General features: G+C 38.8%; 4 protein-coding genes across 5 annotated transcripts; all 4 read right to left on the bottom strand.

The window, feature by feature from the left end:
• Window positions 1-56,676: 56,676 nt before the first annotated feature.
• On the bottom strand, window positions 56,677-180,065 carry col12a1b (collagen, type XII, alpha 1b). The gene is given in 66 exon segments (XM_054617961.1): window positions 56,677-57,484; window positions 60,218-60,388; window positions 62,454-62,522; window positions 62,733-62,918; window positions 62,998-63,064; window positions 63,812-63,847; window positions 63,937-64,008; window positions 64,266-64,319; window positions 64,427-64,480; window positions 66,091-66,144; window positions 67,679-67,774; window positions 68,116-68,169; window positions 70,985-71,071; window positions 75,968-76,045; window positions 77,317-77,475; window positions 82,892-83,001; window positions 84,301-84,443; window positions 85,320-85,458; window positions 85,543-85,581; window positions 85,683-85,847; window positions 87,266-87,409; window positions 87,493-87,616; window positions 88,446-88,585; window positions 89,769-89,801; window positions 89,804-89,842; window positions 90,603-90,748; window positions 94,275-94,395; window positions 95,096-95,242; window positions 95,800-95,919; window positions 97,646-97,775; window positions 100,173-100,315; window positions 101,367-101,496; window positions 105,547-105,689; window positions 109,193-109,322; window positions 109,877-110,016; window positions 121,701-121,830; window positions 125,215-125,354; window positions 126,990-127,122; window positions 128,670-128,809; window positions 129,574-129,703; window positions 132,140-132,276; window positions 133,527-133,656; window positions 133,870-134,015; window positions 135,141-135,270; window positions 138,102-138,241; window positions 139,801-139,947; window positions 140,356-140,520; window positions 141,457-141,576; window positions 141,775-141,916; window positions 145,115-145,132; window positions 145,304-145,415; window positions 146,598-146,790; window positions 148,077-148,343; window positions 151,078-151,347; window positions 159,277-159,549; window positions 162,189-162,464; window positions 162,540-162,818; window positions 166,500-167,102; window positions 167,835-168,125; window positions 168,859-169,032; window positions 170,132-170,296; window positions 170,832-171,095; window positions 172,397-172,456; window positions 174,348-174,491; window positions 175,930-176,046; window positions 179,984-180,065. Coding segments are annotated over 66 exon segments (9,294 nt in total). The 3' UTR covers window positions 56,677-57,371.
• A 4,798-nt stretch (window positions 180,066-184,863) lies between these two features.
• LOC129107233 (cytochrome c oxidase subunit 7A2, mitochondrial) lies at window positions 184,864-189,325 on the bottom strand. The gene is made up of 4 exons (XM_054618665.1): window positions 189,223-189,325; window positions 187,755-187,844; window positions 185,634-185,718; window positions 184,864-185,129 (listed from the first exon to the last, which is right to left on the bottom strand). Exons 1-4 carry the CDS (start codon window positions 189,238-189,240, stop codon window positions 185,074-185,076), a joined length of 249 nt encoding a protein of 82 aa, XP_054474640.1. The 5' UTR covers window positions 189,241-189,325; the 3' UTR covers window positions 184,864-185,073.
• A 1,596-nt stretch (window positions 189,326-190,921) lies between these two features.
• LOC129107013 (cell cycle control protein 50A-like) lies at window positions 190,922-197,459 on the bottom strand. 2 transcript variants are annotated; one of them, XM_054618341.1, is made up of 8 exons: window positions 197,193-197,459; window positions 195,889-196,008; window positions 195,691-195,798; window positions 195,102-195,170; window positions 194,668-194,755; window positions 194,438-194,584; window positions 193,130-193,336; window positions 190,922-192,544 (listed from the first exon to the last, which is right to left on the bottom strand). In XM_054618341.1, exons 1-8 carry the CDS (start codon window positions 197,421-197,423, stop codon window positions 192,351-192,353), a joined length of 1,164 nt encoding a protein of 387 aa, XP_054474316.1. In that variant the 5' UTR covers window positions 197,424-197,459; the 3' UTR covers window positions 190,922-192,350. The 2 variants fall into 2 exon arrangements, with proteins under 2 accessions (XP_054474316.1, XP_054474317.1); XM_054618342.1 differs by lacking the exon at window positions 195,102-195,170.
• Window positions 197,460-203,566: 6,107 nt separating this feature from the next.
• On the bottom strand, window positions 203,567-234,654 carry LOC129107185 (filamin-A-interacting protein 1). The gene is made up of 6 exons (XM_054618592.1): window positions 234,380-234,654; window positions 220,807-221,064; window positions 216,925-217,098; window positions 215,832-216,010; window positions 205,014-207,756; window positions 203,567-203,767 (listed from the first exon to the last, which is right to left on the bottom strand). Exons 2-6 carry the CDS (start codon window positions 221,053-221,055, stop codon window positions 203,567-203,569), a joined length of 3,546 nt encoding a protein of 1,181 aa, XP_054474567.1. The 5' UTR covers window positions 221,056-221,064; window positions 234,380-234,654.
• Between the last annotated feature and the right edge of the window lie 3,923 nt (window positions 234,655-238,577).

The raw sequence follows: 238,577 nt of genomic DNA, 5'->3' as shown, positions 1-238,577 counted from the left end.
CAGGGGGCGCCATAATCAACACAAAATGAAAGTTCCTTGTTGTAACTTTAAATATATATACAATTAATACAGTGATAATTACATATAGAACATATCACTAATAATAATACTGTAGATTACAATAAAACATCAAATCAAGTTTTTTGTTTCTTGCAAGAATAAATCAACTACTTAATACAAAAGGTCAAAACAGGACGGATCAATTTAAAAGGACAAAAATGTTTCTGTGTGGGAACAGCAACGTTTGACACATGAATGATATCTTTATTAATATTAATTGTAATTATGGTTGCAGTTATATTTTGTCAGACATTACTCATCACATTAATCTGGCCCCCAAAAAACGAGTCCGACAGAAAACATGAGTCAGCATTATAGTAAATCAAAGCAACATCTTAATCAACACAGACCTTCTGCTGGAGGGAAGTCACACATGTTAACCATCAAGAGCGGTTTAAAGATTAACACGTGTTTGCAGTTTGCACATTTTTACAATTTTACAGTCCAGTGCAAGAGAAAAAAAAACTTAAGCTTTATCCCCCAAAAAGTACCTGCAGTCCGTCTGTCTTCATGTTGTCATGGAGCTTTATGAACCATGATAGAGGTAAACCTGCAGAGAGTCCTCCATGTGAAGGAAGGCGGTTTCTGGTCCAGATCTGAGGTGAAGCGTCGTGACTGTTCATTACTGTTGTTGGACGGGATCAAGTGTTTATCACACACTGTCCAGAATATATATATCTTTAAAACTTGGCAATCTGTGATCATTTTTTATACTTTTCCTGCAACAAATGTTGCTCTGATACCAAATGCATTTAAATGGATCTGTATCCGACTAAAATAAGGCGGTTCTCATCCAGCTTAGTTTCTTAGCTTTCCACACAAAATGAACGCGCTGTAATAAAGTTTATGCATGACACAGGACATGCATGAGTGGCAGTTGATTGGTCAAATAAAAAACATCTTTGCCTCCAGGAGACCACCACGTTGCACGCATAAAAGCATAACTTATGGTCGATTTACTTGTGACAGAACTTCTGTACTTTATTAATGTTACTTAGTTATTTAACCACAACTGCATTGTCAAATACGCTCCAAGGTAAATGCATTTTCTCCGGATTACGTTCATTTGGATGTATCACAAATGTGTTTGTCATCTTAGTCTGCTAGAGTTCTGTTTTGTGTTTCTATGCGAAACAAAGTCAATGTTTTTTATTTTAATTTACATCTGTAACTTAAATAACGTAACAAACTTACTTTTTTTATGTCTAAATCGTGATTTTTTTCTAAACTTTACCAATTATTTTTGTTGCATTTTTGGTTAAGCAAGTGTTTTAAACTGTGACCGTGAAGATACGATTCCCTTCAGAGCATAATTGCGAATGCAGTTTAGTTGTATGGGAAGGTAGGAAAAGGAGTTGTAATATGTTTAAACTGTTTTTATGTTGCTTTCTTTCTGTTGCTTTAATCTAAATTAACTTCCTGAGAAATTCCTGCAGACTTAAATGAAATGGAAACAAGATGGCAGATAATGTTTTCTTTGTGCAGAACCTTTGAAAATGGTACAGATGTGTGTCCTAATGATTGTTTAATCTTAAAGAGACTTTTACCTGGTAAATTACAGGGCGTGATAGAAGGAAAGCAAGTAAATATCATGATTTTATACCAATCTTCCCTTATCATTTGTAAAAAACACACCTCACTCCAGGATGAGGAGTTAAAATAACTTGACGGTTACATCAGATCCTGAGCTTCAGTAAAACGCAGATCTGTGTTTATGACTTCACTTCAGGAACCGATCATCTCTTCTATTCCTCAAAACCTCGCTCGCTGCCAGACAACGGAAACTGACGGAGCGCCGGAGTTAAGAGCCAGATTCCTATTAGTGGAAGAGCTTTACATTCAGCCTGAAACCCAGCGTGGGTTTATATGAAGGCAGCTGCCACAGACTCACTACATCACCAATTAAGAGTAACAAGAAGCAGGCGGCCATGTTTACTTTCAGTCACCGGCGTCCATGAGAGTGTGAAAAACAAAGAAGAGAGAGTGAGAGAGATTTAAGCTGTTGACCCGGCAGACGGGGCCACATGAATAACCAGAACCACTATATATGCTGCACAATATCAGCTCCTGGTTTTCTCAGAAGCAGCACTTAAAAGATAAACACTGCCATGTATCGGCCTGCTGCCCAGAGAGTCATTTAAAGGCTGGTGTCCAGGTATTGATAACACACACACAAAGCTCTAAATCACATTTGATTGTTGTTGCATCATGTCGATATGTCTGCACTCAAAAGGGATCGGTTTATTTCATTTAACGAGTGACGTTATGGGAAAATAGAGGTGAATCGTCAGCATAAATTAGAGGCGATGGGATCCTGGAGGCTTCATAAAGGCTGGTTTACTGATGTGGTTTTGTAATCATCAAATCAAATGATCAGTTATGTCACTTTTAATTCTATTCTTCCAGGTAACTGAACCTTCATGGCCTCCTGACTGCCACATTCACTCGCTGTGAATGAGGTTTACATGTTGGATACTGAATGATGAACCTGAGGCGGTGATTGTTCTCCTGAATTAATACACAGTAAACATGCAGTAAAAACCACATAAACTCCAAAATGTTTGTGTGAAACCTTTTAAAAGCAAGTGGAATCAATAATCAGACACATGTTTTGTTGTTGTTTGTGTTTTTTAAAGGTTGAGGCGGAGGAGGAAGAAGAACTCAAAACTCTTAACCGAGTAGTTTTGTTGCATTTTTGTTTTGTTTCAATATCAACCTCGTGTTTTAAAACTTCAACCCGGAAAACAAGTTTCCCTCGAAGCAGTTTAGTTGTATGAGAACAAAGGGGACGGGGGTTTTTATGTTGATTCCTTGTTGCAGATTGTTTTGTTTGTGCAGCACCTGAAAAAAACAATGTCCTAATGATTGTTTATTCTAAATGAGACTTTTACCTGGTTAATTATAAGACATGACAGAAAAAAAGCAAGTAAATTCTGTGATATTGTACCGCCAATCTTACCTTATCATTTGTAAAAACACATCACACTCCAGGATGAAGAGTAAAAAAAACTCTACCAACATCCAAATCAATAACAATATGTGACCAATAATCAGATGTTTTTTTGTTGTTTGTGTTTTTAAAAGGTTGAGGCGGAGGATGAAAAAGAACTGAGAATATTTCACAGAGTTGACAGTTGAATTTGTCGAAATAAATGTTCATTATTTCATTCAATGTTTGACATATTTACCTGTCGAGCACTGACCACATGTTCTATTATTTTTTTCTACCTGTCCACCAGAGGCCCTCTGACTTTTCCAACCTCCCCCAGTCACATGACTCCTACATCCATCAAGTCATCAACATCACCTGACCTTCCCCACCTGCTCACCTGTTTCCACTTTCACTCATCAGCCCTGCAGTTCATAGATCAGCTCTGTTTCCCCTGTTCTGCTGACAGATTGTCTTTGGTGCTTCAAGCCTCTGGTGCTCTGTTAACCTGTCTGTTAACCTGTCTGTTAACCTGTCTGTTAACTTGTATATCTACCTGCATGTCTCTCTTTCCCGTTCCTGCTGTCCTTAGGATTCTATACTACCTCTATTTGGACGTTCTTCTTCACCATTCGGTTGTCTGCGTTCAGCTCACTGAAGATCCATTCAAAGCTCAGGACACAAGAGACAGATTGTTTGTTGTGGTTTTTGAGTAATCAAAAAGTCATTTTTCAACCATTTTAGCTTCACTAAACTAAATTACATTCAGATCTGTAAAAGTTCAAGATCAGCATAAGATTAGGTCCAACTGTGAGAAGTGAAACTAATTAAAGACTTTAAGAATATATACTTAAGAGGAAAGTCAAACTTTTTAGGAAAAATAATACATATATATATGATATAATAACATAAGTCATGACTTTAAAAGAAAAGTACACAGGTGTTGTACAGTCTACTTATATGTAATCATGATGTTATGACATCTTTTTTATAGAATTACAACTTTTTACTCATTTGTTTTTACCTTTTATTCTTTAAATCTGAACTTTTTTGCTGCCTAATTCTCAACTAGAATTGCGGCAGTAAAATCTCTGATTTGGATATCTCAAAATCTCAGGAAACAAATATTATCTGCTTCAGATTTTTCTGCTTACATAGAATGCTTTACTCTAGATAGCCAAGAAGAGTAAAGCATGTTTTGTCTTTTGTGTGAACTTGGTGATCACTTTAATGTTTAGTTTGTAGAAACAAATATATATATATATTTAAAGGCTAGTTTTAAATTAATGTTGGCACACTGGCTGTTTGCTGTTAGCATATGTGTGCTTGTATTAACATGTAGTCCACGTGGTTTATTTATTCCTAAAAGCATAATAATGATATCATCTTCTTTCCTCTTTCTTCTTCTGCATTCAGTCTCCTTTGTTCCTCACTGTTTGTGTGTAAACTATAGATTCTCCTGTTTACACACAACACATGATCATGAATGAACCACGCATGCATCAGTTTAGTACATGTCAACATATATAATGAAACCAGCCAGACCTGCAGCTCACAGCTCCACTCTCATTTCCTCTCTGGAGAGTCATGTTTGTGTGATTATACAAGAAAAAACATATGTTATCCTTTAGGTAAATGATGCAAACACAGGAAACATTAAATAAAAGATATAGTGCAGTACCATTAAAAGAGGGTTAGGAACATTTTGTGGTTTTGATTTAATGGATGAAGCCTCATACTTTTCCTCACTTTGATATAAACGCTCACCGCTGTGCAAATTACTCCTCTGATGATCCCTCTCAGGAACATATCAGGTGGAAAAGATCAAACGTGATTTACTCCAAAGAGCCAGTAAACCCAAAGGGTGAGTCAGCTTTTGTCAGCCGTCCCTTTTTACTTTAAATAAAGCCTGTTCGAGCACGAGAACTACAACTGTGTTGAAGTTCTGTTAGCTTTTCACTCAGTTTTCAAGTTTACATCAAAGTTTAGTTCAAATCTTCACCTGACTTCAAGAAAATCAGCAAAATAAAAGCTAATTAATACATGTTTCCATCCCCTTTTTCTCCTGATTCTAACAAATTTTCACAATACAAATGTTACTTTTGAAAAGTTAACATTAACCAACAGGACCATATTATCGGACCATTAGAGAGCAGACCAGAGCTCACAAAAGGATGGCTTGCTAGTCTCCAGAGTGGCTAGTTAGCTAGCTAGCCAGGAAGCCAGCGCTGCCGTCGGTCACCAGTCCTCTGTTGGGCATGTATTCTATAACCATTATAATGTTAGCATTCTAGCATGGTGTAATTAGCAAGGTAGCTCGATACCTAGCCAGCTGCCAAATGAGTAACATTTAACTTAATGCTCCATCCACACAAAACATTTCACCAGTGTGGCGTAGGAAGCATCTAGCCAGAGGTTGGCTCGTTGTCTTGCTGATTCCACCATGCTTTAGTGCTGCAATGCATTGCATGGATGAGCCCAACAGAGGGGCGTTTCTCAGTTTTGTAATATATTGGCCTATTTGCAACATTTCTCTTCATTGCTCTTATAGTTTAGCCTGCTGTTGTGGTGAGGTTAACTTTTTGTCACTTTTACACTGTGATACTGATTCTGTCCAACTTTGTTGCTGAGAAGATGCTCTCCAACTGGTCAACTGGTATTCATGAAATTCTTCCTGTAACAGATTGTTTTAGTTCCCCTAAAGACTGACACATTTGGGTTTGCTCAGGACAGAACAGGATGAACTAAATTTGCTATTTATTGTATTTCATTTCTTATTTTGTGTTTGTTCCGCATGATTTCAATCTGCATTTCTGTGGTTTTCTTCTTTTATCGGTGAGTTAAATCAAATCAAATCATGTCTTCTGCAGATTTTGACCCTGTGATCTTACAGGGTTAAACACATGTATGTCATGTGGTGCTTTAGTTACTGCAGAACTCCAGGTTTCTTAGTTCTATGGAGTTATGAGACAATCCTCTATTTCCAACTAAGCCATGCAGGTGACCTCATGCGTCTGCCTGTTAAAGGGATTAAATGTGGTCATGTATTCAGGCAGCCACGTGAACACAGTTTACCTGCTGCACATGTAAAACCAATCATCATTTTAGAGCCATAGGGTCCCTCTAGATCAAACTCATTACAGATTGTGACGGTCCGTAAACAGCGTACAATATTACCAGACTGACTGAGGTCATTTGTTTCATAAAGGGATGTGAGTGATGGAGTCATTCTCAGGAATCTGTTCTTTAAAAGTTCTTCACAAGTACCTGGGTGTTCACTTGAACAATAAACTGGACTGGTCTAATCATTCAAAGGCACTGTATAAAAAGGGTCAGAGCAGACTCTATCTGCTGAGGAGACTGAGGTCCTGTGGAGTGCAGGGAGCACTCCTGAGGACCTTCTTTGACTCTGTGGTGGCATCAGCCATCTTTTATGCAGTGGTCTGCTGGAGCAGCAGCATCTCAGCAGCCGACAAGAAGAGACTGAACAAGCTTGTCAGGAAGGCCAGCAGTGTGCTGGGTGTCCACTGGATACGGTGGAGGTGGTGGGAGACAGGAGGGTGATGGCCAAGCTGTCATCCCTGATGAACAACACCTCCCCCCCCATGCAGGACACCCTGGCAGCTCTGTGCAGCTCCTTCACCACCGGCTGCTTCACCCCCGGTGGTGAAGGAGAGGTACCGCAGGTCCTTCCTTCCTGCTGCTGTCAGGCTGCACAACCAGCTCTGCTCCCAGCAGACCACATGACACATGACAATAATAACATGACAATAAAAACCTGTGCAATACATTACACTGTGCAATAATAGTTATAATAGTTCTTCTGTCTGTAAATATAATATTTCAGTTATTGTTGTTTTTCTACTGTTTCTTATTGCTTATTTATAATACTTGTTTTTTTATTTCATTTTTATTTTTATCTTGTCTTTCTTTTACTATGTCTCTTGTGTGCACTTTACTCTATGCTGCTGTAAGCCTGCAAATTTCCCCGCTGCGGGACTAATAAAGGATTATCTTATCTTATCTTATCTTATCTTATCTTATCTTATCTTATCTTATCTTATCTTATCAACAAATGCTTCTAAAGTCAACATGTTTGGTCTCTAGAGAGCTCAGATGGTTCTAAATAGAACACTTTAGTGGTATAGAGAAACTTTAGAGAATGTTTTCCTGAGAAAGCTCAGATAGTTCTATGTGGAACCTCTCAACGTTTAGAGAAAGCTATGAGGATGGTTTCTCTAGAAAGCTCAGATGGTTCTTTGAAGAACCTTTTTGGTGCTCCATAACTGAACTGAACTATAGATGCTTCTTTTTTAAGAAAATGATCAAATGTTTTACCACAAATAAAAACTTCTTGGTGCTCTAAAGAACCTTTGTAAAAATGTACTCATGTGGTTCTACAAAGAACCTCGTAAATGCTGTAAAGAACAACGTATGAGTGAATGTTTTTTATAGAATTAACATAAAGTTTTAAACGAACACAGTTGGTTGTTATTTTTCAGATATGGCATCAAAAAAACACGTTTGCACATTTGTTCATCTTGTTCCAACATTTCTTTAAGTACTTATGCAGCATATTTCTGAGTTCTTTTTCTCATCACTTAAATTCAGGTTATCACTTTGAAGTCATGTCGTACATCTCAATTATCGCCTGTTAGAACCCTGTCATACATTCACTCTGTTATCATCAGCACATCTACATACATGTTCACACACGAACACGAGAGGGAACAAACTGTTTTTTCTTTGACTGCATCTCTGCCTGGTTTGATAGCAGCTCTTTTTTATTAACGCTTGGGTTTTACAATTGCCTGAGGTGTTGGAATACTTTCCAGTCATGCTACATTAACTCCGTTCTTTATTTCCAACTCCTTTAAGGATTAATAGATCTGTTAAATTTACTGTCATCCTTTAACCTTAAATGAGATAAGCATGTTCTGATTGTAGAGAACACTTCAGCTTCTCAAGTTCTTATGAATCCCTTTAGGCTAATGCATTACATTATTGGTGAACGAGTGCATTCTTTTCGAATTATCCACATTACCAACAACCAAATGTATTGAGTCTTAAATTCCCAGAATACATTTCTGCTGGGATCATAGATTTCACTTTTTTCTTTTAGTATGCTGAGAGCATGCATGGCATTAAAACATATATGTCCTTTGGGATAAGATTCTTGCAACTCTACAGTCGTGTTTCATCGCTAGATTTATTTCTTACTGTTGTTTTGTTGCTCAACTCCACGCTGCATGAGGGTTACTGGGGTATGTGCATTATTGAATCATACATTTATGACCAACAGTAATACTGGTGACATATCATATGGGAATTCTCAGTGTGTCCACAAGTATTTATTTCCCGAAAAACATGTTGTGAAAAATGTTTCCAAACATTTTCATGAGACATTTTAGAACACCACCCTTCATTCGTTACACATCGATCCCAAGAATCCACACATGGGAAGCATTTGGCTTCTCTACCACTTTAATTTGCATGGTTGTTAATTATTGAAAAAGAACCAATATATCAAAAAATGTAGTAATACTGTCTAACTCAACCTGCAATATGTAGCTTGCATTTTATATCAACCACTTACGGTAGACCACAATATTACCATCAAAGCAATAGAACCGTACTTTTTCAACCCATTCGCCAGAAAAAAATGTCGTCATTGAACGTCTCTGGAAATCATGACTTTGTTAAATGTTGATGTTTCTGAACCAAAAATATTTTTTATGAAGAAGTTTCATATCATCAATGTAGCTTTCAGGAACGCACAATGCCTCATGGTTAACGTTGTGAAAGATTGGTTTGTTTTAAAGACTACCAAAAAGTAATTTGTTTGGTAAAGGGTGTGCATGATGGAGTCATTCTCAGAAATCTGTCCTTTTAAGTTCTTTACATAAATTCTCCACTTCAGGAAGAGTCGACATGGAAATATGTGTGAGAGCAGAAGGACAAAGCTCCTTCTTCTTCAAGCCCTGTTATTAGGATCAATGGATCAGCATGGATGCAGTAAAGCTCTATGTAGACTCCCAGACAGAAGAAAATAATAGAAATGGAAAAATGTTTTACAATGATTACGGTATGAAACACAGAATGAAACATAACCAACTATATGGTCTTGATAAAGGTCATTGATTGATCAAGAAGGAAAATACAGAGAAAAGCATGTGAGAAGATGCAGCGTTTCTAGTCCAAAATGATAACTGCATCACTTTGAAGCATCGTACAATATTTTTAAGAATAATGAGATGTAGATATAATTTACCAACCAACATCACTGATTAAATTACTCTTTTGGTAGAGAATACATAACGTAATGTAAAAATATATCATAACGATGTAACGCAACAATGTAACGCAACAATCAGGATGTATTCAAACAGTTATCAGGACATCACCACATGGCTGCTCCTTTAAAATACTACAGGCATGAGATATCTGACAGGAAGAAGCTGAAGTCTACTTTCTTGGCTCACAGATTTGATGCCGTCACCGTCGTTGCCTGTAATAGGGATTCATTTTGAGCAGGAAGCAGTCGCTCATCATCCAGTCGGGCTGCACAGTCACGTCTGAAACCTGGATGTGGTCCATCTGCACAGTCTGATATCTTCTCAGGAATAAGACCCATAAATATCTGGTAGCTGGACTAAAGTGTAGGAGGATTTATCCGTGGCTCTGAATCCCTGATGAGTGAGTCCTGATGACTTTCCAGTCTGTAAATCTCACAAACTCACATTCAGGCTCTGGATTCGTACACTGACGTCATTGTTTGAACAGGATGTGTTCCTTTTAATACCACTTCGGGATTCAATCTTTAAAAAATGTATATAAATATGAGAAATAATTTATCTTGATTTGTCCAGTTGAGCTTCAGCTGGACTCCGGGACAGACGGCATGTCTTTGAGGGGAAGAAAAATACGTACCGCTGCTTCAACATATTTGTAATGCTTTTGCTGATTTTATGGATTCGTGACTCCAGGGCTTGAATGTTCGGTTCAAACTTCACGTTAGAAAATGCAGCTGGAGGATTTATTTTTTCTTCTTCTTTTTGGCATCTTGAGGATTTTGTCTGAAACCAGAACGGGGCAGATGTGACTAAAGGGTCTCACATCGATACAGCTGTTGAGTCATGCTTCAACAGAATGTCTCTTCCAAGAGAGGAACTGATATGTTACTGTAAATGTAGAGGATGATTCCAAAATCTATTCAATCAATATATTTTAAATGATTGCTATCAAACCTAGCGAGTCTTTCAGTCACCACCTGAACATGAAACATATACTGAGATTAAAGTTTCTTATAATTAATGTTTACCTGCTTTTAAATGGATCTCTATCAGTTTCTCCAGTCATTAAGATTTTAACGCTTTTTTGAGTTTATAAACTCATCACGAGTTACGAGCTAAACTGAAATAGCTAAAGAACTTTGTTTTTATGTCCAATATTACATCATTCCTTTCTAGGAAACTAAATTAGGGAAATTAAGGACCAGTAAAGTAAAGCATCTTCCCAAAGTATTTAAGTCTTGAATTAGCATCAAAAACGAAGCTGCGATTAACAGATTCTTCTTTTTCTTGAGTTTAATTTTACATAATTTATGTAATTATAAATTGACATAATAATCTCTACAGCAGGTTGAGATGATCCTCAACAGAGACCAGATGACCTCAGGAGATTATGCAATAGGTAGCTGTTCTCTCAGGGTCAACGGGGTCCAACAAACCCCTTCAACCTGATCAGGTTTCGGAGCTGAACGTCTTCCATGATGTTTTGAAGCCTTGAGTTCCGCGAATTGGCTGTCGCCATCTTGGTTTTTGTAACCAGTGAACAGGAAGTGACCATATATGGACTGAGGAGGAGTGACGTAGAGACGCCGTATACGTCTCTGGTGTCGACCTGTCAATCAGTGTGTAGCCCCGCCCTAAAGCATCCCCTGCTTTATGGTCTGTTTGACTGTAAATGGAGCATCATTTACTAAATGAACATCATGCTGTATTGAAGAAGACTTGAAACTAGAGATTGAGACCATAAACTCATGTTTACAATGTTTACTGAGGGAATAAATCAAGAGAGAAGTAGAGTCATTTTCTCATAGACTTCTATACAACCAGAGGAGTCGCCCCCTGGTGGACAGGAGAGAGAATGCAGCTTTAAGACGGGAAGCATTGACTTCACTCCTGGTTAAAATAGTGCAGAGGTCAAAGGTCATGGCCACTGCCCAAAAAGACGATTGAATAAATTATCAAAATTAAAAGAAGATGGGAACGTTTTGGTTTTGTTATCAACTCATCTGAGTCTGATTCAGCAACGTGGCGGAGAAAGAGGAAGAAGAGAGATCCCATACCTACACCTACACCTACACACACACACACACACACACACACACACACACACACACACACACACACACACACACACACACACACACACACACACACACACACACACACACACACAGAGGAATGTGGGGAATGCTGGGAAACAAAAACCTTGTGAACTGGTGTCGTCAGTGCAGAGAGCAGCAGCTGGGTCAGAGGGAAACCTGCAGGAGAGGTAACACATCTCTGTTCATCAGCCAGATAATGGGTTTCATTTTGGAAGAACTTGTACATTTTCTCATGACATTTAAATAAAAGTATGTGACACAGACGCTGTGTAAGTTTTTATGTGAAAACCTTGATTTATTTTGATTCAGCAAGTATTATTTTAAGGGACGAGTGTTTTTGTATTTGTTACATGCTGAACAACTGTCTTCAGGGTCAAAGGTCACAGTACTTTACTCACAGACCTTTGAAAAGGTGTCTGAAGGTTGACGTCTGTCAGGTAAACAAAAAGATGAAAGATCCCTGATTCCACTCACAACCATGCAATCAGCTGAAGAGCCCTGAGGCAACCGATCATTTATGAGTGGAAAATAAAAGAAACTGTCCCTGTAATTTGATTTAAGTTTGATGTACGAGTCTCTCTGTTATCTCATCAGATCTAAGATAGATCTTTTTTCCTCTGTCGCTCTCCGTTCATTCCTGGGAAAATCAACTTGCTGGAGGTGACTAATCCATCATCATTTGTTCGACTTTATCTACTTTTTTTTTATTTATATAAAGCTTAGAGCTACCATCTGCATGTGGGGGTCATGCAGGTGCACGACTGGAAAGTATTGAAAATATTTCCCTCCCTCGGTCCCTGTGGACTAAAGTCCCTTTAGAAAACCTCTCATTCTACTGCAGCAGGGTCTGACAGTCTGACCCGCTCAGTCCTGGTTCTGGTTCTCCTGTTCCTCCCTTCCCTCCAGCGGGTCCAGCAATACGGTCTGGGTCTCCAGCAGGGGGGTGTCGGTGTTGACTTCCAGAGAGGAGAAGCTCTGCTCCTGGAGGAGGAGGAGGAGGAGGAGGAGGAGGAGGAGGAGGAGGAGGAGGAGGAGACTGCTGCTGCTGCCGGGAGCTGAGCTCTCCTCCTCCCTCCGGAGCTCCGACTGCAGGTCGAAGGCTGTGGTGAGGCCGGATCTGGGTCTGTCCACGGTGGACTGGTCTCTGCTGGATCTGGGTCTGTCCACGGTGGACTGGTCTCTGCTGGATCTGGGTCTGTCCACGGTGGACTGGTCTCTGCTGGATCTGGGTCTGTCCACGGTGGACTGGTCTCTGCTGGATCTGGGTCTGTCCACGGTGGACTGGTCTCTGCTGGAGTCTGGTCTGAAGGAGTTTCTGGTGAACCTTCATGATCTCATCTGGTTTCTCCAGAATCCGACCCGGTGGCTCCGATGACGAGCTTTAAGAATAACTTTATAGAAACAGACGATCTTCTCTCTGATGGTCTGGTTTACTGATGGAGGTCTATAGAGGATCAGGACTACACTGAGACTGGTTCAGGACCAGTTAAAAGTTCCTCACTGTATTTTGGACTGTTTTATACAGGAAAAAAAACAGGAATTGAAACATCTGTGCTGTGAGACTTTAATCAAACTACACTTAAATAAATCAAAATGTTCTATTTCACATCTCCTCTTCCTCCTGCTTCCATCAGGGGTCAGCAGAGCTCTCTGCAGGGCCTCCACATGTGCAGAGAGGTGTGTCGCTGGTGGAGGTGGTGTTGGAGGGGCTGATGGGTAGCGGTCCACGGTGATATCATTTTCCATCGGTTCCTCTACCTCCTCGCTGCTCCGAACAGGCAGCAGCAGAACAGATGAGGTGAGGAGGAGGAGGAGGAGGAGGAGATTTTTCCACTACCACATTTCACCTCGGGGCGACCGCGTCTGGAAAGACAATATCTCCAGAAAACGAGGTCATCAGTCAGAGTGAGCAACATTCATGGACAGAGTGCCAGTGATTCCTGTCTGGAGAGAAGAGGAGGAGGATTAAAACATGAGTTCACATGGAGAACCTCTTCATCTGTGGATCTTCTACACATAAACTCACGTTGTTGCATAAGCACAAATTGTTAATCAGTGACGGGATTGTTCGGGGACGCCCAAGCATCTATTCTTTTTTTTCTAAAGCTACTCTTCATTTCCCTGAATGGATGGATGTTTCTCCTGGTCGTCAGGATGAAGATTTAAATGCGTCACCCGTCTTTGCTGCCAAACTAACGTCCCAACGTTCACATCATCTGCTCGGAGACGACGTCACCGAGCTGCTGCAGAAACTGAACCTTCAGTTTTCCATCATGACGGATGTTGTGTAACTGACAGCTGCTAAGACTGAACATTTTTTTAGGATAGTGACATCTCAATTTAATGAACTGTCACAAACATGTTGTCAGTACTTATAAAAGAGAGTGAATACGATCACTCATATAGTCTAAGACGTCTTTAAATCCTAAAAAAAAGTACAAATCTGCAACAAAATCCTCAATTTCATAAAAGGTGATGCAGTGTATCAAATGATTTAAGTCTTTTTTTATTAAATCAACTTAAATCATCTTTTGTCCACAGAAATAAAGTGATGACGTCTTGACGGATTTAACTTTTGGACTTTTGTCATAAGTAGCCACCGCTGAAATCTAATTCTACACAGTATAAAGTATAATACTAATAAGATTAGTGTAGTAAGGCTGCCATTGTTTATTATTTGTTCTAAATGACTCGCTTGGTTAAATGTAGGTTAAATAAATTGTCCACAAATATCAGGTCTAATGTGGAACAATTTTGAGTAAGTGTATTTATGATTTTATTTGAAATTTATTTTGGCCCCAGGTTTGGGACGACTGGTCTAAGATTAAGACATTGATAGATATTTATGAACCCTTAAAGGTAGAAACATGTTTGATTGTGAACAATCCTAAAAGAAGTCAGATTTCTTCACACCAAAGAACTCTGTGTATCTTCCACATGTATGAATATAACTACCCTTTATACACAGTATAAAGACAATATAATTCTGCAAGTTAAATCAATAGTTTGACTTTTTGGGAAATAAGTTTATTTGATTTAAAGTAGAGTCATTTTCTCATAGACTTCTATACAACCAGAGTAGTCGCCCTCTGATGGACATTAGGGAGAATGCAGCTTAAAGAAACTTCAGTATCGGTTGCCACCTGGTTCAATCTCTTAATTCCTCCCAGTGGAATTTTCCCAGTGAGCCTCCTCTAAGGGGACTGGGAGGCAGCATCATGTGGTGTCGGTTGTGGTTGGATTGTCTGCTGCAGAGACCTCCGATGTGAATTCACCACCATGGTTCTCTGGAGCAGCTGAACCTTCCATCTTTTTGTTCCTGCAGGCTGTTTTTTTTTTGTCTCTCTTCACCCTCTTCTGACTCCGCTCCAAAACGCTGAAACGACTCCTTATCGTCTCTTCCTGTTTCTCAGCCTTCACTGCTTTATACGGCAGAGGAACTACTTTTAGTTAAAGATGGCTAATAGGCTGCAATGAAGACAGCATTTGCACTAATGACGTTAGGTATTAAGCCAGAAATCCAGCCAACGCTAGCAAATGGGGCACTCTTCAGGTATCTGCATTGTCATGACTTTCTCCAGAAAAGCATCAATTTCATCATATTAGCTCCCCAGAAAAACACGTCTCTGCTACTGTATCATGGTACCACCCAACGCAAGCACTCACACAGCTGCACAAACACCTGAACTGAACTCTGATCTACTACCATGGATCAAGGCTCATGCTAACCGCGATGGATTGGACGATAGTAGCATAATTAGGGATGGAGCTGAAGAGGTTTTTATCAAATTAAAATAAAAAATCCAGTGTGCTACAGCTGCAGAAGAGAAAGTAAAAATGTCACAGTGGAAATTCTACATTGTTCAGAAAATAAAATCTAAGATATATTGAAAAGGGAACCTAACAGAAAGTTCAGTCTGTCTTTTGTTGCTCTGAAACTGTTGGTGAGGGAGTTATTTAGTTTGTGTGAGGCGCTGAAGAAGAAAGAGAGAGTGAGCTTTGACCTAAACAACGTGAAACCGTGGGCCGGACTTTGATGGATGCACAACACAAACCAAACAGAAGCCCACTTGTAAAAATATTGCTCCATCGTTCTGCTAAAAAGAAACTCAGTGGGGAATCACTAGAAAAACAGATATAAAGAGTGAACATTTAACCTTCAGAGAGTTAACTTAAACGCACTTTTATCTTTTGTTCTTCTGTGTCATTTCTTCATCAGCTTTGTTTTAGGAAAAAGTCTTTAGGCTATTATACCCAAAATAAGCATGAATTGTTTCCCAAACTGACAGATCATCAGTATTCATCAGGAACAATAAATACAGCTTGTTGTGTCTTACAAAAAGCAGCAAATTAAACACAGAAACACAAGTGAACAAATAAATAATGCAATGGATCAAATAATAACATTTTAAAGTATGTTTTCCCATTGAAGAGACTCTTTATTGTTGCCTTTTTTTGTCACACAAACTGATGCGATGACTCATCAAAATAAGTGCTGCCATTATAAACGTTCATAAGAGCTTTTAGTTCTAAAATAAACAGAAGTTTGAAACATGAATCACTTCTTCCCGAACCCGGGTGAAACGAACCTGTAAAACATTTCGTTTGGAAAATTTTTATTTATTGGGTTGATTAAATACTTTTGTGGTGAATACGTCAGCCATGATGTTCCCAGTCGTATCCATGTGTAAATGAACACCTGATAGCAGAAGAGGCGAAGAGTTCACTCAGATAATAAATGATCCCGTTTGAGTTCTTCCATTCAGACAAAAGCACGAAAAAGTGACTCTTACTTCACCGTTTATAATCACAGCCGGAACAAATACCAAAGAGATTAATTGATGCTTTTACTTCGAGACGGATCAAGTCAATATCTAAACCTAATGAAGGTAATTATGCTGACGACTACCTCATTTTTCTCCATATTTGTGGAACTTAACTTAGATGAAACTGAATATTTCTTGCAACGTTCAATTGTCCTGAAGGTTAATGGTTGGTATTTAAGTTCCTCACATACTTTGTCATGTTATCTCTTATTTTTGGACATGAAGCAGAAAATAAATTGGGACAGAAGTTTCCCTCATCAATCAAACTGTTTCCCCTATTTAGTCATGACAATTATTTCTTTAAATTCTCATTGGATTTTTTTTTGTATGATATTGTGAGCTGATTTACCAGAAACAGGGAGTTTTATGTCAAAGTGCAGCTGGGAGATGTTTTACAATGTTTACTGAGGGAATAAATCAAGAGAGAAGTAGAGTCATTTTCTCATAGACTTCTATACAACCAGAGGAGTCGCCCCCTGGTGGACAGGAGAGAGAATGCAGCTTTAAGACATGAAGCTTTGGTTTCATTACATTACATTACATTACAGTCATTTAGCAGACGCTTTTATCCAAAGCGACTTACAGGAAGTGTATTCAACATAGGTATTCAAGAGAACTACTAGTCACCAGAAGTCATAAGTGCATCTCCTTTCTTAAACAAGCATCTCAAAGCATAAGCCAGAGCAAAAGTATAGTGCAGAGGCAGATTACTACGAAAACAATAATTGCAACAGACTAATCCGAATATAGTAAGTGCTACAAACTACTACGAATAGGTTGCCGCTTGGTTTCTTCATGTGTTTAGCCTCTGGACCTCCTGTGCAGCACTTTAAGGACTCTGGGCTGCAGAGCAGATGCAACAAAGTACCAGGATGTAAAGATACAGACGGACTCATCTCCTGCCAAGTTGGCCTGGATCATGACAGTGATACCTACCACAGGTGATTTCTGCCCACATGTGGTGTTCTTTCAGACCCTGCAGACTCATGTACTCACAGTCAGCTGATCCAGACCAGGTCCAGATGCAGTCAGGTATCGTTTTAGGTGTGGGGGAGAAAAACTCAGGTTTTCCTCTGAAACATGTGTGTCACACCTGAACAACTCGTACATTTAATTCTGCAGCAGCTCAGAGGCTCAGACAGTAGCTCACGTCTAGTTTTTTGTATCCAGGAAGATTTATGCAACTTAACCTCTTTGAGTCCAATTAAGAACAGTCCGGGATCTCGTGTGTTATTCACAGACACTCCATCAGCTCGCTGTTTTTGTGTGATTGATCTCAAAACAAGCAAACATTTATCTTTTAAATCACTGATAAAAGGCCTAGTACTCATTTTAAAGTAATTCCCTGCCTTCAAAGCTGAAGTTTGTCCAGTTAAAAAAGAAATGATCTGTGTTATGGATACCAGTGTTTCAGTACTCAAGAATCAACCTCAGACAAAGAACACGACAACGGGGATATATTTAACAAACTGATATATTTGTTGACATCATTACGGTAATTATTTATAGGAAACAAAGGGAAATTCCCAATGCGTAAAATGCACAAAAGACATTTCTTTCATATAAACATATACGTGGCAATAAAGAGATGAATGAAGGAGAGGAATCTTCGTTTTTTTCCTGTGGTGCTTATATGGGAATGGAATCTTTCAGATCAGTTTGAGGAGTTTTGAATGCAATGTGGGATACACTCTGGTCTTGGTCTTGGTCTTGAATCGGTTTTGATACACTCTGGTCTTGATTCTGAGTCGGCCTCGTCTTAGGTGGCCTTGTCTACAACACTGATAGCTAACCTACCACAAAGAGAAATATTTTGCCTCTATTTTTTGTCAAAGTTATGATATCACCACACGGTGCTGCAGTCACAAACAGCAGACGGGTATGGAAATGTAAATCTATTTCATATTATTGAGAAAGTCTGGTGCTAGCCAGTGTCAACATGCAGTCAGAGGAACGTTTCCTGTTGCTTCTCACTCTCTTTGGCAAAAAATGATACAACAACAGATCCATTACTTTTGTGGTTTTCAGTTCCTTGAACGTCACATTAAACTTGTTTGTTTTTCATGCTCTTTGTATCATTAAGCAACAAGTCCAATCTATCAGTTTCCGTGTCGTATTTAATGCAGCTGTTGACACTATTTAAAAATGCCTTAACTGGTAATTCCAATTATGACTTGAACACAACATTTGGATTTATGTTGCTTCCACTCTGCGGCCCCCCCTCAGGGCGAGCTTGTTCTTTTGGACCCACAAGGATCAAAGAACAGCAACGTTGTCCCTTCATTTTTCATTTAGTCGATTTTTTTTTTTACAACTGCAGGCTGAAGAACATTACAGCTCCGGTGTAACCGAAGACACGCTATATTCAGTGTTTACTTCACTGTGATTTCTTCATTACCACCTTTATTTCCAGCTGTTCGCACTCTAATGTGAGGCGACCTTTGATCCGATATCTCTAAGTGGAGAAAGATGTTGAGGATGAATTAAGTCTTCTGTTGCTGTGAAAATATTTTGGAACACAACTTCAATTTAGAGGATCACACACAGACACACAGACAGTCGCTTTTAAGAGTAGGAAGTTTCCCAGAATTTGTAATTGTGGCAATTTCTTTACTGACGTGTGATAGAAACAGGACTTCTGCAAGGAAAGTCCAGTCTGTCTCCAATAAAAGAAAAAGACAGTAGAAATAAGTGAGGCAAAGACAGAATCAGCCATCAGACCTGGAATGTTTTCCTGTTACCTCCAGAAAAAACAAAAACACTGAAGCAAAATTATTGTATGTAAAAGGGTTTTTATAATCTTTCATTTTACATCCAACAAAATGTTAAATTATCAAAAGTAGGGAACGTTGGAACTTTTTTCTGGGAGGGTGTTTCTATATTTCGTATGTGAAAATATGAATACAATCTAATGCCAAAGATGGCATTAGATTGCTCTAATAAATGTAGGCTATTCTTTAGTAGCTTTAGCATTTGGTGTATCTCCACCTTCAGAGCAGGTGGAGTCAGCAGGAGAAAGAGGCTGCAGGTGTTCAGCAACTCTTCATTGATGAACGATCAATGCAGGAAGTTACAGTAATCTGACATTTCCTGATTTGTGATGTAACCATTCAGCCTATCAACCTGTTTGGAGTGCCGTGGTTCATTAAGTCCATCATGAAGAAGAAATGATTACACCTGAAGCGATAAAGCAGAAGCCTTGAGTCAAGCATAGGTTAACGTCGATCTCCTCCACCTGCAGAAGGCGATTGTGTTCTCCCTGGTAGCTCAATAATCCACACTGTTAGCTGGAATCGTTGCCATCTTGAACCTTTTCTCCTCTCTTCAGAATCAAAGGAAAAACCAGCCAACCTCATGTTCTCGATTCCTCGTTTCAACGTCAAACCCAGCGATCAGACTTTGCATTTTTTCTGTACATGTGCGCCTCTCGCTCTCCGTTTGAGGAGCGGTATCCTTGTAAAGACGTGACACCAAAAGAGAGGAAGAGGCAGATGTGCAGAGACGAAGCTGAACTGTTTTCATTCACATCTGTGTGTCTTTTCTTTGACTACATACATTCGTGTTTGGTTGTTTTACGGATCCCATAAATCAAAGGCGAAACTTTTAATGGCCTCGCTGCAACACGGTTATCTAACATCATTCCTGACTTATTATGTCACTTAATCTATTCAAGGAAGATTGTCTTCAAAAGGAACATCGAGCTCCACGTTCACGTTAACACCAGGGGGCTGTCCAGTTCTGCCGGGGTTAAAGCTCAAGGTAAAAAAAGGGAGAAACAAGGGGCTACTTTCGACCTTTTACCGATGTAGTTTTAATCTGGAGATCGATGACCTATTTTTGTAGTCCAACAGGAAGTTAGCATCATTGGTTCCCTCCACAAAAATCAAATGGGATTTTGGATTATTACAGAAAACGATGTCTGTGTCAAATAAACGTTTATGTTTAGTTCATCAAGATAATCTTCACAAATGGACACCACTTTTATGATTTTTGAAGTGTAAAGTAAAAAGCTAACGTTAGTCTATGAAGGATCTCCACAACCTCCAGGTCTGCCGAGTGAAGCCGATGTGAAAGTGTCTTAAAGCTGCATTCTCTCTGCTGTCCACCAGGGGCGACTCCTCTGGTTGTATAGAAGTCTATGAGAAAATGACTCTACTTCTCTCTTGATTTATTCCCTCAGTAAACATTGTAAACATGAGTTTATGGTCTCAATCTCTAGTTTCAAGTCTTCTTCAATACAGCATGATGTTCATTTAGTAAATGATGCTCCATTTACAGTCCAACAGACCATAAAGCAGGGGATGTTGTTAAAAACAGAACAAATATCATCCAGATATTTTATGTGTTGCAGGCTTTAGGAATCAAACTATAATCCTGAACTCAAATCAACTGCAAAATCATCATTTTATCAGAGATTGTAGACCTTCTTCTTGCTGGTGAGTGGCTCCACATGTAGGTCTGAACATCTTAAACAAAACTATTTCATCTTTTCCCTCCGAACATAAATCTGCAGTAAATGTGTTGTTTTTGTCTTGTACTGTTCGTCCAGAACAGAGGAGAAAATATTCCTGCTGTCAAGACTTTGATGAGATAATCTCTGTTTTGATAACCTGCATACTTGACTGACAGTCCATCAGATAAAATGCTTGAGGATCTTAGATTTATAATCCCTGTCGGTTCAGGTCTGTGTGTTTGACTGACAGCTCACTTAAGAAGAGAGTCGTCTTCTCTCATCTGTTCACAATAAAACCACAAATATTCTCACTCATACGGATCCTGGATTGAACATTCATAACATTTTTGGTTAAGTTTTATAGCTGCTTGTGTTTGTGTGATTAATGATGGAAGCTCAGCGAGCAGATGATGGATGGTGACGCCCAGAGAAGTGAGCACAGAATTAGCACAATTACGGCTAAATGTTATGGCAAAACAGAAATAATATGACGTCTTTGGAAACATTTAAACTAAAGGTAAAGCCTCTGATATTAATGAAGTTATGCAGGTAATAATGTGACTAATTTTGTTCTGTTTTCTCAGGATGACGTATTAACTGTCAGAATGTTTTTCCTGGACACTACAACATGTCACCAGAGAGATAATGGAGATATACGGAGGCCTTTAATTTGATGGTACGTCATTCTTACAGCTCAGTATTCACTCATTAGTCCAACCATGTCTCCTAAAAATTCAACTCCAGTTCAACAAAATTCCTCAATTATGTTGGAAATAGATATGCATGTTTGTTTTTGACGTATCACAAATACATTTCTAATGATTGTTCGATGAAGTCTGTGTTAGCAGGAGGTTGAGGTGGTTGATGGGTAAAACAAACACAGGACTGTCACCATGGAAACCACTGTTCATGTCCCATGTGACAACGTATGAAATGTACTTATTTTAAGCCAAACTATGATGTTTTTACTAAACTTAACCAAGTAGTTTTGTCAATGCCTTAAAGAAGGAGGAGTCAGGATTTTTACATATAAACGAATGTAGTAGAGACCTGTCAATCAGTGTGTAGCCCCGCCCTAAAGCATCCCCTGCTTTATAGTCTGTTTGACTCTAAATGGAGCATCATTTACTAAATGAACATCATGCTGTATTGAAGAAGACTTGAAACTAGAGATTGAGACCATAAACTCATGTTTACAATGTTTACTGAGGGAATAAATCAAGAGAGAAGTAGAGTCATTTTCTCATAGACTTCTATACAACCAGAGGAGTCGCCCCCTGGTGGACAGGAGAGAGAATGCAGCTTTAACACATGAAGCATTGGTTTCACTTTTTAGAACCGTAGGTTTCCAACTGCTACAAACTCGATATCTCCTAGTATCTATATTATAATAAAAAAGGACAAAATCAAGTAAAGCCATCTTTAACAGAGCTGAACGGCCAGACCCTCCGTGTCCTCCGTGTCTTCAATGTCATCCCTGTCCTCCGTGTCCTCCTCGCTCTCCGGGCGTCTGCAGCTGTGCACCAGGCCGGCTCTCCCCAGAGGTTATCGTTGATCTGTTTGGACGTCGGCCTTCATCACTTCTCTTCACGCTAACAGGCCATATGAGGGCAGAGTGAGGAATGCTGCCCGCCGAACTGCTGCGCTCACAGATGTGTGAAGAGCAGGTTCCCATCAGAGAGGCATTTCTGCTCAATAAACAATAATCATAACGACCCGCCTGATGATGATCGTCTGCTGAAGCAGCAGCCGTTTTTACTTCAAAACACTATAAATGTGTTTTGAGGGAGATAAATGAGACATGTTTCATGACACTGATCAGTTTAGATTTTTCAAAAAGAACTCAACCTCAACACGTCATTTGTTTTGTTAGCAGATGTCTGATGTTGTTGCATAAAGATGTTGTTTTTGATACATTTTTCATTGATGGAGGGCAGAGAATGATTTTAATCCTTAAGCTTGAGGGTTGGTTTGAGTATTAAAATTGTTTCCGAACCCACATGATTTCATTTACAGCTGTTTTATCTTTCTTTTATCCGTTATTCATCACAAAAATGATGAAACAATTCAATAAATGAAACTCTTTCTCTCTCATTAAAAGTATATTTTTGTGAAAGATAATAGATAAAATAATTGATCATGTATTATTATATTAATATATTTGTTCCATCTTTATACTGAAGAGCTTTTGTTTGTTTCTTTGAGCGTCTGCAAAACAGAGTAACCGTTGGGTGTGTTTCATTTTGGTTTTTGAAGTTGTAGTTGTTAGGAAGGTGTTTCTTATATCTGTTACAGACTTCGACTGTTAAACAGACAGTCCCGTTTTAAGTGAATCACAGGTTGTTTGTTTGAACTCGACTCGTTCTCTCTGACAAACCGTCATGTTTCTGAACCAGCTGTCCATGTGTCTCACAGATGTAACAAACCGAACAACTGGAGGAGGTTTAGTCTGCAACAGAAAGTCCAAAGAAGACAGATGAAAACTATCAAACTTGTGTTAAGAGACACCAACTGTCTTTGTTTTTGCGTTGCTTGGTACGACTTATTTTAAGGGACGACATGACATTACGCTACAAAACATGAGTTGGGTTTAGGAAATCATTGTTGGTTTTAAAATATATACGTACAGTTGGTTTAGGCAGCAAAACGGCAAAAGCAACCACAACAACACTTTGGGAGCAGGTGGCGAGTGTCTTAAAGCTGCATTCTCTCTCCTGTCCACCAGGGGGCGACTCCTCTGGTTGTATAGAAGTCTATGAGAAAATGACTCTACTTCTCTCTTGATTTATTCCCTCAGTAAACATTGTAAACATGAGTTTATGGTCTCAATCTCTAGTTTCAAGTCTTCTTCAATACAGCATGATGTTCATTTAGTAAATGATGCTCCATTTAGAGTCAAACAGACCATAAAGCAGGGGATGCTTTGGAGCTTAATTCTTTATTTATTTTCATGCATAAATGTGTTAATGAGAAGAGATGATTGAGATAAATAAATTGCTGTGAAAACAGGAAGTGTGGTCCTTTAGTTGGACCCAACATGACGGCTGCACCTGATTCAATATGAAGCCTGTTGTGGCACTAAAGCAGAACACGCAGTAATAAATACAGTCCGTTCACTAACATTAATCCACAATTGAAAATATGTGGTGCCACATTTCTGTTTGTGTTTGTCTGAGGTCAGAAGCCTCTTTGATCTTCACTGTGTTCCCGTTTTCAGGGACCCTGTTGTTGACGGTTTTGTCTCAACAACAGGTTGTGCAAAACGTCATGTGCAAATGGCGAGAATAGACTCAGGGTGGGATGCGGTGGGTTCAATCGGTCTGTCGTGATGCCTCACGGGCTGAGGATGTAATGGAAAACCAGGCGCGTGTCAGGAGGATGGCTGAACATGAGTGTCCTCAGACGAACGCATGAGGGAACCATAAAACTTTATTTATTGAGTTATGTTTAAAATGATTTAAAAAGGGAACAAACAGAAGAATGCTTCAACAGCACCTGTGCTTTATTCTGACCGATGCATTGTTTACATGTGTTACTACGTCTTTGTTCATGAAGTCATTATCGATTGATGTTCTCACAGCTGCAGGGACGCACGCTATTATCGAAGGAATCCATTTGGTTCTTTCTGTTTCTGAAGGGATGAATCTGCTTTCATGTATGTGTGCCCCTAGAAATAACGTTATATTGGACGATTCTGCACATCGTGATTTATGTGTAATCCCAGCGTTCACCTTCGGTTTTGTCTGTCACCATCTTGGTTTTTCGGCCACCTAAATCTGGGTTTCTGCCCTTCGCCATCTTGTTTTTTTTCCATTCCCATATTCCATTCACAAATTTGGTTTTTGGCCTTGGGTTGCAATCGTGGTTTAGGCCGTCACAATCTTGTTTTTTAGAAGTCCCCATCTCGGTTTTTGGATGTCGTCATCTTGGTTTTTGGTGTCCCCATCTTGTTTTTTTATCCATCACTGTCTTAGTTTTTTGCCATCACCATCTTGGTTTCTGTCCGTTGCCATCTTGGTTTTTTGCTGTTGCCATCTTGGTTTTGGCCGTCACCATCTAACTTATTGGATTTCACCATCTTGGTTTATAGACGTATCCATCTTGGTTTTGGCCGTCACCATCCAGTTTATTGGATTTCACCATCTTGGTTTTACGACGTGCCCATTCTGGTTTTTGGCAGTCGTCATCTTGGTTTTGGGTGTCGCCATCTTTGCATTTTGCGATCTTGGATTTTGGCCCTCGCTATCTTAGTTTTTTGCCATCACCTTCTGTTTTTTTGGCCACCTAAATCAGTTTTTTCTGCCCTTCGTCATCTTGTTTTTTTGCCGATTCGATGTTGGTTTTTCCAGATCACAAACTTGGATTTTGGCCATCGCCATCAGGGTTTTTGGCCATCACAATCTTGGGTTTTGGCTGTTGCCATCTTGGTTAAGGCCATGACCATCTAATTTATTGGCCGTCAACATCTTGGTTTTTTATCGGTCGATATCTTGGTTTTTTGCCTTCCCCATCTTGGTTTCCGACCGTCGCCATCTTGGTTTTGGCCGTCACCATCCAGTTTATTGGATTTCACCATCTTGGTTTTTCGACGTGCCCATCTTGGTTTTTGGCAGTTGTCATCTTGGTTTTGGGTGTCACCATCTTTGCATTTTGCTGTTTCGATCTTGGATTTTGGCCCTTGCCTTGGTTTTCTTTGTTTTTGGCCCTTGCCTTGGTTTTCTTTGTTTCTGGCCATCGCCTTGGTTTTCTTTGTTTCTGGCAGTCGCCTCGTGGATTTTTCTTGGTTTTTGCCCGTCACCCTCTTGGATGTTGGCCATACACCTCTTGGTTTTTGGGCATAGCTATTTTGGTTTCTTTGGCAGTCACCATATTTGGGCTGAATCCATCTCAGCTTTTGCCAACCACACAGTGAATAAGACATTTTTAGAAACTGTACTGCTCCTGCTAACAGCAAGTATGTGTTATTATTTTATGTGAATTGGATATCTTTCTAAGACTAGCTTCATGTTTTACCATCCAACCCTTTCTAATTAGAGAACATCTCCATATTCTGCATCACAGACTCTGATCATGATCACCTCAAATGTCCTAACTTTACAAAACCTCAGCTGAGCAGTTCTGTATTTCATCTAGAGGTTCAGCATGGCTGCCACACATTAAATAGATAAAGACTGTAAAATATTCTGACAGAAAAAGATCTCGTGCTGGTCACAGCTGTCAGTCAACACAAGTTGTTTGTTATTTTCTGTTATAAAATGCAAAGAAAAGGCTGACTAATATGACATGAAACAGACAGCTGGTCGATTGGCTCGAGTATAAAAGAGAGATTATTGAAACAAAGTGTGAAAATGTTTTCGATTATGACCCGCTAGCATGCAAACACGTAAGAATATCTAAAGTATAATGTTTTCAATGTTGGCTGAGAGGTTAAACCAATTTTATGTTGTGTTTTCAGGGGGGTCCAGGTTTGGTACGACTCTCTGGATTTAATGAAACATGATTGGTTTTGACAACCTCATCAGAGTTTCCTTTGAAAGTAGGATTTCGTTTCAGTTTGGGTAAATAAAAAAACACCAAAGCTGCTGTTTTACTGGTTCAACTTGTTTGGTCCTGAAGGTCAGATTTCCATGTGGCGTACACAATGTTATGCTGGAAGCCTGAAGTGCAATAACATCTCTACAGTTTGCATCTTCAACAACACAATGCATAATCAAATGTTTCATATAGAAGAGAGAACAGGGCTTGATGACAGTTTTGACAGCAGGTGTTTTTGTTGTTGTTGATGTTTTGCATATACTCTATTTAGTTAAATAACCCATGCTGGTCTCATCCAGCTTTCGTAGCAAAACCCTGCAAAAAATAAGTAAACTAAGTATTTTACGACTTTTTCTAAACCTAACTACGTAGATTTGTTGCCTGAACCAACTAAGTTATTTCCTGTAAAGACGGAAGTTTATTTTGAAAAAACTGTATTCATGTAACAAGCAGAAATTGACACTGCTGCTGGACTTTTGTAGGAAAACACACAAAAATGAGGAGTAACATTTCGTAAGATATCATGCAAACCGCTGTCAACATCAAGCAGTGAAAGGTAGAACCTGCTATTCCTTGGTCAAATTCTGAAAAGCACAAAATCAATAACTTGTCCGCCTCTCAGTTCTGTCTGACTTCCTGTCTGTGTCTCTCAGCTCCAAGTTTTTAATGGAGCTCTATGGCTCAGAGGAAGAAGATGCATCAGGCTGTGATACAAACACAATACTTTTGTTGATAGTTATACATTCACTGCTAGTTTTGGTCTTTTCATGGGATCTATTAATTTGATAATAATAATAATTTAATCTGATAATCAGAAAACTATAGAATATCTCCAGACCTTATCCTTTAACATCAGACTGTTCTCTTCTCAGCTACAACCTCACAAGCCAAACTCAACGTTATATTTATTGCTGTTCAGACACTGATCCCAGCTCTGATGATTTAGACTCATTTAAAAAGCTTGAGCCAAATGTCATGTCGACTTCTGATCAGAAAGTCTTCTCTGTATTAACTGATGCTGATAAAGTATTTCTGCAGGTTTCTGGAGCCGTGGAGAGGAAATCAGACAAACCTCAAATGAACCCCTGAAATATAAAATATAACATCTGTTTTTGACTGCGAGCACAGTGAAATCCTTTTCTGTAAGATAGAAATACTTTTGATTATTTTGTATCCAGAAGTTTAACTGGACTTTGCAGGAGGAGTATCCAGAAGTTTAACTGGACTTTGCAGGAGGGAGTAAAGCATCATTTGAACAGAGTTAATGAAATTCTGAGTACTCTTGACTTTTATAGAGAACTGGGACACATCTTTCCTATTAAACATTTACAAAATCATTGAACTGATGGCAAATTAAAATGTCTAGTGTACTCATATTTTACTTAAGTAAAAGTAGTAATAATACAGTAGCACAAAAAGTAAAAGTGGTCATTATGCAGAATAAAATATATTAATAATTGTTCATCTTTTCATCATTTTAATGCTGCAGCCGGTAATGTTGGAGCTTATTTTAATTACTTTATTTACTTATCTTTACTACTTAAAAAGATAATGCTACATAAGGATGTATTATTATTTTTTTTATTTTTTTATTTTGTATTAAATATGCAAAGTAACTAAAGTTTTAAAAATATATATACTTGCGTAAAAAGTACAATATTTACCAAAAGTATAAAGTAGCAATAAATGTTAATACTCAGGTTAAATGCAAGTAAGTCAGGATTGTATTCAAGTACAGTACTTGTGAGCACATGTACTTCATAACATTCCACTGCTGTAACTTATTATAGTCAATTTATTTTTTAACAGTGAACATTAAACATATTGTAAAGTGTTTCACTGTTTTCACATCTTAACAACGTTACTTAAATCAAATGAACTTTAAGCCTCTTCTTTTTATTGTTTAGGTTTACATCATAGTTAGAAGGTGCTGAGTCCTTAGAGGATTTAACATAATATAACTTTATTACACCGTTAATGCGAGCAACATAAACACAAGATGAAGAGAAATCTAGAGAGTAAACATTGTTTATATCTACAGCCATAAAGTCAGTTTATTGTATTATTGTCGAGGATGTTGAGGACACATAGGTGGAAAGATTTTTTTATACTTTATTCATTCAAACTCCGAATTCTATGCCTGTAGTTTTATCTTTTTAAAAATAGATAAGATTTGCATAAAGCTGACATGGGCTCCAGTCCGACTTCAGTTATCGCTCCATGTGGACGTGATTATTGTCGGTGAGGCAGCGAACTGGAAGGTCCATGATTCTGTTGAGAGATTCAATCGATCTGCCTCTTTAATCGAGCAGGTTATTAATCGAGATGTTTATTTAACTGCGTTTGCAACGTGGCTCAGCAGATAAATCTAGGAGTTCCTCTCCAACTTCAGCATCAATGCACTGATTTGCCCTCAAACTGCAACCTCCGGTTCTGAGAAATCAAGCCAAAAATCTTCAGTTCCTCAAATGACCACTTGAGACTCCAAAAGCAGGTCAATCCCCATAGACCTCTATGTTACAACCTCGTACAACAACGGTTTTGGTATCTACAGCTAGTTTCTTTTTTCATGACAACTGTACGGTTGTACATTTTTATATAACTCACCAGTTTGAACTATATTAAAGCTTAAAGATTATACGGCGTATCTGCTTTAAGTGCTAGTTTGCTACCACGGCGTTGTCCCGTTATACGAAAAGACCCTCCGTTATTTCTGGTAGGCCCATTTTGATTTAAGACTCTTATTTGCGAGCCACCAATAGGATAGCAAGTAACATAATAGTTAACATGACTTGCGCTTGCTAGTTAGCGCTAGCTTTACAGTGGCTAAGCAATGGCATGCATTGCCTGTGATATAAATATGTAATTAAATAATCAGAGTTTTTGCCTTTGGCTCACATTTTTCTCTTTCTTTATATTGATTATTTACTTTTTTCTATTTTTATTTTAAATTACTTTATTTCTGTCTACATTTTTTATCCTCTGTGGTCGCCCCCCTGGCATGTTGTTTTGAATGTATATATTTTTGCTGTTTATTATTGACAATTTGTGAAATTTTACATGTGCAAAAAAAAATATATATTTTCTAAAGTTGCCCATTTAAGATTTTATTATTTACCTACGAGGCCATCCATAGTCTGACCCCAGATTATATGAAATCATTTTTAACCCTTTATAGTCCAGCCAGGCCCTTTAAGATCAGCTCTTTTAAACATTCTAGCTGTTCCACCAACCGGACTGAAAACCAGCATCATCTCCTCAGTGTGAGACCAGCAGCTTTTTAGTGCCTCCTTAAAACTCAGTTTAACAAGACAGCCTGCTCTGTTTCCATTATACCATCCCTTCATATGTCCTCTTTATATCACTTTTCATGGTGTTTTTATGTCACTAAATGTTTAAATTGTTTTTGTGTCATCATCTTAGTATTTTTATTTGCACTTCCATCCGTGCTTTATATGAGATCACCTCTTATATGTGCATCTTATTTATACTATGTGGTATTTTTTGCCTTATTAATGGGAACTTATTTCTCTTATTCACATCTTACTTAATTTCATATGAACTTATTTATTTTATTTTCCACTTTGCACCCTCATCTGTTTCTGTTTTTGCTCAGTGCTGCTTCAGAAATGTGCTCTTATTTATATATACAGACATATACAGGGAAGGGGTGCACTTATGCTTGAGCTTAAAAAGTGCTGTATAAATGTTATTTTTATTTTAATATTAATTATCATTATTTAAAATGCTTTTGCATAAACAGTCTCAAGCTTGTTACTCATTTCAAATGTGGTTTAATTAGGTTTTAGTGAAGGTGCATTTGTAGTAGTAGTAGTAGTGAGCGTCCGACTGGATAAATGAGACTTGGATTATTCAGCACCGGTTGTGTGAGAGTTTGCAACGGACATTTTGATGTTTTTAAAAGTGACTACCATTTACTTCCATTCATCGAGAGTTTTCCCAGTTTTTTGATTCTCCTTTCACCGAGAAAAACACGTCCGTGTTTTATTCTTACAACTTTAAACCCTTTCAAAATGTATTTTCACTTCATGAAAGAAAACATTTTGGTCACCCATAAGGGTCTTATTCTGAGTTTGGTTGAACTACAAATGAATGCTAGAATGCTAAAATGACGAACTTGAGGCTTCAAAACCTTAGTCACCATGACAACATCCTATTCATATACATATGGTTAAAGCTTTGACCGTTTTACATCAAAGAACCAGATATTTTTGAGAGTTTCATGTCCGTTAACTTCTTCCTCTCCAAAACATAATTCCAAACCTCCATTTAACCATGTTTTGCATCTACAGTACCGTCCACACAGGTTGATCACATTAACTGACATCTGGTAACTGTTTCTTAAAGCTGGCAGCCCGTCAGCACAGAGACTGATGGATTAAGCCAACACATGAGAAACAATGACCAAAGCGTGTTTTTTTTAACCTCCTTTTATCCTCGTTCACACACATGTTGTCATGGTGGAAGAAAAAAAAACAACAACAAACATGTAGCTGCAATTTCCTCTTCTTCATTTCTTAATTTCCGTCTTTCATCTCCCTCAGACTTCTTTTTTATCTAATCTGTAATCTGGTGTCAAACACGTGCTTACAAGTGTTACACATTTAAGTTGTGAAAACTCATCTGTCATGAGCGACATGTGATCCCGTTCATGACTGAAGGAGTCCGCTGGAGCACCTGTGACACACATGGACTAAGTTAGCGATCCTGGAAATCCCAGACGAAGGTTTACTCATCTAGAAACGACGGCACGGTTCGGAGCAGAATCTCTTATTTGTTTGTCCGTGATGACAATTTGTTTATTTTATCAGATTCTGAGGAAACTGGAACGTCTGTCGTGAAAAGCGTAACTATGCAGTGAGTGAATGTCTTGAAATGACTCAGTCTGAGCAACTGATGCGTCAAAGGGTGAGAATTATGTTTTGGATTGAACTGGTGCAAATGTGGTCACCGTGTTAAAAAAAGTTTGATCATGAGCTCAACTTTGGACTCTTATAAGGCAGAATTTCCCAGTAGCTAGACTTCTTTTTTCTGTTCTTACATCAGTGAGTCAGAATTAAAAGGTCCAACGTGTCAGATCTGGCTGTGATTTTTGTTTAAAATATCCCAAAAAAGTCTTCAGCAACAGAATGTGAGGAGGTTACAGTGTAGACGTTATGTCAAACACACTGTGTATTGTGTTGCACGGGTATCTGCTGAAATGAGCATGCTAACCAGCTAGCCAAGGCCCGTCCTGCCTTGTAATACCATTTGTGAGCTGGAGAGGCGATAGTGAGTCACTTGGCATCTTAATCCTCCAGGAGGACTTCCTGGCTTTGATGCAATTTTAACATAGTGACCAAATGGTGGAATTACAATTTCAAGGTTTGTCACGTGATGCACAGGGCCCAAAATGACTTTGTAAATTGGGAAATTTGGTTAAATACTCTGGTATAAGTTCCTAGGTGGATATCTGAGAATACATATACAATAACGATGTCATATACTGCAGATGCTCAAAAAGTTGAAATCTCAGGTTTGAGCAGAAAACATAGTTTCCTAAATCTTTTGGGCCACCAGGAAGTCTTCATCAACAAATTACAAGTCAGTCTTTTAGGTTTCTGAGTGACCAGGTTCAGTATATTTCTTAATATCAAGAAATCCCATGAAACTACCAAAACCATCAGGTATGTATCTACTAAATAACAAAGTATTTCTGTTTGAATCAAAGCCGGATATCTCCTTTCCTCTGCTACATAGAGCTCCATTAAAAAACATTGGAAATACTGGCCTTTTTTTAGTTGAAACATATTTATTGCAGTTTTTAAAGATTTATATTTTCTGTAAGAACCATTGAGCATAAGTTATTGAGAGACAGACGCACCTCTCTACTTGGCTATCCAATAATACATAATAAATGCAAATAAATGACCACAAAATATAAAACAATGACATTGATGTTGAACGTTACAAGTTTTTCACTGGATGTTTAAAAAAAAACTGTTAAAAGTGATTTTCACTCAGTTTTTGTGTCTCCACACATCTGAAAGTTTCCTTATGTTAAGAAAATATATATGTGCACCAGTTTACATTAAAAAAGAGCCTCTTGTGACCAGGAAAGCTCAGATGTAGCTTATTAGGTAACAAAATATTAAATTAAACTGTGAAAAACAGTTTAAAAAAGTGAAAATTGTGTGTTTTTAAACCAAATCAGTCACATATTAGGATGCTTTCTTGTTCTGATGATCTTTTCCTTTAAGAGGAATGTGTCCACACTGACCTTCGAGCTTTAACATTAAACACAGTCCAGTAAATCCATTTGTGGTGAGAGTGTGGTCGAGACCTGAATAATCCTCCAGAGTAAGTAAACCATGAGTCAGACCACATGTTGCTGAGCAGGTAGTGTGTTTCTGAGGCTGTTTTGGAGGTTTGGTCTCCATGGAAAGTTAAGTTTTATTGAAAAGTGTTGAGAGAGAGAGAGAGAGAGAGAGAGAGAGAGAGAGAGAGAGAGAGAGAGAGAGAGAGAGAGAGAGACTCAGAGTCTGGGTTAATGTCCTGCTGTTTGAAAACCTCACTCTGTCTCTCACAGAATTTAAATTACAGACAGACAGACAGACAGACAGACAGTAGATTAATCCCCTGTCTTCTTCTTCTTCTTCCTCTTCTTCTTCTTTTTCCTCCTCTTCTTCTTCTTCTTCTTCTTCTTCTTCTTCTTCTTCTTCTTCTTCTTCTTCTTCTTCCTATATATATTTTACATACTCTGCATGCTTAAATGTGTTGCACTTCTGACATGTCTGTGTCTTATAATAACAACACAATCGTGTCTCTTGTTCAAGTTTCTATTTAACATAAGTATGCCTCATTTATTTGCTTTGCATGTGTAGTTTTATGAGTCTCTGTGTCTTTAATAGTGCTGGACAATGTGGTATAAGAATGTACTGAATGATGTTTCATATTAATATTCTCTCTTCTTTTATTGTTTCTGCATGCTTGTAAAAGGATAAATTATGCTTAATTGTGTAATTTTAATCATATATTCTGTTGTTTTATGGGTGACTTTGTAACATCTGTCCATGGGCTACAGATGAAAAATAGCCTGTTGACCAACTCTGGCACATTTACAAGAATGTTTTATTAATGTTTACTGTCCCTGCCAAATTATCCAGTAATAAAAAAATATATAAATATCTTTCAACATAATTTATGGTTTATTCTCATTTTTATTTTTGATATTTCCCTTTGATGACTTTAAGATACTTACATTACATTACAGTCATTTAGCAGACGCTTTTCTCCAAAGCGACTTACAGTCAGTAGTATGTTACATATCATTCACCCATTCACACACTGATGACAGGCTACCATCAAGGTGCCACCATCAGACTCTAACTAACATTCATCATCAGTCCACACCGATGGCCTTCAGGAGCAACTTGGGGTTAAGTGTCTTGCCCAAGGACACATCGACTGCCGAAGCCGGGTATCGAACCACCGACCCTCTGATTGGAGAACTACCTTGCTCTCCACTACGCCACAGCCGCTACTTGAGGGGTTTTGTACCTTTCACATTCATTATTTCATACGTACATTAAAAACAGTGTTTTAACGTAATAACATTATCTGCTTTTGTTTTGAGGGGCTTTATGATGATGTATTGATGCCACAGCAGAGTCATTGATGGATCACACTCTTTCACCAGCCGCATCGTCTTTATTTCAAAGGATCTCGATCGATTTATTGTTGTTGTTTTTTCACAGAAAATCAAAAACAGGAGAGATTTTTTGATATGCTGAGCATTTTTATTGTAAATAGTTTTACCTTAATGTTGTAATTAAGTGTCGGTGTAACAGATGTCCAACACGATGGTTCCAAACCAGGAAGAAAAGTCAACATGTCTGGGATCAGATGTGGGTGTTTCAGTCACGTGTCCACAAATCTGAGAAGTTTCACACTGACTTCTCAGTAAATACTAAATAAATCCAGTCTTGCAACAATGCAAACATCTTGCTGCGTTGCATAAAAAGTAAGTAGATTTCCCCCGCTGTGTTATATTTAGACTTTTAAAAGTCTAAATTGAGGAAAATAAAGACCCTAAATAGTTGTTTATGATGTTTTTAATAAACAAATTACACATACAATTACACATATAAAACAGAACGATTTATTGAGAGACGTTCTGGCTTCTTAAATCCAGGTCGTCCTCTTTTTTCACCACTGGTAGTTTATCTGAACAACTTCTGAATCTCATAAAATAAATTTAAATAAAAGTGACATCAGTCTTTAACTATCCTTAAATTATAGATGAACATCTCAGTGGAGGGGAGACTTTAATCTGTGTTGTCGGGTTGTTTTATGTGTTTTCCAGAAGACGACTGCTGAGTCGGCACAAAGTCTTTCTGTGAACGCACACGAGAGAGCTAGAGTGCCTTGCTCAAAGGCTCCTTCTTCTTCTTCTTCTTCTTCTTCTTCTTCTTCTTCTTCTTCTTCTTCTTCTTCTTCTTCTTCTTCTTCTTCTTCTTCTTCCCCTAATTTAAGAACCACTGGACTAAACTAGCTGACTGTATACCAAGTAGAAAAAAGTATCTCAGCTACAACAGTAACATTAATTCTTCAGTATTGACCATCTAATACGAGAAATTGGAATAATATATCAATAACAGGAAGCATTCTACTGCAGAATGAGTACTTTCACTTTGATAATTGAAGTATATTTTGCCGATAATACTTCTGCACTTTTACTCAAGTAGTTAACTTCACTTTAAATGAATTGGTGCTATCCTGTCAGATGTTTTACTAATATTTATAGTTTATCTATGAATTATTCACTGCAGAACAAGTCATTTTTTGCAGTCGGAGCTCCAGAGGGAGGAGGAGAGCTCAGCTCCCGGCAGCAGCGTCTCCTCCTCTTCCTCCTCCTCCTCCTCCTCCTCCTCCTCCTCCTCCTCCTCCAGGAGCAGAGCTTCTCCTCTCTGGGAGTCAACACTGACACCACGTTGCTGGAGAACCAGGGCGTATTGCTGGAGAACCAGGGCGTATTGCTGGAGAACCAGGGCGTATTGCTGGAGAACCAGGGCGTATTGCTGGACCTGCTGGAGGGAAGGGAGGCACAGGAGAACCAGAACCAGGACTGAACGGGTCAGACCCCGCTGCAGTAAAATGAGAGGTTTTCTAAAGGGACTCTGGTGAACAGAGACACTACCACTTTAAGTAGGATTATAACTAATGTGACTGTGTTTATTTAATATAATATATTGTCCTTTTCTTTCGTTTTCTTTCATCCCATAACCAGGTTAATTCATCTGTTATAATCACTTTTCCAACTTGTTTTTCCTAAAAAAGTTTTTGCCAACTGACGTAATGTGACATAATAAAAGAAACAATAAAACCTCAAACTGTTTGTTTCTAAATAACCATGTGGTTTAAATATGAATTTGATTGAGATATAAAAGGTCATAATCACAACCGTCCGTTTACAGTTTTACAAAACAATGTCCGTCATATCCATCTAATAAAATCCATATTTGTCTAATGACCTGATAATGACTTTGGTTTTCATGTGTAATGTCTGCATATCTCCCAAAACCATCTCTTCCTGTAAACGAGCTGCAGAGAAACGCTGCTCTGTGGAGAAGTGACGTAAAACCAGCTCTACTGATGTGCCCTTGAGCAGAGCACATGTTATAGCTGTTATGGTTATGTTATGGCTGCTGCTGCTGACGGAGAGCAGGAAGCCATCACACTCCAGACAACCTGACCTCTGACCTCTCCTGCAACTTTAACAAAGAGCTGCTGTCAATCAAAACACATAGAGATTTCTTACAGACAGAATAATTAAAGATTAAATGTTTCCTCTGCAGAAACACAAACGACTCGGCTTGTTAGAAACCACAGTAATCGTTTCTTTAGCTGTCGAGGTGAAAAAGTGCTTTTAATCACCTTCATTTAACGTGTTTCTTTTTACAGTTTCACACTTTCTTCCAGTTAAAACTTAAAACGTCTTCAAGTCTTTAATGGAGGTGTGTTCAGCTGGATGGATTGCTGTGAACTTACTGTGCACACATAGTAAAGAACATTAAAGGTGCCCTTATTATTACATTTATAGTTATTATGACGGCAGGCCTGAACTTTGTCCCTAAAATGTCCCTGATTCAAGTTCAAACTAGAACATAAATTGCACAATATGTTGATTGCACATCCTGGTTTAAACCCTATAAATCAAATAAACGTAGTTAAATTATCTCTGTCTGAACCTCTTGGCACAGAAACCATTATTTTACCATTTCTTAATATTGAACAGATTTAGATCTTACATTTTTATCTGCATCATAATCTTTTATGTGGGCACAATGAAACTGCAGGAATCATAACATCATAAAACTCTTCTTTCCAAATGACAGAACAATCTGAAAAATACAAATGGAAAGTTTGTCTGTTGTGTTCTTAGAAATGTATTTATTTAGCTAAATCGTTTTTTCTCCCTTTTGTTTCTTTGCTTTTTTGTTTTTGTGATTTGAACTTTATACTTTCTTTCTTTCATTTGTAACCATTAGGCAGTTTTTGAAAAGAGCTGTCCACTACTACAGCAGCTTCTACTACTACTACTATCAGTACTTCTACAACCTCTGCATCCATTTATGCTGCCGCTCACACCAACATAGATCAAAACTCCTTCCATTCAGTTTTGGGTCAACCAGCGTCGGCTCTCTTGGGACATCCTCATCACCTTTGCACACTGATTAACTTCTCTTCTGTCAAATGGGACTCTGCCTTCGTTTAACCAGCTGAGGGGAGGAGAGATTTCGTCCCCGCCTCTCTCAGAGAAGGCCCATTCATTAAACAACTAAATGTTTCCACTGACATCACGTCCATTATGGAAGCACGACCTGTAAAGTCAGATGATCTGCCCCTGTCTGGTTTGATCACCGTCGCTGACCGGCTCACTCTGAAGCAGCTGCCGGCCCGTTGGCACGCTGTAGCTGGCTACCTTCGCCGCACTTCCACCTTTAAGTTGTCGTCAGCATAACAACATCTGTACGGGAGCCAAGGAGGCTCACATTTAAACATAATGAGCTCATTGCTCTCGCTGAGAGGCCAGCTGTATGCACAGAGACCATAAATCATCACTGCAGCTGCACTGTGTGATATACTGCTTGGAAAAAAGTTCAATACATATGTTGAGTGAAACGTTACAGTAATATATATATTGAACTCACAAACAGTGGAAGCAAACTGTACAAAGAAACATATACCAAGCAGGAAGAGACGCTAAATGACCACAAAGAAAGAAACACAAAAAGACTGCAAAGAGAACAAAACAACTTCAAAGTGATGCAAAACAGCTGTAAAGACACACAGAGACTCACTTCGGCTATGAAAAGTAGCAAAATGACCACGAAGAGACACACAATGAATTAAAAGAGACACAAAATGACCACAAAGAAACACAAAGCAACCACAAAGAGACACAAAATGACAATACAAAGATGCAAAACAACCACAAAGAGACACAAAATGACAATACAAAGATGCAAAACAACCACAAAGAGACACAAAACAACCACAAAGAGACACAAAACAACCACAAAGAGACACAAAATGACAATACAAAGATGCAAAACAACCACAAAGAGACACAAAATGACAATACAAAGATGCAAAACACAAAGAGACACAAAATGATTTAAAAAGTGACTAAAAATTAAATTGGGGATATCTATTAGATGTTTTTTTTTACCCTTTTCAGCTGTGGTAACACACCCATCTTTTTTCTTCTAACTCGGCCACTTAGGAGCTTATTTAGAATGCCTAGAATGTTTGGTGAAAGGCCCCAGGACTCCATCATTATTCAAACTGGCTGTCAGTGTCTTCTTAATAAATGATCTTTTCTTTGTCTGAAAAAGCCAGGGTATAATTTCCACAGTACACTTTCACAGTTTGATTTACTGACTAAAAGTCCGTGAAACAATGTTCTCTTTCTGTCCAGTCCTACAATCCAGATGAGGAAAAGCTCTGCCAACACATATAAACAAGCAAACAATGCTGCAGCTTTACTGATTTTGAATTAATGATGAAATAATGGCCAAAATCATCCCAATAAACCAAATCAGTCAGAGGAGAACGTTTCTTCTGCAGTTTTCATTGCCTCTCCAAATGTGTGAAACAGCGCCCCTCTGGTTTGCAACACACTGTTGTGGTGGGACGCGGTATTGCACTCCTACAGTTGAGTTCACCTGGGTTGACAGGTGAAACTGACGTCCTTTAATTAGCCTTAAAATAGTTTCAAACAATCACAAACTATCACTGTGAAGACACATAGGACCTATGGAATCTGGAAAACAACTGTGAAGAACAAACGACCAAGTTATGCAAGAATATATATATAAAGAAACCTCTTCAAATACCGAGAGGTAATTACAATCTATCTATCTGTTATCTCTGTGGCTTTATTCATTCTTTATTCATGTGGCCAAATGATGTGTTTTATTAACCTGTTATTTATTTATTCAGGCTAGTTATTGACGTCATGGAGGTGCTTTAATGCTCTGTGTGATGATTATATGGAGATTAAACAGTTTACTATTAAATGATCTGTGTTTGCATGTCATGGAGGTTAATTAATTCAATTCACTGTGTCTTTGTATTTTTTACAAAGACACAGTGATTAATGATTTGACATTATGGAGGTTAAAATGCAATGATTTTATTACATTATTATTATTATTATTATATTAAATGCAATTTGTTTTGACTGTGTGGGGTGAAACTCGTTGAACACACTGTGTTTTGATGTTATGGTGGTTAAATTGCCTCAATTTACTATCTTGATATAATGGAGATTATTGTTTACATAAAATTAACTTTGTTTTAATGTTATTTGGGTTAAGTTCCTTCAATTTACTATCTTAATGTAAATCAGTTAAATGGACTGTTTTGTTGTTATGTTGGTCAATTTGCTTCAAATGAATATCCAGATGTTATGAAGGTTATATAACTTACATGTGTTTTAAATATATTGGGGATAAGATGCTTCATTTAAATGCTGTGTTTTGGGTGAGGTTTCCTGTTCTTTGGTAGCAGATGTTTGTGTTGTTCTGTCTACATAAACACAATAATCAGGCTTTATTGATTACATTTGCAATTTCCCAATTTTGTATTTCTTCTCTGGAAGGTCACCTGTTGGCTGTGTTGTATTTGGAGTCGTTTGTATTCTGCAGAAGGCCGTTGTTGTTGTCATCCTCCTTTTGATTTTAAACTGGGGTTAGGCGATATGGACAAAATCTCACAATATCTACTTTTTAAACACTGCTGTTAGAATTTTCTCATTTAATGAAGAACTTTAATGCAAAGATGATCAGGTTTTCTGCTAAATTTGAGTTAGAATCTGCTTGTTATTAACAATTTAGACATCAAAATTGGGTATCATAACATTTCAAAGTATGATTTCATGACATGATTCCATTGGAAGACGAAGCATTTTCATTTTCAATTGCCTGGCCCTATAAACTGGACTGTATAATATAGTTTTAAATTAATAAGTGGAACTTTTTAAGCCCTGCAGGAACTTTCATTAACTTTTGATTTAAATACTTTCTGACTGCAGTTATTGTAGAATAACTTCCAGGCTCACATTGTGAATAGTGGCGCTGGGTTTCTGTATTATCCTTCATCGTATCTTCAGAAAGAAACTCTCTGCTTGTTTGTTTTAAACTGAGGGACATTTCTGTGGTGGAGCCCCACTTCAGCTAATGTCTCCATTACAGCTCCAGAAAAAGCACTGAGCCAACCACAGCCTTTCAAGATCAATTCAACCCACTTTTCTGCAATTGTCACTTCCCCGAACACTGCTTGGTGGTAAATCCCACACGCCTCGGTCTCCCTGCTGATTAAAGCAAATAAATGACTTCTTGAATCAGAGTTGGACACAAGTTACACACTTATTTACAGTACATACACTTGGCCGAAGTCCCTGTTGTGTGGAGGGAAAGTTATATTTATTCCAATAAAAGTCCCCAAAAGCAGCATGTAGCTCTTAAACAGCAAACAGCTTGTCCAGCTTTTATAAAAGGGCCAGCAGGATATTCACACATCGCTTACTTTAACTGTAAACGTTTCAGAAGGATGTTAATCACATAATAAACAGAAGTCAGGATTCAGTTTACGGCTCCGTCTCTTGTCTTTCCCAATAAAAGATTGTAGTTTCAGTACCTGCTTGTAAGAAGACACGGACTCGGTGGTAGAAACTACTGTGTGACCGCGTCCTTCAGGGTGAGTGGATTCAGGATGTTATTTAGGGTTTCCAGATTTATGAATTGCAGATTTATTTAGTGATTGAAATAGGTCTGTTTTTTGTGCTCATTGACTGCTGTTTCCTCCTTTTCCTTTTGGAGTAAAAACCGCTAGTTTTGTCTGCAGGGATTAAAAAAGGCTTAATCATCTTCCTCAACTGTGCCAATGCTGATCCCATATTAGCAATATAAAAAGAAGATACACACTCTTATCTGGATGTTACGATAAGAATAGTTCATACCAGTACCAGTGAAATTTGAGTGGTTTTTAATATCTAATTTTGACATTGTGGTAAAAAGCTAAACAATAAATCCCATGTACTTAAACATACACTCCTTTATTACCCTGATGATCTGCCTCACTTTTCTCAGCAGAAACTACATTTTACAACATTTGAAGACATCATGATTACATTATGATTCACAGTTGCCCTTTACTAATCTTTTACTGAATAGAGCTTGAACGCATCATAATGTCAATCAGTGCAACCTCTGTAGTTAGCTGTTAGCTTCGTTATTTAGCCACGAAGGGCAGTGCTGCCCACCGGCTGCTAACTGCTGACGTTAACTAGCTCTTCTCCTGCTGATCCCTGGTTTATAAGGTACGGTAGGAAATCATACACTGTCAGGTTTCCTGGATCTTGGCATGGACTTGGTACCACAGTATCGGTTGTCGTGACATCAATGAACTTCTGCAAAAGACAAACCCAATAAAAATGACAACTTTAGGCATCATTTCTATGAATCTGGTGAAACAGTGAGTGAATACTCCCAAGGTTCTTCCCATTTTTCTCCCAGAATGCAGCGCATGGTGTCTAACCTTGAACTAGTGGGGTTAGTGGGGAGAGCATGGTATTCAAGTGGTTTCAACCATGAGGCAAACAAAACGTACGTTGCCATGTTGGGTTTTTAATAACGGTCAATTCAAAGTTGCATTTTGGTGCCAAGGTGGTGGAAGTAATGATTGTTATTATGAATAATATCTGAAGTAACTTCTATATGTTCTGACATCTTTTTTAAATCCCACCTGGGCTGCAGGTCGTGAGCTTTTCTCTTACGTAGTTGTGTGAACCACATGAGTGGATAATCAAAATGGGCTCTTCTGGTAAACACTAAACCACTTGAAGGTAACACCTATGACTCAGTGGGTTGGTCATGGGTCTTCTGGAAAATGTAGGAATGCCCTAAATGAAACACAAGACAAGTTGTTTGAACTTATTTACAAGCAATGAAATACAAACATGTGTGTGGTTTGTCCATCCGTCTCCCTCTGTCTAAACCTGACATGTTATTATGTGTGTCTGTATATGTGAGTGTTTGGTATCACACAGGTGTTCACACGGTGTTTGAGCGAGTCCGTATCAACAACGGGGTCATGTGAGCCAGCGCTCGGCGCCAACGCTCCCCACATGGTGCAGAGAGAACATGTTTATGTGCTGCGTAAATAACAGCAGAGCAGAATTATACCGACGGTGTGAACACGCTGAACTGATCAGAGTCACAGCAGCTATTTAATCCTGTAAAGTAACAAAATACTGAACTCAATATCAAGATTCAGACTTCAAATGAGTGCAACAGTAGTGAAAGCATATATGCATATATGCCATAAATATAATCATAATCAGGGATGCTTCATTTATGTGAAACACAAATTGTACACTTAATAACATAAGGCAACTTTATTGCTTATTTCTTCTTGATGGCCAACAGATCTGCTGCTAAACTCTCTCTACTCACATTTCTCTGCTCTAAATCCAACATATTATGTTAACATGTGGTTTGCAATTAAACCCGGTCACTTTCACAAGGAGGTACAGGGAGCGCTGAAGCTTGTTGGCGGCGTTTATCACGTTGTTTTCTTCATTTACGCTTGTTCACCATGTGGTACAGCGACAGAAAGTCGGGGACCAGTTTCCCCTTGGACCGCCTACTTCCTGCGTCCTTTTGACCCAACATCTACAGCAAAGATGGCTTCATCTGACTCAAAAAAACATTTATCTTCACCTTTTATTCTTAAAATAAAACTTACCAATGTATATGGGAAAAGGTAATGCTTAAAATGTATTATTACGCCGCCAAAAGGCTTGGTGTCTCCTGAACAGACACTTCCGTCAAATCTTGCCCCGCCTCAAAAACAAAACTCTTGACGTCTGTCTTCTTTGGAAACACAATTTTTAAAGAAACTTTGAACTTGGTGGATTTCTGTCATTTGGTCAATTGTGGCATTACACCAAAGTGCTGGTGTATCGTAACCGAATGCACAGAAAGACGCCGCCAAAACTGCCAAAGAGGAAGATAAGAATGTGTCTGTCTTTCACTTCCAGTTGTTTGGTGGCGCCATGATGTTCCCATTGAGTACAGAGGAATAGATAGTTGAAGTTCATACAGAATGCCTGAGAGCCTTACTGCGTTATATTTCAATACTGTTTCATATTGTTTCACCTGGAGCCTGAATTCTGTGTTTTCCTCTATATAAATAAAAAATAAATCCACCATAAATTGGTGCATAATGGTAGTGGATGTTCTTTCCACTGCCTTATTTTGAGCAAGGGGAAAAAAACTAGCAAATTGTCAAGCAAAACCCCCTAATTGTCTGATTGACACCAGGTTTCAGAGTGAATCTGTTGTCTCAGCTGGTTCAATGTTATATATTCGGTGAGGTTTTGTTTCATGCTGCTCCAGCTGCAGCTTTATTTCTTTTCCATAAGAAATAAAAAGACAATAGGAAACAATAATCAATGCATGTCGGTCCAGGAAAGTGCAACATCTGGCGTTTACTGCGACTCCTGCGTCGCTCTAAATTACAATCAAATGCTGCTTTGTTTCCTCTGTGAGATCTGAACGGCGCTGAAGCTAGTCGGACCAAAAGGTAACAAAGGGAGATTTTGATATCTGCATGCAACTGCTCTTTAATCAGGAGTCTTTATTTATTAGTCACAGAGCAGCTCAGACTCACTTCCAGGTGTGTCCTCTGTGAGCATGAAATATTATTTTAAAAGATAAGATGTTAATAATAAATAGTTTTGCCGATAGTTTTCTTTCTTGAAATTGGTCCACTGCTGATCTCAAGAATTCTTTTTTGCCGATAACTGCTGGTGAATCTGGTTATGACCCACTTCTCTAACAGTGTGCGTGTCTTTAATCGGAGTGTCTGGATCTGGTTGGATCTTTTATTTGGACGTAAGTGTTGCAGGTTGTGTTGTGCAACCCAAGTGTTTTCCATTCCAACATGCAGATACAAAGTTGTTGAGCAGTGTGATTGTGAAACTGGGCAGAAAACCATCTTTAAACACATGAACAGATAGAGGTAGAGGATACAAAGGAGGGATAAAAGAGGAAATAACCGGTGACGAACATGCATGTTGTTTTAAGTCTCCTTGCTTTAAGGAATGGTAGTAGTAATGCATGGTGCTTGTTGTAGCTGCTTTTAAAGTTATTTTGTAGATTTTGTCTTCTCCTTTTTCGACACTTAATTAAATCCTGAAGTTCTGTTGTTTGTGAATTTAGAAAACACAGTGATCCAAATTGGAAGTAGCAAAATATTTTAGATTAAATTAAAAACATAACAAAAAAGTCTTGAATCTCTCTTGAAACAATTATTTCCATCTTAGATTGAAGTTTGTTGTTTTTTTGTTTCATGTTGATAAAACAGTGAGAAACATGTGAGAGATGATGTCTTCCAGTTGCTCTACAGTGATGTGATTTCAATTACAAAATAGTCAAAAACAAAATAGGCCTTTTTGTAAACTACTGCAAAGCCATGTCAGGTCAGTGATGCAGCTGGAGTATCAGGGGTTTTCGAGGTGTCGCCCCCCCCAGTTAGACCGCTGCTCTGGACTCCATCAGCTCCGTCTGCAGGGACTCGGCAGCCGGCTCCTCCTGGGAGGTCGGCTGTTTGCCTTTTGGCAGCGGGTTCAGGAGAGGAAATGGGGATGATGGGGAGCCACACTGTTGTTGTTTTCCTCTCACACTATGCCTGGCAACTCCATGAACACAGGACGCCGAGAGCCGGTCCCGGGAGCGAACACTACGACGCAGCAAAACCCCCTTCAGCGTTCCAGCGTTGAAACTCTAGATTCTGTTAGCAGCAGCAGACTTCACACTACAGCCCATAATACGAGGCCAGCACATCCTGATCCTTTGAGATAATATCTACCAGCTCACTGGACGCAGTTCAGTTTGTCACTAGTGAGCGTGACTCATCTCTAATAGCCCGTGAATTGAAGAAAAGAGGCTCATTAATCACCTCGATAGCTCCTCTAAAAGTGCGTAATGACACAAGAGGAGAGAGGTGTTGATAGGGCAGCGTGGTGGAAGTGAAAGCAGAACTGCAGACGCTTCCACGCCGATGCAGATCACAGCATCGGTGTTCAGAGAGGCTGGAAGCAGATAGAGAGACGAACGGGACAGAACAGGGATCTGGGGACGAATAACTGATATTGAATAAATCAAAAAGCTCTGCAGAAGACCAGAGATGTCTTTCAAATCCATTTAGAGTTTTCAAAATGCAAAAATGAGCAGTAGTGTTCTTTAACTGAGGGCCAAACATCCTCCTGTTTTCTCTGTTGCTCAAACACTTTCCCTCCGTTGCTTCAGGGTGAGATAACAAGTTGGACTGAAACCAAATACATCTGCAGAGAGTGATGCAACGCCTCCTCCACACGGCATGTCAGACCTGAACCACACCAGTGACTATGTGTGCTGGAAGTTTGTCCCAAACTGGCCTCCCACCACTGACACCCCTCCCTCTTATCATCGCATGAACACATGACTTGTACAACATCAATGTTTTATGGTCTGTGAATCTGGGAACCAGCGCGACTGACATGACTCTGCTTTTCACTGGTTGAACTTATGAACCCACAGTACTGAAACTACAAGAACTGTAAGGATCGCCTCACGCTGGGACGTAGAACTCATTAACCATTCGGCTGACGCTTTGGCCAAAGTCCAATTAAGTTTTATTTTTTAACCTTTTAATCTTCTTTCTTTAATCTTGATTCATAAATGTCCAGCCTCTCCATCATGTTAACTTTACAGCGTTGTCAAAGCTCCTCTCTCACTCTCGATTAGTACTTCTTTTTCTAAATCTACTAACAGTCCAAAACCCAAAGAGATTCAGTTTACAAATATATAAAACAGAGAAAAGCTAATGAGCTGATTTATCGTTTACATTTTCTAAAATCTTAACATTTGAAGCTTTTATATGATTTGAATAATTATAAACTCAATTACTTTGGTTTTTGGACTCATTTTCAGTATTTCCCGACATTTTGAAGACTAAACTGTTAATAAATGAATTGAGAGAATGTATTGATAGAGTAAACATTGTTGGTTGCAGCCCTAATTAAAAAGTTGTCTTTGTTAAATTGTTAATGTTTGTTAGTATCAATACATTAAGGTGTTATGAGCTCCTTGGGATTCTAGATGAAAAGTCAACAAAGTCGTCAGTGTTCATCCTCTGGGGAGCATAAATGTCTGTATTACAATTCATGTCTACCCATTTAACAGTTTTATAATTCATTAATCATGTAACACAAACATGAATCATTCCTCCAGCCTTTAATGTCACTGTGAATAACTCTCTGCTTGTAAAATGATATTTGTATTAACCTTTATGTTTCGTAGTTTGTTTTTCTTGGTCTGTTTTGGTCTCAGTGAATCCGTCATGATGCAATAACACACTCTACTTTCCAAAGTGACTTCATTACAGCATCAGCAGTCAATCTGCCAGTTTCTCTTTATGGAAAGTAGCTGGAAAAAAACATGAATGTTATAACTTTAATCACATTTTATTTGGAAATAAAAGAGTTTTTACCTGCAGTTTGTCACGACTAGTTACAGTCTGGGTGTTGTGATCAGGCTGGAATGTGAGGCCAAAATATATATACAGCTATTAAACGCTCCCTATTTGTTGAATATCAGCATTTATAAGAGCTGCTGTGTTAATCCTATATGAGCTGTAAACTGAATCTCATAAACACAACTGCAGGGAGAGCAGCCAGCTGTTTACAGCCATGAGGAGGTTTCATCTGCAGAACAATATACAAATATACCAGTTGACATATTTATACAAAATCCTCTTACGTCTTTGAACGCACCTTAATGTGGACATCGCTCACTTGCCTAAAACAAGCATTCCATATGGCTGCAGCCTTGCTTTGAAAACAGGCTGTGATATGTATCTCTGGATATTGTTATGTTAAATCCTCCTGCCCAGAAACAAATATGCTGTAATACTTCACAGAGACTCTAAGGACAAAAACCTTTTGTGCGTCACATGTGGCTATCATTAGAGGATCTTTGATTCCTTCTGTTGACTCCTGGCAATGAAAAGAATCCAGTTTTTCCAGCAGAGAAAGTGTAAGACAAAAAAACTACAGATAAATTTGTAACGATAGGATACGCTGTGATTCAAACACAAGCATGATCAGATATGTTTTAGACGCAACACGTTTTTCTCAAATGCTTCTGCAGGTTTTTGTTCACCAGTCATCCTTCTGAATTAGATGATTTCAGTACCACTGTGTGGACTTGTGACTGTTAAGAGAACAGCTGGTGGCATCTGTAACCAGGAGGAGTCGGTCGTCAGTGGTAGCTCCTCCTGACTGCAACTTTAATCTCTTTACACCAATAGCTAGATTTTAGGTTACACCACTAAAACTTATATTGGAAATGCAAAGATTTGATGTAAACTGCAGTCTGACATTTCTTTCAGTGTGTGAGTGTTGTTGTCTTGAGGTAGGCATGCAATTTCTGTTTTTATTAATGACTGTTCTTATCTATTTTTAGCTTGTGCCCACATTTAACCACCAGTGAAAACAATACCAAAAACACATGCACAATTCTGGCATCTTAAAATACACCACGTTTTTTTTCTTCAAACCATATTTATAGCTACAAAACCCACAAAATGATCTGTCCAGAAGATTTTAAAATAATGTGACAGAAAGCATCTTTTTATCGTCAAACTTAAAAAGCTGAAGTCTTTTGAATGTTTGAATCAGGACGGACAGTTTATATGAAACAGACAAACCAATGAAACATCAAGTAAACCAATTGAAAGAATTAATTCAATTGAAAAATGTTTCATTGGCCTGCCTGTTGAAAATGAATGCTGTCTGTGCGTGTGGTGAAGCCAGAGATGAACAAAGAGCATCCTCATCCTCTCAGACTGAAGACCTGATGCCACGTTTCCGAGGCCACCAGACACACATTAGTCTTACTTTGGCATCCAGGGAATCTTAAAACTATAATTTAATTTTATTACAGGTATTACTTTTCGGGAGCTTTGACTCATTGATTTTTTTTTAGTGGTAGAATTCCATTTCTATTTCAGACTTTGGCAAGTTTTTCAGGATTTTTTAAAAGAGCAAAAATCTAAAAATTCTTCATATTGTGGTCAGGGATTTTTACAATTATCCTTTTTGTTGTTGTGTGTTTTAAACAAAATATCAAATTTATAAAATGTTCCAGATTTACCAACATGCATCTCTGTGACATCTGTTTCAGTGTTAGAGATTAATCTGTCAAAACAGATAAAACAGCTGGTCAATGTAGTTTTAATCAAAAAAATAGGAGGAAATGTTGCATTTGTTGGGGACTATTTTCAGAGGCGGATTAATCCACATTTGGTGCCCTGGTGAGTATTTGTGGCAGAAGGACGGCATATGTGGGATTGAGTCCAAATAAACAACAGTGTGTGTGTTGATGGTGATGAAGGAACAGCAGTGAGCTCACTGGTGTGTTTTAATGGAGATCTATGGCTCCAGAGGAAGAAGAGATATCATCATATGATGTCTTACGAGAAAGTTACCGTTCACTTTTAGTACATTTTCCTAAAAATGAATTTCCGCTCGTTACATGCATACATTCTTTTCAAACTAAACTTCTGTCTTCACAGGAAACAACTTAGTGAGGTTTAGGAAAAGATCTTAGTTTGGGTTAAAATAACTATGGAAGTTACGTGTCAAAAACATTAACTTTGACTTGTTGTTTCACACAACTGTTTGTTGGACCCATGGCCTCCATCCATCCATCTTTGCTCGTGATTACATGGATATCCTATGGTGCATAACTTTTCATAGGAATAGCTACGAATGCTGGATGAGACCAGCCTGGAAATACAAACAAAACTTAGTTAGTAGATACATTCACTGTGTGGGATTTGTTGACAATCACAGCAAAACTAGAGACCATCTTACACTGGGATGATACCAGCCGGGACGGCAAAAGATGAGAAAGAAAAGACGAGGTCATGTAAATATATTGTACGAAGACTTGATAGAAGTAAAAATGATCAAAGTCATTCGTGTCCATTTATCGTGCGACATGTGGATATAGTATCTATTATGACAGGCCTTATCATAAGCTTTGAAAAATGCAAAATAACTCTAGGATTTAGATAAATATAGTTAAGTGTAAAGTCAATTATTTTCATGTGAAATGTGCATAAAATAGAGATAATTAAATTTAAAAGTAGCTCAAAATTGAACATAAGCAAAGTACTGACTTACCTTCTTACGTTTACCAGAAATGTTGTTCTTTAAAGAACAGCCAACCTGCAACCATGAAAACAAACGAAACATGAAATTAACTTTTTGTTGGGTCTATGAAATGATGTGAGTGAGATTTGTACGTATGATTAGTTAACTATGGCGACAGAATTGTTTCAAACACACAAATTCAGCTCCTCCAACATATTTTCAGCCAAATAACAACCTCTGTTTCCTCTTCCATCGTTCACTGTGTCACATTCAAACCAGAACATAAACAGGATTTCAATCAGGCTGCTTCCATGGTAAATCATGCCTCGTTATCAGATTTGGAGCTCGAAAATAAATCTCAGTATTGAGCTAATCTAATCTTTTTTTTAATTTCCTCTGTAGACCGTCTGACTTTTCTTTGGACGATCTGCAGCCGCCGAGCCGACTCATTTAGTGTAAAGTTCATTAAAGATGATCAGTCGACTGAGTCGCCAGGAGACATTTTCTTTGGGCAGTTTTATTCCGCTGATGAATTAGCTTTCAGCAGTTTAAACTCCCAAATAAATAACACAGGATACATGCATGTGTGGAGAAATATTTCATCCTCACTGCTGAGCGCCAACCGGTCATAATGTTGAAAGAACAATGTGGATTTATTGGAAAGATTTCACACTGAAATGGTCATTAAATCACCTTTCTTTTCAGTGACCCAACTTTATTATATTAAAGCAACAACTTTGATCTAATACCAAATCTTTCTCAAACTCGTGGGCAGCAGATTGTTCCAGCTGTTGGACTGCTCCCCCGCTGCGTCATGGTGTTCACACTTTGTTAAGATGCAGAGTTTGTTGCCAAGTGTTGAGGTTGTGTTAGCGCCTCATCTCAGATCAGAGAGGGAGATGAGGTCAGGTGACGGAGCTCAATCAAGTTCACATTTTTAATACTGTCACTGTATAACAAATAGTACAGATGATGCATTTAAAGGCGTAGCACGTTGTCACGTTGGCCGTCGCCGTTTGTAAACACAACATTCAAGAAGAGAGAGAATGAAGAGAGTGATAGCAAAGCCGCTAATCCAAAGATTCACATGTAATGATAATATGATATAATGATATAATCAAACTATAAAACATAAAAAACATTTTTTATACTATCAGTGAGCTAAATATCAGATCAACAGTTTGCTGAGATGAAATACTTCAGATTTGAACCTAATGAACCTTAAAGATGCTCTAACATCTCCAGTGCTACTCACAGAGATTCATTATTTAATGCTTTGCTCAAAGGCACCGCAGTGAGATTCCCTTGTAAGATGGAGCAGATGTTTTCTTGTGAGGAAACATTCCCAGAGGAACAGCGTCCGTTCAGTTTGTGGAACAGAAATCTTTTTCTCTCTGATGAGTTTTCATGATATTCCAGCGACACTGACGACATCTACCACTAAATGCAGAGTCAGCAGCAGCATGTCTGAGAGCTCAGACACCGATCCACAGACCTCAACTCAACCTGATGTTTTGAAGTAGTTCACATACAAAGTATCATTCATTTTCATTAAAAATAACTCGCAAATACTGACCACGCTGACCTGCATCTCACAACAAATCTCCTTATTTTCCAAGAAGAAACCCTCGGTGACCAAATAGTGGCTCACTGTAAATCACAGTGTCTGTAAGAGGGAAGTCAGAAGGTAATGATGTGTAAGTGGAACGCAGCATTAACATGCAGACATGAGTCGCCTCAGTGAAGGGCACTTTGAGAGTTATAGCAGAGTGGAAGTATAAAGAAGAAGAAAGTGGAAATACTGAAGAACAAGCACCTCAAAGCAAAGTGCTAAAAAGTTGTGTAAAACTTTCCACCACTGATTGTAGTGGAACATACTAATAGTTAGCATGTTAGCATGCTTTAGCATTAATGCACCATTGCAGTTAAGGCTGTTTTTAGATAAGTGACCCAGCCAGCGGAAGAGATAGATTGAAATGAGCTATTACAGAATGTATTGAAATAGTTGATTGAACTGCTGCTTTATGAGCTGTAGAAAGGACAAATGTTATTGTGCACCGATTTAAGGCGGATGATTTATGTCATTTTATATCACAAAGTCAACATACTCTGTGTGTTGTGACCTAAAAAATATTAAAATGCTTCCTACCTCGATTTAAACAGTATATCAACACAACGCCCAAGCCTAGATAAATATTTGTAATAAACAAATAAATATATATTATTTATGTTGAATAGTCTATTTAAATAATACTAGTTGTTGGTTTTAAACCTCATTGGGTGAAGCCATAGATTTACAATCGCTAATGGACTTGTAGTCGTGTAAACTGGATTCCGGAACCAGTGAACATCCAGGGACAGGACATTGAGATTGTGCAATCTTATAAGTACCTGGGTGTTCACTTGAACAATAAACTGGACTGGACTAATCATTCAAAGGCACTTTATAAAAAGGGTCAGAGCAGACTGTATCTGCTGAGGAGACTGAGGTCCTGTGGAGTGCAGGGAGACCTCCTGAGGACCTTCTTTGACTCTGTGGTGGCATCAGCCATCTTCTATGCAGTGGTCTGCTGGAGCAGCAGCATCTCAGCAGCAGACAAGAAGAGACTGAACAAGCTTGTCAGGAAGGCCAGCAGTGTGCTGGGGTGTCCACTGGATACGGTGGAGGTGGTGGGAGACAGGAGGATGATGGCCAAGCTGTCATCCCTGATGAACAACACCTCCCCCCCCATGCAGGACACCCTGGCAGCTCTGTGCAGCTCCTTCACCACCGGCTGCTTCACCCCCGGTGTGTGAAGGAGAGGTACCGCAGGTCCTTCCTTCCTGCTGCTGTCAGGCTGCACAACCAGCTCTGCTCCCAGCAGACCACATGACACATGACAATAATAACATGACAATAAAAACCTGTGCAATACATTACACAGTGCAATAATAGTTAAAATAGTTTTTTCTGTCTGTAAATATAATATTTCAGTTATTGTTGTTTTTCCACTGTTTCTTATTGCTTATTTATAATATTTGTATTTTTTATTTTTATCTTGTCTTTCTTTTACTATGTCTCTTGTGTGCACTTTGCTCTCACTCTTTGCTGCTGTAAGCCTGCACATTTCCCCGCTGCGGGACTAATAAAATGATTTTATCTTATCTTATCTTATCTTATCTTATCTTATCTTATCTTATCTTATCTTATCTCTTCTAGACTCCGTCAACTGAGAATAAGCCAATGAGATTACCTCTGCCTCCATGAAATACCATCACACTAATCTGTTTTGTTCACGTTGTCTCGATCCCGTATCGTCAGCACTCAATGTCTGACGGCATTAATCCCACTGAGACAAACTCCTTCCATAAATATTGCAGTCGTGGACTGGAGTGATGCTGGGTTTTGGGTCTGAACAGTGGCGGCTGGTTCGGACACCTCAAAATGAGCAAAGCAGCGCTGTTGCCAGACTTTCCATGATGTCATCTCTGGCCAGCGAACCTCTCCTGAGTTTATAGTTCTGCTTAGAGCCTCAAACGTTGAGCTGGAAGATGAGTTTTTCTTGCATTTAACAGCGGCGTATAAACACTGGCCCCCCGCTCTCAGCATCGACCCCCCGAACGCAGTGAGGTGTCATTAAACGAATCTGGACTGATTGTATAAAAATGTTCCAGATCATTTGGGCTCCTTCTGTGCAGCTGAAAACAGAAAGAGCTCCATCAATCAAAGGGTTCCTCGTTGACAAATGAGGCTTCACTCCCAAAGCGTTTGATTATTTTCACTAAATGTGAGAAGCTTCCAAATGATGGATAATAAATGTTATGTTGTAAATCTTTTGGTTTCTCGAGATATAATTTGATTCTTTAGGTCACGATTTAATTCAAAATTGTTTCCTGATTCCAAATCAATTTTAATTATTTCAGGATCTACACAGCAGTTTGGCAAATGATGGCTAGAAAACAAAAGGTTCAAGTAGTGGCATTTTTATTATATTTGGAAAAAGTGAATCAACTGATTGCAATAAAGGCAAAATGTAACCTTTATTCATGCTATACTTGGACACTTTATAACTAACTTTTTACTAAAAAGCTTTTTGGTATTCCTCACTTCTTTGACTTTAAGAATAAATTCAAGTTATACAAAAAATGAAAACGCTCTCTGTTACATAAATACAATTGTTAGGATTTAATTTCTCAGAAACTTGTACTTTTTCAACAAATAAAAACATTCGGGCCCTCTCATGTTTGCATACAGAGCCAACAGATCCACAGAAGAAGAAGCTCTCCACTAACCCATCTGGAAAACAACAACACCTACATCGAAATGTTGTTTGTTGATTTCAGCTCAGCCTTCAACACTATCTCCCACATGAAGCTGATCGGTGCACTTAGCACTGTGGGCTTCACGACCTCATTCTGCAACTGGTTATAAGACTTCCTCACAAACAGACCCCAGGCAGTTCAGATGGCCAGCCAAACCTTCTCCCCTCCCTGAGTCCCCCAGGGCTGTGTGCTCGGCACCCACCTGTTTACACTGTACACCCACGACTGCTACACCAACAAGGAAGGGAACTCTTTTGTGAAGTTTCCAGATGACACCACGGTCATTGGGTGGATTACAAACAACAATGAGACCTCATATAGAGAGGAAATCTACAATTTTGCAGAGTGGTGATCAGAAAACAAGCTACTGCTCAGTGTCAGATAAACAGGGGCAGCCGATGGTTGATTTTAGAAAAAAAGGATGCTAAGACACATACCCCTAACTACATAAATGGAGCTGTCGTGGAAACAGATTTAAGTTCCTGGGATTCGGCAAAACAAATTGGCAAAAACGACTTGACATGGTCCTCAAACATCTCCACCCTGGAGAAGAAAGCTCATAAATGACTGTAATTCTTAAGGAAACTTAAATCAAAATTCCCGGCCAAGTTTTTGTTAACTCACATAGGAGGAATAGAAAACATCCTGAGTGGTTATTGGCAATTTGAAGTTGATGTGCACGGCCCAGAACATCAATGGTGCCCATCTACCGAGCATTGTTGATATTGGTGACAAGAGGTGCCTGCAAAGAGCTCAGAGGATATTATAAATAGAAAATCCACCACAACAATAACCGGTTCATCCTGCTGCCGTCCGGAAAGAGATACAGAAGTATCAGCTGCCGAACCTCCAGACTTTAGAGCAGCTTCTTTTATCTTTTATCTTTTATTAGGCTGTGAGACTCCTGAATTCACCCTTCACCATATAATATTCCTTTTTTGTTTTTCTTTTATTGCAAAATTGGACTACAAACTGCATTTTGTTTTATAATCCTGTGTTGGACCATGACAATAAATTAAACCTTGACCTTTGTAAATGAGTCTGGAAAGAGGACGTTGCTTCTAAAGCTTCCAGATTTTGTGCTGATGGCAGATGGTAGAAAACACGTTTGTCCACTTTAGCCAAGTTAAAAGGATTCACTTGAAACCAGAAACGACAGCGTCTGTGGGAAATGTGGTGTTGATTTGTTGAATCATGATACTACTTTTGTTTGACAAAGGCTACCAGTAACCTTTGACTTTGTGGTTATGATCATATAAAAATACTCGGTTGTGAATGTCATTTCCTAAGTTCCTTGTTTTGTCTTGAATCAAATTTCCACTCAGAACTCGAGAAGTCTGCGTGCAGTTTTAACTTTATTCATAATTACCTACAGTCCTCAGCAGTTGCAGAGAAAAAAAGTCCCAAAAACATTTCATCATGCTCCGATATGTTTTGAATGTGGCCACCATCACAGATCGTATCTCAGTCTGTTTTCTTTTGCGAGGTCGAGGGGGGAACTTCAAAGCTGCTGATAAGCTCGACGCTCGAGGAAGGAACAAGGCCGTTCCGCCGTCGTCATCCCGTTCCAATTAGATCGCCGGAGGTTTCTGATTAAAAACACCAAATACTACGAGTATGCTTCACCGGCGTGCTCTGTGTTAACTCAAGAAGTGAGGACAGAGCTCTTGTTTAGTCTCCAACAAACCTCCTCAACTATCGTCCTCTAGAAAAGTGTCAGGCCTTCACAGATAATTAACGTAGGCTGCAAAGCATTGATTGACCTGCAGATTTTTCTCAATAAATCTCTGTTGAAGAAATGTTTACGTAAATGGACTTAACAAGATTCCCAAGGCCCAAAGTGACGTCATTAAATTCTCTGTCTAAAAATATTTGATTTGCTGTCGTAGATAGCACAAATCCTCATATTTAAGAAGCTGGAACCTGCTTATTCTAGGATTGTTTTTTCTTTCAACAGTTAATCTAGTACCCGAGCAGAGAAAATCTGTAACCGGAGTATTTTGAAGTGTAGAACCAGTAAAATAACACTATTTTGATATAATAACCTCATGATGTGATGTTGAGGCCAGCTGGTATTTTATAACTTCTCTCTGATAATCTAAACGGTCTTTATGGGATCGTTGCCTTGTAACTGGTAGCTACAGATGAGTCACACTTGAATGGAGATGAACTCATCTGAGCTGCCCAACTACAATGATGAAGTGTTTCCATGGTGGCGATCTGATGTTTACGGCTCATAGATGATTACTGCGTCTCACTTGTGTGCTCAGCTATTAAGCTTTATGTTTGTGGCAATGATTCAGGGGGAAAATATCTGAAGAGAAAATAGCAGCGAGCCAGTCGGGCCAGTGGAGTTAGCCAATCCTCAGCAGCTCCTGAGTGCAGGGTCATGAAAAAAAAGCGTATTCAAAGAGGCTGAGGAGAACACTTCAAGACACTTTCCAATTTCCTGACTGCCCTATTTATGTCTGCCTCTCCAAGTTTCCACTCAAGGAAGGAGGTCTTTCCCTCAAAGACACAACACAGTACAGCCAGTGGCATGCTCTGCTCTGACATGCTTTGTCTTTGCCTGTAAACCTTAATTCTATTACTAATCTAGAAGTAGAGGAACTGCTCAAGGTCCACTTTAGTCTTCCCCCAAGTGATGTTACCTTTAACTTGCCCAGATGCCCTTTTAGTTAGTTATTAATCAATCACAAATCAGAATCAGGTTATTGAAAAGTAGGTCTTCAAATGCATGAATTCAAGGATAATTTATAGTCATTTTGCAATACAGGGTGAAAACGTAATTAAAAAAATGAATGAATTGTATGTCGTAAAATGTCTTAAAAAAGGTTTTTGTATAGTATGTAAAACAATGTCATAGCATCATAGTATGTCAAAAAATGTCGTGAAAATGTCAAAGTATAGTATGTTGAAAAATGTCATAGTATAGTATGTCATAATACAGTTTGTCGGAAAAAAGTCATAAAAATGTCATAGTGTAGTATGTCTAAAAATGTAAGAGTATAGTATTTAAAAAAAGTCAGTATAGTATGTCGAAAAATGTCGCAAAATATTCATAATTCATTGTACAATGTGTGAAAAAATCTCATTAAGAATTCTTATGTTATATATATATATATTTGTGTGTGTGTGTATATTTCAGAAAGCTAAAATGAAGAGTGAGAAAAGACGAGAGGTTCAGACTCTGATGATGAAAGTGTCTGAGCCGGTGTCATTGATTTAAACCAGGAAGTAAACAGTTATTTATTTACTCATTACCAATAAATGTAGTGAAGTAAAAAGTACAAATCTTTCCTCCTGTAGTGAAGTTGAAAGTAGCATCAAGTGCTTCAGTATAAACGTACTGATAGTTTAAGTAAGCCTTCTCAAAACACAGACACAGAGTTTAAATTTTCAGTAGTTTTATTGAAAAATGCCTCTTCTGTTTTCAGAAATAAATAAGAAAATAAGGCTGTGGAATTCACAATCTGCAGTTCAAACATGAAGCAGCAATACCACTTCCATAGTCTTGCACGCAGGTTTTTTTTTTTTTCGACTGCATTCGATACTGAGAAAATGACAAGAATGACAACAACTATATTCTGGTTAAAACAAAAAAAAAAGAAAAGAAATGTAACAAAAAAACCAACATCTACTAAATATACACCACAGACATGCAATTCCACATTTTTGTTAAAATGAGCTGTGACGGATTAAAGGAAAACTGATAAATACAAAGTCTAGAGATACACAATGAAAGCGGAGTTTAACTGCCGTGATTTAACTGAAGAGTGATTATATTTAACGTACCGGATGAACTGTGAACAAACAAATTCTCTCTGTTTTCTTTAGCTTCGTTACAACAAACTGGATGCAAATATGTTACAAGCAAAAAAAAAGACATGTTTCATGGATTCTTAACATTCTCAAACTTCCCTCCGCTCCGTCCAAACCTTTCACCTGCTACAAAAATGAATATTAACATACGTTTTAAGACATTTAAAGGTGTTTTCCTATAAACTCGAGGTGTCAAACCCCGTTTTTTTTAAATGTGTGTGTATATAATGTGCAGAAATCTAAACACAGGTTGAACAAGATAAAGATAGAACGTGGTGGTCTTATGATGTTAGCCTGCTGGATGACTTTCTTGATAGCGACCTCTTTCGACGCTGGTTTTGTGACAGCTGGTCCTCCTCGGGGTCTGGGTCTACTCGGGTGTCGGGGTCAGGTGCTGCTCGGAGATATCGTTTGGGCCAGTTGAGCACATTGAGGTTTCTCATTTGTTTTATAACATGCACAAAAAGACCATGCTGAAATAATGTTGTTGTTTTTCTAAAGTGGCTTAATGCCTGAAGCACTGATGGAGAGGAGGGAGCGGGGGGGCGTGTTCACTGAGTTAATGGGGATTATTTTAATCAAATCCAATTTTCCCCCGCTAATTTGCAAATGTCTTCTACGAGAGAAAAAACCTTACAATCAAAGCTGACAATAGAGGACAATACAACAGGAGTTTATGGATTTAGCTAAAGATCATCAATTTCTTGTTTATGGAAAAAATGCAAAAAACTCTCTGGTTTCTGCTACTATTATAATATTTTTTGATCATACAAACAATTAATTGTGAAAATAAATGAGTTTAATTGATAGTGAAAATAATAATAGCAGCTGGATAATAATTCTTCTAAGTGTTCTTGTCAGCTGTTATATGTTTTTGTTTTATGTTTGAGGACCATGATGGGAATCATGTCTCTGACACAGGGTTCTACTAGGAACCTGGTTTCTGCAGAATGCCTTGTAACTTGTTAACCTTCCTCTCATCCAACTATTAATCTCTCCTCTCTCTCTTTTTTTTTTTAGCAATGTAGAAAACATTAATGTAGAAATTATCTCAATTTTAAATGTTTAAAATTATATACATTACTTCACACTTTAACTTTTATTTTAACATGTGAGATACTTAATATTTCATAAATTATGATTTCTAGTTAATCTGATCTGCTTGTAAAACAAAACAGTTTCAGCCTTCTCAGTCAAATGAGATCTTTGAGTTTTAGTTATTTGTGATTTAAGAGGCAGATTTAGAAGAACACAACATTAAATGTGAGTAATGTTCATTACTCCGCAATTTGATTACATTTTTATTTCTTACCCACAAATGGCTCTAATTTGCCGTCATACCTACTTTCTGTCTCTAGTCCGTCTCGTCTTTCTCAGGATTAAATTCTGATAAAATCTTATGATATATTAGGATACTTTTTCTATTATTATTGATGCTAAAAAAACGTTATAAAGCTAAATAAGGAGATGATCTTAACGCTGATGATTGGCCAAAGTTTCACCAAATTCCCTAAAGTTAATTAACCAATCAACTGCCAGCTTTAGGGCTCAGGTTGAACACGCCCCCTCCTCTCCTCTAAACCTCTCAGTGCTGTTCCCTTTCTTTCATTCACAAAATAAAACATTTCTTTATAAAAAAGTTCTTGTGCCTCCAGAACTGGAGAGAATTCTTTGGTAATGCATCGTTAGTATTTTGTATAACTTACAGATACACTTCAGCTTGTTTGGGGAGGAAAAAGTAAAATAAAGAAATAAAAAAAGGTGTCAGATCTAAAGGTCAGGGGTCACATGTGCAGAAGTGATTCAGAGGCCCTGAGCAGTTTAAAACAGCTTCAAACACAGGGGCAAAGAAATCAAAAAATATCTGTTGTTGTTGGCATTCAGCAAGCAGCAGGTTGTTGATTTGCAAGGCACAAGCTTTAAAAACTGCAGATGTTAAAAACTAAATGTAGTGATTCAAACATCATTTACAAGACAGGAATTAGTTTATTTACACTGAAGAGTCACTTCAAGAGAAATGCTGTTAACAGAGCTGCTGCTGCTGCTTCTCTGCTACAAATCCACCTTTGTTAGTATTTGTTTGTTGTAGTTGTTTGTTGTAGTTTGTAGTTTGCTGCATGCTCCTCCACCGAACACAGCGATTCTGCGTTCGGTCTCTGGCTTCAAGATGCAAACAGTTCACTGGTCAGGTCGGCGTTTTGTTCTACTGGATGTGAGTCGCTGTTAGTTTCCCTCTTTGTTGATGAGTTGTGTTTTTTTTGTTTTTGTTTGTTAATGGTTTTCCTTCGGCCGGTTATCCGTTTTTTAAAAAAAAAAACAGCTCTAGAGCGAATGAGCAGAGTGTTTCAGTTAACAGGACTTTGGTTTGTTTGCTTTTTTGTTGGGGGAGTCAGTGAAAGCAGCACAGGCGGCATAGAAAGTCTACTGTGAACCTGAAACAGGCCGAGAGAGGATGGAAGGTGTCAGTCAGGTGAAGCAGAGGAGAATCAAACAATTCTGTTACACCGATTAGTGATTGTTCCCACATGCATTAACCACCACCGAGAAGCAGTCCCACACTTTGGGAGATCCTTGTTTTCTGTCTAAAAGAGGAATGTGGTGAAATCTGTTGGTCTTGGATTTCAATCTGAGACGCGTTCACTGACGGCTGATATGGAGACGGAAAACGCTGCGTCAAAAATTAGCGATGCAAGGACATCAATGATAACTTACTCTGAGGAACATAAACACGTTTGTTTACCTAAAGAAAGCAAAGCTCTCAAATATTAATATCTTAAATCAGGAATAATCTTATCGAGGTTCAACAGACACATTTTAGCTGAAAGCAAAGATATCAGACATCTTTAAAGTTGTTCTTTTTCCTCTTTTGATGGAGCTAGGCTAGCAGTTTCCCCCTGCTTACAGTCTTTGTGCTAAGCTAGGCTAGCCCGACACAGACCTGCTGTCTCTTAACTGGACCCACGTTCTCATCTGACTCAGAGGGGAGACAGAAAACAACAACCTCTCAAAATGATGGAATGCTCCTCCCATAAAAATGAAAACGTTGAGCAGGAAGTGATCTATAAACGATCTAAGGCGCCCCATGCTGGTCCTGGTACCTATCTTATCTTATCTTATCTTATCTTACCTCCGTAGCCCTGCCCGTTGTAAGGGATGCCGACACACTGAGAGGAGTCACAGTATCCAGGAGGGCCGGGGGGTCCGCGGACTCCGGCGTACCCGTTACGTCCGGGGGGTCCGCGGGGTCCGGCGGCTCCTGAAGGGCCTGTGGCTCCGGTTCTGCTTTCTCCTGGTGGACCTGGTGGGGAAAAGAGTTTTGATTGTTTGTCACGTGTTAATTAAAAAAGGAGGGAGCAGATTTAGTGGTTTATACACGAAATGTAATTAAATTAAGTTTAATTAATACTTTTATTTTGTTCCAAGCTGTGTTCACTATTCTCAGCAGTATTGAAGCTCATTTCTGACAATGTGTTTGTCACTATATTGACTTCTAGGATACTTTATTATTTATGTGTATACTTATCACAGTGGCAGAAATGAGCTTCCATACATCGGTGCATCGGAACTTTATTTCTTTACTGTGATAAATGATGCTGCAGTTTAAAAACAAAAAACTAAATTTGGTTCAGTAGCATTTAATCAAATGTATTTAGGTTAAGAAGTTATAAATAACTTAATATTAAAAAAATAGATTGTGTATTCTTAGATGAATGGGAGGCTAAAAAGGAAGACATTCAAATAAAAATACATTACTCAAGACTGAAACGATTAATCTGTAAATCAACAATCATCTACTATTCTGATAATGGATTAATAGTTTCTCTGGTTCAGATTCTTAATCCTGATGATTTGCTGCTTTTCTTTCACGTTTGTTAAAATAAAGTGAAAGTAAGGTTGTATTCTAAACTACTGGTTTGATAAAACAAAATGATTTCATGACATTTTCATGGCTTTAGGAACTTGTGGAGGCCAGTTTTCATTATTGTCTGACATTTTAAAGACCAAACGATGAATCAAAAATCTAATTAATTTGAAGTTGTATCCCTGATTTAACAGTGCCAACTTGTAAAAGGAGACAGGCGTTTATCAGAAAACTGAAATATAGCAAGTCTAAAACGATGATTCTCCTCCTTGTGTTTGTGTTATTAATGATCACTTCTGAACAACAGAAATAAGTTTATGACGCTGAGAGGAATTGAAATGTTGAAAAAAACAAAACAGTGAGTGTTTCACAAAACCAGATACTTATGAATCTGTGTCATCGTGCTCAAATTTCAGCTGAAGTCCTTTTTTTTTTTAGAAAGCTGTTTCTGCAAAACATATGTAAGTATACATAAGTATGAGAGGGAAAAAAAGAGAAAGTGCTGATTCTTTTTCCCTCTCTGCGTTTTGTCTAGACTCGGACAGAGCCGCTTTGGAAAGTTTCCCTGCTGTCCGTCTCCTCCTCCTCCTCCTCCTCCTCCTCCTCCTCCTCCTCCTCGTCTTCAGCATGTGTGGTGACTGAATGATTTCCTCCTGTTCCAGGACCTTTTCACTCTCTGTTTCCACAACGCCACCGTGTTAGCTTCAGACTGACATGACTGTGTGGTTGATGTTTGAGCTGGTTTTTGCAGGACGAGCTGCAGATTTAGAGGTTTTGTTGGGAAGCTTTTCCAAAAAGTTCTTCAGCTAGAGAAGTTTGGTTCAAATATCGATATGTAGATGTGTATATATATATATATATATATATATATATATATATATATATATATATATATTTAATACTGACTCTTAACCTTACAAGCTCACAATTTGTTTAAATGAGCTTTCAGACCGTTAGTCTGATTATCTGGTCCGGGACAATAATCAGTATTTGGGTTTTTAGTTGGCTCAACTTTTGCATTTTTCTCTGAAACACCAGGGTATCTTTGGGTTTTTACCTGTTGTTGGTTCAATTGTAATTATAATAATCATTATTTGGAGCAGATTTTTGTGGTTGCACTATTGGAAACACGTCAGAAATGTGTTTTTTTATCCCACTAACTACATTTACTTCATGTTAGCACTGATCCTTTCTGGAATCAGATTTTCCAGAAGCTACTCTCTTCTGCTGCTTTATGTCAAAGGATTTGTTCTGTTTGAGAAACTCCTCCTGATGGTGCATTCAGGGAAGCTCTGACATCTGAGAGTTGGCAGCCAAACATTGAAAAGAAAAGACTTCTTTTCATAATGTTTTCCAGTTGGTCGTGTTTTTGAAACATGAATCTATCAGCCTTAATATTAAGTTCTCTCTGTTTGAATGAGTTATTTTTTCCTGAGTGAAATCAAACTTCTTTCAGCAGGTGGATGCAGAGCAGATGATACATAGAGAGTTAGAGACGTACCAGCGGGTCCTCTCGGTCCTTTCTGTCCGACTACTGAAGATCCTCGTTCGCCTTTCTCTCCTGCAGGACCTGAAGGCAACACACAGGATCAGATACTGTTTATATGACTGTTAAAGTTATTGATTAATAACTGGAACATTTGATTTAGCTATAAAAAAGATTTAAAAAAGCAGATTGTTGCAGAGTTCTTTTTAAATAAATAATCACTCTCTTGTTATTTTATGAATCATTTCATGATAAAAACACCTCCCTCTCTTTTTAAGACTGACAGCGTCGTACCTCGCTCTCCCGTCTGGCCCGGTGATCCTGGAGTTCCTGGGAATCCGTTCCTTCCCGTGCTGCCGGGCTCTCCGCGGGGTCCCTGCCTGCCGTTGGTCCCCGGGGGCCCTGGAGGACCCGGGTTGTTGCTGCGGTACATGCCGTTGGGGATCTGGTTCAGCAGCGTGTCGACGCGAGACATTTGTGCTGGAACGAAAGAGCGGCAGAGTTTAGAGTCAGAACTCCTGAAACATCACCAAAAAACAACAAAGATTGACAAACTCACCGCTGACCAGCTGCTCGCAGACCTGCCTGGCAATCGATCGCATCATGTTCTGAGGAGCAAAGTCGCCCTGAGGACAGAGAGGACGGAGTCAGCACGAGGTTTCATACCATCACCCACCACCTTAAACCTCTAGACCTGTTCAGCTGATCTCTGCTGACACATTGAGATTCATCCACATCTACGGGCAATTTAGAGTCTTCAGTTAACCTCATTAACGTGTGTTTGGACTGTAAGAGGAACCCGGAGAACCCAGAGAGAACCCACCCTGACACGGGGAGAACATGCAAAAACGTTATCTCAGGTTTACTTTAAAGGTTTTTGTTAACTTCCTTTTAATCACTTCTACATGTGTTTCCATTATGTTTAGATGTCCTGACTTCTTTATTGTATTGATCCATCTGTGGAGCTTCTTGTGTGTTGAGAACTGCAATTGTGAACTACATTTCCCATGAGTACTTGCATGAAAAACAAAGCTCAGAAGCTCTTTAATTAAATAAAGATTTTTTATTAAAATGTGATGGTTCTTAGCTTTTGTACCACGCTGCATTGTGCTGTGATCCTCTGAGTAAACCAAGAACCTTTTGTCCTACCAACTAAGTTAGTTTAATTCTGAGTCGTAAATCATATTTTCTTTAATGGAATCATCTCTAGATGACTGCACAAGGAACAACATGTTCTAAATGCTAAGAGGTATTTGAAAGATGTTTTCTTGCATCTTCCTAAAATGTTTTAACTTTTTTAACTTCTAAAGACATATTAGTTAAATTCAGATTAAATAGCTGAGATTAGATTATATAAATTCAGATGTACTCACTCTCTCTCCCTTGTCTCCCTTTGGACCGAGAGAACCCTAAAAAACAGAGAACCAGATTTAGTCGTCAGAAAAAAAAACCATTTAAACTGGTCGAACAAAGTCGCCATGACAACGAGGACTCTTACAGGAGTTCCAGAGTCTCCGGGGTTTCCTGGTTTTCCTGCACCGCCCGTTGATCCAGGAGAACCTGGAGGTCCCTGCAAGGAGACAAAGAGGAGAACCAGAGGGTTAGAGAACAGAAAGGGCGTGTTGTTATCACATGAACCAATAAAAAGGCTTCTTCTGGAATGTTAAACTTTAAAAATCTCCAAAAGAATCTTCTGTGTGATCAGAAAACTGGAGTTCAATCTTTTAAATGTGTTAGATGTTTCAGCTCTCTACAGGCGCCTGTTTGTCTTTGAGCAAGGCACTTTTTTGTGTCCTTACGTGAGTCATAAACCATTAAAACTCTCACCATGGGCCCTGTGGGGCCTCTGGGTCCGGACGATCCATCCTTTCCTTGAGGGCCCTGGAAGAACAAGATCCAGACTGAGAACCTGAACCGGTACCGTTCACGTTTAAAGGATTAATGGACCCCCCTTTAATAAAAAAACCCAGCCCCCCGTATGTACTCACCCGGACTCCAGCTGGTCCGATGGGGCCAGAAGAACCACGAGGACCCGTAGAACCCTGAAAAACACAGAAAGGAAGAACTTCAGAACTGAACGGGTCATCTGCGCTCCGATGGAACATTAGAACCGGTTTGTCTCACCTCATCCATCACTAAATCCTTTTATTTTTTGCTGCTCACTACTTTTATAACCGGTCCTCTCCGGTCTTTGATGCCTCGGCTTTAGATTTACAGGGAACTTAATTTATTCCAGATCTGTTTTATTGGCCGTTATGAACCAGAACCCGCCCGGTCTGGAAGTCATTAAACACACGTTGATGCAGCGCCTGATCCGACGCGCTCACCTGCAGCCACGTGGAGGTAACCTCAAAATGCTGAATACTACAATATACTTCAACTTGTGAATATAACACGTAGTATTCTGAGTGGATAATCAGAATGGGGTTTTATTCTGAAAGGAGCATTTTTCAGATTAAAACACGTCTGTGATATTGATGATATTCAGGCTTTAGGATCATTCTTTGGACCTTCAGAATAAATGTGTTTTTTCTTCACTCTTTAAGCTCAGCTCTGTGTTTCAGCCGACAGTTTACAGGCTGCAGTAGAGGTGTGAAGAAGAGAGAGAGAAACACTTCTACTTTTAAACACAATGAATCGTCATTGGGGGCGTTGAGCGTTAATCTGAGGCTCCAAAGCTGCATGTAAACAGCAATATAAGTGGAATATTCATGTTTATTATCCATATAAACAGAATCATTCTTGAGTGGATTGTTCTAGAGATTCAGGAGAACTAAACACTTAAAATAATATTCTTGTATTTTGAATTTTCTCAGAGGTTCAAACTCATTTTTATGAGACCTTCAGAAGGAGTCATGTGACTTTATAAGCTGAAGTTTTTCACTAATAGATTGTTAAAAAAGTCGAACAGATTCTCTCCGCTCTAAAGGGAGGATTCTTTTAAAATCCACTCTGAAGCAAAACTCTGAAGGGTCAAAGCTTCAAGAAGTAAACAAACTCCACTTCAACGGAGGCCGACAGAGGTCAACGGAGGTCAACAGAGGTCAACGCAGGTCACGGCAGACAATCAGTGTCTGAATGTGATTTAAACAGGTTTACTTTAAAGAGACAGAAAACACTGAAACTGAAAAGGTTTAGAGATCTTTTACCTTCTCATGAGCTCAACTGCATCTAAACCTGAACACGAGCTGATCTCAAACTGAACATTAACCTCCTCAGAAACAATGTTTTAACTTTTCACTAAAGATATGATTCATTAAAGGTATTTTGTGATCATTCCGTCTTCATCATCTCTTCTGAGTGATTCTGCCGTGTGCATGAATAAGACTTTAATGAATAAAAACTTCCACATAAGAGGAAGAATTCAAAACGAGACCTGATGTCCGTCTCTAGATATATCAGTCTCCTGGTGTTTCAGTTTGATAAAACAGCTTGCATTAAGATCAGCAATAAACCAGCGTCGTTAATCAGGCGACTCCTTCTTGGCTCGTTCTCTGCAGAGACTTCATTTAAAAGAGAAACTCAGAAAACCTCCCTCTGTCTGCTGTGAATCCTCCTCAGCTGGAGATCCGTCTCACAGTCACTCTGTGAATCCTCCTCACTTCCTGTCTAAATCCTCTTTATTTCTTTTATCATCCAGAGCTGCACTTACTTTCTGTCCTGGTAAACCCGAGTCACCGGGTTCTCCCTTCGGTCCGGCGCGACCCTGAAGACAAGAAACATGAAGATCAGTCACATGACATTCAGAAGACACTCTCATGAAGAGATGAAGATGTGATGTTTAAATATAGTGATCCATCGTCACTTTCCATCCCATAATAACCCGTTTACACTTGATAGCAACATGTGATCTGGATCTCCTTTATTTTATGCCTTTAACCGTCTTTTATTAATGCAGATTTGAAGTTTTATTTCATCTTTTAATTGTTTAGCTGCAGATAGAGCATTGTTTTGAGAGGCTTTACTTTCTTTAATGAAGTTTACTATTATTATTTATGGTAGCTGTATTTACATGCATTATGAATCCAGATGTTAAACATGTTTTGGCCCAATTAACAACTGATATCAACATGTGATCTGCATCTGGATCTCCTTTATTATTATTCATAATTTTATTATGCCTTTTATTAATGCAGGTTCTATGTTTCCAACATGTTTTATTTATTATTTTTAATCAGTGAACTTTTATGTTTTGGGCTTCATGTTTTTATGGTGCAGATTTATTTTCATTGTTGTTTCTCTTCATAAGGTTGTTGTGAGATTCTTTACTGTATACATAAATGCATTACTATGATGTTAATATGTGCACAACACATGGATCGGATCAGAACACATGTTCAGACCGGATTTACACCCGATGTTAACACCAGATCTGAAGCTGGATTCAAATTTCGAACTTCTCAACATACAGGACATGTGGCTGGTTAATGAACAGATGTCAAATTCATTTTGAAAACACTTCTGCAAGAGGAGACTTGATCACTTCTGATAGCACTCGTAGCTTGCTGAATATGGAGTAAAGAGATCTTTCCAGCTGCTGGAGAAGATTTAGTTTCTTCTCACATCTGGATGAATGTAATCGTCATTGTGATCTTTCTTCAAACTTCCGCTCAAAAAGCAGTATGGTCTCTTGAGAGGCTCGCTGTAGACTAAAAGAGATCCAGATAAATAAACAGAAGACTTCTTCTTTCAATCAGAAGACTGTAAAAGAAACGTTACAAGCCCATATCTGTCATGTGACAACTCATCCACCTAATCTAAGTAAATGCTGCTCCATTTAGAGTCAAACAGACCATAAAGCAGGGGATGCTTTACGAGTGATGTCACTACGACTCCGTCCGCTTCTTATTTACATTATTCCAAATCTCTTCCTATAAATATCTACACCTTTTCTCCCAAATCAATCTCCATCTGTAGCTACAGCTGTTAAATGCTTGAGGACAGAAGTCTTCCTCATGTGAGAGAACGAGGGAATGATTCAGTTCGACTTGACGTCAGATAGAAAATCCTAGCTGTGAATCAGAACCTTCTCTGAGCTCTCAGGTTCTTCTCCGTATCCGTCTCTCCCTCAGACATGAAGGAATGTGAATCTCTGCCACGGAGACTCCCGTCTGTAAATTCTCCTCATAACAAATGGCTTAATAATCCCCACTCTGCAGCGCTGAGGCATGCTGGGATTTATGTTTAGCTGCATCCTGGGGAGTGTGTGTGTGTGTCTGTGTGTGTGTGTTTAGACTCACAGCTTCTCCAGGAATCGACAGGCCGCTGGGTCCTTGAGGGCCGGGCAGACCCATGGGCCCCGGTGGTCCGTTATCTCCACGAGGGCCCATCGGCCCCTGATGGAATAAAACAAGAAGAGTCAGATATGAAAACGTTTAAACGCGAGGAGGAATGTGTTTCTCTGAACCCAGTTTGATTATAAGACTTTAACAATCCGTGGAGAAGAGGAATGCTGCTGCGCCGGTCAACGAATCGAGCCTCCCCTTCATACCGGGGAGGAGAACACTCATTGGATAAGTGGAATCAGATGCGTTCGCTGTCTTCAAAGCTCTCGTGCTTTAAACAATCTTTTTCGTTTACATTGCGGGGCTGATAGCTGAGCTCAGAACAGACTGTGGTATGTTTCTTCTTTAGTGATGATTAAATAAAGTTTTATTTTTATTTTAAAGGTACTCACAACAGGACCGGCCTCTCCTCTTTCACCTCGGGGGCCTTTGCTGCCGGGGGCTCCCTGAAGAGGAAGAACATTAGTCACGTTAGCACAACAAAGACGAGACATGAGGGCAAGACTCAGAACAGGAAGTAAACACTTGTTCTTATATGTTCAGGTAAAGGGTCGGTGCAGCTCCTGAGGGCCTCGCTGTCCATGTAAGAGGACAGAAGTCTTCAGAGTGAGACCATGCAGAGCGGTAAACACTGACAGAAGAGTTCAAAGATTCTTGTTCATTCTGTGAAGTGATCTATTTACGTTTGCAGGGAGGAAAGTTATCGAGTGTTCAGGAAATCGAAGCATGGATGAAATCATGAAGGAATCAAGAATTAGCTTTTCTCTTACGAACCCACATTTTCTCACACAGATATAATGTGACACTTTGTTAGAATGTAAGAATATCTTTTGTCCATAGGGTTTTTTATTTTATTTATCTGTTTGTTTGTTTGCTTGCTTGTGGATTTAAGTATGTAATATTTTTTATTATTTTCTTTTCTTTTCATGGCTATGATGATGTGTATATAGTTCCTGTTAAATACTGTTAGTATTTGCATAAATCCCCATCTGTGGTAACTTGTGTACAACAATGTTTATGTGACAAAGTCATTTAAAAGTTGATCCCCAAAAAAGAGTTTTGTGAAAAGCGTTCATTTATAGCATCCAAAAGAATAAAAAGAGAATATGTTTCCATGCAGGATCCCATCAATTATGTAAGAATAAACCTTTAACATGTTTATTAATCTTATATTGAAACTTACGTTTTAAGTACGAGACTGTAACAAAAGTAAGGATGGAGATAATGTGTCTTATTGTCTTTATATCTCTTAAAAAGACCAATTTATATTAAATAATATATGAGAATAAGACCAGTCTAGTCTATATCTTTCCATCAGAGTCATGTAGAGGTCGTCCTCCATCCTGCTCTACTTCTCCTCTCTTAAAAGACTTTATGAGGTTTTGTAAAAGAAGTTTCTCAGGGTTAATGTGCTTCAGGGGGAGTAATTCTCCACATTCAACCTACAGTGTATAAATACTCATAAATAACCAGCCAGGGGAGAGATTGTACTGACGTATACGTAGTACTACCTCAGTGGAGACATGCTCCATTAAACCTGCCGGAGGTTTGATCCCTCACATTAGAGATAAGTGAAGACTAAAAGCATAAGAATCCTTCTGCTAGAAAAACAAACCCCAATCTTAAACCTGGCTGTCGGAGGTCGAGTTGCATTGTGGGAGCTGGGTTTTGACAAGGAAGAAGAATATGAACGTAAAATAAGACGATATTTTTTGGTTCTTTAGTACTGTTTTAAGATTATTCTAATATCAAGAATGAACTCTGCTTCTATACTTTTAAAACTGATAATACTTCTAACGGATTACATGGTATACAGTTACAGTTAAAGAAAAAATCAATGTAATCAGATATATTTAGTAAAAATGGGAATTAAAAGCAGGTTAACTGTATAAAATAAAAAAACGTGTGATCATATGGACACATCGGCCTCAAACGTTGGTGGAAAAAACTCTTTCACTAGGTGGAAATTTGGCCGTTATTTAGTATTTAAAGCAGAAAAGGGAAAGTATTAGACATCTGATCTAAAGAAACATTAACAGCTGTCTTAACTAATGTACTTTTTTCTCTAAATACACTTTTTTAAAGCTGAACATCTGTGTTTCCTCATTTTCTTTTCTCAGGTTACATTCTGTTGTGTTACACAATAAATGTGTGTTAAGTTTAAACAGTCATCTTATGGATTGTTCTTTTCTCTTGTCTTTATTTGTTATTGAGGTAATCCAGAAGTAACGTTTCTTTAATACTATGATACTTGGATTCTGTTACTAAACTACATTTTTGAACAGGTAGCTAGTAATTGTATCAGATTACAGAGTGACATTAAAACACCGACTCAAAATACAAGTACTGATAGTCGTGCCAGTAGTACTTCTACTGATACTAGTTCCAGACGTTCAGCTCTACTTTAACAGCTACAACAAACACTACTACTACCTCTGTTAAAGGAGTAATTCAACATTTTGGGGAACATGCTGATTCATTTTTCTTGCAGACATTTAGATGAAAAGATTCTTTCTTTGAGTAAACTTTTTAACTTTAACTAAGTCGTTTTGTTGCCTAAATTTACCAACACATGTCCTGCAAAATCTATCTAAAATTGGTGTGTAGTTCAGACAAAACTCTTTCTGGATTGGAGGAAAGGTTGATAGTGAACAAAATCCAGACAGAAATTTTGTTTCTTTCAAAACGTGTTTGGCGAAAACCATTTAGTGCACGGTGATGGTATCTAGACGAATTTGGAGTGGTGGAAAAGATGTAGAAGTTTAGTAGCAGAAAGTCTAAACTGTTTAAACTCAAAGTGTCTGTAAATATCAGTTATAGATCATATTTGTATGTTTTCGTCCTGACTGTGTCCGGTGACTCCTACCACTGGTAAAGGAGTAATTCAACATTTTAGGGAACATGCTGATTTGCTCTCTTGACATCAACATGAGAAGATTCTTTGTTTGAGTAGAGTTTTAAACCTAATTGTCTAAATTTAACAACACATGTTCTTCAAAACCACCTAAGACTGAGTGTGTAGTGAAGACAAAACTCTTTCTGGATTGGAGACAAGATTGCAAGTGAACAAAATCCAGACAGAAATTACGTTTCCTTCAAAAAGTGTTTGGCGAAAACCATTTAGTGTAGGAAGATGGTTTCTAGGAGACGATTTTGGAGTGGTGGAAAAGATGAAGAAGTTTAGTAGCAGAAAGTCTAAACTGTATTAACTCAAAGTGTCTGTAAACATCATATTTGTATGTTTTTGACGGTGACTCTTACCACTGGTCCCTGAGGCCCCGACGGCCCGGTGCCCGCCGACGTACAGCTGCAGGAGTTTGGAAGAGACGGACACTTCAGCTCGTCTCTCTGTTGAAGAAAGAAAAACACAGAAAAGCCCGACAGTCAGAAACAGAACAGGAACATGAATACCTTCAGAGAGTCTGAGAGAGTCGGCGTCGCTTCATTAGCAGCAGATGATTCGTGCCTTCACGGTTCAGAACGTAAACACAGACAAAAACTGAGTGTGAGCGTTCGGGAAAAAAAGTGTCAGGCAGATCCAAAGCCTTCAAAAACAAAAGTCTGCTCGTCGCTCCGGAGGGAAACAAGTTTAGTTTAACGTTTCTGCAGGTTCGACTCCTGCACAAGACAAAGACCAGAGCCAAGGTTGATTTTCTGGAAAACAGATCAGTGGGCAAAGTGACAGCAGCAGACGGAGAGATCGGACATTTTGTGTTCTAATGTTTCAGCCTGATGTTGAAATGTTAAAGAAAAAAACCTCAAAGAGACAGTTGTGGAATCTGAGAACTCAAAAGTCCCAGATGAACCACTCTCAAGGATGCTGTAGCAGAAAGAGACGGAGACTTTAATAAAGTTAGACAGATAATAATCATAATTACAACATCAGTTAACAGACGGATAACTACTAAATCTGACTCTTTCACATCAATAGATGGCAGCTGAAAAGTTCCAGATTAAAGCTGATGAAATCTTTGGTTATTAATCATAAACTGTTGTTCTGATGTTATTGAGAGACACTGACGGATGATTTAAAGCTATGAATCCTAATTTTAGGACCAAATTCTCACAATGCGACTGCTGCTCTGACCTTTCTCTTTCATAAACCAGCTAGAGTACAACATGCAGAACACACCGGCTCATGTTAACATCATAAAGGTCAATGATTTTAACAATCGATCAACTGTTGAAGTCTTCTCTTAGGGTGTAATGTAAAGTATTTACTGGTTCCAGTTTTGTTATTGAGAGTTCTTTCATTTACCTAAATAGAATATAATCATAAATGTAATATATCAACCCTGAACTCTGGGCCTTTTCTCTCCACTTTCAGACTTTATAAAAAATTAAACATTCAATTAATCAACTAGAAGGGCTCTCAGAGAGCACAGACCTCCGCCAAGGCCGTCCAGATCTCTCAATGTTAACAAACGTGATGAATGATAAGTGAATCATGTCTGTGATTTTGGATCTGATCCAAAATTCAGCTTCTTGGTCCCTTAACATACACTACCACCAAGTTTAGTGTAAATGGGGTCAGTAGTTTTTTTGGTAATCCTGCTGACAAACAGAACCTCTTTGGTGGAGTTTATGAAGACACTAAAGGCCTTTACACTCTGGGATGTGACAGTAAACGACAAAAAAAGTATCCTCCTGCTAATAATTTGCATTTAAACTATTCCCATCTGCAGCGATGCAGATTTTTTACAGTTGCAAGACTTTTTCAATAAAAGGTTTGAGCAGATTTAGGAAGGACTACCAGAATCCTATCGACCCAGATCAGAGTCTGTCAGTCTGTCTGAGGTAAACTAAAGGTTAAACTTACTGAAAACTATTTTATTGAGTTTCCTTTTAGAGAAATGCTTTAAGTGAATTCGAATCCCCTCTGATGAACAGCCACAGTGTATATGTCTAGGGCTTTTATTGTGAAAGGTAAGAACAGAACGAGTGGATTTAGTCTGCACTTAGATGATGAAAAATGAAGAAATCATATTTAGCTTGTTCTTGATTTTTACGTGTGTTTACTGTTTATTTTAGGCCACTTTCAGTTTCATTTGGAGGAAGTTTAAAAAAGCACATTTTTCCTTTAGCTTTGTTGTTCTGAAACGTGGTGTTTCTAGGAAATGTAGTCTTCATTCTTAACAACTTTAACAACAAAAATATAACTGATCATTCAGAGATTAGTCTCAAATCTCCTACGATGATTTCACAGAATGTGACATACAGAAATGTGAATTTAATGATGTTAAAGTTTGTGTTTTCTGGTTTTTTAATACTTCTTGTTTTCAGGATACTAAAAGTCTAAAAACCCTCTTGTTGTTGTATCGTCTCCTGAGAGGCGTTCACTTCCACGCCGTACATTTCCCCACTGATGCTTCAGTTTGGATCTTTTAATAATTGTCAGCAGAGGAGCACAATCAAGCAGCTGTCTTTGCTCTGCAACAATTTAAATAATAATCCACCCGTTGAATCCATTTCAAAAATCCTTTGGACGGCCGACCTGCAGACAAAGCTCGTTTTTGTTACGGCGTCTCTGGAGATCTCTGCTGGGACCGAAGTGAGAAAGTCCAGAAGAGTCCAGACGCCGAACAACGGCCTGATTCTGAGCTGTGTTTTAAATAATCTCACCGTGTCCAAGCTGCTGATGCCCAGATATTTAACTACGCAAACAAATGTTCCTCTCTCTGCAGCTACAGCACGACCTCAAGAAACTCCAGAAGAGAACTTTATAGATTATAAAGTCTTTAATCTATTCTTTATTCTTTGTGTTAAAGCTGCAGATGATAAGTGAATCCTGTTAACTCATGTGTTCATAGGAATAAGTGGAATTCAACTGAGTACATATACTTATGTACAAATCTTAAGTTTTCATGCTACTTTATACTTTTAATTCACTATATTTCAAAGGGACATATTGTGATCATTTCTGCACTACAGTTATCTGACAGCTTTAATTACTTTTAATTCAAATTAAAACACAGAAAACTAGTTTCTAAAATGATAAATATGTAAGGGTTGAACGTCCAAATAGGAAACAAAGGTATATAAAGTATAGGTTTTTGTTATTAATAACAAGAATAATATATTATTTTTATATGATAGGGTAGAATTAATGACAGGAACCATTCTGCTGCCTCATGAATACTTTTTTTACTTTTACTTGTAACAGCAGGTTGTTTATTTTTGCCTTTATTGTTATGCAAGTGGTGAAGATATTTGGGTTAAACTGAATTTTTCTTATTTGTTTGTCTAAGTATTGAAGTTAGGCAAAGTAAATGTTACTGTAACAGACAGGAAAGTTGGCAAAAAAAATAACACTGAGATTGTAAAGAAATCAATTTTTTTGAGGAAATCCATATGATTCTTTCTGCTGAATAAATCTAAACAGGTTCAACATCATGTCTTGTATTATATCTCACGTTCTCTTGTACTTTCATCAGCTGTCTCTCACTGCTTCTTATCATAGACACGTTTTTTATTCTTCCCTTTGATTCCAGAAACTCCTGATTCTGATTATTCAGCGTTTGATCTGAAACACCGAGAGCAGTTTGGAGCTGCAGCTGCAGGACGGAACACATCATCTGCTTTTTAACTGTCGTGACGCTGTGATTACTTTTGCACCTAAATGAGCATCATTAAACTGTTTGTGCATCGTCCCAAACGCTCGATGCTTTCTACCAAAAAAAAGAAACACTTCTGAGGAAAACCAGGTGTGCTGATAGTTTCCTATACGATGAATCGACTCGACAAGATGCTCCACAGATGTTCAAACAAACAGGAAGAAAGCAGATGTGAGTGGTTGTTCTGGATTTAAAGCAGACTTTCAGTAGGACAGTGTGTTAAGGTGATTTTAGGTAAAAAAAAAAAGAATAAGTATGGAGTCAGAGGAGGGAGGTAATATTTCATAAAATCTATGAGAAAAACCAGAATATTCTCTGAGAATATGAAGTAATAAATTTACAGGAAAGAAACTCAGAAATGTTCTGACATTAAAGTCACAATGTTATGAGAAAAAGATTTCTATAAGAAGAACCACATTGCTTTTCTTCGCAAATTTTGGATCATCCTCATCAAACCACAGACGGCAAAACACAGAATTATTGGCAAAATTTAGCAGACTTTGTGTGTTTTTCGAGTTCTGATTAGACAAATGCTTCAAATGTACACGTTTAATAACCTGAAAGTGAAGGAAAGGACTTTGTAGGTTAAAAAACTAAAAGATAAATGACTGAGTCGGGGAGGGGTAATATTTGAAGAAAAAACACAGAATTTACTAGAAAAAACAAAGAAAATATCTTAGATTAAAGTCACAAATTTGCCAGAAAAGAAACTATGAAAAACACATTTGGAAACTAAAAAACATATCTACTGGTTCCAGTTTTGTTATTGAGAGTTCTTTCATTTACCTAAATAGAATATAATCATAAATGTAATATATCAACCCTGAACTCTGGGCCTTTTCTCTCCACTTTCAGACTCATAATGTCGTGTTTTTAAATAAAGGTCCTCAAAGATACATATATACATATATGTATGTGCATTTTCTTTCATGTTTATTTTTTGTGTTCTTGTATGAACATAATGCTGACATCATTGTTCATTATACTTTAGACCTGTTGTACGTTTTATTTAGTGGATGTGTAATCAGATGAATCCTCTGACGGACGTCCTTTGAGCGAGCTGAAGGTCCTGAAAGGACCATAAACGTGTTTTCTATCTTTTTGTTTCTGTGTTCTTTTATTGTGTGCAGTGTATAACTGTGGCCTCTGTTATGTGGTGAGGTTGCTCATCAGCAAAGTGTTTATACATTTTTATTGATTTCTAAATGTTATTTTCTAGTAAATTCTGTTTTTTCTCAGAATATTACTCCTCCCCTGACTCATACATTTTATTTATTTATTTCAACTTTAATTAGCTCTTATTATATAACACGTACATAACTACAACCACAATCAAAGTCCTTTCCTTCACTCTCAGAATACAACATCTGCATTGGAAGCATTTGTCTAATCAGACCTTGAAAAACACACAAACTCTTAATTTTGCCAATAATTCAATAAAATGATATCAGGGAAGGAAATCTTCAGTCTGGAGGCCAAAGCCTTCATCACCTGTCGGTATATTGCTGTAATGTAAATAGACTAGAACAGCAGAGGAGATGCTGCTCACAACGCGTTGATTATCTGCTGGCTGCAGGTTAAAGTAAATATATAAAAGTTCAGTTAGAACGTGTGTCTGTGTTTCTCTTACCATAGACGGGAGGTCACAACATCTGTCCCTGCTGGTCCAGCCCAAGCTGCACACAATGTCGAACATCTGGAGCTGGAACTGTGGAAAAGAAGATAAGAAAGGGAACCATGGAAACGGTGTTGTGGTCAAACAGAGAGACAGTCGAGAAAAGACAGGAAACGTCTCCTGTTCAACATAAAGCACTGACGACACTTATCTTATCTCAATGTTCATTCTAATTCATGTCAATACAGGATTCAGTCACGTTTCCCGCCAAAATAAAAGCTTATGTTATGAAACGTTCAGTATCAAACATGAACTGATGTGACAGAGAGATGTGTGAGGAGTTCAAGGACGCTACGACAGAATCAAGTGTTCAAGAGTTCATTTAAATCAAGTGTAAATCAAAAAATGTTGTCATAACAATAAAAGGCTAATTTAAATGTTTTTATCAGAAACATGAAGTAGAAACGATACAGTATGATAAATGTTATATTAAGACGGCATATGAGGGCCATAGTAGGTAAGAAATAATGATTAACGGAGGACTATAAGGAGGTTTACATTCAGAGAAAAAACTAAAGATTGCAGTCGTTAAAACTTACATTTTCTCTGAGATCAAAGTGAAGTGAAAAATAATAATAATTAAAAAAAAAAAAAAATATATATATATATATATTTCAAATGTATGACTTTATAATCTCTTTTTAAAGTGAATTTGTGATTTTTTCTCTGATGAATTTACCACTTTAATCTCAGAGATTATCCCATTCTCTTCTCATAAATATGTGTGTTTTTTATATTTTATTGTAAAGGTACATTTTATAATATCTGAATATTACACCGCTCGGCTCAGCCTACAATAGCTTTTATATGCCGTCGTAGCATTTTACTATAAAACGTGCTTTTTTGAAATCTCTGTATCTGATTTCTGAGTTTTCTTCTCCATTCTCTGAGATAAATTAGTTTATACATTTGTACTGGATTGTTATGTATAAACACCTCGTAAACCTATAAAACTTAACACCGTTATTTTGAAAAACTTCAGCTCCCATGAGGCTTTGAAAACAGGCTGAATCACACTGGAGAAATTTCTTCTAAGCATTTCTGACATTATGTTTTTGTAACTTTTGATTCAAATGTGTTTGCTTTAATTATTTATTTGCTATAAACCACATGTGTGATTCTTTCTCACTACAACAGTTTAGCTTTTGTGGTTTTTGCTCCGTTGAAATCTGATTTGCAGACTGACAAACATGATCTTCCTCTGGACTTTGAGACATCATTCAAATACTAAAAGAATTACAATAGAATACATTTAAATTCAGAGTTGCATCTCTCCTCTCTTTGCAGCATCAGAGCTCACTTACGGTGGCTGATTCTCCTTTGGAGCCGATGGACTTCGACATCTTTCCCAGAACCTGGTACCCGTCGCTGGACGTGTTTCCGGCCTCCTTCAACGCCTCCTCGGCCACTTCTTGGCAGTCGATGTTGAGTTTGACGCCGGTGGATGAAACCAGGATGTGGAGCTGTAGAGAAAGAAAAAGAAGAAGAGGTTTTATTGGCATATATTCTTTGCTCTACGACCAAGTCCTGTGTCTGGTTTTTATCCGGATTGGCCTGTAAATTATTATGTTACGTTGAGTGTGAGGCGCTCCTTCGTCTCCGCTGAAGGTCTGTTTAGTGAAACACGGCAGGAATGTACGAGAGCTTCTTCTGTTCATTCAGAGGAAACGCTGCTCCATCAACCAGAGCTGATTCAAGGACACTAAAGTTTGGATCAAATGCTCATCTTTATAGAAATTCATACGGTGCTTTGAACTCCTTTCTTGTTAATACGAGCAATCTGGGAATTTACAATAACATGATGCATCTCATGTTGCTGATTCTCTCTGCAGCTTTTATCATTATGTTATCAGGTAAACAGAGCCCTTAAAAGGTTGCTTTATAGCAGAGTATAAGATAAGATAAGATAAGATAATCCTTTATTAGTCCCGCAGCGGGGAAATTTGCAAGACGCAGATAGACGCAACATTACGACATGTTTCTGTCCTAAATCAATACGCTAAATTCAGAATATGTGCTGATACAAATAATTGATCAGTGCTGCTTTTGTCCCATATTTAAATCAGTATAACGCCTTCATATCAACACCATCACATCCAACCAACAACAGTCAGATATCAGTTGGAGGATCAGAGTTCAAGCAGCAGACAGAAGGCTTCACTTAATGACCTTTAATTATATTATGAGCTTCTGCATCCTTTTGTTTCCTATTGTACCAGATGAAATAAAACCAAACTTCTATTTAAAGTGGTTTTTTTGTAAAAAGTGTCAATAAGATTTAATGTTATTTGTCTGACTCTCTGTCCTTTATCCTGTTTTTTTTTAAATTATGAAATAAAATCTAATAGTACTTTGTCTGTGGAATCATTCAACACGACTTCCCCACAGAAAGTGCACCAAAAAATGCACTTTTTTAAAAGTCAGATCTTGGTAAAGAATGAACCCATCGGCTGTTCGTCTTTGGAGTTGAGAGACGATGTGAACAACTGGATTGTTTCACAGGCAGACATTCAAGCTCATTCTAAATCAATAAAAAGCTAAATCATTTTCAGACAATCGCGGCAACAACAATAGATTCACATGTGTCAAGTTCATTGTTTCAGGCTCCGACCTCATGTTACCGTACACAGAAAGGGAAGCCAGCAGTGAGGATTACAGACTTTACATTCTGGCTCTGATATGGAACTGGTTCTTGGTAACTGCAGAAATGTTTGCAGAGAAAACGTTCCACTTATATAGTAAAGATTTACGACTTTCTGTGAATGAAAGTTCACTGAACTGCTGACGAACAGCAGATTGTGAGAACCCTTCTCTGTGGATTCATCCCGTCATGCCGACACTTGATCTTCTAAAAAAAGGTCAGTAGCCACTTCTCAAAGATTCCACAAAAAACTCTGCTTCAGCTGGAAAAGCTTCACATTTTTGGGCACCAAAATCTCCCGACATTCCTTCCTTCTCATCTCATTAGACGGCTTCTTACGCAGCTTCAACTCCAAACAGTGAAATAAACCGACGCAGCAGTGTGCTGTTTATATACACAGAATAACCCACAATGCATTCCTCCTCACTCACATCTCTCCTCGCCACATCTCCTCATGATGTCACTCTGCGGTGAAGCCTCTAAAACAACTCGAGTCAGAGCGAGTTCTCGTGGTCGTCCAGTCCGTCGCTCACGGAAACTACTGAGACGTCCAAGAGAGAAGCTCGGCGTCGTTTCCTGTTACGCTCTAATCTGATGCTCTGCAGCTTGTTTAAGAAGTCAGAGGGTTCTTTTAACTTTTAACACTCGTCTAAGAGTTTAGAACAGCAACGCTGATACTGTCGCACTAAATCTGCCAATATTTAAATGTGATCAGGTCTGTGTCAAAAAAAGATTCTTAACTCCTTAAAATCCTCTGAGATTTAGAGGAAAATGATGAAATACAAATTCATACTGGTCTCATTTGAATCTCTTTCTTTCGTTGATATTATCGTTGTATTCAGATCTGCCAAAATAAAAGCTTTTAGTCGACGGACTAACACCTTGTTGGTTTTAGGTCTTTTTATGGAATTTGTTGAGAATAAGAATATATAAAAAAAACAGTAAAAGCATAATGATGTTTGTCATAATAAGCAACAATGTCAACTACAAACTTATGTTCCCACACAACTAAATGCGTTCTCAGTTACGTTTGAGGGAAACATACTTTTATGTAATATGTGATTTATGTTATGAATTGAAACAAAACACTATACTTGGTGAGGTTTGATAAAAGTTCATGGTCTCGCTTAAAATGATCATGTTTGGTTAAGTATGCTTTTTAAGTTCAGTTTACATCAGTCAATATTGACCCAGCGTCTCCTGGGTGAAAGTCCTGTGTTTGTTTGACCTGAACATCCACCTCCACCTGCTTCTTGCACAGACTTCAGTGCACTTTATGATTAGAAACATACCTTTAAACAAAAACAAATACAATAAATATCACAAATACTTTCTGAATCTTCTTATAAATCAAAAGTCACAAAGATGTTCCCATCAGTCAGAGCGTCTCTGTTTTGCTGTTGTTGCTCTCTGAGTCTCCACTGATAGTAACCGTTTATCTGTTTCTCTGTCGTTGGTGTGACGGCTGGTAGTTAATACCGAGCTTTACTTTAATCCTTCTTTCCTCCCATCGACCACTGAGACGCTCAGAAACCTTCAGGTATCAACGAGTCTGACAACACATCTGGGGGAGGATTTCACCGATCCAATCCGTTCCGAGGGGAAAAACAGGATTAACGAAGTCAGACTCGTTGACGTGGCGGACCTCAACGTCTTTAAACAAATCTGCCACGACAACAAACCCAAACATGAGGTTTAAACTGACTTTCCAAATCATGTTTCTTTCTGACAGTTAAGTTCAAAAGGTCCCACTCAGCTCCTCCACCTGACAGGCCTCTAAATCTTTAAATTTACAAAACCACTCTCGAGTCCAGTCATCTTTATTAATGCCAGAGGCTTCGAGGAGACAGAAACATCCAGAGAGCAAAAGCAATCAAAGCTTCATAATGCGTCCGTGAGCTTGACGCTGATCTCCAGACAGCTAGCTGCTTTACGGTGACCTCTGACCTCCGCGTGGAGGGAAGGAAATAAAGGAGGAATTTCGCCCTCGAGGAATCGATCCTGCATCAGTTTCTCTTTGTCTCCGGAGATCGGAAAGATTAAACTTGGAGCTGACTGAATTAATTGTAATCCCATCTGGGTTTAAAAAGTTACACAAACATCTCTGACTTCAGTTTTTCTGTCTGAGGGAAGAAAGAAAAATGTATTCTACGTCAAAAACAAATTATGTCTGAAACTGCCCAGAGATCAGCTGTCACCAGAGCACAGCAGGTAAGAAACCATAATCACAGACAGTGAGACTACTCTTTTATTAAAGCTCCTCCAGAGTAACGTCCCGCTGACAGAGAGGCATGCTGGGAGGTGAAACCACTGAGCAGTGGTTGGCTACCAAGAGGCCCGACCGAGTGCCTGCTCCTCACAAACCTTCCTGAGCCGAACCGATGGAGGAGGAGGAGGAGCAGCTCCTTCCTGCTGGCTCTGATGTAACCCTTTAATAACAGTGACCCAGTATTTTCCAGGCGAGCGTCCCAGCAGAGACTGAAGAGCATTCTTTTTTTTGCAGCTTCAGAGGAGCTTATGGATCCTTGTGCTGCAGCAGAACGTCTATCTGCACCACAGATTCAAACACATCCTCCCTGATAGGAAACGGATCCAGAGCCTCTCTCTGATCCACATCAGACCAAAGAGGAGTTCTCTCTGGAAGCTTGCTTTTACTGCCGGTGCAGCGACCGCAGTTTGTGTTTCTTGTGTTGGCTCTGTGGAGCATGGCGTCGTAAAGCCACGCTGCCATTTTGGCCAAGACTCTCTCTGCAAAAAGTTAAATTTCAAGTCTTTAAAAACTACAGACAGACGGCAGAGGAAACATGGCGGCTCCCTGAATTTAAAAGAAAAATTTCAAGGATCGAACCATCGGGAGCCTTATTTTGTAGGCAACCTTTGAGACATTTGGAGCCTAATTGGACCATATTTATCCAATACAACAGTGTTTTAAACTGGTCCAGTGTTGAAGCAGAACACTGCAGATGTCAGCTGTTAAACTGGCTGTAACGGGGAAACGCCTTTCCGTCAATGTACGTCCACTAAAAGAGCTTATTGTTAGCGCTAACAGACTCAAGTGTCATTATTTTCATGGATTATGGAAAGAAACTACAGAAAAATAAAACATCTCTTAGTTATTGTGTCATGTGACTTGTTGCCAGAAGACAACGGTAAGGGAGAGTTGGAAAGAGGAGAGCTGATGTTGTCAGAGTTTGTTATGTTGGAAAACAGAAAGAGAAGCTTTTTGTTCTGTAAAAGATTTTCAGTGTCATGCCTGAATATCTAGATAATGAGGATGTGTCACAAGATTTCAGAACGAGACTTCTCCTTCAGCGAGACTTCGTTAAGACACAGAAAAAAGGTTTTATTTCTCTGTCGTACATTTATAACAACAATCTGAGCCTGTCAGTTTAAAAAACAAGAACTTTTACTGGACGTACATTGACGTTGAGGAGTTGTCTCCATTAATCAATTTGACACAAAAACATGAGGAAATAAGGAAAGGGTTGAAAAAAGAAACCCTAATTACCTTTTAAGTAAATGAGTCTCATCAAAAATCAAATCAAATGCTTAATGGATGGACATTTTTTTCTGTCAGCTGGATGGTGACTTTTAGTCGCTTTGAAATATTTTTAAAACCAGATTATTTGTCGTCAAATAACCTTCATAGTTCTAGTTTGGTTTGAATTTATATTCTAGAATATATCTGTAAACTAATCCTGCAGAGGTCTCATATGAAACGATGATTACATGAAGGGAACAAACTGGAATGTGAGTCTCTCAACTCTTAAAGTCTGCATAAATAAAAGTGAAAGTCATTATAGTTCATCGCTTCTACTCCGCCTGGATCCCTAAACCAGTTCAACATGAGTCTATTGATCGCTGCCTCCTCATTGGACAGTTTGATCTGGCTGTGATCAATGGATATAAGAAGCAGCTTCAGGTATCTGCGCTGTTTTCTTTTATTATTACATTCTGCAGAGGACCATCTGTTGGTCTAATCTCAGCATGAGTCTTCAGGAACACGTCTGTAGCTGCTCTCCGACTCTAATCTACAGCACATTTGGACTCTCAGGCATCGGCAGTATCTGTACGACCTTCTGGACGTCAGAGAGAACAAAGCGGAGCGATTCGATTGATGACCGTCAAAAAAGCTTCGTTCTGTTTGACTGGAACCCAAAATACCCAGACGAACTCGCTGTCTGAGCTTCTCTCCTCCACCATGAAGTTAATCTCAACACTTTGTGGGTTTTTTTTACCTTGTGGAAGCTTCCGTGGAAGATTCTCTTCACTCGGTCGTTGTCGAACGTGACTCTCTGGGTCTCACCGCGCTGGTCTTTGTTGTAGAAGGACACAGTCTGTTTGGAGGCTGAGCAGAGAGACGGAGAGAGATGAAACATGATGATCTTATTCATATGAACACTGAGGTCAAAAGTCAGAGAGTTTGTTGCCTCATTCACTAAATTATTATTCAAATTCTGCTGCAAACAAACTCCTGAGTCAAATGTTATTATGCAAATAACATAAAAACATCTGTTTTCATGTCAGAATTGCAGAGAAAACAAGTTAAGACATCAAAAGGTTGACTGATTCTTCCAGTTAGCGAATTAAAAACAAGAAACCTGCATCTCTGACTTAATAAAACCACACAATGACCTGCCAAATTCTTACATGACTAAATTCTCAATATGTGAGCACATATTTAGATTTACATAATTGAAGTAAACACAGTTTATAACTAACCTGCAATTCTCATCAGCCAGTCACATGTCAATTTATGCAAAAAGTCCTTTTAGGGTTTGTGACTGAGATATCCTCTTTTTACTTTTATATAACTACATACGTTTACATGTGATTCTGCAGGATCAGCTCTACGATGATGATCCTGTGGTGAAGTTTGGGGATTTTGCAAAGAGAAAGGTTTTTTTAAATGTTCTAAACTGAAGAAGCAGAGACACACGGCCTTTTACGGTCTCTTCCTCTGTGTTTGTACACAAACCAGACTAGTGGTGCACTTTGCAGCCTTGCAGAGTTTCATGCACAACAGAAAAGAAAACAGTGACAGCGAGGTTCAACACGGGAGAAACACGACTGCAGTAAATCAAAGTTATTTATTATCATACGTCATATTAGCACTAGATCTGGTGATATATCTCATCAGCTCTAGTTCCAAGCTTTATAGCTAAAGTCTGGGATGATGTGAAGTTAATTTTCTGGATGAGACACTCATATTTGTGCATTTCATCTGAAGCTGGAGCCCGTTAGCTTAGCTTAGCACAAAGACACAGGAGAAAACACACTTCACAAAACGTCAAACTGTTCTTTTAATGATGCAGATTGTTGATCTAAACCAAAACTTCCTCCAATGGTTGTTACTCAAGAACCAGAGCGACCCGTCTCTGGAGGACTTCCATCAGAAGCCCTGCAGGGAGTCCAGCTGAAGGTCTGAAACCACGACTTTTACGAGAGCCAGCTGAGCCCCAGACCACGACAGCAGACTCTCTAGGAGTCGGTCGTTACACACAACTCTATTCTCTCCATGAACGGACACAGCTGGTCCACACACACACACACACACACACACACACACACACACACACACACACACACACACACACACACACACACACACACACACACACACACACACACACACACATATACTCACGGTCCAGGGTGACTCCGGTCTCTGGCTTGTGGTCTTTGTCTGACACCTGCCAGATGTCGAAGGCCTTGCTGGGCGAGTCGGGCAGCAGGCGGATCATGAGGATGATGGTGTAGGAGTGAGGAAGACCGTCGGGATGAATCTCTCTGTTCAGGAGCAAAAGAAGAGACGATGGGTTAGAAAAAAAAACATCTTCTCTACTCCAGAAAGTCAAGTACTTAAGAGTACAAATTCACAGTACTCGTACTTTACTAGTAGTTCTGCAACTTTTTACTTCTCCACTACATCTCCTGCAGCAGTAATGTTGATATAGAAACATAATATATAATAGTGAAAACATTTGACTGATGTATTTTGAGTACTGTAAGTAGATTTAGCCGGTTTCATACTTCAGTAAGGTTTTCAATGCAGGACTTTTACTTGTAATGGAGTATTTTCACAGTGTTGTATTAGTACTTTTACTGCAGTAAATTGTCTGAATACTTCTTCAAACTTCTACACCGATCATATAAATTCACTTGGAATGATGTGTGTCTCCTTCTACATGAGTAAAAGGACTTCATTAACTTTTCCACCACCATTATACATCAGAGCACGATGTTTGTCTCGTTTGTCCCTCTGATGTCACTACACATTTTGGAAAGTCAGAACTCAAGCTGTTTTCCTGGCTGGTGTTAACAGTCTGGTTTGCACTCATTGGCCTGACGGAGGCTTTAAGGGTGGAGGAAGGAGGGAGGTTGTCGTGACCTCACAGAGCGTCATAAATCCACTGACCCAGTTTGTAAAAGACAAGGAGCTCAAACAGTCGGGACACAGCTGGGCGGAGTGAGATTCTGTCTACTATCAGCAGGAGGACGTTACAAAATAAAAGCATGGTTCAAATGGTTTCCTCCAATGAGCACAGAACTTTGTGTTGATGTAAAGGGAATAAAACCTCACTGGTTGAGCTACAACTGGAACAAAACACACTGGAGGTATCTTCGTTAGCTGTTTATCTGAAACAATAGTCATGAGGGACTCACGTCGTTGGCTGAGTCAGGAAGGCGTCTTTGTGCAGTCTGTAGGAGGTGTAGCTGTTGAAGGAGCCCGGCTCCATGGAGACGCCTTTAACGTAACCGTAGGTCTTCTCCGTCAGGTTGAACGCCTCCAGCATCCGGAAGCCTGAAACACAAACACATCAGCAATTTAGGACAAATTAAAGTTTCAGTTATTGCTTAGTGGTGTATTTCATCTGTTTGCACTCACCAGGTGAAGTGAATCCATTCAGGAAAATCAGGGGACACGCTGTGGAGCAAGAAACAAAACCTCACATTCAGCTCCTGAGAACAGAACCTTTTAAAAACCAGTTCTCCTGATCTGTCGCTGTAGATTTTGTATAAACTCACATGATGTCGCGGTCTCACAAATGAAGGTGATGAGGTTTTCTTTGATGGTGTCGAACGCGTCGAAGTCGTCCACAACGAAGACGTGTCTGTCGCTGGGTTTGCTGCCGATCTGCTGCAGCTCCACGAAGTCCACGTCGGCGACACCGATGGCGAAGACGCTGTAACCTGAAGACAGGAAGTAGGAATACAGTCAGAATACCGTTAACCCTCTGAACCCCAAAAACTGTTTAGTCACTACGGCCTCGTTATTCACTGTAATATAGAAGTCATGCATCGCTATGGAAACAGAACAATCATAGTTAAAACAAAAAGAGAAGTCAAACATGTCTTTTGTGCAGAATAAAACAGTTATAATGCCATAAATGATTAAAAAAAAAGTAGAATTTCTATAGTGGAATCTATACATCCAATATTTTCCAAGTGCAGACAAGTGTTACCAATCCAAAAACATGTTATATTTATATTAGTTTATTTATTTATATTTATAGAAGAGGATCTGTCCGACGAGTTCTCTAATTTATAAAGAAAATGTGTTCTTTTCTGTATATTGATTTTGTAAATATGGATGAAGCACAAAGTTTGAGATGACTGTTTACATGTGAAACATATAAATGAGATAGTTATTTGGAGTACGCCTGGGAAATGAGAAGAAAATAAACTCTTAACCAATTTTATCTGATATTTATGTGTTCTTTTGTTTTCTTGTGACTTGTAATCCCTTGTGGGGTGGGCCAAATGTTTGGCATGACTCAGAAATAAAATAAATAAATGAATGAATATTGAAATATTTACATTTTTACAACCTCTTCTCACAACCTCTCCTGAACTCTCCTCTTTTCAGTCAAAGTTTCAAAGATTATTTTTGTCACATGACTGTTGGTCTCAGCCGAGTCAAACATGGCCTCACAGTTGTGCTGATGAGCTCAGAATTTTATGTTTTTTAAAGGTTCTAGTTAGGGCAAAAGGTTTATATGGGGCAAAACATTTAAATAAGATATGTAGAAAAAAGTGATTTTGATTAAATATCACTTTTTTAAGCTTTGATTTGGTTGCTTTACCCGACAGAAGCGTAAATCACATATGATGTGTTCAAGCACCGACGGAAAGATGAAAATCTGACAATGATGTCTGTTTTAAAAGCTTCAGGCTCTGACTAAGTGTGTCATTTTTGGCGTTTATTTTTTTTTATATATAACATGCTTTTCAAACCTTTTGTAGTTGAGAGATTGTTTTGCACGTAAAAATGCAACATAGTCGTTTACTGCTCTGATTTCAGCCTCCAGTTGCACCTAATTCTGTCAAATTATCCCAGATTGAGAGAAACCAGGCACTCAGATCTGAACCAGAGCAGTTTCAGTAATAATCCATTATTTTAGATTTGAACAATCTGTTTCTCTTTAACAGAAATGTAGCGTCCAACAACAAGCTGGAAATGGTCTGCAGCTATTAAAGGTTCACATTGCTCTCGTTTCTAACGGGTCATGAGAGGCTCGTTGCTGTAAAATCTGCAGATCGTTCAGTCTTGAAGGAGACGATGCAGTCGTACATTCTGGTGATGCATTGTGGGTCCTTAAGCTCGTTACCTGCGTGCTGCAGCTTGGCGGCCTTCGTCTTCACCTCGTCCTGAGAGCGTCCGTCGGTGATGGCGACCACCACTTTGGGGACGTTCCTCCTCATCCCGTTCTCCATAGAGAAGGCCTTCTCATAGGTGTGTTTCAGAGCCACTCCTGTTAAACAGAGAGAGAGGCTGAGTCAGACAACACCATTAATGACGGACTGTCTGTGTGCGGCGTGTGTCATGTGATCGGACCTGTCTTGGTGTTTCCTCCTCGGTAGCGGATGAGATGCAGTGCAGACATGGCGATGCCTTTGTCTCGATAAGCGTTCAGCCTGAACTCGGTCTTTGCGTCGTCGCTGTACTGAACAAACGACACCTGAAAAAAACACACAAATGACGGTCAGTTCAATACTCAGGAAAAATACTCATTTTTTTTCTTTGAATTTATTTAATTTAATTTATAATTTTAGAGATTATTCAAGTTTTTTTTGTAAATTTATGGATTTAATATCTGAAATTCTAAATTATTGCTCTAAATATTATATCCCTCCTCAGGCTGAATTATATTTAAAACATTTTTTTTTAAACAACTAATGCAACGAAAGGTTTTAAGAAGAGTTTAGTAAGGGAGCAAACTGGAAATATTCATAAAATGTGAATGAAAACAGTTGGATCACCACTCTTGTTTTCACAGTTTTTATATTATAGTTTAATTTATTAATTATGTTAATACTGTTTGGTTGCTATTAATCTATCTAACCTGAACAAGACCAATCAGACAGGCTGTTTAGAAAATGTATAAACTACTCATATTGCTTGTTTGATCTTCTTACTGAAGTTTTCCAAAAAGGACTTAATTCACAGTTTTGTTATCAATAAATTGTTAAATATAGAAGTCTCTCTCTCTGGAACAGTTTGAAATATAAAGATATCTACTTTATTATGTCTGCAGGACATCTTATTAACAGAATCAAATGATCTCTTTCCTCCTGTTGTTGTTTATCGTAGGTTCCTTTTTTTTGGTTTCTTTTATTCTCGTAGTTGTTTGTTTATGATTGCACTTCATTAAATTTGTATTTTTCATACTTTAATTGATCCTCATGGCTTCCTCTTCCTCCCCTGCACACATCCACTGAGCTTCATAACTGAATGTTTTAATTGTTCTTGTATACGTGTTGATGTCCGGCCACCGGATCGACACAAACCTGCATTCCTGTTGGACCGACCACGTCGAAGGCGGCGACCATTCCGGAGACGAAGCTCACGACTTTGGTGAAGCTCTCCTCTCCGATGCTCCAGGAGCCGTCGATGAGGAACACCACGTCGGCTTTGGCTCCTTTGCAAACTGAGGCGAGAAAAACAAGTCGGCGTGGAGCGTTAAGAGTCCATCCGAACCAAAACACCAGCAGAACAAACGGCATCGTCACACATGTGGCATCGTTATTGTTTGTGAGCCGGAGAGCATAATAAAGTCAGGATGAAGGCCGTGGATAGTAATTACCAATAAAAAGCATTTAAAACAACACTGGCAGAGAGAAAACAAAGAACATTTGGTGAGCAGGAGGTTTGAAAAGTAAGCTCTCATTATTGAGTTCCTCAAATACTCTTTGCCTGATGTGATGCAGCACTTTTTTCCTCAGATTCACAAACAAGTTTTCACCCAAAGACACAAACTGATTCCATGAAAAGGTCCGGGAGTCGGCGCTGAAAGAAACGACGCCTCGGTGCCAAAAAACGCAGCTTGAACGAAAAGACCCGATCCAGTGAGTCCTCAGAGGATCCAGGTCTTTCCTCTGAGAGTCTTTAGGACAGATTCATGTTGGATCTGAAGTTTCTGAACGTGGCCAATCATGTAAGAGTCCCGGGACGATGTTTCAACATCTTCCACGCTTCCTTCACCTTTAACTTTTTGCTGAATCTGAGCTCTAAAGATTCAGTTTACATTTGCATTGATGCATCATCAAGAGTGAATCATCTCTCTCACTTTGTTCTCATCATTAAATTCAACAGAGACATCCTGGGTCATGGTTTATGGAGAGAAACATTCCTCTTGAGTTGTTAAAATGTATTTTTATTGGCGCTCTATGGCTGATATCTTTCACCAAAACAATCCAGATTAATAAATAGGACTGATGTCTCTTTAAGGAAAGCACTATTTTGCATTTAAACTGACTGATTTTGACCATTGCAGGTAGGAAACTGACTTTTTTTCCTGCACGAATGTCCATGTTTATAGATTACAAGGAGACTTTTGCTTAAAAAGCTAACATGCATTGATGATGAAAGTCTGATATTTCTTTTGTGTAGCTGTCTGACTGTTAGTCATTGTGACTGTCAGCCTATGATATGACTGATTTATGCAAATGAGTCCGAAATGAAATGAAATGATTTGCTGCTGCAAAGAATTTCTAAGTCTACCTAGACAGAAAAACAATTGTCAGCTGAACTACAAAAAAACAAACATGATCTTTAACTTCAGTTGGCCTTTAACTGACAGCAAAGGCTTCTGGGTACTTGGAGACACTTACTTGCCCATGCGGGGGGGATGGTGGGCGGGGGCTCGGGGTGGGTGGGAGCGTTGGAATTGGAGTCGGCTTCACCCCTAGGAGGAACACAAAAGAAAGCTGCCGTCAGCATGTTTGTAATAAATACAGAACAGCAGTAAAACATGTCGTGTGATGAGGTCATCGTTCTGGATCGGAGCTGTGAGGTGATGTCACTCTCTGTTTGTATAACGCTTCATATCTCAGACACCACGGGTCACATTTTGACTGGGTGTGTTGGAGAAATCATGCTTGTTACTACGATTATGTTTACTCTAGTTTAAGGTCTACAGTTACAGTTTATGTGTTTAAGTGCCTTATTTAGCCTTTTTCCAATGAGGAGAACCTGTTATCTATGCTCTCCTCAGAGACACCAGACTCCATTTAGAGAAGCAGTCATTTTACCTGTCAGAACACAGGAGTTGCTGGTCTACTGCTGCCTACTTAGAATAGCTTGTTTGTGTTTTTGTGAGACTTTGGTGAATCCAAACTAACCCTTTAAATACCAAAGTCACACAAGAGCACAAACAAACCACCCAATGGAGGCAGCAGTAGACCAGCAACTCCTATATTCTGAGAGGTTAAATGACTGTATTTATCAATGGAGTCTGGTGTATTTGAGGAGAGCATATTTTTTAATGTCTGGTTCTCCAAACTCCATCTACTGTAGTAAAACACTGACTATGGAGAAGAACCTCATACAACCACACCTCTAAACATCACTACTGTCCATTTAAAGTCATTTTTTTCTCATCAGTGATGTCATGGCTGCTGGCTTATGCTCTACAAAGCACAAAGAAGAACAACAGAACCACTTACGTGTCCTCTCTTTGGCGCTGACCCCCGGACCCTCCAGGTTGGGGGTCTGAACGAAGACGGTGGCGGTGTAGAGGGCGTCAGGAGAGAGTCCGTCGAAGCAGTACTGAGGAAGACCAGCGGGGATGGTGATCTCATGCTGGCCTCTACTGGAGGCTGCAGGAGGAAGAGGAGGCATCTTTATTCCACCAATCATCACAGTAAAATCATAAAGAACACCGCAGTCAGATTAACTGGATTATTCCTCTAATGCACTCTAATTTAAATAAATATGTTACATTCCGTTCAGCTAATTTGTCATTTTAAACACTCATTTTCAGAATATTTACACACTTTCTGAGAGTAAACAACCACTTTAGTTCACTCAAAGATCCTCCATTGAGACAACGCTCCACTCCCTCTTTCTTTGTTTGTCTGGCAAGCTTTTAAAGGTGGTTTATCTTTTTGAAAACCACCTTTAATTCATTCTGGGGGTTGAATTACTGCAGTTATTCTGATAAACACATTGATTCACTTTTGAAATTGAAGACTAAACCTACTGCAGCTTGCTAGCGGTGCAGTGTGAGTCTTAAAGACACCTTAGCGGATGATTTATTGTTTATTTAAACATCCGTCAGATTGATTTCTCCTCAGACGGAAACTTGTTGTGTAGCCGTAGTCACTAAAAGGAGGAAGGACGTAGAGAGGAAGACGAGCTCCAGCGTTTCGTACTGGATGGATTGAAAGTGGCAGTTCCAGCCTTGTAAACCACACCCGGAGGGTTTAAGACCATTGTTCAGCTGTGAATCACCACCAGATTGATATAAGTGGTGAAAACTAGATATGTTATGCATCTCCAGGGGTATGATAGCATTAATGATAATCACCGAATGACTCAAAGATTAACTGGGATTATGTTGCTGCCAAATTTCAGCTTGTATTTCAGTATTTTGCAGATGACGTAAAAGAACTTTCATTTTACAGCATTTTACTTTCAGTCAACGTGTAAAACAACAACGTCTTTATAGAGTATCTTATGCAAATCTCTGACAACTTTTGTTTCAAACTAAGTTTTTCTGCAACATTTCAGTCTCAATTCACTCATAAATGTATTTAGCTTATTCAGTTGGTGTAAATGTTTGAACCTTCATTGTGCAAAGTGATATTTAAAATTCATCTGCTGGAGGGGGAAAGTTTCTCTGGACGTAACTGTGGGATTTTGTAACATCACAACCAGTTTGAAGACAATCAGTATCCAGTATACAACTTAAACGAGTGTGAAGTGGAAACTTGAAACTTTTAGTAAACAAACACTGAGTTAAAACGTGTTTCTTATCATGTCACTCTTCCTTGAGAATAAGTCAGTGAATCTTTTTGACTTATCTTTCAATTTCTTAATATTTCATTATCTGGCTGCTGGGAAAATGTTCAATTTTAATCATTTAGTAATATGGATTTTCTTTATTGTGATTTTATAACTAATATGTACAAACCACATCTACTGCATGTCTGTCCGTCCAGAAAGAGGGTTCCCTCCTCTGTTATCTTTACATTTTTTCTTGTTTAGGTTTTTTTGGGACATTTTCACTCATAAACTCAACTACGGCATCAGGAAAAATAGCTCAGACAAAAACGCTTGAACAGAAATATCTTATATGAAAATATAAAAACTTTGGAGATACTGACTGAACGTACTTTTTTAGGGTCTTTTGGTTTCGTCTCCAAATTGCTTTTTTTGTTATTTATCTTATCCGATTTTCTGTGAAACCCTTTTCTGACATTTTATTTAGAAAAATGCTCAATGAATAGTTAAGTTGACATTAAGTCTGACATCAATTGTGTCTCCTTGCTGCTTTTCTTTTTCTTTATTTTCCATTTATCTTATCTGACTTTCTGTGAAACAATTCTGTGACTTTTATTTTGAAAAGTGTTCAATGAATAAAAGTTAAGATGTCATTTCTTGTGTCCATCATGCAGAGAATCAGTTTGTTTGATAAGTTCTGTCTGTATTTTCTGTTTTGTTGCCAACAGAGGAAAAGCTGCTTAAAACTCCACAAAAGAACTCGTCTTCGCTCACAAACCGGTGAAATGTTTACATCAGAGCACGGCTGAGCAGAAAGTATTGATAGAGAGCTTTTATTATTTACTCTCTGGGTTCTAGTGAGCACAAACTAACAGAGCGTGTTTACTGGAGAGGCAGCTGCCAGAGATGATGATGATGGCTGCTCCTCACTGCTCTTCAGTGAGATTTCATCATCGTCTGGTGATGCAACGCTCTCAGAATGAGCTCTGTAATATCAACAAGTTATGACGGGAGTGATTATAAATCATTGAGGGGGAAAACACACATGGCTCCAAAACAGTGGCCCTCGTTTATCAGTAGACAGAGGGATGTTGACTAAATATGAAGCCTGAGATATAACGGATGATTCTTAAAAACTGGCTGCAGAAAGTTCTCCTTTCAGAGCAGCGTTTCCACGTCTTTTTAAGCTAACGGAGGAAAGTTTTTTCCAACGTCTGGATGGATTTGTTGACGGAGGATTCCTGATCCTCTGGTTGTGGTTACAGCTATCATCTGTCTCACGCTACACCAGACCCTTATTTGCTCTGGCAGCCCGTCTCAGCGTCCCCGATGGCTAATGACTACCATATAGATATATTTAAACAGGGTTTTTCCTCCTCCTCTAACCGCTAACCCGTCTCTCGCCGCGTGAGAACACGAACCAGATGGGATTCAAAGACCCTGTTACAGTAATTGAAAAGGATGTAATCTTCAGACTCAATTAAAAAGCTCGGTGGTCGGACGCTTTCAATCCACGCCAAACGTGCATCCTGCTCGCAGTCACAATCAGGAGGAGGAGGCCTGAAGATAAACAGTCTCCATGAGCGAGAAGAGAGAAAGTCTAGCTGACAGCCAAACGCCGTGAAGCGTCCACAGAGGATCTGAAACATCCGTCCACAGAGGTGACCTCATCTGGAGATCAAACATCTGCTGGGAGTCAAATTACCTCCAGCATCACCTCAAGTTCCCTCCGATGAGGATCTGAGTGTTAAAGTGGACCTCAGCACTGGTATCAGGTGTTCACATGAATCTAAAGCATCCGACTCAGGTAGAGGAGCAGTGTTACTGCTCGTTTATTAAGGAATTATTTACAAGAACTTTAAATTAATGTTGAGGCTGTTCAGGTTTTGACAAAACATTATTTCAATGAATTTATTAATGTACTAATGTATTTTTTCTTTTTTTATTGTATTTCTTTATTCATTTATAATTATATTAATTTATGAATTTAAGTATGTATTATTTTATTATTTTATTATTTTTTAAATGGATTAATTTATTAATCAATCTATTCAGGATCTACAGCTGTAAAATGTACATTCACATCCTTTCAAAATGCCATCACTTCATAATATTATACTTTTAGACATTTGTGTGAAATCTTTATAAATAGCAGATGAATTCTTGAGTTAATGCCAAGTCAGGTTTTTTTGAGGTCACTGTGTCAGTTCATTGAGTCCAAGTGGACTTTTGTGACAGATTGGAAAAAATTCCTTTAGAGCGTTCCTAAGATATCACATTCTAAAGGATGGACGGGACAACCTGTCACTGGCTCAGAGCTATAAGAACCTAAAACTACTAAAATAAACATTCGAAAACAGTCATAAAAGCGTGTTTATGTTGAAGATGGAGACTCACTGTCGGCGGGTTGGAGCTTGATGCGGTACGACGTGGCCGCTCTGTGAGAAGTCCACTTGATGCAGAACTTGTCGTGGTCGACGTCGTAGGTCTCAATGTTGGTCACGTTCAGGTAAACTGCAGAGGACGGAAAGTCACATTTTAAACAATCAGATGTACGGAAGAGACAAAGAGACGGTACCTACATTATCACAAATGTTTACAACACTGTTTAAACCTGAGAAACCTATCATTTTAATCAGAGTAACAGTCGGTTTCATATCGTCTTTGCTCATGCATCAGCTTTGTGATTTTCTACCAAAAGCATAAAAGTCATGAATTGAGATTTTATCCAGTTCTAAGGCGCATTTTATAGATTTCTTTGCTCTTCATTTTACCGGTGAAGGATTAAAGTCATCGGCTGTAGAAACAAACTGATCAAACATTAGCATTAGCTCATCTCTTAGCCCCTCCAGGTCGTCAGGGTCGGAGAAACACAGAATTTTAACGTGAAGCTGCTTTAGTCAGCGCTTTAATCAGAGGAGGAGAAGATGAAAGCTGAGGAATCCTAATGACTGCAATGAAGACAACAACTCCCATGATCCCTTGCTGCTTCACAATGTCAACAAACTACATCTGTTATTGTTTTAAATGACAGTAGTAGAAAATCTCATATTGTGCGTTTAAAGTGTCAAGTTTTCTTTTCCTGTTTTTACTTAAATCAAACTTAAGTCCAAGTCTTAAGTCTCAAGTCAGTCCCTTCAACATCTCTGTATTTAAAGGGGTTTCATTGTTGTGATTTGGTATATCGGACTCCCCACACTGCTGCCGTACGTACGTGTTGTTCCCTGTCCAGGCAGCGGCCCACTCGCGCCGCCGACGTACTGAGCGACCACTTTGAGGTCGTAGGTGGTTCCAGGCAGCAGGTTGTGCAGAGTGTATGAGGTCACATCGCCCACGAAGAAGTCCATGGGCTGGTTTGTGCCTGTGAAGGTAACAAAACACAAATAAAAGACATCACTATGTGCATCTCAAAGTCAGAGCGTTAGAGAGTCTGCAGAGCGATCACCACTCTGGGAATAATTTAGCAGGTTCTTCACAATCTGAGTGAAACCATCCCAACTCAAAGTCCACTTACTTGCTTTTTTACCAGGGAAATCTTTATTATTATTGGGATCTTTAGCTGCTGATTTTACAATGTAACACCAATTTTTGAAGACTTTTTAACAAAAGAATTATGTGTCGTTTTTTCTCAATTTCTTCAGTCATGTAAATAATTCTTACCATGCAGTGACGACATCAGAAGAAAAGCATCAATTTTATGCTTTATTTTGCTCACTTTTCTCTAATCTTTCTCTTATACCATTTTCCCACCAAAACTAACCTGTATGTGCAACATTTTTTCGGAAAAAAAGAGGCTTTATGGTGAAATACAGGACCGTTTTACCTCTAATATACAACCGACATGTGCTCCATTTGAAAGGGTAAACAGACAAAAGGTCTGAGTAAATGAACAGTGTGGATGATGACATGAGGTCTCACCTGCAGGGGCGTAGGTGAGTCTGTATCCCTGGACAGGAGCCGCCACCGGGTCCCAGGCCACTCTGAACCGGGTGTACCACTCGTCTGAGACTCGGAGGTTCCTGGGACTCAACATCCCCACTGAGACGGAGAGGAGACAACGAGTCAACAACAAAGAATCTGCATTTCTATTTACAATGAGCTGACAACAGGCATGTCTTCATGTCTTAAAGCTGCATTCTCTCTCCTGTCCATCAGGGGGCGACTCCTCTGGTTGTATAGAAGTCTATGAGAAAATGACTCTACTTCTCTCTTGATTTATTCCCTCAGTAAACATTGTAAACATGAGTTTATGGTCTCAATCTCTAGTTTCAAGTCTTCTTCAATACAGCATGATGTTCATTTAGTAAATGATGCTCCATTTAGAGTCAAACACTGACAGGTCGGAGACGTATACGCCGTCTCTACGTCACTCCTCCTCAGTCCTAATGTGGTCACTTCTGTTTATTGGTGACTTCATAACAGTCCACAAACCAATGTTTGATGTCACCATGACTACGTCCACTTCTTATTTACAATCTATATAACAACTGTATTGTTTATAATGACATAATGACTATTTAGATAAAACAAGTCAAACATGAGAACCGATCCCTTCCTGGATGAACATTTCTTCCTCCTCAGTAGTGAGTCTGCTGATTTATTTCCCGTTCCTTCTGTTAATGAAGCTCGTTACATGAGATACGTGTGTTTAGATTTTGGCTCTGAGTTCTGACTTGGGCCGATGCCTGAACTGTTCCCATTGTTTGTGTAACTAACGCTGCTGCTCACCAGTAAAGTGCTCTGAGATCCCAGTGGTCCCGACGCGTCCCACTAAAACCTGTTGGCACTTAGACCAGTGTGCATCTACTGTATTTATGTTCTCTGCACGGACCCCGTAGAGCTGCAGGCTGTCGGATGTTTGACTCAACAGTTGCATCAGTGAGAGCGGACCGTGACGCAGAGTTCACAGGTTCAATCCCTGGAACAGTGCTGAGAGCACAGCAGGATAACGGTGAAGAGGTCGCACTTCATCTGCTTTCATTCTTAGAAAATGTTGTAAGCAGGCTGGAGGGCAACTTTTCAGGCTGGAACAATTTGATTTCTTTATTGTTTTTGGAGCAGTTTTTATTCACACATGACAAATAAAAAACAAAAAGCAATAGAGGGCCATTCATGCAAATGTATTTAAAGGTCATTATAATGACAACCTTACTTCAAATAATGACAAACAAACATTAGAGCTAAGTCATTATTTAGAGATACTAAGTCATCATTTTATGATATTTAGACATTATTTTAAGACACTAAGTCATTATTTAGAGATATTAAGTCATTAGTTTTATAGTTTTTTAGTTAGCATGGACTTTGCGTCACTGTTGAAATGGATGAATTTGCGATTTGAGAGTATTTATGTTAATATGCCAACAGGCCACAGCAGACTCTTTCCAGTAAATCTCCAAGTCGGTGTTTCCAGGAGTAAAAGAAAATAATGTCGACTGGAAACTAGTTAACCTTTGTTTGCTTCCCAACTATAGCACATAGCTCAGTTTGGAGTCATCATTGTGTTACTGATTAAGCTGAAATGACTTTCAACACATTATCACCTTCTCCAGGAGCTCGTTAAAAATTAAAGATGGCAGACATTTTGTTTCAGTCGTCCGGCTCGTACAAACAGAACAAACACACTTCTTATTTAATCTCTAAAGTCCTCTATACAGTCTCCGTTTTGAACTCCATCAACCAGCTCTTCAACATTTCCCACAGCAGAGACAGCAGAGAGCTTCTTCACAGCTGATTCTGTGTTACTGATGTTTGGCTGCCTCACCTGTCCGTCCGTTTCCATTGAGGGATCCTCCGGGCCCCTCGGCGTAGATGGCCTCCACGGTGATGTTGTATGGGGTGTCGTGGAACAGATTCTGCAGCATGGCGTTGTTTCTGTTCCCTGGAACTGTAGTCTGAGGAGGAAAACACACAACAGAGTCAGAACGAGTGTTTCTACAACCGGAGAGTCCTGAGGAACAGGGAGGCTGTTTCTAAAAAGACGTTGTGACGGCTCTTTGTTTTCTCTACTCTTGCAGGTGATTGGTAGGCAGAGCTGTTCCTTTAGGAGGACTTGAGAAAAGCCAGCTCTTCTTTAGCCCTGTTGTTGTGTTACATTTTCTACCTTGACCTTGTGAACTTCATGTTTCACTCATCAAGACGTTTTCTTGTTTTTCAGAATTATTTTTCGTCCAGCTCAAAGATGTCGCAGTACTTTGACTCACAAGACTTCACAAACTCCCTTTTTGTCTTTGGTTCAGGTTCATCTGGTTCTTTGTCAGTTGTTATATCAAAGGATTAGTCAAACATTTCAACTCATTTGAGTTGAACATCACAATCGTCACTAAAAATAGATAAATGTGAGCACACAAGTAAACGCACAAACGCACGTGTAACAGCAATATTTTTAAATATCCCTAATGCAACAAAATTATATATTTTGGGATGCATGTTTTGCTGTTTACTGTCCTTATTTTTAATATGTTAAATATGTGATTTCCACTGATGGCAACCAAAGGCCAAGAATTGTTTGCAGGTTGATCAAAATGGTTGCCAATGGAAACATGGCAATCGTTACTGTAGAGCATTGCATCAACATCACATCTCTTTTGCTATTTGAATTGAGTTTTTTTTCATTAATCAGTTAACTTTTTTGTGTGTCTCTTGTTCAAATTAGAATTTGGGAACCAGCAACGAGTAAAAGTTTGTCAAGTTTCTGGTTTAAATTAAGAGAATTCTCTTATTTTACAAACTTAGACACATTAATGTACATTTGAATGCGGCTTAGATGCTAGGAGTCTTTATCATTCAGTTAGACATGTAAGCAAATCTAACTGTGATGCATAAATGCCCCTAAAACATCCCTTTCATCAACAACTGAGAGTAAAATACGTCTAATGTGTCTAAACTGGTATTGATGAGGAGTCCAGGGAGCTGTTGGTGTTGTGAAATGTTGAATCCGCGAATTTCCCTTTCTTTAGCAGAATGATTTTTAATAAACAGGATGGAATCATTTTACGTCCTGAAGCAGAACAATTCAGTTCAGTTGTTTTTTGGGAGCTGTGCCCAAACTCAAACCTTCTCTATGAGCCACAGATGCTAAATTGTAATAATTGCATGCATTTATTACAATAACAAGTTCCATAATAAGGTTCCGGTCTGGAGAAATCCTTTCATCGCCGTCCCTCCGCTGCAGTTAGCTGACTCATACCGAACAGGTGCTACGCTAACAATGGAGGGGGAGCACAGCTGGGCCGCCTCCGCCCTCCACCGCCGCTCCAACTAGTCATTTAGGACTATTAATAACGTTATTACGGCCCCGAATTGTAGTGTTTGTCTAACAGAGCCTGTAATTAGCCTCACTAATCGGTGATTTATAACCTGGACGAGCCGAGGGAATCCTGAGATGTGACTTCACCGCATAGTTTGGACGGGACATCGCGGCGAAGGGTGTATCGAGAGTTTATCCGGAAAAAAACATGTCATCAACTGATATTAATCTCTCGTTATCGCTGGAACGAGATGGCTCAAGTGGATTAACTGAGCTTGAGTTTTTTCATTGTCTTCACAAATATCTGTCTGCTTCTAAAGTTGTTCTTTTGTTTAACGAGTGCTTTCCATTTGTTTAAAGCTTGGAGGTTGAAGGTGATATATTCAGTCAGACAGTCAAATGCATCCTTGACAGGACTTATATCAGGTAAAGATCCGTCACTTCACTAATACATTTGCCAGAAACAGACGTTCAACAAGTTAAAACTTAAACATAAATAAATAAGAAGGTTTCTCACGGAAAGGACTTTTTCAGAGGCTACTTTTTATGTCGGAGTTTTGCATCTTCCAGAGTGATACTGACAACCACTATGAGTATTTATTTAGGGTATTTATACTCTTTACACCAAAAACAAACCAAGCAGTTATTCAACTTTGTCTGCAACCAGGAGGCGTGTTCATGTGTTTCAAACGGGAATAAATCGTAACATCCGTCGTTCATTAACATGTCACAGGAGCCTCAGGACTCTGTTTCCTGATTGGCTGCTGATACACAAGTTGTCTCCAAAAGTTTCACTATCCTCACTTTAAGTTCGGCCGCACTTTGTCGCAAAATAAAACGACCACAACTCGCTGAGCTCGGAGCGTTCGCTGCAGCTTTTCATAATCATTGCACAGTTCTTGGTGTGTTTCCGGTGTAAGGGTTTTGTCTCCATTTGCAAACTGCAGCAGGAAGTTCCTCCTCCAGGACAGTTGCTCTCTCTCTACGTTTCCACAGACCCCTTTGTGATTGGTGATGAATGCATCTCCATCAGCGTACTTACAAACTCTGTGATGGGGTCTCCGGTCATGGGGGCGTAGGCGATCTTGTACTGCCTCACGGGTCCCTCGGCGTGGTCCCAGCCGATGGTGAGGGTGCTGGTGGTGGCGTCAAACACACGCATGTTCCTGGGGCCGGCCCGCGGCACTGCAGCACACACACATCAACGCACACTTAGACAATGTGTTTAATGATGCGCTGAACCAGAACAACATTTACAGGAAGTTACAAAGCATTTAATCTGAGTTTTAAAATAATGTTACTTTACCATGTAGACAAAAGCATCCATTGTAAACTACTGGTGGAACATGGATCAAGAAATGGTCTCTTTATGTAAAATAACAAAATAACGGTGCGTAATGTTGGAATCCACATACAAGACTGTTTTGATTGATTCAAGAACGTCACTCTTCCTCTCTCATTTTTGTTATAATAAGATAAGATAGAAATTACTTTATCAAGGAAAATGTTGGGAAATTAAGCGGCAGAAATATTTTCTGTAAAATAAAGTGTAATGTGTTTATCTCATGTTGCTTTACGGTACAGTTTAAGTAGAGTCTGTAAAACTGCTAAATCAATCAATTGAGTTTGGTTTCGGAAAAGATCATGGTTTGGGTTAAAATAAGTGTTTGTTACGTCAATAAGTACGTAAATTGTGTAACATTTATTTTTAACATAAGTCAAAGTTGACCTGGTTTCCTACAGGACATGAACAGCGGTCTCCTGCATGAAAGTCCTGCGTTTGTTTGACAAGGTAACAACTTCTTTTGACAGTCTCTATAGAAAACAAAAATATAAGTTACCTGGATGTAACTCCAGTTATATGAGTGCATATAAGGCCAGTTAAGGGGCAGAGCAGGAGTGCAAACAACAATATATCACTATATTTATTTAACAATAAAAAATAATTGCATCATCCTGGCAAAGCTTGATTACAACATCAAAAGCTTGACTTTGAATTATTCACACTTAAACAAAAATACTTTTTTTTTGCAGTTTTGGAAACTGTTCTTTGTAATAGTTGTTTTATGAAAACCACCAAATGTAAATCATGTGATCAGTTTTAAAGTGTCTCTGTATCATTAAGTCACTCGTTTAGAGGAGCTGTATGAACACTGATGACTCCATGTTGATGTAAACCATGTTTAGTAACATGATTGTACACAGAGTCACCATGTGGGATTGTGGTTTCTCTTACGTGTTTTGCCGGCGTCCTTGATCAGCGGTCCTTCTCCGTCGGCGTACAGAGCCGAGACGCTGACCGAATAGGGAGTGTCTGGGATCAGGTTGTCCAGGAACGCGTTGTTAACATTTCCTGGAACCAGGACCTTTGTGGAGAAGAAACCCGAGGGTCAAACAATATATGTATATATACAAGAGACATCACCACGATGACGGGCTCTGCCTATTCAAATGAGCCTCCTCATGCATTACACAGAGGCCTGGCAGTGGTAATGTACATAATGACCTCACTGCTCATCCCACATCCAGTTATCATAGGAGCATTTCTGCTGCCAGAGTTTTTCCTGAAACACTAACACAAGGCCTGGGAGGTTAGACGGCTAAACAAATCATTCGTTCAGTAAGTGGACTGACGGATAAACAGTTTCTGCGAGGAAGCGGCTGGAGAGGCCGAGTGGCTGTCAGCGGGGTTCAGACACGCAGCTCGCCGTGTTTCTCCAACAACAAGGGTTCGACCGCGGGGCCGTCTCTTGTCACCGGGATTACCACGGCGTTTATCTCTGTTTGTGCGGGAAATCAGAAGCGTTACATCATGGGAAACGCATCTGCTGGTTGAACTCCGGTCCACCCTCATGGAGAGCTGCTTTTGTTTTGGTTAAAGCAAATATCTCAGAGGGTTTTGGAAGGCGGACTTCTGGCACACGGGGGACCATGAAACGTGTTGCTCGGTGATGATGTTTGTTGAGATCCCACAACTGGACGCTCATATACGCCTGCTGGCCAGTCAACAGTAAGGCCAACGCATTGGCTGCTGTCCTTTTAAAAACATGATGGATTGCGTTGGACTGACAGCGGAGCTGCTCTCCAGGGTTGAGATGGAGCTCACTCAGAGCTGAAAAAACAAAGTTCTTCTAGCTAATTAATGGGCTTTTAAGAGGCTTTGTGTTTACTGTGTTTGATTGTCGACTTGATTGAACAGATTTTGATGGTTTACTGACTTCAGAGAGGTTGAAATGATTTTTGGGACGGTGGCAAAACATATAGTCTGGAGCCTTGTAGAGCAGCTTGGTGGAAGGTTGGAGCAACTCCTTACATTTTGGAGCAGAAGGTCTGTTAAATAGCTTAGCTGAATTCTCAATGGTGGCCTTTAGTTGTACTAATGTGGCCCCTTCCACCCTAAAAGGATTAATTGCATTAAACATCCGCTCCCTGTGTCATTTGAAAATGAAGGAAAGTAAAAAGAAATTGCTCTGCCAATCAAAACGTTGCCTCTAGCAGTGTTTGTTTTGGAAGCTCACTCTGTCCATTATAACTCTATACATGGCTTCCTCTTTTACCCCCTGAGAGACACACTTCACATAGTTTTGCTGGATAGCAAGTGTTTTGAGGTTCCATGAGTCAAAGGAATACAGTATATGGACACTTCTTCTCTCCTATTAAGGGAAATCTTAATGCTAAAGCACACAATTATATTTTAGACAACAGTGTTCTCCCAACTTTGTGTGGTCTCTTTCCTGTTTCAACAAGACTAGAACTCCATGAAGGGATGAGATTCCCAGTTTGGTTTGGAAGAAATAGACCTCAACCCGATCCATCACCTGTGGGATGAACTGGAATGCCGACTCTTAGCCAGACCTGATCACCCAACGCCAGAGTTGGTTTTTGGTGTCTGAATGGGAGAAAGTTCCTGCATTGGGTTCCAAAATGTGGTGAAAAAACTGAAACCTGAATAGTTGAGGCTGTTAGAGCATCACATTAATGCCCATATGGTTTTAGGATCACATGAACAACTGTCTCATGTGGGTGTAATCTTACAGTTTTCTACAGTTATGGTCATAAAGTGCTGAACTTTCTGCTCTGAAATCCACTTTCTGGCTTAACCCACTTAAGTTTGAAACTAGAAATTGTCTCTTTAAAGCTGCAGTTTGGCTTCTTCATCTGTAATGTAAAAGGAGGCCAGTTTAATCTTGATTTTACTGAATTAGTCATCAAGAGTTGATTCTTTCTGAGCTCATCTTTGTGTCTTTACCAAACCGACTTCCCCTCCAAGAAAAACAAAGTTAGATTAAAAAAAAAAAATACAACAGAAGTGAAAATAGACGGAGGAAGTGGTGACGACAAGTGATAATAAACTACACAGAGTGGTGACAACGGGGAATGATAAACTGCACGGTAAAATTAGCTTCACAGAATCATCAAAGCAGAAGCTAATCGTCAGAACAGCCAAATTAGATTACAGCCTCATGGCCCCAAAAAAACGTCAACCATAGGAGCTTTCACTGAATTCAGTCACAGATGTGTCTGCTATGAAATAGTTCCAAACTTCAGTCACAGAGTTCAGACTCTTTCTGGGGAAACAAAGACACAATTTGTCTCCCTGCCATTCAGATATTTGCACCAGTGCGTAAAATCAGTGCTGATGGAGGAAAACAAAAAAGAAACAAGTCATGATTTTCTTGTTTTTGAGCATCGCCACAATAAATGCTGCTGAAACATCTGTGCAACATCAACAACAACACTTTGTGTGACACAATGACAGGAACGGACAAAACGGACAAACTGTTGTTTCCATGAAATAGACCGACCCGGTAAAAGCTTTGACTCTGCTTTGATTGACTTGGTTTAATCAGATGTGGAGAAGAAATGGATAAAACTTCATCTAAACTTTCAGACAACAAAAAGAGATGCAACCTGATGCTATGAGATCTGTGGCACTGAAAAGACTAAACTCAATATACAGCTGTAGAGGTGGGGGGAAAAGTCCAAAGTCAGGAGCAACCATTCCCAGGTGAAGTCCCAAGTCAGGTCCAATAGGTACCAGGTCAAGTCCCAAATCAACGAACAAGACCCACATCAAGAACAAAGTTAGGACCAAAAAGCCTAAAGTCAAGAACGAAGTCTAGACCTACATGTCTCATCAAGACCAAAAAGTCAAGACCAAACCAAGAACAAAGTTAGGACCTACACATTTTAGCTCAAGAACCAAGTCAAGACCAAAATGTCTCAAGTTAAGTCCAAAAAATTCCAATTAAAGAACCAAGTCAAGAACAGAGTTAAGACCTACAAGTCCCAATTTAAAAACCAAGTCAAGACTAAAACACCCAAAGTCAAAAATCTACAAGTCCTCAGTCAAGTTCCAAATCAAGAACAGAGTTAAGACCAAAAAGCCTCAAGTCAAGAACCAAGTCTAGACCTACAAGTCCCATCAAGACTAAAAAGTCAAGAACAAATCAAGAACAAAGTTAAGATCTACACATTTTAGGTCAAGAACCAAGATGTCAGAAGTCAAAGTCAACAAGTCCTAAACATTGTGAGTTTTATGTCCTAAACACAAAAATTGTGTTACATTGTTTAGGACACAAAAATCATAATCACCAAATCACAAAACAGATACACTGATGTTTCAGTTGTCTATCGGCTGGTCTGAAGAAACAAAAATACTTTAACCTTCTGCTCACACAATGTGATTGGCTACTATTGGATTGATTTAAAGTATTTCCATTGTTTGTTGGGTTGATTTGCTGCACACTCTGTATTTTTAGAGGATATCAAGTAATTTCAATTTAAACAGTTTAAGTCCAGGTGAAGTTACGATTCATTGGTGTTAAAGTCAAATTCTTGTTTGATTTGTTAATCCAAAGTCAACAGCTTCATAACTCAGAGTCATGATACCTGAGACTAAACCTCCTGAAATCCATCTGAATTGGCAGATTTTCTCTCTTTTATATAACTAGAAATATAATCTTTGTGTTCTGAACTATTGATCGAACATAATAACCATCTGAAGACGTCACCTTAAACTCTGTGACATTTTCATTATTTTTTTGGCATTTTATAGACAAAATAAACCAAATTTTATTGAAGATTTTATATCGACAGATAAACTGATAATGAAGTAATAATAAGTCTCAGCGCTATCTGTTCTGATATCTTCTTTATCTTAAAACAAGCAGGACAAGAACTGCTTAAGAGATGAGATAATTCCCCTTTTATCTCCAGAATGTCCTGGAGACACGTCACATCCAACAAGAGTTGACCTGCAGCTCTTTGCTAGAAGTCCTCTGTCATAACATTTTAGCTGTAATCCTTTGAGAGCAGAGACAGTGATCTCGAGGGGTGGGGGGGGTGGGGGGGGAATGCAGCCGCTAATGACAGTTGTGTGTTTTAACGGCCTGCAGAGAGAGAGAGTTACTCACTGACTCGCTGGCTGGACCTCCGGTCAGAGGGGAGTACACCACCCGGTACTGCTGAACCTGGCCCGAGGCGGGCTCCCAGCGCACGTTCAGGCTGTTGGGGCTGGGGTTGTACACCTGGATGTTCCTGGGTGGCGTGCGTGGAACTGCAGGGGTCACAAAGGTTAAGAGAAAGTGAAATGAGGAAGGGGGGGATGTTGACTTTCCTTTACTTAGCAACCAAACAACAAAACAAAGGACTGGCTCCAAGTGGCTCCCGTTTTAGGATGCAGAACATGACGGCTGATGTTGATGGATTTACAAACACATGTGATTACATTCCTGGAAATGTCAGAATGTAAAGTGCTAAACAGAGATGGAGCAAATATCAAGCAGAGGATTAAAATGTCAGTTTAGATTTTGCATTTTTTTTAAAGGTACAAAACAGTTTACATAAAGTAAGAACTGCCGTGACCTTTTAGTTAAATAAAATAATAAATCTGTTACTGTTGTGTTCTGTTAAAGATTACAATTAAAAGAAGCAGATATTTGTTGAAAAGCACTTCCCAAACCTCTGGCTTTAATCAAGAGAGCCTTTAATGAGAGAATAAATGCTCTTTGCAGTGGGACACCAATGCATTACAGTCAAGCTTGAGGTTGAACTCAAACGCTGAGGGCAGCAGAAGTCTCCTGCGTTTTATAGCGTGGAGACTGTGCAGAGAGAAGTAGCACAGTTTTGGGTTTATGCAAAAGCCCTTAACTTCCCTTTTAAACCAAACCAGATGTGCATATCCCCCTGGTATTTGAAGCTTTACCCAATAAAACAGAGCTAGATGCAGAAGGTAGATTTAAACGGACCCTCCTCCTCAATCAGGACTGAACCTCCAGACAAAACCTTTTCCGTAATCTTGTATAACCACATTTAATACCTTTAAAATACAGAGGCCACAGTCTGTCAGAATGTTTTACTTCCATCATCCACGGACAAAACGACCTTCAATCCTTCAGAGAGATTAAGTAATCGTGATCTAATTTTGTGTTATTAATCGTTTTACAGCAGTTAGCACCGTTTTTTTCTCCACATTTTTGGACTGAAACGCTGTTTTTGTCCAGACAAACTGTGACAAATTCCTCCTGGGATGGAAACAGTAAAACCTGGACCGATTTACTGGTGATAAAACATCATTAACGTCACACACGGGCTCATATTCATTGATAGACGGACTCGGCTGTGATTGAGAGATCGACAAACCTGCAGCCAAAACATGTGACACGATCTAGTAAAGTGTCCTCGCTGTCATTATGAACCCATGACTGTTGTATGTGCAATAACAACCTTTTCAGACAAATGATGATGATGTGTATTTAGTACGAGCAGTAATGGATTCTGTGGGGATTCAAACCCAGCTGCTATCGGAACACAAAGTTAAATATTTTAACGTTTCCTGATTAAGGCGAGGTAGCAGGAAACTTAATTGTGTGTTTTCATTTTGATGATATATTTCACATAATTCAACTTGACCCCAAACTTATCCCCATCTAGTTATCTCTACGGTGGCTAACTAAGACATTCATAATATTGACATTCTAACAAAATATTCGGCTTTAATCCATATTTTTTTTTGCGTTAAGCCTTTTTAAAATGACATTTTCTCTGTGGTCAAAATACATTATAATCATTACAGAAAGTTGCTAAAAAAACTTTTGATGAATCACTTTGTCTGAGTTTTTTTTTTTAAACTTGTTTTTTTGCATGAAGATGTCATAAAAAATTACGACATTCATTCGAAAACCTCAATAGATTACTTCCAGCACAGTCTTACGGTTTTAAGTAATAAATCGTAATGAGTTTGATGGTTTATCAGATCCAAAAAACGATGCACAGTTTTCATGTTTTCTAAAGTTATCACAGCAGCAATCATGTTGTCCTACATCATGTTGTCACCACAGTGGGTGAAATGAATGACGTTAGCTGCATTTTTTCAAATCGTTGAGTATAACCGGGAAGGAACACGACCACAATGAGCCTGAAACATGTCGTGATCAAAACCCCAAAAATTCAAACTGTCCACAAATCAGACTCACAAACAAAGAGCATCACATTTCATCTGGATGAACGGTCGATGGATTATTCTGTCCAGAAATGAAATATTCAGGCTAATGTGTCCCTGCTGGAGAAGTCTGTGGAATCACAGTCTTGCCTCACTCCCCAATTAAAAAAAAACAACCCAGGATGCATTTCTGCTGACTCTGCATGGTATGCTGTCTGGGCAGAACCGACACCAACACACACACACACACACACACACACACACACACACACACACACACACACACACACACACACACACACACACAGATGTCAAACCACCCACACACAGAATCCTTCCCCATCCAGACTAAACCAACAGAAGTCTGAAAGCTCAGCATAATCTCTGCTCTATTTTCTGCTATCAATCACTTTGAACCTCTTCTCTCTGTTGTTCCAGCGACTCATCCGGAGGTTTCAGGGCTTTGTGATTTAGGAGTTGTGGCTCTTTCTGCAGATTACTGTAGTTTTTTCCACTGAGGAGTTGCTGTTTGTCTATAAAGACGTTTCTGCTGTCAAACCTTGCAGACAGATTAAAAAAATAAAATTTAAAAAAATACCTGAAACTGATGGGTGAATTCAGCGCAGGAGAAAGCTCTGAACATTTATTGTGGATAGTTTAGTGCAGAGACATAAACTTTAAACATTTATCTCAGCAGAGGAATCACTGCTCTGTTTCCACTGGCAGCTGCTCAGTAAAACTGTGACCTTTGACCTTCACTTCACGCAGGATGATAAACGTGATAAATCTGTTTTTTGACCCTCTTTCGCCCATTTTTAACTATTTTAGCTTTGTCAAATACTGTCTTGGCCCAGATGTACATGAATTAGATACTTTTCCGGATATTAAATATGAAAATCATATAATGTTCTGGACATATACAACAGCAGATGTTATTTCCGTATTTCTTTTAGCCTTTTTATAGTGCAGCTTTTATCGTAAATCATCTGAGAATTTGCATTTTACTGCCTCAGATATAATAAAGTCCTGATGAGTGAAAACATCTTTACTGCAGAAATGGACCGCGGACCAAATCATCTGTCAACAGCCAAAAAGCTGCGTTTTGAAAAAATGTGACTGATGGACAGAATGAGGAATTAGCTGCACTTAAAAACACATTTAGAGAAGCAAAACAAATGTGATTTTTATGTCCTGCTTTTAATGGAAGTATTTCACTTTAACGAGAGAAAAACGCTCCAAAGATGAGAAATTAGAACATTTCCCCCCACAGAACCTGTCTGATTAAATGTTTTATAATGCTAAAAAGGTTGTGTATCTAAAAGCAGATGTTGGAAAAGGGCGGGTTTGATTTATAATCAGGACATCTGTTACTTTAGGAAGGTACTATCCTTAATGTTTCATCATGTCTGCCTAAATGTGTCCAGTAAGCCCAGTTTAACTCTAAAGATACTTATGGAACGTTTTTTTATGCACAGAGGAAGATCTTTACTGCAGAAATTTATATTTTCTTAATTAAAAAAAGGCACATTTTTGAAGCTGTCTTGAATTCCTTCCTATGCTTCTGTCATAACTGTCACAAAACTGTAATCTCTTCAGCGTGTCTGATGTGGAGGACTTACGTGTCTTTCCGTCGTCGGACTGGCGCAGACCTTCTCCCTCGGGGTAAACCGGGACCACGGTGACGGTGTAGGGCGTGTCCGACAGCAGGTTCCTCAGGACGGTGTTGGTGGTGCCGCCTGACACCTGCTCCTGTTCACACAAACGCACATAAAACAAGATTATTACACAGAGTTTCACATCCCAGAGGGAACTCAATCATACCGCCAAGATCAAAGGTTCACTGTAGGTGGAAATAAACTCTCTTTTTCTGACGTTTTCAGCCATCGTAGGTTAAAAAGAAAAATCTTAATTACAAGGAGAGAAGAGAAAGGAATGATATTCTGAGAAAGAACCTTTTTACTCTGTAATTTACGAGGAAAAATGTGGGTGTTTTTTGTCAAGGAACCATTTCCCTCTCCTTTGCAAAGGTGGATCGAACCCATGACACAACAGACATCACATATACAGACATCACATATACAGACATCATATACAGACATACACAGACAATGCCACAGGTTAGTGTCTGTATATAGGGGTTCATACCAAATGTGAAGCGAAATATTTATGCTGATACTTATGTTGTTGTATCCTATCTTGTCTTATCTTATGTTATCCTATCCTATCTTATCTTGTGTTGTTGTATCTTAACTTATCTTATGGTAACAAGCCTGTGATGAAGAACAGGAAGTCTTGTGTCTCACCATGTCCTCGGCGCCTCCGGCTAAAGGAACGTAGAAGAGGCGATACTGGCGGACGTTGCCCTCCGCCGGCTCCCAGCGCACCTTGAGTGAGCTGGTGGTGGGATCAGTGACCTTCAGATTCTTCACGCCGCCCAGAGCCTCTGTCACAGAGAGCCTTGTCAGTGTACATGATTTCATACGTTTGAGTTACAGCCGAAGTCGAGTCAGACCAGGCGGCTGAAACAGGACTCTCTCTTTGACAAACAGATGTGGGAGGTTAGAGGTTCAAAGAGTCTGTTATCAAGTGTCAATCACAGGAAACCAACATCTACTGACTTTCAAAACACTTTTCTTTGATTATCTAAACTTCCTTCAACATTATTATCTTAAAATCAAGTGGAGAATGTAGTAACGTTCAAACAGATGAGTTCTGGTGAAGTTCTTTGTGAGCCAGATGTGGTCACAGCTGTGTCGTTGTGGATGAACTCACTTGTCTTTCCGTTCTCCGACGTGCGTTTTCCCTCCACGTCAGAGTAAATGGGCACCAGCGTCACTTTGTACTCGGTGTCCGGACGCAGGTCTCTCAGCACCGTGGAGGTCGACATTCCAGATACCTGAGTCTGAAGAAGACAAAATGACAAAATAATGAATATATGTAAAGGAATCTCTGACACTTCAGTAGTTCATGGCTGGTATATATTTATGTTGTGTGTAATAAGCACTTAACAAACAGTTTTCCCTTTTTATTTCCCCTGATGTAGCTTTAAGGACGACACTATCTGACAGCATCATTTATACGTTGTCTATCATCTTGTTCCAACTCTTTATTGAAGCTATTTGATTTTTATTCAAACGCTTGACTCTATGCTTTTATGGTTTATGGCATTTTTGACACATTTCTCAAATGTTCTTTTCACAATAAAAGCCCCATCGAGTACCTTTATCCTGACAGGTAAAACAGGTCAAGGTTGATTTTTCAAAATAAAAGCCTCATAGAGTAACTGTATCTTAACAGGAAACTTGGGATGAAGCTCCATTTTCAAAATAAAAGCCCTTACAGGTCAACTCATGTCAGGGCTCAGACCTCAGCCAAAGTTTTATTCTTATTCCAACAAAGACATCGAAAGTAAACCTCAACTCCTTCTCAATACACGTCAGTTCATTTCAGGAAGTAATCAAAAACAAAAATGTTTTAACTTATGTCATTAATCTAGTAGTGAGATTGTTTAGGAAGTTAGTTGAATTCAGTTTAGTTGGATCCCCATTTAGCTTCTGTTGCAGGAGTTGATAGTCCATACAGAATTAATATCTGAGACAATTAAAAAAACCTAAATAGGAAAAAAAGCTATTAAAGTGTAGAACATTTTTTCTTCAATAGAAGAAGCAACTGATAAGAAATGAAGATCCATTATCATGACACCGACCATGGTGTCGGCTCCTCCTCCGGTGGGAACGTAGATGATTTGGTACTGCCTGACGTCGCCCTCAGCCGGCTCCCAGCGAACCCTCAGAGAGCCGGTGGTGGGGTCGGTCACCTGCAGATTCTTCACTCCACCCAGTGGCTCTGAAACAGAGAGAAGGGACACATCACGGTCTGAGAAACACATAATCCTCGCTGTTTGCTTTTTCCTGCTGGGTGACCCGTGTGGGTGGAGTTCAGCTCATCAGGAGAGTCCAGATGTCTCAAAGTCCTCTGACTATCTAAACTTTCTGGTATTCTACTAGGCAAAAACATCCCTATTAAGAAGTTTTTCAACTTAAAAGCGTTTCTCCATGGAAAATAAAATTGGTTAACTGCTTCAAATAATCCTGAGCACTTGTTTTATCCTGCAGGGCGCACCGGATGGGTGGGTTTACCACATCAGGAGTGTCCAGATGTATCAGAGTCGAGAAACGTTCTGGCACTCATTATCTTCTTTTGTGAGACAAAAACGTCCAAATAAACAAAGTCTGTGCTCTCATTCTGCGAGTTAGAGGTCCATTCCGGTGGTTTTTCTTGTGTGTTTGAGCGTGTTAAATACAAACAGAGTTTACTTTACATTACTTGCTGGTCTTGAGATGGACTTCCTGTCCTTCAGGCAGCCTGCGGTTTCATTTTAGTACTCTGGCTTTACAAAATGTAGTTTTTCCTCAAAGGTATGTTATTGTAGTTTGGTCATGCTGTTCCCCACAGAGAGCGTTTTTTCCAAACTGTTCTTTTAGTGGTCGAATCAAGAATGCTGCAACAACCACGAGTCAGCTGCTGAAAAGATTTATATCTGCCAGCTAATAAATCAGTAGAGCTTTCTATAAAAGCCTCCAGGTTAAAGATGAAACCTCTGAAAATTGATCAAAAGTGGGAAAGAGATTTGTTTAGACCAGGGCTTCTGGTGGCCTACAGGTTTAAAGGGTAACTTCTGTATTTTTCAACCTGTTGTCTCATGTTTTTGTGTATCAGTGATTAATGGAGACAACCGTTTTTTAAACTGGTCCACTATTGAAGGTAAAAGACTAAAAGAGCTTGTTATTGTCTCTGACAGAATCAGAGGCGTCTGACAACATCATGGAAAGAATCTTACGGAGAAATAAAACCTTTTTCATTAACCTTCACTTGATCCTGTCTGTGTGTTATTGTGAGTCTCGCTCTGAAATCTGCCGTTGCCTAAATCATATAAATATTCAGCCATGACATTGCAACCCTTTTAGATACTTTGAACAGTATCAGAGTCTGTCAGTGGCAAAAACAAACACTTCTACTGGATGTACATTACGATTACATTACAGCCTGTTTAGCTTCTGCAGCCTTCTCCTTCAATACTGGACAGCTTTGACACAAACACATGGCAGAAGAGGTTCCCAAGAAATGATGATGTTTTAAATGAAATGTAAGGCTCAGAAAGCTTCAGAGGAAAGCAAGCTGTGGTGGAGCGACATCACACAGCGAAGGCCACACATTGAGGGAGTGAGGCGATTGTTTAAACCGTCTTCTAGTTACTACGGAGGCTGGGAATCGTTTGCCCCCGCTGAGGCCAAACACCTCAAACACCAATGTGCTGGAGGGAAACTGTAGTCTCGGGTTCGAGTCTGGCCAGAGGATCTTTAGGAAAATCATCTCCTTTGTGAGTTGCAATAAAAAAACTAATACACAAATAAATCATCAATGGCATGAAAAGAACAATAGGAGTTTTTTATGGCTGCAGTAAAACATTAGGCTCTTTTGATGTCGGATAGTCCTTGAATGCACCAACAGGGAGAGATTTTACCGAACCAGTCCAAAATGTTTGGCCACCTTTGGAAAATATTTAGCTATTTAACAAAGTTAGACTTGATCTTCCAGGACAGTGAACAATGGCTTCATTTCATTTCCCCTTAACTGCATCCACGTTTCCCTCACTTGATATTTCCTTCTTTTAGGCATCAGCTGAAGAGACGAGTGACGAGCGAAGACCAATCAAATAAGAGAATCAGCATGTACTAAGTGACCTCATCCACCAAAAAGGAGCATATAGAAATGTTGAACTGAAGCCACCGCTCTGCTTTGCTCTTCTTAACCGACATCCCACTGGTTTACAGTTTCAAATTCGTTCCCCAACATTTTACTTCAACAAGAAACACATCGCAGTAATGCAGTAAAAATGATATTTTATAATACTGTCTTTAAAGTGAAGATTAAATGAAAAATGCCCTTATAACCCTTTCGATCAAATTCCCCGGCCATTTTTTACGACTAAAACAAGCAGTGAAGTCGTAACGTTACGACGCGCAGAGAGCCAAAAGAGTAAATAAGTAGAAGTTAACACCTAACTAGTCAGCCAACCGTCTCCCAAGCTGCATAAACACTTTACGACCATAACAACTAACAACAATCGCCATTTTCTTTAGTTCTATAATGACCACGAAAAAACTGTCCAATAACCGTTCTACTATTATTCTATTTCTTTGTGTACAGCGCTAAAATATTCAATTTTCCTGGGGAATACGAAACCGAGTAGAAAATATAGACGCTCTCACTTCCGTTTCGCTGGGACTTTAATATCCCAGAACCATTATCTGACACAAACAACCCAACACAAAGCATGACGGGTTGTATTAGATTTGATTATTTAACTTGCATACTGCCAGGAATGTGAGCTCTTTCCACTGAAACTCATTTTGCGTCCACATGGACAAGATCTGCATGCCTTGAATGAGAGTGGACTCACTTGTCTTTCCGGTCTCAGCCTGCCGAATGCCCTCCACGTCTGGGTAGATGGGAACAACAGCCACATTGTAGACGGTGTCTGATTCCAAGTTCCTCAGGATGGTGGTGGTGGTGCCTCCTGACAGCTCCTCCTGTTCAGTGAAATATTGAAACCTCCGTCAGCACGAATGTAATCTCATAATGGTTGAGAATATATATATATACCTTATAAATCAGTCTGAAACAGTAAAAACACTTCAGGTACATCATAGTTAATGAAAGTATTTTGTACCATTCGTTCTTCTCCTCCTGGTTGAGCGGCGTAGAAGACCTTGTAGCTGCGGACGTTGCCCACCGCCGGATCCCAGCGGGCCGTCAGAGTGCTGGTGGTCGGGTCGATCACCTGCAGGTTCTTCACTCCGCCCAAAGGATCTGAGGAGGATACATGATGAATCAACTAGTTAATACACTTACATTTTGATGACGATTCCCAGTTTGTTCTATCTAAATCGTCTGTGATAAATTGCCAGTTCACCAAAATCAGGCAGCACCAAAGTTGGTCACAAGGATATTCAGTTTTTGCTTTTATTCTGAAAAACATTAATTCTAAGATGTGGCTAATAAAGTGAATATTCCACAAATATTCCCAATTGAATTGCGGTCATCAAAATAGGATTTTATTCAAAGTTTTCTATCTGTGGTGGACATTTAACTGTGCAAACACAGCCTCCCTCCCTTTCCATCAACCGCCCTCTTGAAAAGGTTGGTGTTGAGATTTATCCAAAAACTATCATAATGTTTACAGAAAGGTATCTTTATCCTTCTGATCAGAAATGTGGGCTTTCCATTTGGGCATGCATCTCCATTCCAGTATTGCAAAATGTTGGTTAGGTGGTTGCTGTCCAACGAACAGAGCTGGCTGTAAACTAGAAAGACATTCTATGTCACTTGTATGTGTCTTTTTTTGGATTGTACTTTTTTTGTTCTATTGCTGGATAACAGTACGAAGAGTTGAGTGCTACATCACCAACATTTCTCACATTAAAAAGTGTATTTTACTTTGAAATGTAATCAGCATTCTTAATCTGACCTGGATCACTTTTTTCTTGTTTTACTGCTGTTTTTATATTCTATTGTCAATGGATGAGTCACGTGTCTTTATTAGGTCACGGTGAGCTGAAGATATTTGGTCCATGTGGGCTATAAAGTTGTATTTTACTCTACTCTATTTTTCTCCACATTCAAAAGAAAAACACATTCATTGGCATTTTGCCTTCGTGTTATTCTCCTCTCGAGGTCCAGGCCACTTCCTGTCGCTACAAATCAACCAGCAGACTCATCTGAATCACTCACTTGTCTTCCCGTTTGCGGACTGCGACTTGCCCTCCATCTCTTCGTAGACCGGCACCACGCTGACGGTGTACTCGGTGGTGGGCTCCAGGTTCTTCAGGATGGTGGAGGTGGTGGTTCCAGACACCTGGTCCTGGTCGAGGGAGAGGAGAAACAACTTTGAATGGGTGAACCTTGATATTAATGGATTTGGCAAATGCAGAAAGACTCTCTGACTGAGCAGAGTCAGTTTAATGTGTTGAGAGCCCAGTTTTCTTGGACGCAGTTTCGCTCAGTAACCCTCTTCGTGCAGCTCAGTAACAAGAACAGTAGAAGCTGTGAGAATGAAGACGGATTCAAGCAGAAAGCTTCCACTTCACAAAGTGTCCGGGGACGGATCGGGCCTTTTTCCACTTAATCTAATAGAAAGTCCTGAAATCTGCCAAAGAACTGAGATAACTTCTGTGGTTTTCCAAATTAGATCATCTCATTTCACATCATTCCTTGAACCAAGTGACATAATCTTGAAACTGACCCCATGGAGATATTGTCACTGCTTCATAGAGAAAAGTTGAAGCGGCCTTGGAGATGAGTGAACCCCCCCCCCTTACACACTACAATGAAATGTTTTACATTAGTTCTTGAACGCAAAATCAATATACTGTGGTTTTCATCCTATGATAACTTGATACTGCTCTTCTTCCAGGACAAGAAAAGAGAAGTTATTGCATGAAAGTGTTTTCGAAATGAGTGTAATCGTCTCACGCCACTGGCTTCCCTCCACTTGTGTTGAGAGGCCAAAACTCAGATGAAGCCATTTGCTTGAATAGAAGCAGAGGGAGAAGAAGAAGAAGAAGAAGAAGAAGAAGAAGAAGAAGAAGAAGAAGAAGATTAAAAAAACATCCAATCAGATGAAGTAGAAGAACAAGGAGAAGATGTAGAAGAAAAGGAAGATGAAGCAGAAACCATCTAATCAGGCGAAGAAAGTCAATGGTAAAGTCACTGGTAAAGTCACTGGTAAAGTCACTGGTAAAGTCACTGGTGAAGTCACTGGTAAAGTCACTGGTGAAGTCACTGGTAAAGTCACTGGTGAAGTCACTGGTAAAGTCACTGGTGAAGTCACTGGTGAAGTCACTGGTGAAGTCACTGGTAAAGTCAATGATAAAGTCACTGGTGAAGTCACTGGTGAAGTCAATGATAAAGTCACTGGTAAAGTCAATGATGAAGTCACTGGTGAAGTCACTGGTAAAGTCAATGATAAAGTCACTGGTAAAGTCACTGGTAAAGTCACTGGTGAAGTCACTGGTGAAGTCACTGGTAAAGTCAATGATAAAGTCACTGGTGAAGTCAATGGTGAAGTCACTGATAAAGTCACTGGTAAAGTCAATGATAAAGTCACTGGTGAAGTCACTGGTAAAGTCAATGATAAAGTCACTGGTAAAGTCACTGGTGAAGTCACTGGTAAAGTCACTGGTAAAGTCACTGGTGAAGTCACTGGTGAAGTCAATGGTGAAGTATACAGCACAGAGGCTCAGAGAAACCACGATGAAAGACGGATGCAGTAACAATAATAAAAGATAAATACTGGTTACTGGTTGACAGAAAGAGTTTAACTGCCACTAAATAAATCTTTTTCACTTTAAGGTAGCTAAAAATCCTCAAAGTGGTTAAAAAGAAACATATCTCATTTCACATTCCAGGCAGTCATAAAAACCCAAATACTAATGAGGCATGGATGAATTTCTTTGGTTGAAGTCCAACATCTGGAACTTGCGAATCCCGACAGTTACATAAAAACTAGCAGAGTTCTGCCCATTAAAGTGTGTCTTTGTTTTTTCAGTAAATACCAACGTGTTGAACCCGATGACATAAACATCCACAGAGTCGATGATGAAGATCCAGTCTTACCACTTCCTGCTCTCCTCCGGCAGTGGGCACCCATGTCACGATGTACTCGCGTACTTTCCCCTCGGCCGGCTCCCAGCGGACGTTCAGGGTGCTGGTGGTGGGATCGGTGACCTGCAGGTTCTTCGCAAAACCCAGCGGTCCTGAGCGGAGACACGGAAACAGGAAAAAAGACAGACTCAGTGTTTGGATCGGAGCGTCACACAGCTGCTGTCTACTCAGAGGTTACGGGTGTCCAGATGTTGAGCAGCTAGAAAATGCTTACAGTTCTACTCTGCTGTAACATTGGGAAGCTGTTGTCTGGTTGTCTTGCTCCCTGCTGAAGTCATTAATCTATAGCAGAGCGTTATCTATAGACAAAGTAGTGATTTAAACTAAATAATCTCAGTTACTTCTTCACTCTTATTGGTTAAATACATTTCCACACTTCACTCCTTTGACCTGTTTTCATTTGGAGAGTAACATTAATAACAATAACGATTGACAACACTGATAAAATACAATTTTACCAACATTTGTGAAGATTATCTTGATGAACAAAACTTGTAAGTATCATAAAAGTTTGCTTGACACTAATTATTTTCTGCAACAATCCTAAATCTAATGGCTGTTGGCTGTTTATGAAGATGACTTCCTGTCTTTCCTTTTTTTTCTGTCCCTCTTTCTTTGCAACTGTCCTTTGACCCTTCAGACTCCATCCACTGTCCTAAAGCAGCTGTTGCTCAGTGAGACGTTCAGGGGCTTTTTCACGGTTCATTGAAGCACTTGAACTTCCATAAGACAGCCAATAGCTCACGTCCACAGATACTCACTTGTCCTCCCGTCGTCGGTCAGACTGGGTCCGTCTCCCTCTGCGTAGACGGGCACCACGGTGACGGTGTAGCGGGTGTCCGGGAGAAGCTTATCCAGGACGGTTTGGGTGGTGCTCTCCGACACTTGCACCTGAAAAGGTTCACAGGGTTAATTAATTAAGAGGCTAAATTCAGAGCCCTGACCTTTGACCTGCAGCAGGCGGAGAGACAAACTTTCCCCCTGAGGATCGGAAGAGTGTCATAAACAGAACTGAAATTTGTTTAACTGCTGTTTTTGTGCTGATGTTTTTAATTGAAAATAACAGTAAAAAATAAAACAAAATTACATTTATAAACAACTAAAATATGTATGCAATTGATAAAAAAAATAAAAAATTTGTTTTTAAGATGAAATTTTTATGTTGTCTGTATGTGACTTTTTTCCATTTTCTGTATAAAAACTGTAAGATTTTGTAAAATGTAATCATAAATAACTAACTCAAATAATTTCATTATTCCGTTATTTCAGGATGTTTGTTGTTTTTCCTCTGAACTGGAGAAACAAAATAAGAAACCAGATCAATAGCATTCAAACTCTGCTAAAGACTTTATAAGTTCCTCTGTGAAATGTATTTTTGGTAAAAAGTAATGTCATCGGCGTATGACAAATGTAGCGGTTTCAAAACAGACAAATCCTCAGTCAGTTGTTATTTCACGGCTCTTTATAGTCTTTATAGTAACAGGATTTACGCGTACTTATTCTCTCCAGAAATATAAACCAGACATTTTCAACATGCCAGGCGGCGATGACGGATGCTCTCTTGCAAGAAGGATTTAGGAGCTATTGTGTGGCGTGCCGGGATTATCCCGTCAAAAAGCATGACATCACCAAATCCCTGCTGAGCGCTTTGATCGCCTTGCTTCTTCTGAAGAATTCAAACAAAGTCTTACAGCTTTTTTTTTTTAAGCGTCCGCTGCAAAACCAGTTACATTTTAAGATGCAGTGCTTGAACAACCAGGATTATTTTTGGGGGGGTATATTCTCTTAACGTTTTGACGCAAGCATTAAACTTTTCTTACCTCTAACTTCATTCCTCCATCTGCAGGAACGTAGATCACTTTGTAGCCCTGAACGTTGCCGTCAGCAGGATTCCAGTTCACGGTGAGCGAGGTGAAGGTCGGGTTGGTCACCCTCATGTTGCCCACTCCGGACAAAGGCACTGGGAGAGGGAAGACCAATCGTAGTTTAAATTATTGTTGGCAAACTATATTTCTAAAATATATTAAAATAAAAAGAAACTTACGTGTCTTTCCGTTCTCTGACTGGCGTTTTCCCTCCCTGGCTGGGTAGACCGGTAACACCGACACTGTGTACGGCGTGTCGGGCATCAAGTTCCTGAGGATGATGTTGGTGGTTCCTGCAGGAACTTGTTCCTGTTTACAGAGATGGATAACATTAAGTCATTTACATGGTTGGTGTTCTAACTGGCTGACTGGATTGTTTTAGTCCTCGGAGGTTGTGAAAAAGAGTCTCACCATCTCCTCTAGGCCACCAGCAGCCGGCACATAGAAGACCTTGTAAAGACGAACGGCTCCGTCAGCCGGGTCCCACTTCACAGCCAGAGAGGTCATGGTGGGGTCCACCACCCGAAGGTTCTTCACTCCTCCCAGTGGTCCTGAACAAGAAGATCGGGTCGGGTTAGTCAAAAGGTTTTAGGAGAGTATTTTAATATTTAGCGAATAAACCAATCTGTTTTTATCATGACTGAATTACGTTTTAGTGGTTGTCTGTGTACCAGCTGCCAGCTATTAGAGTTACTGAGTCAGGGAGGAAGTAAAAGACTAGTGATTGATTTAGTGTTTGATTTTGATTAATTTAAAAGCCTTAACATAAAAACAAATGTAGATATTAGATCAATGGTTTCCTTTGTTTTCATCTCAGTAATTCTGTTTACTTCTGCGAGTATCAAACTTCCATCATCATCATAAATATATAGCTTAGATTAATTCAGTTTAAGTTCAACTAAAACAAACTTAAATAAAAACTTCAGTCAGTTTAATTCAACTCATCAAACTAAAGTTAGCTTGACTTGATTTAAGTTAACTCAATTAAACTCAAATTAACTTGGCTCCAGTTAACTTAACACAGGTTAACTTAAGTTTGCTCAGCTCAAGTTAACTTGATTAAAGTTAAGTTGGCTAAATTTGAGCTACTTAAATCATCTCGATTCAAACTAACTAATTTTTTTGTTTCAGCTTTTTCGTTTCCAAACATTATTTAACACCTTTGGAAGGAATTTACCTTTTCTTCAGAATAAAGACTTTTTTGTATGTATAATATTTTTTGTATGTTTATTTATATGGACAACCCAATAATTCCTTGTCAGATGCTGCATCTAAAGGGACTTTATTAAACTGGTTGAACTTTAGTGTATGTAAGTGTTCAGTCTTACTCGTCTTTCCGTTCTCAGACATTGTTTTTCCGTCCCCGACAGCGTAAACGGGCACCAGAGAGACGGCGTAGAGGGTGTCGGGCTGCAGGCCTCTCAGGATGGTGTTGGTTGTTCCTGCAGACACTGTTTCCTGAGATCAACAACAAATCACACCAATTAGCTGCCTCCAAACCCAGACAGAGAAACGAGCCACTAGAAATAACGATGGAAGGTTAAGTGTTAAGAATGGCAGCATCGGCAGTTTTAAGTGTGCCTTTGAGCAATGCAGTTAACCCCCAGTTAATCCCCCAAACTCTGCAGTCCAGCTATGCTTTAACTGGTTGTAGTGGCCTGAGGGCTGTTTGACTTTAGCCGAATAAAAACTGCTGTGACATATCACATTAAATTAGCTGTTCAAAACCGCGCGGTGCCAGCCGACAGGAAGTGATCCTACCAGTCCTACCATGCTCTCGGCTCCTCCGGCGGCGGGAACATAAATGACTTTGTACTCCTTCACTCGGCCCTCTGCGGCCTCCCAGCGCACATTCAGCGTGGTCATGCTGGGGTTCAACACCTGCAGGTTCCTCACTCCACCCAGAGGCTCTGAAGATGTAGAAATACAGGTGTGTCGTCAGCAGAGAGTCGGATAATTTATTGCATTCACTGAACTGCACTGAAGTACTGCTACTACACTTTAATACATCTATTTCGGCAGATTCTCTCTTGTAGGATATATACAATATATTGTCTATATATTTATTTTTACTGGGTTTTAAAGGCTGCATAACAGTATATTGATGTATCTTTCTAAACTAAAAAGATCGTTCTAGCTTTTTTATTATATGCCGTTGCCCACTTAGTCATTAAATCCACATTACTGATGATTATTTATCCAAAGTCTCAAAATCTCATCGTGTAATATTTTGTGGAATCACCAATGGTGAACGATAACTAAAAACTAAATAAACTACATACTAAAAAAAAAATCTGCGTCTTTGTTTAAATCTAAATTAATCTGAAAAATTCGAAACCAAATTTGGTTTGAAAATATTTGAAAATGTCAATTTAAAAATCAAATAAAAAGAAAGCAAAAGAAAAAGATTAAGAAAGAAAATAATAACTTTTGGTCACGTGATTGATAAGAAATGTTTGAACTAAAAAAAAAGAAGCAAAGAAGCAGCGACTGCAGCACAGTGAGAACTACATTCTTTATGAAGTCCAACTCTTACTGGTTTGTCCTTCGCCACTGATGTCTCTGCTGACGCCGGTGGGATAAACGGCGGCCACGGAGACGGAGTACTTGGTGTCGGGCTCCAGCTTCTGCAGGATGACGCCGGTCTTCTTCCCTCCGACCTGCGTCTGTTCACAGGAAACACATCGGCAGTGAGGAACGTTTCTACTCTTCAGAGCGACACAGAAGTTTTATTAAAACAAACGATCAAATAAAAGCTGTAATTACTGTTTTTGTGAATGGAGTCTTGTGGCTTTGAAGTGAGCATATTTGTGCTGGTACTCCTGTTTGTTTCTACTGCAGTTAAACACTGACTTTGGAGAAGAACCTCATACAAACACACTTCTAAACATCACTACTGTCCCTTTCATGTCTCTAAAGCTGTAATCACTTATCCATGTTGTCATCGCTCAGTCTTCCATAAACTAAACTGAAACTCTGAAATGCACAATAATCTCAGTGTGTCGTGTTTTGGAGACTGAGGGCAAAATGTCAGCAAACTATTTACACGATTGAAACATAATTAAGTAAAATTTCTCTTAAAGTGAATCCAATTAGGCCTTTTGGGAGAAAACAACTCTGCATTATATCATGAAATGTATGCGTCACTGTAAACACATTCATAGAGGGTGTAAACAGTTTCCAAGACAGATGCCATGATGTCACATTTACATCAGAATTTCAGGTATTTGGCTGAATTTTGTGGCTCAAACTTGTGACATTTTGTTTACAGGATGATCTTTTAATCATGACATAACTGAGCTGCTTCATGACACTTAATTCATCACAGAAGTCATATCATTATACAACTATGCAATATGTCTATTTATTTTGCACTTATTCTATATATGTAAAAAGAAAATCTAGGCAAAATTTTCATTATTCTTCACTCAAATTAAAGAAACATCTTTTGAGCTCAAGAACTTTTAAAGATTTATTTTTTCTTTAAATATTTTTGTTGGATAACTTTGTTTTGCTCTCAGTTTTAACTGATCTCAATACAACAGGATTTTTTTTTTTATTGTTACTTTTAACTAATAAATTGTAGTTGAAAATCCATTCTGCTGTTATTCCCATTTTAAAAATGACGATTCAAATATATATTATATAATATATATATATATATATATATATATATATTACTTCTTGGAACAAGGAAGAAACCATTAAAATTGGGAGTGGATCAGAGTCACTGGGCGGGTACAGGCATTATTCTTCACTTGGTGGAAGTCTGCGCTCTCCGAGTCGTTCTTCCAGTATGATTTATTCCCCAGTGAGTTAAAGGAAGACCACCTCATTCTCCAGCTGTCGTTCTTCTCCACTGCAGTATTTCACTATATATATATATAATACCGCACAGAAGTGGACCTTTAAAACAGTAGTTTTCCATTATCTTTATATCGTTTTTTAGAGCAGTGAGGAAACCCTGAGATCATCCGGCACAAACAAACATCCCGTCTAGTTTCACATGACACGAGTCCAGATGCTCTCAGTCTTCTGGTGTACACACATCTGACGCGGTGAGGGGATCACAGATCCATTAGACGTGACACCATTCCCCTCTGACACTTTGTTTGGGTAAAACGCTGTCATAACATCTCAAGAGACACAATAAAAAAATCTCTATCTCACTGAAATTCTTTTCATGCAGCCCACACAGTTTTCCTTTCAACTTATTTCCTGAGCTAATCACCGCAGAGTCACCGTGCAGGAATGCAAGCTCGATGGCCGAACGTAGAGGAGTCTTCTAACCGCACATCGCTGTCGTAAAGCATTCAAATATGAAGAAGGAGCTTGGTGAGAAATCTGACCTCCTTCAGGACGTCTTTGTGCATCTCAATTGTCCAGATTATAAGTCCTACTTGTTCTGTAAATGCAAAGTTTTGGGCAAAATTTGATCTCTGATTTGACTCGATGACAACGATCATGTTTGAAGGTTATTTCAAATCTTATTTCTAAGGAAATATATGTTTTGCTTTTATTATAATGTTGTCCATTTCCTCTTGAGACTCTACTTCTACTTTACCACAATATTTCCATTTTGGTAGTCTTTCCACCTCTAATTCTTTGGGTCTCAGAGGAAATAATTAAAAAAAAAAAAATTTCTCCACCACATTTCTCCAACAATTGGAAGATTTCTCATTCATCACAAGATAAATGTTGTTGGTTGGAGAGGTCTATTTGTCTTTTTTTGGGTAAATGATTAAGTCTTTGTGCAGCCATGTAATATAACAGCTGTTTTAATAAACTCAGAACTCAGGGCAAATACGAATTGTCTTTGTTGTTTGCTTTTGTTGTGGGCTTTAACTCAAAAAAGCAACTTTGCAGACTGAGTCTGACTGTTTTTAAAACAATGTTTACCTATAAAGCAAACACACACACTTGTCTTTCATTTTAAAACATTTTCTAGAGGATATGAAGCCAACATCTCAGGCAAAAGTTAAATATTGTGAGTTTTGGCAGCAAAAAAGCTTAATTTGTCCAAGAAGAAGAAAAATAATGGGAATCCCCAACAGTGGAGACACAAGAGAACTTCTTCCATCTCTGGTGTTCTGTGTGATGAATACTAACGGTGTTTATTCAACTTTTTGTTTGCACTCATCTCTAAATAACTCAAACATTCCTATCTTAAAATGATGTATTCTATCAAACCACATGAGGATGACGCAGCATTTCATTTTAAATCATTTTAGCTTCTTTTCCTGCAGAGTTTTATGACTCTTTTTCAGTTTTGGACATCCTGACAGAGTTTCTCTAGAGGCAGAGAAGACTTCAAACAGTTCATAATTGATTTGGTTCTATATGTGCGCTGGGAGTTGTCTTACAAAATTCTTGACAGATTTAAAGCTCCCCATCACATTGAGACATCCATCAGTCTGTCATGTTGGAGATGTTCCCGGTTTTCAATAAGCATCACAGCAGGCACCACCACACCCCGAAAAGAGACCAACAAAACCTCAGAATTAAGAACTGTATCCGGAAAATCAACCCTAAATAGGAATTCAGTCGTATTGTTCCTCTAATCCTGTACAAACACATGATACCCAGGGTTCCTTCACAGCCATGTGTTAATGGGAGAGAGGGATTTGTTTTCTGGTAAACCTCACATTTTTTACGAAACAGTCCTTCAGCTAAAGGGTGTAAAAAGTTAGATAAACATGTTAGAAATCTCAGCAGTCGCTCTATTGTTCAACGCCAGTGGAGCAGCTCCAGCTCTAGTCTCTGGATAAAATGAAGAGCCAAGTGGTTATGTGTGTGTGTTTTGGATGACAGTATTTTATGAGAATTCTACTCCATTCACATTAGATTTATGGTTTGAATATACAAAAAAACGATGTTTTAATCAAATATTCTGCCTTGAAAGATTGTATTTTTCAGGAGACTCTGTTATAGCTAAAATGATGAATGCACCATATTGAAATTGTGTATGCTGATGACAGCACTGTGTTTACATCCCCCAAAAATGAGCGTGACGTAAGTTAAAAACAATGTTGAATGAGCAGTGAACTCACTGAGAGAGGCTCGCCTCCACCGATGGGATTGTAAGTGATCTTGTAGTTCTGGACAGCGCCGGGGGCGGCGTCCCACTTCAGCGCCAGCGTGGACGTGGTGGCGTTGAAAACCCTCAAGTTGCGAGGAGGCTGAGCTGGCACTGGGAGCACACAGATAAAACCAGTGAGATAAACAGAAAGACCAGTGCATACTTAGATGGATTAGCGATGGTGATGATGATGATTGTGAGGATGATGATGATGGAGGTGATGGTGATGCTCCAACAATCTAGCAGGTTACAAAAAGCAGTCAGTTTTAGGAAAGAAGCAGCAAAACAGGAGCAGCAGTGTGAAGCTGGAGGTCAGCAACTTCTCATTCAAATCTTTTATCTCAACATCAATGGTGGTGGAGGAACTATAACATATTTAGGGATTATAGGGATAACAAGAAATGTTGGGGTTTCTAACATAAGAATAGCACATTTTGTAAATATTTCAAACAAAATTGAGTTGTTTTATTCATAAGGGAGCACTAATTGATAATGTTGTTGTAGAAAATACATCCAAGGGGAAAATACAGCAAATTTTGGTATCATACCAAATAAATTTGAATAGGCGGTAAAGCAAATGTTGGAATCATAATAAATGAAATAAGGTTCATTGTTACAATTTTTTATTTTGGTGACAGGGTCTTGAAAAACAATCTACTTGTTGAATAAGGAGTTCACTGAGCCTCACCCCCACAGCAGAAACACTGCACAATAATGCAAAAACATGCAACATCATTAATGCGATGACTGAGGTGAACTCTGATGAAGGATGACGTGATGACGTGACTGTGACAACAGAAATGTTATGATGAAGACGAGATGGTGACGGATGGGGAACAGAAACAAAATGACTGACGGTGGAATTAAAACAATCACATGGATGGAGGTCTGTGGAGGACGACACGACTGCATTTAAAGTTCTGACTCTACGTTCACACCACAATCCACTGTTACGTCTACCGAGAGCAAAATCCCGGAAAAATAACCAGCAAACATGGATTCTTATAAACTTTGTTTAAGCCAAATGATGGAAACAGAGAACCTTGATGTTCAGTGTTCAGATAAGAATGTTGTGTCCCAAACACTCAACAAACACATTGAAATAGTTTGTGTGGCTTCATGAAAATGTTTTGATAAATGCTTTAGTTTTTAACATTTAAAACATTGACTACAAAATTCTGTAGCAGTAATAATATTGCTGCAGTAGCTAGCTAACAAACTAGTGCTGCCTATAGTGGTCATTTTAAATTTAGATTAATTGTTCAGCCCTTCTGTTAATAAAAAATCAAAAAATAAAAAAAACACTCATTTAAAACAGTGGATAAACTGCTGAGTAAAACTATTTTTGAGATTTACAATTTAACCAACAGATACAAGTGCTTCCTGTCTTCATGGTCAGGTACTATTCAGCTTAACCTACAGTAGAGTTGGCAACAAAATAATTAAAAGATAAAAAGGAAGCTGTGAACAGACTGAGTTGCTTGTGGTATGAACGCAAAGAGAAGCACTGAAATGCACATTTCATGCAGTTAAGAAAGAAAACGTGTGCTTCTGTTAACACTGTCCCGTTTGGTTCACATTACAATGAAATGGAACCTGTCCTCTTATGACATACCATCTGGAGCCTTTAACACTAGAGAGAGACGTCGAGAAAACAACATTGTTAACATTATTTCAAAGTGATTAACATCAGTGAGTGTAAAATGCTTGTTTTGAGGGAGCTGGTGGGGCGATGTGGATGCTTACGTGTGCGCTCGCTTCCCATCAGGTCCTCGCTCTCTGACTCGTCGGGGTAGATGGCCGTGACGGTGACGGAGTATTCGGTGTCGGGATCCAAGTCCGGCAAGACGTGGGTGGTCTCGTCGCTGTTCAGGATGGCCTGGTGACGGAGAAACAATAGTGATTGTTTTTTTTAAATATATGCATCCGTTGATTGAAATTCCTGACTGCTAAACAAGGATACTAAAAAAAAAAATCCTACCCTGCACGGCTTTTCAGCCAAATTTCACCCCTGAAACTAGAAGCTTTTAGCAGCACTCCCATCGGCCAAGAAAGTAAGTCTAATAATTTGGAAATTTGGAGTTGAAGTAAGACTGTAATAAACAACCTGGTATGGATTTCCTTCACACATGTTTGTGCTGAAGTTTATGCTAGCTTGGGAAGCAAAACGTGGCCAAAATATAACAAGAAAACAAAGAGAGCATTATTGTTGCTTCAGCTCAACTGGATTTTTTAGACTTAAGTCTTGGCGAACGCGGTTTTGTGAGGCATGACAGTTTAAGTGATTCATGAAACCACAATGGATCATTCCTAAGATCTTCTTTTACTTCAGTAAAAGGAAAAAGCCGGGTTTCATAATCAACTACATGTTAAAGAGGATGGACGGTTTGAAACCGGCTAGTTCAGAAAGGTGGATCTGTACCTGCAGGTGAGCTAGAATGATCTTAGCCTGAACTCAGCTACAGTTTTTAATCTGAGGAGTAAAATACTTTGTAAAAAAAAATCTTCAACGTTGGTTGAGTCAACTCAAAGCAGATGTTTAGTGTCGATGCAGACAGAAGAAGCTGTCCAAGTAAAGCTCGTTTGCATATTTCAAGAGGAAGAACTTGGCTGAGTGTTTATCCAGCTGCTGGAGATGCATTTTTGTAAAACAAAGAGAAAAGTAAAGGGGACAAAACTAATGAAATCTGGATTCAAGTCAAGATGCCAGACGTGTTAAAAAAACGTGTCTTTGTCCATCTCAGTTTCCTCTTAAGTCTCTTTCACACATACAATAGTTTCCTGGTTTCATGGCTTTGCAATGCTGGAACATGTGACACTTATGGATGCCAACCGCCATAAATTATTATTTTGAGGAACATGACATATGAGGAGATGTTTTTGTCTGGTGTCTCTTGATAAAAGGAGCTTGTTTGCAAACAGACAACTTATATTCCTTGTTAGTTTTTAGGTCATCTGCGAATGCATTGCCGTAAATTGTAAACCGCAAACAAGTAGCAGATTTAAATACACCGTCAGTGGAGTCTATGATTGTCATAATTCCAGCTTTAGAGGTTGAAGGGTTTAGTTCAAAGCTCCTGAAGAATTTAAGCATTTCCTTAAAGTTTAAAACAGTTCTTTACTTTTTAAATGTATCACCAATGTTTATCAGAAATTATTTTACACTGACTAGGAATAAGCAAACAGAAAAGTCCTAAAAAACTACATGGTCAATGTTTGCACTCCTAAGACTTGATGGCACTATGCTGTCATGTTGTGATGACACTAGCAAAGTCATTAAAGTGGACAAAATGTTCACTGTGATGATTGTTGAGCTGAGTAGAAAACATCTATTAAGCTGTACCTTGTGAATAATAGTTATAAAACATTTGGTCTTCAAAAAGCTAAACATGAGTTCAGAGTGAATGTGTAAAACCTGAGACTTACAAACTGAGGGTTCTGCTCCCCCTTCTTGGTCCAGCCGATGCGGTAGAGGGCCACGTCCGGGGCCCCGTGCTCCCAGGTGGCCTTGAACGAGGTCTGGGTCACCTCAGAGAACTGCAGGTTCTTGGGAGCAGGAACCACATCTGTTCACACGGACAGAGACGAGGTCACCAAAGAGGTCAGTAGAGCTGAATGCACCGCGTAGGCCAATCATTTGTGTGTGTGTGTGTGTTGGAGTGTGTGTGTGTGTGTGTGTGTGTGTGTGTGTGTGTGTGTGTGTGTGTGTGTGTGTGTGTGTGTGTGTGTGTGTGTGTGTGTGTGTGTTGGAGTGTATGTGCGGTCTTGGACTGCTATCTTTGGGAGGACCAGATTTTAGACCTTGACAGTGAGGACACTTTATTTGGCCGTCCTTTCCTAAAAACTTGGTTTAAGGCAAAGGGTTGCATATTTTGTTTCACTTCATCTATTCAGCCTCAAGTTGTGGTCATGGTAGATCATTTCTGGTTGGGATGGGGGGTATTTTATAATGTTTTGCCTCAAACAATTAGTAGCAACTTAGATTACTCCATTGTTTGGGGTGTTGCCGATAATTTGCAACTTGAGTAATAAGTTGTTTAATTATGTTTTCAAATAAGCAACCAGTCACAAGGACATCACAGTGAAATGTTGAGGCTACAGCTTCATCAGAAAAATAAACTGAAACAAAGCTTAAAAAACTGTGATATGTCATCAAAAACATTTTATTCTACTTGTCTGTAAGAATGTGAATAGCTTAATATATATAGCACCTAGAGCCTCCATTGTTTCCAACATTGGTAACATTGGTAACACTGGTGGACACTTGTTGGATCGATAGATTCCATTGTTTTCAATTTTGTTTAAAATAAATGATCAAAGAGATTCAGACCTGTGACGGCGTTTCCGAGCATCGGGACTCCGGGTCCCTCATCGTAGAACGGGTTGACGCTCACGTCGTACTCGGTCTGGGAGATGAGACTCGACAGGTCCAGCGTGGTGATGTCGCCGTTGACATCGACCTGCCGGTCACAAATGTTGCATTTTCAACCTCAATAAATTCTGCTCAATCCTCCAATTTTGTTATTTAAATCATCGTTAAAAATGTTCTTAATGTGCATCACAACAAACACAGTGGCAGCCAGAATTCAGATTCATGACCGCCACACTATTTTTGAAATGTTTCTTATGTGAGCTGAAGAGCTTGGAACTAGGGTTATAAGTGTAACTAATAAAAAGGATGAGAAAAAATGTGCACAAATCTAAACACCAACCATTGAAATGTATTTTCATGTTATGTGATTCTACCTGATTTCCAAACTTGCCAGGCATTTAAAACTCTTAAAACGTTTTCTTTATGGACGAAGCTCCAGAAGAGCTACTAAATGGACCGTGAGGTGAAATTATTTACTGCTCCCTTATAAGCTAGATGTCGCTTGGCAATAAAGCAAGTGGGAGGAATTTTGAGGTAGAGAAACTATGATTAATGATATTTAAAACAGAAAATCTGAGAAAAAAATGTTTTTTGATGTTGATTCAGAGTTTTTTTTGTGAAACCAAAATATTCACTAAGATAAGAAGCCAGAGATAAAAAATTGGAATATTTTTACGGTCAGAGAATATCAAGGCGAAGCTTTGGCGTATAAAACGCTGAGTAATGTCTCCTCAGTGGAGTTTTCCATTTCATGGGGGAGCTTAGTAAAGTAAGCAGCAGTGGAGAGAAAAAACGTCTTTGGGCATTAATCCAAAGTGTGGTCTTCTTCTAGAGAGACAAGAAGTCTTCAGCGGTAATCCTAAAGAGGAGTCGAGCTGCAGAGTGTCATCCATCAGAGCTTTTTCTGGAAACGTCTCTCGGCGGGGGTCCACCTCCGTCTGCCGCTTCATCCCGGACAGTTTGTCCTCTGCCGACATCCAAGTGAGAAATGATGAAGACAGAGGGATGCTGGGTCGATCCAGCAGGAGATCCTCTGCCAGCAGACTGCTCTTCTCATAAAGATCGTCCAACAAAGCGAAGCTGAGAAGCCAGCTTTAACTCTGGACTCGGTCATGACTTCCTGGTCTCTCTCCCAGAACGAAAGCATCACTGCAGACTAAAGCTTCGGACTGATAAAGCTCTCGGCCAGGTTTAAGTGTTGAATTTATAAACAATTTTCAAGTCTTGCAGCGTCTGATATCTGCCGATAGAAACGGTCCTACACATTCAAACTGATCTAGACTTGTTTAAACTGATTTTGCTCGTGATTTAAAAACAAACAAAACCTACACAATCACTGCAAAAGATTTTTCTGCAACTCTACAAATCTTTCATAACCCTTGGAAGCAAATGGAGGGTTTTATGATGCCAGAATGGAGCCTGGGAAATGTTTAAAGTTCCTCTTTTTGCACTGATTAAACCCAAAAAAACACTATTTAGAAGTTTAAAATGTCTTAGATGAGATTCTACACCTTTGGCTCATTTAATATGTGTCTCTACAGGAATATGCAAATTAGTCTGACTGAAACGTAGCGGTTGACCGACATGTTGGCTCGTACCCGCTGTGATAAATTGATGGCAAAACCCAGCTGTTTTTCTGGAACAGTTTTCAAAACTTTTTTTTCTTTGGAGGTTTGGCTTCTCCACTGATCCAAGCAGTTTTTTCCACTTTTCCAACTCTTCAAATACCGACGTTTGGTCAGTTCCCCTCGGCATCAGAGATCGACGTGCTAGGCACCGGTCTAACGTTAGTCTTTAAACGGGTTGGGACGGATCGTTTCATGCATAGCGTCCTTTCAAAATAACTTTCTGTCTTTACAGAAAGTTTGGTTAAGCCAACTCAGGTGATCAAAAATGTGACTTTTAGTTCAAGAATGTGTTGCTGACACCCCTCGTTTCACCGTAGCATTATGCTAACGATATGCAAAGCCCCTTTGCTCGCAATATGTCTTAAAGAACATAAAAACACGTTAACGAGGTTTAAAACTAGATTTTTCATTGGAGACGGTTAGACTGAATGCTGTAAGGCCCCAATTAATCAAAACCATGGACATTTTTAATGGTTACTCTCCAATGTATCTGCAAATTACAATTATCTTCACAAGCAACTAATGCTTTTATTATTTTTTCTGATTTCTAATTGGGAAAAAATCTCCAAAACACAAATCATGCTCCATTTAAACTCAGAGAAAACAAAAAAAGGAGCAAAATCCTCATATTTAGGAAGCTGAAACCAGAGAGTATTTGTTTTTTTTGCTTAAAAGAAGATGTATTGTCAACTGAATGAACAGTTTACTAATCCTTTCACATAAACCACTACTGCACTTTTAATTAAATGAAAGGTTAAACAGTTTTTTGCATTTTATATTAGCATTCACCATCTTTGGTTTGTTCAAATTCTTCCTTTAACCTTTAATCTAAACGTGTATTTTGACGTCCTCCTGTACTGGAGGACACATTCAGAAGACGAATAGCTCCTCTTTACCTCCTTCAGGTCTCCCTCAGCTGGTTTGTAGGCGATCGTGTACTTGCGGACGGCTCCGGGAGCAGCGTCCCAGTTGAGCTTCATGGTGCTGTGGGTAACGTCGCTGACCCTCAGGACTCCGGCAGGAAGAACAGGCACTGAGGGAGGACAGGGTGAGGACATCCAGTCAAACAGGCATCAAGACTGAAGTGTAACAACGTTTACCATCCCAGCATCGATTGTGAAGACATTTAAGAGATGCTGACTGACGGAAGAGCTGAAAAACAGACATCTGTTCTCAATCCAAAACATAAACTCCAGGATGTGATGGATGTGATCCAGCTCTTAAAAAAACAACTGCTACATTCTGTTAAACTTCTTATCTTCTCTAATAACGTTTTTTAAGGGTGACGTTATCTTTCAAACATAATGCAGCGAATGTAACATTTGTGAGAAGACGTTTTCAAATACTTTTTAACATTCCTTAATAATTATTGTGTTGTAGCTCCAGAAATAATTTCCTGAAGCATCACTATCACTTAAGCTCCTTTTACAACGATGACTAGGAGGAACTTATTGTGATTTGACTTCAGGGATCAGCTTTAGTTTAACTTCTGGGGACATTTTACCAACTTACCTCCTAAAAAATATGATGTTTTTGAACTGGCTTGTAAAGGCATAGTTGAGTCTTTTATCTTATCATTTCTCTTCCTTTTCTGGTCAGGAGATGTTTTTTTTGCTCTAACCAATAAGTAGTGAGTGACGAATCTTTCCCGCCAACATCTTTTCACATTCAACACAGAAGCAACTTTTTCAAAAAGGTTGAAGAAGTACGTTGATGTACGTATGTTATTTCTTTAAGTCGTCTTATTACACGTGTGGTGATCTCCTCTACGCTTCTCACCATTTTTATGTTTTTCATGCTCGTGTCTGGATCGTAACCCTAGATCTACGAGTCTCGCAAGAGTTTTCACAAATTTGGGCTGATCATGTAGACACAAGCCTTTTTAACTGATGCAGTTAAGTAGCTATGTAGGAAAAGGCTTTGTTGTTTAGTCGACTGTTTCTCCCACCAGTGAAATGTTTGAATTGCTGAAGTTGTGGTTGTCATTTAGAGACTTAAAGTTTATGTTCAGAGACGTGGAGAATCTTTGACAAGAAGCTCTGAAGCTGCTCTGGAGGATTTTGCTGGAACAATATCTGAGGTAGGATTATGCTGCGGAGTGATTGTTATGGAGTTTTAAGTATTTTGATACTTTTTCCATCATGAAAAGTTGTTGCTCTCATTTCAAACCGAGCTTCAGTGTCACGTTACGTTTCCAGTGAAACTGTGGTTCTTTTGCTTTGACAGCCGAGGACTATTTCTGTCTGCAGAGGACCAAAAACTCATCAGTCAAACAGGACTTACAGGTGACTCCTCTCCCCTCCAGAGGCAGGCTGGTAGCCTCTCCATGCAGCGCATACAGAGAGATGGAGTACTGAGTGTTGGGGATCAGCTGCATCAGCTGGACGTCAGTTACATCTCCTCCAACACGAATCTGCAGACGGACAGACGGCAAAGACAGCATTTATTTTATTCTTTTCTCTTTAAAATGAAACTGCAAACTTCTGCATTGTTCCGTTTATATCAGCAGAAGCTTCTGGATTTTAAAATCAATGTGGAAACGCTAGGCACACTAATCCAGATGTGTGAGTTGGTATCTGCTCCCACAGGGAAGCCGTTACAAAGCCAAAGGTAGGCGTTACGTTACCTCGTTCTCCTGCTGAGGCTCGGTGGCGTTGATGGATCGGTACAGCATCATGTAGCCGGTGGCTCCGTCCGCCTCGACCCATCTCACCCTCATGGTGGTGGAGGTCTCGTCGTAAACGTTCATGTTGGTCGGTGTTGACAGCGGCACTGAGAGGACGGAGACACACAGTCAGAGGGAGGATCACAATAACACAGATGTTTGAATGATGTGAATTCAATGCTTTTATGAATTGTCTGAAGAAGACTTAGAGCAGCAATCATCTTTCCTTTGGACCAAATGAATGAATCATTTGTTTTATTTTTAATATTTGGAGGAGTTTCTTTGGCCAGAAAAAAGGATAATGATACAAACAGTCAACAACAAGGTCATATCTTAAAAAAAACCATAACGTCCCAAAGAGATCATGAATTTTTTCATGTGCAGAATATTTGGTATCACGTGTGATTTTTTCCAGAGTTTTTTTTTTTAATTAGACAGCAATTAAGGCCTTATTTTTCGGCCTTTATTGGTTTTAAATAATACATTGAGAGTTTTTAAAGATATGCAGGAACCCTCAAACTGTAAAAAATAAGTTTAACACAGAAAATGTTTGATTCTTTTTGCTCTTTAAGAGTGTAGCTTTCTTCTGAATTTTCAAGGACACCTCCATCAAAAACCTGGCACCACCAGCCTGCAGCCTTTACAGGCTTCATGTTTGAGTCCCACTGACAGACTCCAGACGGAGCTTTCAGGAGGACATCATGATCTGAACGGAGTGTTGCTTTAAAAGAAATGACAGCAGATGAAGCCACAGAGATGTAACAGCTGCTGGTGCCATCCAACAACGATCACTCATTGTTTTATGACAGCAGGAAATAAAAGCACTGAGAGTCGTGCACTTAACACGTTCAATTATATCAGTTTATTTCATATATATATATATATATATATATAGACGCAAAGAAACGTATGGCTTTATAGCTCAAAGTGATTCCCACTTGACCCACCGCAGACTAACACCAGCTCACACCATTGCATCATGGGACGTTGTGTTTGTCTTTTTCCGCATCATATCAGATGCTAAATATATACGTCACGTAAACAGAGAGCGGATTGCAGAGAAAAAAATGTGAGCATGTGAAATAAAGATCAGAGAATTCAAGTTGTTTATCAGTAAACAAAACAAAAGAAAGGTTTTTCCCACAACAGAGCGATGAAGCTGTCCGCCGTCAAAGCTCCTCTTGGGAACTTCTCTCATGAGACAAAGAGGAACAAAAAGAGGAAACACTTACAGGTGGTCTCGGTGCCCTTCAGAGGCTCGCTGCTCTGCTCGTCGACGATGGAGTAAACGTTGACCAGATACTCAGTCAGAGGGTTCAGGCCTTCCAGCACCGCCGTGTTCACCGAGCCGTCGATCAGCATCTGAAACGATAAAAGGAGCGGTTATTACAGGAGACCTCACTCCGAGGCTTTTTCTACATGATAAACATTTCAAAATATCAGGAAGTGGCAGCAGAAGTCTCAGAAACGTACTGTACTAACGTAAAGTACATGTGTGGTGTCAAAAAACTAAAATAAGTGGGACATTGATGCTGTCCTATACAAAACGTTCTGTCTAATGTATAGTTCTAAGAAAACAGATAACAACTCGGGTTGACACTGGAAGTGAGATCCCAAAACAAACCTGCAATTACCACAAACCGCCAAAGGTGGCAACAGAGAGAAAAAACTGAGCTCTTGGTCTAGATATTTTTTATATATTTTAGTAACATTTCAATATCTTAATTTTCGTAAAATATCCTGTAAACCTTTGTATGACAATAACTTGAGCCATGACGGCGACCGTCGAGGCTGAGAAGCACTTTTAAAAGCAACTGTAAATATGGGAAAAATTCAAATTGCGACCCAGCAAAACTAAGATAATCCTTTATTAGTCCCGCAGCGGGGAAATTTGCAAAACTACAGAAACTCAGGAGGGGACTCTGGTCTTCACAGCCAAGACTTGTGATCAACCTTTGACCTCCAAAACAATGACTTCGTCCCACCTCTGAGGTGTAAACTGGCTGTATTTATTGAGCTGAAACATGAAAACCACCCACGACATCCATTTACGAGAGTTTTACTCAAAGATATCCAGACAAAAACACACCCTCTTCAGCTCGTTGGGTCTATTAATGCCTCCCTCGTGCATGAATATGTGTTTCACCTCTTGGCAGCGTGCCATGGCCTCAACCCTGACCCTCCTTGTTACAGAAGGTTTGGGAATTCCCTCTCTTGTTGGGTCGGCTGTAAATCACTGCAGATAAGACCTTCACTAAACACCCAGCGTGTAAATATAATACATCTCACGTTGTTGTGCTCGTACGTGCCCGACAGTCCAACGTAAGCAGATGGGGGAATAGGAAGAAGCAGTGTGAGGTCTATAACATTACACTGAGTGGACACAGTGGAAAAGCTCAGACGAGCGATTATAATCACACCGGCTCCATCTGACCTGGGCCAATAAAAGCACAAAGGATGGAAAAGGCCCAGCTCTCTGGTTTTAAAGACACCGACTTGACGGGAGGTTAAGTGTGAACTAAATGCAGCTCCACCAAAGCAACTGGGACCCAGGTTTAGGTCTCTGTACAGGGCTTTGAATGAAAGCCAGACCTGGGTATCTGGAAACACTTTTTTTTATCATGTCATGTGAGGGTTTCACCACAGGATGACACTTATGAGGATATATAACAACAGGGGGGGGATTTAAGCATCAATTAGTGTGTTTTTGTGTGACAGACAACCTGCCATTATCTAAATTCACAGGGAGAAGTGAATCTCACCTGACTGGTACGGTTCACACACATAAAAACAGAATAAAAGAGTTATCCGTTACAGTTTAAGGAAGGTCTAATGGGAGCCAATTAATAGGCAAACAAGATACTATTTGATATTCAGGGTCGTATTCAGCGCCAAGAGATGGTAGACATTAAGTTTCCTGGCCAGGAAGAAACCCACTGAGCAGATTCCTCTAATGAAGTCCCGTGAAATAGACCAATTATCTGAGTCTTTTGACCATTTAAAGCTGGAACAATAGAGTGAAACTGATCCCAGACAAAAATAACAGAACCAGCTCTTTATATTCAAACCAAGTTTAAGATATGAGGGGGAACAAATTCACATATTTGAATCATATCCACAAGGCTCTGTTCTTTTGTCTGAATCAAATTGTGCAGAAGCCCTGCGGCAAGTGAGACGTGTGCATCTTCGTCTATAAAGGCAGGTCCAAAAGTACGTTTATTGACATGTTTTTATCCAAGAATAATAATACTGCTTCAATCCAAATTTGTTGGCGTTTAGCCTTTCAAAAACAATATTGTTTTCTCTCCCACTTGCTGCACACAAAGGGCTGCAGCAAATCTATTAACAGGGCTGTTTAGCAGCAATCTAACAGCACCATTAATCACATTTATACAACAAAAATAAGAAATCCTACCTTTTCCCCATATATTTAGGGTGGCGGCTTCATAAAATATGACGACAGACATTAAAGTAAAGAAAAATAACAGTCAGTCCAGACGCACTGAAGTTATTCTATACTCTTCTTATAGTCAACACATCCCTTGAAAAGACCAAGGGATGTGTCTCAATACTGTCTGTGGCTCCAAAACAGCTGGTCCCATAACTCTTTATCCTAAACCTGACTAAGTATTTCACCATCTTTTCCTAAACCTAACTGAATTGTTTCCTGTGAAGACAGAAGACTGTATTTATGTTTATGTGTATTTATGAGGGGAAACGTGTTGCTGGCTTTCTAGGAAAAAGCACAAAAAATGAGGAGCAATGTGTTGTTTGAGGATCCGTTGAGCCAAGATGGCGACTGTTGAGGGTGGGAAGTGTCCAGCGTTCAACACTCAACATTTTGACCATTCTGAGTAAACCATCTGGGTACTCATAGTGCAATGCATACTTGTTAGTCTGAATGCATTCATGCACTCTGAATAGCAAGTGTAAGTACGGAAGAATCCAAAATTGAGACACAGAACAACACAAATACTTTTGTGTCACTTTTAATTTGGATAATCTGATGTTGAACCAAAATTTCACCCTTATAAAATCAGAATTTTTCTTATTTTTGGTTTACTTTAACTTCCTGTGAAGATTTTTGGAGATGTACAAAAGAAAAATCACAATTTTACTTCTTCTATGTGAAGCGAACATGAGTTAAAACCTTATGTTCTGGGTAACAGGACTCAGGAGAAGCTTTATCTCACCTCCAGTGTGGGTCCTCCGGCCGCCATCATGTAGGTGACCCGGTACATGTCGACGGGGCCGCCGGGTGCCGTCCAGGTGGCACGGAAGGAGCGTTGGGTCACCTCCGAGGTCACCAGGTTTGTGGGCACCTCCAGCTCCCCTCCTGAAAAGGAACGAAGCCGGAATATGAGCCGACATGTCAAAGTATTTCACACTGTGAACCCTGCCGCCACAAATCTGCCGTCGTAATGGTCGCCGCTCTTGGCTCGCTGAATATTTCAGCTCTACTGACTTTAAACAAATGTTTTTTCTCCGGCTGTGCTGTAAATCATTTTTGTATTTCCTCCTTAAAATGATTTACAGACAAAAAGTATTTCATCTTTAAGAAGAAAAAATTCTTCCAAGGTGGAAGTTTCCATTAGGTGCTTGGATCTTTGTTGCAACTTCATTTTTGACTTTCTGAAATAATCAGTATTGACAAGTAGAATTAAGTCAAATGTATCTGTCTTTCATTCCTTGTCAGATGATCTTCTGTTTTTAAAGGGCAGAATTGATTGCTGAATAACAGAACACTTTGTTCTCATCTAAAGATTTAAATGACGCCATGTTATTTGTACTTTTTCGACAGCTATTAGTTCCGTCATTCAAACCGGGCCAAGGAAGAGTAATTTAGCTGATATTCATGTCTTTACTTGGATTAAACGTTTATGTCATACTTCATAAGCAGAGCGACGTTCATGCCTTCGAGCTCCAAATGAAAGCCTGCTGGAAAACTTTAACAATTTATAGTTTTCAGTCTCAAACACTAGGGCATTGCAAAAGTCCGGAAAAGTATAATTTTACTGAAGCTACATAGTTTCCACCTGAAAAGGTGTAAATCTGACCCAGCATCTGCAACAACTTATGGACATTTTTGCACCTTCTGATGAGGCAAACATTTGTTTCAAAGAAAAAAAAAATGACATTAAAAAATAACAATTTATGACATAAATCAGGTAAACAGAATCAACCAAATCTGTGTTGCTATTTAAAGGGATAGCTCTGATTTTTCACCTTTCCTGTCGGACAAACCTTTCTGACAGAGAACTGAAGCCGTTATCTCTGCTCTCTACAAAGACATCAGACTCCATTGACAAAAACAGGAATTTTACCTCTCAGAACACAGGAGTTGCCAGACTACTTCTGCCTCCATCGGCTGGTTTGTTTTTATTATAATTGTGACTTTGGTGTTTTAAATGGTCCGTTCAGATTTACCAAAGACAGAAAATAACACAAACAAACTAACTGATGGAGGAAGCAGTTGAACAGCAACTCCTGTGCTTTGTGGGGTAAAATTACTGTTTTTGTCAATGGAGTCTGGTTTCTTTAAAGGGAGCATTAATAATCACTCTAGTTCCCTTTCGTGCATATTGTTATTCATATTCATATTCATGCCCATTAACCCTTCTTACTACAATATTTGTGATTTCAAGCTAAATGTTAATATAAATATTGATATTTATAAGAAATGATGGTCCTTCCTTTGATAAATAAAACTCTACTTATATCTATCAAAGGAAATAAATATATATTTTGTTATGTAACAGACTAATAAACTAAATTAACCAGCCAAGATGTCTTTCTAAAAAATCGATTGAAATCGAAATTGATCTTTAATTCTAACCCCAGTGGAACCGGTTTGATGATGATTCTATGCTGACGATGTGACTCTTTTCCTACCGGGGCCTTTGACGCTGTTACACAGGTTGATGGTGAGGTCGTCAACGATGTCCACCAGGAACTTGAAGTCGTTGACGTTGTACATGTGAATCTCGTCGGGGTCGGAGGCGATGGACCTCAGCTCGTTCTCGTCGGCGTTCTTCACACCTGAGAGGAAAACAAAACGTCAACACCAGGCCCGAAAAATTTGACCCGACTAACATGACATAAAGGAGAAACATTTTAATCTAATCCCAAGAACCACAAACTGTGAATTCTAGCTACATTCACATTATACCCGCCATCACCGCTTTGTCATCAGACTTAAAACTGATCACCTGATTTTCAAAATGCAGTTGGTTTCAGTTCAATATGTTTTGAAAATTTGCAGAGAATTGAAACTTAACTAAAACTGAAACTACAAGAAAATGATACTCAAATCCTTAATATGCAGCTTAAAGGGCTGAATCATGGGAAAACCAACTGTTGGTTAATATTTTGACAAAAACAAAAAATAAGCATTTTCAAATTGTAAATATCAAGAAATTAGTTTTAATGTTATTTAAACTGACGTACCGACTGCGTAGAGCTCGATGTCCTCGTCTCTCAGGCTCTGCGAGGTGGAGACGATTTCGTCCTGCGACTTTCCGTCAGTGATCAGGATACCGATCTTGCGGGCGTCGGGACGCATCCCCACGTTGGTTTTGAAGTTGTTCTGAAGGATGTAGTTCAGAGCCATCCCTGTGAGATGGGAAAAAAATGAGTTTCACCAAATATTCAGGGGGCAAAAAGCTGCACAAAAAAAGGTTATTCTCAAAGCACCACAAAGGGTGAAATGCACCTTTACCTGTGATACTTGCATTTATTTAAGTTTGTAGATATTGAGCCATTTGGCGCAAAATTGGACCCTTTCTATGCGAATGTGCCTCATTTAAAAAACAATGATACAATAAGATCAGTGCTGACTAACACAGTTAAAGTGAAATGATCAGTGTTTTCAGAGAGTTGGTGGGAACTGAAGCACATTTATAGGAGGTGTCCACTCAAACTAATTTATTTAAGGATGAAATGACAGTTGTGTCATGAAAAATGAATAAGAAATAAGATTATTTTGTAAACAAATAGTCAAATGATTTCATCCCTTCCTCTTTGCAAAAAAAGGGGGAAAATTGCACTCATCTGTAAAACTTTATGGCCATTTTGGTGCTATTATGTTATTACCGTAATATTTTTTTATGAATAGGGCAGATTGCGATCACAAGTGATGCACAATTCATGGTGACAATTCAGCGTCTTTAATCCATTCTCTGTCAGCTATGTTTTAAATCACAGTGTTTTTTTGCTTTTCTGCTGTCAAACATATCTAACCCATCTGGGTCTACAAGCAAAACATTCAACTTGATATCCATTCATTACACTGCCAACACAACCCTCAAATCACTCAATTTCTCGGTACAATTACAGTTGGACGAGTACAGAGAGATGTCTGTGGCATGCTGGCAAGTTTCTAAGAATAGTTTGTTGAGTTTACGTTAAAATCTCACAAAGAAAATCTACTTTATTGTCTCACTTCTTGAGCTAAAAACAGCGTCACTTCTCTTCAGCTAAAGCCCCCGAATAAGGAAAGTTAAATCAGTTTGAATGCGGAGCGGTTTGGACAAAGAGTTGTTGACTCACCTGTCATGGTGTTGCCTCCTTTGTACGGCAGGTTGGTGATGGCGTCCAGCAGGGACGCCTTGGTCGAGTGGGTGTTCAGGTGCCACTCGGTCTTTGGGTCTCCGCTGTACTGAGCCAGACCTGCAGAGAACAACGAGGACACAACAACCCTGTCAAGTTTATTTTTTTATAAAGAAACTGATTAACAATTAAACAGGTTCACCACAAAAATATGAGTGCAGAGAGCAAGAGTTTTTAAACACACTGGCAAAGTTAGTAGTAGCCATCAGCCAGTATTGGAAGTGGAAGTACAGGTAGTAATAGCAGTGAGAATGTTACCGATCTGGACTCTGTCAGGGCTGATCTCGAACACGCTGACCATGCGAGTGATGAAGTTGCGGATGGTCTTGAAGTTGATGCGTCCGATGGACCAGGAGCCATCGACCAGCAGAACCAAGTCGGCCTTCGCTGAGGTCTTACACTGAGTCTCTGCAGAGAGGGGGGGGCAGTGAGCGAGACGCCTGGTACACACCACGAGAGCGTCTGATGTGTTTCATATGAACAACCACAGATGTGTGTGTGTGTGTGTGTGGGAAGAGAAAGTGAGAGGAAACGCTGAAGGACAGAATGACATTTGTACAGCAGGATGTTTTATACACAGCGTTATGTAACAACAATAATTCACACGTCGTGAAACAGCTGTTGTTTCTGGATTAACAGCGAGATGTTTGCTTTTTTTTTTATATATCCTAGCAGGGAATCGGCCCTGCGGTCTCTTCTGTCCCCCTCCAGCAGGACCAAGCCTCTCTGTGATATACGAGGCCTGCTGAACATTCCTCTTCCAGGCACCTGTAGGAAAGAAACATGGCCGCTCCTCCTCCTCCTTTCTTTTTTTTTGTTTTTCCGATGGACGCCGAGCATTTTAAAAAAACCCAGACCCCTGTGTGTGGAATTGAAAACAGGTTAGGAGATAATCAATTACATTTTCTTTCTTTCTTAAAGTTCTTTTTCTCAGCGGGCTGCAGAAACAGATGCTTGACGCTAAAGAGGAACCGAGTCGGCCGCAGTCTGTTTGAGTTATGCCGCCGCCGGTAAACAATATGCTCATGTGTCCCCCTCCAACGTTCATTAATAAAAACAGATGTCATAAACAGAGGCAGCTTTAAGAGGCGTCTGATGCGCCACAGATGACTGCTGGATCCAGTGTCTCTGAGCAACTGTGGGACATAAATCAACTGGTGTCCTGCAGACGTCCTGCAGCAAGGCTTTGGTTTCACTCCAGAATCTAAAGAATGATCTGTTTTCTGAAGTGTTGTCTTTTTGTTTTTCTAAATGTGATTTAAATATCATTTTGGAATTTCAAAAGGTTTTCTTTTGAATGTTTCATGGTAGATGTATATGATAATATCAGTATAGGCAAAAATTGTTGTCTCTCATCCAACGGTTTCAAGTGTAATACCTACAGTTTATAGAAACAGACCGGAGCAAATCAATGTTCTGCTGTGGACGTATTTTAAACACCTAAAAGAATCAACATCAGTTTGAGTAAACGCTATATTCAGAATATTTTCACCTCTTCACTTGCTGTCTGACGTGGAACTGAAGCCGTTATCTATGCTCTCTTGAAAGTCACAAGACTCCATTGACAAAAACACTAATGTAAGCTCTCAGAACACGGGTCTGGTCTCTGTTTTTGTGGGACTTTGGTGTTTTAGAGATTTAGTTTGGATTCCCCAAAGTCACACAATAATGAACTTTTGAAGGGTTTTTCATGACTTTTTTGGAAACTCTGTCTTATATAACGTCGCAAAGTTAAGCACTTAAGTTCAGTCTTAACCTTGAAAATAGCAGCTTGATAAGAGAACTCAATGGTGAGCAACTATTTTAAAGATTTCTTTAGAGAGCACTGTGGATGAAATCATAACATCTATCTCCATGACAACCGAACAAATTGCACCTGTTGATGAAAACCACAGGATGTAGCTGAATGCTGGGAAAAAAGCTACTAATTGGAGTTGGGAGCAGATTTCAGGCTCTCTATAAAGTTTGTAAAAATGTGTTCAAAGGTGTTCCTTTGTAGTTTGTGTAAATGTATTTGTTGTCGATTTATGTAAAACAAGCTTTCCTTTCTTTTGAATTTGAGTATTCAGTTAAAAAAATGTTTAAAAAGCCAATTTTAACATTTCCAATGGGTGCATACTTGTTCAAAAATGTCAAGTTCCTGAACAAAATGTTGCTGGAAACAAGTAGAACTTTCTTGCGTCCTTGTTGGGTTTTTCTCACTTTGTTTAAAAGAAGAAAATATGAAAAAGAAACCAAGCATTTAATGACCTGCAGATTGTGAAGGACGCCGAGAAGCGGCTCTGCCAGACCATATGGACCCGTCAGAGGGTCTGGATCAAAGCCTCCACTAAGCAGCCCGCCGTGAGAGAGCTGCAGCTTTAATATACGAGGATCTCTGAGTGGAACCTCGGTGGAACATCCTGGATCGGTTCCCTGCTCTTTGGGCAGCCGGTCACTGTGTCTGCTCCACATTACAGCAGGAACTTCAGCCCGGGGTCAGCACCTCCTCTGGGGCTCATGTGAAGCATAACATTTTCCTAACTGCATACAACCCGGCGGCAAGAATCTACTTTTGCATGAAATGATTTGGGCTGCAGCTCTGCTGAGTTCAAACTAAAGAAGATGTACGTTTGTGGCGTCGCCGTTAAAGTCCCAGTGAAACGGAAGTTAAAGCGTCTTTAGCTTCTGAACTGAAACGTATCTCACAGTGAAACTGAATATTTGAGCGGTGAACAGTAACAAAAGGGATTTAAATTAAAATCCTTTGCATTTGATTGGGCTGCTAAAAAGTGGGCGGTGCTTAAACTCTGTTTATTCTTGTTATTGTAGCGTAACCCTCCGCAGACGGCGAAAGCTCAGACCATGTACGGAGGCGTTTATGCTCAACTCGTTGTTCTCTGCATTACTTTACTTCCTAGAGGGCCTACAAACACAATGCACTGTGAGGAATCAAAAAGACGAGTGTAACCGTTTCTTTATACAAACCTTGTAAAGTCAAGTATTGCATCTATTATTAAGAAGAAAAGATAGAAGATCCAGTAAGCAATTTGATTTAGCTGCAAAATACTTTTCACATTGTTGTGACAATGAAGACAACGTGTACCCACTGATATCCAATCACACATCTCTTCTTGTCTCTCTTCATATTTCTCTGTTTCTCTGTTCTCTGGTTTTATAAGACCGATGTGGCTAGCTAGTCGATCAAAGTCTCATTTGATTGGATGTCTTTTCTATAAACGCTCCTGAGTGAAGGATGATTCATCAAACATTTGAAACCGTCTTACAGAAGAGAAAAGACAGGGATTTGATGTAAAAAATGATTTTTTAAACTGGGATGTTTTGTTTTCCTTTCACTGGGTCTTTAAAAGGTCAGCACAATGTCGGGCGGCGGCTCAAATTATGCAGCACATAACTCGGTCAGGGAACGCGTCCAAATGGGCAATTTAAAAACGTTAGCAGCACATGTCTGTTACATGATGCGTCCTTTTGCTCCAGATCAGATCCAAATGAGATATGAGGTAGGTGAGGAAACGCGAGCCAAGCAGCTCAGAATCATTTGCACTAATAACAATCATCTGCGTGGATTTTCGGCCTAAGATTCCAAAGAGACAGTGACGTTAATGCTACTCGACAACTAATAACTCAACGTTCTGGGACTAATTTGGGCGGCGCTTGGAGGTCGGACCACTCCTGTCCCAAAACGACTCGGATCAGACGGCGTCTGGTCTGCAGACCTGCTCTCTATGTGGCTGCTAACGGGTTCTCAGTGTGGGTGGAGTAATCAGCTTTTACCAGAGGGGTCGACAGACGGCGGCTCAGGGGCGTCATTGAGGGTCGTATTCTCCTCGCCTGCCAGAGGCAAACTCTGCCCGTTGTCAAACACCCCGAACACGGCGACAGAGTACTTTGTTCCGGCCCTGAGGGAGGAAGGAAATGACGGGAACTCACATCAGTATTTCACAATCTTTATAAGAAGACTTTAATGCTAAACTGAGATGATCCTGGTCTTTTTTAAATAAACTTTCCTTAATCATTGATTCTTTTTTGACCTGGATTCCAACATCAGACCTCCACATTTTTAAAAAGTTCCTCCCAGAAAACAACATGTATCTCCACAAGAACAACATGTGAAATGTGTTTGTTTTATGTACAACAGCTGATAAACTAGGTCCTCATTATTTTTAGAGATACTGGTTTTGTAGCGGTGCAATGCCGTTGTTCTGAATATCCAATAGTCTGCAAAATGTCTCCCTTTTGAAAAGTAACACCCATTGCTCCAAAAATGATTTCCCTGCAACAAACAAGTACATGGCTAATTGCTTAAATGATTAAACCAACGAAGGCAACGAGTATTAGCCAATCAGAGGCAGAGTAGGGCGGGTCACACTTTTTGACTATTGGGTTTTTAGTAATAATGCCCCCCCTCCACCTTTTAGTGGTGTCTAAATGGTTGCTACTCCCTACTAGAATAATCTGAGAAGGTATATTTATTATAAAATGGATATTATAATGGGACCACTATTGAGCAAATTGTAAAATCAGTTTTGAAACAATTTCATGTTTTGAAGAAAAATAACTTGTTATAGCTGCCTTAACAAGTTCTGCTTACAAGATTTTTACTAGAGTGTTGTGATAATAATAACAATAATGATTATTATTATTAAGATTATTATAATACATTCATTTATATAGTGCTTTTCAAAACAGATGCTACAAAGTGCTTCACAAGACAATAAAATAAGATAAATGAAGCAACAATAAGGTAACTATTAGAGCAGAACATATCAACTACAGTATAATAGAAAAATAGTAAAGTGGTAAAAACAAATTAATATATATAACTGTGTATTAACATGTACATACACACAGATAAACGGGTGCATGGTAGGCTCTTTATGAATGGTTTCTAGGTGGCTAATTGTTGAGGGCAATGCTACTGTAGATGTTTGCTCAGGTCATAATTAGTTAAAGAGTTGCACAAGAGACTTTCCTTCTTCTTTACCCTCTAATATCTATAGTTTCCCTTTATGGTGAACTCTTCTGATCAAGGTATGAGATTGTACAGAATATTTAGATTTAGAACATTAATGAAAGCTTACCTAAGTTCCTCTAGAACGACTGTATTGTCGTAGGGTCCCACCAGGAGCTCCCCAAGATCAATATCATTCCCTTCGGGGTGAAAGGTGACTTTGTAGCCCCGAACCTGTCCGGGTGCCGGATCCCAGGAGACCCTGAAACTGTCCTTGGTGGGCTCTGATGTCTGGAGGTTCCTGGGGGCCTTGTACGGCGACACTGAAATGGAAGAACCCCGGCCAGAACTTCAGGACAAACTTGTGCAGAACAAACATTCAACACAACTCATCAACTCATGGCAGAAGGTTCTCTTTGAAGATCAGCCACACCACATTCTAAGTCCAGTTTCTCATTAGTCCATAATACAATACCTTGAACGGTGTCATTGGTTAACAAAGCCCAGTGTCATGCCATGTGTTAGTAATGACAGCGCAGTGATTGTGTTTATTAATTGTGATTTTAGTGTTGTGGTGAAACGACGCTGCTTCCTGTAGTGTGAAAAATATTCATCTTAACAAGTCGTTTCAACTTGAAGTCAGTCACAAACTCTTTATTTTGGGTGGAACGATGGAAAAAAAAACTAAATAAATCTGCAGCTTGGATGACAGAATCCCGTTTGTTTCCAAGGCGGCGTTACTCGTGTTAACGTTGGAGTGACAAACCTGTCAAACAAGCCAGATTTCTTTGTTTGTTTTGCAATGCTGATATTAAAGAGGAGAACTTCCAGTAATTCTTTATCCTGGCCATGAAGGGTTTGATTTACGGGGAATTCAAACAAATGTTTCTTCTTAACGGAGATTCAGATAAAGTCATGAATGTTCTGTTGAGCATTGAGAATAACCTCGGCCAGTTAAATCACCTGACGCACATCCATGACTGTTTGTTTGAAAGGACAAAAACGTCCCCACAATGTTTGATCCCACCGCCATTACAGCATAAAATCATGCATTCTATTATATAAGGCTTTTAATCTCGAACTCTGGCTTCAAAGTTTTCCTCATGTAAAATACATGCTGTTCTCCTGGTGTCCACTAGGGGCATAGCTGCTGTATTATGGAGCACTGCAGTGTTTGATGCAATGCATCGAAATCAGCGTTGTTGCTAATCATTGACATAACCGAGACAGGGGAGGAAAAAAAACTAGAAAATGTATAAATACTTGGTAGTTGGACTGATATTGGTTGAAAGATTTAAGAAAATAATATTCAAGTATAATTATTTGGCAGTTTTTTGACGTGGACATTTTTGTCCTTTACATCAGAGCATCTGATTTAAACTGAGTTAAAATGTAATATTAAACCTTAAACTTCACATCCAGCCTGACAGATCAGTCACATGACACCCTGTGACTCTTGGGATCCATAAAAAGCTAAAATCACCTCAGCTGCAGATTTCTTTCTGATTTCATTCCATCATTGATAATGTGTTTAAGAACGTGGTGGTCTAGGTGGACATGTTTCTGCGGTGTACTGTCTGTCAGAGGGTTGAATTATGGACCAACGTACGTGTCGTTCCTACTCCTTGCCTTGCTTTTCCTTCCCCGCGCTTGTAGATGGGGTGAACGGTGATGTTGTAGGTGGTGGTGGGCTGCAGGCGCTTCATGACGGTGGAGGTGCTCGTCCCGGGGATCTTGAGCGCCACCTCTTTGCCTCCTGCAACGGGGACGTACTTCAGACGGTAGTGGGCCACCTTTCCCGGCGCCGGCATCCACGAGACTTTCATGCTTCGCTCGGTTTCGTCAGACACGGTCAACGCTTTGCCGGCAGCAGAGACTGAAAATAAAAAATACATTTTTTAAAGCAGAATCAGATATTCAAGTGTCAGCCTGAAACATGTGGGCAGTAAACAGCATGAACCCTGAGATCTAAGTTTATATTTACAATATTTTGTATTTTTTAAATCAGAAACAGGATTTGGGAAATATTTCCATGCATTTTCAAACGTATTAATATTTCTGTGACCTCTTATGAAATGTAGTTTTAGCTAAGATTAGTTAGAGCTGGGTATCGTTAATAAAACCGATACCAACTCTGCCAAATATACCGCGACCGTGGGTTTCTTAAAGCTGCATTCTCTCTCCTGTCCATCAGGGGGCGACTCCTCTGGTTGTATAGAAGTCTATGAGAAAATGACTCTACTTCTCTCTTGATTTATTCCCTCAGTAAACATTGTAAACATGAGTTTATGGTCTCAATCTCTAGTTTCAAGTCTTCTTCAATACAGCATGATGTTCATTTAGTAAATGATGCTCCATTTAGAGTCAAACAGACCATAAAGCAGGGGATGCTTTAGGGCGGGGCTACACACTGATTGACAGGTCGACACCAGAGTCCTCAGTCCAAATATGGTCACTAACTGTTCATGGGTTGCAAAAAGTCAAGATGGTGGCGGCCAAAATGTCAAATTTAAGGTTTCAATTATGATTGCATTAAATTGAAAAAAAGCTTGCAGTGATTGGCTGCGAGCAAAACCATTCAAATAGTTATGTATTTCAAGATCTTGGTATAAAAAGGATCAAATGAAGGTATCGCTTGGCTGGAAAAGTTTCTATACTTCTTGGTAGTTGGTTATTTTGTTCGATACCTTAAAAGTTATGTAGTATTCACCAATTTTACAATAAATCTTTATAAACTTCTTTTTTCTAATCCACCTTTATACAGCCATCCATTATATTCCTTTTACCATCAAACCTCCTATAAACAGACCATTCTTTATCAGTTTTTATGTTCCATATGTGCATGACTATATTGGGGGCTACTGAACAGCCATAAACATTTTGTTATTTTTCATCATAATCCCTAAAAACAATCATCTTTCCCTCTTTATGTTCAGGCCAAGTGTGGTTTCCCTTTATATCCCTTCAGTAATCGTTATGTTTTCATAACTGCAGGCATAAACGCTTAGTAATTCCATCAGCTTCATGCCAAAACTAATTGGTAGTGGATTAGGCATTCACTCCCCCCCCCCCGAAACAACCAAAAGACCATTAAAAATGTGATTCACATATTCCGATGATCCTGCAAGTGATTAAAACAACTTTGCAAGGGGAATTATATTTACATTTCATGATCCCAATGAAAGGGTCAGGGTTTTTTAGACGGACGGATTTTTACTGGCAAAAAAAAAAAACATGGTGTCCAACTTTTCATCGTGTTGATAGATTTGAGTAAATCTGTGAAGCCGGAGGAGGAACAGTTCTGCTGGACGGATGCATCGAGGAACAACGCGTACTAAAGACCTCTGCATGTTGCTCTGTGTTGTTGGCCTGTGTGCATGGATTAAAACCACTGGGTCACACATGTGTGCATGTAGAATGAGGAATGTGTTGACATTTTCACTGCGTGCTTCGTCCCTGATGGAACATGTCAGTAAGCAGTTCTCAGAGCGCAACACAGCAAAACGTTCACCATGTTGGTGTTTCACTACCAATTACATTTTGAAACAAATATCCTCATTAAAATTTTGACTATTTCTAAAGACTAGAAGGCAGAAAACGTGTGCTCGATTGTGCAAGCTCTGAAATCCATTTTGTTTTTGTGGCAAAAGAAAGTGCTGAATTTACTTTGGCTCATATTCTTGTGGCACACATGCAGAAACTTCCCAAACTAAAGGGTTTAAACTAAAGCTTAAACTGTGTCTATGAGCTGACCAATGACTTTTAAACACCTGGATTTTTTGGATGCACATGTGAACTAAAAGCAACTCATCTTTAGTAACCTTGAGCAACGCTCCTTAACCTCGAGGCGGTTCAGTAGAGCTGCTCTTTCCTGCACAATGCAGAAATAGATAGTATATTCTTTTAAATGTGTTCAATGCTTTTATATTTAAATTCAAATATTTTTGTATGCACTTATGAAGCACTTTGTAACACAGTTTTAAAAAGTGCTACAAAGTATTTTGTATTACCAGTTATGTAACTTAACCAATGTCATTATTTTTTCACCAGAGCTCATTCAGTGTCCACAGTCTTTCTTACGTTCTGTGGTTTCCTGAATTACGCAACACCAGATGTTCTATTCATGCAAATTGGTTCAATGCTAAATAAACTTTGGTTGTAAAAATCCAATTTTTCTTTGATTTATATACTTATATAAATTGTTTTGTATGCATTTATATTATTTTATTTGTCACTTTGAAGCACTTTTTAACACAGTTTTGAAAAGTGCTACAAAGTCTTAGGTTTTTCAGTTATGTAACTTAACCAGTGAGATTATTTTTGTACACAGAGCTCATTCAGTGTCCACAGTCTTTCTTACGTTCTGTGGTTTCCTGAATTACGCAACAACAGATGTTCTATTCATGCAAAGTGGTCCAATGCTTCTTAATAATCTTTGGTTGTAATTTAAATGAACTATGTCCATGACAAATTTTTGTATGCACTTATTTGATTGACTTATTTATAACTATGAAGCTTCTACAAAGTCGTACGTATCACTTGTTATTTTACCCAACCAGTGGGATTGTTTTTGTCCCCAGAGCTCATTCAGTGTCCACAGATGTTCTTACCGTCGGTGGTTTCCTGTCCGGTGAGCGGGTCGCTGCTCCTCTGATCGTAGTTGGCGACCACAGAGACCTGGTAGAGCATCTCCGGACGCAGACGGTCCAGCACGGTGGCGGTCACGTCTCCCGGCACCATTTTCTCTCCGATCTCCCCCGATAAAGGCGACTGCCATCGGACCCGGTACGTCTTCACGTTGCCGGGCGCCGCCGTCCAGGACGTCGCGAAGCTGGAGTCGGTAACGTCGCTGGTGACCAGGTTCTTTGGGGGTCCCACCTCTGAAAACAACAAGCAAAGGTGTTAAAACGTGGTTTCTGTAGTGTGTTTCAATGTGATTCATTAGTGATGTAGTTAGTGAAGCATTTTCTTTACATACAGATTCAATTTAACATTCAGCTTCTTTTCGATATTTAGATTTTGACCCAAAAAACACTCCCAGATTTCGTGCACAACAGACGTTTTAAAACTCAACTGTGTCTTCATTGCATAAATATCTTACGTTCTTTCCAGTATGTGTGCGTTTTCTTCTTAAATCTATCTTCATTTTTTAAAACAAAGGAACTATTTGGATTTGCTGGCAGGTCAGATTATTTTTCCAAACTGGAAACTATTAAAAGGCCATCAAGTGGACAAAAGAATTGACGACAGCTATAAAGTGCAGAGAAGACTGGGGGAAAACATGCGATTCACAAATAAAACAAAAACATTTCTGGATCAGGAGACGGGAGACAAAAAACATGTGTCCACTGAGACAACGATGTCTTTTCTTTTTTACTTTATTGGTCATCAAATCTTTGCTTCCCTCTGTTGGTAGCAAAATGTTGATATCCAGGTTTTATATCTACTCTTTGACCTTTTAACTGGCTACAGTTTAGACTTTGTCTGAGCTGTTCGGTGACATCATGTCTCTCTTGTTTCTTGTGGGTTTTAGGAACTTTTCGTTTGCTAACGTCCGACTGACTTAAAGGACATTTTCAGTTTATAACTTTGGGTCTGATTCTTGTGGCTTTGAGGTCTGGGTTTAACTTGAAATGTTCAATATGGACAGTTTTTGAATGATTTATACCATTCATCTTTGTTTTCTCTTCTTAAAAAGTTTGTCTTACTTCCTGTTTGTTCAGATTATAGTCTCATCATCTGACTTGTGTTCCTTATTTCACGGATCTCAGAATGTAACTCCACCACTACCTCTGAAGACGCTCAGAAATGAAGTGTCTTCAGAGGTTCAGACTCAACTTTCTGAAGGCTGCAAAACCTTATATATTAGTTTAACCAAATCTAATTCCAACCAGAGCAACTCAGGTTGCAGCAAGCAGATATACAGAGACAGAGATGCCTGAAATATTTATGAATGATAGAAGAGGACGTCTCCAGTTTAGTGAAGATGACAGCGTGTAGAGTGGAACCGCTGAAGAGGTTTCCACAGCATGATCATTTTTACAAAGTTCCAGCTGCAGCTATATAATCAAGAGAGATAAATCCCATTCCAAATGTTTTGCCAATTGATACACATCTTATGAGAGAGGAAGAGGAAAAGGAAACACTAACGTCTCCAAATGTCTATAGCCGGAAAAATAGTTTCTGGTCTGGATTAAAATTCAAGATACTTTGCTGAAAAAGTATATTTAAAAAAACTGGAAAAGAAAGAAGCCTGGATTTTGTTGAGTGGAGGCTATTTGCTTTGATGGAAATTTCTATTAAGATGACAAGCATGTGATGACAGAGATACTTGATATTAAAAGCTTTTAGCGCTTCTGCTAACACGTGATGAGACTTTTAATTTGACGAGCCGACTTGAGAAAAACACATTAAACTGTATGTACCTATGAAGCTAAACTTCCAGTCTGTTCTTTGCTTCATGAATGTACATGTTTTAGGTTATTTAACATGTGCTGCTCATGTCTCAGACGCCGTTAGCACGAGCTGCATGGAGCTCTACGAGGCTGCTGCCAATATTTTTATCTGCTTCGAGGAGCTCCGTCTCTCCGAGCTGGAAGCGGAGTTGAAAATAACTGAAGCAGACAGCAGTCAGATGGCGTGTGGAATATTCTGGCGTTCAGCAAGAAGACGCCTCAAATGCACTCGGATTTATTTTTCCAGAGTCTGTGACGAGGCAAATGTGAGGAAAAGCACTTCTGAAGATATTTCCACTGCTCTGCATGTCTCCCTAATCCATCTATTTATCTCACATCTTTTCTTAGTACTTTTCTCTAAAGTACAGGTCATCATAACTCCTGGTGTCTGACACGATGCTACAGGAGGACTCTGTCTGAGACTCCCTGCTGCTGAAACCTCACAGTCTCAGTGGAAACTCTCTGTCTTGGCTCATTACTTTGTATAAACTTGGCAACTTGACATGTTCCATCTACCATCAGCCGTTTAAAGCACCTCGAGGTGCCGAGAGTGACTGCTGTTTTCACAGCGGTGGCCCAGATTGAGGGGAGAGAAAAATCACTTTGGCAATGATCCCAGGAAATGAAGTCCATTCTGAAGCGTCCTGCATTCTCTCTGCTGTCCACCAGGGAGCGACTCCTCTGGTTGTATAGAAGTCTATGAGAAAATGACTCTACTTCTCTCTTGATTTATTCCCTCAGTAAACATTGTAAACATGAGTTTATGGTCTCAATCTCTAGTTTCAAGTCTTCTTCAATACAGCATGATGTTCATTTAGTAAATGATGCTCCATTTAGAGCAATTCAGCAATTCTGAACTCCAGCCTCAGGTCACTTCTGGTTCCAAAAAAACAAGATGGTGACGACCAAAATGCCAAACTCGAGGCTTCTAAACGGATGGCTCAATGCCACCATGATTACTTTGTTTCGAGTTATTAGTGGAAAAGTAGTAAAATCCTGTCTGACAATATAAACCACTGTGTGGTGTTTATAAAATAGAATAAAAACACAACATTTCTGATTCTTGAGATACAGATCATAAGTGTTTTGAGCTTTTACCAAAAAAAGTACCACAGAACACCTCGCTACTTATGAGCAAAGACTTCATATCTCAGCTTTAAGATTCAATTAAATCCACATTGATAAGCAGAATCTGAATTAGGGGATAACTGCATGTTTTCCAATAGTCTTTAGGGGGTCAAATTACAACTTGTGAAAAATGAAACGCATTGCTTTGAATAAATCCCTCCACTTCACAGCATTATGTCTATTTAACAGAAGATTTAACATTCAATAAAACATCTTCCATCATAGATTATGAAAAGAGTTATGAAGGAAACATGTCTGAGGTCTTTTAGCACATTTCAGTGGTTGGGAAATATGTGTCCACAGCCAGTGAACAGCACCCTGCAGCGCTCATGTTCTTTATCACCTTCATGTGACAACTCAAGAGATGTCGTTTTCTTGCTAAAAACATATGTTCGCTCTTTCATCACGACTCTAAACTGGGAACTAAACTGTGTTGTCATCCAGAAACGCCGCAGGAAAGACTGAACGAAGCCCGGTTTGTAGATGAAATCTGCAGCTTTCTGGCCAAGTTGGAGAGTAGGACCTCGTCATAAACCAAAACCCACAAGTATCTCCTCACCAAAAACAAAAAGCCCGGAAAGCCAAAACAAGCGAAGACTGTAAGAAACTAATTAGCAGTTTGACAGGTTGTAAAGCTCGGGGTCTAAGATTGATCACACCAACGACTAGAATCAAAAAGCTTTCCTGATGTAGACAAACTCGTCTGAACAGCGGCCAGTTTAAGAGGATTCAGTTTAATGAGTCATGAAAGTGTAAAAGACAACATAAAGCTCATGAGCTAGAAAAACAAAAACAAATATGGTCTGGAAAACCTATTCAAAGACACATTTTACAACTTTTCATTAAAACCAAGAGGTCATTCTTAGAGGCCAAATGTCCAATCTCTCAATGTTAACAAAGGTTTCAATGATTCTTGAATCTTCCCTGTAATTTGGATCCGCTCCAAAATGTAATGGATTCGTCATTGGCTTGCTGCACCCTTCCAAAAAGATTCAAGACAATTGGACGTAGCAGTAGTTTTTCTGTAATGCTGCTACAGAAAAACAAACCGAACTGAAAATACAACTTCCTTGATGTAGGTACTGTTAAGCTGTGTGATTTAAAAGATGCATCGCCATAATCTGACGATAAATGATCCTTGATATGTTCCCTTTTCCCACAAAAAAGTTCTCCATCGTTCACAATTTTACAATTTTTTGTTTGATTTGTATTTGAGTTTTTTTTGTTTCGTCGAGTATTTCTTCAGTAATGCTGCTGACAGACAGATAAACAAACATAACCTCCTTGAAGGACTTTATCATTTCAAAAGATGCGCCATCATCATTTGACAATAAATGATTCCTGAAATGTTCCCTTCCTGAAAAAGTTCTTCATCCCAAAGAAACTTCAAGTCAAACTGGTCTCACACTCAAGAAGAGCTGGTTAATGTCAAGGTTTTGGGGTTTTGTCCAAATGAATGAAGGACTTGGTGAATAAAAAGCCAAAATTAGCTGCAGATTCAGCTGTGGACAAGTTTACACCAAACAAGTGAGTGAGATGGACCTAATTTATCCAGATGTCATTGGATGTTATCCCGGGATCTACTGTAGTATTGTTTGAACAAATTAAGGAACGAATAAAAAGCCTTTATACGGTAGTTTGAGCAGCGACTTGAATTAGCTTTAATACATCACAGAAAGCATCGTAACCTGCAGATTTCTGGCTCAAAGAAGAGTTTTCCATTTTAGCTCCCATTTGGTCGTAAACAGAAAATCTCTTGTGCTTAAACGAGGGCCCCGGTGAAGCTTAATACGAGCTCTTACTGTACAATAAGAGTCTTTTTACAATGAGAAAGACTGAGCTCATTGGTTTTAATGTGGGTACAGTATCAGTGCAGCTGGGTTTTACAGATCTGAGCAGGTTTATCTCTGCGTGTGATGGGAAACAAAGGTAATGAGGAGCCTCCTGCCAGCACCAGGGATGTCTGGAGGCCTGACCAAGACCCTGAACGCAACACGGCCGATCAAATGCACCACGCTGTGCCAGTACAGGCCAGACAACCTGAAGCTTTGAAAAGACAGAAGACGAAACATTGGAGGTTGTGTTGATTGCGTGGTACTGGGACCAGAGAGGCCGAAACACAGACTGTGGACAAAAGTATTAAAGTCCCTCAAAAGGTGGAACGAAAAGAACGATGTCCCTGTAATGTCCAGGGTGTGAAAGGTAGCTGTGGTTGATATTCATGGGAATCTGTACCAAACCTCAAGACCTCGTAACATTTCAAGTAGCTGTGAATGAAAGCAGAAGCGTCCAACAGAAGAAGCTTTCAGGTGGAGCGAACAAACCAATCACAAGACGCCATTGATGACTTGTTCACAAAGTTTCGCCAATGCTTTTTCACGGGTAATTTGACTTTGTCTTGCAAACTTGTTGAACATTGAGCAAGAACAAGATATATATTTTGCCACGTACTCCTACATCCAGCCCTGCTCCATCTTCTTCTTCTTCTTCTTCTTCTTCTTCTTCTGTTGCGTTTTAATGGCGTTTAGCTTCCAGATGTGATGCATTACTGCCATCTGCAGGACTGCACCTTGCCCTATCTATTCCAGCATATTCATGGCTTGCATTAAAAGGCTCAAAGGGCAGCGGGCATGTTCCTGAATGTAGTGCATGTGTGAAATGTTTATACCACTAGCAACAGGAACTATGTGTGAAAGAGGCTGAAGAAAGACAGATGGAGGTGATATAAAGAAAACAGGAGTGAGGACAAATGTGAGGGGGGAGATGGGAAGTACAAAGACAGAAGGTGAGAAATAGTGACACATGGAGACGAAGACATAAACAGAGAGGAAGACAAAGAAACAGAGACAGCAATGAGTCAGTCTTCCCTGCTGCTCTTCAGCTGGGTCACATTCCTGTCGGGTCTTGCTGTTTCTCATCTTTACCTCTGAGCCTGTGAGGCTGTCTCCTCTGACTCCTCTGTCTCCTCTGTCTCCTCTGTCTCCTCCTCTGTCTCCTCCTCTGTCTCTGTCTCCTCTGTCTCCTCTGTCCCCTCTGTCTCCTCTGTCTCCTCTGTCCCCTCTGTCTCCTCCTCTGTCCCCTCCTCCTCTGTCTCCTCTCCTCTGTCTCCTCTGTCTCCTCCTCTGTCTCTGTCTCCTCTGTCCTCTGTCCTCTGTCTCCTCTGTCCCCTCTGTCTCCTCTGTCTCCTCTGTCTCCTCCTCTGTCTCCTCTGTCTCCTCCTCTGTCTCCTCTGTCTCCTCCTCTGTCTCCTCTGTCTCCTCTGTCCTCCTCTGTCCCCTCTGTCTCCTCTGTCTCCTCTGTCTCCTCTGTCCCCTCTGTCTCCTCTGTCTCCTCTGTCTCCTCTGTCTCCTCTGTCCCCTCTGTCTCCTCTGTCTCCTCCTCTGTCTCCTCTGTCTCCTCTGTCTCCTCTGTCTCCTCCTCTGTCTCCTCTGTCTCCTCCTCTGTCTCCTCTGTCTCCTCTGTCTCCTCTGTCTCCTCTGTCTCCTCTGTCTCCTCTGTCCATTGTTACTATGACTGTCTGTGGCTTAAAAAACTACAGCTCCAATAGGTGAGACCACAGACTGTATATAAGAAGTGGACGTAGTCATCATGACGTCACTCATTGGCTGGTGGACGTTTTGAAGCCTTTAGTTTGGCGTTTTGGCCGTCGCCATCTTGAATTTCTGTAACCAGTGAGCAGGAAGTGACCATATATGGACTGAGGAGGAGTGACGTAGAGACGCCGTATACGTCTCTGGTGTCGACCTGTCAATCAGTGTGTAGCCCCGCCCTAAAGCATCCCCTGCTTTATGGTCTGTTTGACTCTAAATGGAGCATCATTTACTAAATGAACATCATGCTGTATTGAAGAAGACTTGAAACTAGAGATTGAGACCATAAACTCATGTTTACAATGTTTACTGAGGGAATAAATCAAGAGAGAAGTAGAGTCATTTTCTCATAGACTTCTATCAGTTTTTCTTTATTCATTTAAGTTAAACTGGGGATTTGTTTTAAACCTGTTTGAGCATTATGTTCCTGATCTGATGAACTCTATTGATTTGGTTTTATAATATAAATAAAATGATGGTGATAAAACAATCTGATCTTCTACATGACCTTGGACCTTGACCTTAATTTGTTCTTTAATCGTTACCAAATTCATTTTCTTTAACAACTCCTGTATGAAAGCCGGATGGCCTCTTCCTCTCCTCCTCCTCCTCCTCCTCAGCACCTCTTTTGTTTATTATTGCTCCTGTAACAGGAAGCCCGACCCTTGAAGCCTCTCTGAGTATCACAACCAGGATCTCATCTAACATTTAGCAAAAAGAAAGCCCCCTTTAACCATAGACTTGCATCAAATGTTTGTTTTAAGAGCCCTCCTGACGATTTGGACCTCCTCCAAGTTGTAGTCACAGCAATTACAGTGAAACCACAAGCATTAGCTGTGGTATTTGAGCAACTCAGTCATAACACGAAATAGAGTAATCCTGGTTTATTCTGGGAGGATCAGAGCTGCGTGCCAGAACAAACAGTTCATATTAACAGACTTCATTTAGTGTCTCTGCATGAACTATGAGGACAGATATTAAGATATCTTGATATCTTTATTTATTCACTGTATCTCTTGTAGACAGGGCTTTACTTAATGTAAATCATATGTCTGTAGACATTTTTTCAGGACTCATACTCACACTTTACGAGGAGCTGTATCTTAATTTAGAATTAAATAATAATTCAGTTCTTCAACTAAAAGAGATTTAAAAATTTAAACCTGAATAAATTCATGTTTTATATTAATACTGAATGAAATGACTCAGTATGAAGTGAATCTGTTGCTGAAAGAGGATTGTTTTTCAGCCTGTTTTAGCTCCTTATTTACCGTCTGGCTCAGTCTCTGTGTTTCCAGCAGCAGCAGGCAGCTGTTTTCAGAGACTAATGGGTCAATATAGAATTTAGCATTAGCATTTAGCCGCTAAAGACACAGATTTACTTCAGGGGTGGTGGAGACCAAAACCAGAGCTAAAAGAGAGACCGTATTGGACTGACATTCATCAGGTGACACTGATTTTCTCATAGAGTTCTATACAACCAGAGGAGTCGCCCCCTGATGGACAGGAGAGAGAATGCAGCTTTAAGACTCTTTTCAGGATGTTGCCTCCTGGGTATCTATCTGCTTGTTGTGATGTTTTTCTGCCACCTCGCAACCAAAATGCAGTAAATTAAACAAAACTGTAACTGGCTTACCTTCTAGCGTTGAGCCCTGTCCCTCCAGGGCGTCGCCGAGGCCGGACGGGTATCGTGCACTGACGGAGATGTCGTACTGGGTTCCCGGCTGCAGGTTCTTCAGGATGGTGGCCCTGTTGTCGCCCTTCACCGACACTTCCTTCCCGGGGCCGCCGGCGGAGGGTTTGTACGCCACGCGGTACTGGAGCACTTTCCCCGGTGCCGGCTCCCAGGAGACCTTCATGGAGGACATGGTCTCGTCGGAAACCCTCAGGTCGCGAGGGGAACCCCTGGCTGAGGAGGTCGGGAACAAGGTCAGAAAAATGATGCCTGGCACAGAACAACTATCTGCATCATGGACTTTTTAAACGTTTAATTTTTTTATCTTCATCAAGAAATCAAAGGTTGTCTTTAGAATTCTGCCATTTCAAGTTGCAAAAAATCTTTTTTGTGTTCAGATAACAATCTAAACAATTATTTCAAGGAAAGAAACATGAAAATCATTAAATGTATTTATTAGGTTTATAGCTGCTTCTGAGTATTTATAAGTAATTAAAATAAACTTTTCTGATTATTTTTTATTGATTGATTAATCGAGCAATATATTTTTTTATTGATTCCTTTTAAAATGTTTGATATGCAACAAATAAATCCAAAAAATCCTCAAGAGAGTTTGATGTTTTTGGAGATATTTGATTTGATTTTATAAAAAAATGCTGGTTCTTAGAATTGGTGTGAATGAATTTATTGTCAATTAAAGATTACACTTTATTGAAGATCTGTGTTTCCTAAGCTCTTTAAACAACGAGAACAAACGTATTTATACATACTTATTTTATAAAGAATACTAGCATGGACTGGTAGTGATCCACAGATCGTTGAGAAAGAAAGGATATAAAAAGTGGATGAGAAACATTCTGTGTGAGATGTCCTTGACCAACACACTGAACTCCCAGTTGCTCCAGTTAAGCTGCACAGTAGAAAAGCTGTTTGTACTGCGCGACTACCAGTATGTGCATTAGTGTAAGTAGGGCCTGTTCATACAATTCCCCTCTGAAAAAAGAATAGTTAAAATAAAGACGTGACTCATGTTCCGCCTGAGTTTTACTGTGAAATGTATTATTGTTGCATCTGAGTGATTTCTTTTCCTACTCACTGATGCAATGTCATGGATTTTAAGTGAAATGCACTTCTGTTTTTCCCAAATAGTACTCAGAAAATGTAAAAACAGTGAAGTGGTTCCCAACTGGCTGCTGTATTTTTGTGCCAATGCACGACTTGATGGAAAAAGCTGCAAGCAAAAAAGGGCAGTGCATGAAAAGCCTCAAGGCAATTCATAGTTCTGAGATAAAGTCATGGCACGGTAAACATTGTAATGGGAACAATATCGTAAGCCGTGCAGTCGCGGGGATGGAAAAACATAAATCCATCTGAGAGCCAGCTGGGTGTTTCATGTCAAAGAGGTGCAAGCTGGGATCAATCCTGCCTCTTTCTTTATAAACCACCTCCGACGACGAGCAGCTGTGCCGTCTGACGGCGCTGGAAGAAACCAGGAGGTGAACAGCACACTCGGATATTGCTGCCATGGGAGACGGGAATATGATTAGTTTATTTCCGTTCGTTTGGCTCAAGGTGGGTAATCTTAAATGCCTTCAGAAGATTCCTCCATGAGGGATCACCAAGTTTAACGTCACCGTTTAGAGTCTGGTTGGCTCCTCCACTCTCCTTCCCCCTTGTTTATCACACGCGAGCACGTCTTGACCCGCCACTATTTCCCAGCTTTCAGTGCTTCCGTCTGTTTTTTCATTCCTTTCCCTGCAAGGCCGGACAGATCTGACGAGGATCTCGATGGGTGGCAGGTTGTACTAACACTGCAGGGTTAAGGAGTCAAAAATGTGTGGACTCCTGGCAGTCAAAGGGACATTTTAGTTTTCTCAGAATGAAAGCAAACGCCAACAGATGACAGCTTAAAAGAAAGGAATAAAGACTTATTTCCACTTCAAATGACGAAAACAGAAAGAAAGACGGAATGTTTTCATCATCCGTCATTTTAAATGTGCAGTTTTTTATAGTTTTCTATTGTCTCGTAGCACAAACAGAATGATCTAGAGACATCTGCAGGCACCTGATGTGGATCAGAACCAGACTCAACATTACTTAACAGATTTCTGGACTTCAGAGCTCAACTTCTGGCCCCAAAAACTGTATTGGAACAAAGATTTTTTCCACCTCTTGGAGCTTCAGACAATCGTGATCTGTTGATCAATTTCTGTTAACCCTTTGAAAACTCATTTACTGCAGTTTTCAGATAAGTTTATAGAAGAACGTTTCCTAACGCAGATACCGACAATGCAACGATAACCTCGTCTATATGCAGCCCTCGCTCTTCCTCTGATCTTTATGGCCAAAATGAGTTTACACAACTTGAAAAGGTTTTGGGAAATTTCCGGGATATAAGATCCTTGTTGATGGAAAATTCAGAGACAAATTCAATCTTAAATGTATTGATTATGTACAATTTTAATATATTTTTTTACATATATTGTGTTGCTTTGGGAGTTTATTCAAACATGAATATATTTTGAGTGTTGGCAATAAAAAAAAAAGTTCCCATCATGCATCATGATATGGTTGATGCAGGTGGTGTAGTGTTGCAATGGAGTCTGAAAAAATTAACCACACCCAGTTTTTTTTCAAATTTTGTATATATATTTGAGATCTGAAGTTATATGGAACATAATTTGTAAATTCATTCTAAACAGATTTATTGGTGTTATGCTCGATGGACACTGAAAAACTTCTGTCACTAGAAGTAGTCCAGTGATATTTCAATGACATACTTGTGTTCTGGTCAGAGTTCTGACATTAAAACGTTTCCTGCTGGACATTTCCAGTGCCAAATAGTAATTTATAAAAGCATATTAAATAGTCACCTTCTTTGGTGGTGCCGTCCGCCTGCTGCGGCACTCCGGAGCCGGTCATGTATTCAGGAGTGACGGTGACGCGGTAGGTGGTTTTAGGCTGCAGCTCCTGCAGAACGATGTCGGTCTCGGGGCCGACGGTGGCCGTCTCCAGCCTCGAGCTCTGGTCCCCTACTGGTTCATAGGTCAACCGGTACCGAGTGACGTCTCCCGGAGCCGCCTGCCACGACACTCTGAAGCTGTCTGTGGTCTCATCGGATACTCTTAGGCCGCGCACGGAGCCGAGTTCTGCAGAAAATGTCAACGAGTTAGTAACCTTTATCGGCTGCTCCCATTTAAATAAAATGTCTGGAGTCAACGTACCTTCTAAAGTGGTCTCGTAGCCGGTCACAGGCAAGCTGTCCCCTTTGTCGTACTGAGCATAAACGCTGACTTCATAGCGGGTGAGGGGGACGAGGCGAGGGAGGATGGTGGTGAGTGTGTCCCCGGGCACAGACATGGACACATGGTGCCCGTCCTGGTCGTCCGCCGGCTTGAACTGAACCAGGTAGGACTCCACGTTGGTGGCGTCGATCTCCCAGGCGGCCCTGAAGCTTCTGGGGCCGACCTCTGAGAAGGACAGGGCCCTCGGTTGGATCAGGCCTGGAGATGAGTGGAAGGAACAGTTAGTTTATGTATATATGGCGGCATTTCAAGAGCAGACGTCACAAAGTGCTTCACAAAAGACAAAATGGTGAATAAAAGATCCAGACAAAAAAACTAGAAACTTGAGACTAGCTGTGTCTGAAGATGCTTTTTAAAAAGAAAACAGATTTTTAAGTCCGATGTGAGACAGTTCCAAAGTTTAAGAGCAAAGCTGACACAGTTAAAAGCATTTTAATCAACCACATGTAGAAACTCTTCCATGTGGAAACTCTCAAAACTCAGGAGAATGATTTTAATCTAACAGGATATTCATCTTTTTACTTTCACTAATGTTGAGGTTGAGTTGCGTGAGAACTCTAAGCCTCATCCTAATTTATGGAGCGATGTTACAGAACCACAGAATGTGGTTGAATGAGAATCAACAGGACAAATATTCAACATCTGCTGCCACTTAGTCATTTATTTTTATAAATAAATTATAACTTGTATCTATTTAACACACATTGACAGCTCAAACCTACTAGAATATTTCCCATGTTGATTCAAAGTTCCACTAACTATGTCATATCTATGGGTGTCCAAAGTTGTCCTGTTGTTACAGATTTTTAGTTTGAAAATGACGTCTGAAACTTATCTTTCATGGTATTTCACATGCATTGCAACCCTGAACGCATCTAGACAATAACTGGAGGAGATGTTTGTGAGAATGTCTGGTTGGACCGGACATCCGACACATACACCGACTCCAGAGTACAAAGTCTGTGTAATGTGTGTGAATAGAGACGCTCATTGTCCAGTTAATTCATGAGTGGGCGTTTTGATGACGTTTCTATCGTGAAACCGGAGGAAAACAAGCATCAGAGGGTGAAGAAGAAGAAGAAGGGTCATTCACATGAAGACGCCAACGAAAATGTCTAACTAGAGACACGGCGATATTCAGGGCTGATGGCGAAATCCTCAGACAAATTCAAGGAACAGCAAGAGTTTTTATGAACCGGCTACGTGACCGCGGTGTTTTGTCTCATGTCCTGCCTCCTGGACGCTCTTCCCAAATCCAAACAGAGTATTTCCATAAGGACGATCATGCATCTGAAACTGGAAATCCTGTTGTGTGCTACAATGTGAAAGAGAAACCTCAGACAATGTCCAGACCTGATTCTCTGGATAATGTCCAGAGTTCATATGAGACTAAAAGTCTGAGAGCTCTTTCTGGCGTAAAACCTTAAGTAGTTTTCAAAAGTTCTTTAAGCCAAACTCTCTACTAGCAGGGTTTTATCCACAGGACATTAAAGGTAGATTGTAGAGAAATACAGGTCACTGAGTATGATGCTAACCGAGCTGAACCTTTAACTCGGATACCAGATAAAAACAATTCAACAAGAACAGAGCCACATCTTCTTTGTGCAGCGCTTAAGTAATTTCATAATTATAATAATCATTCTCAGCTGTTTTTAAACCTGGAAGTAATTTCATAATTATAATAATCATTCTGCTTTAATCAACAACGGAGGAGTCCGAATCTGACTGAAAGCCAAAGCTAATGTTACTAGTACTACTATTTTATACATCATTGTTACGTGATGTTTATATGTAAAAACTGTCGTCTGTAATAAGATATAATAAATTACATTTTGGGGATTTTGAGTTTAGGGCTTTGTCCATTTGGATTGAAATTCTTGGGTCTTTCAGCAAGGCTCCTGTGTACAGTGTTTGGGGAAAAAATGTTGGAAACATTCATGTTCTAGGTTTTTGTGACAAAAAAAGTAAGCACAATTTGAAAAGGTTTTGTGAAAGTTCCCGTGATTGGTAAAGAAGTTGGCGTGCAATTTGGAAAAAAACAGCCAAGTCTACCTTCAAAAAAATAAAACAAATGATCCACATGGCATTTAATAAATATGTACCATCTACAACCATCTGACAGCTAGATCAAACTCCCCACTGTGGGGATGGAAGCTTGGACGGTTCACTTCTCTTTGTTGACACAGAGTGAGTCACACTCTGTGCCGCTGGCAAACCATGGAAGCTCCTTTTGGCAAACTAAAGAGGGCGATTAATATTCCACCTTAAGTGGGTGAAACAGCATTTTTGCGAGAAACTCCTCTTGCTTGTTTAAACTTGACTACCAGATGTTCGGGGGTTGGCTAATGATTTCAGCACAAAGAATGCGTTTACAAAGTCAAGTTCCTTTGTTTACGGACACGTGACGGACGAAGCACCTGACGGTCATCTGGTGCTCCAACTGGGCTTTTTAAAAAGCAAATGCAAAAAACCCATCGCTGCTACAAACACTATTTGACCCGCTTCTAATATTTCCACATGCAGGAACTCACTCTGCCCTTGAAAGGTCAAAAGGTGGACATGTGCTTAACACATTGAGGCGAAGAGGAGGGTCGAATGCAAAAAAACAGACTGTAGGAGTGACATGAGAATAATTGAGTGCATATGGACGACTGTCGTGCTTCTCTGTATTCTGTTAAAGTTACATCGCACTGCTGCACTAATTGATTGTTCAAATGTTGGTTTGATTACTATAAAGGCTCTAAATCATAAATGTTGACTGGTAGTTCTCATAAACATAGAAAGAAAGATAAATTACTTCAAATTAATTTGAGTCTGACGAGAAGCATTCATCATTGTTCATAGCACGAACACAAATAAATGAAGTATCTTAAAAATACCTAGAAAACTACAAGGCGCTCTCTTTCTAAACAATTAACTTGCATTTTATTGTCAAGTGGAAGATTTGCTTTTCGCTATAAATGGCAACTTGAGATCTGTTTGACTTGAAGAAGAGGGAACCTTGGAGTTTTCTACATGTATATTTATCTAAAGAACACCTCAAACAAATATCCGAGTGTTTCCGAGCCCTACCCAAACATTTATTTTTTATTATCAATAAAAATCTTTAGCACTCCATGTTAGATGACACTAGGCTGAATTAACTACTTTGGACAAGTAGCAATTCCAAAAGACTTAACATATTTTGATATGATGTGGAATTGGCTAGATAAATTGATTTAAGCTCATTCATATGCACTAAATTATATAAAAACTGGTAATCAATAAGTATATTTCTGTTGTTTTTACATAATTATGAGAAATGGCAACTTTAAAAGTTCTTCTCAAAAACCTTGTTTGGCGCTCCATGTTTGATACATCTTCATTTATGCTTACTAGCTTGTGCCGCTGATTAAACAAGGCCTTAAACAACTATTCAATAATAGACAAAAGTGAAACTGCTCAAAATGAATAATTTACTGTCCGCAGAGTCACAACTGCCTTACTCAGTGTGACAAATAATGTTGACTATTCAAACCAAGCAATTCATAGTTTCCACCTCTTTAGTTAAAAACAGAATCCAACTTGAGTTAAAACAAGTAGAAAACTGCCAACATTCCAAACATGCAGAGTATTATATATTTGTCATTAAATTCTTTCACCAAAAAAGAACCAGGAAATACCTTGTAAGTTATAAAGAGTGACTAATTCACACAAGTTTTGCTTAAAAGAAAGGTGTTTTTTGCTTTCAACATGATTTGGTTTCTTTTTCTGACTCAAACAATGTGACAAGACTGAAGCCAGAATATGATAAAAAACAGAATCAATAAGAAAAAAAACCCTAAAACAACAATAGAGCGCACTGTCATCAGCATAGAGGATTATAGCAACACTACTCACGTCTCTGTTGGATGATGCTAAGTTCTTGCTCGATCCTCAGACAGATGGACTGTGTGAGCTCCTTGGAGATTCTCTGGAAGGCATCGAAGTCCTCTACGGTGTACACGTGGGTGTCTGCAGGCTCGTTGGCGATGGCCTCCAGCTCCGTTCTCACGGCATCCTTAACGCCCACGGCAAAGATCTCCACATCGGCATTCCTCAACCTGGTGGCCGGGGCCTGGAAGGCGTCGGACGACTTCCCGTCAGTGATGAGGATGTTGACGCGGGGAACGTTAAGGCGCGCCCCTCTGTTGGACTGGAAGATCTTCTCTCTCACGTAGGTCATGGCCCTACCGGTGTTGGTGGAGCCGCCGCGGTACGGGAAAGTCCTCACGGCCTTGACCACAGCGCCCAGGTCGTGGTGAGTGTTCAGGTAGAACTCGGTGTGGGGGTCCCTGCTGTACTGGACCAAGCTGATCTGGACCTTATCCCGCCCGATGTCAAAGGTGGTCACCAGCACCTCCAGGAAAGCTCTCACTTTAGCGAAGTTAGCCAGACCGATGCTGTAGGAACCGTCAACCAGGAGGACGACGTCGGCTTGAACATCCACGCCGAGAGAGCACTCTAGATAGGAAGAACAAAAAGCACAACCAAAAGTTTAAATTGACTATGTCAAATCACAGCACATCAAAATATATCCAAGGCTGTTCACTTATATTACATTCTGAGATTTTTCATCCTTAGTTCAACATTTTTGTTGGCTACCCAAAGGCTGAAGTCATCAAGAAGCACACTGAAGACTTATCATTTGATATTAGAGCCATTATAAAGTCACCAAATTCTGAAAAACTCAGGAAAAGTACTGTTTTTTTTGTCAAGGAACAACATCGCCTCATTCTGCAAGGTTGCTTCAACCTCATCGGGAAATGGGCCTATTCAGTAAAAAAAACACCGTACTGATTTGAGTTTCTTTCTTGTAAAGCTTTGAGGTTTCATTTTTTGAAGTATGGAGCCATAGCTGGGAAGTAATTAGCTTAGCTTTGTTTAGTAGGGGAAGCTGGGAAAACCACTAGCTTGAGTCTGTCTGAAGTTCAAAATGATCACTACCAACACCCTGAAACCTTTCGTATTGCAAATCCGTAACTAAGCTAATAACCTCCTAGCTCAGACATGAGAGCGGTATCAATCTTTTCATCTAACTCTAAGCAAGAAATGTTGAACTATTCCTATAAAGTGAGCTGATTTTTGACAACTCTTCATGTTCATATTAAGGGAGGAACCTCCATTGTATAACAAACCTACTAAAAAGCCAAAGCTGACTAGCAGGGCATTGCTCCTTCACACTGTTTTACTCACCCATTGATAATATAACTGGAAGCGTCTTCCGCATGGCGGTGAGGGGCTCGCTGGGCGTCAGGCCCCTCAAGGCGAACAGACTGATCTGGTACTCCGTGTCTGGAGAAAGGTCTCTGACCACCACCGAGGTCTGGGTCTGGCCCATGTAAAGCTCCTGCCGCTTGCTGCCGGCCATCATGGGGATCATGGTTAGCTTGTATCCGGTGAACTCTCCGATAGGGGCGTCCCAGGTCAACCGCATTGACTTTGAGGCCTCCTCCAGGATCTGGAGGTTGGACGCTGACTCAACAACTGCAAGAATCAAGAGTTATATTCAGAATTAAAGGTGATTATCTGAACCTCATGATGCAATAAATGTCCACTCATTTGTTTCAGTGTTGGTGCACAGCAGGAGAATATTTAGGGGCTAGTAACTTTGGCTTATGATTAAAATATATAATAATAAAATCACGTTTGCTCAAAAGAAGTGACGGATAAAAAAAGAAGACTGCATGATGTCATAGTAGTTTTAGAAACATTTTTCTGTTTTCTCACCGGGGGGTACATGAGAAGAGTGATACCACTGTTAAATGTGTAAAATATTTCATTGGAACCAGTAAATAGTTAGCTTAGCTTAGCATAGTGACTGGATACAGGAGGAAACTGTTAGCCTGGCTCCATTCAAAGATTTAAGGATTAAACTAACTATGTAGAATACCTTAATAAGGGAGATGTAGAGGTGCTGATAGGTTTATATGTTTGACCAGAGCCAAGCTAGCTGTTTCCCCCTGTCTCCAGCCTTTATGCTAAGCTAGGCTAAGCAGCTTCATATATTTAGCAGGGAGACATTGTGAGAGTGGTATTTATCTTCTCATATAACTCCCGACAGGAAAGCAAATTTGTGGTGCTTCCCAAAATGTTGAACTACTGCTTTAAGACATCGAGGGGGACAAAGGGACAATAAAGGACAGAATTTGGGACGTTGCGCCCATTTTTCTTGCATTATAACCTCCAGGTGTATAAAGGTATTGTGTTTGAATCTCACCTTCTTCTCCGCTGACGAGTGTTGAGAGTTGATCGTCGACACCAGCGCACACCTGAGTGATGAGCTCTTTCTGCACATTCTTCATCTGGTTGAAGTTGGCGACACTAAAGATGTGGTTTCTGTGAGGCGTGGAGGCCATCAGCTTCATCTCCTCTACATCCGCCTGTTGGATGCCTAAAAACGGAGAAAGAAAAGCAAAATAATGGAGGGTGAAATGGGTTAATTATAACCATTGTGATTGATTCACTTCCTGCTAAATTTGGGGACATTTCTGAGCAGCGGTGAGAGGGTTACTGTGACAGATGTCGAGGGTGGATTAGCTCCAGCTCTGTAAATACTTTATGAAATGAGCAATCTATAAAGACGTGGAGTGAAACTTATTAAAAGTTCTCTAGCTGGTTGCACAACCGATCCAAAGCCTCCACTTTTTATTCTACTCTTGCTGGAAAGTCTGACAGCGTGGGCAGTAAATATGAAACTGGTTGGAGTTTTACAATCCTATGTTCTTTTTGTAACACTTCAGTAGAGGCTGTGAGCCTTTACAGAATATAGTTTATGAAGAATGTGAACTTACTGATCGACAAAAAGGGAAAGAAACCTGTGAAAACAGCTGAAAAAACTGTTTTTGGTCAATTTTTTGGTCAATTGACTTTTAACACAGAAAAGAGTGACCTGACCTGGCATCTGTTAAAAAAAACATGTCAGGAACTAAAAAACATATCCTAGAAAACAACATTTTTCACCTGTTCTTAAGTCAGAAACACAAGAGACAACACTATTTAGACGTTTTTGCCTCTCAGGCGTCTGTACATGTAACTGTTCTAAAGGTAGCTTTATCTTCAGCTGAAAGTAAGCCAAGCTCTTTTGTGATTCGAGAAAACTCCACCACGCTTAATCTTTTAAAAAGAGTAACCTTTATGAAAATGATGACATGCATGTTATCGCAAAAAACTAAGAGCATTTTTCACACGGCAATTATCTATCGGTGACTTGTTTTCACAGACAATAGAAGATGATCTGTTATTATTATTTAACCGCCAGCCCTCCTTAAAACCATGGCAACGGCCCAGTTCTGGTCCTGCATCCTCGGTTTGTGGAAAGTCTGAGGGGGAAACCCAGAGTGTCGACAAACATAAAACCTGCTATAACTCGCTTGTAATGTTGATGACATAGGAATTTCTTCCGTAACCGTTTTTCTTACCAGTTAAAAGCATTGAATGCGAATGGAAAACTGCAAGATGTGGAATGTGATAAACTTGTTCTGGCTACGCACCGAGGACAAAGATCTCCACCCCCCTGCTCCGGAGCTGCCTGGCGTAGCTCTCCACTGGATCCTCGGATTTGCCGTCCGTGATAATCACAAGCACTTTGGGAAAATCGTTCCTGGCACCGGCCTCTTCGGTGAAACTGTTTTTCAGCAGGAAGTCGAGGGCATCGCCTGCAGCACCGAGACAAGATTGGGTTTTAAAAATGATGGACAGGGTGTAGGTTTAACACTTCTTTATCATAGTCACGAAATAATGAGGAGAAAATGATCACAAACATTTAGTAAAACATTCATAGATGCAACCCACGTTTGTATAAAAAACCTGAACTCAATACTGCTGTGTAGACTGAAAACACGTTTTTTCCTGATCTAACATGCCAATAAAATCGTGCTGTCAAAACTAAAATATAATAGTGAAATACCAAATCATATAATAAATCAAATACCGTAGTATTTGCCTCCTTATATAGTCTGATTCATCTTGGGTCAACCTTAGATTTGTATTTGTTGTATTTTCACTCTATCCAGTTCTTCTGAATGGATGATAATTTGAAATATTTTGAAAAAAAAAGAATAAAGATTACATAAACATATTGAGTAGATTTGTTTGTAAAAATGTTTATTAACATTTTAGTAGTGTAATATAGTAAAACTGTAGTAAACTGAGGTGGACATTAAAGGACATTAAAGGACACTAACTATGTACCTGTCTTGGTTTCTCCTCCTTTGTACGGCATTGAGCCGATGGCGCGGAGCAGCTCCGGTCGGGTCAAGTGTCGTTTGAGGTCAAACTCGGTTTGGGGGTCGTTGGCGTACTGGACCACGCCCACCCGGGTTCTTTCCGCTCCGATCTGAAAGGCGCTGGCCACCGCCGAGATGAAGTTGCGGATGTATTTGAAGTTCGGCCTGCCGACGCTCCAGGAGCCGTCCACTAAGAACACCACGTCAGCAATGGCACTGAGAGAGCATTCTGGGTGAAAAAAAAGTGAGAGGGAGGGGCAATAAATAGACAAAAGAAGAAAAAGAAAAGGTCAAATAAACAGAAACCATGAGGGCACTTTGGAAAAAGAAATGCATAACTCACTTTAAGTTACATAAAATATACTTTTTAGGTTTGCAATGTGCAAGAAAAATGTCAGTTTCACTCCAACAGCAATATTTTTTTGATAACTTTAATCATTTAATCTAAATTCTCAAATAGGGGAGGAGACATTTTCCATCTCAACTGAAGAAAGAGAAGGTATTTATTTGTGATTCTGTCATGTTTTGTAAGTATATTTTAAGATACACAAGGCTCTATGGAGGGCTACCACAACTATTCATGGTCCCCAGGGGATGAACCTGGTGTTTTGGTGAAGTATACACAAAGCATTGTTGGAGCTTCAAGAGAAGATTGTCGGTTGTATTCTTTCTTTCTGACGAGTTCTTTTTGTTGTTTTCTGTTTACTTTGAGTTGATTTACTGAGAAGAATGAAAACAAACTATTCTAAACTATTCAAAAATCTGATTTCCAATGTTTTTAAGACTCCTTCTCTCTAGTTTAGTAAATGAGTGTCAAAATATTACCCATTGAGGATACTATAACGTGTCCAGACATGAACTTTTCAGACTATGTCAACCTAAAAACTAAATAAATTATTAGCTTATACTTTATATGTGGCATTTTCAGTAGCATGGACGTAACTAGATCTTGACAATAGTATAGTTAGTATAATAAGTAATCGAGGGCTTTGCAGAATTATGGTTCTCGCAAGTTGGATGAAAAACTAGTACTGCACATCCTCAATGTATGATTTAACTGTACTCTCCTTGGGAGTTTCCTCTTGTGAAAAAGAAGGCAAAAAATCAGCACAAGCTCGTTCTCGTCTGCAGAACTGAAGTTACTCTTGTAAATCAGCATCTGTAATGGTTTCCACTTCTCTCAGCACTTTGGGGCTGGGCTCCCCTCAGCTCGATCCCACAACTCCCACAGCTCCTGCTTTCCCCGGCCCAACCTACGACCCCCGCACTGAGCATGTGCAGCTTCCTCCACGCTGGCATAATTGGCCGGCATGGGACCAAACCGATGACCGAATACTTCAGAGATTTATGAGGGGCCTAATTTTGATTGTTGCTATACAATGGGGTGTGTTGTGCAGAAAATGGATGCCGCCCAGCAGTGAAGAAGAAAGTTTTGAGGACAGAAAAAGTGGAAAAAGTGGAGCGGTCACTTGACAGTGAGTGAAAACCTCCCATCGTCAAATTAAGGTTTAAATGAACAAAAGGACTCACTGACTGAATCTGAAGAGTCTGGTTTCCTGGAAGGTCCTTTTGTGCCGCCACTCGACTCAACTGAAAGACGAAAAACACATTCATGTAATTAAAGTTAGATATGATTCAGACAATCTATCATCCGCAACGTATTGTTCTTCGTCTATCCTCAAAAAACTTCATTTTAATGTAATGTATATAACGCTTTTCTGCCAGTAACTGACGCTGGTTTTCTTCAACAAATGGCAGACGCCTCAAACTGGACCATAACTCTTCTTTTCTTTCCATACATGAGATTTGAATTCTCTAATCGGAGATCTTTTTCCTTGTGCAACGAATGTGCTAAACGAGCTGCCAAATGGCGAAACAACAAGTTGATGTCATTGTTTCCGACAGATCTTTCAGGGAAATCTCCAGAGCTTGGAGGGTTTTTCAGATCATCAATGTTTGTTGCGGTGCCAAGCGGGCGTCCCCTCAAGCCATTACATACTGGACCTTCATGTATTTTAACCTGCTGCAGCTGCTCTTTTCTCGTCTTATCTTATCTGTAGATTGAATCCATTGCCTCTTTGTGCCTCTTTCACCAACTAAATCAGTGGTTACCAAACTTTTTGGCTGGTGATCTTTTCAAATGTAAGTTTGTACCTCACTGTGGATATGAACTGTTACCAGTTTAACCAACGAAAGGATTTTTAGAGACAAAACTGATTTACAGGATTTTGTTTAAGTTTTTAGACTTTTTTAATCTTGTGAGCCATCATGGTCATATTGAGAACCCTTGGGAGATCCTGAGCAACAGTGAAGCCAATGCAAAAGGGTCTTAAACTCGCATTTTATCTACTGACCAACTCGTTCGGTTGCAAAAATAAGTCTGGTTGTATAGAAGTCTATGAGAAAATGACTCTACTTCTCTCTTGATTTATTCCCTCAGTAAACATTGTAAACATGAGTTTATGGTCTCAATCTCTAGTTTCAAGTCTTCTTCAATACAGCATGATGTTCATTTAGTAAATGATGCTCCATTTAGAGTCAAACAGACCATAAAGCAGGGGATGCTTTAGGGCGGGGCTACACACTGATTGACAGGTCGACACCAGAGACGTATACGGCGTCTCTACGTCACTCCTCCGCATTAAAAAAAACAACATGGCGACGGCCATATTCCAAGATGGCGAAGGCGAAATGAAAAGTTTATTCTTGACTTTGGAAATATTAATTGAAAACATAGTGTCCATTTAGTAGCTGTTCTGGAGCTTTTAAATAATCTTTATCATCTATCATGGAATTGAAGATATTCAAAAAAATTCTCATTGTAAGGACTTGTCCGTCCAAATAGTCTTTTTTTGGTGAAACATAATATAAAATAAATTGGATGATGACTTTCTTATAGTCGACTGGTTAAATTTAGAAGCATTTTTTGGTCTCCACACAGTTTCAGACAGGAAATACATCACAGTTGGACTTTGTCCTGATTGGCCCCCTGTCCTATAGACTTAGTGAAATCTTTCCAATCAGGCTTTCAGTGTACAGCGTTCAACTTTTGCCAAGCTGAAAACTGGCTTTATTCATTTTGAATGTAATGCTAAATGGATCTTGCTTTCCAAGGTCAGAAATTACAAAGTACAAGCCATTCTAGCAATAAAGGAAGATCATGTCATCAGATACTCTACTAATACGCTACTAAATGGTGGTCTTTTCTCGACTTACTACATTTATTTGATAACATAATTATTATCCAGAGCTATACTAAACTAACTGAATAAAAAACATATCGTGCAGAATAACAGAAGCACACTCTGGTCTACAATCTACCACTATTTAGGTGTTTTACCAGCCAGTTTGGTGGAGAAGGCCGTCATCTTGGTGACTTCCTGCCAAAGCTGCAGACGAACTTTACAAGCATTTGGTTGGAAGTCTGGAGCTAATTTACAAACACACAACACACAAAAAACTCAAGGACACAGTGACTCACGTGTGATCTGGCCGGAGACGGGTAGACTTTCCTCTGATCCAGCGTATGCAGATATCGTTACCACATAATCCACATCTGGACTCAGGTCTGAGATGGAGGTCTTAGTCGCAGATGCAGGCAGAGTAAATTCTTTTGTTGGTTCTTCTACAAGAATTCAACAAAGTCAGAGGGAAGCCATTAGGAAACTATTGTATTACTTCATTTCTCCAAGAGTCAAAACAGGGCTTTAGTAAAACTTGATTCAGACTGTTGACCTGAGGACTGGAAGAGGTGTGTTAACCGTATGATTCAATTTAATGAAAACTTTCCGCATTACTATGAATCAAAACACAGTATTTTAACCCTTGAATACCCAATTCTTCCTTATTAATGTAAATAATATGTCTTGGCATCAAATAGTCTTTTTGTTAAACTTACACAAACTAAGTACATTAACAACTTAAGCCCTAAAGACACTGAATTACTTTTGTGGTTTACAGGCAAAGACTATGTGCTTCTTAATAAAACATTAAAGTAATTTAGTCTGATGTTATTGGCATAACATGTTGTAGGTATATTGTTGTTAAATGTAATGTAAAGTCCACCCAATTTAGATTAATATTAAGCATTTTGATCAAGTGTTGAAATGTCTAATGTCAAAATGGGCCCTACATTAGCAAGCTAACGTCAGTTTACCTGGCAAGTTAAGTTCACCTGGCAGTTAGTAATGTGGAAGCTAACGTTAGTTATCTCAGTTTGTTGGTATTGGTAGCTAACAGTAGATAGCTATTGAATGTAAATATGGAAGCTAACGTTAGTTTTGTCAGTAAGATAGTTCAATTGGCTAAAAGTAACCTGAAGTATATTGAATATAAATATGCAAACTAACATTAGTTCTGTCAGCTAGATAAATGAGTTAACAATAGGTGAGAGTTACACCTGTCAGTTATTGAATGTAAATATGGAAACTAACGTTAGATCTGTCACTTAGAGCTAGTTAAGTAACGTTTTAATAATAACTGGGTGTATATATTTAGTAGCAACTTATCTTTGCGTATGAAATAGTCTATGTACTAGTGATGCATAAATCTGCATTTAATAAACACTTATAACTAAATAACTCGCCTAAGTTTGAACCAGCTGGCTTAGTGAATGGGAACATTGTCATGTTGAAAGAGAAACAAACTTGGTCAAAGTGGAAGCACACTGTTATTAAATATTATTGTACATGGCAGGATTGAGATCATTTAGACTAATTGTCAAACCTTGGAAAAAACCACCCCGTCCACATACTGAGTTAAGTGTAGAGGTAGCTGATAACTCTTGGCTGTTTTTTTAAAACCATCACAGCTGTTTAATGAACTCTGATGGATGTGACATCGAGCTAAACTAATGCTGACAATGTTTCCATGGCAGTGATAATGTTTTTCTTTTTTTTTATATCATTAGAGCTCCTGGAGCCAAACATGTGTCTGCAGAAATCTTCGGATAATTGCAGGGAGTGTTGAGTCTTGCCGGGCAGGCTGATGTCTAAGGGAGTTTATGACACTTATAATGTTATGGGCTTGGCAGGACATAACTCGCAGGTTTAATGAGCACCCACCTGTGTCTGAGGTCACTTGTATTCTGTAGCCCTGTATCCTCGACTGTGGTTTGCTCCAGATCATTTGTACTGTGTTCTCATTTAAAATCTTAAACCTCAATTCTGTCGGAGGGTCGACTGTGAAGAGAAAAAGTAAACACAGTTAATCCTGCAGCTTTAGGAGGTGGATGTATGGTTATGTGAGGTATGAAAGGATTTCCCCAACAGCCAACACTTCCAGGGTGAAGTTTGACAAGTTCACTGTTGGAGCAAACAACACAAGACAAAGCAAACTACAGATGTGAGAGAAGCCATTTTGGAGCAAAACAAATGACCTCCGTTTGAGCTTGAGTGGCCAGCAGCCACAGTCAACAACTCAAGCAACACACTGAGACAACAAACACAACACAACAACACAACATCACCTTCCTACTGTCTACAACATTCAGGAGGGAAACACAAACCGGGCGGGAGGATGAAAACTGTGAATACGTCTACAGAAGCAAAAAAAGGACAATTTGTATTTCAAGTTTTTAGCTTTCAAATCTTTTAGGCTTGACAAAGAAAATTGAAGTGTCCAATATAAATAAAATAAAACTGTTTGAAGATACTTGGATTGTACTTGTTATTTTCAGATATAAAATATAAAGGTTAGGCCAAAAAGTTAATTTGTTCACATCTGATTATTTTGGGATTTTCAACAAATGATTTAATGGAACATTTAAACTTCATCCAAGCTAGTAAGGGAAAGCAATCAAGCCTTAATGGAACAAGACATCTGTCCAATCAGGTTTTGTTATGTTTTCACATCCAAGAAAGCAACTTGATTCTTTGACATAAAAAATGACCTGTTTAATCTGAGGTTTTTGAAAATATACAATGTTTTGAACATACATTATACATTTTATACAGTAACAGTACCTAACAGTTACATCTGGCAGTTATTGTATGTAAGAATACAAGCTAACGTTAGTTCTGTCGGCTAGCTAAAAGTACGTAACAGTTACACATGGACGTTTTTTGAAAGTTCAAAACTCAAAGTTAATTCCTGGAGAATTAAAAGCGTATCAAATGAAATGTATTGAAATTTTAAAATGACGTCGTTATGGCCATTCTTTGCCTCCTTATAAGTCGATTTAACAGACAACTGACATATTTTTTTGGTTTTGTTTCTGTAAACAAACTCTTTGGCTGGTGATGTAGTGGAGGAACTTTTTAAATTATGGAAATAAGTAGCCACTTAGTAAGAGATTCTTTAAACAGTTTCCCGCCAACAATCTACAACATGGACCGGCTGACATCCTGCAGACCGTCCATGACCTCAATCCAACTCATGATGGTGAATTGACAAACAACAAAAACACACAAATCAGATGAAACTCTCCAGTATTGATTATACAATGGGTAAAGATGTGATCAATAACTTTCATAATCTCCATTGCAAACCTCGTAAAAGAATACACAATGTCAGTGAGGACTTGTGTAAGTCTTTTTTCTGTTGACGTTTCCTAAAATCTGCACCAGAGGTTCATAAATTACTTCAGCTCCAAACTCAATTGTATTTTTAATATTTAATCACAGAATCTTTCCCCTCCCGGAATCCTTTTAGGATCTGATTTAATTTAAGAACCGCTGGTCTTCGTGACGTTAACCAACAAACATGATAAAAGTGCACACAGATTAAAGTCTAAGTAGTGATCACTGACATGGAGGATATCATGCATCACATGTACATGAAAAGTTGTTTACAACAACTTGGGGCAACAGACAAAAAGTTCCATGTACACGAGAGACCACAGATTATTATTTCTGTAATATTTTAGAATGATATTCTTCAGGTTGGGGTTGAGAACGAGATCATGAACGAGTAAAAGAGCGCCTACCCAAAGTTCTAGCTTGCTATAATACACCGATTATTTAATCTTGCCTTTGTGACGTAGAGATTTAATCTTGATAAGAGCTTAAAATAAACAGAAAATAACTCAAATTAAACAATTTAAAGTAGCTTCATAACAAGTTTAGCTAAAGTATGTTAACTACACACCTGGTTCTGAATGAGCTTGATGCTTTCAGAGGCAAATAATCTGTTTTTCCAGCAAGAAAGGATAAATCTGACATGATTTACTGGGGAAATGTGACATTAATACACTGCTTCTGAATATATTTTCAGTCACACCAAGTGATTTGAACACCAGGTATTTCTACTTACTCTTTTCAGTTAATCACTTTATCATATACATAAACAACACATTGCAAAATATAACAGTTTACCTACACTTTGATAGTATAATAGCATCGATATTTTCAAGTTTAAGAGACTTTTCTCTCAGAACAAACAGCAACGCTCACTTGCCTAAACTAAAAACCTTCTCTGACCTCAAACAGGTGGAAACCGTGAGTCTAATTCTTAATCTTTTCATGCTGGAGGAACGGTAATCTAACGGTAACCTGAGCTCCAGAGTTTGTGCTCTTTTTATGAAACTCTGCAGCTGCACAGATTCTCCTGAAGCAAAGCATTAAAACACACAATAAAACAAAGAATAAGCTGATAATAATGTATCTAGAGTTTTAAAGATTACAGTATTAAAGCGTTTTTTTCCTAGACCGCCAACCAATCTGTTAGTGTGGGAGTGAAGAATATCATTATGAAATATTGTCGTGAAGCCAAGACTCTGGGTCAGCTGACCTTGGTCGAGGCTTGACTGGGGAGGGTGACAGGACGCCAAAAAAATGGAGGAACCACCAACCTGGTGAGTCAATTCAGGGGCCGCGGGGCTGCTGCTTCTGTTTCCAAATGGACAAAAATACTACCCCAAAAACTATTTAACCACACACGCACCATCCACACTCACATATGGAGCTTTCTGCTCTAAACTGCTTTTATTTTGAAAGAAATGTCCAACTTGAGGTGGGACAGTTTAGAGCAGAGGCCTTTTTCTTTGTCTCTTTGAGGTGTTTGAGGCTCTTAACTCCGGCCCCAACACGTCAAACTATTCCATGCGGTGGAATATATACGACCCCATTACAATTGGAGTGACTTCTGGAGAGGCAGCGAGGCCCCCCCCCCTCCCGTCCGCTGACATTAAAGGGGTCACAGGAGGTCAGAAACTCTCCTGGAAGGATATAAAAAGTAAAGATTCTCCTTCTGGTGATTTGATGAGTTCTTACTGCACTTTCTTTGTGTTTTTTCTGTACTGAGAGAAAATCCAGAGGCCCAGAGGAGCAGATTTCACTCCTCTCCTAACCTCCAAAGCCTCTGGAAAATAATGTGAAACTCATATTTTGTCTTTCCGTTCCATCAGGGAGCAAAAGACGTAGGGAGGAAACTTGGCCACGTGCCGTCTGGGCTTTTTTTCTTTTTTTGGAACAGGAGAAATGTAGGCTACGGTAATAGATATACTACTTTCAAGCAAGGGCCCCTCCTGGTGTAAAACCGATCAAACTACATCTGCCTGAGGATGGAAAGATGCCCCACTTAGCCCCAAGTCAGAACTATTTTTCAGGTTTATAATACTTTCGGACAGCTTTTAAGATAGACTGCTGTCTTTCGACACTGGTAGATTTAAACTAGGACATAAAAGAAGCACCAGACTGCTTGATTTGTTCTTCTTTAAGGGAGAAAAGCAAAAATGTATCAGCATTTTCAACATTATAACACATTTCTTTCCTCATAGTGGTTGCCTTAACACCATCTGGACGCCACATTTAAGTCTTAGCTACATCGTAGCTCTAAGAAAGTTACACAAATGGCTAAACCCACTTCCCAAGTGCTACTGTAAGCAGATATCCATAAATTTAAACCAGATCTGTGGAAAGAGGAAATCTTGTGATTTCCATTACTGGAGTAAGGGAGAAAAAGCATCAATCAAAAAGGTTAAACTGAGGCTGAAAATGTCAAACAAATCAATTCACAAAACACACATTTTTCTTTCTCTGTACGATTCTTTTTTATTCTTGCAGCTGCACATTGGAGGCAGAGGGGAGAAGGTAGAGGAGTTCAGTGAGATGTGTTGGATTACAGAGGAGGAGGAGGAGGAGGAGGAGGAGGAGGAGGAGGAGGAGGAGGAGGCTTTACCTTGACCCTGGGCCTGAGAGGAGGTGGACAGCAGCAGCAGTGCCAGGACGGCAGCCGCCGCCAGAGACAGTCTGCTCTTCATCTTCAGCTCCTGTGGCTCAGCGGCACATGGATGAAGCTGTGAGAGGGAACGAGGCCCGTTAGACCTTCAGACATTCAGCACATGAGGCCCCGTGGCAGCCTCGGGGCTTCAGGAGACCCTCAACTAACAAACACCTGCCTCCAGTGAAATCTAGAAGATTCAAATCCACCTGGAAAAACTTTCAGCGCAGATTTAACAAACGCACATCTCCACGTTCCTTGGGCTCCTAAAAACTGCTTTCCAGACAAGCCAAACTAATGATAAGACAGACTTTATATGTATATAGAGTATATATTAGAGTCTAAAAACCAACTGCAGAGCTTTAAACAACAGATCTAATATGATGGAAACATGTGAGAATAAAGGCGCACAAGAGTCTCCAAGATACCACTCCATTAGATTCCCTTCTTCATAAAGACATTCTGGTGCAAAATCACAGCAAAGCCTCCAGTTTCGTATCTTATATATTATCTGATGAGGTATGCCCTCTAAGGGAGAGAAAGTCTTTCCAAAAGTCAGAAATAACCGAGTGTAAAGTCCCGGCGTCGTGCGTAATTACGCACCGCAAAGCCAAGAAATAGTCCACCGGCCACTGAAGTATCCAAGATTGGTATTGGATGGTAACTGAAATATTAAGAAATTCCCAAACTCATCCTTCCAAACTGAAGAAAACATATATATAATATACCTGAAATCAAATAATTCATAATCTATAAACCATGCAGGACTGACCTAGAGAGAGGAATTTCTTTTCTTTCTGTTTCAAGAAATCAGAATTAAAGCTTAAAAAAAATTAGTCTCTTTTGTAGACCCCCGAGCTGCTGCAGAGAGAGAGAGGTGTCCGGAGTGGAGAGGAGAGAGCTCAGTCCTGGTTCTGTTTTGGGGGTCTGTCCCAGACGCGTCGGCGAGCCTCTTTCCAAGTGGGAAGACTCTCCACACGACCGGCTACTTAACAGGGGGGCTGCTCCCAGCTCTGCCTGCCTCCAGCTCTTACCACATCCCAAAAATGATGTGTAACCCTCTAACACACACACACACACACACACACACACACACACACGGAAACTTTTACATAGTTTTCTGCATTCCTTTCTGGTGATGGAGGTGCTTCTGTGCGCCTCAGCCACAAGGAGACAGCAGAAGGGGAGGAGATGAAGAGGAGGAGGAGATGAGATGAAGAGGAGGAGATGAGGGGGAGGAGATGAAGGGGAGGGAAACCGACTTTCTACCTCTTTTTTTCTCTGAATCAATGGGAAAATATTACACAGTCTGGTAAAAGCTAAACCACAAGTCAGTCTTTCCTCCTTTTTTTGTTAATGAATCATTCCGGGTTCCAGGGACGGAACAGAAGTGTCTGGGGTCCTTGGTGGGATTTGACAAAGAAGCAACAGCTGCACAAAGTTTAATTTATGACAATTACAGTGGACATGTCACCAACCAATCCAGACAAACGGAGACAGAAAACTCTCCACCCTTAAATGACCCTAATCTGCATGTGTTTAGGACCAAAAAACCCATCATCCAAAACAATAGCTATAGGAGGCTGCTTTTCCTCTTCTCATTGAGGTGCAATCTGTGTAGGTTTCCCCAAATTTGTACAAAACCAACCCCCAAAACATGTCATAATCTGGAAACTTCTTGTAGCTTCGTGAATGAACGTATGAAAATGAGAAATTTGGGCGTAACTTCCCCCAAAAATTCACTTTGGCACCCAGAGAGTCATTCACAGTTGAGTCTGATGGCCCTTTCTTTGTGAGACACAAGAATGCCATCGTTATCTTACTTTATAAATGCACCGCTTAATTATTACTGTACCTGAGGAAGGTACCCGAGGAGCGCTATCTAGCTAATGCTAATTCTTGTCTCATTTGGTGTTTCTAATAAACATAACATCAACGTTACGTTAACGTGGGTACTTTATCGTAAAAACACACGAAAAGATGACAGCAATTACATCATCAGCATCGATGGATGTTGAATAGCTTGCTAGAAGCTAACTCTAGCTAACGTTTGTTCATCAGAGTCACAATTAATGGGAAAATGATTTTAAGAATTTAGCTAAAAGTGAGTTAAATAGTCCAGATAACAGAATGAAAAGCCACAGATCGAACAAACATCAAATGGAAAATGAATTTACTTGGGGAAAAAAAGAAAAAGAAAGTCATAAACTTCATTCAACCTCCTGATTTCACAGATATGTGTAATGCGTCAGTGCTTCCACATTGTTATAATATCAAAACTGGTTATAGCACCACTTTATCACAATATTGAAAAGAGTGCCAACAAAAATGTTGCGTGTCATAGCCCCAAATCTCAAAACTTGGTATGGATTCTAAAAATGTTTAAAAGTGCATCAAAATGACGGATTTATTACATCAATAAAATCCGTTATTAGTCATAGAATAAGTTTCAAGCTATTTTTATGAGCATTTGTAATATAAGTATTTGGCTCTTTTAAGTAAAGCATAAAGGTTCAATTGTTAAATTAAAGGCGCCCCCTGGTGGCTGAAGGACCTTCAAATGAACAGTTACCGATTTACGTTTTCGTCTCTTCCTGGTTCTCAGTGCTGCCAATCAGAAGCCTTTTAGCTCACTCAGCAGATTCCTGAGTGTTGATAAATGCTGCTTTTCTGAGCAGATAGAAAAGCTTGGTCTGGTCTGGTGACTGAAGCGTTAAGAGATGTGTGTCGGTATTTGGGTGTGGACTGATAGCAGAACAGGCCCGAGGCCGTCTGCACTCCTTAGTTAAATTAAAACAGACAACACGGAGGAATCCGCCCAAGAAACAAAACCGTACATGAACACCGGATATCTGCCAAATGGAAGCATTTAAATCTGTAGGTTTCCTCCTGGGGGGGTTAGCACAGAAGCTGTAGAGTTCATAACAGGACGTTCTGGACTAAACATGGACAGGTTGAGCTGTTAAGGAGCATTAGTCCCTGAACACCTAATCATGGAGACGTTCTTCTCTGTGAGAGCTTCCAGACTCTCAGCTCATCTATTTGTAAACGTCGCCCTCTAGTGACAGAAAAACTGGACATTCATACAGGAAAAATGAAGTTATGCTTGTTTTTCCCTGATGAAACATTTATTTAACACAAAAATATTGGATTCTGTGTAACAAAATGGAAAAATATTGTGTAGCTGAACATCTTTTTTTTAAGTTCTGTCATTTGTTGAAAGGGTCATCGCAGACAAATGACATTTATGTTTCATTTTTACTTTATCATTATTATCCTCTGCCTTAGTGGAACAGATAAAGTACAGTAACTACACATAATAGAGGGCCACAATGAGGATTTCTAGAAATACTGAGGAGTCTCACTGCTCCTGTAGCCTCCACTCGTAATAATAAACACCTGTCAATAAAACAGCAACACAAACTACGTCTTCCAAAAATCATCTCAAAAATCGTCTCAACAAGAGCAGACTGAAACGGCAAATAACTGATTATCACTTCTTGACAATGTGAAGATGTTTATCCTTTTATCTGTTACCAAGTCCTTTCTCCATTGTTTTTTGTTAAATATAACTGCTGGCATATCTTTGTTTAGTTTGTCAGCCTTTTTAAAAGAAGAGGAAAGAAAGAAAGGACCGCTGATGACTTTTCATCCGACAAATCTTCGAAAGATGCATTTTAGAACTATTATATTAAATACATTTGACTTTCCTTATTGTGTTTGGTCTCATAAAGTGTTTATGTTGTCGTCACTTAGGCATAAAAAATCTTTTGTAAGTCTTTCTTTATTGCTCAGCTGTGGCAAAAGCTTTAAATGCCGTTATAGTGTCTGCAGGAGTTTGATCTCATAAGGTTTCTTCCAGATATGTACATGACTGACTGATTATGTTGTTTTACAAATTGTCTCTTGGAGGATTGTTTGCAGGGCTGTTTCAGATTTGTTTTAATGTTATGTAACGTAGCTTTTAAAATATGTAAACGTTGAGATGTTTACTCCAATAAAATAAGAATCAGCTTTCAAAACGCATCATGTCTTCAATAAAACACACAGACACGTCCTCGGGGTCCTCCACGCTAAAACCAGCAAGTCACGAGAACAGTTTGGCTTCATTTACTTTCCAAAAACACTGTAGACAGTTTTCATAAGAACTATTTATTTGGTGGAAAGTAGTTCCAGTGAAAACTGTTGTCTTCTGATGATTTACAACATTTGAGATGTGAAAAACACAAACCATATTCATTTTAAAGGGGCGGCTGTGGCATAGTGGAGAGCAAGGTAGTTCTCCAATCAGAGGATCGGTGGTTCGATACCCGGCTTCGGCAGTCGATGTGTCCTTGGGCAAGACACTTAACCCCAAGTTGCTCCTGAAGGCCATCGGTGTGGACTGGATGATGAATGTTAGTTAGAGTCTGATGGTGGCACCTTGATGGTAGCCTGTCATCAGTGTGTGAATGGGTGAATGATATGTAATATACTACTGACTGTAAGTCGCTTTGGAGAAAAGCGTCTGCTAAATGACTGTAATGTAATGTAATTTTCAAAATAACTTTCAGGAACAATGTGTCTGTTCAGTTCATTATTCATCATAGTTCTTTTTTATTTGCTGTACTGTTTTTTAATTCAAGAAATGGTCCTAATAAAGTAGAGTTCTCGATTATTGATCATAATCAGGACATTTGACTTTTAAAAATGTTTTGCGTTGAAATCTGTATTAAATGTATATAGTTATAGTTGTTTGTGTTCAAACCACAGAAAGCATCAATGTAACGGTGAAGTTTCTGTCTTTTATGAAACAAACGATATGTAAGCGTTCAGAGAAAGACAACTACACGTTTCGGTCATGAGAGGTATTTTTTTTATTGATCCTCAGGTCATCAGAGAGATTACAAGAAATAAATATTGATCCCATGAACATGAAACGAATCCCATCATGACAGGAAACACAGAGGCCGGCACAGACGGAGGATATCTTATCTTACTTTTACACCACACAAAGCGACTGGCCGATATTTATGTTACAGTGGAAGTAAACATCTGTGGAGGAGGAGTTAACCTTTCTTCGGGAACGCAGCCGTCACCAGCTCGTACACAACATATCCAGCTCCTGGAGGAACAAACAGTCGGGTTAGAAGCACTTCTACCACTAGAACCAGAAAATGATTTCATCAAATGTGAAGAACAGTTTCCTTAAACTCTTGTTGCCACTGTGAGCATTTATCTTTTTATTTTCTATAAACCCACATAGCACCCAAAGTCCCAGAAAATGAAGCAACGACACCAACTTCTCTCCCTGTGACTCTAAATTCAGAACGAGGTGCAGCTTAGCTTTGCTTTGCTTTACTTAACACACACACACACACACACACACACGCACACGGCCTTGTTAAAAAGCAACTCGTCCCAAAGTGGAGGGATACGCGGGACAGGCGTTACGTTACAGGTCATTAAGTTCCTGTAGAGGAAAAGACCTTCAGCAGAAAGGAAACTAGAACACGGATCAAAGCTCGCCTTCGTTTCCACTTTCTAGCTCAGGAGCTCAACTTTCTAGAGAAACTACAAGTGTACAGTCCTGCAGGAATCCTGGCAGAAGGATGTGTTTGGCTCTCACCCAGGATGGTGAGGGCCATCGTTGTTCTGTACAGCACGGCGTCGGCGGTGCCTCCTTTCAAATGAATCGGCAGCCCGTTATCCTCCTGCAGGTGAGAAACATGCTGAACTTAGAAACAGAAACAAAATGTGCATTTAATGAGTAAAGTTATATCTGCATAAAGACTGAACTTTGTGCTTCATTCTTAAGAGTCTGGGTGAACGTCAGCCGAACAGCAGAGCATGTTTGAGTCACGTTGTGGTTTTCAGGAAGACAAACCCCCGGAATTCATTTTGGGAGCTTTCAGTGATAAAATCCTTTCTCGGCAAAGTTACAGAAAGCATTCTTCCCCTGAAATTTGTTAAAAGCTATAAAATAAGCACTCAAAACGCCGGTTACTTCCCATTGAACAACAAAATACAAATTCTAACTTATTTGTGATAATTTTATTGAACTTATTCAAACTGCTATACAAAAAGAGTGAGTCGTTTATAAAAGAACCCTTTTAAAAACGACTAAAATGCCTTTTTGTAAATGTCTCTTTGGTCAAATGACTATTTTATTTGATGATTTAAAATGAAAAGCAAAACGTCTGTTGTGTTTAGTTGCTTCAGTTCATGCAGACTGGATTCAATCACTGCAGAGGCTCCTACTGACGTTATTAAAATAATATTCCAGTGTTTACAAAGTACAGCAGAGAATAAAAACAGCCAAACTAGTTTGTTTAGTCTACGAGATCTACAGGTTATTTATTTTGAACATAAGCAGCGGAGACGTTTGGCTGCCTGAGCAGTGAAAGCAGCATCACAAACTAAGATCTACTCCCAGACTCACTTAACATCCACTCACACTCTGTGAGGGTGAATGACTACTGAGCAGCTTAGTAATCAATAATCACTGCAGATCAAACACAGAGTAGCATGCTTAGTTAGTCGTCACTTATCTTTGGAGCTAAAATGATTTCAGGGCTTCATGAGAAGAACCACTGCTAGAGAAATGAAACACATGCACCATTCACTGGATGATGGTTTAGATGTCCAACCACTTCCTGTCTGGAGAACTGCACCATGAAGAGCAAACAATGAGCCAACAAGCGTCAGAACGTACAAGAAACTTCTCTTTCTGTCGTGTTTGATATTATGTCGGTAAACTATTTTCAAGGTGACGGTAATTTGCTGAAAGAATTGTCCACTTGAGCTTGTCAAAGGAGAAAGTCATTAGAAGTCTGCTTTTATCCTTTTAAGATTCTTAGTTTGTGGTTTTATTTATTCCCTTTGGCCTTCAAGACAACTGTGAGGTCCCTGACTGGCGTCTCAGCAACATTTCCTATAACACTCATCAAGAACTTTGTGTTTACAGCGTTGCCTACACAAAACCTAAGAGGGAAAACTCTCAATGTGATCTTTTAGCTGTTATCCTGCAGCAGTTTGGGCTTTTGAACATATTTGTGTGATCTCACGGATGTTAACGGAGCAGACGGTGGAATTTTGGATTTAAACATTTGTTTCCATTCTGGAGAAACATACCAACATTCAATAACACAGTTAAAGATGCCACCTGCTCCTGGATATCAGGTTAAAAATAACAGAGTAACGTGGATATAAGGCCAAATTCATTCATTTATTATATTAATGAGGATTTCCTCAGACACTGATATATAGATATATATAATGTTATAAATTTAATTAATCAACTAATTGATTAAATTTTAAAATAATCAACATTCTATGATATTAAACACTGATGATATAAAACAAATATCTCATTTACTAATTGGTAGAGTATATTCAGGAAAATGTGCTTAAAGCATTAAAAGTATTTAAGAAAATGTCACTGACATTACATGATATTAAAATAATAAAATAAATATTTATTTACTAATTATACCATTAGATTATGAATACCAATGTATTTATGTAAAGCAGGATTTTTAATGTTTGTGAAACTGGGACCATAAAGTATGAAACATGACATCATTAAAATGTTTAATTAATCAACTAATTGATTCCTACCTAATATATATATATATAAATATATATATATTATTCATTAATATATATATATATATATATAATATATATATATATATATACATATACACACACACTATAATGTAGTTATTGTGCATTATTGCGGTGTTACCTGGAACAGCTTCTGGTTCTGCGGCACTTTGTTCTCGACCTGCCGGCGGGCGGAGCTGGAGATGGTCCGCCGCGCCACCTGCTGGAGAGCCTGTGAACAACACGGAACCAACGTCACCAGTCACAAGAGGACACGGAACCTAATACACGTAACACGCTCCTCAAAAGTATATACACATTACAGTCATTTAGCATATATAACATTTACATATAAATATAAAATAAATAAATATATAAATGTAATATAATATATAAATGTAATATAATAAATATAATATATATAAATGTAATATAATATATAAATATAATATATTATATAAATAATATATATAATATATAAATATAATATATAAATATAATATAATATATAAATATAATATATAATATAAATAATATAATATATAAATATAATAAAAATATATTAATATAATATAATATATAAATGTAATATAATATATAAATATAATATCCTCTCTCAAAACCCACCTTTTCAGGATAGCATTTTCATTTGTCATGTTTTTTTACTTGCACTTTTAATGGCAACCATTTTTAATATATATAAATGTAATATAAATATATAAATAAATAAAATATATAAATATAATATAATATATAAATAATATAATATATATTAATATAATATAATATATAAATATAATATATAAATGTAATATAATACATAAATATATATATAAATGTAATATAATATATAAATGTAATATAATATATTAATATAATATATATAATTAATATAATATATAAATATATATATAATATAAATATATAAATATAATATATAAATATATATATAAATAATATATATATATATAAATGTAATATAATATAAATATAATATATAAATATATAATGTAATATAATAAATAAATATAATATATAAATATAATATAATATATAATATAATATAAATGTAATATAATATATAATATATAAATATAATATAATATAATACATAAATATAATATAATATAAATGTAGATATATAAATGTAATATAATATGTAGATATATAAATGTAATATAAATGTATATAAATGTAATATAATATAATATAAACATAATATAATATATAAATGTAATATAATATGTAGATAAAATATAAATATAATATAATATATATAAATATAATATAATATATAAATGTAATATAATAAATAATATATAAATATAATATATAAATGTAATATAATATATAATATATAAATATAATATAAATATAATATATAATATACTATATAAATGTAATATAATATGTAGATATATATAAATACAGCCTAGCATGGCGGCTAGGCTAATGCTAACGTTCCCTGCCTCTGACCCCTAGCTCAGGTTGTAGCTTAATGTAGCCGCTCTTTCCTTCACTACGCCGTTTATCACACTGAACACCTTCATTATTAGTTGAATTGTATTTATACTGAACAAACGAAACGTTTAAAAGGAGAATAAACTTACAAATATGTGTCTGTTCATCTTCAGAGACGTCTTCAGCCGCAAGGACACCGGAACACTACTTCCGCTTCCGCTTCCTTCTTCTTCGTCTTCTGCTTCTTCTGCTTCTTCTTCTTCACGTAAATTGACGGCAGACTGTATTTGTGCTGCGCGCTCTGCTGCCACCTGCAGTCTTCAACAAGAACTACACCCTTTATTTAAAACGATAAGCTTTCACTATTCCTTTTCTTCTTTTTTATCTTTACATATTGTTCTTATTCATTTCTATCTTTACATATTTTATTGTTCTTATTCATTTCTATCTTTTACATATTTTATTGTTCTTATTCATTTCTATCTTTTACATATTTTATTGTTCTTATTCATTTCTATATTTTATCTACATATTTTATTGTTCTTATTAATTTCTATCTTTTACATATTTTATTGTTCTTATTCATTTATATCTTGTACATATTTTATTGTTCTTATTCATTTCTATCTTTTACATATTTTATTGTTCTTATTAATTTCTATCTTTTACATATTTTATTGTTCTTATTCATTTCTATCTTTACATATTTTATTGTTCTTATTCATTTATATCTTTTACATATTTTATTGTTCTTATTCATTTCTATCTTTACATATTTTATTGTTCTTATTCATTTCTATCTTTTACATATTTTATTGTTCTTATTCATTTCTATCTTTTACATATTTTATTGTTCTTATTCATTTATATCTTTACATATTTTATTGTTCTTATTCATTTATATCTTTTACATATTTTATTGTTCTTATTTTTACTTTCTTTGTTATAATTCCATTATACATTAATTAATATTAAATATAATATATAAATTAATATAATTCATTATATATTATATTATCTTTTACATATTTTATTGTTCTTTTACTTTCTTTGTTATAATTCCACCTATACTTACTGTATTGTTCTTAGCGTACCTGTTTTTTTATTTGTTCCCATGTTTCTTCACTTTATTGTTAAACACTTTGACCCCGTTTAAAAGGTGCTGTATAATGTATGTTTACATTTAATTATATATTATATAAATATTTAAAATGATATATATCATATATCAATTTGGTTATTACATTTTATCAACATTTCCTAGATATTAATATATAAATGGAAAAGGCAAAATGTATTTAGTGGTGATAAAAAATTTAATTAAAATATTGTAGGGAAAAAATGCTGATACAATAATATATATAATAAACTAATAGGTAATTAAAATGAACTCCACCTTTACCAGATGCAACGTTACAGAGATGAACACATTATTACATCAATAATTACAAAAACATAATATAAACTATTCTGCATTATGAGTACTTTTACTTTTGGTACTTTTAAGTATATATTGATACTGACACACAGAGTATTTCTACACTAATTTTACTTAATTAAAATAAACTTTAATAATAATTCTTCCAGATCTGGTAATAAGATAATACTTTGTCTACTCTCCAAACACTTTATTCAACCTGGTGTTAATTCATTAGCACAACTCTCACCTCCCCAATAAATGACATATGTATTCATATTTTTGTCATGTATTTGTACATATCTTTTGAAGTCCATTTCTTAATTTTTTTATTTAAAGTTTCATCTCTATCCTACCTCCTTATACTGTATCATGTTAAATTCATATCTCATAATAATAATATAATAATATCCATCAAGGAACAATCAAACACGTCAGAGAAACCTGTTTCAATTTAAATGACATTTATTCATTTAAAGCGACAACACATCACAGATATATAAAAAGAAATGTCAAATCTAGTGCTGCACATGATCACAGACAATTTATCTGGATGAAATGTATAAAAAGAAAAACAAACATTTTGACTGTGCACATTTAAACATGCAGCATCTCTTTTATTGATGTATAATCTCAGCTGCTGCTAAATATGTGGAAGAGTCAGTATTTAGTTGAGTTAGATGGAAGTGTTGAGACGCATTAAATCACATGTATTGAGTCATACGGTCATCGTGCAGTTTGTATTATTAGTGCATTAACCGACAATGAATGAAGCCACGACACGTTAACGTGCATTTTTCTGGATTTCACAAGCTCGTAATTTTCAGTTCCTCGACCTTTAAACCCACAAAACCCCTGAGGACTGACGTGCAAATACAACGCAAACATTTATGAAAAATAAATACAAAAAATGGTCACATATTGTTAGTACAGCTCCAAAAGCTACAAACGTTTTCTGTTCCCTCTGACGTGGAATCTTGCTTGAAACTTTTTTTTTTTCTTTCTATTTTTAAAGACTCAGCAAAAGCTTGGTTTTAGTCTGAAAGTGGGCTGAAGTCACAGACGAAACGAGGCACAAAGACGAGCCGCTCGAGCAGCTCAATATTCACATTTACATCTCGGCTACCCAGCATGCAACGCGGGACTCAGAACACTGAAGCTCACCTTCGACTGCACCGCCTTGGAGCTCAGAGATCCTGAACAGTTTTCCTCCCATAAAAAAAGAGCTGTAGCCAGAATTACTCATATATTTATCATATTTTCTATAAGAGTGATGAGCTAACTGCAGATTAAATGCATTCTCTGTAATTCAAGGATGTAATATTAGATACATTTATGCATTTTTCTGTCTGCAAGAGCAGTCAAAAGAGCCAACAACGATAGCAATATTGACACATCTACACAGGTTTAGTAGCATACAGCTGTTAAAGATAATAATAATGTTTTTAATACACTTGTGTTATCAGAGGAATAATCTGATTGTAACTGTAGAATGTAAACTCTTCCTCAGAATGTTCAACATGGCTTCTGCACCCAAGCGAAGCATTGGGATTCCCAGACTTCTCTTATTAAAAACTTACTTACTTTAGCAGGAACTCAGACTTTATTCTTTACTCTAAAGGCAGTTGATCATGTGACACTTTAGTCTGACGGTGTAACCAGGACGGAATATCTGTGAAAAGCTGTAAAATTGTGGCTACTTCTCCGTTTACTTTGGCAAATAATCAGTGGCTTTAAACCCTAAAACTTGTGTTTGTCTGCTGAAGAAGTGAAAGTGGACGTTACATTTTTTTAATCATCTACCAGTCGAGGTTTCTGGACGACGGATGGAGGCTCAGCAGGAGGCGAGCAGCCGGCGTCTCAGTTTGAAATCTCGGCGCCGTTGTTCCGGTTGCCACATTTGTGGTGGATGATGAGCAGCACGACGCCCAGGAAGAAGCAGACGGAGCCCACGGTGATGTAGGCGATGCCCAGGAACGGGTTCTTGCCTCCCATCCAGGAGATGGTGCTCAGGATCATCCGCTTCCGGCCCTCGAAGCTGCGGACGGGATAATCTGGTTTCATCCGGTTAAAGGTTTTGTTCACGGATCAAAGTGACCTCAAGGAAACAAACTTCTTTCACAGTTTTTGCAGTTTGTGCAAAAGGAAGTGTACGTTTCTTTTTTATTTATTTCTGTGTGTTTTTTATGTCACTGCAGGGTCATAAAAACTAAATCATGACTCAGTTGTGTTGCTAATAAACACATTTTTACATATTTCATAGACTATAAAGAAAATACAGTTAGGATCATTAGGATTTTTTCGATACTAGTATGCTTATTAATTCTGCTTATCAGTTTCGGTTCCTTATCAATTATCTTGCCGGATCGTTTTGATTATTTAGTGAGAAGAAAAAACTAATAATTAAGAAAAGAATCGACATTACTTCATTAGTTTTGTATGTTAACATTTAGTCTTCTTTTAGCAGCAACACAAGAAGCTCAAAATCTTTAAAATCTCTTCTCAGCTGATCAGTTCTCTCATCTTTGATTGATCATCCTGTTGTGTGTGTGTGTGTGTGTGTGTGTGTGTGTGTGTGTGTGTGTGTGTGTGTGTGTGTGTGTGTGTGTGTGTGTGTGTGTGTTTCACATGAAGGATACTGTAGACGACCTCCAGGGTGTAGTTTCCTCGCGGCAGAGTGGGGACCATGCTGTTTTTCTTGCTGATGATGCGGTAGAGTTTGCGGAAGGTGGGCAGGGCGGCGGTTCTCATCCACACGATGAAGTCCTCGTTGATGAAGCCGTTGTTGCTCGGGTCCGAGTCCAGCTCGTAGACGGGCCGGCGCCAGTTCACCGGCTTCGTTGTTCCTGAAACAGACGGAAGACAGACGGATGAGACTGAGCCGTCTTGTCTCTGCAAACTGTCTCCTTATTCTTTATTACAGTATAATTTATCCCTTTCATACTGTAATGTAGTTTAGGACAGGACTTTTCCTACGACTCTCTAAAAACCTCTTTAGCTAGGATTGCAACCCGATTCAAAGTCACACATCTACTTTGCTCCTCTAGTTCAGAAAACTTCAGATTCTTACAATTTTTGACATCAATCTTTCTCAAATACTTGTTTTCATATATAAGATACTTTCAGGTGAAGAGAATCTTCCTGAACAGTTCAGGGCCTACTTTAAGGTCTCAAACTCGTCAATCTTCAGATATTCATCCCCCTAAATGACTTGACTAGCAGAGGTCAATTTTCCATTAGATTTAGCGGAACCAAATTATGGAGTGGCTTTTTCCAAATGACAATAAAATGTTCTCTATAAAATGTTTCAAAAGATGTTTAAACGACCATTTAATTGCCGTTTTGTAATTGCTTTCCTCGTGTATTATTGTCCATGTATTCCTTGTTTAATGTTTCTATTACATCCATAGTTATATCTATACTATATATATATACTATATCTCATAGTGACATGTAGTATTAGTTTAATGCAGGTGTATGGGTTCATATAAACCAAACTTATTTCTTTGTTGTTGATAACTATAACACATATCTTGTTAAAATAATTTGTCAGCAATATTACATAGTCATATCTTATGTATATTCATTTAGTTTTCTATTTTGAAATGTTAATATTATAAAGGTGGAGGCTTCAAATAAGCCCAGTGGGGTTTTCTGATTCTTCCTGCACTTTGTTTGTGTCATTTTTTAATTATTCTAAATAAGCTTTACCAAAGAGTGGTTTATGTTTTATTTGTATATTAAAAATGTGTGATAAACCCTCCTTATCAATGAGACACTGATGAGTTTTCTCAGTTTTGTTCACATCCAACCTGAGTCAGCTTTTATTCTGTTCACCAATGTTTTTAAAGATGCTCTCCGAAGAGAATGCATTTTAAACTTCATGTCACAAGTTTTTGTCTTTTTTAAGGTCGGTAGAGAAAATAAAACAAAGCTGCATCTGATACCTTGGAAGACGGCGGTGAGGTTCGGGTTGTTGCCTCCAGGATTCCCGAACTTTACGTGCTTGTCGGTCCACCAGGCGATGCCGGTGTTGTTGAGAGGAATCTGGATCTTTGTGCCGTTGGGGTCGTTGTAAAACAGCTCCAACGTGTCTGCAGCCAAAAGGAACGGATGTCTGATCAGAAATCATATTAACGAGTCGTGTTCTGGTCGGCGGAGCAGGACGCCGGCTCACCGTTGAACATGCTGTTGGCGATGGCTCCACACGGCGCTATCGGCTTGTTCTCATGTCTAGCGTACGGCTCACACTCCTTACTGGGTTCCTGGGAAGGAAGAGGACGAGAAGGAGAAGGAAGATAAGCGGCACCACATAATACTGGTAGCATTGAAGGTTGCAACAGGAACCACTGAGCTGGAGGAAAAGAGTCCCAAATGAGCAGCTTCGTGTCTGCTTGTTTCACTTATTTGTACGGTCACGCTACAAACTTGGGAATAAACTGATGTACGTGGATAACCAACACATTTAAAGGATACCAGACTAACTGACGCGTTAGCAACAGATGTTCTTTGTGAACTGCAGTTTACGTAACAAACTGCCTCAGGACTGAAGGTTTCTGACCATAGACTGTAAAAGAGAAGTGGACGTAGTGATGGTGACGTCACCCGTACTGTGTCGTTTTGATGACTTGAGTTCGCCGTCGTCATCTCGGATACAGTCGTCTCCGTGCTGTTGTTTTTCTGCAATCAGTGAACAGGAAGTGACCATATTTGGACTGAGGACGAGTGACGTAGAGACGCTGTATACGTCTCTGGTGTCGACCTGTCAATCACTGTAAGCCCCGCCCTAAAGCATCCCCTGCTTTATGGTCTGTTTGACTCTAAATGGAGCATCATTTACTAAATGAACATCATGCTGTATTGAAGAAGACTTGAAACTAGAGATTGAGACCATAAACTCATGTTTACAATGTTTACTGAGGGAATAAATCAAGAGAGAAGTAGAGTCATTTTCTCATAGACTTCTATACAACCAGAGGAGTCGCCCCCTGGTGGACAGGAGAGAGAATGCAGCTTTAACACAGGAAGCACTGTCTTCACTCGGCAGAACTGGATATTGCCGTCTGCTTCTGACGTTTCATATCTGGTGTTTTAATGCAGGTTTGCCCGGTGCAGCTTTAACAGCGTGATAATAGTTTTGAACAGCAGCCTGTGACATCAGACAAGAGTAATCAAAGACGTCTTGTGGAATCAGTCATACCATGAGGGATTTCATGTTTCCATTCAGCTGGCTGTCATCTCTTGACTTCACGTAGCGACGGTGATTCTGGTAGAAGTTTGAGAGGCCGTAATACACGTAGACGTTGCTCTGTTGGTTTAAAACAAAGTATAAAAGACAATTCGTTAGATCTGGCTGTGTGAATATTTATTATGGAAGTATGTAACAGTATTCTCTCACCTCATAAGGCTGCTCCAGGTAGAACGGTATTGTGCAGGTACAAGGCCTCGTGCTGTTCCAGCTGAAGTTCTGGGAGCAGTTGAAGCAGGGACTGGACATGTCAGCTCCAGTGTAATCAATCTGTAACATAAATATACCGCTCATTATAAAACAGTAGCTGCAATGTGCTTTCCACACGTTTATTTATGTAATTTAATAGTCAAACTGTAACAAGGTTGCAGCCATGACTAGCTGTCTGATACGATTAAAGATTAAACCATCATGTGCTTGTGTAGTAATGACAATTCATCTATATCATGGAATTAAAATAACAAAGAATAGCAAAGGAATCTGTCCTGTGAAAACGCAAAACCCCATTTAAAACATCGTCCATTTAAGTGTTTCCATTGAACTGAAGAAACAATGTTTTATGAGTTAGATGTTAATTTAATTATTTAAAAGAAGGTTGATCTTTGGTCACTTATATGCCGAATTTACCTGTTAAGTATAATGTTTCAGAAAAAGTCATTGTTGCATTAAAATTGGGGTGGAAATTTGCATAAATGCAAGATAAAGTTAAAGTGCACAATTGTTGCATGGAGTTTGGAATGAATGGTTGAATTAATAGAATAAATAGTGTTAACAATGCAGAATATATTAAATAATGTTTCATAATGTGTTCCTATTATATTGAAAACACAAAACTCCATTTAAAAAATAGTCAATTTAAGTGTTTTATGAGTTAAGATGTTTATTTAATTATTGAAATGACAGCTAAACTTTGGTCACTTATATGCCGAATTAACCTGTTAAGTATAATGTTTCAGAATATGTTCATATTATGTTGCAGGTAAAGTGCAAATTTGCATATATGCAAAATAAAGTTAAAGTGCTGCATGGAGTTAATGTTTTATCAATTTAAGTGTTTTATGAGTTAGATGTTAATTTAATTGTATGAAAAAGAAGGTTGATATTTGGTCACTTATATGCCGAATTAACCTGTTAAGTATAATGTTTCAGAAAATGTCATTGTTGCATTAAAATTGTGGTGTTTTTGAGTTAAATTAAAGATAAAGTTAAAGTGCACAATTGTTGCATGGAGTTTGGAATGGGTGTTTGAGTTAAGATGTTAATTTAATTATTGAAATGACAGCTAAACTTTGGTCACTTATATGCCGAATTAACCTGTTAAGTATAATGTTTCAGAATATGTTCATATTATATTGCAGTATTAGTGTAAACCTGCATAAACGTGAGATGAAGTTAACCCCCCAGCTGTCCACATGGAGTCTGGTCAGCCTGCTTCTACTTCCGCGTCACGTTACCTGGAACTCTTTGATGTTGTTTGACGTCACGAACAGGCCGATGCCGACGGGGATGAAGAGGAGGCCGATGATGAAGAAGGCCGGCAGCACGGTGCCGGCCGTGAGGATGGGCTGCCAGGCGGGGAGCCTCTGCTGCTTGAAGGCGGTGTTCTCCGGCTTCTTGCTGCGCGGCGGCCCGGTGACGGTGATGTGTCCGCCGTCCTCGTCTCTGGCGTTGTAGCTGGACGCCATCTTTGTTCCGGGAAAGTTTTACTGAAAGAAAAAACAAACGAGGGGGGCGTGAACGCAACACGCGGTGACGTCACTGGGTCGGTTTACTAAAAGGGTGGGCGGAGTTGATGATGCGTTCAGGGGCTGGAGGGAATATCGGAGATTTAATTAATCACGACAATAATACAACAAAGAATACTTTATCGTGAATATAGGTGATATATATATATATATATATATATATATATATATATATATATATATAAAAATATATATAGTATATCATATAGGTATATATATATATTTATATACTAATATATAGTATATCATATAGGTGATATATATATATATATATATATATATATATATATATATATATAAATATATAGTACATCATATAGGTGATATATAGTATATATATATATATATATTTATATATATATATATATAGAAATATATATATATCATATAGGTGATATATATATATATATATATATATATATAAATATATAGTATATCATATAGGTGATATATATATATTTCTTTATATATATAAAAATATATATATATGATATATATATATATATTTATATATATATAAAAGTATATCATATAGGTGATATATATATATTTCTTTATATATAAAGAAATATATAGTATATCATATAGGTGATATATATATATAAAATATATATAGTATATCATATAGGTGTATATATATTTAAAAAATATATATATAGTATATATATATATTTTTTATATATATATAAAAAAATATATATATATATATGTGATATATATATTTATTATATATATATATAAAATATATATATAGTATATATATATTTTAGTATATATATATGATATATATATATATTTTATATATATATATATATAAATATATATATCATATAGGTGATATACATATCATTTTTTTTTATATATATATATATATAAAAATATATATATATAGTATATCATATACCAGGAAGTTTACAAAAAATGAGGGAGTGAACGCAACACGCGGTGACGTCACTGAGTCAGTTTACAAGGGTGGGCGGGTTGATGATGCGTCCAGGTGCTGTCGGGAATATCGGAAATTTAATTAATCACAACAATAATACAACAAAAAAATATGTATTTTGATACTAAGAGGACGCTTTATCGTGAATATAGGTATATATATATATTTTTTTATATATTATATATATATATATATAAAAAATATATATAGTATATCATATAGGTGATATATATATTTTTATATTTATATATATATATATATAAAAAAATATATATATATCATATAGGTGATATATATATATATGAAAAAATATATATAGTATATCATATAGGTGTATATATATATTTTTTATATATATATATAAAAAAAATATATATATATATCATATAGGTGATATATATAATTTTATATATATATATAAAATATATATAGTACATCATATAGGTGATATATTTTTTTTATATATATATAAATATATATATATATATCATATAGGTGATATACATATCTTTTTTAATATATATATGTATAAAAAAATATATATATATAGTATATCATATAGGTGGTATATATATTTTTTTTTTATATATATATAAAAAAATATATATATACCATATAGGTGATATATATATATTTTTTATATATATATATAAATATATATATAGTATATCATATAGGTGATATATTTTTTTTACATATGTATAAATATATATATAAAAAATATATATATCATATTCACAAGAACGTGAGGAAAAATATGTGTGATAACAAATGTTAACACAAATAAAAATATATAAACATGTAGCTCTTTAAATGGAGTATTGAACACATATATATATATATATATATTTATATTTAAAAAAGATATATATATATAAAATAAAATATATAAAAATATATATATTTATTTTTATATATATTTTTTTAAATACATATTAATATTTATAAATATATATTTATAAAAAAAAATATATAATAAAACAAATATATATATTTATTAAAAAAAATATATATAATATATATTTATGTGTTCAATACTCCATTTAAAGAGCTAAATCTTAATATGTTTTTATTTGTGTTAAACTCCTTCATCAATTGTCTGATGCACTGATGTACAGGCAAAATAGACTGGAAGACTGGAATGATACATAACAAATATTTTGCATTTATTTCTTATTTTGGGATTTAGTGTTTCGGCTATGTGAAACACATTAACATTATCATCACTGTGAATCCTGAAGGTGAAGAGTTCGCTTAGTGTCTCGTTTACTGTCTGTGAGCAGGATGGAACAATGATATCACAAAAAGTACTTTTAAATACTTCAGTGTTGATAGAAGTTTATTTTTAATCATACATGTCCAATGTTGGACAGTTCAAAGAACATACGGTGAACTTTTCATGTTTGTGTCAGAAAACATAACGTGTTTTTCAAAGAAATGGGAGAAAAGTGTTTGTTTTTATTGTGTTTTTCTAAAGAAAACAAAACTGACATTTTCAAATTCCCAAGCACCTTATGTGTATGTTTTTATCAACACAAATATTGCATTCTTACGTTTATTATACCATCAAATACACTTTAAACCAACATGCCATTGGATTTCCTTTGCTACTTTCCATACACTTTCAAAAGCAATTTTTAAATCCAGCGTAAATCCACATTTCCACTTTCTTTCCGGGACCAAACGATCAAATTCAAACAACCCACAGGCTTTAAATGCAACATTTACATACCTATAAAACAAAAATATACTCCAAGATATCCTCACTGTCTGGTAAAAGGAAGCCCATTAATATTATATCTATCTTTGGGACAGAGGAAATATATAAAATTGTATTTATTTACTATAGCCAATTTTGAAAATACATAGACTGTAGTATTGTGGCAATAATGAAACAAGTAATGAGATGATACACTGGCTCAAAAGTCTGTTAATTGAAACAGTACAACATATTCATAAAATCCCCATCAACTGTAATAGAGCATCTCACCAGACTCCATTCAGAAATCATCCATTTTAGTGTTTCCTCACATTGGACTGAAAAGCACTTAGTAAACAATATTATCAATTTTGTGCCAAATTTATGTGTGAAACCTAATAAGAAATCTTCAAATTGAACTTTCTTATAATCGCACAGTTTTCTTGTCATTATGATTCGTTTTGGGGCATTTTTCCCAAGTGGTGTTTTTGGTGTGAATGTTTGTCTTATGAAGGAGGCCTATTGGTTCATCTTAAACATATAATGAGACAGACTCCTTCAGGTTTCCTCTCTTCTTCTTCTTCTTCTTCTTCTTCTTCTTCTTCTTCTTCTTCTTCTTCTTCTCAGAGATCTCAGCTCAGCGGCGGCTGTTCGCTGAGGCGGCGTCCATTAGCGGACCTGTGGTAGAAAATGACAACAGATATGTTTCGTCGAAGGCCTCAATATAGTCTGATCTTGGCTCAGCAGTCCCTTTCATATTTTAAATCTTAGCTAACACCTTTAGCTTTAGCTTCTGACTGCTGCCCAAACATTATTTTAGCACTTAAAGTGAGAGTTTTTTTATTTCAACTAAAAGATGCAGATTTAAAGAAAGTCATCTTTCAGTTTTTCTCTGCCAACGATCACTTTTCATTTATACACAGTCATTTGATTTATCTTTTATATAAAGATATTGATTAGTGGAGCTTTGACACAAGCAAAGTAATAAACATCAGCAGCCAAAAGCTTATCCTACAAAAAAAAGGTAATAATGAGAATATTTGACACTTCATCATAGACATAAAAAGTCATTTACAGACGACATCTCACTGTTTTCTGAGGTTTTATGGACTAAACATTCATTATGTCATATTATATCCTGCTCGGTCTCTGAAGTTGTTCCAAGATCATTTGATCCTCCTGAATTTTTCTGCATCATCTGAAACAAAAACTCTCTGAATCAGGGTTTTTTCCAGATGCTTCCTCCACCACCTTTACCACCATCACTCTTCATGGTTTAATATCCCTCTCTCACTCCCTTGTTTCCTCACATCAGCAGTATTACCCTCTCTCTTTCCCTCCTGGCTGTTTGGTTTTTAGAAGCTCATTAAGCCTCCATGTAGAAAACATGATAACTTGGGGAATAACAGTGGTTTATTGATCTGATTGCAGTGAGACGACCATTAGTGTGAGTCTGCGGATGTGGCAATAATTTGATTTATACGTTTAGAGATGAGAGGTTTTTCGAAATACAAGCAGTTTCTTCCTCATTTGGAGAAAATCTTTAGTCATTTTGTGTTTATGTTGTTGTCCATTAGAGGGCGCTGTGACTCTCCTCTGTGATGCTGAAAGCTCAAATACCGTTGAAGTGCATTGCAACTACATAAATGTTCACATTCTAATGCAACAGGAACATATCTGAAGCGTTCATAAGCATCTTTAACACCTATTTTGCAGAAACTAAAACTATTTAAACCTGGAAATAAGACCATCTTCATACTTGAAACCCTCACTATAATAAAATATTATCGCACCAAAAAGTCAAATTAAATTATTGCATATTGCCTGGAAAATAATGCAGAACCAACTCTTTTGTCCGATTGTATTCATGTTCAATTCACCAAAATTACCAAAATGCTAAATTTCTCACTTATTCTCTGGATATTTGAAGTTCGTTTGGAACCTTTGAATGTATAAATTTGTTAAAATATATTAAACTTTTGTTACTTTCTACGTTTCTGTTGTTTCTGTTTATCCAGTGTTTGTTTTTGGGGAGTTTTGCCTTCGTTGGACAGCTTACATGCAGTGCTGACTATAACATATGTAGAGAGGAGTGAGCTGAAATAAGGAACGTTGCTGTTATAACATAACGTAATTTAATTATCTGTGGGTGGATTTAATTTAGTTTTTGGTGCTCACAGCATTAAATATTACATAAGAAAACAGCAACATCTCTTCCAAGAAAAATGTCTCTGTCGCTCTGAATCAGGAGCTTTTGAAGACTCTGAGGGCCACGGAGTCTCCAAGCTCCAACATGATCAACGGTGTTCAGCCTGTATTTGTACATTTTGGCAAATTGGCACCATTAAGATATGCCGAATTAACTATTATCAGCTAATGTTTGCAGGGCACTCATTGATGTACAGACAACTATCACTGGATTATTTTAAGACTGAAGGAAAATCGCGATTATTCTCAAGCAAGTTCAGCAGATTGTGACAAGCGTCTTTTTTCTTATGATTTCAACTCCGATTTATAGACATTTATTCGAGATGAACGTCGAAGATAATGACGTCCTCGGGAAGCTTAAGTCCCCCTTTATCTAAAAATATGTTTATTTTGTAAGTGAATTGAGATTTTACTGAGTTATGACTTCAAGAAGGAGTGACAGTTTAGATGCAAATAGTTTTCTTTGGGGAGGAGGGATAATTACGTTTAAAATGGCCTTGAGTGAAGAACTTGAATACTTGGTTATTACCTAAAGTCTATCCAGTCAACATTACTCATGAGTTATGTACAAACTCCATGCTATGTAGCCTTCTATCATTTTCTCACAAAATATAGGAACATCAGATAAAACATAAGCTGTAATATTAGTTTAATGGCTGTTTAAATGTGCTTTGTTTAGCAGCATGTGTTAATATTATGGAGGTTTCATGGCTGATTCTTCTGCTGTTTAAGTCACACAAAGCTCACACACACACAAATGAATGAAGCAATGCCAGATTTACAGATAAATAGCTTTTTTTTTATTTAAGTGCCTGTCAAAAAATGATGACAATTCAGACTCTCACAAATAAATCACAGTGACTGGAAACCTCCAGAAAGCTGCGGTGAAATAAAAACACATGCTGGGAGAAAAAATGTAAATGATGAGAATTAAGTTTAGAACGATTACCAAGATGAAGTTAATCAAAAGGCACTCAAATGCAAAAGAGACATGCACAGAGATGCTTCATTTGGTAATTAAATATAACAGGAAACATTATAAAACGACATATAATCTTTCCTGAAAACATGTTTAGTTGCAAACTGAAGGTGCGACTTAAATAAAACTTGTGTTTGGAAATCATCACACACAGTCCCATATGTGTTTGTACACTGATGACTCATATTTGGCGTCAAACTCAATCATTAAGCATTTCACATCGAGCCGTTGCCATGGCAGCAGGCTCCCCCCCCTCAGCTCTTGCCTCCCGCCGTGGAGGCCGAGCCGCACGCCGTCGACCTCCTCAGCTCGATTCTCATCGACTGGCTCTCGGCCCGCGACTCTAACCTCGTCACCGTCGACACGCCCAGAAACGCCTTGCTGCTCGGCTTCATACCTTTTGAGACCGGGATCCGTGTGGCGGCGCTACGAGCGGACTGCACATCCGAACCGGGCTGGAAAGAACAAAACAACAAGGCGACAAGAGAAGAGAATTTGATTGGTAGAAACACAAGAAAACATACAAATGATCAGCTGTTAAATGTTCTTATTTGACTGTGTTTGAGCAAGGAGAGCAGAAAAAGAAAATGTGAGCTCCCCAGTAAGCATGGTTTTGTTTTTTTGTTCCAGGGTCACTGTATAAATATCTCAGACTAAATCCACAAGAACATCGCTATTTCCTAAAACGTAGACGAAGGCCAGATCTGGGTCTGTCCACGGTGGACTGGTCTCTGCTGGATCTGGGTGGACTGTCCTGGATCTGGGTCTGTCCACGGTGGACTGGTCTCTGCTGGATCTGGGTCTGTCCACGGTGGACTGGTCTCTGCTGGAGTCTGGTCTGAAGGAGTTTCTGGTGAACCTGCATGATCTCATCTGGTTTCTCCAGAACCCGACCCGGTGGCTCCGATGACGAGCTTTAAGAATAACTTTATAGAAACAGACGATCTCTCTGATGGTCTGTTTACTGATGGAGGTCTATAGAGGATCAGGACTACACTGAGACTGATTCAGGACCAGTTAAAAGTTCCTCACTGTGGCTTTAAAATAAATACAAAACACGTAATACGTCACTAACTTTACTTCACCTTAACAACCCTTAAAGACACGGACACCGGTTCTTTGGTTCAAAGTCCAGTGTTTGTTTGTTTGTTTGTTTGTTTGTTTGTTTGTTTGTTTGTTTGTTTGTGATTTCAAAACACTACAAGCCAAAACCACTTAATGTGCTGTTAAGAGGTTGTGTTTAATTCAGACCAAGCCTTTCATTTGGTCACAAATCATCAAATCAATGCTTACTGGGTCCGTGGAAAAAGTGAAAAATACTGATTTGTCACTTCTTGCCTGTGTTTGGTTAAAATAAGTGAGTTTGTCAGATGGTAAATTTATCCATACAAGACCCTTAGAAAGTGCCTTTCTATCTCTTTCTCTCTGGGATGTGTTTTTAGATCATTCCATTGTTAGTTCATACCAGTGAGATGTTTATGAATTCACCGTTTTATACCTGGAGAGAGCGTTATCTACGAAGCTCACGCCACCTGATTTCATTTTGAAACATTTCAGAAGCAGCTGCAACGTAAAAGATTAAACATCCTTCAGATATTTTTTTGCGTTGAGTCATCTCTGCACCATGTTTGTGAAGTTACAACAAATATTCAGAAAGAAAGAAGTAAAGATGGAGGACATAATGATTTTCAAAGCGCTCACCACTGACTGCGTCGGCCTGGTTGCTGCCGAGGCGACGGGGTTGATCGTTATGCTGCTCGTCATTTTGCTCTGAGTCACCTTCCCGGTCAAGGATTGGCGTGGAGAGCGGAGCACCGTTCCCGTTAACGTTTCCCTGCTGCTCTCTGAGCTTCTGAGCGTCAACACCGCACCGCCGCAACCCTCCGAGGGCCTCTTGAACTGCTGACCCAGGTGGATGTGGATCTTGTTGTCCTCCGTTGTGACGATGTTGCCGTTGTACTTCCTGAAAGGCGTCGGTTGCTTCTCCGGGGTCACCTTGATCACCGTGCGGGTTGCGGTAATCTCGTGAGGCTCGGGCGACGCGCATGCTTCGGCCACAGGAGTGGTGCTGACCGTGATGATGGACACCGGCGACCGGAGACCGTCGGAGCGGCAGCCGTTTGGTTTATCCGGACTCTTGGCCCTGGAGATGGCGGTTATGGTGACCGGGGATTTGGCTCGATCGAGACCGCAGGCTTTGCTCCTCGAGGCCACTATCGTTGGCTTGGGGACGATTGTGATTCGAGGTTTCTGGAGGCCGAGTGTCGGGATGATGGTGGTGCTGGAGAAGAAGTCCTCGGCTCGAGGGCTGGTGATCTCCAAGGTGGCGGTGCTGTTCTCGTGATCCGGTGTCACCCGGATGTGCAGCGGCTGGCCTGGCCTGGACATCTCCGGCGGATGGAACATGGACGCCCTACTGGTGTTATCGGGACCGGTCTGAGTGAGCGTGATGGCCTCCTTCTTCTTCATCCAGGGTATCCAGGATTTTCTTGCCCCGATCTCTTCCGAAGCTGGAGGGTATCGTTCAAGAACCGGCGGCTTTTTAAGACCCCGTTGTCTGAGGTTGCTCATCAAGTGGTTTTCCTCAAGGACTGATTGCCGGATGAAGCCCGCCGTCGTCTCGTCCACAGCCGCCTCGCCGGCCATCACATCCGTCTGCACTGCGGTTGAAGTAACCGGGACGTTGACCATCCTCTTACCGTTCATGCTCGGCCTCAAGGCGCGACTGTACCGCTTGGTGGCCTCCAGCTCCTTGGTAAGATTCGCGAAGTCAAGACTCATGCTCATCTTCTTCTCTTCCTCCTGCATGAACCTCTGTTGGAGGACGGAATAATCCGCCTGCAGCTGTGAGAGCTGGTCCTCCTTGTTCATCAGCTCGTGGATCTTCTCCTTCAGGGCCTGGACGTCCGACCGCAGCTCTCTGGATTTGGACTCCTCCATCTTCCAGCGAACCCTGAGCTCGGCCTCCGGACTCGAGACCTCCCCTTTCTCTATGGCCTTGTTTCTGGCGATCTGACTTTTCATTTCTTCCAGCTGCTTGGAGAGGGTATTAGCTTTGTCCTGCTCCGTTCTGAATTTCTTCTCCAGCAGATCATACTCATCCTCTGTTTTCATTAAATCTCCTTCTACCACCTCCAGTTGTTTGAGCCGGCTTTTGAGTCTTTCGATTTCTAGCGTGAACTCTTTTGCTTTGTTGTCTTCATCTGGAATTCTGTTATCGTCCTTGATGGACCACTTTCTCTGTATTTCCCTCTCTGTCTCCTCAAGTTTGTCCATTTTTACTTTCATACCACCTATCTTGTTATTCAGCTCCTTACACTTCTCCTCTTCACTCACAAGTTTAGTTTTTAACTCATCCTTCTCTTTAACGAGTGTTGTGACTCTGATCTCCATCTCAGATTTGAATTTGAGAAGTTTTTTGCTCTCCTCGATCAGCTTCTCTGTGACCTCTGTGACCTTGCCCTGCTCTGCCTTGAACATCTTACTCAAATCATCACTTTTCTGTTCTTCCTGTTTGAGTCTCTCCGCCATGTTTTTCCTTTCGTCGACCAGAATAACCGTGAAGGACTTCAACTTCATTAGATCGTCCTTGAGGACCATTTCTGCCTTTTCAAACTTTGCCTCCGAGCACTCTAGCTCCTTCAACCGAGTTTTCACCGCCTCCAGCTCACCGGCCAGATCCTTAACGACACGTTTCTCTTTCTCCAGGTTTGTGTGAAGCTGAGCGCACTCTGTTTTGCTCTTACCGAAAGCCCCTTCCAGTTTCTCCAGCTCAACCATCCTCTTCTGCAGTTTGTCCACCTCCAGCCTCAGCTCCTTGCTGTGGTTCTCCTCACCCTGAAGCTTCTTCCTCAGCTCCCTGCACTGAGTCTCTGTTTTGGTTATCTCCTCGTCCTTCCCCTCCATCTCCAGCACTCTCTTCCGCAGATTCTCCAGCTCGGTCATGAGAGACGAATCCCCACACTCTCCTTTGGCGATCTTCTCCCTGAGCTCCTGCAGGTCCTCCTCTGATTTAAGCAGAGACTTGTTGCTCTCCTCCAGCTCTTCGATCTTGTGTTCCAACCCGGCCAGCTTCAGTCTAAGCTGTCGGCTTTGGGACTCTTCGTTGGCCAGTTTGGCCGTCATCTCCTCGTGTTCCTGTGCAAACCTGGCCGCTCTGTGCTCCAGCTCGGCCTCCAGCGTGAGGACCTTCTGGCCGTCGTCCTTGGCGGCGTTGGTGACCGCCGCCAAGCGCTGCTCTTTCTCCTGCAGCTTCTGGGCGAGGTCCTGGAGCTTCTGGCTCTGCTGGTCGATCTGCTCGATGTGCAGCTGCCGCTCGTCAACCAACATCAGGGCAAAGGACTTGAGCTTCACCAGCTCCGCTCTGACCTTCTCAAGCCGCCTGCTGTGGTCCTTGTCCTTACGAGCCTGGTAGGCCTTCTCCTGCTCCAACAGCCTTTTGAGTCTAAGAAGCAGACAGAGGAGAAAACAACTGATGAAACACATTCTGAATTAGTTTTGTTTTAAAATGTTTAGTCCAAAGACACCTGGTGACAGTCAGCATCATGTGACCAAAAGTAAAATAACCACCCTGTCACCTTCTCTAGAGTTTCCTGTGATTCTGGTTCAGATGGTGCACGTCTCTAAATAGCCAGTATATTTGAATATTACTTTCCTTCAGCAAAGTCAATGCGGAGGAAAGAAGCAAGTTGCTGGATGCTGCAGGAATAAAATTAAGACAGGGAAATATATGACTTTACTAGCCGAAGTTACCACGATCCAAACAGAAAACAGCGAGAGGGAAATGAGTGCGTTACTTGAGATTTTGGGTCAGTTTTTTTCATTCATTTAAAGTGTCTTATTAACTTTTAGGTAGCACCATAGACTGTATATAACTCATAACACTCGTTGGTTTGTTGACTGATGTTTTAAAGCCTGGAGTTCAACATTTTGGCCGTCGGGATCTTGAATTTTTGCAACCAGTGAACAGAAGTGACCATATTTAGACTGAGGAGGAGTGACGTAGAGACGCTGTATATGGCATTTTCTCATTCTCTCAGACTTCTATACAACCAGAGGATTCGCCCTCCGACTTGAGACAGATTTGAGACACTTGGCTTCACTCGGCAGAACCGGAAGTTGCCACCTGGGTAGCGCACAGTTCGTGGTCTCCTGCAGGCATACATACATACGTCTAGATATCTTACAACTGTGCATGAAGAAAGCACATAAACAGCTGTATAAGGAAACTTAACAAGGCTAAATTCCTGTGCCAAGTTCTTGTTAACTTATACAGAGGAGCAATAGAAAGCATCCTGACTGGACTCAGTACCCATTTACTGGGCATTAGTAATATTGGTGACAAGAGGTGCCTACAAAGGATAGGCTATATTAAAAGACAAAACCCACCATATCCACCACCTGTTCACCCTGCTGCCGTCTGGCAAGAGATACAGAAGTATCAGCTGCTGAACCACCAGACTTCCATACAGCTTCTTTCCTCAAGCTGTGAGTTTCCTGAATTCATCCTCCACACTCCACAATATCATACAGTTTGGTTTTGTGTTTTTCTTATGTAGCAAAATGGAACCAAAAACTGCATTTCATTGCACAAATCTGTTGTACAATGACGATAAATAACCTCGTAATCTTGTTATCATGTAACCTTGAATGACTTAATGCGTTAATAAAGTCAAACTGGTATCCACAGATCGAGACACTGGCAGTAGGTAGAGCTGGCACTGCAGAGCTGCCAACAAGTTAAAGAGAATTCAGCTCCCCGTTGGTAGATGTTTAACTAATCTCTGCGGGAGTCTGTTTGAGTCTGAGAGAGAGAGTCTGCTGCTGTTTCCCATTTTTAACCTGGGTCATTCACAAAACTCTAACACATTAACAGGTTCACAGAACAACAAGTGTTCTGCAAGTCTAAAAACTTTACAATCTCAGCAACATCTTCCCCCTGAAGCTTTATTCAACTTACCAACAAGTTGGGATGCAGAGCAGTTTTTTTAAAGCTGAGCAGAAGCCAAACTGCTGAGTTTCTCTCGGGTCCAGAGAGTGAAGGAAGGAGGGGATATTAAAGCCATCACATTCCCAACATGTCATCAGTGGACAATGAAAAAAGGTGGATGTTGTGCTAAACAGCACCGCTCCACTGGCTGGTGATGTCATCTACCCCTCCATATAAGGCCAAAGAGGCCCTGCCCTTTGGACACCAAGGAGGAGGAGGAGTTCAGAAAGCTCTTCCTCGTCTTCCTTCTCACTGTTTTGTCCTTGACAGCAGGTACCACATAACACATGAAGCCTCTTTTAAGCTCAAACATTTTGCCTCCTTATCCCTTAAAATGTTGCTCCAGTTTTGACCCAACCATCTCCCGTGAGTCCGTCTTGCAGCCAGCAATTCCATAGAAACGGGCAACAATGCAAGGGCGGGAGTTTTTGTTATGGAGCGGACAATGCCAGACTTTGCACAGCCTTTCTCATTATAATCCCAAACCCCCCCCTGTATCATGCAAAAAAAGGGAGAAAGGACGTGGATATAAATTCTCCTTAGTGGCTGAATTGTATGAGTGTGAGATCATAGCTTCAGACAGCAGAGGAGGCCTGTGGTTTGTTGCATTGCAAAGGCTCCTAAATGAGCCAAATATAAGCGGCGCAAAGAGCTTACAGATGCAGAGGCTTTCCATCACGTCTCCAAATACATGTTATATATATATATCACCACGGCACAAGAGAACTTTGACACTGATTGCTTGAGTTTTGTGGCCTAGATACTTGTACTTTTGTCGGCTGGCTGCAATTTTGGAAAGAAATCAGTTTCTTCTGATGCACACATTTAAACTTTTGCTGGATAAAAGCCTGTAAGATATCTTTCATTAATTTCCTGAGACAAGGCTTGAGTTTTTGAAAACTTAATAAATCAAATGACAACATGTTGATGTCATTTATTGTTTAAAAAACTGTACAGAATAATACAACTCATTGCTGGTGCAATAACTTGCAGTATTCCCTTTTCCAACCCTTTCCAACGTCAGTTCACACCTCATCAAACTCTCCCACTGCCGGCCAATAAACAATGAGTAACAAGCTTTTTGGAAACCAAACCATCACTTTGGTCCAGACTAAAATATCTCAACTACTATTGAATGGATTGCCATGACAATTTGAACACCAATGAATGCTGCAAAAGATGCCTACTTTCATAGGTGATCCTCTGACTCATTTAGCGCCATCATGAGGTCAAAGTGTCAATTTATCCAATACTTTCATTTTGACCAAATTCTTGCCAAACTAATGACAATCCAAAGCTGCATTCTCTCTCCTGTCCACCAGGGGGCGACTCCTCTGGTTGTATAGAAGTCTATGAGAAAATGACTCTACTTCTCTCTTGATTTATTCCCTCAGTAAACATTGTAAACATGAGTTTATGGTCTCAATCTCTAGTTTCAAGTCTTCTTCAATACAGCATGATGTTCATTTAGTAAATGATGCTCCATTTAGAGTCAAACAGACCATAAAGCAGGGGATGCTTTAGGGCGGGGCTAATTTGAGATTGAGGTCGATAGTGTGTTTGCAGTTCATGGAGGTTATTTGTAACTTTTTAGTCGCCTATAAATGTCTTATTCAATGTTTGCTGTACTTACCTCCACCTTCTCATGTCCCTTCTGGTTGCAAAAAAACAAAACAAGATGGCAACGACAAAATGCCAAACTCAAGGCTTCAAAACAACAGTTCACAAACCAATTGGCGAGGACACGGCGACTATGTCTACTTCTTATTTACTGTCTTAGTGACATTTCCATCAGCCTCAGCTGCTTGATCCAAAATCAGAGGATCACCAAAGTTATTACAATTCATCCTCTGGGGACCATGAATGTCTGAACCAAATTTCATGACAATCCATTCCGGACTTAAGATATTTCACTCACAGCCGCATGTCTCAACCTCATGGTGGTGATGGAGGGGAAGTCAGTAGGATTCATCCTCTGTGGACCATGAATGTCTGTACAAAAGATACACAGCTCAATCTTAATGAGGTCTTGCTAGATGAGATTACCGAAGACAGAATTTAATTTTAACAAATTGGATACCTTAAAGCTCAGTTGTTCACATTCCTCTGGGATTAAAATATTGCAAAGTGCAGCTAGAACTTGTATGTATGATAATCCTCAGTAATTCCTCTGACATATAGCTCAGCTTGCTCCCTCCTTGTTCTCAGCACTCTGAGTCTTTGTCATTATAACCTCTTCAGCAGACAGCAGCTCTGCAGAAACTCTCTCTGTTCGGGTCTATTCATAGCATCTGTGCAGACTGTCAGAGAGAGCGAAGAGAGCCCCGAAACACTCATAAAACTGAGCCCACAGCAAACACATCACACCAGAGGATGATGATCTGCAGCTTATTATAGTGGCAATAATTACCGTCCTTATTAACATTCAGAATAGACGAGTCAACAAGAACGCTTTAACACAGAGGAGGCACATTTGTTGTTGTTTTTAGCTGTTCAGGGGATAAAAAAGGGACATTTTAGTGGCCGCCTTTGTCCACCACTGTCAAATTACAGAGAATCAAGCCCACATAGACGTAGTTAAATGGGTGAAATCTTAACTTCTCAAACCACTCTACCAGAATGGAATCAGTTGACCTCATCGTGGTACTAAACGCAACAAACCGCCGACTGTTGCTTAGCCTCACGTTCTACGCCTGCGTGACAGGAAGTAACCCTCCATTCCAGCAGGAGGCGATAGTCCGTTTTAGTCATACAAGGGACAAAGCAGCGTTTGATGATCAATTTCACATCACTCTTGCTCAGCACTAAGCTTCATTCCAGAAGTCGTTCCAGAAAACTTGTGCATTGGAATGATCACATGAGATGAAAATGAAAAAAAGTTATTTGCTTGCTTTCCTCACTTCTGTTTGTGATTTCTGAACAGCCAATCAGAGTAATTTCTTTCGCTGAGCTACCTGATCAGCAGCAAACATCAGTCAGACGCATTTAGAGACTAGCTGGTGAACATTTATCAGCTAAAGAGTCAGATATTTCCCTCAGGCGGTGGTGGAGACCAAAAACAGAGCTGAAAGCTGAGAGAATATTGGACTAAGACAAAAAAACGCTGCTTTTGCATGTTCAACTACAAACCACATATGCTTTGTGCTTTGAGAACGTCAAGTCAAAGTTACATCTGCACTTTATTATCTTAGAATTAAAAGAATAAAAAATAAGAAAGTGAGGTATTCATTCCATAAAAAATGAATAGAAACCAAAGGAAGTCTGGAGTGGTTAAAGAAAAGCTAATCTGTAATTTCTAAATTTTTCAAAATGCTTAGTGGTGTAAACAGGATTTGTAGTAATTAAGTCAAAATGTGCAAAACCACTCATGGTCCTTTAAACATATTTTGATATAATATTTTCCTCATGGCACTGCAATTACAGCTTTTACTTTAAGTCACTTTGTATTGTATAAGAAAAGAAAATAATTTACTCCGAACATCTTTCTGCAAGATGTATCATTGTCTGTTAAAAAACAGAGCTTTTACAGTTAGATCTTGAGATAGAAAATACAAATCTATACACATATATATCTCATGTAAATCACAAGAGTTAAATACTGATTTTGCAGCAGGTTTCTGACAAACATTTCCCTGTGTGGTTGTATTTTGTCCGGGACAGTTTGTTATGCAAACAGGGCGTCTAATCGTCCGGCATGATCTCTGTTGGGAATGACATCACCCTGGACTCATTCATTCATGATATCACCTGCAGTGAATCTGCAGGCTGACTGCAGCCAACAGGAATGTGTTATCAGACAGAGAGCTGGGCAGAAGAACATTAAAGCCAGGGCGAGCTGCATGTGGACGGTTGGAAATGAAAAGGTCAGACTGCAAATGGACCATAAAGTAGAAACAACATTCTCTAAATGGAAGAATCTACAAAAACTGAGCCTTGATGAAGGTAGATTTGATCTTGCAGGTAGAAGTCTTGAAGCGTTATGGAGCGTTATGGAGCGTGAGGAGCAGATGTGAGATATTCTGTTGACGTGATGTTTTGTTGTGCAGATTATTTTGTCATCTCCAGCATCTGGCTGGTTTGTTTAAACCTCTGTTAGATAACTTGTCAGGCCCATTCAGATAAGTCGGACCAAATGGCCTCATAATAATTTTCTTTTTTGTTCAAATGACCACAAAGAGACTCAAAACAACCACAAAAAAGACACAAAATGTATATGAGATGCAAAACGATGACAAAGAGACACAAAACAACTACAAAGAGACGCAAAATGACTACACCGAGCTGCAAAATGATTTCAAAGAGATGCTTAACTGCTACAAAAACACGCAAAACATGTCCAAAAAGACACAAAATGAGTACAAAATGCAAAACAATGACACAAAAATTACAATGGGACGCAAAACTACTACAAAGACACACAAAACTAATACAAAGACACCGAAAACAACTATAAAAACACGCAAAACTACTACAAACACACAAAATAACTACAAAGACACGCAAACCAACTACAAAAAGACGCAGAATGACCCCACCGTGCCGCAAAATGATTTCAAAGAGATGCTAAACTACTACAAAGAAACACAAAACAACTACAAAGAAACACAAAACAACTACAAAGAGACAAAAAAAAACAACATAAAAAAATCGCAAAGACACAAAATGACTACAAGATGCAAAACGATGACAAATAGACACAAAACAACAACAGAGAGTCCCAAAACTACTTCAAGATGGGCTAAACAATTAAGTCATACATGACAAATGGGAGAGGCCAGTGAAGGACTCTTTTCTTGCTGCAGACATCACAACAGTTTTGTCTCGTTCCCTCAAAATGCTGGTGTGAACATTGTGAATACTTAAAAATAAGGTCCACACAAGATCAGAGGCTCAGAACAACTGATTTAAATATGTTGTCCAAAACGTAACAAAACGGAAGTATAAAGCATACTGCATCATCTGGTTAAGAATGCAATCCAGATCCGGATCTCGATCCAGTCTTTACAAAGCCCTTTTCCTAACTGTAAGAGGATAAGAGATGCTCACAATGAAGGTCTAGTTCTTCTACAAACACAGCTAAAAAAGCCACCAGAATGATGTGAAAGATTCTGTTAGCACATAAAAAGTCCAAACATTAAAACTTTAAGGTTCTTCTGCAACTCAGGATTCGTTCGAGGCTCATGCTGCGTGTGTTTGTTGGCTTGATAAGACATGACTCTTCATCTCTTCCTATCAGAACCATCATCCAGAACCTCGATGCTCTGGTTCTTATCTGATGCCTTCAACCAGACGAATAAACATCTGCAGAATGTGCATGTTATTCAACAACAATGGATTTTTGCCAACAACATCTTCCAGTAATCTGAGTCTCTCTCTCTCTCATCAAACACAGTGACGGATGGTCCGCTGTGTGTTTCATCAGGACACCAGGATTGGCAGAACCTGTGTGTGATCTCAGCTGCAGTCTGACATCTGGAGTCCACCTCCGCCGTAGAAGCATCATGCTGGTATCGAGGTTTTTACTTCAGTTTGTCACGTTTCATATGTTGGTTGCAGGAGATTTTCATTTGGTTGCCAAATAAATAAATACATTTCTGCAGTTCACATTTCAGCCACAAGAGGGAAACTGAATGTTCGTAGTGTTGTGATAATTAAAGCCTACCTATAACCTGGAATATGTTTATTGCAAATATGACAATATTCAGAATTTAACATGGTTTGTGTAAATATCATATTCCATTTGGATTTTCTGAATTATTTCTTATTCTGAATGGATCATTTCCAGCTGAAAGCATGTGTGATATGTTGATATTCTCCAGGTTTTAGGATCATTCTTTGTTCGTGTATACAGCTCATTCACTATATGAGTCTCTACAGAGGTTATTATTAATAAACATGTATACAGCTCATTCACTATATGAGTCTCTACAGAGGTTTTACGTCTCTTTGAGTTGAACACAAACCGACTAGCCAACAGCTTGTAAAGCTGGAGTCGCTGCAGATAGAGATCGAGAGAGAAGGACTAACACAGTTGCAGTTTTTGATCTTTTCATGTGATTTTTCAACAGAAATAAAAGAATAGAATAATATCTGCATTATTCATTAACATTTTAGAACTGTCTTCTGTCTTCTTTTGTTTTTTTATATCTTACTTTAAGAAATAACAAAGTATTAATGTAAATACATTTTGGTTTTATACCAGCTGCAGCCTCTTAGTCTGTTAGTCCACTAATCTGATGTTTTGGTCTTTGTTGCCTAAGATTTAATTCGTCTTTTCATGCTTTTTTTATGCTGAATGACTTCTTTCCAATACATTTTTGAGCTAATATCTGGTAAACACAAGATTTAAAGGGATTATTTGTTGATAATAATGAATAATTTCTTCTTTAGAGGACAGCCCTGTTTGATTCTATCATGGAGAAGTTTCAGATGATATCAAGTCCTATTCCTCTCTGTGGTCAAACCCAGAATAAGACTCTACTGGGACCACTGGGCTCCCAGTAAGCTCATTAAAACCCTGCTGAACTCACCTCTCCCTCTCCTGCTCCAGCAGGTTGGTGAAGTCATCGCTCTTGTTGATGAAGTCGACGTGTTTGTGTTTCTCGTTGTCCAGCTCTGTGACGGTGCGGCGGTGACATTTCTCCGCCAGCAGCAGCTGCTCCAGCATCCGTCTGTACGTCTCCCTCTGTTTGTCCTCCAGACGGTCCAACTGAGGGGGGGGAGGACGACACGTCAACGCTCATTTATCAACAGCAGCTCAGGCCACATCTGCCTCCACAATATCCCCCAGAAATACCATTAGATACGGCTTTTGTGGTGTTTTAGTGACGACAAAGAGCAGAGAGACTCTTTTTACACCATCACTGAGCATGGAGAATTACATTTACACCAAAGAACATGATTTTAATCTCTGATTTCACTGGAATAAAACCCTGGTGTAAATGCACCGCCAAAATAAAAGCTTAATCAATATTGGTACTCCTTCTTTGTGGCAGCAGCGTGCTCTCTAAACTCCTTAAAACCAGTCTGATATATAAATAAAAAGTGATCCTATGAGTTCCCGATGGAGAACACTTTCAGTACTCTGTTCTGGGAATTTAGAGGTTTTAAGAAACTTGTGGAAGTTAACATTCACATTTAAAAACCTTCAGACTGATTCAGGTACTTTTAGACCCTGAAAGTCAACGGTAAAACTTTATTTTACAGGTGTTAAATTTCCTTATAATGTCTTCAAAAGTTTCTTAAAAATAAGTTTGTTTTCTGGCATCTATTATAGCAGCAATGGAAGAAGTATTCACATCCTTTACTGCAGTAAAAGTGCTAATACCAAACTGTGAATATACTCCAGCAAAAGTCCACTGAGGTAAAATTATGTAATCAGCAAAATGTACTTAAAGTAACAGTAGAGTAAAAAGTACTCCACCACAATATTGTTACTTTAAGTAGCAGAAAACAAGTACCGTACTTGAGTAAATGTACTTATTGAGACAAAATTCTGAAACAGTTTTGTATATTCTTTTAAAGAACCTTTCAGAAAACTTCGCCGAACAGGAGAGGAGAATATTCTGTATATTCTGTCAGTCTGTAAAGTCCTGACAAAGAGGGGGTTTGTTGGCCTCTGACCTCGGCCATGGGTCTCTCGTAGACGTCTTCGGTGCGGTTGTTCTTCATGGTGAACAGTCCGTCTCTCTGCAGAGCCTGAAGAGGTTTTGTGGGGACGGCCGAGGCGTACTGGGCCTCCAGAGCCTCCGGTCGGGTTCTGTCCGACTTCATCAGGCCGATGATGTCCTCTCTGGCCTGAAGAGGAACAACAGAGCATCTCATTTAATATTCTTTAATGTTTTCTGTTGTTTTTATTTATGCTTATTGTGTGTATTTGTGTCCTGTGTTAAGAAAGAAAGCACTTTCTTAGTTTTTATGGATGAATAAATTCAATCTTTGAACCTTTGAACTTTCAAATAAGGTTTCATTAGTATTATATTTATATTGTGATTATTTATAATATTTTATAGAAAATGTATTATTATTATTATTATTGAGATAGTTGAGTTTAGACACAGTTTTCTTTCTCAAAAACAAAACATATATTTTTGTATGATAGATGGTTGTTTTCGAGGTCAAAGTTGATCAGTTCCAAATTAATTATGAAGCCCTCTAATTATAAGAATATAAATGAATAAATACATAGATAGATAAATATATAGTTACAAATATAAATAAATATAAAAAAGAATACAAAAATAATAAATAAATATATTTTTTTCTTTTACAAATAAAACCCCTTTGGTAAAAAACATAATCGATAAAAACATTCGATATGACCCGCTCAAAAATAAGATCAGGAAGTCAAATTAAATAAAATATATATTTTTTTTAAAACCAACCTCTTCAATGAAAGTACCTTTTATAAATAGTTTTTAAAAGATGATGTTTCTGTATCAACACATCTGAGGGAAACGTTTATTTAATGTATTTGTACTATTTTAGAAAATCCCCCAAAACACAATAAAATATTGAACATCATCAGCTAAACAAAAAAACTAAATAAAGACGCAAATCAAAGTCTAAAAGATGCACATTAAGTCAAAAAGCATTTAAAAAAGATTTACAGTTTCTGTTTCAGCCTTTATGTTTAACTTGCATTAGACTTCTTGAATATTTGCACAGAGATTCTCAGACATAAGCTGAATGACAATCATTGTTAACATCATCTGAATGTGATGCTGCATCACATGGAACAAATAAATGACCTCATCAACTCACATCAACATGACAGAGAGAGAGAAGCATGTTTCCTCCAGCAGAGGGAGCTGTTTCCTTCACTCTACTCTGAACTGTGACTACTTATTAAACAAGCAAAACCTTTTCTTTATGTAGAAAGACATCAAATCCATCATTTCTATCTGAGAGCAACAAGGTGAAATAATCTACTTTAACATCTCAGGTTGAGGAAACAGTGGTATAATCTTATTCATAAAGCCATTATTGGGCTCTAGAAACTCATTTAGGTGAATTGCTTCACCAAAACGTGTCCCGATAATCCTCAATATCCAGATATATATATCTAGATATGCACCTGCAAAAAGATTTTAAATTGCACGCATTGATTTCTTTAAGAGAGTAAAACATTGCAGTATGTTGCTGATGTTCGCATGGTGGGAAATGGATGTGACGGCTTCATCAAGTCATTTAATTGAACTGTATAATGTGATTTTTTAAATATGGTTATTGGTGGTTATTGCTGTCCATCTTGACCTGTAATTGTTTACATTTTTTAACCCAACAAAACAAGCAGAAGCTTTAAAATATTAAGGATCAGTCTGCTCTTATTTAGTATTTTCTTTCTGTAGACAAATCCCATCAAAAGACAAAAAACAACATGTCAGTGCGTCTTTCAATACTGTCTGACTTCCTGTCTGTGTCTCTTAGCTCCCATTGGTTCCTACTGAAGAAGTAAATCTTTAAAAATAGGTATATAGTTTCATCTGTAATTCACTATATTTTTTAGTCAAACAAACAGGAGGAAATAATGCATTTGTTGGGGACTATTTTCAGCAGCGGCAAATAATCATTTGGTGCTCTAGTTCTCTGGTTCGTAGGAAATCGCACAAAAGATGAGGAGTAACTTTTTGAAAGATATCATAAGAACCGTTATGGAAGAGATGTCGTTGAGAGCAACGATGAGGCTCATTGATGTGTTTTAATGGAGCTCAATGGCTCAGAGGAAGTAGAGATATCAGGATACGTTTAAGTAGATGCATTCACTGTTTGTTATGTCTTTTTATTATTTGTTTATAATAAGAAACATATAAACTGTATTTTCCTTAAACCGTCTTTTTTACCATTTGGACATGATGAAGATGTGATGTTATTGTGACGTTCTTCACTGTCCAGTCTGTTTTCAACCTGTTTTATCAGAACAAACAGCAGCTCTTCCTGTGTGATATGTGTGTGAGTGTTTTCTCCGTCCTGATGGAAAATATTTAACACGCCCAGACGGATGATGCTGAATGGAAACAAAGGGAGAGGCAGCAACATCCTGCATCTGTGCAGAGGAGTTTATAAATGTGCCTCCATTAGAAAATCATTATCAGACTGGAGCCCGTTGGGCCTGTTTCCACACCAGCAAAGGTTTATTTTTTTAAATCCAACCCGTCTCACGCTGAGACGAGTCGATGCGTCTCAGCACTGCTGGAGACAAACTGATGTATTTATGGTTTCATAAGCTGCAGGTGCTGCTGACGCTGCTTTGGGGAGAAAATAATGATTAACTGGATGTTTTTCTGAGAGACGATAACCGCAGACAGAGACTATTTTCGGTCTGCCTTCTTTCTTCGTCTCCGGTTGGCATGGCAACCAACCTGTCCTATGAGCACTCCTTAAGTCGTGTCAAATGATAACAAACCTCCCAGAGTTTGAAAGCCCGTCTCCTACAAAATGACATTATCATACAAATAAACTGCATTCTCGGTTTTGAGGGAAACGTATTTTGCATTTACGTTATGAAACACAGTAGAGCCTTCGATGCTTTTCTTCTTTAATGCTACTATCTTGTTGTTTTTTTTATTTATGCTTATTTTGTGTTTTTGTTTCCTGTGTTGAGAATTGAGAATTTGTTTTTGTGAATGGATACACTTAATAATTGGTCCTGTGAAAACTGAAGGTGGTACTAATTATTTAAATTATAATAAATTATAAATGAGTGGGTTTTTTTCTTCTTAAAAACAAACACAAAACATAGATTTTTGATGATTTTGATGTTACTTTTCCTATTGATATATATTGATATATATGATATAATAAGAATAATAAAAATAACAATATAAATAGTAATACTTTTCATATATATATGCAAACAAAACGTTTTTCGTGAAGCACTTTGGCATTCTTCACACAAACCAAAGAATTAAAAGCCAATAATAACAGAAATATGGTAAAACATAAACAAAACAAAATGAGAAAAAAAATGTAAGAGGCAATTTAGTAAAATTAAATGAAAAATCAAAAATCGAATGACATCGAATAAAAAAAAAGAATTATCAGAATAAGCTCTTTTTTTTTTTAAAGACAATTAACAAATCTGAGGGGAAACCAAAAACGCAGCAAACCTACTTGGTTAAGTTTAGTAAAAGATCCCAGACGCAAAGAGTGCCATAAACATTTTTAGACATTTGTATTCACAGAAAGCTAAAAAATCTGAACGTAAAATATTAATTTCTATTCAGGTTGTGGTTGCATTTGTAAAACTGTTTTACAGATTTTCAAGCTGCTCAAATCGTCTCAGAATGTTGATAAACATTGACATAAAATGTAACTTTTACTAATTTCGGATGCAAATTTCAGAAACGGGAATACATCACTCTAGTGGTTGTTGTTCAGATTTGGTTAAATCACGATGATGGATGATGATCTGACAGGAATCTCAGTCTAAAACCACTGACTGTCATTAAAGTAATCAGAGGTTGACGGATATCAACGTCCCTGTAAAGTGAATCTGATTCCTACCTGAACTTCTCCTTCCATGATTCCCAGCAGATGAAGCAGGTCGGTCTTTGACAGATCCATCGCCGCCGGCTTCCTGCTCTCTGAAGGTTTCTGAGGTTTCGCCGTCCTGCCGTCCTTCTCCTCTCGCTGGACCTTCATCTTCCTCTTCGTGAGCTCCGGTTTGTTCTCCTCCTCCTGCTTTATGAAGCCTTTGGTGGGCTGGATGTGTCCGTCATCTGGACCCTCCATGGTGCAGCTCCTGGATCTCATTTTTACTACCTGTGAGTGGAAACAAAATAGATGCCAATAAATGAGACACTGATCCTTAAAAACCTTTTAGTTCATTCCAGGAAGCTCAGTGGTGGTCTGTATATGAATGTATCTCATTATCTGATAACCCAACGTCCATATTTTCTTATCATTTCGCTTCTTTGCTTGATTTTCCAGCAACGTAATTTGCTTTTTGGCAGCCCAGTCTCAAATTTTGACTGTTCTTGAATGAAACCATGATGGATTATGAACGTTTCAACCTCTGCAAGATGGTTTCCATTGAGGACTGGAACGATCTTGTACCAGGAGCAGCCTGGAAGATACATTTTAAATAAGAAAAGTATGATTTGGAACAACCAAAACAATTTTTTTGCAACCAGTGAACAGGAAGTGACCATATATGGACTGAGGAGGAGTGACGTAGAGACGCCGTATACGTCTCTGGTGTCGACCTGTCAATCAGTGTGTAGCCCCGCCCTAAAGCATCCCCTGCTTTATGGTCTGTTTGACTCTAAATGGAGCATCATTTACTAAATGAACATCATGCTGTATTGAAGAAGACTTGAAACTAGAGATTGAGACCATAAACTCATGTTTACAATGTTTACTGAGGGAATAAATCAAGAGAGAAGTAGAGTCATTTTCTCATAGACTTCTATACAACCAGAGGAGTCGCCCCCTGGTGGACAGTAGAGAGAATGCAGCTTTAAGTCTTCAGGACCAGTTAAAACTTCCTCACAGTAACTTGAAGCAAAAGATTTGAGTACTTCTTCCACCTCTGGATGACTCTCACGACCTAACACTTTATTTAGGTCACAGGAGCCAAACAAAAGCCGTCCGATACTGGGTGAGGGGTTGAGATGCAGGTCCAGCAATTGGATCAAAGTTCCCCGATGCTGCAGGTCTGGATGAAAGCAGGCCGTGACTCAACGAGAGAGAATCCTGGCAGTGAAGCGGTAGCAACCGTGTTACCGCGGACTGTTATTAATAGTTGTTTCAGGTGAGATGCCAAGATCTCCAACGCGTCACAACCACAGAGCTGTCCTCATACGGACTGACAGTGACGGTGAACTGGGAGAGTCACTGGAAGAGCTGGTTGGCAAAATCTAAAGCCAAGACAAGTCTGAAGCAGCAGTTGGAAGGTTTGGGCTGAAGAGGAAAAATCTTTCTGGAGTCAATGAGTAGCTGTGTGCTGACAGAAGCCTTTATATTTACTGTACATGATCACAGATTAAAGCAAATATTCATGCAACACGCTTAGGAGTTTTTAAGACAATTTAAGGATGGGTTTCTTAATGGAAGGTCCTTTAGTTGACAGACTTTTAGTCATGATGTCCCTGAAAAAGGAGTAATGCAACAGCACACAGTGATATTCTAGATGAAAATATTGTGCTTTGTGCACAAATCCAGCTCCATAAAGAAATACTTTTCCCAGTAGTGTAGGAGAACGTCACTGGTCTGCACAGAGTCCTGACCTCAACCCCATTCAACACCTTTGGGATGCCCTGACCTGCTCATAACGTCATTGTTGGACAAAGCAAATCCCCTTATTCCAACGCTTTAGAAGATGTGTTTACGCTGTAAAGTTGGCAATCGCTGCAGTGAAAGACGGCTTCAAAAACACACCAAACTCCTTCAGAACAAATGTAAATAAACATTAATAAAGCCCGCCAATATGCATTTTAAATAGTTTATTTTATCCGCCCATGGGGAGAGATATTTATGGAGACATGATGAGGCCTAACTGGTCTCCTGATTTACGGTTGAGACCGGATAAAACCTCAAGATAGCTGTGGCCTGTGGACGACACACGAGACCTACAGAAGATAAGAAGGTAGAGGAGGCATGTTGGCGGCAGGGCGTCTTAGTGGTTAGACGGCGCGTCCCATGAAGGTCAAAGGTGTCCTGAGTGTCCTGATTAAATGTCTGTGTGCAGCACATGGATGCTTTCTAATCCGACAATGCTCAAAGTGGGACATTCATGGTTCCCAGATGAATCATCATTCACCCTACTTTGGATTAATGTCTACCTGAGCAGAGATTGAAGTCTCTCTCCCTCTGTGTGTGTTGTTATCAGAGCTTCTCCTTGCTTTATTGTCCTTTTAGTGCATGTTAGCGTGGCAAACTGGTTAGCTAATGGCCGCCGTCTGCCCTGCTCTCATACAGTGGTTACGGCTGATTATACCTTTTGCCGACCAACAGCGTCATGGAAGCATAGCACCAACCCTCCTGTTACCCCTCATGTAAAAACTGTTAGCTTGCTAGCTGTCGCTCTGAATATCCAATTTAGCACATTTCATACTAGATCCAGAAAAATGGCCTATAAAAGGGTTTTTTTCATCATGTTTCAAATGTGCAGTGGTAGGTTTGAGAAAATGGAACCATAGACACAAACAGCAGCTCCTTTATAAATAGAGTAATTGATTGTTTTCATGTGGTTTTCATTCAAATGCAACTGCCAGGAAACGTCGGTGCAGCTACAGGTTTTCCACAAGTGTGGAATGATTTTCACCAAATATAACAAGATCCTAGTAGTCGTATTTTCACAGTATTGTTGCCTCATAATTACGCCAAGGAGGTTGACATGATTGGTCTCTAGCCATTCAATTAAATTCAATTAGTTTGTATGTGTGACTTTCAATCTAGATCCAAACAACGTTGACATGATTGGATACAAATGGATGGTTTGAAATGTGCTGACATTCATGGTCCCTACAAAATCATGGCTGTAGACTCTTCCCACATGGCTGCTCGAAAGTAACCCCAGTGCAGCGCAATACCTAGCATGCTAACGGTAATGCATAGATATGTTTTCCTAATAATAGCATGACTCAGATAGGATTTACAGCTTAGCTAACGGAGTACGTTAGTATGTTTACATACAGAGCAGCTGCCCAGTTTGACCAGTTTGCATTGGTGGTAATTAGAACAGTGAGCGGTCCATTTATCTAATCAGGTTTAGGAAACCATGCTGTTGAACTGTCCATCATCCATCTAACAGCCCACTACACTGTAATGTATCCGTCCTTCGCCTCTATTTGAGAGCTGTGCAGCAGCTGTTTGTTTGGTGAAGTTTTATTAAGGGGTATTTTTAGGGGTCTCCACATTTGTGTTGTTCAGAGTCCAACAAGGGGGGAGACTCCGGGGCTATCACTTTATGATCCATCAGCAATCCCACACATTCCTGAACCTCCATTTTCCTTCTTGGCTGCAGCTCTCACGCTCCTCCACAGCGGCAGTTGTTGTGACTAAATAGCCGCTGCGTGTTTATAGCGTTAGCTTACACAACGCCTCAACAGTTGTTAGCTAAACAGAGGTCACGTAAGGTCAAAGTCTGAGACAAAAACACCAGGGCAGTCGCTAAACATCCAGCGGGTCGTGTTTCTTTGTTTTTGTTTCAGCTGATATAGCGATGATGGAGATGTGTACTTGGATAAATATAGCTCATGCTAGCATGTCCGGCCTCTGTGGACTGTTATTGTCTGATGAGCTGCATCATTACACATCAGTCTCATGATTAAAAGAAAATATGACTGATCTGTCATGTTAGCATTGTTGACAATAATATGAAAATAGGGAAATTAGTTTAAATGGCTCAACAGTCAATCAAATATAATTTGACTCAAACTGCGGCGGCCATGTTTGGAGGTAGATTTGCGTAATATTTATGACTTCAAATGATTCACGTCAACCGAAGACGTTTTTATGATCGCAGAGCTGGTTGAATTTACAAATACTGTAGCATTATAAGACTTTGTCCTGTAAATTTCAGTGTAATTATCTTGATTAGAAGATTTTGTCTGACTTGAGGCGTCAATATTTGTGTTCATTTTCAAGCACTTCTGTTGTATTTAAGGCCAATTTGGATTTATTTGAGCTTTCAGAAAATTCACAGCCGTAACAATGACTTGGATGTTGACTTGAACAGTATTTACAAGTCAGAAACTGCTAATTACAGTAAGAGAAACCGTTATATTTTGTGGTGAAATGGTGTGAGATTGTTAGTTCATCAGAGCCAGTATCAAAAATATCAAAGATTGTTTTATGTTTTTGTTTTAATGCCATATTTTTGCATCTGTTTTAACATAAATGACAGAAGATTACAAAATATTTTTGTGTATTTTATGTAAGAAATCAATATTTTCCCTTCCAGAAAACAACTTATAGCGCAGTTTAAAGTTAATTAGTATTGAACCAACCTCTCCTGTCACATCAGTTTCACTTCTGGTTTTGGGGTCGATCCTGTTTATCTTAATGTAAAAATAAAAACTTAAATATAAATAAAAACGTAATAAATGCTTCTCTCCTGCTAACTGATATCCCTTTAATTTACAATTTTAATTTATCATTTCCTGCATTATGTCCAATCCAAACATTTTGTTTCAAGAGAAAAGAAATGAGGTGTTCTCAAACAAAATGTAATATGAAAGCAGCATGCTTTATGATGTGAAACTGTACTTTGACCCCCTAATACAAAAAGGTCAAATGAACTAATACTGAGCTCTTTATGGTTTACCTTGGAATTTGATCCAAAATCCACCATCTCAACTTTACAGTTCTTCAAACTTCATTCTTTTCATCTACAATATGATTTATGAATGTTGATTCCAAAAAATGACTATATAAGGGAGAGATCAGCTTGGTCAGGAGGTTTAGAGAGGTCTGGCCTGTCTCTGTAACTCACCATAATGGGGAAAGTAATGCAGTCAGTCATCTGTGCTGCAGGAGGGCTTCAGATGCAGGTCGTTAGCAGACAAGGAATAACTTTACAGCAGAGCCAAAACAAATATACTCCTGTCGTTAATCAAATGTTATTAATATTTCAAATGGGGCTCATGATTTGTAAGATCTATCCAAGAGCTGCAATAGATTTAATTATTCCTGAAATGCTTCAATGTCTTTATTTCTCCTCCGACAACAGATCATACCTAAAATAAAATGTTATGAGCACAAAATTGTTTGTCTGCTCTTGTTCATGCGCAGCATATTTATGCATTTATGAAACTGCAAAGGATAAATCAAAGATAAGCAATACTTTTAACCTCACAAAGCAGATATTTTCTTTAAAACTGCAAGATTTACAGCTAGAATAAAAAAAAAAGTCTGCTGGGCTAATTTCAATGTGGATTACAACTGTTGCCATCTTGTTTTTTGCAACCAGTGAACAGGAAGTGACCATATTTGGACTGAGGAGTGACATAGAGACACCGTGTCAACCTGTCAATCAGTGTGTAGCCCCGCCCTAAAGCATCCCCTGCTTTATGGTCTGTTTGACTCTAAATGGAGCATCATTTACTAAATGAACATCATGCTGTATTGAAGAAGACTTGAAACTAGAGATTGAGACCATAAACTCATGTTTACAATGTTTACTGAGGGAATAAATCAAGAGAGAAGTAGAGTCATTTTCTCATAGACTTCTATACAACCAGAGGAGTCGCCCCCTGGTGGACAGCAGAGAGAATGCAGCTTTAACACATGAAGCACTGACTTCACTCTGCAGAACCAGAGTTTGCTGCCTGGCATTAATGCAGCATGAGAATCAATTTGTAACCACCTAGCAACCAACTGACTCTTCATCTCATTTCAGTGTTGATAGTTTTTATTGTTCTTTTTCAGTACCTCTACTCCTTTCTGTATACTCCAGCAGATTCAATTGTGTTTCCAACTCCTTTTTTGTTGTTCATACTTCAGCTCATTTTTCATCGAAGCTTACCGTCCGTTTTATTGTATTGTTAAGAAATCCCCTTTAATCAGCAACAGCAAGAAAAGATAGTTTTAGTGGGAAAACTCCCCCCGCCAAAGGTTTTGTCACGGCGCTGGGAGCTCAGCTGGCAAAGAGCCAGCGACTGTTTATTTCCATCCAGCTGAGCTTGTAAAACGGTGAGAGAGAAGTCTGGGAGGTAACAGCTACCGAGCCCACTGGATATAAACGTTCTTCACAACTTTCCAACAGTCTGTGGGATTGTCAGCTCCAGCTCGTTATGTTCAGTCTCTCTGAGGAGGAAATCTGCACAACGGCTGAGCGGTTCAGGTTCACAAGCAGGTCAAAGAGCCTCTTAAAGAGTCACAGTTTTAAGTGTATTCACAACAGGAGAACCAGACTAAAGTGAAGGGTTGAGACTGTAATCCGGAATTGTTCCCCAGGCTGCAGTTCTCCTTTAATAAATCTTCTTTAGTCAACATTAACATGGTTATCAATTTACATAAAAATCACCCTGAAGTAAGGGGTAAAATAACTAAAGATAATGAAATAATAGCTACTACAGTAATAATGAAAACACTTAAATGTGCAATTCTTCAAAAATAAGATTAATTTAAGTTGAATATCTTAAATTAGTGAGATACATTTAAGTAGCTAAAAACCAAAACCAAGATGTAATGTAATGTTACATTATTGTTATATGAGATATGATGGAAAGCTTCAGAACAGTTACAGTTAAAAAAGGGAATCTGAACATCTACAATCCCATGACAACTGTGCAGACTCCATCTGCTGAGGAAGATCATGTGATGTGATGGTTACTAAAAGGACTTTCTGGTCAAGAATGAACTTTGAAGTCCAATTTAAAAAAGACAAAAGTCATAAATGTTCTCAGGAAAAATGGAAAATCTGAACATCTACAATCCCACGGGGATTGAACTGGGCATGGAGTTCATGTGATTTGATGGAAAGCTCCAGAAAAGCTACTAAATAAACATTCTGGTCTAGAATGTGTTTTGAAGCCCAATTTAAAAATAGAAAGTTAGTGATGTGTATCAGAAAGAAAATGAAAATGAAAAATGTACAATCCCACAACAACTGGGCTGACTCCATCTGCTGAGGAAGAGCATGTGAAATGATCAAAAGGTCCAGAACGGCTCCTAAATGTGGTCTTGTGGTGAGATTATTCCACCAACTGGAGGATCTTTGGCTTTATTTTGCTTTATGAATTATCATCCCAAAAAAGACGTCATTAACTCTGTTTCTTGTTTAAATTGACAATAATAAGTGAAATCAGCAGCTCTAATATTTGGATGGATTCAAAACTAATCAATACCAACATTAAAAATTTTTTTATTTCCAACTGAGTGCAGTACCAAAAACATGTGTTAGATCCATATGAACATTTTGATTTGTCTACTTTATTCATCTCGACATCATAAAATAATGAGTTGGGTCAGTTTTGCGATGATGTCATAGCTACCTAACTGGAAACTGTGACCTCATAGCTTCGTGCTGGTTTATACTCCCGTTATCTCGAGGTCACAGCTTCATTATCCCGTCATCTCGACATACCAAAGTAATTGTTTGCGCCTGTGTTTCGTTTGTCCCGCTGCTGTTCTCCTCATGAGCGTGTCAGTGAAGCTGAACGGCAGCCAAACTGGACCAGAACTGACTTTAGTAAATACCGACTGACTGATTGTTGTTATCTCATAATAATGAGGTCATTTAGTCACGAGATCACATAAAGTAATATCTGATATTTAAACAAGATTAAAACAAAACTTGTATCTTTTTGTACTTTTGATAAAGGCTTAAAAAAAACACTGATGTTTGACTTTAAAGTAAGACATTTAAACCAAAAAACAGTTTTAAAGATACATGACCATCAGGCAACAAGAGTCTGCAGCCATGCATGAGACTCAGGCACAGCGATGCTAAAGGCTAATGTTAGCATGCCATGACTTTTACCCATAGACTTACATGGGGAAAGAGACATCTGTAACACAAGTATGTATTTTTCTTTTTGTTGAGGTAAATCAACTTCTCAGTACGAACACATAAATAGCCCTTAATTAAATCATCAGGTCCTAAAAGTTGTAAAATGCACTAATAGCTGAATCCGGAGTAGTTTTCCTATGGAAGTTTATTTTGAAAATACTGTATACATATTGCTTTTATAAAGAGCAATGACAAAGATTACAATTTCTCATCTATTAAGTTCTGAATAATGAATTGATGGCAGATAATAAAACCTTAAGTTACAACTTACAAACACTACAAAAGTATGGTTTGTTAGAGTGCGGTACGCATACAAGGGCATCTTCTGTAAACATAGAATATTGTCTGAAATTGGAGCAGATTTAATCATTTGTTTCAGTAGATCCCTGTTTGACTGCTTTGTAAGTGAAAACTATTAGTTATCCAGTCCCAGAATAGCTCAGACAACACAATTAATCTCTGCATTTCCTTCACTTTGGTGACACAAGTATGTATTCAAAACCACCTTAAAGAATAACTCCTCTGTACCGGGTTGCATGTAAAGACCATTAGGTGGAGTTTTCTTGCACCAGCGTGTCGTTCTGGCTTTTATGATTCTGTGGAAAAACCACTCGACATTGCAGTCTGAAATAAAGTGTACAGTGCTTGACTAATATCAGTCTATCAAGCAACGGGTGCTTGAAATAGTGGCACTTACAGTCGAGGCTTGAATTACACCACAGGCTCACAGTTCCATCTTTAGCATCCGGAATAGAACAATTATAATCGGAGCTCGTCGGCACATAACGAGACCACGTCAGTCCAAGTGAAAGTGTTTCTATAATAAGATTTAAGACGGAACATCTTCAGTTTATCTGCTCGTTAACAAGATAAGTTAAAAATCTTTACTTTAGCAGATAAGATAAGTTCAGTTATTCTCTTAAAGCTGACCAATGAAAATATAGTTATGAATATTATATACATTATGCTAAAATATCCCCCAAAAATGTTCAGGCTGGTCTCATCCAGCGTTCGAAGCTAGACCTACAAAACATATTGAACCATAATACCAAGATATCCCATGAAATGATTTTGTAACGAGCAGAAATTGAAACAAGTTGCTGGACTTTTGTAGGAAAACGCACAAAAAATAAGGAGTAACTTTTTCAAAAGATATCAAACAAACAGTTTATTAGTAACCAAGCATTTGACTGTGCAGGTATTTTAATCTAGTTCCTCTATACTTTACATTATTTAGTAATTGTTAGTAATCGGCAGACACTGACACTGCAGTTTTGAATTCAAGATCGATGTTTTATCAGCATGCAGACAATCAGCTGTTTATGTTTTTGCTTTTCAATAGAGTAGAATTCAGCTTTCTTTGTGTGTCTGTTTTGATTCCTTCAGCTAAATGTTCCATCATGACTCCTTTAATTAGCCCTGACATCCGAGACACTCCTTCCTATTGCACCCAACATAAAGATCTTGCTTCAGCTGTCTATATTCCCAGAGCCACGTCAGTCATCGTGGGCTGAGTTTACATGAGAGAGCTCTAATCAGCGGTGACCAGCCAGAACGCTGACATCACTCCCGACATGCAGCTGAGCAGCAGCCAAGTCTCACATGCCTCTGAAATGGACTGAGCATGAAGTCACTTCCCTCATAAACTCTGGGAGTAACGAGAGGGAGGGTGAGGGACACAGTGGGGCAGCATATCATGAGAGTCACAAACCGCTGCCCGTTTCACATCATTTTGGCATTTTTTTTACAAGCTGTTTAGCTCCAGAGTGATGATGAATGTCGAGAGGTTTGTGGTTCAGACCACCAGCTACGTAGCACCTCACTGACTGGAGAAATGACTCATGAGAGAGAAATAATCCTGGACCGTCCAACAAGAGAAAGCTCACACGCATTACAGTATCCAGTAAAGACAGAGATCAATACTCAGTGTTTGAAACCTCTCACATAGCTGAGCAGTAACAAAAATGAATCTGCTAGCAAACTTATTCTAATTTCCCCATTTTTCGATTATTGCTCATTAAGGCAGAATCATACATGTCTAGTCATAGCCAGTAAATATGTTATGCTGAGTTGCATTTACTTTGCAATTACATACAAATTCAATGCAAAGACTATAATACTACAGGTGGCTACTTACGCCAATGCTTCATGTGTTAAAGCTGCATTCTCTCTGCTGTCCACCAGGGGGCGACTCCTCTGGTTGTATAGAAGTCTATGAGAAAATGACTCTACTTCTCTCTTGATTTATTCCCTCAGTAAACATTGTAAACATGAGTTTATGGTCTCAATCTCTAGTTTCAAGTCTTCTTCAATACAGCATGATGTTCATTTAGTAAATGATGCTCCATTTAGAGTCAAACAGACCATAAAGCAGGGGATGCTTTAGGGCGGGGCTACACACTGATTGACAGGTCGACACCAGAGACGTATACGGCGTCTCTACGTCACTCCTCCTCAGTCCATATATGGTCACTTCCTGCTCACTGGTTGCATAATAAACATGTTGATGGCCGTAATCAAGGCTTCATAGCATCAGTCCACAAACCAATGGGTGACGTCATGATGACAACATCCACTTCTTATATGCAGTCTGTGGTTTTGACAATAACATGCTAAGATCATATCGAGGAAACGACATTGGTCAACATCCAAACATGGTTTGAGGGAATGATCGATGGTGATCGGATACAATTAGAAACCCTCAAACACATCACCCCTATTCGAATGTCATTTTGAAGTGGATCTGATGTTTTGACCCTTTCAACAGCCCTTAAGGATTCGTAACAACTGGTGGAAAACCCCTGATCTGGATCATCACCAGAACCTAATCAGTGGTCTGTTGGTTCCGAGCCGATCTGCTCCGACCACATTTCACAGAAACCTGTTGATTCCTTTGATCTTGACATCCTACTGACGGACGCAGCAGGCGAACAAATCAAGTTTCAACTTGAAATAAAAAGATAATATCTTAATATAAATTACATAAATTAGTGAAAGTTTGTGAGCATTCTGTTAAAAACAACCTCTTTCCACACATCAGTTCACAAAAAGGGTTATAAAAAGGTTGCAATGAAATCAGTAGCGGAAAAAAAGCTATTAATGGAGAGAAATGTCCCATGAGATCTGGGCGGGCCAAAGCATGCTGGGTAAGATAACACAGAGGAGGTGGAGGCAGAGAGCGCCCCTGTTTACTGTTTGGATTGAACGTAAATCAAACTGGAACATTTTCCATATTTAACTAGAACATAACAGTACAGAAAACAAACTGTCCAGACTTTGAGATGTCACAGGTTTGATTCTTACAGCAAAACACTGAACCACAGCAGATGTATTCACTGTCACTCTGTAAATAAGAGCTTCACTAAATGCTTATAATGACTAACTTTAAATCTTCTTTCCTCTCAACAAAAGAAAAACAACATCAGCTAACGTTTAAGCAAATGACCAACAATGAATTATGTTTTTGTTTAAGTGACAGCGTTGTTGTAGAGTGAAAAAGTCTACAAAAGGATGGATAGGTCTACAAAACATCAGACTTTCAACAGTCAAACTTTGTTTCTTTAAATCATGACAACGAAGATCCCCAAACCCTAACCTTTAATCATGAAATGTGCCATTAAAACAATACAATTTTTTCAAATTCATACTTTTATTTTTTATTTCATTTTCTCTTATTATGTTTACGTTTTCAACCAAAACACCGAAGCAAATTCCTTAAATATGAAAACCTACATGACAATAAAACTAATTCTGATTCTGATGACATTACAATCTTGTCTCTAGCTCCACCTTTAGGACAACTTTGCTGTGGACATTCATGATCCCCGGAGGATGAACCCCTTTGATTTTTGACACATTATTAATGTTTATCAAACACCAACAAACACAAGTCACATTACAAAGACTTACAAACAGAATATCTGATCAAATCTGGTGATCACCAAAGTATTATTTATATTTATATAAATATAATTCATCCTGAGGGGAGCATGAATATCATACGAAGGAGAAAAACAGCATCATTCATCTTTGTTTTTCCCCGAAAAGCTGCAGTAGGACGTTAACAAAAATAGCAAATTTTACACTACAATTACTGCTCATGCCTTATAATAAGTATTATTATTGTAACCATGATACTAAAGATCCCTTAATTATACTAAAGTACTTATTTTAACCCAAACCATGATGTTTCCCTCATCCTAACCCAACCTGACAGCGTTCAGCATCATTAAACAGATTTATTCTTTAACAAAACTTCTTAATGGTTTTAAACAATGATCTGTGTTTTTTCTGCCTCATCATCTCCTCTCTGAGTTCTACGTTTCACTAAGAGCCGCTCGTCTCTCCTCTAGAGAGCAGAGCTTAAGTACTGTGGTATAAAGATCCATTAAATGAATGCCGTCTCTGATGTATTCTGTTTCCTGAATCGAGCGTTTACTGGGCTGTGAATGACGGGAGTCATAACTCACTGAGTCACTCATGAGTCAGAACCAACAGCAGTTCATTCCAGTAACTTATCACACTCTGTATTTACTTTAAATCGTGTTTTATGGACTTTATTTACTCAACATCTGTCTACTCGGTTTATACAACATCTATTGCATCTGAGTTTTTCTTGTTTAAGGAGTCGTTCCTTCTCCTAATTGAGGATCAGCTGTTTCTGGATGTTTTTATATTCATTAAAGCCCTCTGAGACAATGTGGGATTTCTGAGAAAGAAACTTGATCTGAAATGGGATAAGAATAAAAAGAGTATCTTAAAATGCTGTCGTATTAATCACCCTGTTTCTCCTGTGTACGTGCTAGTTAATAATTAGTTGTAACTTAATTAAGCTCATATTTATTTAGGAATATCTGTCATTTAAGATCTATAATAATAAAGTATTTTAAGCTTTAACTTGGAGACTCTCTACGAGATCTTAAAATCATATTCCAATGCAGTAAATGTTGTGCATTAGTTTTACAATATTACCAAACAAATGTGTGAGTAATCATTTTACTACGGACTATAAGTAATATGATTAATATACTATTAACAGAAATATATATCAAGAAGAATAATGTAACGAGTAACGACAATGTTTAAGATAGTTAACATTTGCTCCACATCCAGATAAATGCTGCTTTCACATTAACGCCTCAGAGATAATGATCAAATATTATAAAATATAATGACATAACACCGATAGGAGTAATTATTGGCTGCATATCAATACTTATCCTTTTGATACTTTAAGTAAATGCTGCTGATAAAAACACATCTTAATGTTTTTCTCACCAAAATCATTATGGAACAAAATAAATAAATTCCATAATTTGTAATCAGATCTTTCTTTATTTTTTTTTATTTAAATAAATTACTAAATCAATTATCAAATCAATATTCTTTTTTTAATTATATTTTAATAGTGTTAAAATTATTCACTTTCATGCGTTTCTTTTTGTGTACTTTTTTATTTTTATTTTTATTCAATCATTTTCCTTAATTTATAGATATTTTTTACTGTATATTATCAGTCATGTGATGTTTGGTTTTTCCACCATGTAAGTTTTTTAAAACATTCATGAATTAAAAATGAAATTGAACTTCACAGTTTAACACACACCTGTTTCGTCCTACCTGGTCTCAGCAGGTCAAAGGTCACACAGCTGTTCAATCCCAAAACAGTTGATCCGTTCCTCTGTGATGAGTTCACTGTCGTCTCTCACAACATCACTGAGTCTCTGAAACGTCTTCCCTCCTTCAGAGTTCCTCTTTAGCTTCTTCTTCTACACTTTTTTCTTCGAGGCGTGAAGTTTCGTTCTGAAACCGAGGAGGGAAACAGAGAGACTTGTTCTGTCAGCGTTGATAAATTCAAAGTTTGTTCCCGGTCAGAAGAGAGAGTCTGCTCTATATTTAACATGTGCTCTCAGTCTGTTAGCAGCTGAACTGACTGAGGCTTAAACAAACCCCCGACAGCTGAGCTCTGAGCCAGTCCAGCTACTCCTCCTCCTCCTCCTCCTCCTCCTCACAGCCAGGAGCTCGGTTTGGCTCAGCTTGTTATGAGGTTTGCATTACTCCTGTTACTTTGGTTTAGCAGGTTTATTTGGTTTTTCTACTCCCCAAAGCCACAAACCTTTTCCCTTTAAATGCTACAAGGCTACAAAGACGCCAAAGATACCAAAGACGTCAAGTTTGATTTAGAGTAATTCATTTTAAATCAGATTCAATTTGTTTTAAATGAAAATCTGATTTATATTTGATCCGATCATGCAGCCACACAAACAGTCAGAGATCCAGGCTGCACAGAACGCTAAAGCTTTTCAATAACAGGGGCTGGTTAGAATCACTTTGTTTCATAAAACAAACGGCTTACATGGACATTTTGTCCTTCAGAGTTTTTATTTCTTCCGGGAAATATTCACACACAGAGACTTGATGTTGTTGTGTGAAGGATCATTCTCACATCATCATCTCACCAAGAAATAAAACAGCTGTTGGACAGCGATGCGTTCACACACCCACACAAACTGACAGGAGGTCAGTTTGAGACAAAGGGGTCAACTTTCCCATTTTTGTCAGATGAAGTCATAAACACACAACATGTCGTCTGACTTTCCTATGGTAATTATATTTAACTTAAACTTATTTTTTAACATATTAAAGCCACTGTGTTTATAATTTAAAGGTTTTCCGCTTTGTTGCCCCCTAGTGGTCGTATAAAAGATAACATTGTGGCGGACAACAAACGGTTTCCTTTTTTATATTAATTTTTAATCTAATCTATTTTCATTTCACCTTTTAAATTTATTTTATAAATAATTACATTTTTAAGGTTTTAATTCCTGTACAAATATATATTAGTTTATTTCTTTTTTCTAAAAAAAAAGTATTTGTATTTTCATATATTTTTTTATTTCACCTTTTAAATTAATTTTTAAAAAATCAAATTTTTGTGTTATTTATCATTTCAAAAAAGAACTAAAGTTAATGTCATGGTGGCGCAGGAGGAAAAGTCTGAGGATCGCCAAAGTCAGGATAAGACATCATCAGGGGAACATGAATATTTGTACCAAATCCTGTGCATGCAGGACATTATGAGATATTATATATGAGCATATCTGAAAATGTTGACCTGCAGGTGATGCTCGTGGATCACCAAAATTAGTGGGATTCATCCTTAGGGGATCATGAATGTCTGCACAGAAGTTCATGACAATTCATCCAATCTTAGTGGAGATATTTCTATAGAGACCTTAAAAGTTAGTGTCACATTAGCACTAGAGGAAAAGTCTGATGATCACCAACATTAGTGGGATTCATCCTCTGGGGAATATGAATATTTTTCCAAAACTTCATGACAATTCATCTAAACTTTGTTAAGATATTAGTATAGGGAACAAAAAAGTTAATTTCATGGTAGCACTAGGGGAAACATCAGAAGATCACCAACATTAGTGGGATTCATCCTCTGGGGAACATGAATATATGTCCAAAACTTCATGACAATTCATTCAAAATATGTTGCAATATTATGACAAAAACCTAAAAGGTTACATCATGGTAGAATAAGAGGAAAAGTCAGAGGATCAGCAATAATAGTGGGGTTCATCATCTGGGGAACATAAATGTCATGACAATACAACCAATATATATTTTTTATATTTCGATAGAGACTTAAAACTGTATCATCGTAGTGCTAGAGGAAAAGTCAGAGGATTACCAACAACAGTGGGGTTCATCCTCTGGGGAACACGCATATATGTCCGAAACTTCATGACAATTCATCCAAACTGTGTTGAGATTCTTTGACAGAGACTTAAAAAGTTAACGTCATGGTAGAACTAGAGGATAATTCAGAAGATCACCAACATTAGTTGGATTTATCCTCAGGGGAACATGAATATCTGCACAAAACGAGAAGACAAAATTGATGTGTTTTCACTCGTTCACCACACCCAGACCTCCTCCTTCACTCCCACATTCACCAAACAGCTGCTGCCGCTCCCGTTTAATCTGTGACCCTCCATTAAGTCAAATCTCTGCAGATGAATGAGAGAACCTCTGTGTGATGATCATCTCAGGACTCAGGGCCTTGACTCAGTTCACTCTCATGAGCTGCAGCTCTGCACATTTTGCTGTGAATTATAACAAACTATATATATATATATATTTGTATATAAATACCGCTGAAAACTGTGCTGCACTCTCCTCTGAGGCGGCATGCTAACGGTACGATGAAATGTCAAGTTAAACGTTGTGGGTAATGACCCTTATTTGCTTTAGATGAGAAGATCGACAGCAATCCCCTCTGTTAGCTTAGCATAAAGACTGGAAGCAGAGGGAAACAGCTAGCATGGCTCCGACCAAAGATGAAGAATACGCCCATCAACACCTCTGAAGTTAGTTAATTAACACGCTATGTCTTTTCTATTTAATCTGTGCACAAACACAATGAAAGGCTCTTCATAGCCATGACATGACTAATAAGAACACATGATACATATATATAGCTATACATATATAAAAGTATGTCATATATATATATATATATATATAAAGAAAATAATAAAGATGTATGTATTATATCTTCTTTTTTTATTTATTTTAATATTTCTCTATTTTTGTCTTGTTTTTAATTATTAAGTTAGCTGTTGATTTCCAATGCATATTTTTTTTAAATATATTAAATTTGATTAAACAAAATAAATTTAAGGTTGTGTTAGGGTTTAAGTCATTTATTAAGCATAACATTTTCTGCTGTTTTCTAAATAATTGTATAGATCCAAAAAATGGTTTTCAAACATTTGAAACTGATTAGTTAACTTTAAATGAAGATCAAATGTTAAAAATTTCACAGCAGGTTTAAATATTATTTTTTTCTGCATGTCCTGATGATCGATATACTATCAGTCAACAAACCGGTCCAACTCTGGCAGATGTGCACAAACTAAATGATTTACTAATTATGTCATTTTTAGTTGAAGCTCCATAATGCTTTATAACAACAACTCTTATTCCATTTTATCATAACTAATTATAATGGTATAGTACATTTCATTTATTTAATCATTTTAGGCTATCAGGAGTTTAAAATAACTCTTATGTTCAGTGCAGTCGGTTTAAAATGTCTGCAGTGACATCATGACACTGATGGTGATTTTTCATTTCATTTTAATGAGGAACATCGCCATCTAGCTCTGATCACAGCCTCTTCATGTAACTGGAGAAAAACAAGGATCATAACCTCCACATTGTTGTTTTGCATTTTCTTTTCTCTCTCTCTATCTTAAAATAAATGATTACTCAATTGATCATATATTTCTCATTATCACAGCATCCTGCCATGGCACACAAACCTATTAATAAATCATAGGAAAAACAATAAAGGTTACATTTTCGCATTTGGATTTAAAATTATTTTATGATCTTGTATCATTTTTATTTTTTGTTTTTCTCTTGTAATAATAATTATCCTGACATTATCTCATAATTTCTTGAATATGACATTATATTTTCCTTTCTGACCCTTTGTTGTTGTTGTATTTTTTTTATTCTGCAGTGTAATTTTATATTTGACTTCATATTTCTGCAGAAGAAAAAGCATATGTGTGCCTGTCTGGATAAAAAAGTTGACATACACACACTCAGGCTCGTGCACAGAGCAGACTCAGGCTCGTGCACGAGCAGGTTAGTAGGCATCCAAATGATAACCGAGACTTCCGGAACTTTCCTTCAAAATAAAACAAACTGTATAGTTACACTTAGTTTGGTTCAGTTTTCCACAGAGTTGGTAAAATGTTTTTATATCAAACACCAAGTGATTGACATAGCAGTG

This window comes from Anoplopoma fimbria, chromosome 18 (assembly GCF_027596085.1).
Source record: "Anoplopoma fimbria isolate UVic2021 breed Golden Eagle Sablefish chromosome 18, Afim_UVic_2022, whole genome shotgun sequence".
Taxonomy (NCBI): domain Eukaryota; kingdom Metazoa; phylum Chordata; class Actinopteri; order Perciformes; family Anoplopomatidae; genus Anoplopoma; species Anoplopoma fimbria.
Note: the sequence above shows the minus strand (reverse complement) of the source record. Positions and strands in the feature narration are given on the sequence as shown.

Coding starts and splice junctions, on each gene's coding strand:
- LOC129107233 (XM_054618665.1), bottom strand. Junction 185,719..187,754: donor AGAACCAGAAGCTGTTCCAG/GTAACACCGCAA, acceptor TCTCACCTGCAG/GAGGATAACGGGCTGCCGAT. Junction 185,130..185,633: donor GATGGCCCTCACCATCCTGG/GTGAGAGCCAAA, acceptor TTGTTCCTCCAG/GAGCTGGATATGTTGTGTAC.
- LOC129107013 (XM_054618341.1), bottom strand. CDS start 197,423: ATGGCGTCCAGCTACAACGCCAGAGACGAGGACGGCGGACACATCACC. Junction 195,171..195,690: donor GAAACATGAAATCCCTCATG/GTATGACTGATT, acceptor CACTGATTGCAG/AAAAACAACAGCACGGAGAC. Junction 193,337..194,437: donor CCTCACCGCCGTCTTCCAAG/GTATCAGATGCA, acceptor CGTCTGTTTCAG/GAACAACGAAGCCGGTGAAC.
- LOC129107185 (XM_054618592.1), bottom strand. CDS start 221,055: ATGAGATCCAGGAGCTGCACCATGGAGGGTCCAGATGACGGACACATC. Junction 217,099..220,806: donor TCATGGAAGGAGAAGTTCAG/GTAGGAATCAGA, acceptor GTTCCTCTTCAG/GCCAGAGAGGACATCATCGG. Junction 216,011..216,924: donor ACGAGAGACCCATGGCCGAG/GTCAGAGGCCAA, acceptor CCCCCCCCTCAG/TTGGACCGTCTGGAGGACAA.